Raw genomic sequence first — 288,358 nt, forward strand, 5'->3', positions numbered from 1 at the left:
TAAAAACAACCTTGGTGGTTTAATCCAGTCCTTGGTAGTGGTTCCTCCCTTTCTCACCATCTGTAACATTTGGCTTTTTACAACCTGGAAAAAAAATCACTGAAGTCTTGTCTAAGAGCAAGACTGTACTATAGGGATCACAAGGCAAAGCTGAGACAGAGCAATGAGAAATTTCCTTGTCATTTTCCTTGCGTTGAAATAAATGTGTTTGGAACCTCTTCTCTTCCCCAGAATCTCTAAAAGAAAAAAAATAAAAAGAAGAGCTGTGTCTGTTCACGGTGGTATCATCTGGGGATAAACAAGCAAAATATAATTCAGGAAGGTGCAAATTCTTCTTCCTCTCCAAGGTTAAATTCAGAACATAAATCTTAGCATAATGTTTGCTTTTTATTTTGCAAGCCAAAAAGAGAAATGTAGCTTAGTCTTAAAACAATTTTTATAACATAATATTTTTCTTGGCATCACAGAAATGAGTGTGTGGGAGAGGGAGAAAAAAGATGGCAGTTTAAGCAAATAAACTAGAAAATAGTATGTTTGGTTAAGGGCACCAAAATAATATTATTGTTCTCTAAGTGACATTTGCATTGCTAAAAACTTGCTTCTGGTGCAACAGATTTCCAGTAGAAACTCACATCAGAAATAATGTTATAACATAATGATTCTGTAAGGCCACATTTGGAGAACAGGTCTCAAATGTAGTGGCATAAAGCAAGATGATGCAGCATGCAAAGTACAAAATGTACAGGTCATTTAAAGAGAAATTGTTTTCTTGCAGCTAAGATTATTTGAAGTCTAAATTTGCATCTAGTGAATTATTTTAGTAAAAGGAATGAGGTAAGAGGAAGTTACTGATGCAGGTAGAGACTGAATCCTTCTGTCTCAAAATTTTCTATGGGAAGTACATGAGGTTGTGAAGTATTTCTGAACCAAATGCACCTAAGCTAGTCATTTCGTAGTCCAGAACTGGATCAAAAAGAGACAAAGCCTGTACAGGAGTGGAGCGGGGGAAGCACAGGTATTGAATTTGTCTAAAACGGAATCCCTTTAATGTAGAAAGCATGACAACTGCAACTCTGAAGACAACCCATCTGTCTTTGGAAACATCAATTACAGCAGAGATTATCATCTCTTAAAGTGGCATTTAATTAGTGGAATTTAGTCTGAAATATCACCTAAATGCTTCCTTCAAATGACTTCAAATCCCTTCCTTTTTATATCTACAGAAGTCAGCCATAGGATCCCCTACTCTATCGATAAAACTCAGACAGCTTTGAGTACCTGCATGGCAGGAACGGGGCTGCAAAGACAACTGGCTCTTCCACCGGCAGCTACAAGGAACGCTGCTCGCCCCAGCAGTGCCCGGGAGCCGCTGGATCAGGGCAGGCTGCGGAGGGACGGCCGGGACACGCCCGACTGCCGGTGCCGGTACCGGGGTTGGGAGCAGGGCGGGGCCGGAGCTGTTCCGCCTCCGGCTCAGAGAATAGGTTCGTTTACAGATTTCCTTTGCTGGAAAGGTGAGGGAGTGCGCACGTGTGTGGTGAGAAGGTGCTGAGTGAAGGGAGAAAAATGCGAGCACAAGAAGAGTGATTAAACCACTCATTAAGTTTAATAGCCTTGCTATTTATATTGGAGTTGGCATTGCAGCAGTAGGTAGGAATGCATTAGCCAAAGGAAAATCTAAATATGACCTAACAAAGCTAGAAGGGGTGTCAAGAATTTGGACAGAAATGGTATTAATTTGCACTTTTTTTTTTTTCCCCAAGAAATTACTCCTTTTTTCAGGAATGCCTGTCCCGCTTGCAAATTTCAAGCAGTAGCTTCATCAGCTTTACTATGGCAAAGGCATATCCTGGTCAAACGATCCTTTGCTATCAGGAGTGTCCCTTGCTGTGCACAGGGAGGCTGCTCCCCGACTGCCAGGCAAGAGCAAGACAGGGGAAGCGTTGCTTGCAGAATGCATCAGGAAGAGCAGCATGAGCCTGGAAGTGGGAAACCACAGTCACCAGCTAAAAGCTGCTCTTCAAATTCACAGGGGCAAAACTTAGAATTCAACACCCTGGTCCTGTGTGTCTTAGCTGACAGTGTCTAAACATCAACCCTGTTCATAATGAAGTCGATGCAAAGGTTATCACTGACTCCAGCTGGTCCTTGGTTGATGCACAGGCATTCATGGCTGTGAAAGAACTGAAGTTCACATAAACAACTAACAAAAGTTATACACAAGGGATTTATTACATGAATAATTTGACATACTCCATGGTAGTCAGATACAAGTGCATTTAATTAATGTTTCGTGGACATCATAACAGTCGGAATATTTCAGCTGAACAGTCAGTATTTGGCTGAATTCAAGCCAGTGCAATTCATAACATAACCAGAAACAGGGAGTTACAGGTCTACAATGAGGTTAGACTAGATAGCAACAGCATATTTATTGTCACATCAAAGCATTACAAAGTATGAAAGCCCAATATTTCAACTATCTCTAAAATGGTATTTGTACAAAGCTGTTGTAGATACTTAAATGTAAGGATTTGTCGCATCAGTAATGGACCATGACTTTATTTTTGGAAGTTATTTGAATATTCAAAACTATTTGGGGCAACAAGAAGAAATGTAAACATCTGACAGTCCTTTGAAAGTCCCTTCTGAGAAAATACATTGTGTGCCACAGGAAAAGTGCATTCTAACCGGTGTGTCTGCTATGGCCAGTTTGACTCACGTTCACTTAGCACCAGGTATTTATCCATTTCTGCAGTAAAAAGTTAGAAAATCTTTGTATTAACTCAGAAAAGAGAAAACAAAGTCAAAAGTTTTTTTTCTTCTTCTTTCTTTAGAGGAACAACAAGTAAATTTAAAAAACCCACCCAACATTTAAACAGTTACCTCTTATGTACAAAGGAACCAGGAGCTAGCAAAGCGCATAGCCCCTGAACAGTCTTTATTATTTTTTCTCTTCAGGTTCATGTACCTGAATATCTGAGTTTATTTACAGGTGGACAGGTATCCACAGAAGTAATAATCAGAATTCTTCTATTTGGCTAAAAGTTGTATAAAAAAAGACAAAACACTTTGTTCAAATACTTTCCAAATATATATATATATATATATTAAAAGTATTCAGTATTTCCATCAGTGCCAGAGTTGGAAGCTCTTTCTCGTTGTAAAAAGTTAACTTTGTGATAGTAAGTGACAGCGAAGGACTGACAGAGTCAGTCAGAGCTTTGATTTGAGGGACTGCAGCTGGAGCTACCCCAGGCCCACCGGGCAGTTGCAGATTGCAGGGCAATGAATCCGTGTGTGTCTGTTGCAGTGCCAGGCCACGTCCTGGTAAGGGTGACCCCCTGCTCCAGAGAGCCTCCCACTCACACTGGACAACCCTGTGGAACCCTCTGGGGCAGGCTCCCTTTGAAAACAACAATCCAACAATCCAAAAACCTCTGAAGTAGTGGAAATATTCTTTATGCAAATGAACAGCTAGCATGGGCAGGTAGCTCAGTAAATGGAAAAACGCAATTGCCACACTAATTCTTGTAAAGAATATAAAATTAAAGACTTAGCCCCTCAAACACAAATACATAATGCAAAAATATTTTTTCAATTAAACATAACCTAGATGAGTGCAAATCTCTGGATACATAAGAATATGACTGCCTTCATACTGTTATCAAATATTTCAACAGTTTGCATATAAACAAAATCTTTCTTCGTTGTTGAGTCCATGCTTGCTTTATTCTAAAGCAAGGATATTCTTATTACTTCTACTTTTTTGGTCTTTCTTCCTGTAGGATAACGCATAAGAAACACACTTCATTCATTGAGTAGACTGGGCTGATGTACATTACAGCAACAACCCAAAATTTAAGTAAGAAATGTTGCATGCAGTATCTTTTTCCTTTATATAATTATACCAGCTACAAGACATCCATTTGCCATCTTTCCTGCTCCCTTCCAGCAGAAGGTACACTAAACCCAAGCTCTGATCCTTCGTCCCTTGCACATCCCAGCCCCGAAGTCCACCAGTGATTAGGATGAAGGGCGGAGCATTTTGAGCACTGCATTACCTGGGGCAGCAGGTCTCAGCAGCGAGACCACAACCCCTGAGGAGCCATCCCTGCCTCACAAGTGCTGCAGGGCACTGTGGGGAAGTGATGGTCAGAAGGAAATGGGGCTGCTGGGGTGGCTGGAAAGGCTGCCCCAAGGGGGAGGATGGTGTCTGCAAGCCCAGGGGCAGTGGCCTCTCCCTGGCTCAGCTGGACCGAGTGTGGCTGCAGACTGCTCCTGACCCCGTGTGAGAGCAGCTGCTCGTCCTGCTCGGCTGCCCCAGCGCCCAGGATGCCGAGCCAGAGAGCAAGAGGTGCTGGGGCCGGAGCAGGTCTGGCACAGGGAGCACAGATACCACAGCTCTGCCTTTGGCCATGCTGGGCCTGGGAGCCCAAAGTGGTCCCCCAGAGCATGGCAGATCCCTGCCTTGGCCACAGGTCCCCAGCCACTCTGCTCCTTGGGCTGTGCAGCTCAGCATTCCACTGTCCTGCATCTAAGGTTTTTGGAGAGCAGAAACAAGACAGGAGACAAATATATGCAAAAGGAGATGGGAGCACCTTCAGCTCCTAAAGTCTGGGGGTTTCTAAGCTAGGGGAAAGGTTGAACTGAGTGAAGATACAGTATGCAGCTGTGGGAAAATGCATAGTTTGTATGTATACATTCATTTACAAAGACCAAAGGAAGGTCCTTTGCTATCTAGTTTATTCACCATCTGCTTTTAACAAAAATGTGAGCTGACAAAGCTACATGATGTCAGTTAAACACACAGCCTGGGAGTCAATGGTAGCTGAATGGCATTTCCCAAACAAGAGAATTAACTTTTCTTTTTGCTTTTTTGGGATAATTTTAACTAGTTTTCTATTTCAAGTCTGTTGTTTCTCTAATCATGTACTTCAGGATTTCAAGAGATTTCTATTCAACCGTGGTCATCTCAGTAATGATAGACCCTGCTTTGAGGATCGTTAAGAAGTAAAAGCCCCATAAGACAAACAAGCAAATCAACAGAAACCTGGGTTTAGCTATGGTGCGTGAACTAGATCAAAGCATGGTTCTTTTAAACTGCTGAAATTCTAGTTCAGTAGTGAGTAGTGCTTTTTTGCTGTTTTGGGTTTTTTGGTCTTTTTTTGCAATAGCTGAGCTAGTACTGAGAAAATCCTATGAGTTTGCTCACTTTCCTTTCATTTAGTTGACACTTTGGAACCTAGCTGCTTCCCATGAGGAATGTCTGTTGTCCTGAGCATCCCTGAACATACAACAGTAATGTACCAGGCAGGATGGGCTTAAATTGAAAAAAATCTTGGTCTAAACGATCTATTTTAATGTTGTTTTCCATTTGCACTTTTTCTGAGGAAAAATTGCTTTGTCACTTGTGACACTAAAACACAGTGGTCTGCTGCTAAATGTAACTTCAACAAAGATCACTACTTTCTGCTAATCAACATGTTCTATAAACATTTAATTCAGCAATGGATTGACTTTGCTCATTATACTTTCTTTATCTTCATGTTTGTTTCACATACTTGATTTTTACTTAGCATTTGACTTAGATTCTTCCTTGCAACTTTTATTCAACCATATCTATGGAAACTACACAAAAGCATTTTTGAAGCTTGAAAAAAAGTAATAATCAGATAACCAGGACTCATATGAACAAGACTAAAGTTACCTAAGCATATTCTGCAATCTGAAGTCAAGAATTGCAACAGCAATGGCCTGTTGCTTAGTGAACCAATCATTCACTGGGAAATGGAAAAGTAGTGAAGATTTTTTTTCCATACAAGCAATGAATATTAGAAGTGCAAGAAGATGAGATTTGCTCACTGTAAAACACATTGACCAGAAACAAATTATTTATTACCTGAACTGCTTGAGTAACTTGAGAAAAAAACAAACCTTCTCTATTTTTAAAAATTACTCTGTACAAAGCTGGTTTTGTGTGTTAATAAAACTCAGAAGCTTGTGCTTAGCAAATCAGGAATTCAGTAGTCATTCAATTATTTTCATCGACTTTTAGGCATTACTATGCACACTGCTAATTTTGCAAATGTTAATTTAAGAAAAACAACTGAAATGTTTGGAGTGTCCTGACTTGTACTGAGAATGATTCCCTAGATATCTGAAGTCCATTGGAAGTACTCTTGGTTCAGCAGGCAGAATTGACTCATATGCTGACACAAAGATTTTAACACTTTTTTTAATGCGAAATAACATCAAAATTCTCAGAGGAGTTTTGGAGGGCCCAAGTCTGTGTGGCTTTGATCCAGCACTAAATTATTTTCAGTGGACTGCAGAGGCTTTTTGAAGAGTTATGGCCAAGGTCCTCTGAATTCTCGAGTTCTCCCCAGCTGCTGGTGCTACAGGGGACTGTGAGAGTTTGACAAAGGTGTGCACGGTGGCATTTTGTGGTTTTGATGTTGTAAGAAAGATAAAATCATCTGCTTCTTATAAGAAACAGTTTTTTTGCTATGTCCAAGTCACTGTCAGTGGAAGCCCCTGATCTAAATGTGCTGCGCCGGCCCACAGGCTGCCCCCAGAGGGCAGAATCAAACCAGACTGCAAAGGAATAGCATCTACAAGTCCTCCTTCCTAAGCCTTCCTTCAAACATACATGGAAATACAGCAACCACTTGGGCCACGGAGCTGTTTCTTGTGCTGACAGAGCACGACCTTGGAGAGGGCCTGCCACTGCTCTTGTTCCTCAGCTGAACATGGACTGAGTTTTCAGAGACACCCAGTGCTTACTATAAAGGTTTTAAGCTTAATTTTCCCTGTAATTCCAAGAGCTGAGCCATGCTGTGCAGCCCTCACGTCTCTGGTAGGATGGACAGGTGCCATCAGTCCATGCTTCTCCTCAGCACAGCTATCACTGATGCGAAGCACAAGGTTTGCACAACACTGGCAGTGCACTTGCCTTGCTCCAGGGACTCCCGGTGGTCCCTGGAAGGACAAATGGCAAGGTGACACATTTGCAGTCCAAGGTGAAAACTATACCCAGGCTATTTGAGCAGCTTTTACCTATGGATGTAGAAATGATCAGAATGTCTGGCAGCCTCTGAAAAGGAACTGGGCTCCCTGGGAGGTGGCCAACTAGGAGCTTTTGCAAGGATGGAGGAATAAAGAGTTTGGTCAAAGTGAAAGTCAAATTGGTCTTTATTTTTCCACATACTCCACAAAATTTAAAAGGATTCTGTGCTGGGGCAGAGTAGACATTCTTTGTTTACAATGGTGGAACTGGCATCTACAAATTAAGATAAACTACGTGCAATAGTGTGAGTGCTGTAAGCTTAACACCAAAACCAGGGGGAAGACGAGTTCATCCACTCACTTAGGAACAAGAGGATTGTCTTTAGGACACTAGTTCCCAAAACTAGTGGGGATAAAGTCAGGAAAAACCAAATGGAAATACTATTTCCAACCTGGCAGTGGGCCTGCAGGTTTGGAGAGGTGCTGTTTAAAGCAGGAAAATCCATACTCTCCTACAGCTTCTGCGGGTGCCTTGTACTGGCATGAGTTCAGCCCCTGCAGAGCCCAGGGGCTTCGCAGGCTGCCCACTGCACAGTGCTGTGCCAGCATGGGGAAAAACACAGCTCCTGGCTGCTTCTGTTAAACTCATTTCCAAACTTCTATGAGCTCTTGGCATTTTAAACTTGCCTGTTAAACAGTTTTACACTTCTTTAAACTAGATAAGGCTATTTTTTTAAACCCTTACCAATTAAACTAATGTAGGTTTTGCAGATAAGGAAATCTGTTGTCTAGAACTTTGCCTCCTCCTTATTCACATTCCACTTTAAACCGTGATATCCATTAATGTATTGAACTTACAAAATGATAAATAATTTCAGAAGCTATAGTATTTCTCCATGTATCATTAAAAAATGTCTCTGACCCAAAAAGATTAATTACTGTATTTTATGGAACTTGCATTTTTATAAAAGCATCTTAGTTTCATGGTTAATTTCAAGTTAAAACTAGATTAATAAAACCTTTACTGTTTTGTGTATCAAAAATACACGGCCCAGAAAGTGAAAAAAACATATAAAGTGCAATGCAGAGCAACTTAAAGCTCAGTAATTTTATACTGAAGTCAAAGAGGAAATGTTCTGGTTCTAAAAATAATTCAGAAAAAATTGGTTTTTAAAAAAGAAATTTACTTTATACTCTCTGAAACAAGATTTGATAGGAAACAAAGGAAGAACAATGTATGTGGGCTCTTTTGTGACTGAAGCAAGATAAAAGGATGTGTAGATCTAAATACTGCAGTCTACTGCAAGCAGAATGTATTAGAAATCCCCTACTCATAAAAACTGGGCAACTGGGTTTTTAGTTCCCTACAGTTGCTTACCCTGTGCTAAATTCACTCCCTTTCTATGATGGAAATACTTTTCTTACATGAGATAATATGAATAATAGGGGACAAGAAAACATGTTTGTTTTTTCAGAGAGTTAAAAAACCCCACAGTGCAATTGATGCTGATGGTCCTCTTTCTTCAGTTACCTGATGACCCTTTACCTTTTGCCCAGCATTCCCATCACTATTAAATTGATGCCGTAATAAAAAAGAGGACGAAAAACTGCACTAGCAAAGCAGCTGAGGACCTTTCCTATTTGCTACCATGTCTGGGTAAGAAGTGTACCCCGGTTCCCTGTAGCCCAGAGACCTACAAAGGTCATGACTTCCCAGCCCCTTAATGAACCTTGCAGGTCCTGAGACTACTGTGAATAATTCCAGACTGGTTCCAGGGAGGAGCAAGGTCCAGTAAGGTTGTTTTTCATGTCCTTTAATTCCTCCAATATCTGCTTAGCAAAACCACGGTGCAGTTAAGATGTAGTTTTAAGACTCATTGCACGTACAATTATTGATCTAACTCCTCTCTTTTCCATTATATATTTCATTTCACATCAAAATCAATGCCTCCAGCCATAAGTGGAGCTCTCCTGAGCTTGCTGCTGTAGGAGTATGTGCAAGTTCAGGTCCTTAATGAGACTCCAGACAAGACAGAGTGGGATAAAGACAGTATTACCATGCCTGCCACATGAAAGAGCAGAGGCACAAACCCAGCAGGCCGTAAGCTATCTAGCATTTTATACAGACCTACACTTACAGGACTGGATCAAGCCAGCACAACTCAGGAGACTTCTCTCTGGAAATATCTCTGCTGGGGGTAGAAAGAACTTTTTCAACAGTAGCACAAGCTTATGTCACCATAACCTGCTGTGGAACTACAGTGGGAGGCAAAATGCAGTGGTCTAAATGTAAAAAATGCCAAACCCCATGACTGACCAAGATAATGTCTGGCTCCTTGCAAACGCAGCATTGGATGGTGCCGTGTTAGAAATGCCAAAGGAAAGTCATGGGGCAATGTTCCCTTTATAAAGGTCTACTAATAAAACACTAACTTAGGAAGTCTAAGAGTTGGGAAAGAGTTGGAAAGAGCTTCCTTTACCTGGGGGTCAAACTTGGTTTAGGGCTCAGTGCTGCGTTCCAGAAAATCTTTGGGAAAAACTTGGTTAAGGTTACAGGGCTCGGTGAGAGCCCCCACAGGAGATGCAGCATGGCTCTGGAAGGGGGGAAACAACTATGTCTGATTCAAAGTCTGACAATGCTGTGGCTTACTCAGTGACTTTCTGCAACATAAAAGTTATACCATAGTTTTATTTTAATCACTGAAAAAAGAGATTCTCTCTCTTCGAAAGAGTGTTCTGTACTATGAACATGTCACGAATGCATGCAGATAACCAACCTCCCTCAAGCTGGACACAGCAAGGCAACACTTGAGCCAACATCACACAGATTATGGCGGTGACTCACTTCACACAGGCTGGCTGCCTGGATCCCATACTGAGAAACCCTCTTCTCCCTGGGGCTGGTATCAGTAGGACAATTACAGGCTGAATACCACCTGCCTAACAGCTCCTAAATTTGTCACTAAGTAACACATCCAGAGTACTGCCCCTCTGGTATTGCTAGAAACTCTTTCAAGAGCCCTGCACTGTATCCATCCCTCTCACAAAGCCGAATGCACAATTCTCAAGCCCTCAGAAAGGGAGATTCCCAATTTCACACTCCCAATTCCAGCAGAAAGCTCACAGAGGAAAACCCATGTGCCTTTGTTCTACAACCACTACCTGTGTCAGCAGCCCATGTCAATGAAATCATTCACGGGAATAATTGGAACTCTCCTGAGAAAACCTGTACTGCTTCAAGGGCTCAGCTCATTACAATGAGATCTGCATTCTGCTCTTAATTGTGCAGTAAGACTTTTTATCAGACTTGTAATTTACCAAAAAAGCCCCAAACACCAAAAATTAACAACAGAACTTCTGTAACTGACTGCTTAAGACTACTTTCCTCATACTGGGATCCAAATCTGAGCAATTTTCCTCAGGTCTTGCCTGACTGGAAGAAGCCTCTTTTGACTAACGTCTCTGCGTTTGTACTTCGGCCCTTTGTTAGAAGTCAGTCAAACAGGGAAAGAACCAAACAACCTCTGCTCAACAGACCTGATTATTTCTGTCTTTCAGCTAATTCTGGACTCAGAGCACAAGACAAAAACAGGAAGAGAGATAGAGGGGAAGATTATGTGTATTTCATTATTTATCAGCAAAAAAAAAACCCCGAACAGGGGTGAGATAGCCAGATACACTGTACTTGGCAGCCTGTATTACCATCAACCCTGCAGTGCACATAGAGAGAAGAAATACGTGAGTGGAGCTTTTAGTCTGATCATTCAGATCTTTCTCGTGACTGAACAATGAATCCTCAGTGCAATCTTTTCCTACAATCTTCTGCTTGTATGAACTCTCTACTTAAGCTGGAGCAGATCATGTTGCATGATCTCATTCAAACTGTACAGTATCATGAAGAACTCAATTTTAAAAGTATTTTTTTCAAAATAATACCATTTAAGCCAAATACTGGTAATTTAGGAATGTTTTCACCATCAGAATACAAAAAAAACCCAAAACCAAACCCAAACCTTTGAGAAAATGCAAGAAACAAATCAAAGGAAATTTCAGACTAAACTATCTCTGTAATCAAGGGGAGTAGATTTTTTTTCTTTCAATAATCCAGAATTTGTATGGCTTTGTAAAGGTGTTTTAGTTTACTTTTGTCATGTAAAATAACATACCACTAGTCTATGTGATTTACAATTTCCCCCTCCTCCTTTTGGTTCTCAGGAATTCCCAAATCCTGTTTCATAATGTATAATAAACAGTCATAAAATTATACCAACATTATCATTTCAGAGAGGTATTAAGATCCCAGTGCCATAAAAGTCAGTTTTCAGAGAGTGCACATTTGCAGTGATGTACAGACACACATCACTTGTTTCCCTAATTTAGCCCTTTGTAAGTATTGCACCTGGTTAATAAGGCTACTGTCTATTTTCTTCTAATACTAAAAACTACACATAGGCAACATCATTTGTGGCTTAAAAACATAGTATTCCTAAAGTTTTTAAGTAAACTCATTTATTTCCTTGCATACTCAGAGCTCCTATGCCTCCAGTTGCCTGGAGGAGTGTTGAGTGTACAGGGAATACAGATGGAACAAGAGAAATTTATTTAATATAATCTGCTTATCATGCATTTTTTTTTCAATGTAATCAAGTAAGCTTCTTTGAGCTTGATGTCAAATACACATCTTTTACAAACTTAACCAATGCTTTCACATGATGAAACGTACAGCTGAGCTTGTCTCTTTCTTACCTTCCCTTTTGCAATGCAAAAAATTGTAATAAAAAAAGAATTCTCTAAATTTGTCTGGTCCTCTAAACACAAGATAAATTGCATAAACCCAGGAAAAGGTAGATTGTCTCACAAAGTGTGTATTTCAGACAAAGCTATAGGAGTATCTGCTCTTGCCAAGGCCTGATTTCAGAGGAGCTCAAAACTGTGTGCCAAACTTCAGAAACACAAGGAGTCTCATCAAGAAACTCCATAAGAGGAGGTAAACACATACTCGAGTGCTCTGATGAACCGAAGCCTACATTTTATTCTTGTAATACCAGCAGTTCTTCATCTGTGCAGTCATACTTCCTAATTTATAGACTATGTGCTCCTCCTCCCTGTAAGATTTGTTGGCATCATTTTAAGAATTAATTACCACAGTTAAACACTGATACTAAAAATTCTGATACGATGTAAATGCTATTTACATTTGTAGGTCCTAATACTGAAGATGCTGATTTTTATTCACTTCAGTATACACATTTGGGAAGCTGCAAAACAGAGTGCCTGGACACAGGAAAAAGGGTTGATAGGAAAAAATTATTATGGATCCAATAGCATTTTTCTGGGTAAAAACAAAGCAAAATTGAGAATTTGCAAAACTTGCAAAATTTCAAAATCCTAGATAGCACGGCTCAAAACCTTGGGTTTACTGAAGCTGATACCTTTGCAGATATAACAAAAAATATGCAGTGACATGTTTTAAGTTCATGTAGAATTAGCCCTTTGCAAAGTGCAACACACAATTCTCCAGGATATCATGCTAACATACTGCTTTTTTGCTTGCTGTAGTCATTTGGTAAGAAGTAATTCAATTATAGACAAAGCATGTTTTGACCAAGCAACTTTATAGACAAGAAGCCTTTATATTTACAGTAGATCCTGAAAAGATTTACACAAATGTATAGATTTACATTAAAATTAGGTTATGGTTCAAGCTAATTTTCTGTATTTTTATATATTTTTTTTTATTCGGAACTTCCTAAGCTACAGCATTAAGATCATGTTCATCGATTAGTGCTTCATTCTAATTTTAAGAATTCAAGTAGTGAAATATTGCTCTTTTAATTTTGCCTAAAATAGAAAAAAAAAAATCATTTTCTTAGCCATCTTCCATTCAAATAAACTTGCATCCTGCCTTTACAGCCCTCTCACATTCCCTGAGGAAATCTCTATTAACTATTTTCTTTTTTCCTGTCTTCCAGAGGCAGTTTTTAACAAACAACAAGTTTTTAGTAACTTTTGTTTATCTGGCCATTGCCATTACACATCACGTACTAATCGATACTGGGTATCACATACTACGATAAGGACTCCAGAATCAAACCTGAATCTCTAAGAGGACTGGCAAACAGTAAATACCAACACTCAAACATTTTAGAATGTTCAAGTCCATCTTTAGATTTTAATTACATAAAGAATTCAGATTTAATGCTGAAAGAGCATTTACATTGCTCATTTTATTTCCCTCAAGGGTGCATTAGAGATCCCACATTCAGATTCAAACACAGGAGGAGAAACATTATAGGTGTTGTGTCCAAAACCACAAGAACACTGGCTTGTTAATAAATTTATCTATTCCCTTCTATTTCATCAACTGAACGAATTCTTGCTGTGAGTGTGAGCAAGCACCAGAGCAACCTGTACTTTCTTCTGCCTGGTGCCATCAGAAACAGGCTGACTTCTGTTCGCAGGGTCTTTCTGCATTGCTGTTACAAGTGGCCTGCGTGAAGCACAAAGAACATGATGAGTGTTTTCTATATTGAGGAATAAACTCAGAAAGTTGCAAGTGAAGACACACACCTCCTTAATTCCTGCATTTGGATAGAAGTGAGAGCACGGTCAGAGGGAAAGCACTGTAGTTCAAGATGGAACGAGCAGTTCAAGTGGGCACTCTCAAGTATAGGTGTACATCGGCTGTTTCGCAATCTTGAAGATTTTCCAGCTCCATATGGATGCAAAGAAAGGCTGCTCCCATCTAGCAGACAGAGAGTGTATTTAAACCCTCAGCTTGATTTCTGCCCATTACTTCCTTCTAGGTATTTTCTAAAGGTACCATAAAACTCTGCTGACTTTACATTAGAATAAAATCTACACTATGATACTTTACAACTGCCTGGTTATCTACCAGAAAAATCCTGACAAATGCAGATTAAAGCCCAAACTCCTTACTGCTCAGTTCCAGTGCTACCACCTCACAGGAAGATTGAATAAAATATAAGATCAAGATGAGACTTTACAAGCGTTTCTGTATCAAAATATTTCTAAGAAAAGGTGCAGCACAACCTTCTCCAGCAGATGCCTCCAACTTTGAACCAACAGAAGGAAGCCTCAGTGGCAACCTCCAACATGTCTGCAAATGGCTAGCAAGCCTCTAATTCCATGCCCTGTTTCTGAGATATGTTCCAACATATACACAGGCAGGAGACGAAAGAAATCACTTTGTATTGCCATTCTTACAGTGATTGTCCCGGATTCTTGACAGGGCCATTTTAGCTGGTCCCAGGCCACAGCAACCAATAGAAAACCATCCCAATGTACTGGATCAGAATGAATGACGAAATAAAATTAGTGCCAAGAACATCTGGGACATTGCACGGTGCTGGAATCTAACATGCAGGTTCTACAAGAGCCTTTGGCTAAAGCTTTGCCTCCTGTTGTGCTGCTTATCTAGTCATTCTTGTGAAAAATGAAAGGGAGAAGGGATAAAGATGGTGACGTTGGCAATAGCCAATGGCTGCAAGGAACTTGTAGATAGACAGCTAACACTCATACCAGGCTAAGGATCTGGGAAAGTAACTGGACAGACAGGCATTCTGCTCAGCTTATTCACACAAGCAGGGCTGACCTGCCAACAGGTACATGCTAGGTGATGACTGGTATTGGTTAAAAGTGTAAACTTGCAAATTGGAACAGAAGACGTTTTACTCACTTTGCATCTTGTATATCCTGCTGCATTTGTGCAAGGCACTAGAGAATCAGGCACATTGTTTTGTGTGGAAACCGTTTTATGACTAATGATCTGAGTTTTAATGTTCAATAGCCTCATAGAGGAGCAGTTGGAGCACAGTCAACATTAAAAATTGCCATTAAAATTTCCCACTTCTAAAATTATCTCATTTTCCAGATCTTTTGAGGGATGGGGTGGATGGGGAACTGGGAAATAGTTTTGTTCTAACATGGAAACTCCTAAGGAATATTTGGGATCAATACAGTTTATCTCCACTCTGATACTGATGTTGGCAATTTTTGTTACCAACATCAATACTATTAACAATAACACAGATCCTTACATTTTTATATCAAGTTCTGGCTCTTGACATAGATAAATCCACGTCCAAATCCCTTTAGCACATAGAGACTGCATGATGTTCAGGACTTCTCTGGGGGGCCAGAGACAATGACCTACCTCCCACAGAGAAACTGAAAACCGGAACTGGCATGTAGTAAAGACAGTGAATGACCAGAGCCTGAAGGCTAGCTCTTCCTCAGGAGATCAAAGAAATCTGACTGTTTTGGAGAAGTCGGTGCAGAAGTGTGAGATAAATCAGGAGTCAGGACAGAGACACAGCCCAAAGCAACACAGAAGCAAGAGACTGAAAAAATGGAAGAGATTACTCCAGACTATGATCAGTACTGCCAGCAGAAGGAAGGCTTTGCTGACATTTCTGTTCTTGCTGGCTGTGTGAGGATCACAAAGGGGATCTCAGCAGGTGCTGAACTGCTTGTGCAACATGAATTAATTGGAGTTCAAAGCACAAAGCAACTGCAGAACACTTTGCGCAGGGCCAGGCAGCCGGGCCGTTGCGCTATTGCCGGCCTTGGTTCAGGCATGGTACCTCGACAAGTGCCTATGTATGAATCAAAATGCCACAGCCACAAGATCCAAGACTGATTTAATATAAAGCACTGATTAAAGGTTGTGTAAAAATACTGGTAATTTAGCTTTGTCCTGGCAGGATTTATCAATACCTTCTGTTCTCTGCCTTGTTAACACCATCTTTCTCTCCTCCTTAATGGTTTGTGGCTTTAGTCCCTTATGTAATCCATATCCAATTTGTATCAGAGGGCAATCTGGTCTGGCAACAAAACCATTCTTCTGTGCAGAAATTTATAAAGAATAATCTTATTACAATAATCTGTAAAGTGCCCTCGGGAAAGGTGCTCACAATGCCATGACATTACAGAAATCATATACAATCCGATACATTATTTTCAAAAAAATCCTCCAAAGCAAAAAGGAGGTGAACAACAAATATATAGGCAAATACTGTTAGTCCAACAACAGTCAAATTAATTACGGAATGCTTTATAGTCTTGGAGTGCTTGTAAAAATGGGAGGCAGGGAACAAATTGGCAGGAGTATCTTGGGAAAGTCCCAAATTTTTAAAGTTCTATCAAAGTAAGTACACCATCAGCAAGCCCAGTGTTTGAAGATAAAATGTCTATGAATTACTATGAGGTATTTTACTCTGGAAATTGAAAAAATACAACACGTAAAGAAAACCCACGTTTTACTAAGAGGAAAGAAGATAATACAGTGTCTATGTATCTCCACTGACTCTTAGTGTCTTTTTTTTTCTATTTGTAAAGAAAACAATCTTTCTTCTCCCTGGTCATTTCAGATTTTATATACACATATAAAACTATATAATATATATAGTTTTACACGTATATACACATACACACATACAAAAATACTTATAAACACTCGTGTATATATCTAAGGGTCTTACTGGATTTCAGAGTCTTTTTTTTTTTAATGACTTAGAGAACACAATTGGGCAAAAAAATCAAGTAATTGCATGCATGCAAGCGTATCTTGCCACTTGTGCATGTAAATTACACAATTTGTAAATAACTGCAGAAATAGCATGCTCAAATTAGGCACCTGATTGCCCAATTAACTTGTTCACAGAGAATCAGATGATAACCTTCAGTAGCTCCTATTATAGCTTCTTCTTTTCAGTACTACCTTATGGAATCCACGGTGTGTATTCCAAACAACTGCATTGTTATTTTGTGCTTTTACACAGACACAAGCAGTGCTGCACACTTAATAAAGCTATCAAGTGAACTTTGGACCAGATTTTAGAAAGTTGTTTAGATACTTAAAAGTCCTGTTGTGAGAATGAGCCAGCTTAGACAATCAAAAAAAAAAAAAAAAAAAGTAGAAAAAGATTTGGTCTAATTTCAGTTAGTTCAAATGCTATGAAAAAAAATAACCTGGGCATTTGTGGCCCTTCATGCCTCTATTAATAGACAAAGTTTTGCTTCTGTGTCTTTGATTTTTTTAAGGTGTCTTGTTTTCTTTAACAGGCAAGTATTATTTCGCCATATACATTCATTTCCTAGTAAATCCTTCCTTTATTTTTTCATTGAAATAATCATTAATTAACAGGATTTTATACAAGTGGACACAGAACACCAGGCTGCCACATTCCAGTGTATACTTCCTAATGGACAGAGAAACTGAAGTACCCAAATCAATCCAAGTACTGCAAGTAGAGAAACTTGTTAATTCATATATCAAAATGAGTTAAGAAATGGTCTTTTACCACAAATATGTTGCTCCTTTGCTGTTGTACTTCTTTTTCTGAGATGATGTTGTGGGAAGGGGGTATTTTCTTCTCTCTACCAATTTTTTGCTTCAAATCAATCTTAGTAGCTTTCAAAGTAAAAGCTGAACAAACCATTATCTTAACAACAATCTCTCAAATAAGAGAAAGGGAAGCAAAAGCAGAACTGCTGGGCTGGATCGTGTCCCTGAATTAGGTATTACATATAATCCTAGTGGCTGCATTTACGAGTTCTTCACAGGCCTCCTGCAGCAACAGCTGTGCTGGTCCAACTGTTCACCCCCCCTCAGAAAGGGGAGAATAGTAAGAAAAGCTACTGGAGCCCCCTTGTATTCTTGTGGGTTTCAATCAAGCATCACCGATTTCTTCCCTCAAACTTCTCGTGACAGTATCTGCTGGTGACTTGCCATTGCTGCTCTTCTTCCTCCAGAGGATCAAAATCCAATCTGGTACTTAAATTACTTTGTTCCACTCCACTGGTCTGTGCCTCGTTTAAACATCTTCCTGGAATGCTGCTTGTCCTTCTTGCAAAATCAGACTTTGCTTTTCTCCTATAAACAAACAAATGAAAATCCCAACTCTTCCCCACGTCCCCTTTTCAAAAATATAATCATGATCATTTGTATCAGGAGAATTATTTAGCAGTCTCCAGTCTTAGTACAGCTTTTGTTGAGAAAACTGTAGCTTATATGACTCTAAAGTGTTTATTAGAAAGCTTTCAAAAAGAGATCTTCGTTTCAGGAAAAGAAAAATTGTTCAGTTTAGCAAATACAGATGTTCACAGCAGAGACTGAAATGGTTAAAAATGATCCTAGGGAGCAAGCAGCTCAGAGTTAGCAAAATAATCAACTTTTTCCTTTTCTTTACAGAAGAACACTAATAGCTGCTCTGGTTTCCAAACCTACTGAGACAGATTTTGTTGTGTGGTCTTGGCTTTGCTTTTTTTTTTTTTTTTTTCTCTATTGCTCCACACAGGTTTTAGTTAGTGCTTCTCCTTGGCTACAAGTGCTTCATTTTGAAATACAAAGCTCTAAAAAAAAAAAAAACCAACCAAAAAACCCCAACCAAAAAAACTCAAAACCACCCCAAAAAACCAAAACCCCCAACACCACATCACTGGAGGGGAAAATGGGAAGTGATACAGTGCAGCTGCAGCAATCTGGTTCTGCTGTTGTCCTCCCCCTCCCCAAATTGTCTGCATAATTTCAATCGTTAGTCGATGAACCTTTGGCAGGCTTTCTTCCATCGGCAGGCAGTGCACCACATATCTCTGTTCTCCATCCCATAGACCTTCCGACACTTTTTCCCCTCCCCTCTAGGCTTCCTGTCAGAGAGAAAGGGAAGCTCGTTAACAAGATGCTTTAGTAGTTTTGCTTTTCACTCTAAGACCAGGATAGCAAACTCAATGGCGTGCAGGAGGCAGAGAACCCTGGGTCTTTTGCAGGATTTGGGCTGTTTTTGTGCCAGCTGGGAGCTGATGAAGCGACAGACATATGTATGGCCACGACCCCACCGCTCACAGGGACCAGGCCTTCTCCTTGCCCCGCTTCCACAGCCTCTGCAGCGAGCTGCTGAGCCTGCTCCTCGGATGATCCCAGGAACATACAGTCCTGACTTTAGCCAGCAACTAAACCTGGACTAGATAAATTATACTTTAGCCACATGAAGTGCCAAGCCATAATGGGCAGTCATAGCTGTTCCACAGTACAGGCTAGGCCAGGTCAGGCTAAAGTGCTGCAGAGCTGTGGTGAAAATATTTGGCATAGCTCAGAGCAGCACACCTTGACCACCAGCAGGTCACAGCAATGTCAAAGGGAAGAAAAGCTACCAGCTCCTAACCTTGCTGGTCCTTCCTGCACAGTTTGCTCTGAGCTTATCGACTGAAAAACAGCAAAGTGAGTGGAAGGTTTTAATCCTTGCCCTCACTTGCAGCACATTCTTGTGTGCACCTTCTCTGTTGTCCCCAAAGCCAGCAAGGTGGGCAGCACCTGCTTTTAAAGCTGTAAAAACTGTCCTGTTTTCCATCTTTCAACCACACTCAAAAGATCACAAGTTCAGAAAATGATCCAAGTAACTGTTAAAATGGAATTTTTTTTATTCAACACACCGCAAGCCAGCAAACCTGAGGAGCAATGCTTCACCAAGCAGTCCAACGTTCACTACAGCAATGCCACCTGTCCCGGCATCTTTAAATAAAGTAACTGTACCAACAGAACAGTTTAATCCCTGTTTTACATGTTGCATGGCACACATGGGAATTGCCTGATGATTCCTCTCTTGCATACCCACACATTTTCTGATTACTGAACATTAATTAATGCGCACAATCCATGAACTGGGAAGATCCCAAGTTTGGTTTGTAGCATATGCAATGATCTGAGAGTCATGAAGAAAATGAAAAGCATGAAATCTTCTTGTCTCATTTTAGGCTACAGTCACCTTTAGAACTATGAGAAATAAGGAGTTTCTTTACTGGAAGAAATTCAGCATTACAGTTTCATTTTTTACATAACTTTTTTGAACACTTTAAAAGTAGATTCTGATCAAATATCAGTTAGATTTAATGGAAATTAATGCATCTTATGTCTAGGAAGACAAGGCATAAAAAGCTTTGCCTTGATCTAATTTATTGTAGGACAGGGTTCTTTATAATTCCTTTGAAGCCAAATACCATTCTGACTGAAGGGTGATAAACATATAAGACAGTCCAGCCGTTCAGGGAAAAGTGCAAAGCCAGACAGTGCAGCTGAACTTTACCTTTGATGGTAGCAAAAATAGGTTCTGAACGCTTACTTTGAAGAGTTCCAGCAAGAACCTGCCTGAGAACTGCAATGAGGGCTGATGGTGGGCTTTTTCTGTTTCTCTGGCCACTGTGATCTTATTTACTGAATGCCCTCCAGGTTGGGAGGCTGTGGTGTGTCAGCAGCAGCTAATGGTCCCATACCTCAAGCCAAATGCTACTCTAGGCGGTGATGAAAGAACTGTGTGGGACTGTTTCTGCTCTCCACTCCCTGCAGGACGATTATGGGTTGGTGAGACCTGTCAATACAGACAAAAAAGCTGCTTATGAAGAACATATACATATGAATGCAGTATAAATTCTTTTTCCCAGAAAATGCAAATTATGATGCATGGTGGCAAGGACACCCAGGAAAAGTGACTATATAATATACAAACATAATTAAACTATAAGTTTATTTAGCATTAGAAACATTGCATTAGGTTATGTTTGTTTCCCTGTATTTCCAGTCATCCTCCTACAGCAAACCAAAATACAGATCAGCATCACTGCAGGTTTTGGAAAAGACAAGAAACATATTAATTCTTATTTAAAAACTCTGAATAGTTCTTAGAAAAACCTTCTCCAATTTAAGCAAAGAAAATGACTGGAAAAATAAACTCTGTCCTGTGCTGAGATCAAGACCAATAATCTCCTATGAAATAAAGGGATTTCACTTCTTTCTCCTGTCTGTGACTTGGTACTCTTTGTGCAGAGACACCTTTGGAGAAGAGGGTTTGTTGAAGAGCACTTACAATGTGGCCCCTCGAGGTTTAACAGGCAGGGAGTGCAATGTTGCCCTTCTGATCAAAGTTTCTAACAAGATGTATCTCCTTACTCTGCGCAGTAAACCTTCTCAGCAGGTGTCGTCTTTGTGAATGTTTCCAAAGAAAGGGTGTAGTTTGGTCTTCTGAGACTTCCCAAAGAAGTCCCCTACATGAGCAAGGGGCTTGGCAACATCATTCAAGCAATCACAGGACATAAAGCTCGGCCTTAAATAATACCTAAATTATTTTAATATGGTCTTATTTTGCTCCTGTGTGAAGGCCACAACCACTGTACATCTAAAACACCAGAAAAAAATTCTGAACGCTAATTTTTTTGTTGTATATTGAATGCAGCAAGCTTCATTTGGGCATCTAGTGTACAGTAAGCCTCCTGCCGCCAGGAACTGCAGATATGGTCATAGCTCTCTGCACTGCAATGACTTTTCCCTCCTGCCCTTTTGAAGTCCTACAATATTTGGAAGAGAGGGAACTGACTGACCTCACTTGAAGAGAATTACTGTACGTGCTTTGATTTTTGATACAAAGTCAATTTTAAAGCTACTCCATAGTAGCAAAAAACTAATGCTCGTAATTGAGTGCAGACACTCTTTCAACTTTTATTCCTGACTGTTAGCAAGAGAAATTTCTGATTTAACTGCATACGTGGCTCACACTCTGAACAAACTTAGACCATCACTGATATATGAAATTATACCTGGCAAAACCTGAAAGCAATTTCCTCTTTCTCTGCCAGCTTACCATGTTTTGTACATCCAGAGACCACACTAGCTCCTTTTGTTCTATCCCTCCAGAATACTGAGGGCAGCTTGTTCTCTGCTACTTTTTTTTCCAAATTTTTATCAACCACTTTCCTTGTTTTACCTAAGAATGATTGAAACACTTAAGATAAAATGCAAAGCAATAGCCCTTTTGTAGTATTTGGCATTTACCAAACACTGTGCAGTTTTCCAGTCATTACCAGTAACCAGATCTCTCCAGTCATTGTGCTAGGGTTCAGAAACACTTTATAACAGAAATTATTATGTGTCTACTACTAGTAACTGACACCCAACATAGTAGCTGGTTGTCATTGAACAGAAGAGAACTTGCATGACCTACTATGTTATAAGCAATTACTCTGCTTCCTTCCGAACAGAGATCAGGCTGGAGCAGTAATTGCAGTGTGTGGACTCCTCCCTCGCATTCTCCTGGGAGGGTCTCTGCACAATGGTTCCATGGACTGGCACACCAAGGCAGCAAAACAGCACTGAAGATGAGCTTTAGTGTATTTTGATAAGCTTTGCAGCAGGCCTAAACAATACCAGTCAGCTGTTCTCTGTAGGGAACACTAAGAGCAGATTAAGAGCAAGCCCTGAGAAGGCAGTCCTTGCCCTTGGAGGCTTTTCTTGTCTGAAGTGCTGTCTAATGCAGAGTAAAATGACACTGTTTGTTTGAAGCAAGGACCTGGAATTTCCAGTTACAACTCCTGGGGGGGAAACTGTGGCTACAGAGAAGATTTGTGATCTGTAAACATCAGATTATCAAAGATCTTGCCTGTTCAACTTTTTTGGGTCTTACGAGCAGGCAGATGAAAGTCAGTATCACACAGTGGAGATCACACTGACATTGAGGAAGACTTTTACCCTACATTACATAAAAGTGGAAGTACATGGTCATTGTAAGTCCTCCACTGCCAAGACATACGGAGTTCACAATGGCTCATCCCATCTGCATCACTTAACTCACTCTCCTCACGCATCCCTAGGCTGTGGCCGATTTATTCTCCTAGTTCAGTCTCAATTGGTAGAACAAACATCAGCCTGTCCTTTCTGCTTCATGCAGAGAACACCTCACAATGGCTCATAACTGTTCCAACACTGAACCTTTCACCTGCAAAGTTATCTTAGAAAAATGGTATGAAAAACTGTATTTCCCATCTGCCTTGGAATCTAACCTATGCATGATTCAGAACACAAAGGGCTTTGGAGGTTCCCCTAATTACAGAACCACAGAATAACCTGAGTTGGAAGGGACTCACAAGGATCAACAAGTCCAACTCCTGGCCCTGCACAGACCATCCCCAAGAGTTAATACCACATGCCTGAGAACATTGTCCAAACACTTCTTGAACTCTGTCAGATTTGGTGCTGTGACCACTTCCCTCAGGAGCCTGTTCCAGTGCCCAAACACCCTCTGGGGGAACAACCTTTTTCTAATACCCAAACTAAACCTTCCCTGACACAACTTCAGGCCATTACTTCAGGTCCTGTCACTGGTCACCACAAAGAGTTCAGTGCCTGCCCCTCCATTTCCTCTCACAAGGAAGTTGCAGACTGCAATGAGGTCTCCCCTCAGTCTCCTCTTCTCCAGATTGAACAAACGAGTGACCTTGGCCACTTCTTCTCCCTTATGACCACAATACTTTCAAATAAATGGCTATATTTAGATGTTGTGAATACTCCTGAGCCTAGAGCAGCCACATACTGAGCCAAACTGATCCAGCAGTATGTATGGCTTGTTTTGAGGTGCTCGGTTACTTGCTGATAAGCACACCCATATTCACAATGGCCTTTCGGTGCTGCTCTGCTAAAAACTTTCCAAAAACAAGGACTTAATCCAATTCATGGTGTTTGAACACCCCAGTTCCCAGGACAGAAAGCAGGAAGTGCTCAGTGCCACTAAAATTCAGTGTCCACAAGAATGAAAGAAGGAAACACTACAGTATGTGTCAAAAAATAAATGCAAAAGGAGACTATTTTGAAATTTTGTTTCTCCATGGTCTTAACTACTCAGGTCTAGAAAGAATCCTGTTCAAAACCAGAATCCTGTTCAGGAGACTCAGGTCTAGAAAGAATCCTGTTCAAAACCAGGATTCAACAGCCCCATTCCAACACCACTAGTAACATGAAAAAATGTGTAGACCTATGCACTTTTTCAGATCTATATGTAATCTTTTCCTGCTCAGTGGTTTGTCCAGGCCAGAAAAACATTCCAAAGCTGTTTCAGAAAATGGCTTGCATAAATATTAGTAAGTAAAATAAATATTAAAAGTCAGAAAGTAATGGTTTGGACTTACTCTCTGGAGTTCCCTTGAGTGCTACAGACTTGCGTCTCATCTCAGGGACCGCGTATGTCACAACTGCATGAGTTTTATGTTATGCTGGCTCTGTCACATAGTCTGGGCTTAAATAAACCCCATCAGGGAAGGAGAAAGTCTGAATTTAGATGAAGTACCTACACTCAGTGTAAGGGTGGGAATTGCCACACCCCCGTTTTGGTAAAGCAGTATCTAATTTACTTCGAAACAGAAATAAAACTTTAATTTAATATACAGGTATTCAACATAAATTTACATTTGCAACCTCACTGAACGTAATTTTTCACTGCAGGCAAGCCTTTGTAATTCATAAATGATCACACTGATGACACAGAAGTCAAAGTGTGCAAACCTGGAAGATATTTTTCTTAATATTTTTTTCTTGGTTAAACAGCCTTATAAATGTTGTTAGAGCTATAATGGCAGTTCACATGATTCCCTGAGCAGCTTGTAATTCTGCATCACTGCTTCCCCAGGTTTTTGTATTGAGATTACTTTCAAATTGTACTTAAATCATTGCCATCTCCATAGAATTCTCAGAAAGTGATTTGGCATTTCTTAAATTCTATTGAGAACTCCACTCTACAGCCACAGATCAGCATTGTTGCCTGAACAAGTGAACTCGACGCATACATGTCTAATCCTGTCCTCTTAAGTGTCTGATTTACAATATGACTAATTGCATTTTTAGATTCCCAACACTCCTGGCACCAGTTTCTGCTACTCCACAAAAGGAGCCAGTTTCATAATTACTCCGTATCAACCCCATTGTTGGGAAATCAAATTCTCAGGGAACTTTGCGGATAGCACACTCTGTTCAAGGTACTCTCGTTGAAATTGCTGCCAGCATGATGTCTTTCACTGTTAGTTGTTCCTTGATGGAATTTAATAAATATTCATTGGCAGAGTGCAGTGTAATTGATTCAGCCACTTTCATTTTTATCAGCTCTGCAGGATGCCACAGCCTCTGCAGAAAATCTCCAATATTTGCCAAAGGTTGACAGTAAGAAGCTTTGGAGATTCATTTGGTGAAAAGAAGGGAGGGAAATAGTATCTCTTATCACCTTGTCTAATATTCACAGTCAGGAGAAAAAAAGCTATATGGTTTTTTGGATGAGCAATGTGCCTTATATAACACACTTTCAAAATTCATAAATCATAAAGTGCAATATTAAATGAGATATTATGATATCAAGAAGGTTTATGATTAGAGAATATCAATTTAGCATGAAAACAGTGCTTTCCAATAAAATGAGGATACTTTACATTAATATTTATGTTCATCATAGAGATTTTCCACTACTTGTAAACAGTGATTTACATTTATTTTCAGCAGTCCTCACACCAGACACAACAAGCTGAATCCCTTGCAACTCGTCATAAAGGTTTTTCACTCCCCCCGCAGTACACACGCCCACACTGTGGTACGTTTAGAACCACAGCGATTCTGTTTAAGCAAACATCACGTTTCTGCAGTCCTGTTCACAGAACTACGCCTTGTACACCAGCTTTTCTGAAGAAAGTGTCAGTGTTGAATTTCCATATAATACATCCTCATTAAAAAGCTGTCAAACTGCAATAGTATTAATAACAAAATGCAATAGCTACTGAACATATTTTCTGTACAAAACAACATTTTTCTGCTATCAGTAGTGGCTACATACTTGTAGCCTTCTAAAATAGGACTTTGAATGCATCTTATTGTTTCTTTCAGTTGCTTCATATTCAGAGTTCATTCAGGTAACAGCCCCACTGCCTGAATCCAACTGGCCTGTTAGCATAACCATTACCAGGCTGATTTTCCATCTAGTTTTTTAAGAAATAATAAAAAGAAGCACATAGTGCCAGGCTCTGCACCCACCAGAATGTTCTTCTGTAATCATATAGTTTAAAAAATATATATTATAGATTCAATTGTCTGCTTGTAGACACCGATGCAAAAGTAACCTAACTGTACTGATGAAGAGAGTAACAAAGGTGTTAAAAACAGCCATGCTGGCAAACTGAGGCACATGTTTAATTTGTTTCTTTTTGGTATTTGTTATGTAACATTTACTTCTAAAATTACACACTGTGAAACAAAGTAAGATGATCTAAAAAGCCTTTTTTCTCCTCTTCTTTCCTTTTTTGACGTGCACTTACTGGAATGCCGGTGAAGGTAACTGGAGGCGACTGCCAGGAGATGCTAAAGCTACTGCCATTGGGAGTGAATTTTGCTGACCCTGGAATGTTCACCGGAGGAGTGGCCTGTGTGAAAAGAAAGTATTACTCCAGCAAGAAGAACCATTCCTTTCCAAAGCATTTCAAAGGATCTTTCATTCCTTGAAATGGTAAATCTGTGAGAGATTTTCCAAGGTATAAAAAAACTCCATGGTGAAAAGCATTTTACCCTTGTGAGAGGGATAATCATGGATAAGCTTAGGAAGGAAGGGACAGAGTTATATATATACCACTGTTCCTAAACCTTGTTTAGAGAAAGATGATTGCTCTCAAAAGAACCCATAGATAATTCCTTAAGAGGGAGAGCTGTTAAAAAAACAGACAAAATCAAACATCACATACAAATAGCTTTTAAGATAATGCCATCAAGAAGCAAAAACTACTTCACAGATGACCACCTGTTCCACAGTGATAAACAAGGCCATGCTTAAACTCAAGGCAGCTGTTTTACACAATTTTAGTGTGGATAGCAAGGCTTCTTGGATGGAAGCAATCAACAGCAAGGGTTGGCCATTTCTCATTTTTCAGATAAATGTTAAGAGTCATCCCAATTAAAACAGTTTTTCCTATTAAAAACAAGGAGCTGTAAATCATCCTTTGGATTCAAAAAACAGTTCTTGAAATACTAAACTAAAGCAAGTATTTGAAGGACTCCTGGGCTCCTTGGAGTCCTACGTTCTTCCCATCCCAGCTGTTATACTCAGTGCTGCCCTGGGGCACAAATGCGATAACCTGAGCTTAGACTGTTGAGCACCTTTCATCTTGTGCCTTTCCTGTAGTTTTCTCACTGCGTTATGAGTTTCCACGAATTCTTCTCTCCCTCTTTTTGAATCCCATTTAATTTTCAGAATCATTCAGAATTCAGTTGTGCAGCTACCCTGCCTAGCAGGAGCGTGAGCAGCCACCATGAACAAAGGCTCACTTTAACCCTTGAATTTCAAGCTGTCACCACAAAAAAACCCTCCTTGGTTTAAACTTACAGAGAATTTGCTAAAATGAGTTCTCACTTCCGCCTTTCAGTTGACTGTATGTGACAATAACACAATACTCTCACTTAAGCAGTGTTTGTGTTTGGGGCTGCTGAAATTGTCTCACTGCTTCAGGAAAAGAGTGCTTCCTTGAGCCACCAGGCAGAGAGGAGTGATGACAAACTACAACCTGATAGTCCCCATTAAAGATAATCTTCCATGTAAACAAGGGCTGAAGCAATCCCCTAGAGCCTTTCCAGGAAAAGGAAGGCGAGACCACCAGATGCCTCTGTGTATGGCAGTGATGCTCTGTGGGCTGCCAAGCTGCTGACAGCTCCAAGAGAATCCACACAGACATGCAAACATCCACTGAGCTACATAAAATATAAAAACCTCTCTGAAAGGCATCAAGAACAATCTGGCAACTTCAGATGGTACCAGTAGTTCTTCATCACAAGCCTGTTCAAATGGGAAGGAGTGAATGACCACAGACAGCACTCCAGACAGAAAGAACTGGAGAGAGCTGGATGAGCAGTGAGGCAGCCCTGCCTCTGCTCAGCATCCCACATGGATGGCAGCTCAAACCCAGGGTCAGCACAGCAACTTCCTCAATATTTAAATAAGATAAGACCTGGAAGGGAAATCTTACTTCCTGAAAGAGCCCACCTGTAGTTCCTATGTAGTTAAATTTAACAGGTACAGGCAACAGTTTTGTAAGTTTAAAACCGATGCAATTTGCAGTCACTTAAAATACCATAGTGCTCAATTCCTTTTTCTCAGTGCCTACTTCAGACATGATCAGACTTAGATAGTCAACCACCTTGTTCACTTGTTTCCCAGATGTGCACCTTTGCTCATCAAGCACAGTCAGCTTTTTCAGGCTAACATTTTAGTCAATCTCTTCCATAAGATAAACAATCATAACATTACAACCAACTGAAGAACTTCTATACCCCAACCTCCATTTGCTTAGAGACTTCCATCTAATTGCCAATCAAAATATATTAAAGAATAATTTGTATTTACTTATTTATTTGTGCCAACATTACCCTTATATCTGAAATAGCCTGTGCTCATCCTCTTCCCCTCTCATGCTTGTCCTCTCACTTTCTTCCCAGGCAGCAATTCCATCCTCTCCTCATCCCTTGCTTTGCCTGAGGTATCAGTCCCAGGGCTGGAGGGGCCACCTATGTTCTCCCTGCTCTCTTTCTTACACTGATGACGTTATTTCTACTTTTTGTGGCTGGAGCCCATCACATCGAATTTGGCTGACCAGAACTCTACCCAGGATTTCAGATGAAGTCATGTGGGGGGTCTTGTATAATGGCATTAAAACCCCTGTCTCTCCTAGATATTTCTTACCCAAGAGGACTGATAACTACTTTTTTTTCGCCCTTCACAGCTCTATTGTTGTTGGCTTGTGGTCATTCTGTGCTTGATTAATGAACACAGGTTTCCTTCTCACATAATTTTCTAACTACCCTAGTTTATAGCAGAAAAATCTCATTAGTTCCTCAGATGCAGGACTTTGCATGTTCTGACATTAAACTGCATCCAAAACCTATTATTCTTAAGATCACCCAGTCACGTAAGCCTGATATATAATTCCTTTACTGCTGATGTCTCCCAAGTTTGTTATCAGTGAAGTTTATTATAGTATTTGTGTATTACTGAAATGATTTAATGAAAATGAGATCGGGGTCAGGAACAGCTTTTCATTTAACTCCATTAATGATATTCAAAAGCCCTTTCAAAACAACTCACTGCTGTTCTCCATGACTTTCCAGCTCCTTCTCTTACACTAAATTTAACCTCTAGCTTAACAAATACTGCCTATACGTTTTAAGATCAAATGCTCTCCTTGAATCCAGACGGACTTGTTCTTTGCTTCCCAGGCTGTTCTAGCATCATCTTTCTCTGGGGCTCTCCCACTGCAGTTCACCTCAACTGCTGTACTTTCCAGAATTTCTTCAATTATTCTTCTAAATCTTTCCTCACCCATAGGACTGGGTCAGGGACGAGCATCAGCACTTATCTCACTTTCCTCATACCTTTCTACAAGTAGTCTATTTGACATTTTCCAGTCATACAGGAAATGGCAATTAACAGATCTCTTTAGGATTCTTGTGACCAAGCTTCGGGCTCCGTATTTTTTTTCCCCCTCTTTTTTTTTAACAGGAACCTTATCCAAGTTCCTTGAGCTGCTCCCAACGAAGTAATCTCCACTTTCTCCTCTGGCTGGTGAGATCTGAACCTCCACCCTGCCTCCTGACTCTTCTTGCAAGGCTGGAGAGATCCTGGCAGAAGATGCCACTGACCTTCTCTACAGAAGCTGCTTCCTTTGCCAGGACAGCCTGAATGCTTGAGCAGGGACCCTGCCTCCTGCTTCCAATTAGCAAGCTGTGAACAGTGTGGACTGCGTCACTCCTCACTGATGAAATTAAGCATTGAAACCAGAGCAACCTGAAAAGCTGACAGGGCCCAGGCACTTGTAGTCTTGCGTCATGGAATACATCAATTTAAATCCAATTCAAGGGCCTTGAACACTTGAATTAGGATTTCCTTAGGCAAGTGCTTTACTCAGAGGGTCCTTGTAAAAAAGGGTTGACGGGGTCTCCAAACAGCAGGGCAGACTGTCAGGACTGCAAATCCCAAATGAAGCAAAACTTCTCAGCAGACTTGTCGCCTCACTCTCTGAGGCAGGGCTTAAGCTACACTGAGAAGCAAGTCTTTCTACTAGCTGGCTTCATCAGTCCCCAAGTTGGCATGCTACCTGATGCAGCTTCCACCTGCGATATCAAGCTTCCACCCAAGCTTTTCAACATGCACAAAAGTCTAAAATAAGCCTGTGAATTCTCTATAGTTCCCTCTGGCCTTTTAGTAGGTGTGCTCCAAACAAACCACAGAAGTTATATCTGCACAATGCTATATATGATACTTATTGCATCTGATAAATTTAACAGAGTTCAGTTCTCCAGCGCATATGCAGGTCATGGACCACACTACTTCAAAGCCTCTATCCTCTTTTCTCTTGCAGTATCCAGACCAAAACATGTCAAGTTTTAGTGCAGTTTTGTAATTAATGCCTTCTGTTGAAACTTAGCTGGAACGTTTTGGGACAGCAGTTTTTGCCATTTGAAAAGAATTACCTCCAAAAATAGGAAGATACCATAATTGCTTTTTCATTCTTCCTGCTCTACTTCACATCTGCAAATTGACAGCTCACACTGTACAAAAAGAGGAAATGAATTGTTCCTGGCATCCTTTGGGTACTTGTTTACAGTTCAAGCAGAGCTTGTACTTGTTCAATAAAAGCAGAGCTGAAATGAAGACTCTGGAAGGGATTCGGCTGACGGGATGGGAATTTTTACAATGCAGGAGACCCCATCTGAGCATGTCACCTTGGGTTCTCCTTATGGTCAGTGACAATTGATGTAGGCAGTGGGATACACAGATCAACTCTTCTCAACCTGAAGCATGCACCTATTGTGTGCCTGCATAAAGAGCACCCCAAAATCCACCGGCTGTGGTGGGCACATAAACAAACAAACAATGAGCTCAGAAGAATACATCTCAATTTAAATAAAAAAAATGCCTTTGACTGCCCTGAAAACCTTTCAGCCCATTAAAACCCAAACATTGTGATGTGACATTTCATTACACAACAGCAGCATTAGTGTAATCACTGGAGCTCATCCCACTGGTGTTACCTGGTAAGCATGGTCTGTGTGTACGAGGTAGAGGTTGGTAGGAGCTGAGCGGCTCAGAGGTGTCATCAATTTAGTCTCGGTTTTGGCACAGGAAGTTTCAGGACGGATTGTGTCTTGGGTGGGAAAGGAAGGAGGAGATGCTAAAGATGGAGAGACTGGGGAAAGACTGCTTAAGCCATCAGCTACTGAGTCCGTGTTGAGCCTGATTTCTGTATAGTAAAAATCCTCCTCTCCATCACTGTAGTCAGACTCTCCTACACGTCTGTATCGAGACACAGAAGTAAGAATTGATTAAATGAAAGCAAGAACCACAGGGTGAATTTTATGTTCTAGATGCACAAGCAAATATATTAATATTATCAATTCGCAGTTTCAACCCTTCCTACTTTATCTGCATTCTGGCTGCAGGGAAGGGGGAGAGGAAAATCATCTAGTCTGAAGGGAAAAGAAGTAGGAATTACTTTTTTTTCCTCTCTGTGTCATTCTTGACTAATTCTTTGACCTTGGAGTAGATGTTTAACTCCTTCAGGTCAAGTGTCAGCTTCTCATGTGTAACTGCTGTAAAGTTAACAAGAATCTCAATGCACTCTGTCTTCAAAAGTCACAGCAAAGCTAATAGACACAGGCAAGATACACTTCGCTCATGTTACAGAAAACAATATGCAATCTTATTGGAAGTTACTTAATTATACCAAATATAGCTATGGCTGCTATTCACCGTAATTTTCTGTAGCATAATGGAAGAATTTGCTAGAAAACAGTCTCACCATGCAACTCACTCAGACACAGAGAAAGGAGTCATACGGGCTGGCTTGCCACTGCCAGGACTTTCTGGTCCTGCTCTCCAGAAGCAGACTTTTTGAAGGAGGGCATGTAGAAGGTTTAATTGCCTTAAAGTTTCATCTGATGTGCATTTGAGCCCAAGTGCTAACAGCGAAGCAGCCCAGTCAAAGCAGTAGTTCCCAGCTGACTACGCGTTATCTTGAAGTCCAAACCAAAACTTACTGAGAAAACATAGGTCCAGCAGGTTTGAAGGGCTCTACCAGAAGTACCATCCATCAAAATGCAGCCATTCACTCACCAAAAACTACACTCTCCAACAAAGTTGCTAACTCCAGCAAATTCCACAAAGGTTTTGCTATTTATTTCTCCCTCTCCCACACCACAGAGGATGTCCTCACAGTATAAAGCACAAAGCAACATTCCTAACTGTATTTTGAGAAAGATTTTCTCTGTTTCCCACAGCCTTACTTTTAAGCCCAACAGTAATTGCTATGACCTTTTCAAGATCATCTTGAGCTCCAGATCTTTCTTATGGTGGCTTTAATTTTTAAGCCGTGAGTAACACAGACCTACACAACAGAGATGTATTTTCACCTAACAGGTGAAGACTGTGAGTCCCCACTGTAATTATATATGAGACAGGTACATCCCTCAGTGAACTGCACAGGAGAGTTCAGCTGCAAACTAGAGCTCTGAAACAAACTTGTGTCCTAAAAGGTTCATTTGCTTTTGCTTCTAGTCCAAGTAACATACCTATGTGTCCTGGTTTCATCTGGGCTGGAGTTAATTTTCTTCCAAGTAGCTAGCACAGAGATATGTCTTTTGGACTTAGGATGAGAAGAGTGTTGATAACACACTGATGGTTTAGCTGATGCTGAGCACTGCTAACTCTAGATCAAGAACTTTTCAGCTTCCCATGCTCTGCCAGTGAGCAGAGGCACAAGTAGCTGGGAGGGAGCATGGCCAGAACAAAGGGATATTCCATACCATAGAAAGTCATGTTCAGTAAATGCACTGGAGGGAGTTAGCTGGGAGGTGCTGATCACTACTTGGGGACAGGCTGGGCTTTGGTCAGCAGGTGGTGAGAAACTCTAACGTACATCACTTGTTTCTCTTCAGTTTTATTTTATTTTATTATCTCTTCAGTCTCTCTCTCCCCTTTCATTACAAGTCTTAGAGTCATTAGTATTACTGTTATTATTATCATTAGTGTTATTAGTTTTATTCTGTTTAAGCCATTAAACTGTTCTTGTCCCAACCCATGAGGTTTACTCTTTATTCCTTTGATTCTTCTCCCCTCCCAGGGAAGAAAGGGGATAGTGAGTGAGCAGCTTTGTGGTACCTTAGCTGCCGACTGGGGTCAACCCCTGACAATATGCAGCTCAGTTTCCTTTTTTTTAAGGTTTCTTTCATGGTTTGTGGTTTTGGTGGGTTTTTTGGCTTTTTTTTTTGGCATTAGTTCAACTCAGAACTGGCACAAGCACCTGACCTGATGTGAAACGAAGTTGAAAAGTATTCATGCAAGACCCTGAACCTGTCTACCACAGAGTGCCATCCCAGATGTGATGTGCAGACAGCACATATGATGTAATGGCACTGAGCTGTGCAGCTGACAGGGAAGTGCAGTGTGACCTCAAGCCGTATTTGGCCTTCTAACAAAGTTGACACAATTTCAGGAAAGCGCCTCGCTGTTGGAATAAGTGCTCATTCACCTGGTCACACTATTCCGCAATTGCCTCAGAAACCTAGGGATATGAGACAGAGAAGCCAAGGACAATCCAGCTCATCTCTCCAGCCAAGGGCAATTGCTCCTCTCCTATACCAAGTCCTTTAGACTTCCAAACAGACTTCCCTCTTACCCAAGGTGAATGGTCCGTATGTGTTTCTGAATCCCTGCAGCTGTGCTCAGTACCTTCCCACAGTTCTTCCACAGGCATTTGAACATCACCTTCATGGAGTTCTGAAAATTATGCGTAAAGCAACATTAGTTGTAAGCAAGTTGTATGCACATTGGGAAAAATTTCTTCCCTGAAAGGGTTGTCAAGCATAGGAACAGGTTGCTCAGGGAAATGGCTGTGTCACCAATCCTGGAGGTTATTTAAAAGACATGTAGATGTGTTGCTTGGGACATGGTTTAGTGCTGGACTTGGCAGTGCTGGGTTGAGGGGTGGACTCTTACAGGTCTTTTCCAACTTCAACGTTTCTGTGAGTCTGTAATTCTATGAAGGTAGAAAAAACCTCAAACTACCCAAAACAGATAAACAGTTACAAAACACTGTGAAGCTTCAGAGCCTTTGACTCCAAATCTGTAACTGTCTAATAGTCTCTTGTTAAGTGTGTCACCCTACTGAAATCAAGAGAATCACAGTGAAAAGTTGCAGGAGCAGCTTGTGACAAAACTTTACCTCTCTCTGTTCATTGGCAATACTTTTCCATTTTTAAGTTTCAGTTCCTCCACAAAGGGAAATAGATGATATAAAAACTTCCTACACTTTTCAAAAAAACCCTGATGAGACTTCTCACTTAATCCAAGGTACCTTCTTAAATTAAGGTCTTTGCAAAGCAAGCTCTTATGAATGTTTCTGCTCACGATATTTGCAGCACAAAAAATATTGTGCCAGAAAAACACAGCTTCTGTTATGACAATATTCACCATGAGCTGGCACAATCTGCTTTTGTTTCACTCAGAAGCTGCTGTAGACTTTACTCAGACAAGAGAATGAGAAGCTATCGGTCTGTGTTCAATATAAAAAAAAACCCCAACAAAACAGGTATAATCTCATTTAAGTATTCTTTTTATATTCTTTAATATAACTTCATTGATCCCCACTGAGTTATCATTGATTTAGAGCACAACCAACAAGGCTATAACTAGGCCAATCTTCAACATTTTGAAGACTCTGGAGAAAAGTAGCCTTAGAACAACACAGATGTTACAAACTCTAGAGATATGTAAAAGCTAATTTTACCCCAAAATGAAACTACTTTTGTACAGTTTAAATAAAAAAAGAATTCTAAATAGCTTGTACATCTCAAAAAGAATTTTCTCTATTATTACAGAACACATTATTAACACAAGGAAGAGCATCAAAATACTGTATTATTATTCTATAATTTTAGTTACATATAAGATTAAATTAATATATTCATATAAAAGTCAATTGAAAAAAGAAAGAGGAGGAACAAGCACATCCCAAGGGTTCAGTACATTTCATTGTGCCTTGAACAAAAGCTTCTTGGTGCTTTCTTCAATGTGGACCCTTTGGAACTGCATGCCAGAAGATGGTTTCAGTATGTGTTTGGAAGATGATGATTAGAATATAACTTTAAAAAAAAATCTCAGCTGATGGGCTTTTTAAGATACAAGTTGACTGTAGTAGCATGTTCGCATAGTTACCCTGCAGTCTAACATCTCCTGTTTTAAAGCATGAATGCTTAGGGCTTTGAGATTTGAGGTACCTGATCATACTGTTTGTATGAAAAATTACTTTGGAATAAATTGCACATAAATTGCCTATCTATTTTTTTATTAGATAATACAACTATCAGTCAAATAGATAGAGAACTCTTTTCCTTTTCTCAAATGAAATATAATCTATCTAGCAATTCTGATCGATACTTTTCTTACTTCCATAATATAATACTAAATACTATTATCAGCTCAAAACCACACAACCTACCACCAACTATGGCAACAAGATGGAGGCCATGTTTACAACTGACATCCTAGGAATTCCAATATGGCATCATGAACACCCTATGTATCTATATGAACACAGAATGGTTTAACATCCATCCCCAGTCTGATGGTAAATCAGTCTCCTAGCTACACTGTGGTTTTGGATTTATTGTCAGTGGTAGGACTTTGCAAAAACCCATGCACTTTTTACACAATCAAGTGAAAGCTCACTCAGTAGAAATAAAGAACATGCTTACATTTCTTCCATTTCCTTTCCAAAAATTACCTATCCAGGCTTAATGTTTTATTTAAGAAAATAATGGAACATAAATGGTTTGGTGAGGAATAACTACTTTAGAGGAAACTTTTAAGCAAATAGTAAGGTTACCAGTCACTCTATTTCCAGGTTTACTGCTTCTGACTTTTGCAACCCTGAAGAAGAAATAACCTGAACATTTTTGTTTCAGCTTCTAAAAGTGCTAACTTGTACTCAGATCAAGTACCATGCTGGAGCCAGAATAAAGAAAAAAAAAAAACCTGCAGGAAAGCAAGTTAATTTATAAAACCAAGTTTGGCATGGAATGTTACTGTTTATCTAAATAAAACATTTGCCATACAAAGCAAAATCCCCGTGAAACAGAAAAGATAGTGTAATAGACCTATGGTGGGTATATAAATAGAAATATTTGAAAGCAACTTAGAAAACAATAAAGATGGCAGCTGCAAACCCATCTGTCTCATCACAGCTGAGCAGTAAGAGTGGTGCTAGTAAGATGAAAGTTAACTGAGAAGCAAAAGGCAAAAGCAGGACACTTCTGCACTCCTACTCCTCCTCTCCCCAAACGCCCCCAAACTGTTTCTCTGTTTAGCGTAACGCTCAGCTCCAACTTCTAATTTATTTTAATAATGGTGTCCTCCAAAATACTTTTTTCCTTCTTAGCAAGATGCACAAACATTTTACACCCCTTTCCCACCAACAAGGGAGGAACCACATGGGTCAGCAAATAAGCAGCTTCTGGAGCAAGAGGATAAATCTGAACAGGTTTAAACAATCATTAAAACTTCTTCCTGCTGGTGATGAAGCAATGAACTGTCTCAGACTGAGCCAGAAACAAATTCACTAAGGGAATAAATTCTGTTTTTTCTCCTTACAAAAAGCCCTTTTACATCTTGCTATGTAAAATCTGTCCTGTTGTGTTGGGAGGGAAGGAAACTTGGACTAGTGCCATCTCTTTGTTTTCTTTTTCTTCCAGAGAAGCTTGCTGGCTAGCAACGGTGCTTTTTTGGGGTTAGTTCTGGACCTTTTTTTTTAATGTCACGTTTTATTTAGCCTGCTTTGGCACTTCAACTGAGGATAAATTTGGATAATGCTAATACTATATCAAAAGCCACGGGGTTTGAGCTCGCTCTCTCCTTTTTTCACTACATATGTTTGTGCAGAGAAAGCTTCACAGTATTAAGGTATCTGACATGCTGTCAGACAAACAGCACTTTCAGGGAACAAGGAGTATTAAGGCCATAGTCAGTTTTTGTGATGACATGTAAAGGCTGCCTGTTGCATCCTGCACACAGAATTTGTCAAACTAAGACAGAAATCCCTTGAATGGCCAGAGGCAGCACCTTCTGGAAATCACTCTAGGGTTTTCTCAGCAGGAGGCTCTGTAGCACCTCACCATCTGGCAGGAAATATGTGGTCCTGATGGCAGCATGTGTGTGCAGGAGGTGACCACGTTGAATGAGACACAGTGACTAGGCGAAGTCCCTACGTTAACTGGATGCCAAGGAAGGATACAGAAGCAGAGCTCTTTGGCTGACCTGTTCCTTTCTCACAACGAAGTAAGCCAACCAACATCCTATCTGCCCATGGGTATGGAATTTAACATGAGGCTAACCTTTCTCTTCCTAGGAATGGGTTCATCAAAGAGAAGGTTGCTTGTTTCACCTTCATCAATACCATCATCTGGCTGGGAAGGTGTCCGAAAAGCTTTGAAGCTATCAGCTGACAGAGGTGGAGATGGGGTGGATGGGTTGGACTGGTCACTGGGAGCATTCCAGCTCCAGTATCCACTGCTGCTGGTACTAGAAGGCACAAATCCTCCTTCTTTCCAAGATCCATTCAGGGATTCTGTCAAGAACAACAACAGCCATTATTAGAACAGTATCACTGCGATAGGGCTAAGGAGCTCTTTTTTCTAAGGTTTAGATGCCATGTTGGTAATTAACTGTACATTCAGTAAAGGAAAATGAAAGCATTGGATGTAGAGAGGACAACCATGTCTAACCCACTGCACATAAGTTACATATTCCACACTTGATTTTTATTTTATTTCAAACAAACAAACAAAGAAGCAAAAGCAGCAAAGTATTTTTCTAAAAAGAAATGTTGCATTTGAAAAGATAACCTGTTCTGGAGCATAAACAGCAAAAACAGTCAGATATTGCATGTGTGATTTAAGGAAAACACTTAAATTGACCTTTAAAGGTCCCTGCAAACCCAAACTATTCTATGATTCTAAATACATCCTCAACTTTCAACAGGAACGCATGACTAAGGTGCAGCACCAAAGCAAGCTCCAAGCCACTGTATGGCCAATAGGAGATCCCCTGGGAAGGGGACATATATGCTGAGCCCCAGAACACTAAGCAGATCCACAAAAACATGATCATCTTCCCAGTACTAAAACACCAAAAAACCCCACAGTTACACTTCTTATAATCTCTCAGTACACATGCCTGGGCCTAATCTGAATCTCTGCCTGAGGTGGCATGTATCCCTTGGGATATACAGGTGTACAGGCATCTGGTTTCAGAAATGGAACACACAGAAACTCGATCACCTCCACACCTACTCACTGGAGGAACTGCCTCCTCAGTGCAGCAGTTCCCCTGACATTACGTGGTGAGGAGACACTCGAACTAACAGCTTACACTCTGCAACACCATGGGTGGGAGTAATAACACTGCCTGTGCAGTCTGAGGCACAGCTTGAGCCATGCCTCACATGCAGAGGTCCTCAGGCCGGCATGTCACTCTTGCCAGTCCCTAAAGGGCTTCTGGCAGCAGAGGAGTATGTAGGTCACCAGCCCAGCGAAGGCATGGCCCCAGCACATCCAGGGTGCAGCCACAGGTGGCTCTGCCAGAACCCTCAGGTTCTCACAGGGCTTGGGCAAACGTGCAGGGATGGTTTAGGTGCAGCTTCTCCTTAACTCAGGCCTTGGAAGCTTTTCCCAATGACGCTGTAGGTGCCTGAGTATTGCGCAATACCTGACTTAGGAGCTGGCAAGCAAATAACATCTTATCTGTTCATGAAACAATATTTAAATGTGAGACAAGTCTTTTCAAGCCAGTGCCTGTCTTTAAAAGATCTGCAGAAGTCACTCCTTCATTCCTTCTCAATTTCTTACAGAAAAATTTAACTAATAGTATTGGCAAGAAAGTGAGCTATCAAAAGCTTATCCCCAAACCAATGAATTTTTGGGTTTTTTCTCCTAATTCAGTTCGTTTGGGACAAAATCCTTAATGATTAACATCAGCCGCTCAAAAAAACAGAACGCAGTGCCCCCTCGAGTAGGCAGCAGTACTGATTTACTGATCAGGGCTACACAGCATGAATGGAATTGACCCTCTCTCTCCAGCCCTCTCAGTTCCTCTTTGGAAAAGGACATACACATTTCTGGTAGCTCCTAAGTTAACATATGAAAATGTCATGTTTTGTCTCATGATTACAACCTTCATGTGACTGTAATGAAGCTGGGTTTTGTTTCTTTTAAATATCTGGTACTTCAGCCTTGTGCCAAAGCCAAAAAATACATCTGGTATCAACTTGTGACCTCAGCATAGCTTAAAATTTCCATGTCTTCAGAAAAACAAAGGAACATTCTTTCAATTACTACTTTCTGACACAGTTATGGTGGTGCTTTCTATTCTCAGTGTTTACAGCTTCTCCTCACCTTGTTGAGAAAGAGATGTAAATCAAGAACATTTTTCAAGTAGCATGGAAAAGACTGAATGAGGTTGACAACAGGAAAAAGCCAAACACTGGTTCTCATTCATACTAACAAATCTGTCCATGTAAAGAAGTTTAATACATAAATAAAAGCAACTTACTCTTATTTTGGGGCTCTTTTCACACTGCTGGAGTTGCGTGAAAGAGAACCAGACCAAATATTATTCGGCTGCAGACAAACAAGGGCCAAACTGATCCAGTTTACACGGGTGATCATCCCCAGGAATTCCACATGGATCTGACTTTAATATTAATGCTAATGGTTTTTTTTTACTTCTAGGCAAAATTCCATTTGTTTTAACAAATGTTCCTTTAATTATACTGCTACTTAACTGCCCTTTTCTGGAAAAGCATGTAGAAAAAACTAATCGCTAATAATTTGTTGCTTATATTACTAGGATCAGAGCCTAGCCTTGCAACACCAAATAAGCTTTAAATTATCACGTCTTTACACTTCTATTTAAGTCTTTAGTAAGCCTTGACTGAGGCAAAACTAAGCTATTCAGGGAGAAGGTGCCCAAAACCAGCTTCAAATCTTATCTGCGACTATGGAAAACATAGGAATTACTTTTTCAGGCTAGTCTTCCCAGATTGTGGGAAACAAGTAGACAAGCTATATGAAGAAATATCAAAGAGCACTCAGACTATGCTAAGAAATATCAAAGGCAGTTAAACAGCCACTATTTACCTATTAGCAATTCAAAAGGGCTTGTTAGGAAGATCTTTCTGATCAACAGCTGCAGCTAATGTACACTGCAGCTCCTGAAAGGTGTCACCTGCTCAGACTGTCTAAGGTGGCAGATACTGCTTTACCCACAGCAGAGCAGCTCCCCAGGACAGGAATGCAGCAGGGGATATGTGTGCCTTGGCCACACCAAATCCCTGCCTGGCACATCAGCACAGGTCCATCTTCAGCTGTCTGTGAGCTGAGCAGCTGGAGAGCAGGTGTGCTTATACCCTTCTGCTGGCCTTTCCCAGGGGCTGATAACATCCTGTCCCGTGGCGTGACAGTCACCAGGGATGTCACCGCCTGTGGTTTCCCAGCGCTCCTCAGAGCAGTGGTATTCCATAAACACTTCTGGATTTCAACACTGGAAAGCACACTAACAAGGGCCATGGGTGTTCATGGCCAGAATTCCAACTAAATGGATAAAACTTATATTTTCCGAAAATAAATGGAAAACCCACAGCATTTGTTCAAAAATGTTTATAAAGATTGGACATTTGCTATGAATTCCTTTAAGAACATCATTCAGTGGATCATGCCTGTTCCCATGAAGAAAAGCAAGTATTCCTCAATCTTCAAATTACTGACAGTAGGAAAGCATCTAGTGTTTTTTAGCAGTTACACATGAGTAAGAAAAGGCAGAGTCATACAAACAATGCTGAGGTACCCTAACAAGGGTGTCCTAGTTTAAATTATTCCTTAAAATAAAACACTCTTAAGAATTTACTGTAGCTCGAGTCAATCTCACATGGATCAACTGTATTTCATTACCAATCTCTTTATTACCTGAAACTTTTTATATATATATTTTTTGTGTGTGTGTCTTCTGCTATACCATGAATGAAGTAGTCTTTAAAGGGATTATGGTTTTGATGGAAGACCATCAGAGAGTTACAAACAGCACAGGAATTGGAGGTCTAATCCTACATCAGCAGAAGCAGACCTCTTGATGTACAGATTGCACCGCATGGTCTCTCAACCAAGGGCTGTGACCTGGAAGTGCTTTGCCTTATTGTGGCTTTAGGTAAAATCTGATTTCCATGGAGTGGAGGACAAGAACAACTGCTACCATGTTTCCTGGATACAGCACTCAGGACATGGTTTAGAGGGGAACATGGTGCTAGTGCCAGGTTGATGGTTGGACTTGGTGATCTCAGAGGTCCTTCCCAATCCTAACCACTCTACAATTCTAGATTGTATATGTGCAAATGGAAAAAAGCTCTTTGAAAAATTAAGTGTTTCAGTGAGGTCAGGAGACTTTTTGAAGTGCTCATATTCCATTTACGGATTGGGCATCTCCCATTTAATAAACTAGAGCTGCTCTACAGTTAAAGAAAATGTTTCTTTTCATTTCTGCCAGTGCTGCACCAAAGACTTTGACTAGGTTGGAGCAAAGCTCAGTATGATCCCCAACATACCAGAAGACAGCCACTCACCATTTGTTCTCCACCATGGCCACAACTCCTGGAAACAATCCCCTTGGTAAAGGGCCCTGACACCCCTTCCCACAGCCCCTGGCTCCAAAAGCTTACCATTGGGTCGGACAGGAGGGCTGCGGACCAAAGGGCTGGTGGATAAACTGGTGAGTACCATGGCTGCTGTTACTTTATCCATGTCCAGTTCTTCTGGAGATTTCCTGAAACACAGTGAGTGGGAGGCAGGAAGCACATCAGCAAATATTTAACATTTGTTTTGTTTTTTTTTTAATACCAGCCCAAATCCTAAGCCAACATAGCACAGTAACAAAAACAAGCCGCTGTGCAGAGTTCTCCAAGCATTGGTCTTCTGGCAACCAGAGCATATCAAGAGGCTTCTACAAGCAAACTAACTAAGTGTAAATAGGAAAAGAAGTGAGAAAAGAAAATACATCTCTGTATAAAATTTTCAGGATTACTGTGACTCTCTGTAACTCTTTGTTCCCTTTTTATTTTTCAGAATTTCAGCTATTCATATTCTTAGAGCGAAGTGTGTTCTTAAGGTGGTTTTCTTTTCCTTGGATGAAGACACAGAGATGCAAAATTGGGTGAGACTACTAGCAACATTAATACCATACATTAGCCTCTATAGGGTAAAGAAAAACCGTGAATTAGAACTAAAGGATGTAAGTTTGTTGCTTCTGCTTAACACTATTAACCTTCCCATACTCTCTACAAAAGACCGATCCTAAATTTTTCCTGGTCAGATTAAAAACCAAATATTTTAAGTATTTAGGAAACTGCATAAAAATGGCGCAGGAGGGGTAGGTGGGGAAGAGAGAGGGGGAGAGAGAGAGAGAGAAGGCTGTTTTGCAGGTGTGATGGGTGCCTGAGCCAGCATGATGGCACAGGGGCCTGTTCCTGCCTCAGCCTGGTCTTGTTGGGAACCTGCGTAAGTCAGAGGAGAGGGGTAACAAGGGAAAGGAGAGCAGCCAGCTTTCCAGGAAAAGGAAGAGAAGATTGGGACAACGGCAAATGCCACCAGGATCTAGGATTCAGTGATCCATTGCTCAAGGAGTCATGGGGTTTTTTTAGGCAATGAAGGAATTTTTTTTTTGTCTGTAAAAATTACATACTGTCTTTTTCACCCAAGAAAACTCTCTCACAATGTAAAATTTCTGAGGAGTCAACGCACCAAAATAAAACTACCAAACCCACTACGTTTAGCAGACTTTTGCTTTCCATCCTTGTGGGTTGGAAATCCTTGTGGGATTTCCACCTTGTGGGTGGAATCAAAGCAGATAATTTTTTGAAAACGTTGACTGATCATCCAAAATCATCATCTCACTTCCTAGAGATCAAGTTAATTTTGTTCTTACAAAAGGACACTTCCCCCCCTGTATTCTGCTTTGTGGGTCTCTGGAGATATCTCTGTGCCTTGCCAGGAGCTCTACTGAACAGATCAGATGGAGTCTAATTTAAAGCCCAAGATAAGAAGTGGTCAGCTACCTGCTGTTTCCCATCAACTGTTGGTCAGTAAGTCACCAAGAGGAACAGGATGTGCTGGGTGCACTCCCTTTTCTGGAATCTTATCTCACCCATCAGGTGGAAGGTTCATTAACTGAAACTATACTACAGTCCAAGGCTCTTGATATTTTAGTGAGCAAACCTTGAACTTGCCCATGAAACAGTTCACAGCTGCTATCTGGCTGATGCAAGGACTCACACAGATGCTGATCAACACTCTCCCATGATGCACAACAGCTTAACTCTCACAACTGTCTTTTGCAACACATCAGTGCCTGGAACCGAAACACTGATGATGATTCCTGCAGTGTTCTGATTATATCTGCAGAAACCCTTCTTTCCTCCAGCCAAGGCTTTTGCAAAGAGCACAGCAGCCATATGGTCACCATCAAGTACTGGAAAGGTCTCGGATATCTGCTATAATCAGCTGAATCCTGAATCTGTCACCCATCAGCTCCTCATGCCTGCAGAGGAGTGTTTCACTCAGAATGCCAAATTCCTCTGGGCTCAGAAGCTCCTTCCTCAGGGATGACATGGAGGTGCTACACTTTCTCAAGACCAACACTGCCAGACGATTTTCCAATTACCCAATATCCCAGCATGAAAATCTAGTTTCTGAGAAGGCTTTAGTTGCTCTGTAGCCCACTCTGGCCAGACTACACCAACTGCCCCTGTGACTTCATCCAGTTGTGAATGAACCATTAATATCTGCATTTCTGCACCATATGACGACAAAGTGAGCACAAGTTCCTGATATGATGGAGAAGCTGATCCCTAGTGTTTGTAATCAGACTTCCAACAAGGTTCTTCTGTGTGTGTGGCAACAGGACTAACATGTTCCCATCCAGGCCTCTGCAGAATTGCAAAATCACACTACAGCAGTTGTTGCAAGTGTTTGCCAAGTTGGCGTCGAGATGTCAGAGTCTAGACCCGAAGCTAATCCCAAAGCTTCCCCAAGTAGTTTATAACTAACTTCTTCTAGCTCTTCTGATTTTTCCTCCCCCCTACAATGACAAGCACTACTGTTCCGAAAATCTAACCCTTACTCCAAATAATTTTACAATGTCCTAAAATTGTCAGCACTGGCATCTGTGCCTAAGGGGAAAGTCTTCACAAGCAGGCAAAAAACAGGAATAGTCATGAGAATCCTTGCCATTTCTAGCCATGCTAAACCATACTCTTTCAGCTACTGGAATCCTTTTTTCTTCCTGATCCAATTTAACAGGCTAATAGCCCAAATAAAACAAACTTTGGACTTTTTCTCTGCCCATTTTGAACGACAGTAATTTTTAATATTTACCACTCCTCAACTGCATCCAGCAAACAAGAACACTGCTCATGCTTCCCAGCCACAGGAATTTTAGCAGCTACAAGTTCTGGCTTATGTGACTCTGCTCCACTTTTACAGTTTGGCTCATAAATGCAAACACACATATTTCATATATCAGTCAGCCAGTACTGCAGCAGCAGCAACAGCCTTTGAGAGACAGGCAAGGCATAAAACTGAAGAGAGGAACCACTTAAGCCATCTGCATTTAGTCAGCATCACGTGTGAGCTGATGCCTTAAGAATTGCCCCAGTACTTTTCAGCTTTCCCTGCTGGAAAGCTGAACCTGCACACAGCTGTTCAACAGTACTTGCACTCAGAGGGGAGAGTAACTTGTTTGTTACGCATCAATTGTTCCCAAAACATTTATCCCACCATTGCTAAGGCGATTTTCTGTGGACTGAAATCAAAAGCCCTTATGTTACTGTTATTAGGTGTAATGAAATCAGTTGTAAGATCATCTACTACATGAACTATGAAGACTTCCTTTCTCTAATCCCACATCCCAGTCTCCAAATGACATCTCCCAACTTCTGGATGGATGTACTTGTGTCAGTCCAGTCTGCATTTGAGAACCAAGCAGTTTTGGATCCTTTCTTTCCAAGTGTTTGTAAATCCAAACTCATGAAATAGCCGAATTACAATGAATCAGCTGAGATAGCAGCAGCAGAAGTTACAGGTCCTTGGGGACAGACTTTTTACCACCATCCGAGGTCTCTCAGTTTCATGTCTCCCTGCTTCCTCAGCAGGGAGAGTGATTTCACTGGATCCCTGCAAAACACCAATCTAGCCAGCCTGGCCATTAAAAGTGTCTTTTTTTTTAAAGGCCAAATCAGACTTAGTTACTACACTTACTCTTGATCAATCATTTCCTTGATTTTGCTGATGAATTTATTGCTTTTTTGATAATAATTTATCAATGTTAAGCAACCATCACATTTTCCCCAGTCAAAGCTCTCTACAAGGAAAGGCTGGGTTTAAGCTCCAGAAGATGAGAAAAAGAGGGTCCAAGAAAAGTCCAAGGCTATGCAAGTATTCCAAACCAATGCAACATCCAATCTCCTACTGCCCCATTTCCTCTGCCAGCTCCTGGCCACTGTTACCTTCAAACTCCCTACTAAGTACTATTTCCATCTGGACACACCTATACCACACTTCTATTTTTTCTTCTATTTTTTAAGACTTGCTCTCAAATAAATCTTTAAAACCACAAATTTTATTCTAGCTTTTAAGTCTTTAGACTACTGTTTATTACTTCCCTGGCTTAGATCGAAAAGCCTGTAGTCCTTCCTTTAAGTCACTACTTTAGCATATTTTAAGGGTACTAGAGAATATTCTTAGAGCAGAGAAGCTTGTAGTGGGAGCAGATGCTTTTGATAAAATTGACCCTATTGAAAAGCAAAACCAAGTTCACTTGAAGCAAAGAAAAAAAAAAAAGATTTTCCCTGCCCACAACTCCAAAGCTTTCAGTCAATTCCCTGACCAGAAACCTCTGACTCCAGTGCAGCAATGCTCCAAGCAATGAAGCACTGGTTCACTGTGCTGTAAGGGCTCTCCTATGCTTCAGAGCTGCCCCAGCACAGTCTGAGTGTGGGCCAGGCAGTGTTTTCTCACCATGGCTCCACTCCCACCAAACAATGAGAGGGACAGCAGTATCTTGCAGCTGCCAGGACCAGGTGGCAAGGGGATAGAAACTGCAGCATCAGAAGAGCCCCGGGGAGGGGAAAGGGAATAATATTTGCAGTTACTTCAGGTGGATGCTGGCTACAAAAGTTCATCATCAAAGAACCAACCTTCTTCTCTAGAGTCACATACCCCTGCTTTCCAGTGTTGTTGAGCTTGCCTTTCCTTATCCTACCTTTTAAACAATAATCACCCGAAGCCCATAGGCCCTAAACATTCAGATTTACTAAAAGGCTTACATTTTCCTTTGTTTTAGTGGAGTCATGTGCTTATCTATTTCTTACTGCTATCCTCACCAGAGAGACATGATAAAAAATAAAAAAATTAACTAGGATTGATAAGAAGAGAAGCACAAAAATGCTTTTATTCCATGTTAACTGTCTACTGTCCTCCACCCAAAATTCAGCTTTTGACAGTGGTTAACAAAACACCTGGACCTTTTGCTAAGGAAGTACCATATAAATATGTATGCATTAATAAGCTGTAACTGGGACAAAATAACACTATATTTAAATTGCTCTCTCCCTCTCATACTTACATGTCCTAAATTCTCACAAATAGACATCTGAAATCTGACTCTGATCACTTGACTACAGTCACATCACACTGATATTGTCATACTGAGCACTGCATCAATACTATTAAGCATGTTGTTAGAAGCTTTCGACACCCAAAACATAATTCATCATATAATGAACCATTGTAACCAGCACACCAGTAATAACAGAAGCACTTCTGAAAGAAATAAAAATCCGAAATTACATTCTACAGGTAAAATAAAAATATTTTCATTTTCTTCAATTCATCATTAATGGCAAAACCAACATCCTAACAAAGAACCAGCAAGAAAATCCATGTACACGGCTGTGACTCCATGCATCTAAAGTAACTACAGCCACTCTTCTATAATGCTACAAACAAAATATTCTTAGTCCATACAATACTTTGCATTTATAATAATACTTGGTTACCATCTAACAACTCAAAATACTGACAGTACAGATAAAGAAATGATCTTCTTGCTCTTGTGTTTGGTTGCTGATTATGGAGATTGAAAATTACTCACTTGCCAAAGACAAAAACAAAAATAAGAAGAGAATGGTCCATACAAATAGTCCAAGGTCATCAGCATTCTTCAGTAAAAGCCATAATTTTTCACAATAAAGCAAAAAGCAAAGGGCAATATTTCCAAATATTATATTGAATTAGCATAGTACTATAATGATACATCTCAAAACATATACTGAGCATTACTAGTCACACATTTAAAAAGAAAACTGCTGTTTGGTATTTGAAGGAGAGAGACAATAATAATGCACTAATTGGAAGTTAAGGATTTCTGCCTTTGCCCATTGTGGTCGAACATAAAATTAACATTTTCCACACTAACTTTGTATTTGCAGACTAATTCATATGCAGAATGAAGGGCCTTTCTTTGTTTCTGCTGTCCTTGTTATACACAAACCAATTTTTTTATAGTGACAGCTACTAGAATTAAGATGAAAATCTTTTACTGTACAACTATAGGAACTTTTCTTCTAAAAAAAATATATATACCTGAACTTCTCAAGGAAAAAAAGAAAAATGCATCAAAGGCCACCTCAAAGTCCTTCACCTCCTCCTAGCAAAGCTAACAGATTTTGCTATTCAGTTATTCAAAGGGCCTTTGGAAGTCTGGTTGGTGTGTTAGAGCCTGAGAGCCCTTGACAGAGTCCTCAGTAACTGAGACGCTGACTTCCTATTTGGACTGTAATAGCTTAAAGACAATAAAAGGTCTCTGCACATCAGTCCTAACAGATGGGAGACACTCACAGAGTGGTTCGCAGCATCCTGGAATAGAAAATATGTTTAAAAGAGCTGAAGAGAGAGTGATGCATATTACAAGCATGTTTCTCGAAGTCTTTTATTTGAACTTGCATCTAGCAAGCGCTGCTCCACAAAGAATGGGCCTGTTTTTACAAATGCGTATTTCTTTATTATCTCCATGGTCACTAAAACTTGACAGAAGAGAATCCATTCATTTTTACAACCATTTTGTAGATGTAGATACTCAAGGAATTGTGGTATTTGGTTCCAAAGGTTGGCTGATGTACTCTCCCACACACAGGGCTCTCGTTTGTCTCTCCCTCTGCTGCTCCTGCCATCTCCTCAAGCTAGATGGCTTCCCAAGCCAGGTGTGTCCCCAGGAGCATCCGGAGCACCCTTTCCAGTGCCCTCTCCTCTCTGCAGAGGTACAATCCAGTGATGCTACCCTGGCTGCTATGGAGGCTACCACCACACCAGGCCTCTCCAGGGAGTGCTTGCAGAACAGCACCAGCAATAAACAGGATGTTAAATTACTGTGATTCCTGTGGTCTGGTGTAAACACATCCCACGGACATGCTCTGCTGCTGCTGTCCCCTCTGCAGTGCACCGGCAGGAATAGCTGCTTTGCCCTCTAAGGCTCCCTGGAAAAGTTTGCTTAAGTTTGCAAAACAGATGGAAAATGCCTTTTTCATAGAAACCTTTTTATCACTGCTTTTTGAGCAACTTGTCAACTTCCTTAAAGATAACTGAAATTTCAAACCTATCCATATGGAAACAGGACTGAACTCTAGATCTTGCTATCTGATTCACAAAACATGGGATACAGTGTGCTGGCACTGGGGAGAGGATGGGTAGTAAAACATTGCTCTCATTATTGGCTGGTGATAAGATCTCCAGTTTTAAATGCTCTGCATAAACGGGAACAGTGAGGCAAGCCAAATTCCACAGTGGGAGATAAGCTGCAGTTTACACTAGTAATTTATTCTATATATTGAAAAAATTGATCCAATGAATAATTTTTACTTTTCAAACAGCTGCAATCTATCAGGAAGACTTATCTGGCGAAGAGCCCTTGGGGCAATGACTGAAGCTGTAGTAGGAGTATGACACAGAAATTGTCTGCTTCAAAATAGAGCAATCAAATAAAGGGTAATCTCTTGATTGTGAGTGCAAAGCAAAAATTAAATTCAGAAAGGAATAACAGAACCCTGCAGACAACAGTTATCCCTTATAGTCATCCACCAATCTTGAGGATTTTTGGAGAAGATTTTCTGCTCCATTTTCTCTACTTTAAAGGCCACTTGCTGATGCAACAAATAACTCTGTCTGCAAACCAAGTCTCAATAGTGCCCTGAAGCAACAGACCAATTATTCCAAATCTTATCCAAAATATTCATGTTCCCTCCCTTTCCTGCCTGCGCCTCCTGCTACTGTTCTAGTTTGTTCACAGGTACATCCCCACTCATAAATGAGATCACTCTGATGGGGTACTGTTTAGAGAAAGAAAACTTCACACTGGTGCTTTCCTCAAGGAAAGGGGCTGGATCACTTGCTCAGTGCAATACAAAATACCACGATGAATATGAAAAAGATGGAAAAGTAACAAAAAGTCCATAAATCTTCCTTAACTTCTGAGAAGAATGATTAGCTGAAGATAACCTTAGAGCAGATGTTACATGAACTTTGTCTTTCCCAAAGTAAGAGAAAACGCAAGGTCAGAAATGTTTTGCTCTTCCTTCTTTCCCTCTTATCTATTGCAAACAGCATGATTCCCACACTGTATGAATGTCTCATATTCCCAAAATATGTTTTGTAGTATTACTGCATATATAAAGTCCTAATGCACATACATGGATAATTTGTTTAGCACAATTTGTCTCTAAAAAGTTGCTGTAAGTCAAGCTTAAAATAATATTTAACTTTTTTTCTGCCACACCATTAAGTATAATTTTTTTCTAATAAAACCTACATTGATGAAACACTTGAAAAAACCTGCAAGTCCTCATCTCACCAAATCAAAGAGCCACAGGCATGTTGTTCTGTTGCTACATAAATCTACTACTGTGAACAAGATGGCAAGCACTTCACTGAAATCAAGTCAGTCTCAAAAATGACCCAAGGGTCAGTTTCTGTTTATTGTTAATATGTACGTGTCATTCTTTCTGAGCTCTCCAAATCCTTATTTTTTTCAAGCAAGAGCCAAACAGAATTGGAAATAAAAAGCCACTGACTCTGGACAATGCTGTCCTGAGCTGCCAGTGCTGCTGAAAGAGATCTGGAGACTCCAAGCAAGAAATACCTCTGAGATGATCCTCTGCTCCCTGCCAAAGTGAGACTGTATACCCTGAAGAGTGGAACCATTAAGCCATTGCTTCTATGGCATACGTAAGCCAAAAGGTCACAGCACTGTAAACTATCTTCCAGGGGGTTCTTTGCTATTGCAGCCATTCAGGAGACACACGCTATACTTCACCTCACAACTGGTTGGATTTCTGTCCTTCTCCATCCATTAGAAACCTGCTTTAGAACACAGAAGACACAGAGTTAGCTCATCTTGCCCTCTCCAGTCCCAACTTCCATTCATCTCCTGTCCTTGGACCTGTTCTCCAGGACTACATGGACTACAGTACCTGTGATAGCTAATTCAAAGCTATTTTGTCTATGCACACGTCCATGAAGAGCATCCACATACACCTCTCAGATGGGTTCTCTTTCCATTTCCCTGATCATCCTACAAGTTTGTGTTCATCTCATTAATAAGAGTACATCCATCATGAGCAAAGCTGCTCCAACTGTTGTTAATACGGTCTTGTCCTCATCTTCTACAAGGACACTATTATTTCCCCGTTCCTGCTGAAATCGCCATGATTTGACTCACAAGGATAGCTCAGTCACCTGTAAGGAACAGTAGAACACTGCTGTTCTCTTCACCTCTTGTTTACAGCTAATGAAGTTGGAATTATTTGGTGCTAATGATTTTTTTTGTTTTGAACAGGTGATGAAAATATTTTCTTCTAAATATAGTAACATACACAACTGACATTTATCTTTACATCCAGCCTAATTACAGACCAGATTTTAATGCTTTTCTTTTCTTGGTTTTCATTTTCTCAGGAAATATCATTATTGAGATAGCAGCACTTCCAGATACTTTTCAGGTAGAGCAGTAGGGTGTATGGTACAAATACCAATAACATATAAACTCTCATACTTTATATGTGGGACTCTACAGACCACTTGGTCCAGTACTCTGCAGCCAGCACTACCTGTTTTAAAGGAAGATGCAATAGGGACATTCCCACGATTAATGTATCATCTGATCCCCATGAACTACAAATTTCCTTATACTCTGTGACCAGATTAAAAAAGCACTAACAGAACATTCTAGATATTCCAATATATCTTCTATCAGCTATGGCTCTGGATATTCTTCTTTTCCTCATTTTCTCCCTCCTCTGTACATTGTCCTCATGTCTGGGCTTCAGTCATATTCCAGGGCAGGGAGCAGAGAAATCTAGTTACATTATTCAGGAGACAAATACTACCTTGTGGCAGGTTTGATTTAGTTATTTCTGCAACTGTTCTGTTGTTTCTGAGCTACCAGACATGAAGAGCAGAAGCTCCAAGCTCATCATTACTTTATTTGCTATGACATTGCCTCCTATCAATTGCCTTTTTGATGTGAACATACCCAGGAACTTCAGCATTTCTTTACATCAAGCTCCTTCCATGTTTATCAAGCTACAGTTCAGGATACACCCCATTTCTGAGACATGAAGGAGTTTCGGAATGAAAATACCTCAGCCAGAGATCTGACTGATGTACTTTATAGCAACCCACAGTTCCTCCAAATTACACACGAGAGATACAAAGCGAAGCCCCCGAGGCTATTCCAGTGTCAAGGAACTGCCTTCGCCAATTTTATGCCATGATGACTCAAGAGACAAGCTGATGTTCTGACAACACACTGGCAATGTGTTGAAGAGCTAAAGAAGGCCTGAGTCCTTCTGTTTTAGGAAAGAGAGTGCTAGATTACAGACTGAAATAGATACCACCATATTAAAAATATATTGTGCAGTAAGCATCACCATCCTGCACACACTCTACACCGTATAAGCTTGTTTCAGGTGACACACAGTTTACCAATAGGTCTTTCAGATTTTTCAGGCAGGTTGCTTTTTTTTTTTAAATCTCACAATTACAGATGAGAGATTTCTGTTGTTTGCTTAGCACCTGAAATTTCAACTGGACATTATTTCCCTGTTAAGTACCACCACCAGATAATCTCCAGGCTTAACCAACACAGCGTCTTTAACAAGGGCATCTGGCCTTGAAACAGTCAGGGCACAAAGCCATCTCTTCACTGAACCATCTCTTATAAAGAAGAAATATATTTAAGTCAAGCATACATCTCTCTTCTTGCTTTTTAAACAACTCTTCAAACCTTTCAAAGGTCCAAAACAACTTAATTTCTTCCAAAGGAGCCAAATATCTTAGATAGCCGTCTCCTCATCCCATGAGTTAAACTTTTGCTGCACAGATAAGAACTAAAGATATTTTAAAAATGATGGATATAAAACCAGACACTACAAAAAAACAAGATTGGAGAAGATGAATGGACAGTAAGGAAATGCCACTGAAGCTTCTGGGCAGAGTAGGACCTACCAGGCATGAGCCAAAGGTGCCTGACACTACACATCCATGTTAAAGCATCACTAGAATTGCCAGCTTTCTGTGGCTGAGCAAGCCATCTGCACAGTCAGTGTGTGGAGAAGTTGGGGTTTTTGAAGAGCACTGTCCCCTGCATGTACACGGTACAGCATGTGCATGTGACTGTCAAAGAAATCCCAGGCAGGAATAACTGCACCAGAATTTATGTATTTATGTACAGGAGAGCAACATCCACAAGAAAATGAGAACACATGGACCATGTAGACTACCTATTCTAGACAGCAGCCAGTATTCACTGATAGCAGATATTACACTCCATGACCATATGTATTTCTTCACCACACAACACTAGCGCACTGAAGATGCTCCTCCTTAACAATCCCACTGAAGAGGAGCTTAAAATAATTTCCTGTAGAAGACCTCTCCTTAGTCTTTAAACAGTTAAAATTGTTTCTGTATTTCCCAGCTCAGGATGTTCTCCTGGGGTACAATTTTCTAACGGATAGATGTTTGCAAGGAGCAGTGGTGGCAGATTAGTCATCGTTTTTCTTCATTAATATAGGATTGTTAGGTACCCAGCATCCTAAATAATGAGAGTTAAAAACCACAACACTAGACCTAGACCTTTGCTTTTAAAGTATACCACAGGTACAAGTCCCACTGTGAAAGGGGATGTTTCACACATAAATCTGGTGATGCTGCAGATGGGAATGATCATTCTTAATGATCATTGCTGCAACAGCATTAACTGAAAATGTTTGTCATGGCAGGAAAAACAGTACCTTGCACCACTACTTTGCATTGCACTGCACTGAGGCCATCAAGCAAGACGCCACACATAACTTACACTACGTAACATTATAGTATCTGTATCAGACCTTCAGATCAATCTTAAACAAGCATTCACCTTTTACCCCATCACCACCATTTAAAGTAGATTTGTTCACTTATGAACAGTTCTAGCATCCAAAAACCAGCAGTATGAATGATGATTCATGACAATTACGGGTACACAGTAGTTTCTCTTTAAAGCTACTGGGAAGTCATTTAATCCCTCACAAAATTTCTGAGCTCTGGTTTCTCGTCTTTGATTCCCTTCTTTGAGGGAAGTGAAAGCATTGCCCTTTTATGGAGAGATGTCAAAGAAAAACAAAAACCAAAATATAGTTTATCATAGAATGGCCTGGGTTGAAAGGGACCCTAAAGATCATCTAGTTCCAGCGCCCTTGCCATGGGCAGGGACCTCTTTCACCAGACCAGGTTGCTCAGAGCTATGTTGGTTATGTTTTTAAAACACATGCAACAATCCTGGTGGAACAAATTGGACCTGAAGTTAGAATCTGACCCTGTAACTGAGACAACCGCAACACAAACACACCAAATAGTCGAAAAACAAAGGTTGCATAGTCAAGCACAGGGTGGATAACACACAATTTGAGAGCAGAGGAAGGCTGATATTCAATAACCTGCAATACACAAAACACCTTCCAAAGTGGTAGAGGATGCAGAAAAAGCTGGAGGGAGCAATTGCCACATATGGTTCTACTGGGACAGTAGGAGATTTGGACAAAATTGGTCTGCAAATTATTGCCTTCCCTGTCATTTGTTTCCAAGCAGTTTACATATGATCTGTAACACCATTATAGGAAATAACCAAAATACATATTTACATTTAGCATGAAATAAAGGCAGAACTTCATAAATGATCTGGAGATATGAAAATAAAAATGGTTTAAGAAGCTCTATGAAACTTACTTTTGATAAAGTACTGTAAGCATACAAGATGGTCAATTTAGACAGAATAAAACTGAAGGGAGGTATCAAGAATATTTATAAGTACTCCTGATCTAAATGTTTTTCCAAGATGCTTTTAACATTAAACATTCAGTGTACTATAAAATATGTTCGCTCTGTGAGTCCAGGGCTTTTTGTTGTGTTCTTGTTTGGTTTTAATTACTTGAATGCTTTGTATTGGAAAGAATGAAACCACCGACATAATATGTGGTAGCAGAAGAATGCATCTGGCTTAACTCTGCTGTCATCTTTAGTGTTCTTGTTCTGAATTCAACGTTTTTTTCATTACAGGGAACTACCAAAAACTGTGGCCTGCAGGTATCAAAGGGAAATTGAGAATACACCACCCAGCCTCTGGTTAGTACTAGGTCCAGCTTGTTCCCCAGTTTGTTCTGCTAGACAGAAACACTTCCTTGGTAATGCATGCGTTAGCGTTAGTAGCTGTTTATAAAGGCACAATACAACAGTGCTGTACGGACTCAGATAGTGAATATGTTCTTGTAGTTTTCAAATTACTTAGCAAAACCCGCTCACCACCTTTTTTTTCATTATTATTTTTGTCTAAGAAAACACTGCTCTCACAAATATCACAAGTGATAATTACCATGACATAAAACAGCCAGTCACTTATTGTGGGTCTGGTATTATGCTCATGTTATCCATTCTCAGACTTCCGTAAAGTTACTCCTGCTTCTGGGAGAGGTACAACAACCATAACGGTCACCAAAAGAAATCGCACAAAAAATTAACTTCATTAACATCTTCACCACTTTCCATACTGTCCTATGCAAGCAGTACTCTGTATCAAAGTAGAGATGCATGTTGTAAAAATCCACCAAAGTCTTACTGAAATGTCCACGGTACAGTTGATACTACTAATTTTTGTTTCCATCTATCAAAGACAACACAGACTTTAATGACAAGAAGACACTGTATTCCATTATATAATTCAATTATCTTCTTCCTCTCAGAAAAAGAAGTGGACTCTTTTCCACTATTAGTCAACAAAGTACAACATTTTCCATCTTTTTTTTCTATATTCATACAATGTGCAATGACCTAATGGTCCAGTTTCTTTGTCTTCAGATCACAAATGTACAAGCGGCTAAGCATGTGGAATGTTCCACACTAATGAATTAGAGTATTTATAGTCACAGAGGCATTGACATTTAAACTTTTTGCTAAAATTATTTAAAGAATTCTCTCTGTAAGTGACAATGGAACCTCTTTCTTCAGAATGAAGTCTCAGAGAAGAGAGATTATTGTTATTACTCTTAAAATCATACCCACTGGAAAACACAGGGTTGGAAAGCTGCAAGAACAGCAAATGCAGGCACATCCCACTCTGCACACTGTCAGGCAGACTGTCCACAATTTTCATAAATTCAAACATCCTCCTCCCTCATCTTAGTCCCTCTGTGATGCTCTGCTCCAGTCTTTCTACACTCCCTTTTCTTCCTGACACCAGACTTCCCCTAGTATGCCTGTCTTTTCCAACAACCATCAAAGAATTTCAGGGAGAAAAAAACCTCTATGATTTAATGAAAACTCTAAGGTTAACACAAATAAAGACATTACCAAATAAATAAATCTTTTCATAAACCAGATGAAAAGGTGAAGCTTTAGCCTGTGAGCAGCTGGTAGTCTGGTTTTGGTACCTGCTTAATATCTGCTTTCATCAAGTCCTCTCTGTAGTCCTGGACAACCATGGCCTCCTCCTCGCTGCTCTCTGGAGATCCCCCAGTTAGTGTGTTAGCTACTTTGGACAAAAGAGACATGGCCTTCATGAAGAATGAGTTACTTCTTCATGAGTCACTGAAAGCAGCATTCACCTGACAGCAGGTTTTAATACGATACAAACATGAGCACTTCCATAAGGGGATTACATTACTATCCTGTAGACACACTGTATTTTGTGCAAGCTGGAGCACTGCAGCTATACACTATCTTTGCAGAACACTACTGCATTTTGAAAATTTACCTGTTTTATTTAAAGAATAAGCTATCTTTAGAATGTCTATCATTTCTGATTGTTTTTCCCCCAGAAAAATGAAGGTTACTGGGTTTATTCTTTCTCCATTGCACATCTCAATACAGATGTAAAAACTGCAATGCAGCTGCAACTCTCCAGTGGAGCTGATAGCAGTCTCATCGCTACCATCACCCTTTGGCTTTTTAGAATAAATACACTGTATTATTTCTCTCTTACTTCCCTTCAACAACCTTTTTTTATACACACACAACCTTGACTCTTTTCCCCTACCAAGCACAACTCCGGGGGTCACTGAATCCCCTAGCTAACTTAAAAGTAATTTTTCCCTTATTTCACCTCCAGCACAAAGTCCTCATGTAACTTGCCATTAAGGAAAAGATGTATGTAGGCAAGTATTCCTGGATCCTCAGTATGATCTACCTGACACAAGTGACTATGGAGACATGTCTGACAACTTGCCCAGCAAAGAGCTCCTCCCCTGGGCAGTGGGAATTGCTCTCTATCCTTTATGTGACAGGATTTTGCTGTTTGCACAGCAGATCTAAGCAGATGAGGAAATTTAGGCCAGCATCTTTCTTTAGAGCATGCTGGGAGTAAGGAAGTCCAAGTGATACCAAGTGTATCTTAGAAGGGTGTTTCCTTTTTTCAAATGAAGATGACAATATTCTTACAGCCCTGATCATTGTGGCTACAGCTGCAGTAGTAGGTTCAACTCACCCCTTGGTCTGCACTATCAGAAAGGTATTGATCTCTGACAGCACGGACATATCCCTTCCCAAAATATCTGTACGCTTCAGGTACTACTCCATACGGACAAAAGGAATAAAACTGCTAGACTTGGAACTTTGGAGAACCATGGGTCTCGCAACTTGGCCAACGAAAACAGATTGAAACCGTATTTGTGACACACAGTTTGGCAAAAAAAAGTGGCATTTCTGTGCTTCAGGGATGACTGCTAACCGTGAAGAAATATATGGCAGAGCCATTGACTACAATGGCTGGACATTCTTACTCATGTTGTGGTAATGTACATGATCAAATTGGGGCAAAATGGGAACAAAGAAAAAGAGCGCATGTGCATATCCACATAAAACTAAAAAAGTACAATTTATTACCCAAATTCCTTTTTTGTTGTTGTTTTACATTTCATATTCCATTCTCTTGTGTAAGACCTTATAGTTGAATTTTTTATTAATTGATTACATATAAGATAAAGAATAATGTACTCAATGTATATTTGTCCTTCACTTTAAAGAAATACCTTAAAAAAATAAGTACTAACTTATAAAGCTGCAAAAAAATCATAGTCACGTTTGTCTGCACACGATGCAAAAACAGATTTCCTAACAAAAGATATTCAGCTATAAACAGCAATACACAGAGCATGATAAATCACTTCGAAGCAAGCATCTGTAATGACACAGCCTCCAAAGAACCTTTCACAAACAAAAGTATTATTAAAACAGTAACACATGCTTTCAGACTGATTTCTCTTGGTCTCAGTTTGCAACCAGGGACTTGTTTGGAAGATTTGAAGATAAACTCAAGGGCAGATCCAGCTTGTGACAGTTTCCGTACGCCTGCTCTCCTGCCTGCCCTCCCTGCTCTCTGCTGCGCTGAAGGGATGCTCTGTCACAAGGGATACATCAACCAGCCGACCAGCAAGGCTGTTATGCAACGCGTCCATCTGTGGTTCCTCTGCTGGCATTGACTGCTCGCCTTAGGAAAGCCAAGAGTGTCAGCAGCCTTGCTTTGTAAAGACTCTCCTTGTTCTTTAAATAACTCCAAGGATGACGTTTGTGTGACTCCTTGCTGCCATACCTGGCTCATGAAGAGCAGTGCATGGAGTCCTGGCAGTACAACACCAATTGCATTGCCCCTGGGACTGCAGTACTGGGAACTGGGAAAATCCCGACTTTCCAAAGCAGAAACCCAGCAAAAAAATAAAAAACACCCCACAGAACAGGAGGTGAAAAAGCAACAGCTTCATCGCCGAGCATTTTATTTTACCTGCCTCCTCATCCAGGCTGACATCTGATGACCAAGCATGTCTCTGGCTGAGCACAGACCCAGTCCAGGAGGAGAAAGAGAAAGCTGTTCCCTCCTGCTCCCACTGGTCTACCAGTGGCCCAAGCATGCCAGCATGGGAACGTGTAAGACTCCCACTGGTTTGAACTGGTCTGGTTTCTGTATTTCTCTGCAGACAATGGAACTGCTGGTAACTGCAAAGATTTGTCCCCAGTTTAGTGGTGTTTAGATAAACACACTCCTAAGTAACACCTACACCTTAGCCAAAGGTGAATAATTAAAACCCAAAGATTTTCAACTGGATAGTGCCGGGTGCAAACACACAGTCAAATCAAAAAAAGAAAGAAAAAAGCTTTGGCCAACTTCCATAATTCACACCTTCCTTCAGCATACCTCATTCCCAAGCAACATACCTGACACAAATTTAAATATCTACCTATTAACTGTACCATAAAGCTACATGTGTTGGGATGTTTTAAACATATTCATGTGCTGTCAGCTTCAGCAGACAGATGTTATTTTGGTATCCAGACTCAAAAAGACCATGTCTGAACCACTTTAATCACTTGATGGTGGATGTTCTATCAAAAATACTATCTTTTCAAAATACTTAATGAAAATCTCAAGCAAAATAGAACTGTGTTGTTGTATGTGTGTCCACACTCATGCTTCTAGAATAACCAGTAATTTGAGACACATAACCCAGCACAACATTGTAAAGACCAGTTTTTCAGAAAAATCTTAAGGTGAAAACTTTCCCCCAAAAAACTTTAAAAAACCCCCAAAATGTCATTGCAATCAGTTGTTGCAATCAGACAATGTGAGCAACACAACTTCATGAATCACTCTTGAATCAGAGACGTGTAGAAGTAAATCTGGCTTCACATTTTAGCCTAGATGGCATCTGAGTTATTCAGGGAAGCCCAAATGTCTAGCACAATTCTGCTGTGGTATTCCTGTCATGGTGAACAGTCAAGATTTCAGATTAATTGAATGCAGTAATCAAAAATGCAGTCACAGCCTTCATTTTTTTGACTAATCTCCTAATTTTTTACTCCTCAAGAATAAGCAGTTTCTCAGTTGATTTTTTAAAAAAAATACCATTATTGAAAGAATCAAAGAAGATTCACTAGAATCAGAGAATATGAGACTTTAGAAGCTGCCTTCACATAAACTTTCGTAAGTTAACTTAAGTTTAGAGTAAAATACAGTAAGCAAAGGCTGTATGCTCACTAAATGCATCATGGAACAACAGTACTTCTTTAATACGTGTGCAATATGTTCTCTAACACCACAAAATGTTTGCAAAAGTAATATCCAGTATTTCTGAGTTGTTGTGAATGGGTTGGGAGTTATTACAATAACAGTTATGAGAAGGGGCATTTGCTTCAAAAACTGGTAGAAGAGAAACTGCTATTAAAGAGAGAGACTTCATCTAATGATTTCTGGCACGGACCTGCACAACGTCTGTTTCCAAAGCTAAATCACAGGGACAAAATCTGTGGGGTCAATATTTATTTTTGTTAACTCGAGCCTCACTTCAGCTTCAAATTCTATGAACAGAAATCTGTAAAAAACAAACATTTAGAGAAGCTTTTTTGCAGGCAGAATTTTAACTGTACTTTAAAATCCAACTATGGAGTATTCATTTTCCCAACTTTTTTTTCCCATGGAAATTTTTGTCAGATGAAAATCATGCCTCTTAGAAGATGACACTGCATAGCTACATGTATAGTCCAGAGCATTTCAGCACATTTACTGATTGCATTCTTTCACATTAGACTGCTCAGAGAAATCAGTAGCTGAAATTTTGTTTCAGTAGCCCACAGTACCCTATACTAAAGAAAAACCAGACACGCTAAAGGTACTTGTTTTGGACCCCATACTCACACTCAGGAAATATTTCATTAAGTTAAATGTTGCCTTTTTCTTCTCTTAGGATATAATTTGACAAGGAAAGTTTAACAAGGTGAACCTCAGCTTGCTAAAGTGGAATGGTAATTGACTGCATAATACTTTTTAGAATTCATTTACAGTGGTGACAAGAATATAGTTATTGGTGGAAAGAGCAAATAAATACCTGCCCCACTCAGAAACCAGCTGACAGCCCTGGTGACCTGCTACTTGACTTAATTTCTACTAATTTTCCACTGGAGAAATTCCTAGCAGGGAACACAAAAGATTCAACAAGAAGTTTCTATAAATATTTGGCTCCTTTACCCAAGCAATCCTTTTTCCTGTGCTGTTTTTAAGCTAGATGAGCTAAAATCAATGTTTTTGCACATGACTGGCTATTCCAAGCCTCATGGAAACAACCAGAACACAGGGTACCAGCAGTGCACTGCATGAAATGCTTCAAGAAGTTCCCAAATTAAAAAAAATCAAATGGTCAGCTAATGAAAACTATATATTTTCTTCAAGTTGTCATAAATATCAAAGATCTAATCCTGTAAAATTTAGTTTACACCAGGAATTAGACCAAAACTAATCTTTTTTTTTTTCCCTCTAAAATAGAACCTCCATCAACCCAGAAAATGCCTGTTTGGCATTTATTATAGGATTTAAATGTATCGGTATTATGACCTAAGCCCTGTAAAAGGGAGTTGGATGAATTACTTCAAATTTATTTATTTATTTAGGTAAATGAAATGTGGAATTAAGCAAGACCTGAGTGGATAAATTGTGATGCATTTCAAACCAGATAAAAATGCTCCCATTAATCTAAAACACCATTCTGGAAACCGAGTACTAGAAATGGCCACATGAAAATGTGCACGTCAGGTCACTCTGAAACAGTCGTTCTCAAAATGTGAGCTCCTGAAATAATAACTACAGAGAAGCACAAATTAAAATACATCCATACAACAACATTTATTTGTTTATACAAACACGCACAGACACTCATACACACATAAGTCAGCTCCAAGTTAGCAAGCCAAGGTCCCCCCCAGGTAAGATGTTTGGTGCTGGGGAGAAGGCAGCACAACAGTACTGCTGCTTTCCATTAATATGACAGCTCAGGATCAGGCCCTGGCAAGGGACCACCGAGCACGATGCCAGCAGATAAAGTTCAAACTTGCACCCCCCATCTTCTAGACAAAGCTCTTACAACTGCAAGAATCTGGAAATCTCAGCTGCACCTCAGGAAACCAAATCTCAGCCCCGAATTTAAAAACTGCACCCTGTTGAGTTTGTTAATACATGAAACCAAGTGGTGGTTTACCTCCTTCCACCTTCAAACCCATCTTCTCCCATTACACCTATAGTCAGCAGTATCTCAAAAAATGCAGCAAAATCCAGAAAAAATATTCAGATGGCTGTCCAGAATCTAGGACATCCATGTCTGTATTTAAGCTTTCAAATTTAGTAAAATATTGCCTCCACCTTGATTATTCAGCTTCCTGGGTGCAAAATGGGTATAGTTGAGAGCACTGATTGCTCTCACTCTCCCGCAAGCCACTTGCAATGACACTTGATTTGTTTCCATATGCTTAACTGCTATAATTATATAATAATATAAGGATGCTTTTTAGTCACAGTTCTGAAGCCTATTTGTATCTTCATCAAGCCTAGCAGGAAAGCAGCACTACCTCTCCCTCTGCATCCCCCTGCTCAAAGCTCCACATTTTATTCTCAGTGCCTGTGTGCTTGTTGGTGCAGCATCCATGGCTGCTCCAGCTTTAGGATCTGCACTGAAGTGTTGGTTTCTGTCAAGAAATTCTTCTCTCACAGAAACCTTTTCATGTTTGGAAACAAAATACAAAATGTCTTTAACGCATCAGTATGATTTAGAATCCACTGCCATAAGCAATAAAGTTTTTAAAACATTAAACCAAAATACATGGGATACATGACACTGAGTTTCAGCTAAAGGATGGGAAAAAATACATGCAAAGCTGTCTGACACAGGGCGGGATTTGAGTGCTATACGCCTGCACTCTTGTTACTGTCCACAGAAACCTGGTCACAATAATTAGCAAAACACAAGACTAAACACCACCAGCAGGGTTAATTTTGGGCTTGCCTAAATTTAGGTATCCAGCATCTTTGAGATGCTCTAGCATATTCTCCTCTTCCCCCCAGAGTCATTAGCTGCTGCATGAGTCACATCCAGAGCTCCCACAGGCATCTCAAACACCTCATGGCACCTAACATGGCACTGGATGTTTGTGTCTGGCCAACTCCATCTCCCACTTTGTGTTTTCTTCAGGGTAAGATGAACTGACCTCTAAGTCAACTGGCCTCTGTATTGAGGAGATATCCTGACCACAACAGCTTACACAAGACTTATATTCAATCCACTGAAAGGAAGATCCCATTCTTACTTAGTTTTTTCAGTATAGCAAAATAGTCCCAACTTTACATATGGAAAGGCAAAAGACCAAAGGAGTTTGCCTAGCATCAGCTACACCACCACAATCAGCTGGTGCTACCAATTCAGTAGTGAAACCAAGAGCAGATCCCCCTCCTTCATTACTCCTGGAACCAACAGCAGCCCCAAGAGCATTTCAAGGCAACTTTACAAAACAATTACTTAAGCTTTACTTCCACAACATCAAGGTGTGGGCTTGTCTCAAAACTTTTAAATCTGGGTAACAGGCTTATTTTTGCTTTTGTCTCTGAATGCAATGATTAAGTTCACCCCTGAGCACAGCTATACAAAACATGCTGTAAAATACTGGAAACTAAAAAGTGTTTATTGAAGATTATGTTTTTTTTACAGACGGACATGCTGGGTTGTTAATACTGAAGTCATTTTGAGTTCACCTCTAAATAAGTGTATTTTGGCACTGCTCCCATTTATGGTGTGAAATTAAAAGAGTACTATTTTGAAAGTATACAAGCTGGCATAGTATGCAATTTGTCTGTCACAGATAAAGCTGAATATAAGGAGGCCAGTGCTTAAACTGCAAGTCTATTTCTCCAGACATTCCTAATGCTCCTTGAGTGGGAGAAGGACAGGGAGCACTAGCAGACTCCTAGCTGAAGCATTTTATAGGCACTGAAGAGCTGTTACCTGCTGCCCATGCTTCTAGAATATTTTCATGAAGTTAAAAAGCATTCTGCTGCTTCATCTGTTCAAGTTATAGACACTACAAGAATTATACCAAGTCCTTCCACACCCTCAGTAGCAGAAGTTTTTTAAAAACCTACCTGTAGTACTGTACACAGAAAATATTCTTTTCCCTTCAGAGAAGAGGATAGCTAGTGCAGAATTGCCATGCTCTTAACAGGCTGCAGTAATTTTTAGAAAACAATCATTTTCTTACTGGGCCACTTTTTGGTGAACTGACTGACAAACCAGCTTGGCCATTGGACTGAGTTATTTCCCGTAGCAACAAGCCTTTTGAGTATAATTGCCCAGCAAATCATTCACCAGTTTCTTCACTTTTGGGACATTCAGACTCTCCCCAGACCCCAGACGAAAATCTGAAAGGGGGACACGGTGCTTTTAGAGCTTACTCAAACTCAACCTCTACTTTATTTTAGATTTCCCTGTATTTGTATTGCTTACTCTCCTACAGCCACCAAGACAGATGCATCTACAACAAGCGGCTAAAGCACTTTACATCCGGAATGAATAATCCTGTAAAGCTGTTACAGACAACAGCAATAACAAGAGTTTAGAAGTACAGAAGTTCACCCCATCCTCATCTCAGAAGGCAGGTGTTGCACTAAGGGAGAAGGCAAAAGGTACCTACAAGAAACCCAAACAATACTGAAGACTTATCTTGCTTCTTAGAGAAGTCCTGAAGTATTTCCAGATGCTAGACACAATTCACCCTTTGAACATGACATCTCAACCTAGCATCTAAATCTTTAGAAAAATTTGTTAAAACGCATTTCTGAGGAGAATTTCAGTGAATCTAAGTATACAAATGCACTAACACCTCTAGCCTGCAGCCAGGCAGGAGGCAGGGTACAGCAGATGCAGTTCCCAGGTACTTTATCTGATTTTCAAATAGCTGCTCTGACCCATTTGCAAAATGGCATGGTCTCTGACAAACACCCAGGCTGGACTGTGAGACATTTTAGGAAGCTAGCTTCCTTTACAGTGGAAGCAGAATTGTAAATTTTTTTTTTTTTGTGTACAGAAAGGCCTACCCTATCTTATATTAAACCCAGTCAAATTTCTTAAAATAGTGAAAGGCAAACCTATTTAATTCTCAGGTACTTTCTTATGGGTTATTTAAAAAAAAAACCAACAAAACAAAAAAACCCAATTAGTCTTAACGTAGGCTCTACAAATAGAAGAACATGCTTGTTTTTTTCTAAGAGCCCAAGTTTTATATTTAAACACCTATTAGAAATTAAAACCCAGGTATTGAGTGGAATAATACAGCTTTGCCAGCACTATACTGCATCTGAACAAGAAACATATATACATACACACATTAGGTCTACATATCCACCTACAACAAAAAGGCAACTCAGACTGCTGCTGAAAACTAGTAGTGCAAAAATGTTAAGGAGCAGGAATGGGGGGAGTAAAAAAAATAGCCTGCTTATCCTTTTGGGAATGGTATACATGCCATTCTCTAACAACACTGTGGAAGCAAAATAGAGCGAGTTCACTCTTTTGTTTTGCACTGATGCTTGTTTTTACTTAGTAGAAGCTCTCATAGGTCTTTAAATAATTCATAATGCAGTGCCTGTTGTTTAGTTCAAGGAGGGAGCCTGGAGAATGTTAATGAAACCAGAGATGAATTGGCACAGCTGTAAATCTGCAAGGCCCCTCCCCAATGAGCTCATCCCCTAGTAGTGCAAATTAGAATGACATCATGCTTGCAAACCGAGGATGCACTCACACTGCTCCGTCTCCTCCTCCCCACGCAGGATTTCTCCTACTTTTTCACACAGCTTTTTTCCACAGAAAGATCATTATAGAGATATATGTAGGGAGAAGAACAGAAACTGGAGGACCTGCATTAAAATCACGGGGTTTGTCCTCTTACATCTGTCACAGCTCCAGCACAGACAAGAAAGATACATCTTTCTATTTAGAGAAGAATGAAACTGTGTATTTATCAGTCCAGCTGAAAAAAATACTTAAAAAACATTAGAGACATGCCTTTGAGTAAGATCTACAAGTACTTTACAAAGTACCACTTCTACTTGCTTTCTTATAGAGCATGCAATCTGATGACCTTAGGATCACAAAAACACTCTCAAAACCAGGTCTCAAAGAGATATATTTGTAAAATAAAATGTTCATACAGCCATGCTGTTGGAATCTCTCATTTCTCTAACCCTGTTTCAATTAGTCATCAGATACTTAAGGAATGGATATAAAAGTATGCAACACAGATGAATAATCAGAACCTATTAGTAACGAGTAACAGACAAACTAAACAGTTAATAAAAAGCCCACAGACAGAAATAATGCTTGGGAAAGAAATGCTCCAGGAACAATTTTGATACTAACCTGCAGAAATCCAAGGTGTTTTCCTATTTGTCCATGAACAGAAAGGCCAGCTGCATTTGTTTACTCTTATGAATATGTCAGCCCAGGTCCATAACAAGCTCAGTAACTTCAGAAAGTACAGTAAGCATTAATATTAACAAGTTCATTTAGGTCTATTTCATACTTTTCAATAATTAAAGTTATTATTTACTGGAGAAGTTTATAAAATTACTGATTGCAGTAGAAATCCCAGCTCGGCTATCCGATGCAGTCAGCGTACCACTCAATGAAACTAAATTGGAAACACCTCTCAGTCTCACAGCATCCACTGGGTCTGGTAAACAGCCCACGCAAAGATCAGGTTTCTTTCTTCTCACTGAGTAAGGACATACTATATGAACTCCCATATGAGAATATAATGGGGAAGAAATACAATCTAGGGAAATCTTTAAACCCTATCATCACGTATTCCTCAGAAAACACACAAAAAGAATGTTTTCTGCAATTTTGAAATCTTACTTTTCCCGCCCTTTATAAAAGCTTTTATAACAAACAACTGAAGTCAACATACTCAAAGCAGTTTTAATATGTAGTTTTAATGTAGTTTTAACATGCAGTATCACCTGTCTTTTAGTCCAGATCAAAACCAACTCTCTGCTTCCTGTGAGAATGACAGAATGTGGCTGCAGGAGGTTTACAAGTTATATTTCCAAACTCCTGGATTTTCTGTGCTTCATGCTGTCTGTTGAACTATGCTCTGTAATATCCATAGTTTGGAGAAAAAAAACAGGCACACAGTGTATTCTCAGTGAAGTCTGAAGAGCTTTGCAGACAGCAATAGAGAGGAGAATTGAAACAGGACTCTGAAGGAAAACAGTATAGCTTTTTAAATGCACAGGAAAAATAGAAAATGAGAAGAAATCAAACACAGACAAGCTGCAAAAGCAGCACACTTGACAGTGATGAGGGATGCAGGGCAGCAGGATGCATCTAGAAGTCATTACCACATGGCCTAAGCCAAGATAAAAGACGCACCACAACACAAGAGGTCTCCCAGCCATGCAGGAATCATGGCTGCTCCTTGGGGAACACAACTGGGGTATTTTCAAAGTGATAGATATGCTTGAGAAGCACTTGTAAAAACAAAAGGAATTGGTTAGAGGTCACATGGAGAGGAGTTGCAAAGGGGCAAAGGACCATTACAGCCTGATACAACCTGCCTGGTGTGAAAGCAGAGGAGGAAAAAGGTCTAGCTCTAAGGTTAGAGGACTTTTTAGCTTAGAGAACTTCAGTACTATAACTTTGCATAGCATTCTTAGTGTCGAACACAGTGGTGTCATTCCTGGACTAGGACCTTTTTCAGGTACCAAAAGAAAAACAAAACTGAAGAGGTTCTTTGCTCAATAAACTGTGAACTAATTTTCCCATTAACAAGCAGGATACCTTGTTATTCCAAACTAATACAAGTCCCAATTACATTTTCAGGTATGAGATTAAGAAAACTAAAATACATACACCCAGAAAATAATAAATGCATTAACAAACCAATACTTTAGCTATAGCATTGCAAAGGTAAATGCTACTACATAACACCAAGTCCAAGGAAAGGACTGCAAGCACGCCATGGTTCTGCGTTCTCCCACTGGGGTTATCCATCAGGTGGAGCAGTTCAAAGCTTTCCTGGTAAGTGGCAGTAAAACATCAGACGCTCATTTCACAGGAGGGCACAGCAAGGCAAGGCCCGACCCCAGCAGAGGTGCAATTTCTGTAGGACTTTGGGACATGTACAAACACAGGATGCCATAAAATAGTGCCTGCACAAACGCTTAGGCTCTTCCTTTAATTTCCTATTTCAAGGAATCCTGACTAGCCTTCCTATGTAAACAGCTGCACATTGATATGCCCAAGATTTCAGAAAATAAGATTTCAGCAGAGGAAAAAAAAGCCAAAACATCCCTTCTGATCCAAATGCAGACTTTGAATCTTTGTAAACAGACTCTGTACTATGAAGAATTGTTTGGAAATCTCCCATGTTAGCATCAAAGTCTTTGGCAATTAAGCCCCCAGATCCAAATTCTGTAGCTTCATTCTACCATAGTTTGAAAAAACATACTTATCCTTCAATAATTACTCATAATGTCAAACAGCTTGTATGTCTCCCTTCTCCACACTCTCCCCCTGCCCCCAACCCCCAATTGGACGCTTGGAGTTAACCTGGACAAAGTCTAACTAGAAACTTTAGAAAGTTTAGATGAAACAACAGATTGTTTGATCTCTCTATGCTATTACTTTGCCCCAGAAGATGGTAACGAAATGTGTCAGTAATGCCTCTGCTTAAAAAAAGAAATTTTACATTTGTAATTCAGAAAAAAACCATTCAACCTAAGCTCTTCCTCATTTTGTTTCCATCTACACAAAATAAATATTTAATGCAATTTGGTGACTAATGGCAAAAAATTTTAGCCCTTAGTGCTTGACAAGCCTCTCCAAGCAAAAAAGAAGAGTTACAATATGGAAAAGTTCTACTGACATAGAAAACTTCTTATTTCTGTGGCTTTCAAAGGATGTACAGAATGACACCCACTTGGACAGTCAAAATGATACGTGCATTTTCATTACTTATTATTAATCTTTTTGAAATAATCTAATTCTGTAACAGTTATTCTGAAAATCTTTGGAATATAAAACATCTTTTCTGGGGTCTGTGTACAGGCAAATGCAACTTATTTACAACGTTTTAAAGGATGGTTTAAAAAAACCTTCCAGAAGTACCATAATTGCATGCAAAACTTGCTTATGTGGCTTTTTTAATAATGGGATGTGTTAATTTACATTTCTTTGATCTGCATAACACAAGCTCAGAGCCAAGGACTGCTGCCAGTTTCTCGCAGGCAGGGATCTAATCCGTAGGATGCAAGATGGGCAGGTGCACCAACACCAGCTGCAAAATAGAGTCCATGCCTAAAAACCAGAAGACAGAAAGCTGTGGTGTAACATCAGGCAGAAGTGACACTTTAAGGAATATCTAAAGATCTCTGGAAAGATCCGCTTGTGCAAGCCCCAGAAAATACACAGCTGGGTACAAGGAAAATATATACAGAATATGCAAGAAAAGGACTTTGGGATGAAATAACTTCAAGAAAGTTAATAGTAACTGAAGAAAGACTTCAAGAGCTATGATGGTTAGAAGTAAACAGAACAGAAGTAAACAACAAAGAAGGATAACCAGCAAAGAAAGGACTATGTGCCAGGTGAGAGGTGGAAGCAAAATCATGGCTGAGAACATGATTTTCATCCCAATGCAGGTCCCAGTGGACTATGAAACACATCCAGATATGAAAATGGGAGGGAACAGATCCCCAGGGAACAAAACACGCAATCTGTAAAACAAAGCTTGAAGAGACATGGAGGCTCCAGCAGAGGTGCTAAAAATGCCAATGGGCAGAGCAGAAGGACTCCCTGGCTAGTGCAGGGTTTCAGAAACCATCAGAAAAGACAAAATTGCACCTTCTCACCAGACATTTCATTTTTCTGCCTTTACAGTTTCTCTTCGATGTGCTAGTGAAGCATTATTAAATATTACTAATAAAAGAACAGAGAGAAAATCAGCTCAGTTCTTGTGTTTAAACAGGGAAAATCACCAGTTCACCAAAGCATAGCTCTACTCAATATAAAACACAGTCAAGTTACTGTTGGTTCTAAATATGCTTAGTCTCCAGCTAAAGATAAATAGAACCAGCATAACCAGGAAAAAGCTTTCTCTGCTCTTTTAAGCTCTGCATGTCCCTAACATCTGCTGTAAGAGAAGGTTCACATTGGTAAAATGCAGCTTTTCCTGTTTCAATAAGATGAGGAAATACTCTGTTTGGGGGATCACCATTACTCCAAACTTAATATAATATCTGCTGCTAGATAAAAAACTGCAGGACTAATACACCACTTCAGACCATCACATCAGTCATTAAACACAATGTTTTCTTTGGCTGATTTATCCCTGCTTCTTTCGTATAACAGCAGTCAGTCATGTTTCAAACACAATTTTGTTTTCCTTGGCTCAGAAGCTTCCATTATGTGGACTAAAAATGATGAGTTTATCTAACGAGATTAGAGTCTTTTAAGCATTTTCATGCTAGTCAATCCTTATGATGGGATGCTTAGTTTGGAGGGCCTAGCTGAACAAAAGCAAAGCACTGCAAGAGATCAGCAACATATGGTGTAAGAACCACTGATGCTGTAACAGAGCCACTTCTACCACTGTGACTGTGACTGACTTGTATTCTTCTGCAGCACTGTTTATTTATATATAAAGTATATATTTATATACACTTATAAAACATGCACACACGCTCTACACCCCATTTTAAGTCTCCCACTTCTAGTAATTCTCCACGTGGCTTAGGTTGATAAGCACATAACTGCTGAAAACAGTACCATGCTTTGAACCCTCCCACCTTATAGCAGCAGAGGAATCATCCAGCTCATTCCTGTGGCTTGAGCTGTGGAGAATATCAAACGCATGAACATGTATTTTCTTCCCCAAAAAAAGTACACTCTGCTCTTTATTTTTATATTTGGGTGAGGTGCAAGGGTTGGTATCATAGATGCTAAGCTCTTCATAAAGTAAGCTACAAGAAAAGAATGAATGATGCTTTTATACTTCTTTTAAATCTCAAGTACTATGAATCACACTCTTCTGTTTGAAGACCAATATGACTGCAAAATGGGCTTTAAACCAAATAAAAATATAAAAATCTCAGTTCTTCATTGCCAGACCACTGTTAAAATTTGCTGTTTAACACCTTGTCTGGACTGATCAGAGAGACTGGCAATAACCTAAAATTGCTATGGTGCAGCAGGACAGAGAGTCAGAATCTACCACCAAGGCTAGCAACTCCCTTGTGTCAATCTAGAACAATTAGCCCATCATTTTCAGAAAGTGGATGATTCACAGTTTGATAAACTCATGCACAAGTCTCACCACAAAATGCCTGGGAAACCGCAAGTCTGGATGCTCAGATGCTTCAAAACCACACTTTACATAACTCGTGTTAAACACCCAAATATAAAAGGTTTTAAATAAATAAATGACATTTTCAGAATACATGCTTTTGACCATCATTTGAATCTAAATACGAGAAAAGAAAAAGTAATTTAACATCTAGGAGAAACCAAGGACTTTTTCAAGGTCATTAGGCATACAAGGCAGGAAAGGCACAGGTTTTTTTTATAATAGTGTAAGATGTCATATGGAGCAGAAGGTATTCTGCTTTGTGTTTGGATCACAGGTTTTTCCCTATTTTTCAAGTCAACTTTGAGGCAGAATTTTGAACAATGGACCTTAGATGGGAAGTGTAAATGGGGCATAAAAGTCAGAAGGAGAAGCTGCCTGTTGGGAATTAGAAGGAGAGTAGGGCTGGCCATCAGGAAGTCCCCACTTCTAATCCTAGTGCAGCCCCTGCTTCACTGGGCTGCCACTTCCTCCTGCTGTACATCTTCTGATGCCTCTTGAACATCTTTAAAGTGGTTTTGCTTAGTGTTCTCAGTTCAGAGGATGTTAGTGTCTGTACAGCACTGAATCATAAAAATGCTGTACAAAGAGCTATTATTTTTACTGTCAGCAGAGTTGCTGTCCTGTACACACTGAAGCACTTTTTCCCTAAAACAATCATCTCTCTGTGCATGTCTGAAGTTCAGTTAAAAAGCAAAAAAATCACCTCTCCTAAATTACATAGCACATTAATTAGCGGTGCCGCAGTATGTAAGTACATAACTGCATGCAGACACGGACAAGGGAAAATAAATGGGAAGAGATTCACACCAAATGTAGTTAGTGAAGCAGCCGCTCTCAGAGCGATTAATTCCTGGATGACATGAGTTTCCACTGGATGATGTACTTGAAAATACCTGGGTAATGGTCCTTCACTTTTAACAGCGGGTCATCTGTTCAACCATTTCCACATCTAACTTCAACCCAATTCCTGCAGAAGACAATCAAAGTATTTTTGGGTGGGGGGAAGAGAAAATAGAAGTGACCCTTGAGACGCATCTAAACCAGAGACTTTTTGAATTCATGTTCACAAGGCTTTACAAAAATGCATGTATATTTATCTATACTATACACATATACATGCTTACATAAACGTATGCTTCATCAACACTGTTTTGCAATCTGGAGTTTGTCAAAACCTATCTAGGACATCACTATTCAAACAAAGAGTAATCAAGTTTTAAAGCTGCACAGACGGATGGTTGCCAACTTCCCTGTTCCTTCGGAGTGTAAAACAATGCTTCTGCTTTATACCTGCTGTAAACAAACTGTGTTCAAAGCACTGAATCCTCAAAGCAAGCCTCCCTCACTCCAGCAGCACTCTGCCATCGGTAGCCTACATACATTTTGGGGAACACAGAAGGAAGGAGGTGGGGGCAGAAAGAGCAGCTGAAGCATAATTAAGCATTATGAAAAAGAGACTACTCAGTTTAAATCGCAAAGCTAGCAGTGGCGATAAGACTATTGCTTTGCAAGTGAACAGATATGCCTTCTCTAAACTAGTTTTAGTGCTATTCTTTGGTGGATAAAAGTACTTTTCTTGGCTTCCAACCATACATGAACTACAGCAGATTGGGTCAGGTCCAAGTTGTGCCCATGCAATGCATCAGTGTGGAAAAACAAGTTCTGGATTCAGTTTTCAGAACAGGTTACTTCTATCAGCACAATAAAATGCCATCAATCTCACCTGGTTATTCTACTCACTAACCTCACACAAGTACTGAACCAGCTGTGGAGCTCCTCTAATCCTCTCCGCCACTATTTTACCTTCTGCGTTAAAACTGAAGAAAAAAGGCAGGGAGGAGAAAATAATAATAAGACCACAGAAAAGATAGCTGCTTAAAAGGCATGACCGACAAAAGTCCTCATGAGCAACACAGAAACCACAGGCCTCTTTGGTTCCTGTTTGCGACATGCTCGAGGGTTTCTGCAACCGTGTGTTTCTGCTGACTGGCGTCAGTACCATTCCCATCCCACCCCATCCCAAACCCAACCCCCCAGCTTCCTGGAGGGTGCTTCAATCCCTTGCCCTTGGCAGAAAGCCAGAGCCTGAACATCTATAACACCATGAAAGGGGATGATCACCCATGGGATGCTCATTTTCAACCTTATTCATGCTACCTATATTAAATAGCAATTGGATAAAAGGTGTCTCTTTCACTATGTAAAATGATGGCAGAGAAAATAAATAAATAAATATAAAGAAGGGGTTATCTTGTTCTCCATGCCCACTGGGGTATGGGGAAGAAGCAGTGCATGCAAATACAATGATGGAGGTTTTAGCTGTAATTGGAAAATATTACAGCAGAAAAAATATTTAAATCCTGGAACTGACTGCCCTTCTAAATGATGACCTGCCAACAGGTACAGACTTTGAAGAACAGATTAGACAAACAATTACCAAAAGGGGTAAATACTACTGATCTTGCAAGATCTATATGTCCCATGGAGGATTATTAACCTATGGTTATTCTATTCCAATGCTATAAATCACATTATGCCAATATCTATCATATCTTCTAAATACATCTCTGAGGCAACAGTATTTAAGCTACCAGTGTAGTAAGTGAGCATTTATTTGGCATAGATGATGATACAGGAAATGTGGCAATACACCAGAAATAAAATATGCAGTTATGCATATCCTAAGCGATAGAGTTTGGGCATATTTTTTGAGCAGAACATGGTCTGATTTTAAGGTTGTTAAAATCTGTTCAAATATTTTCCATTAAAATAACAACAATTCTCTCTATCAACAAGGCAAGGCTCCGCAGTAATGACAGCATGTCCATTTCACCATCAAGATTAACACAAAGAGTTTACTCTATGTACATATACACAGGTATGTTCCAAGGAAAGTCTTTCCTAATTACCACCTAGATTTCTGTAACGTCTTTGATCAATTCCATAACCTTTCTCTGCAGTTTGGGTACTGCAGATGATGGTCAGACCTTGCTTTGACTGAAATCAACTAGGGAAGCTGCATGGCAGCAGAGTCCCTTTGCTTCAGCAGAGCAAGAGCAGCCCACTGTGTGTACACCCTGGCACTGCTCACTCCCATCTACAGTCTCTGCCTTCCAGAGGGAGCTGCCCTACTGGGTTACAATGAACAACCCTTCCAGATAGCCTAAAAAAGGCTAAATTTTGTGTGCTGGGAGGAAGCAAGGTACCCTTAAGTGGGTAAAACATTATTTCCATAACAGATACCCACTCACATTTGTGAAGAACTGACAGACTGGCGGGCTCCTGTCATTGTCTAGAGATAACTCTGTGTGTTTTCTCTCAAGTATAGCGTTAACAAACCCAACTCATTAGACTTAGCAATATATACTCACAAAACTGGTTTAGGAACAGAGGAAATTAACTATGTGTTCATAATGGTTGTTCTCCAGGCTTCTGGCTGTCTATCTTTCACTTGGCTTATGGGGCTTGGTTTGGGATTTTGTGTTTGCCATTTTTTAGTTTGTTGTTTTTTGCATTTTTTTTGTTCTGTTTGTTTGTAGTTAGAAAGATAAGCTTCTTCAAAGTCTAGTGTTTTCTTTAGGTTGTACTGTTTACAGAAATGGGAAACAATTTGTTCCTCACTGCTTACATAAAGAAAATAATGTGCATTGTGGTTGTGGCCTCACCACAGGAGTTACTCAGCAAATTTTAATTATCCTGTTGGTGATTTAGTGTTGTGTAAAAACATATCCTAGCATGTATACACATCTGCCCTTGCTTATTAAAGTCTGTTGGTTTTGGCTAGCTCACAGACATGAAGATACTTCCTACCAACCAAAGCAGATTTTGAACTTTCGTCAGTTGTTCACTGTTCTCTCCCAAGTAAAAATTGGGTATAATCAGCTCATATACCAAATCTTGATAATTTCATGAAAATAGTAGTAAAAAAAAGATGACTGGGTTCATGTATGTAATTAGCCAGATTGGCTTTTTCCCAGCTACTTCCTTCCCTCCATGAGCTTGCACAGCTCTCAGAAGCCTTCCTTCACAATATAGTGGGGCAGGGAAAGGATGCTCAGATATTTTCCAGGCACACAAATACACTTAGTGCATAATATGGGAACTATGTAATTCCTTAATTAAGCATAATACAATTCATCCCATACACTGTTTATAGAATACACTGCAGAAGCATAAGATGATTTGAGGTGTATCTTTTGCAGTAGAAGAAAAATTTTTTCCTCACTGGAACTGAAGGGAATGCTTTAGAAGAGCAACTATGAAAAATGTCAAGTATCTCAAAGAAGGTGAGATTTGCAGAGCACCTTAAGTCACTGGTGGTCTTAAGGGATTGCTAGAGAAGAGGCATACCCACAGAAGGAACCTGGGGAAAACACGTGGGAGAAGGAAAATACACAGCAAAAGGTGGGAGGCTGTAGAGCACAGTGAGACAGATTTTACAAAGCAGGAGATTTTACAAAACATTCTAGGCCAGATGCTTTCTAAGTTCCTATGACATCAAGGCATATATTTAGCTCAGACAAGCTTTAATTTTAAAAAGCAGGTAAGAAAGGCAGAAACACACAGGATGGCTAAGTATTTGCTCCCAATATAGGAATGAACAGAAGGACAGCTTGTTTTTAGTTTTGAAGTCCGACTGAAGATTTTATCTACCGTATTTCCTGTTTCTGATACATTTGCAGCAAGCAAGCAAGCCACCCTTCTAAGACCACTGAGAGGCAAATAACAACAGTCAACAGTACTTTAAAAGGTACTAGTGACACAGAAGTACTGTGATGAATTGCAGCCCTGTTATAAGGGTTGTATTTTACCAGGCACATATACTAGAAACTACCTAGGAGCCAGAGTCTCCTCAGCTGTACCCAAGCAGCCCCCTCCATCTGGGCGGAGGGGGGGGATTTCAGTGAAATGAGGCCAACATCTACTGCTCTGAAGGCTTAGCTGCAACCATGACTGAGGGGCAGCAGTTGCAGAGACCTCAATCCTTGTCCCAGAGAAGGAAGCCACAGCCTGATGGGTAGCACTGGTGGGTGGGACATCTACTGAGCCCTCATGGTTTCTTTCACAGCATCTCTATTTTTCCCTGGCTCTCAAATCCAACTCCTCACTGCAGAAATGCTGTCTCTCATACTCCTCTGCCATAATAATGACAGACAAACTCAATTAACACTGTGAGCAGTTTGGATGTCTGCACAACAGGTTGCCAAAAAAAACCATCCCAAGGGGAAAAAAAAACCAACCAAAGATAACTAAGAACATTTCTTGCATAATGTAATTCAAAGCTTCTATCTGCAGGACCAATACAAGACATGTTTATTATGTCTTAAATCAAGATGTGAAAGCTTGGTTTTTAACTGCTTTAATGCTAATGATTTATTATATGTGCAATATGTATCTAGTTTGGTAAGACCCATATTATCCATCCAATGCAGATTTTCTCTTCAAGCTTCTTACTCAGATCAAAACATAATAAAATGACAAAATTGTGCATTCCACCAGCAAATAATTCCTTCAGAGATTAGCAAGAGAGTAATGTATCTTCCTTTGTAATACTCTGAATTTCTGCCAACATCATCATAAAATATATACCACAAAATACAGTAAGTTTAACCACAAGCCTTTTCATGTGACGTATTTTAAAGGGTTTTCAACATTGATTCCATCTTCACTACTGCTGTTATTATTCCTGTGATCTAAAAGTACTCTAGATAGGCACTTGAAGTAGAAACATTAATTTAGAAAGATTAAATACCAGGAAGACATTTCTCAAGATACTAGAGATGAGCACACAAGTATGTCATCAAACAAATGCTTACCCCAATTTTAAATATATTTATGTGTGTGTGTGTGCATATACATCCATTAACGTATTATTTAACAGCTACTGTGTATTTACTGTGAGAACTATTCATCTGTCATCTTGGAGCCAGGGGCCCAGTGAACCCCATAAAAGCAACCACCATTATATAAAATAAGCAACACTGAGAAGCAAAAGATAACATAAACATTCCCCATACTAACAGCCTTTCTGTTAGAGAGAAGAGCAGAGAACAAATAATTTAGTCCAAAAGAACACTGACAAAGGTCCATGACTTCAGCATGCAGCTCTGAGGAGTTAAGCTAGGAAAGAGCAGCTAAAATATTCTTTCTAAATCATCAGCACAGGCTTATAAGGAAGTGTCATCAAACCTTTTCTTCACAGACACTTTTCATTAGCAAGAAATATCAAAATAGGCCCAGCACACCCTCTTCATCATCTTTTCCCTCCTCATGCAGCCAAGCGAGGAATCTCCTCACACCAAGCCATCAGGTGACAGTGCAGTAGCATGTGTATAGGAAAGTACTAAGCGCCTTTTTTTACCACCTTACATCACTGACTGCCTTCAAGGGAGGAACCAATTGGAAATACACAGTGAAAACAAAAGAGATGATCCAAATTAACATACACAGCAGGGAGCATAAGCTTGGGAACACAGCTGGGATGAAGAATGTCCTTCACATACAAAATTAAGACTACGAAGTATTTAACAGAGGTTTTCCTGGGGAAAGCACTACCTAAACACATGCATTATAAAGCTGATGATAATGACAGTACATCTGCTATTCTTCGAAATATCACCCTCTGTTCTTCCTCAAACAAACAGCCATGACATTAAGTTTTGGGTAACAAACCAAATCAAATGAGGAGCAACAGTTACAACAGCTTACAATATAAGAATAACTTACTAAAAGCATCAATTGGCTGTTGACTCCATTTACCATCTGGAATACTGCCAAATTATTATCAAAAAATACATGTGTCAAGAGAGCAGCAGCCTCAGTGCAGTATGCTGGTGTTGATGCTGCAGAGGACAACTATTTCCATAAGATAGCGCAGCTCAGTTGTCCAGCCATATGCAGGCTTCTGGTAGGCCCCCAGAGAGAAGGAAGGACAACACTCAGATACCTAGAATTTGGTAAAAAGTGTAATTAAGGAAATACTCTGCTACTGTACTTTGCCAATTTTATTTTGTACTTTTCCCTCAGTTCCCCAAGAAGGGGAACATATGCAGCCACTAAGAAAAAATGTTTTATCCCAAAATGAGAACAAACAAATGTTGCTAAACACTGGTTTTATACAGAGTGTAAACATATATTTGCTTGGGAATGTTAAATATTTTTAGCAAAATATTTAATTTTTATTCTGTTGGTGGAAGAGCAAAGAAGCAAAGTACTTTGGGATGTACCTTCTCTGCCGGGACAACCAGTAGCAGAAGCTCAAATTCTAAGCACAGTTTCCCCCAAAGATGCTACTACCTCTGTTCTGGTCACTGGGTACTAAGTACAGATGGGCCAAGGTCACAGTATCAGATCACCTGCAGGAATTCTTATGGCAGAATTTAAAATAGAGACACACGCAAAATTGCAAAGCTATTTATGTATTGAATTTGACTATCACACTTGAAGAACAAAAACTGTTTTTTATTGTTGGCTCAAGAAAACTGTGATCAGGTTAAACTTTTGGAAGCTTCCAAAGAGCAGCTGTTTATCCAGGTATGGAGCAAGGTTTTCCACATGTAGTACAGGTGTGGTGCAAAACCATGTTACGGAGTGCTGCTTCAGTAACAAAATCAGATAGTATCTTTTTTGAAAGACTATCACCTGATCAAAACTTGTAAAGGCTTCATGCAGGCCTTGAGTATCTAGCATCACTTCTGTTCCACCATGTTCTCAAAATGATCAGAGATTTGAGATGGAGGAGTTAGAGATTATATTAAACCATGCAGATTAGTGAAACCACAAGAAGATGGGTTCTGTTTCAAATAAAAATAGCCCTTCCGTAAAATCTAATTTACATACATATCCTAATCTAGATACTGGTATTTTAAAGTGATTAAGTGCTCCCTTCTTTGACAACACCCTTATTGTCACAAAACCTGAAGTAGTAATAGGCAAAACAGGTGTCTGATGCATATAAATAATCATATAAATATTTCTTATAGTTATTAATAAAAGACATCTTAAAATAGCCTTTCTTCTATACAAACCACTTATACAGCTTATATACTACATGAATAAGAGCCATAGGAGTTTCACTGTAGTGCAGTTGTCTTAGGGATACAAACAAAATACTTCTAACTCCCTGTACACATAATGCAAGCATATTAGTATAAATGGAGAAAAGGAACACTTTCTATCTCCTTTTTTAAAAATGTGTAAAATGAACGTTTTCATGCATATGATGCTAAACGAGTTAAGACAAAAACTTCTAAAAACATTTTACGAATAACTGTCAGTGATACGACTTCTCTCAGAAATGGAGGCTTTGTGTCTGTGATGACCTCAGTGATACAATACCACTGAAGAAACAAGAATATTTTAATTTTACAGGATTTAAATAAAATTATAGCTACGAACAGAGCCATGATGTGTGTAATCTGTGTAACCATATACACAGTAGCCCATTCTTGCACGTTTTTCATAGATACGCAAGTTACAAACCATGTACCCATTAACTTTTTTCTTTTTCTCAGCACAGATGGCATTTCAAGAGGAATATTTTGTGCCACAGCTAACACAAACCACAAAGAAATTACTCTTATTGAATATTGCCTGCTGTTGAAGAGTGTTTTGAAATTACACTCCATTTTTTAAGGGAACTGAAGAGCTGAGAACAAGCCGTGCATTCACATCAATGGCTAACAGAGAGAGCAGCAGTGCTGACTGAATGCAGCTCTTCACAAACCAGTGCCTAATGGACGCTGCAGATTAGGGACACATTTTTCCTCTGTGCCACTTTTGAGGAATTCATTGAAATTTGCTTCATAATGAGATCACGGTCTGTTGGCAACTTCCATCACACAAATAAAATTATGTAGCCTTTTGTACTGGCTACCAGTGGAAGAAGATTTTTAAGAGCAGTAGTTATACTTTGACAGATGAAGACCAATCTTCAAAGCAGTGCTTTGAATACAGTATTTCCTAAAGAAATGTAAAACGTATTTCTATGTGTATATATGCACATACACAAGCAAAGCCTCCATCTGAAAACAATAATTACCTAAAATAATACAGACTCCAATGTCAGGCAGTAGAACAACTTAGCTTTACGACACTTAACTGTACAATCAAATTTTCACACATTTTATTTTTCACTGGGTAGCAAGTCCACAGTTAAAAAAAATTGAAACTAACACCGGCCATAAATCCAGATGGCTAAAGTCACCAGCTGGTGTTAAAAATCCCTCTTCTAACATTAATACTATGGAAATCTAGGAACAATGAATTAAGAGGTCTGTGTGACGACAAGGTGCTACAAAAGGTCCCACCAGAGTAACTTTTTCATGAGAAGTAAGCTTCATCTGTATCCTTGTTAGGTCTGTCACTCTTAAATCACATCCTGCTCTCACAGCATCAATTACGGTAAACCAGGCTCAAACCCCACAATCACACATAGTTGCCATTATGCCCCACTGTGTGAGAATTACTATCAAATATAAAACATTACAACTAAAGAACAGCAAAAGCACGTTTCTTTATCCAGGAGATTAATATTCCTTCTGCTTCAAACATTACTGGAAAAAAATACCTCAAGAAAAATGTTAACTAATCCAAAATTTGTGCTTTAACAAGAAAATAACATTGGCAAAATCCTGCTGGATGGGCCATCCAGCATATCCAAGACAATTGATGAAAGAATAAATTGTACTGGTCACATCAACGGTTCCTCTAGAAGCTACAACTGATTTGAACATGATGGCTGCGGGGATGTCAGTAACACAGACAAGTATGAAGTATCTTTTAAGTGTCAAATCTGCACACAGCACAGCACAAAGGAGAGAAATGGGAAAACTGACAAAGGTCCACTGAAAAATAAAGATACATTATGCACAATTTCAGAGCAAACTTTTCTACAGCTGGGAATGCTACATCTCTTTCAACAATCCTATCCAGCATATTGCTGTGGCTCTCTGGCAGTGGGGACTTCTGAACAGTGCCTGAGTCCATACCACCAACTATGAAATACAAGCTTATTTATATCAAGCTCAACCACTCCAGTGGTAAGCCACACTTAAAATGGGACAACCCTGATCTGCTTCCCAGCATGCTTGAGACTTGATGCAACTCACCACTTGAAAGGTGAGCTTCCAACAGTTCACAAGCTGTCAGGGATGCTGTCATCTGTCTCAACATCATGAGAAGCTGGTTCAGCTATCATGGCAACAAACACTACACACACTCAGGCAACTAACCTGCAGACGGCCTTCCAGATGAGCAAGGTGACTTTTGGAGCTGTGGTTTGGCTCTGTGGTAACTACCTGCAGAGTTTTTATTTGCAATTTAATCGACCGTTTTCAAAGAAGTTTCTGCTACATGGCTTTTGCATACTGCAGGCAGATAAAAGGCAGCCAGAGCTCAAAGGATATCTACAGTCCTTCTAGAATGCAAAGGAAATGTAGCACTAGGAAACAGCATCAAGAAATACATAGGTTTTTACATCAAAATATGCTAACAGACTCATTCTCTGATTGCTCTTTGGATAAGACTCTTTTTCCCATTAACAGTTTGATCCTAGAAGGCACTACACCATTTTGTAGCAGACCATGACAAGCAGTTTACCATCAATATTAAACATAATCAAGCTCTACCGACTGATTGAGTAAAATTCAATCAAGCAGCACACATATTTAACTAAACAAGTGTAGCAAACAAAGCAACAATTTGCTCCTTCAATAATTAGCTGGTGCATATATTTGGAGAAACTACTTTTAAATGCATGGTATTGCCAACTACCAGAATTTTCACAGAAGCTCTGAAATATGGGAATGACACTGGGAGTAGTTTTTGTTATACAAAAACAACTGTTATCAAAGTTTCTAACTAGCATGAATGTACAGAAAATGAAACTTAAGAAACAGGAGCACGCAACCTACAGGACTGTGAAAAAACAGGAGAAAACATCACACCTCCATGAAAAGCTGTTGGGCTAGCAGGGAAACTTAGAGGGCTCAGAAGCTTACAGAGCTACAGTCAGTAAATCTGAAGCACAGCCTGGTTTCTGGGCCTTTTGTTTTCACCCAGTTAGACTGAAAATCCTCAGCAGCCAACAAATAGTTGATGCCCTCTGAAGCTGCCCCATCAATCCCCTCAGTGAAAATTGTGAGAGATACAGGAAAGAAGCTCCCCCAAGAGAACTGAGGACAAGTCTAAAACAGATGGAGAATCGTAACAGAAGACAGTCTCTGAATAAACATTTCCTCTGGATAAACAGAAAAGCACAACTTCATTGTCAGGTTCTTCCCTCTACAAGCAGATTGGAAGTCCTTCCAGAGAGGTTATTATAGTTAAGCAGATACTGCTTTTGATCTTGAAGTCAGGCTCCTGGAGAGTTGTGGCTATGAAAATATGCAAATGTTTCCACTGGAATGCATAGTGCATAATCAATCATGCCCAGCAGGCCTTACAGATCAACAACACACTCTAATCAGAAGGCTGCCCAGAGCTATGTTCCTGGAGAGACCAGGCAAGAAAATAATTTAGGGATGAAAATACATCACCATCTGTACTATTTCTTTATAATGATGGTCAGGAAACATGGCTGAAATTAATTTTACCCCAGCTTTCTGTAGCTATTCTACAAAGACCTAAAGAGACAATGTTGGAGAGAATTCCTAGGGATATTTCATTTACTTTATTTCAATTATTTCATACATTTTTCCATTAAATTATAAACTAATTAGTAGATAAAATATAGGTACAGGAATAGAAATTAATTTCACAGTAATAGAGCAGCTTTTTTAATGTAAAAGCATCAGAAGATAGAAAGATCCAATATATTACTGTCATGGCAAATGTCACTGCTTAACAGCAGTGAAACAGAAGAGCACAGCAACTAGAATTTATTGCACAATAACTATTTTAACACTATAAGGAAGTGTTTAAGCAGCTGACGATAGGCTGTGGCTTGTCCCCTAGGAGCACAAACTATGTAGAAGAAGTTAGGCAGTTAGAAAATTTATCTTTTGTTCTTTTCTTCAGAGGCAACAGAGTACAGGAGGACTGGGGAAAAGGAGAATGATGTATCAAGAGGATAATACAAATTTCACAATATTTTGAGGTCATCTAGCAGAAGATTAACAAAAGAAAATCTATTTATTTATTCAAATGCTCCTACCCATCAGAGGGGTAGAAGTGATGCCTGCCTAGTGCCTCCTGGAACACCTGAAAAGACCTCCTCTGACATGAATGCATTTAAATTCTGAAGGGTTTCCAGCTACCATTGGTCAAAACACTCCAGTCTTAAATGGCCTTTAAACACCACCACCATTTTCAGACATTTATTCTCACACTTCACTCAAAAAAAGGAAACTTCATCCCCTGCTCTCCACCACCCACCCTCCTATCCTCATTCTTCCAAGAGGTAGAAACCATTCCCTGTGTACCTGGCCTGCACTAGGTCACACCCACTGTATCAGCAGTCCAGGCTCTTTCATGTCTTCCTTATTGACGTGCTTTGGTACCATGGCTGCATGATGGTAAGTAACTGAAGAAAATAGAAATGAGCAAGAAGGCCCTGTTAACTTCCACACCTCTGCCTACTGGGGACGTCATCTGCTTACACTTGACCTCTACAGACATAGCTACCTGAAATACTTGCAGACCTGGGCTTGCTTCTGCCCACCAGACAAGGTGATTAGTCCCATAGTAATATCACTCTCTTTTGACAAAACGGCCTTTCACTACTCAGATCCATGGGTCTGGCTGTGTTTGACTGCTGCTGTTTGAACTGGAGATCAACTGAAAGTGTATTTTTCTCTCTTCTACAGATAACATCTCAATTCTCAAAGATAATTGCAGTTCAAAGCCAGACCTCTTTTTCCAAGAAGGATGCAGTCCTTTATGCATCAAAACTGACAATAAATTCAATATTTAAAGGAAAAATAAAGAATTCAAGTTTCCTCATTATATCAAACAATTCATTTGCTCAAGCTGAACAGTTTCATTTATGCTTATCTGCATTTCAGAAGAAGGAACACTATTTAGCTCAGATAAATTTTGTTCAAAATGAACAAATGAAGAAATCTGAAAAGGGAAAGAATGAATGCTGTTAGGTCTCATTTCATTTTCCGCATTCCAAAACCAAAAATGATTACAAAAAGGTCACGATCTCCTCCTGTCTTAATCCAAAAGACACTTCCAGTACAGGACCTAACATAGAGAGAAAGGTCTGTAGTATCGTCACAAGATGAAACAGAAAATGTAAACAATGAACTTAAAAATTCTGCATGCAATAAAATACTTCTTTCAAGTCTGCACTTAGCCTGACACCATTACTTTAAAGAGTTGCCCTATGAAGCACCTCGAATATGTTGTGACTTTGACAATGAAGACACCTTTGTGCAGCAGGGACCCCAGTTCAGGTCCTTCTTCCAAGTTCAACAGCAGAAGCCCACACCTGCCCACACCTACCAGGCTCCAGTTATGTGTGTAACCTCTGAGCTATTAATTAGTGTGGATCTAACGCTTCTCCCTAGATACTACTGAAAAGTAAAACTCTGAAGCGTCACTTCTTCCATTGGTTTCCCACTCTCCTGCATGTGCACATCAGATGTCCACAGTTACATCTAATTTCCATGCACCCGACTACCAATTACACAGAACACTACGACTCAGTTAAGATATTTTTGATTTCTAAAATTTCAGAGTCAATAAGCAATAATGAAAGCCCTGAAGCAGAATGCCTCAAAGAAACTGGTGTTTTGCTGAACTGTTGGCTATTTTAGATACAGTGCCTCACAAAGATTTCCATTCTTATTCACTGAGATCCTTAAAAACAGCTAAGAAGGAATGGCCTTTGTTGCATTTTGTGGTCAAAGTGAAGTATATTTATCCATCTCTTAACAGCTCTTTTACAAACACTTTTTCAGATCTCTTTTGGACATACTCATATGCCCCTGTTAATAATGAATCTGAAGCTATGATAAACTTCTGTCTCAAAATTACTTAAATATTGTCTTGGGTTTAGTTGGATACTGCAAAATTTAATGTTATCTTTCACTTCGGCATCTGAAGTGAAATGGGTAACCTTCTCAGTTCCACTAAGGTTTTAAAACAAAAAAAATAGCAAGTTTCACTTTCATAGCACTTTCCTACTTTTTTTTTTTTTTAAAGAGGGTGTATGTAGCAATAAGAAATTAAGACCATACTAAAGCCCTTGTTTGTCCCACGTACTTGTATGTATTATCTAATTAATTCAACGCGACCTTCCACAACTGGGTATAACAAATTTGCGAAGGCGGGTGGATTTTCTCATCAGAAGAGAGGACAGTTGACCCAGTAAGTCCTGCCAGGAGACAAAGAGGAATTCACCTCTGGGGAACATGCAACTTTCTCAGCACAGTCCTAGACAGAAGACTGGAAGGGGCCTAGAAAGAGGCAAAAAAGTTTAAATGCATGGAGTCTTCTTGGAGAACATGACTTAAACTGTGCTGCTGAGGAAGAGAGACTGGGTGCTCCCCTTCATTACAGCAGCAAATATTTAGGAATATCTCCAAGCAAAAGTTTAAGTGTTCTTCCCATCAGTTGTGGACAAACGGCCCAATAATTCACCTCAGCTTCAAAGCAAAACTTGAGTTTCACTGGAAATATGTAGCAAGAATGACTGAAATGTTTATTATGCTATTGAACATAAACTCCAGGTTTCTTTCCTACTTCATTCTTTAATTCTGCTAATGCAGGAGCTCAACCTGCATGTCTGAAAACACACAACAACATAATACAGTAATTTTTATGTTCCCAACAAAATACATGCAGAAGGAAAGAACAACTTTAGAAGATACCTTTGTAAATGAACTTATTTCCTATCATCTTAAGTATCCTGTGCTCACAACTGGTGTCACAATTAGCCTAAAGAAAGCATTAAACATGTTTATTCATCCTCTTTTCCAGCTCACTGGGGAAAAAATATCCATCCCTCCAAGCAAGGATGATCTTGTACCTATAGAAAATGGGAGCTCAACTACTACTTCAAGTGGATTATCTGCATGAAGACACACAAAAATGCACTTAAACCCTGTACCTTAGCTGCCTGAGTTGTTAAATGGAAATGCTAACATATAGTTTGAGCAGAAGGTTAGCCTAGGTGACTTCCTGAGGTCCCTCCTGACCTACATTTTCTCATGATCCTATTTGCTTTGAGACACACAGGATTAATGAGAAGGGCACTCAGACATTACAGGGTTGATTACTAGTGAAAATCTCAAATAAGTATCCTCACATTTTCAAGGTTTTAAAAGCTTTTTACTACATATATAGGAGGGAACACGCCATAAAAATGCTCCTGGACTCAGTGCAAGTGACATCTATGACAGCCAGAGAAAAACAAGTCATCCTGTTTTGGATGATGTGGTAGAACCTGCTGGTTACACTGGTTTTCAGAAAGCCAACAAACCAAAAAACTAAACATCTGTTTTGACTACAAAATAAGTGGCATCATAAACTTGAGAGGCCTCTCACTGAATTTTGCGCAAGTAAATTTACCAGGCAGGTTAAGCAGAAATCTTTATAGACAGACTGATGCTAACATGAAAAAGAAAAAGCACGTGTCATCTTGTAACACAGAATACCCAATGAGTATAAAGTGTCTGCAAGTATGACAGTAAAAAAATTTGAAAAATAAATTTTTAGCAGGTAAGATGATTCTGTGTCTAATTTAGAAGATTACTTCTCAGGGTGAAGCTGACTCAACAATCTCTTCCTCTGAAGACACATCCTCTTCTCCAAGTATCTCACCTGCAGCATATTGTAAAAGCAAAAACAATGCAAAAGCAATACAAAGTCCTACTCTGAAGATGGCCTCATTTTCTGCTACTAATACTTTATATTTCCTAGCAGGTCTCTCAAATAGGAAGGTTGTGATTGACTTTGGACTGCCTGGGCACAAACACCAGTCTCAGCAGTTCATAGCTGTTTACCAAACTTGTATCTAATATCCCGTTAAAAAAATGGCAGGGGACAAAAAGGAATAAAGCTTTAAACAAAACACAACAAAAAAATCCAACTCTCCTTACCTTGCTGGAGGCACATCAATATTTGAAGAAACAACCTTGCGCTTCTGTTCCAGAAGACAAACAGAACGAGTGTTTTCCTTTTCATACTCAGGAGCTCTGTTTAGTTTTTTGGTCTCTGCTGTTTTTAAATCTTCTTCCTTTGTGGTGAACAGGAGAAACTGTTGGTCTGGCAGTTTTCGACTGATGTCACTTTTTACATCCTCCTGTTGAAATGCAGGGAAGGTCATTTCACGCTTGATGTTGGCTGCCTGAAAGATTGAAAGCAATTATTAAATTTTTTTTCTAATTCTCCTAAAATGGGAAACAACCCAATACCCACAGGCATTACTTCTAATTAATTATTTGAATGAGTGAATACCATTTATTTGTTCTTCATAAATTCTGAAACTGCTATTCATTTCTCAACAATGTTGAGGACTATCCAGGAAAATAAGCAATTCTTGTCCATTTGACAAAGCTATCAACCTCGTTATGTCAAATCCAAAAGGTATTTGCATTAGAATGTTGGAAACCAGATTAAAAACAAAATATCTTTAATATACGTACATCTATGCTGCATAGCTATGCAAAATAAATCCTAGCTGCCCTCCTCCTAAAATTCCAGAAAAAAAAAAAAAAAATCAGTATTTTTCCAATTAAACATAACCAAGAAACTGAAGCGCTTCCTACAGCAACCTACTGGATTCTTTTACAGCTGTATTTGTAAGTGAGGGTTTTTCCAGGAGCAGAAAAATAATTTGCTATGATCCAACTCCTCTGCCAGAAGGCAAAGGGGAGCAAGTGATGCTGGCAGCATCTCTGTGAGGAGCCCGTCCAGCAATGACGAGCAGGGACACACCCAGGAGAAGTGCCAGGTTGTCTCTTTGCCTGCCAGCACTTCCCAGATTGTCAGGTCTGCTGCTTCCCATAAACAAAGACTTCCCAAGCAAATAGGTGTCTTAAAAAATACACTACCACTCCGGAATACAATGAGCTGGTGTTTATAAAGCAAACTATTGCAGGGTTGCAGGGAAGACCCCAAAAAGGCATCAGAACCAAGCCACTCCATCTTCCCAGAAAGCAAAACAAAGCACAGAACCTAGATATTCCTGTGAAATCCATTCCCTGGACAGCTACGCTTCCCCAGCTTCATGGGGGCAGACCCATCTGTCAGGCAACTCCTCCAACCAACCCAAACAGTCAAGCAAAATACGGCCCAACAAAGTGGCTGCTTCCCCCGCCTTAAGCAGAGGTACTTCCACACCACATGCACTTGCTTGGAGAAATCCAGGTGCCTTCTAGAGCTAGCAAACTGGATTTTAAAGTATTTGTAAATTATTCCTGATCTTTACAGTGGCAATAATCCAAGCTGTGTTGTCCTCAGACAGTAATAGCACCAATAAACTGAAATTCCTATGTCAACTCTTCCACCTTATTTCTCCTCTTCATAATAAAAAAAAAAAAAAAAAAAAAAAAAAAAAAAAAAAAAAATCAATCAGTGTATATGCGTATATATCTCTGTTTTTAGATTTCAAACCTTGGTGGTGATAAAAATGGTGCAATGAATTTTAAGTTCACAGGAAAAACACTTGCCAAAGTAATTTTGCCGTGTTCTGTAAAGTGTATCACATCATTATTGCTTAAATATTTAGGACTGATGATTTAATTGTTTCTAGTGCTTCCACTGAAGGGCTTTTAACAGTTGCTTCAAGAACAAAACAAGAGTTATTACTTTATGAACGTAAACAGTAGAAAGAATTAGACACTTTACACTTCTTCACACACAAACAGATGACACATTACCAAGAAAATCTGCCTGGAAGACAAAACAGTCAGCATGTGATCACACAGAATTAGGAGAAGACATATAAACAACGTAAATTGAATTCTGATTTAATGATTTTCTTTTTTAAACTTCTTAGATTTACAATAAGCCTTTTTTTGAGTGCCTGAGAATTTCTGAGAAACTGAAATGCTGAGTTGCCTTCAATTTTCATTAAAACTGACTTATAAGTGATGCACTGAAGTAACAAAAAAGGCTGAAAATACACAAATTCCATTATCCAGCCCTAGAAATTATGTAACTCCAAACAAGAGTACATATAAGACTTGAATTCCATCCCCTCCACTGCCACATGGTCTTCCCTTGCATGACCACATCTCCCTTCCTCCCTGCCCAGGATTTCCACCTCAGCCGGCGCGGAGGGTGGTTCTGCGCAGGGCAGGAGCAGCTCCGCCCGTTGCGCATGGCAGGGGCGCTGATGGGCACAAGCACAAGGCACCACCAGCAGCTGCCTCCTTACTCTCTACACCCCTTAGTGTAGAAAGCGCCGAGAGCACGGGAAGGGACAGCCTCCCTCATTCCCTACTCTCCAATGCCAGACTGAACCCAGTTTTCATCAGGATGGTTTTAATTGTTTTTTTAATGGACTAAGTGCGTGACTGCACCAAGGAAAAAAAAGGTATTTTTGTCTTCAATTTACGAATGGTAGGATTTTGCTAAGTTTCAGCAAATGTATTGTGCCATACATTGCCAAGTTTTCTTTACAGAAAACTACCTAAGTAGTGATGACAGTAGGTTACAAGCTCAGACTACAGCTGTAAAATAAAGCCTAGACCATAAATAGCAGAATACTTGCACCGTGATACCAGATAATCTATTCTTATAGATCAAATTTATGCACATCCAGTTCAAACATATTTCATATGTCAATATACCACAATTAATAGCCAGCCCCCTGCACGATTATGGAAGTGAGGAAAGACAAAAATCACAGAGCAAATGCTCAGGTTGCAGAAGCAGTTCAGGTTCTTCAGCCAATGGCCAGGAAAAGCAGAAGCCCAAATCCAACGCTTAGACTAACTCTCTTCCTTCCTCTCCTTCAGTTTTCAACAGATGCTTGGAAATATTAACTTCTTTTTAAACTTTCCCTTGAGACTGACTACATATAAATTTCTGCTTTAGAATCAGGTGACCATGAGAGAAAGCCAAGAGTTTTCCTTGGTGGGCTTTCTCCAGTAGCTTTCTCCTACTCCACAGGCAGTTTTTCTATTTTAATTCATCCATGTCTATGGAAGCCATTTCCACTTGAGACACCTGCCCTGCCTTGAAGTGTGTGGTGTCTTTTGCTGGAAATCCAACCTCCTATACAAGCAGCCATTGATGTGAGGAGTGCTGAGGGCCACAGTCACTTGAATGATCAGGTTCATCACTTCCGGGCAAACATACTGATTAATGACCAGGACTCCTCTGATTTCAAGTTCTGCTTCACCAGCACTCATAGTTCAGAGATAACACAGAGAATTTCCAACATATCTTTCTGGATAGTTAACTGTTCTGTCATATTTTATCAGTAACTTTATTTTTTCTCATAGATCCTTCATATTCTTTTAACTTGAGGCTTGTGGTCCTTCAAGTCCAGAATATTTCAGCAAAAATTCTGTGGAAGATCTAGTCCAACCTGCCTAGGCCCACGTCACAGACAGACAGAAGGTGAGACTATGACACTGTTTTATTTCAGCTTACTTCCAATACTTCACATTGCTCCATCCTTTGCTGTTCTCAAATTCCATCATTACATTTTTCCCTAACGGTTCAGCTTTTCTTGTCATCATACCTCCAAATTTGCCACCTTATTGCCTCCAGTACCAACTGATGGTAAAACTTAAGTCTTTTTCATGCACCTGATGAATTATCACTCATACAAGCCACTTGATAATAGGCTGTTTTTCTATGCAATTCATTGTGTATTTTCACCCTTAAGCCATTAGCAACCTTCAGCTTACTTTCAACAGAGTCCTTCACAACCTGGCCTCAGGCAACCAACATCACTCGAAAGTTCAGTTACAGAAACAGCAGCTATAAACCACCTGTAAATTTTAAAAATTAGCTTTGTTTCTCTCTGCAGTTACCTTCATCTGCCTTTGTCAATTCCCCCCCGCCCCCATCACTATGGGGCAAGGGAAACTTTGGATACTCTGCTGCTTAGAAACAACGGTACTACCCATGCCTTCCCCACTGGTGCTCAAGCATGGGGCAGTGCCAGAGCTGGGGTCTGATGAGGCATTACTCCTTTGGTAATCATCCTGCAAAGACTGAAAACCATTTCTTGCTTTGGTTTCTAACTAAAAACTTTATTAAGAAAGCCTTTCAATTTCTGTTTTGAAGTTATCAAGACAATGGTATATATTTAGATTGAGGGTTTTACTTTTAAGTTAAGAGTTTTACTTTAAAGCTTGATTCATTATTATTAAATGACAAAGTTTAATAATCCATGTGACAGCTAAATTATTAGCACAGCTACTACTTTCAGCATTATATTAACAATTTTTCATTGCAAAACCTATCTTAACCTGCTTATAGAAACTTCTATGTGATGGTATTTTTTCATAACCAAATTGCTGGTCCTGAACTCCACATCAAGACCACATGTTGCAGTATAAGTCCTGTCCAAATGGAGCATGCTTGACACTGGCACAACCTGACGAATTTAAAGATGTTTTTTGCTATTCCTTACAAATGATGTGCAGGCTGCAATTTTTCAGCAGTTTAGGCCTTAACTTATGTGCAGTCAATTTTTGGTCTGCCCAAGAGCACGTCCTGATAAGACGCTGACATTGCAGTCAAACCTCAGTCTCCTTCAATTTCAGTTAAATTTCAGCCTGCATTTTACCCTGAACAGCAAAAAAATTATTGATCAAAAAGACAACTCAGGCACTGAATTGCCTATTCTAAGGATCAGCAAACACTAGAATAAGTAGACCTATCACATTTATATGGAAACACAGAGACTTAGGTTTGACAGATTATGGACGTCACCCCTGGAGTACAACCTGACTGGACTTTATCGACTTCCCTTGCTTAAGTGCACTGCCGCTTAAAAACTGAAGTTATTTATTTTCAAATAGCTCACTAGCATTTAACAAGCATTAAGATGTCTGTGCTTCCTATACAACGGAAAGCATTGAACTCCCAAGAATATTAGCATTATTTGCCTCTATGTGACTCAACCATATGGAAATGTATCTTCAAATGTGAAAACTGACTCCTACCTATGTTCTTTCAAATCTCCTGAGGAAACCTGTGGATTCAGGTTCTTCTGGACACAGCAGGAACAGAAACGTAATTTTTAACAGGCTTTGCAATAGATTATACAGACAGATGGAAATACAACAAACTATTGAAAGAATTGCCACACCACATACCATGCCTACTTTGCTGACAGTTTTATAAACAACTCAGGGGCTGATTTCCACAAGGCAGCTGCCCAGCACAACAGAGCACTGCCTCGCACCCCCCGTGACTCAATACAGCACCTTCCATGAAGCTATGCCAATTTACACCAGATGAAGAAGTGTGACTGCAACTGCCTGCCAAGAAACAGGCCCGCAATGACAGCCTCGGCAGAGAGAGGCTTGCAGCTCACTGTCAGGCAGCACAGCAGTGAGAGCCCAGCAGGCTCCCTTAACCTTCCCCTTCTGAGGGGACACTGGCTAACTTCTGTTTCTCCTCACAATGTCTGCTGGGATCTGGACAGACTAAGACATCTGAGAAAGTTGAGCATGTCCCTTCCACGAACACTTTGAATCTTAGAGGACTGGGTAAAGTAAACAATTTTCCAGCTGTGGCCTACTTTGTGCCACTATGTTTTTTTCATACAGATAACAAATTTACAATAAAAGCAATAAAAGTACCTCTAAAAACCAATAAAATTATTTTACAAAGGTGAGGGAAGTATGTCTAGAAAAGCTGACTGCTTCCAAAGCTCCCTATTAAAAAAAACATGCTAATGGAAACAGGTTTAGGGAAACTAGCTTAGAGTAACCCCACCTTACCTTAATAATCCTGAAGCCATGGTCGTATTTCCAGTTTTGTACAAACTTCTTTTTCTCCCTCAACCCATGAAGCTGTATTTCCTTTACTTCACTTACAGACCACTATAACTGGACTCAATTCCAGGGTCATTCCAAAACCAACAAGATCCCTCATGAGCCACACTAGGCTTTTTTCCAGACTAGGGGAGGGCAGGGTGGGGGATGGTGGGGGGGGGGGGGGGTGTTTGTGTGTGTAATATGCTAATTAAAAAACATGTATCAAAAAAAAACCCCACCCCACCAACAATCCCCAACTCACTGCTCCAATTCTGGCTATTTGCATTGTCAATAGATAAATAATTTCAACTGAATTGTGAGTCCTAGGCCTATGCACAATATTAACACTACATAGCTGATAGAGAAGACAGTTTTGGATGAGGATTTTTGATTTCCATTGGATTTACTATGTAATCTGTTGATCTAATTCCATCAAAAAACTCTTTAGATTAAACACCAATTAAAAAACCACCAGATTAGAAAGATTAGCTACGAGACGGTTTAGCACCAGCCAACCTGCTGTATAACTCTGCTGCTTTTTATAAACAGTTTTTTGATTCTGGCTTTGTGACCATCTCCTTCTGTTTTCTGAAATAGATGTAATCATCCTAAGTGTTTGGGACTGCCAATAAAACTCCCAACTGGTAAGAAAACAAAAGTCCCAGGATTTTTTTAAAATTAAACAAGGCTTTAGCAACATTTTTGATCCATTACAGAACAAACAGGCAGCTCAATGGGGAAGAGAAAGAAGGAATCAATATATTTCAGCCTAGCATGTTAATGGGACACAATAATAAAATGTGTATACGTAACATGACATGCATTTAAAATGTTCAGGCAAAACAAAAGCTCAATAACTGGAAGGCCCTTTTCAGGCCAGCCTGAACAGCCAGGTGATGTTCTAGGGACAGGGATAAGCCACATTTCTCAACAAGAAAGAAATCAGGAATAAATTCACAGTGAAACATAACAAGCAAAAATGAGAAACCCCAAACCTGCTACCAAAATTACATGCAAGTAAAAAATATTATAATTTAAATCCCTGGAAGGACAAAGATTTTGGTAATCTCATATTACTTTGTACAGTATTTCCAGTTCAGGTTCCCGTAACAGAGGGTTTTTTTTAATGTAAAAGGGCTCTAATTTTTGACATTCTAAAACAGTGTCCTCACTGGAAGGAAAGAATGCATCAAATTTCCATTTTACCAGAAATCACTATTCATACTGGAACACAAAGAGATAAGACAGATTCTCGTAATGATGCTTGGAAATAATCTGCCCTGAATTTCAATGTATTATTACATTTTCGAGTATACTTTGCATTTAATTACTTGCTTCACCAGCAGTTGTTCATTACACATAAATCACATCAATCTAATCACTCTAAGCATTTGTAAATTGTTGGTCTCTAACAATATAGAAGATAATGCATTTTAAGGTCACTGTAAGTGTCCTTTACAATATATAGTGCACATTAATGTATAGCAATGTGCTAGTCACCACCAGCCAGGCTAGGACAAAGTCCCTATTTTCATTGGACTCAATATAGAAAACCATCCACAGAATATATTTTGTATGTATTAAAATACCATTCTAAGCATTTTAAGTTGCCTGGATTCACAATAGTGTTATGCAGCGAGAACTGGAGTCAGCAAGAAGTTTCTACCCTCCCATCATCCTCACATGTATGTTGGCACTTACCTGGCTATACCTAACTCATCTACAAAACCCGTGTATCCCAGCACCAGTTTAAGGTGTTCCAGAGTTGAAGAGAATCTACACAGATGAATGACAGAAACTTTCACTCCCACATTTTAAATCCAGTACCCAGCCAGGTACCTGCTGTACCCCAAATAAAACCACCAGCTTGTGACAGTGAAGGACTGCACTAACTGGCACAAGAAGTGTAAATGTTATTAAAACTGGACAGAAAGATCTAAGATTACAAGGGGAGACAGCAAAAACACTGGGAATTCATGGTCCTTCCCATACACCGTGGTCAGGTCTGAACAAAAATTATTCAGAGATATTTGTGCCTTTTTCTCTCCACCACATCAACAAATGAATGAAGATATGGAAGTATGGTAGCTTTCTTTCCCATTCCATATGCAGGTGTAGTAAGTTCCTCCCAGAAAAGTACATGACATAACTTCTAAGATTATCAGACACCAATCAGTAAATTACCAGATTTTAATACTAATTACTGAAAGTGCGTATCTTCAAAATTTGCTTGCAATGTTTAAGTATCAAAAAAATAACTCTTGTGTCCTGGCTATGCTGTGCACACAAGGGTGTGACGTGCAGTCACCACCATGCAAACCTGGCTACCTGGGTTCCAGCTGGACATTGGCCCCCAGCTTGGCATCACTGGCAGGATCTCAGCAGAAGTCTTTCAGCCCTGTTTTCCTTTTCTTAAATAGAACAAGCGCCTGAGAAACACACTGCTTCTAAACATCTAAAAATACAGACACTACCTTGGAAAGCCTTAACAGGAGGAAAGTGGAGGATCGTAGTTGCAAAAAAACAGGTTAATTTTTTATTTGGGAATTCAGTTACTGCACTTCAATCTTTGCTAAGCATGCTCACCATTGAGTGCTTGGTACTCCACCACACTTTTAGCTGGACTTGCAAGCCAAGAATGGGCAGTCATAATTGCCTTCCCAAGTACTGGTTGCACTAAAAGTGAATTTAGAATGAACTAAACTAATTATCACGTATTTTTTCTCTCAGGGACCTACGTGCCTGGCCCTGCAAGTGGGAAGGAAGAGTTCCTGCCAGGCAGCAGGTTCCCCTCACCTCTCCTGCAGTGAAAGCAGTGTAAGCAATGGCCAATGCCACCAGGGCAACCTGTGGCGACACAGAGAACAGGTGAGGGCCTGGAAATGTGTGCTCTGGGCTGGCCAAGGAACACAGAAGCAGAAGAGAGGAGGATACACTTGGGTCCTACTGGTCACCTCTGGGGAAGCTTAAAAAACCCTGGAATTGGGAGACAACACCAAGCATGCTAATGTGGGGTAGCAGGGAAGTTCAAATAAACCTTTTTTGTTCTTATTTCTATTGCATTACTAGATGTAATTACAAGGTGCAAGTAGTGAGTGACATCAGACCAGGTGTTCTCACTGCACTGGCTGAAGTTCTGAAACCTCACATCAGGGTATTTTCTATGGTATGCCTATGAATATCTATGTTCTATGAAATGGTGATTTTTTTCCTACTTGTAAGAGATGCAAAGAGGGTCCTAGAACCCAGTGGTAAAGTATCTACTGTCTTTGCTGCCCCTAATTTTGATTCTGTCTAGATTAAAAAGTTGTGCACAACAGCTTATGTAGCTTAATACAGCCTCATGTATAGACTCTCTTACTGATATATCAATATGGCCTTTACTGCCTGAATTTCATGTGCAAATAATGTACCTTTTAACTATTTCAAGACCATTGCTGAAGGTGTACAAGACACTCCACTTGTTTCTCTCTTCATCTGCTGGTGGTCTGGGATCAGTAAAGATGGCAGCAGCTCAAAGAAGTGCTACCTCTTCTGTAATCTCATTCAGGATCAAGCAAGTAAGAGCTCACAAAAATCAAACTATAGAGACAGTGGGGAACTCCCCACACCTAGCAGGTTTTGGAAATGCTGCCTCACTGCTCCTCAGTAAAAAAACCTTGATTGGTTCATCTGCATTTGAAAGCCCTGCTCCTCTTGACAGTATAGAGATATATAGCAGGATATTTTTAGCGAAAATAAAAACAGGCTGGCTTTATTTTCAAGATCTCTTGCAAATAAGATACAGAGGTGTGAGATTTCTGAGGTCAGAAGTTGTTGTCTGAAAGGAGCCAGCTGAGACGAGATACTGCAGATCTTAGATCACTTAAAAGGGCATGGAAATGTAATCCATTTGCCTTTACATCCTGGGACTTTGCTCTTTTTTATTTGTTTGTTTAAATTATGGCATTTCAGTGAAATTGAACCAAGGTAATTCTCAGATGTAAGCAACTGTTTTAACTTCTGAATGAAATAGGTGCTGTGAATGAAAAGGCCAATGCTGATCCCTGATGTTGAAAGCCTGGAGGAGATATTAAAAGATCAAAATTAAGCACAAGTCCTTATCTCCTCTAACAGATCTTGAGCCTGGAGGTAGAAAGAACAATCCCTCAGCGGAGGTGAACAAGCAAGAAGCACTGCCTCCAGTAGAAGATTCTCCCAAGTCTGGGTTCAGCTCGAGACAAAAAGACGTAGCAGTTTTCCTGTTCGGATTACGAGAGGTGCCAAAACCCAGGAGTTTATTTTTGTATCTGACTATACAATAAACAGTATCACAGAGTTACAACTCATTACCGCTGGAAGCAATACAATAACACTAGTAAAAACATGCAGAAGCCAAACGCAACCTTCTCTTCTTCAGCTGCTCCAGAAAACAGCTGTCTATCAAACCACTACAGAGATGCAGTAATATCTCATGGGAGAAGAGCCTTCACAAAGAAACTGATGGACCATCAAGCCCAAAGTTAAGAACAGTCCAACTGCCAAATGGCTGTCTTCTAAAGGATGAAGGCTTGCTCCATTTCTAACCTTCCCTTTCCTCTGTATGCCTGTCCTAGCTGTGATATGCCATCTTTTCCTCTGCATTATCGAGATGCCTGGCAAGCCCTTCCTTGATATATCATAACTGAAGGACACCACAGTCTACAGACTTTGCTGCACGTGTTTTCTGCTGTTTCGGTAGCCCACAAAAGAACACAATGAATTCTGGCACAAGCACAAGGCTGCCTGTGAGTAACTGGGAGCTGGAAAAGGACTTAAAGACGAGAGGAGAACCCTTTTTGAAACTGATGAAACATAAAATCCACAAACTCCATCTGTTTCATCCAGTGCCCAGGCATAAAGCACTCTGCTATCCATGCTGCTGCTCCAGCAGATGGACCTACCAGCATGGAAAAAGAAACACCTGCAAGACCAACCACTTCTCTCCTGCTCTGAGAAGTAAGGACAATTGTCTGTGCTGGCCACACATGCTGAAGCAAAATATCACTGCAAATCCTTAGCAACCACCAATGCTTTTTCCATATAGCTCTGTAAGCCAGATATTAGTGGCTTTCCATGGCCATATGGATCACCACTGACCTGGACCTAAGGGCAGCAAGAACTGCATCACAGTGTTCTCTCTGAAGTACTTTGAAGTAGAAAAATCAGATTTTTTCCTCTGGAAGTACTCACATTTGTCATCATTGCATTGTAGAAAGAAAATGTGTTGAGAAATATGAGGTAAAAAGCATTTTGGATCCAGCGAGAGTTTTTTTACACTATTGCAAAGGGATATGCACATATACATAAAAGATCAGGCTGGCTCAAATGTTTATCTCACCAGATTTACAAAGTCCAGTTTATAGAAGGTGATTGTACAACTTGCTCTCTATGTCAGTATGATGTAGGCATCAGCCACCTTATATGCTGAAGCAGAAAATAAAATTTAAGTAATCATCCAATCTTGACTGCTTGTTTTAATAGCACTGACCATCTAAAGTTCAAATAATCTTTTATCCACCATGTAAAAAAATACATTAAAGATGGTAAAACACTGAGATATGTAATTTCACACTTCAGTACGTGATCACTGAGGCATTTTACCTTCCCTCTGATTCTGTGTTCAGTGATAATAACAGTCTTTTACAATTATTTGGACCACTGTGAAAAGGTTTTAGGATACTAGTAGATTCACACTTGTGTTCAAGTAATTGGGCTGAAATCCTAAATCTGCTTAAACTAGCAGGACTTTTCCATCAACTTCAGCTGGGTCAAGATTTTATGGAAATTAGACTCTGTATGTTTTGCAAAAACACAAATAAAACGATCTGTATTTTTATCCAAAGCTCAAGCAACAGAAGTTGTTCCGTTTCCTGTCTTCATTAGTTTTGTTGTTAAACAACAAATACCACCCACACATGTACTTTTAATACAATAAGACAAATGTCACTGCAATACTCATTTGAGATTGGACGGTTTGGCAAGGTGCCAGAGCAGTGAAAGTGATCCCATCACAGACTGTTCAGCAGCAGCAGCAACATTAAATTCCTGCATGCTCTGCTTGGCAACATGCTAGAGTGAAAAACATGAACACAACTTCATGAAATTAAAGCTGATTCCCAGAGGAGCTAATGAACATTCTTTTCATTCACCTTAGATTTCCTGTTCAATTTTTGTAAATAAACAAAAACACTTAAGAGTTTCTCGTTTAACCTACTGTCCTTCTGTAGAATTTGGGCTGGCTTTAAGCTGCAGTGTTAGTAAAGCTGCTCACTATTTTTAGAAATAAGCAATTCAGTAAATCACTTGAAAGTATTATAAAGCCAATGGGGACTCTCATTCTGAGGGGAAAAAAAAAAAAAAAGAAAAAGCATCATTGCTCCATCCACAGCAGTATTTGCAGAGCAGACACCAGCAAGGACCAGCATGCTCCTGGCTGGCCAAGCAGCCAAGCTGTCATCTTTGAGGCACCGATTTATCCCACAGTCTAGTAAGAGCTCTCTGGTGCTCTTGCAACGCTGGAATTTCTAATCTAGCAGCTGGGAAAACAGAGTAGGACTCAAGGGTTCAAAGCTGATTTACAGGACTCTTAGATGTCTCTGTAACCTTGGGTCTGAAGAAAGCTTGGAAGAGCACAGGATCAAGACAGGCACAGATGGTCTGCACATCTGCACTTGTGACAGGACACATTACAAATGTTAATAACCAGCCCATGAAAAGCACTTTCTCAATACTTAGTTTTCAGATGAAAAAAAATGTCACTTCTATCTCCAAGGAAGACCCAGGGAACTACAGACTGGCTGGTCAGCCTTACCTTGATCCCTGGGAAGGGATCACAATACAGGGAGGAGTGGGTGATAAATCCAACAGTCATGCTGCCACCCAGAGAAACCTTGACAGGTTAGAGAAATGAGCCAACAGGAACCTCAAGAAATCCTACCAGGGGACATGTGAAGTCCTGGACCTGGGGAGGAACAACCCCAGGCACTAGTTTGTGCTGGAGTCCACCCAGCTGGAAAACAGCTTCCTAGAAAAGGCCCTGGGTTCCCAGTGGACACCAAGTTGAACATGAGCCAGCAATGAGCCCTTGTGGTAAAAAGCTGAACCATGTCCTGGGCTGCATTAGACAAAGTATTGACAGCAGGAGGTGATCCTGCCCCCTCTACTAAGGCACTGGAAAAGCCACACTTGGAATGATAGGTTCAGTTCTAGGATCCCAAATACAGGAAAGACATGGACACACCAGAGGAAATACAGCAAAAGGCCACCAGAATGGTTTCAACGTGAAGAGAAGGCTTTGGACAAATCTCGTTACAGCCTTCCAGTACCTCAAGGGGGCTTGTTAAAAGGAGGGAGAGGGACTTTTTATATGGGCAGATAGTGACAGGACAAAGAGCGATGGTTTTTAAATGAAAAGAGGACATGCTTAGAGTAGCTGTTAGGATGAAATTCTTTACTCAGAGGGTGGTTTAGCACTGGAACAGGTGCCCAGAGAAGTGGTGGATGCCCCAGCCCTGAGCTGTTCAAGGCCAGGCTGGATGGAGCTCTGAGCAACCTGGTCTAGTCAGTGACATCCCTGCCCATGGGAAGACGCATGGAACTAAATCATCTTTAAGGAGCTTTCCATTCCAAACTGTTCTATGATTCTGTGATTAAGAGACTGGATTATCTCTCCTATGAGGAGAGCTGGGACTGTTCAGCCAGGAGAAGAAATAGCTTAGGGGAATCTTTAAAATGCCTACAAACACCTGAATGGAGGGAACACAGAGCCAGGCTCTTCTCAGTGGTGCTCAGTGCCAGGACCAGAGGCGATGGTCACACACTGAAACAAAGGAGGTTCCCTCTGAACATCAGGAAACACTTCTTCATTGTGAGAGTGACCCAGAACTGGCACAGGTTGCCCAAAGAGGCTGTGGAGTCTCCCTCCTTGATGACATTCAAAACCCATCTGGACATGGTCCTGGGCAATGAGCTCTACATGACCCTGCCTGAGCCAGGGGCTTGGATGAGATGATCTCCAAGGGTCCCTTCCCAACTCAAACATTCTGTGACAAAGACTGAGCAGCACATCTCTACCCACTGGTATGTACCGAATACCTGGAGGCTGTCAACTGATCATTCTCAACTGACCTCATTCTAGACTGAAAAAAATATAGCAAATAAAGATCAGAACTGTTAGTTGACTTCACCTTTATTCTTATGTAGTTACAGTTTTCTGATACAATTCCTTTTAGAGGCAAAGTGGTTGTGTTTGGTCTGCATCCAAACAACGACAAAATTACATGAAAAAATCCTCAGCAAATTAGTCCCATTCATTCTTTACTAGGGGAGAGTGGAGAAAAAAATATGATCTTACCTTCTCACCACCCCCAGCTCTGCCTCCAGTAATCTACATTATGTATAAACTTTTAAAATTTTTTATAAGGAAGAAAAAAAAAATCCCAAGTCTAGTCATGAATTTTCCACACCAACTTCACTAGTCAGGTTTTCACTCGAGAACAACAAGTAACTGAATGAAGTTTGAAATTTTAAAAATTAATTAACTTTATCTACTTACAAAAATAAGGCTAAGATGCTGGTGTTTATCTGTCTCTCTTGATACACCCCTTAGTTGTTCCTCACAGTCCGTCAGTGCCCATTCATATCTCATGTTACTCTCTGCAGAAGTGGGCAAAGCAGGACCATGCTTGTTCTGAGTCTGCACACAGCCTAGCCTAACAGGCTCCAAGTTCAAGACATGAGTTCTGGTGTTCTAATAACTAGCACTGTTTATAAAGTTATCATTATTAGTCTGAAAGGGAACATCTAATTTTCCTCTTAAGTTCCTAAAGTGTCTTACAAGGCCTCTCCTCCTCTAAGCAAATCTGGTATTTGAAGATTGTATTTTGGAAATTGCCTCTTAAAATACATTTGTACACACATATGAAAGCTGAATTAAATAACACTTTGCTAATCAAGCAGGAAAACACACTTTTTTTGTCCACAATGAGCCTATAGTCAATTCAAACAGCAAAGCTGTAAGTCTGATTTAAAGGACAGCAATGAATTCACACCTGGCTTTAGAAAGAATGCAGAGAAAGGAGCAAAAGAGCAGAGAGTTAATTCAACACAGTACAACAACACACAGAACAGGCATTTCTTCCACACAAGCTCTGAAGATTCTTCTGCATCCCATGTATCACAGAGATGTCTTTACCTTTAAAAAGCAAAAAAAGGCTGAAAAAATCAACCTAAAACATAACAAACCAAAAAAATTGTGTCCAAAAGCATAATTTTTCATGAACTCCTACCAACGTCTGCCATCCCCACTCTGAAACCTCTGGCACAGAGATTCATGCTCCTTACTTTGTACCTGTTGCAAATTTCACTTCAAAAGGTGGGTAAAACTGAGCCCAATGTTAAAGTGTAAGCATGAAGTTAAAGTCTTGCTCACACTACTTGCGTTTTTGTATTCCTCTGCTATCACTGCACAGCTCTTGGGGCCTTTGGTTTTCAGACTCTTCATCTGATCATTTTCCATCATTTTCAGAGCTACATATTTGCAGGAACAAATCCACTTGTGGGAAATTCATCCGTCTGAACTACCAAGGGGCGCTCACAAACAAGCCAGTATCTGGAATAGGTAGTTCCATGGGTGAGGAACAGGTGCAGCACCCACAGTCAGCTGGATTAAGAATGTCCCGTGTCCGTACTCTAAGTCTGGGGACAGAAATTGGGCTGGAGATACACTGGCAGCTCAACTGGGCTAAACAGAAGAAAGCACTAACTCCTTTACTATTCATAACAGTAGAGAAAACACTGCAACATGCTAGCATGTTATCACAAGCCCATGGTTCACTACTAGCCCACATTCTCAATCACAGCACTCTAATGGTTTACAGGCAAATTAGCATAGCTATGCTACTTGCAGTGGGGTTTTCTTCTAAGTACCTGATAAAGTCAGCAACAGAGACTGCTGATGGACTCTACTTCAAAACCTCTTTTCCATATCATCAAACCCAGCAGTTTCCACAGACTGCATTAACCCCAGTGTGGTACTAATGTAGCTGCACGTGATATCTGAACTAGGCTCCATACAAAAGATGAATTAAACAGGACTGCAAATTAACCCACACTTCAAGACAAAGTACTAGTAATTACACTATTTATACTTTTTCATCTCATTTCAAATGGCTGAAAATCCAAATGCAGCCAAAGCAAATATGGGCTGCACAAAAAGAGTTTCACATGCAAAATGAGTCTGCATAATCAGCACCTTGGTGTTATTTGCTTCCATATAGAGATTAATGAACTAGTTCTGACATAGTAAGAAAACACACCACTTCTCAACAAGGCTTTACAGGCTCTCCAAGACTCTCTGGCTATGCTGCCATTACCCACCAGCCACACGCAGCACACTCATGCCTCTTCCAGCTTGTTAGCATAGCAGGGGGAAAAAAGCAACAAAAATGTTCTCCAATGTCCTCCTCTTGGACATCTACACAGCTACAGCAACATAAAGACACAATTTTTGTATCTTCCTGTTGGGGTTTTAGGAGTTCTCCTTCTGTTTTCTTTTTCTCTTAAAGAATTTTCCCCAAACATGTTGCCAGGGGGACCAATTACTGGGTGCTTAAGAAAAACAAAAGACCTGGCCACAGGGGGAGGAGTCCATCTGGCTACTCTCTTTCACCTGGGCTTGTGGGCTGTTAGTTCCCTGCGTTTGGACGGAGAGAGGCTGGAAGGAATTCGTCAGCACGGCAGGCTTCTGCTTTTTCGGCTGCCTTCCTTCTACTGGAGAAACCCCGGGATCCCAAAGCCCACCTTCCCTGCCCCGCTGGGAGCCGGGCTGTGGCTGCCCTGCCCCCGCCGTTGCTTCGAGCCTTCGCTGCTCTGTAGCCCCGCTCGCCCTGCCTGCCCAGACCTCCGGGGGGTTCCCACCGCAGCTCCACAGTTTGGATACATCTCGTCTGCCACCCGGGATTTGTGCTCGTCCCTGCCGTTCCAGCCTGCTGTTCCCGAGGGTCCGGCCGGACACCGGGATCGGCTGCCCAGGGGTTTGTGAAGCCTTTGTTCCATCCCTTCCCGGGATCCCAGGGCACCGGTGCCGCGTGCTCCCCGAGCTCGCTCCGGAGCGCCCCCTGCAGCCGCGGGGGAACCATCGCACCTGCCCTGCTCACCGGGAGCCGCCAGCGCCCCTGCCGGCTGCGAGCGGAACTGCACCCGAGGGGAAAGGGCCCGACAGCCGAGAAGGCTGGGACTGGGTTTGTGATTGTTTGCTGTTACTGCCATAGTTATTGGTGTTTTGTTTAACTGGTTATATATATAATAGTAAAGAACTGTTATTCCTATTCCTCATATCTTTGCCTGAAAGCCCCCTTAATTTCAAAATTATAATAATTCGGAGGGAAGGGGGTTGCAATTTTTTTTTTCATTGTCTGCCTTCCTTGGCAGACACCTGTCTTTCAAACCAAGACACTTCCCCATGACCATCAGTCTCTCTTTTTTGTAATATACGTTCTCTCTTGCCATGACTTCAGAAACTGGAGAAATAATATTTGTAAGTACTTCTTCCTCTCTATCCCCATGCTTAAGAGTGAGGGTCAAAACCAGACTACCAATGGTACTGCCACTGGACTCCTTTATGGAGCAGAGAATATGGCTGTAAGACCTAATAGCACCAGTACTTTGCTGATCTTGACTAGTGGACCAAATTCTCAGGCACCTTTTCACAATATTAACTCCACTGCTGACTCTACCATGCTTTCATCCATGTATCACAGGCAGTCCATAAAAGTGACAAAGTCACAAGCCCCTGAAACCTTTAGCTTTAAAATGCCATTCCACCCAAGGGCACAGATATCAAGTGTACATGTGAATACACAGCAGAACACTGTGTGATGCTTTTTAATTGCATTATCTAGATAGCATATGCTGCAAAACCAGCACCCAGATCACTTTGCTTTCAAGCCCAATTAAATTCTGAAGCTCTTCAGGATGTCTCTTATCTCTTATTATGAAGAGTATTGGTCACTGCAACAATTTATGCCATCTCTCAGGAGTGGACACCCCTTCAATATACTTTGCTCCCGCTCCCCAATTCAGAAGCCCAGGTCTGGGAGTCAAATGCTGCTGACTCCATGCCACTTCTCCATTTGGAAGGAATTCCAGTTGACAAATCACAACCAGATCGTGCCAGTCCTATTACCCTCCCAGTGTTTTGCAGTTGGACCTCTGTAGTCATTTCATGCCTGCTTCTCTCATTAATAGAAACACAACCCACTTGGAAAACCCACCTGCCCTTCCCACACACTCAGGGCCACAAAGTCAGAGAGCTACGTTTGGGAAGCACCTTTGCAGTTCAGCCACTTCAGGCTTAAAAGCACTCAGAAACACAATGCCAAGGGCAGAAAATTTTAATCTGTTACTTTAAAATTACTTGGAAGAACCTCATATTTAAGCTTTGAGAACTCCCACACTAACAGTCTCTAAAGAAATGCACAGATAATTTATTTACAATGTTAAATTTTAAGCTTTCTTAGTTTATAGTACTCAAAAGTATAAAGAGAGAAAGCAGAAACTGAGCAGGTAATGATAGTTAGAAATATTCCTCCAAAGAGGGTAAATATGTGCACCTGGTTACCAAAGGTGACTTGACAGTTTATCATGTACACTAAAAGTAGCCCAATAGTCATTACTACACTCATCTCATCTATGAGGTAGGTTTACTATTCAAGGAAGTAAATACATGCAAGCACAATATTTTTGTATGTGCACATACTCCTAAGCATAAAGCAGAAATACCAGCAACCTCTAACAGTCGTACTACTTAAAAGCATGTTGAGGGTTGACAAAAAGAACAGTACACTCCCACATTTTATGCAGATTATGCCTATATAATCCAGTTACAGTTCAGATTATTGTGCTCCACTTGAGAATTTCACTCTTTTTTCCTATTGGGAACACACAGGAAGTTCCTCTAAGCCTCCTCTACCCCTTAAGACTTTCAATACAAAGGGGAGAATGACGGGACCAGAAGCCCATTATGGTGCTCTTGATCCTAAGGCTACCATTCAAGTGTCAAGCGTTGGTTCAGTAGCAACAAAACTGTTCCAGCCTGTCAGGCCTCAGTACCACGGATGGTCTGACCCAGACACCATAACCACAACTCATACATTTGACAGACTCAGTGAAGAGCTACAGACAGGGTCTGATGACCCAACAGTGTCAGACTGATTCTCAGTCCTGTAACAAAACTGCTGAAGCAATATGGGGATAACTTGCATTCCTGCTGCTATTTTCCTTTGCGTGTTGTTTGGTTTGGATTTGTTTCCTTTTTTTCCCCCTCCATCTATGGATACAGGAAAGACCCCCATAGTAACACAGCATTACTAACTGTCCAACCCTGAACTCTTACCAAGTAAGAATTATTACCTAGATTAAAAAAAAAAAAAAAAAAAGTCAATTCAAAAGGGTGCCCTTCAAACTTTCATACGCATTTATTTTCCATAACCAGTGCAGATCTATCACACGAATCCTCTATAGAACTATACATAGACTTAATTCTACTACCCTGGTTATCCCAAGAGAAAAATAATTACAGAAAACGCTTCATAATAAAATCATTAAGCCTGAATCTGCGGGATCTTAGCCGGTGGGTGTGTTCATCAGGTTGTTTCAAACCGCACCAGTTTCAGCGTACTGCCCGCGCACGCTTCGACAGGATTTGAATCGGGCCTCAGCACAGAACGGCTGCACTCCTAAACTTTCCACAGGTCGCCCACCCAGGCCTCCTGACCACGGCCACCCCCGCTCGCAGGAGCCCTGCCCGGCCCCGGCAGACCGCATGCCCCGCAGGCACAGCTCTCCGAACACCTCTGCGCACACGGGCGGGCTGAACATCCTTCCAACCCCCGCCAGCCGCGCGCTTCACCCAGCCGAATCTCCACTCCTAATGCTCAAACTCCTTTCAGACCCCAGTGGCTCCCCACGCCCCCTGCCCGCTTGTAGCCAGCCACCCCCGCCGCCCCCGGCGGCCGCTTCGTCCGGGACTTGCAGAGGGCCGGCCGGTCCGCCCGCCGCCGGCGTCCCCGCAGCCCCCCGGCGCCAGCCCACTCCCAGCCCCGCCGCCAGCCCTAGGCCGCCCCCAGCGCTCCCCGGCTCGGCCCGGGACACCGGCCGGCCCGGCCCGCCTCACCGACGCCGCTCCCCCGCCCGGGCCCCTCAACCGCCCCCGCCCCGCGCCCTCCCGGGACGCACCTTGAGGCTCCCCCGGAGGGGGCCCTTGCCATGGCCGGCTAGCGCCGGGGGGGCGCTCCCCGGGCCGCCCTCCTCCTCCTCCTCTTCCTCCTCCACCTCAACCACCACGTCCTCGTCTTCGTCCTCTTCCTCCAGCGCCGCGGCGGAGCCCTCCCGCCGGGGCGGCCTCCAGGCGCTCTCGGGCTTGGGGGGCCGGACCGCGTCCACCTGCGCCGCCGCCGCGCTCAACCGCCGGCTGCCCATGCTGGAGCGCTTGGCCAAGCGCCGCGCCTGCATGGTGCCTCCGCCCGGTCGGCCCGGCCCGGCCGCCTCCCGCCGCGCTCAGCCCCGGCCGCGGGCAGCGGCCCCGCCGAGGTGCCCAAGGGGCGGCGGCGGCGCTCACCGGGGGGCGGCGGTGGGTGTGTGCGGCGGGCGCGCCGCGGCCATGGGGGCCCGCGACCGCGGCCAGGCGGGCCCGGAGCCGGCGCGGCCGCCCCGCCGCTCGCCCACCTGCTCCCGGCGCCCTCCTCCTCCGCCGGCTGCCCGCCCGGCCCGGCCCGGCTGTCGGGCGCGGCGCGCGGTCCCCTCCCGCTCGCCCTTCGCCGCCGCCGCCGGTCCCCGGCGCCAAAACCCGGACTGGATTCGCGCCGGCCGCGGCTCCGCCAGGCGCGGGGCGCTGGGGCCGCGCTGCCTTCGCCCGGAGCCGCGGGCGGATTTCGCTGCCGGGCAGGCCGGCCCCCGCCGCCCACCCGCCTCGCCCCGGGTGCGCCCTGCCGGGGGAGCGGCGCTTCGGACCGGCCCTGCCCGCCTGTGCTGTGGTTACACGGCAGGAGGGCCGGGGGTGCCCGAGAGGACATTGCGGTGCTGGAGCGTGTCCAGAGAAGGGCAACAAAGCTGGAGAAGGGTCTGGAGCTCAAGTCCTGTGAGGAATGGCTGAGGGAGCTGGAGTTGTTTAGCCTGGAGAAAAGGAGGCTCGGGGGGACGTTACTGATCTCTACAAGTACCTGAAAGGAGGTTGGTTATAGCCAAGTGCAGGGCGGCCTCTTCTCTCAGCTAAGCAGTCACAGAACGAGAGGATAAAGTCTTAAGCTACGCCAGGGGAGGTTTGGGTTGGACATCAGGAGGAATTTCTTCATAGAAAGGGTGTTTAAACATGGGACTGAGCTGCCCAGGGAGGTGGTGGAGGGAGTCCCCGTCCCTGGAGGTGTTTAAGGAAGGACTGGAGATAGCACTTGGTGCTATAATTCAGTTGACGTGGTGGTGGTCAGTCATATGTTGGATGCGATGATCTCAGAGGTCTTTTCCAACCTAATTGATTCTGTGATTCTTTGACAACCTCTACCTGCAGGACAGGCTGCCAGATTTCTTGGGCCTCAGTAAAATAAAATTATTACACTTCTCCCCCTTAAAAAAGGATAAATAGGAAAAAAATTGAGCTTTTGGAGAAAAAAAAAAAACAAAATTAAGAAATTGTTTGGGTATTTTTTCGAGATCAGTAATTGAAGCAGTGGTATCTATACACTGTTGAGAAGAAAATTATCTGGAACAGTTAGGGAAATAATTTCTGGTTTAAATTCTGTGCTTTAAGCTTTAAAATACCTCTCTGGAAGGTTTTTTTTTTTTAATTAAATTCGTTTCCAAACAGTTTGAAGCTACTGTGGTCAGCATTTAAATTTACTACAGGCTTCTATGCCATTCATTAATGCCTCCTGAGATTGAATTATACTTAAGGTTGTCACATGCTTTTCCTAAACTCTGTAAGTCTTAAGTCTGCGTTTACACGTTACTTTTGAGGCATATGTATATTCTTTTCCATCTACAAGTGAATTAGAGTAATTCCCTTCTCAGTGTTCAGTACTTTTCTCCCTGCACATTCTGTTCTAGAGACCTGCCAACAGGCCAAATGTACACATATTGTCACCACGGGGCCAAGCTTCACCCTAGGTTAATTCGTCCCTCTCAAAAAGTAATGGTATTTTTCATTCTGGAATACAGCATACAGTATTTTTAGGCAAGGAATTACAGATAATACACTACCCCTTCTTAAAGAAATACTGAAGTTACTTTTCATGTCAAACTATGTAAGTTGTTTGAATTCTCTCAACCCAACCCACAAACCAGTTGTTTTCATTCATTATTTCAAGGTTCCCAGAGATTTGGGTCAAGATCCGTAACAAAATTGCTGGCAGATTCTGGCATAGTAGGGCTTCCAGCAGTATTTCCCCACCCACCCAAAAGTGTCTTTTCCAGATGTTTTGCCAGTGCTTTGACCAGCTGCACAGCAATGTCGGCTCAGCCCATCTCAGCAGAACAGCAGCCAAATCTCCTGGTACGTGCTGCCGCAAGATGTTCTGTCTTCTTTCTTGCCAATACGTGTGTACTTAGCTTCTTGACACCTGGCTGAGTGGATCAGTCATAGTTTTTTGAAGCTGATGTTGCATAAAGGAGAGATCTGTAGAAGGAGAAAAAAAAAAAGAGAAGTGCTTTTTTTGGTTTTATTCCTATGCTGAATGTTCAGATTTAGAGTTTAGATTTGACATAATGAAGTTATGCTTAAGTTTTACCTTAAACATGAAGTTCAACATGAATTTCAATGATAGTCATAATTCCTTATACCTCAAAGGCATAGAAATAGAATCATTCCAATACCTCCTAGTCTTCAAATTATTTGAAATGGTTTGTATCATTTGAATACCACCTGAAACTAATTGTGATCTTCCCTAGTGGCCTGTGTCCACAGTTATCTGAATTATAATTGTGTTACTAAGGGTCCCATTCCTATCTGACTCATACTGGGATATATACTGAGAGACTTCCTTAATTTTTTCAAAGTCCTGTATGTTTTAATTGCAGCAAAACAAGAACCAAAGTTAGAAACTATATGCAGCAAGTGTGTTATCACTGAATTGGATTATATGTGCTAGCATGAACACCACAAAAACCAGAATGGGAACCAAAGGATCTCTTGCAGAAAACAGTGGTGATAAAGGCTAGCTGGGCTTGTACGGGCACATCTATTAACTCCCATGACAGCTCACACTTCAGCCTCTCTTTGAAATCCCTGTTCAGCCTTTTTGCCAGGTTTGTTCTGGGACCTGCTGTAAGGTACAGCTGACTTGACACCTCTTGCCTCAAGGTTTGGTGGGTGAACATAAAAGCAAAGATTTTTAACCAATTATCAGGATTTTAGCTGTCAGTTCAACAATTGTTCAAAAACTACTCAGCTGGCTTCTCTGGTTTGGGAGCATGGTGGCAGGAGGCAGAGAGGCTCAGACAGATTCTTGGGAATACACAAAACATCCCAGGCCTGCCTGCCTGCAGGAGGATGCTCCATCCCCCCAAATGCTGCCTCTTCTCCACAGGACTCCACCAGATCATGGCCCATCAGATCTCAAAGCAGAGCAGGACAGCAGGTGAGCCCTACAAGAGTTGGTCAGGGTGACAGAGGAAGAGTGTAACCAAATTCTGGTGGAGGGAGAGGTGCCAAAATAGTTTTGGGGTCCAGAGGGAATGACAATCCAGAGTTCACTAGGCTGATGGCCAGGGCAGTCCCAGGAAGGGGTTTAGAGAAGACTGGCTTTCCATTAGTATCTGAGCTGCTAATGCTTTTTACTCCTGCTGGGGTATCAAATGCAATGAGAAGCCAGTGTTGACAACTCTACAACAGATTGGTTAAAGATTTCTAGCACTTCCCAGGCGAGCCAGATTGGAGCTGTAGTAGGAATAACTTCTCTCACAATATTTGATGCAAACAAAAGATAGAAATGACTGTTTGCTCCATTTCTCCCAGTCTGTCTGACTTGCAGTGTGAATGGAGCTGAAGCTGAACCCTTGTTGTCCTTCCAGTGCTTCCCAGGGGAGCTAAATTATGGAGAAAGTCAGGGGGTCCTAGATACAGTTGTCTTCTATATCTTTACATTCACAAATAGTTGAGTCAAACACAGGTCATAATCCACTATCACACATAAACATTTTTTGCCCGAGACTCAGTCTTGGCACTCCTGGGGTTATCTGCTGAACAATCTGGCCCATAGCCATGGCCTGACATAAAGTAAGTTCTTGTGATATATGTGGTAAATATGGTATCACTTAGTTCAACAGAGATATCTTATGATTGTACCACAGCATAATATGCCTCTAACCCAAGTACAGGCTCTGGCTGGAGTAAGAGCTGTTTACATGTCAATGATTTCCAAGCTTATTAAAAGTTAATGTGCACATTCACAGTCCGTTTGTGTACACAGCTCTCCAAGACAGCAGAAATGTTTCAAATGCTTCTTTGCCTCTAACCTTAACAATCAGTTCATACTTTCAAAAATGAAATTTCTCTCTTTCTAAAGACACATGAGACAATTCGAATGATACGTACATACAAGCATATATATCTCCCTCTAGAAGTTCTTCTAGAGCAATCTGGTGAATTACACTGACAGCTTTTCAGTTCATCTTGAATAATTATTGTCTAACTTCTTTCAGTATACCCACTGGCCAGCCCTGTGCACTAGCCACAGAAAAAAACGTAGCTTTCCCTAGCACTGCCATTAACTACTCTGTGCTGATAAACATTGGGTGGAGTTGTCTTACGATACATATTTTTCCCAAGCATTTTATTTAGTCCATCGTTCAGTTAAGTATTCCTCTATTTTTAATATAATTATTTACTGATCTGTTTGGCATTTTGTTCTATTCAGCTGCTACTTTATACTGTGATCATGACTGCAGGCAAAGCTTGCCTGACATCACATCAAGGGAAGAAGTTCCTTTTACTTCAAAAAGCAGAGATTTCTCTGTAATGCTAAAGGAGGCACCACTCTGTAACCTCCCTGCTCACTGGTCCCAGAACTGCTTCCACCACGGACCAATGCAGCTTCCAGCAGGGAGAAGCACTAGCCACAGCTATCAAGCACTAGTACAGGTGTGCTTTAGTTTATGTCATAGGAGCAGGTGGCTACATCACAGCAGGCATTTTATTGGACCACCCAGAATCCTGCCTCAGCTTTTTTTTTTCTTTTATTCTTTTTTTTCCCCCTCTTTTGTATATGCCTTCAAGGAAAGAATACATTTTTTATTTTCTTTAATTTCTGAACATTTTTTCCCCTTGGCCGTGAATGCTAGCTTTTTATCACTAGAGACAAGATCCCCCCTGCTCCTGCCTCCTCCCAGACTGATGCTATGCTTCAGTTCTTGGCATTAAAAAAATCTAGCAGCAATAGGAAGCAAAGAAACCCTCAATTTATTGCACATTTAATCACATTTTTTTCAAATATAATCTATTCAAACAGTCATTTACTTTTCACTTTTTGGTGTGCAACAAATGTATTCGTTTGAGCTTTGGTATTCAAACCAGCATGTGCACTAACTGTGTGTGTGTTCCACTCCCCTCATAATCCCAGGCATTTGAGCCCCTGCCAACTTCTTTATTCGGGGACCTGCCTTCTCCACACTCCCTTTGTAAACTTTGCATTTGTTTTGCTTTCTAGTGATCACTGAAGTTCTCACTCCAGCTGGGAGGACAGCCAGGCACCTTCAAGAACAAGGGAATGATTGACAATATTAGGCAGAAAATTGTCTACCAGATGCTGCTCAAAAGGAGAGGTGGCAACCTTCCGACCCCCTTCTCAGTACGCAAAATCATCGCTTCTGTGACACGCCTCTGCCCCACTTGTCAGCTGAGTGGGGAGCACAGGGTCACTTCTGCGTCTGGCTGTTGTGCAGTAAAATGCCACCCTGCAGACAAGGATGTGCCTTCTGCGTGAAGAAGGTCCCAGTGCCAGCCATGCGTTGGAATGAAATGGAAAAATTTACCAGACATTACACATTACTTTTCAGTTACCACTCTGAAATATTGACTAGATCTGAATAACCTTACTGGTACAGAAACGAAAGGAATTCTGGACAGTCCATCCTTGGACTGTGAGAAAATGAACACCAACCAGACCTTCATGGCTTTTTAAAAACCCCTCCCCAGAGATCTTCCTGTTACCATTAGTACTTTAACATAATTTACATGTTTATGTCTCTTAAAAGGTTTTGTTTCTCCCCCTGAAAAAAGAGGGGAAAGTCAGCTCACTGGAGTTTCATGCTAGTGCTAATACAATGACCACAGTTCTCCTTTTTACAAATTAACTAGACTGAGAAAAACAAAGGGATGAACTTGAAAAAAGGAAGACTAACATTTTCCTACTTAATTAGCTGACTGAACATGGGAAAAAAAAAAAAAGAGAAACCACTTTCTTAACAAAAGCAGTGCAGGACAAAAAACCCCAAAGAGTCTACAGAGAGGGCAGACACACAGGACACATAGGCCTCTGAAATGCAAATGTTTGAGCACAAAATAGAAATAACCATATATACATAGTTGGGGTTTTCTGACACAGACACACATGCACACACACAAAAGCTATTCGAGGGAGTTTCTATGTTGTTTGTGCTCATTCATGTGGGGTAACAGTAATGTGTGTGAATAATAATCCCTGAAATGACACCAGAATTAAAGGAAGGATATAGGAAATGAAAGATGATAATTGAAATGCTATTTTAAGCAAGTGTATTCATTAATTGTCTTAATTCAGGTGGAACTTCCCATGCAAATTAGATTAAATATATTCTAAGAAAACTGCAAGATTGGCACGTCAACTTCCTCTTTCTCAGTGTAGTGTCAAAGAACTCAGCTTGATTCTGAAAGTCGAAGCTGAATTTGCAGAGGTAACAATTACAAAGAAAATACCTAGCTGCTCCTTTCAAAATGAACAAAGATCAGGCACTCTGAAAAACACAAATATTACAGGACCCGTAAAACTTCTTTCAGACTCACTTTTACATGGAAACTCCTTTGTAAATCTTGCAGAAGCAAGAAAAAAAAAGACTACATAGCTGCCAGTAAACACCAGCAATAAAAATATATTTACACCAATGAATTAAGCAATGGGTACAATTTTATTTTGATCATCTTGCTACCTAAGATAGTATCGTTTTATTTGCATGAATTCTCTCTTGGAGATTAATACTTTCCTTTGAAAAAAGGCACTCCACGTTTTTTTGCTTGCATACCACACTGACATCAACCCTAAAGGCTCTAAGACCACTAACCAAAATTTAAGGGAAACACCAGAAAGCCATATAACTTGAGGATCACCCACACCTCAAAGATTCCTTCCTCTATCAGCTGCAAGCCAGTTCACTATCTGGAGAGGTAGGAGACATTTTCTGTGTTGTACATATTTCTATTTTCTAGTGAGCGCAGTGGTTCATAAAAGTTAATTTTTTGGTGCTGGTGGAGTTTTTTGTTTGGTTGGGTTTGTTTGATGTTTTTTCAGGGAAGCTCCCTGAAAAAACTGAAGTTACTCTGGAGGTTCTCCTTCCAGTCAACTCCTTGGGAGTGTCCAGAAAAATGGACAGTTTTGATGGTCCGTTTTTCCCTAAAAGGCTGAACGAGACGACTCCAGACTGTTTGTTCCGCTGTACTCGTCCGTCCTCCTTCGGGATCAATCTGTCCCGTTCTCCATGGGGAAGGAAACACGGCTGACCTCTTCCTGCCTCTCCCACCCTTCTCTCCTCCATGAAGAAAAATCCCGAGTAAACAAACAATTCGCACACGCTCGGAGCTGGACGAGCACAGCTGAAGCGGACTGGCACGGGAGCGGGCTGTCCCCGCCAGGACCATGCCCGTCGCTGTCACGCCGCAGCTGACGGCCCGCTCTCCGCACCACCGCCGGGTGCTGAGGGCCGGCCGAGCTCCGGCACCCCCGCTCCGAGCTCCCGCAGCCCCCGCTCCATGCTCCCGCCCGCGATCCTGTTCGGCTTTTCCCTCGGATTCCTGCTGCTGCCGCCGGCGGAGCACGGCCCGTAAACACGCGCGGCGGGGCCGCCGTGCCGCCCGGCGGAGGGGGGCGGGGAGCGCGGCGGCGGCGCCGGGATGCCCCCGGCCCCGCCCGGCCCCGCCCGGCCCCTCGGAAGGGGAGGCCCGGGGGCTGGGCCCCGAGAGGGAAGGAGGGCCGTGTCCCGGCAGCGATGGTGCCTGCGTATTTCCTACGCGGTGGCGGAGGCGGGCGCTGGTCCCGGCTGCGAACACCCCCCCGCCAGCAGCCGCCTCCCGTCTGCCTCCGTCCGTGGGCCCGTGCGGTTCGGGCTCTGCAATGATCGGTGCCACAGCCGGTTATAAATAAACACCGTAAAGCCCCCGCTGCTTACACGTCGGAGGGTTGTGTAAGACTTTCGGCTTCCTTAAAAAAATGTCCAAATAAAGGCACTGTAATCTTGCTCTGTGAGGGGGAAAAAAAGTTTAGAAACTTTTATACAAGAGCTCAGAAATCGGCAAATGTGTAAAGTGACCCAAAGTTGGGTCTGTCCCATCTCATGATTGTTGAGCTAAAATTGATGACCAGGCACCACGTGAGGTGAACGTGGTGGGAACAACTTGTACTCGAGCAGTTACCTGCTTACGGGCACAATACAAGTGCAAGCGTGTACTACTAAACACCTAGTGGGATTTGGGTACAGTACACATAATGTAAAATGCAGTCAAGGTCGCAACTAATAGCTGTGGCAAGTTCAATTCAACTGCAGGAACCCCCTTGGGAAACAGGAAAAGGTCTTAAGTTCCATGTACTAAATCTCACTCATTTCTCTTCCGGGAGATTAGGGGTTTGGTTTTGGTTTCAGAGGGAAGATGCAGTAAAACAAAAACTGAATTTTGAAGTGGTGGTGTTTTAAGCATTCTCTTGTGATTATCTTTTCAACTGTAATGTTTTGGCTCGAATTTCTAAGTCTTTTTAATTAATTTTTATTGTTTCTAAATGGTTGGGCTTTGTTTAGAAACACTTCAGCTGCTCTGTTCTGCTGGCTGCCTTTGGTAGAGGCATGTTGTATTTGAATCTATGATTTATGTAAGCAAAAAGAAAATCTTGCACGTACTAACTTGTTACTAAATGCAAAGGGTTCTTTTCAAGTTTTTATAGAACAAATTTATTTGTGTGTAATTTTTTTTTTCAATTTGAATGAACTGTCAAGTCAGGCTTGATTGTGGGAGGAGTGGAGCAGCAGGGAAGAGCAGAGCAGAGGGAGAAGACAGCACAAGTCTTCCTGGAGGCTTTTTGTCCTACTGGTATTAAAGATATTTGGCCAAAAAGGTGCTAAAGCAATGCACAAGTTTGATGTAGATGGCAAGATAAAAGTGTTTCACTTGAGCTACAGCCTAATGAAGCATCTACTGCCTTGTCTGAGTCAGTGATTTGGATCATGTTACTTGGATAAACACAGTCTCGAAGTGGAAAACAAAGGCAGAATGAAGCAGCTCAGGGAAGCACAACAGAAGAAGAGTGGAAGGGCAGGGGGATCAAGTAGTAAGAATGGGAGGCTAGCCCCAAGGCAGTGAATAATAGCAGAGATGTTGATGAAACCAAGAATTTTATTTCTAATACTTATTTCCTCACAATGTTTCCTTGAACACAACTCTTCTTCATGGACAGCTTAATGGTACAGAGGAGAAGAGGACTAGACGCTCTTGTGAAAGAGGCTTGGGATGATTACTCATGACACAGGTAAGTGTACTGAAGATACCTGATACAGCTGTTGTTAAAAGTTTGGATTGTTTTCCTTTTGTGTCTCTATTTCATGATCACATTGCTCTTTGTGCTGCTCAGTTCAGCTGTCTGCAAAACCCACATTTAGGAGACTTGGGACCTAGATTACCATTTTCCTCAAGTTCTTACAGAATAACAACATTGATTTTAAAGGAGAATGAAACTCTTCTGCCACAAAGCATTAGGTGAACATCCTGCTACATGAATTATTATTTTGAGTGTTTTAATTTTAATAACTAAAGTGTAGCATAATTTTTTCAAAAAGGAGATTAGTTAACTGACACCACCTAACCTTGCTAGTTATCTACAAGTAGATTACAGAGAATGATACTCCTTTGCACATGCATTTTGCAAATGTTCTCCTGGTTGTACCCTTTATTTTGCAAATTTCAGACATTGAGATGAAGGGTCTATAATTTCCTAGCTTGCCTTTCTCTTGGAACACTGGTGCTGCACTGGCACGCATCCACTTTGCTGTGACTTCGTTTGAATACAGCAAATTCTTTATTATGATGAACAAAGGGTTGCTCTCTGGTCTGCTTTGAATCTCAGTCTGCTCATGGAGATTAGTGGGTTTTGAGCAATGCCAAGTCACTAAATATCTCCGCTTCACTGATCTCAAAGACATTTGTGACAAGGGATTTAGTAGTCGTTTTCATGCATGTTCTTGCCTTTGAATGGATAATACCTTAGTAGTTCTGCTTCCCATTGCTATTTGATTCTCCATTTCATTCAAAAGGGTTTAAATTCAAAACTTCTCTTTACTCATATGTTGTTGCTTTGAGATACATAAACACGTTTGTTTGTGGTTTTAATCCTTGAATACAACTCCCCTTCACTTCTTTGCTTTTATTTGCAATTTGTGGTGTATTGTCATTCATGTTAGTAAGAAGTACCTTGTGGCTAAACAATGCCTTACATTGATGTTTATAATATTGCTTCTACCAGTGCATTGAACAAAACCATGTATAATAAAGCAGGATCCTGAAATGACAGATTTTAAATTTTCTCGAAGACTGGTGGTCAGCCTTTTTTTCTTTCCTGAAAATTTCTTAAGGAGTATTACTTTATCTTGATGTATGAGACAGAAAGTGATAAACCCTTAAAAAACACTGGCTTAAATTTTCCAGAAGCGGACAGATTACAAAAGCCTTGTGTGGCTGCCAGGTCAAGCTGTAGACTGCGCTTTTAGTTGTTCCAGGAGAACAGCAATTAATCTCCAACGCTGAGTATGATTTCAGAAAATGGATGAACACAGTGAATTCCTTATTAAACTAAAGAAATTTACTAAGCCAATTTCCTTACAAGAGTAAAAGCAAAAGTGTTCAGAGTTCAGTTTACAGAAAATTCAGATCCACCAACACAGAAATAGGTAAGAGAAGTATTAAGGAAGGCTGAAAACACCCCAAATAGACCTTGGTGGTAGTTTCTCTACAATGAAGTTGCTCCTACTTCAGGATTTGGCTGTTGTACTCGCAATCCATGCACAGCAAAGGATATAATTTATTAATAGTATTTCAGAAACTTTTTCTATGTCAATCTTTGAAGATTTGTCCTACTCAGTATCTTTACCTGCATTCGAAAGGCCTGTACTGTTCTCTGAAGTATAAATTTCTACTGATGAATCCAGTGGATCAGCCAGGGCCTTTGCTTTTGTACATAACACACTCTGACATCAGCAACACAAAAACAAAGTGGGTGGCATCAAAACCTTTCAAGAAAGCTGTGTCAGTGCTGTGCTACACTCACAGCAATAAGCCACAAAGAATGTGTTTAGGTGGAGCAGCCTGCCTGAAAGAATTGCTGTCACTTCTCGTGCTCCAAGTGCTGGATCAGCCTGAGGTGTGAGCCACTGATCACTTCCACCTGCTGTTCATGATGTTGGTCAGGAAAGATACCTGGCTTCAAGCTATTAGATCTAGGGCAAGGTTTCACCAAAGGCAGTGTCTGAACTGCCACCCAGCAATGCGAGGTCACCTTGCATCATTACTTGCCCAGGGATGTAGTAAATCTTGCTTGGTGGGATTTGTATCATTGTAAAGTATTAAAAAAAAGGCTCTTGTTTTTGTACTCAAATAGACATTTCGCTGCAGTGTGACCCTGGTCTTTGCTTCTCAGGTAGCCACCTCCAGCTCTTCTTACCAGACCCAGGGTTTCCACATACCTGTTTCCAGCTGTGCTTCACAGGGATCCCATGGCCTTTACAGATTTACATAGCTTCAGCATCAATGGAGTTAAAACATCTTCCAGCTGTCAGCATTTCCACCCCAGGTAAAAAACGCAGACCTCTAATCCCGGAGTTCTAATCACGTTCCAACCATCTTGATTCCGGTGTTCTGATCTGGCCTGAAGATGCCAGCAATGGCAAGAGATAGTACTATATTGCTGTGTTTCTTTTTGCATGTTTTGCAAGTTTTGCATGTAGACATGTACCAACAGGTGCTGGGCCTGTAGAAATTTTCCCATTGATCAAACTTGAATTCCGTTCACAGTTACAGTGAGGGAAGCAGCTTCCAATGCATGCCCAGAACATTTGCTTGATAATGAAGAAATTTGAAACCTGTCCTTGAAACTTGGTAGTACTAGATGAAGCCAGAAGGATTGTTACTGAATCTGCCCAAAATTCCCACTGCTGAAAAGAGCAAGATGATTGAATAAAAGGCAAGATTTTCCAGTTTGCCTGTCAGCAATTATGAGGAACAGGAGATAACGAAGAAGAAACTAATGGCAATAATTTCCAACCAGAGTGAAAAAAACCCCAAAACAGTGCATGGTTCATCACAGGGCTAATACTCTATAATGATTAATGATTCTGTAATCAGAGCCCACATAGAGAGAAACAGGCTCCAAATTAAATGGTGTATTTCACAAATGGTTTGGAATTGTAATGCAATGATCAAGAATTTGCAGAGAAAGACTTTATGCCCCTTTATAACAAGCTGCAGTGCTTCTAACAGAAATAATTAGGGTTCTGACAATGTATTTGTTTGAATGAAGGATTGAGTTTGACAATAAAAAATAGCCTGTAATCTGCATGTCACATGCGGCTTTCTGCTGACACAGATCGTCATGGTCTAGTGCACCAGCGTTCACAGCAAATTAGTCTCAGTTTTACTGTATTCCTCAACCACACCAAGTGGTACCTAGAGAAATAAACTTGTTTTACCATGTCACTGCTAAGTGGATAGCTCTTACAACTGAAAAATCACAGAATGATTCAGTGATAGACTTAAAATAAATGTCTCACTATGGTTTAACTTTCTTTTTTAGACTTAGTAGTAAGGAAAAAGGAGGAGGAGAAGGAGGAGAAATCCATTTCAGTTTTGCTTTTGAAGTCCCCAGTTTGGCAGGCCACTGGCTTCCTCAAGCAATTCACTGCAATTCCTTCCTGGAAAGCTTCATCCTCTCTAAAGCAAAGCACCACTCTTAGCTTTCCACAGAAGAGGAAAGGTTAGTTCTGGTTGCCAAACTGGACTAACGTGAGCAAACACGGACCAAAAAGTCCATGTCAATTGGAGCTAAACAAAACAACTCTTCTTTTGGTCAAACTCATCTATATCCAGCACATGGGCAGATCAGCCATGCATCACACACAATGCCTGTGACACCTCCAGGAAACACAGGGTCTGTTGCAGCCTTTCAGAAAATTTGAGTTACCCATGAAGTTTTGGATGTATCTTGCCTGGGTTCCACACAGCTTATGTACATGTTCTGTTTGGGAAATCCCATGGGCAGCAGCCCTGATTCTTTCTAATGTTAGGTGTCACAGTGCAGCTGAGCTCTTTCTTCAGGCAGTCTAAGATGCTCTACAAGTGCCACTTCTCAGAGGTCCTGAACACAGTTTTTCAGCAGCTCGTCAGAAAACTGGACAGTGTTATTAACCATCTCTTAAGCAACTGATAAATAGAAAGGGATCCTACATTCTGTGATGGCTTGTGTTATCATACAGTCAATCAAAACACCATTTCTGAGTTACTTAACCATTTTTGGGGCCAGCCTAATTGTTTCAGATCTAGGGAAAGGTAATTCCAGCAATTACTATTTTTGGGCATTCAGAAACTGTTTGCAGAGAAGCCTGAGTCTGTGCTCAGGTTGGGGCAGTCCTTACCAGTGGCATCCATACTAGTGAGAAATTTAGAAGCTTTGTTAATAGCTTCTTTTTTCTCTCTGTTTTAATAATGATTTGTAACAAATTTTCTAGCTGTTAAATATGTGACAGAGTTCATGTCCACTTGTGGTGGTGCATTTCAGTCAGATTTTTCACTAGTGCTGGGAAGGTGTATGTTAGCATGTGGAGGAGATGAGACACCCATTCACAAGAGCTGTGTTTCTTGGCTAACTTTTACACCAGTCTGGTTATGACAAGAAATGAAAATGTGTCTATGCAGTAGCTATCAGTGAGGCTTTCAGTGGCTGTCCCCAGGCTTGCAGGAATGAGCATGTGACAACTGTGAAAAGGGGCACAGCAAAGGGTGACACAAGCTCCTGTCTATTGGCTTCTGATTTTGATAATGAAGCTAGTAGGGAGAATTTGCAATATAACTGTATGGTTCAGTGCTTCAAGGATTTTCTTTCAATATTATTTTGTGCAAGTTTTTTTCTTGAGTCTCCTTTGTGTTATGCATATACACTTGCATGCACATGCCAGATTGTCTGCTCTGTGTGTGATGGATTACATGGCTGGGGGGATGCTGGGCTGTAGCCACCTACCAAGCCATCTTTGAGGGTGAGGGAACTGACAATAAGAGCACTCCCCATTGCTTCACTTTTTGCTTGTTTCTCCACAGTGGCCACATCACAGTGAGATGTTGTATTGCTTAATCCACTCCAACAAAAGTTTAATAAGAGTCAAAAAACTCTTGTTTTTGTCCTGTGACCATATGGCCCTCCCAGGTGTGCATCAAGTATGGGAGACAGACCTTTTGTGGCAAACACGAAGATGTAATGGTACAAAGTGCTTCTATCCCCTGTTAGCTCCCAGATGTGGCCAGCCACACATGGCTGCCCCACAAAAACAGTTTCCAGCTACTGCAACCAAAAAACTCTCCTTCCAATGCTAAAATCAGTGGTCTCAGGCATCTTGGTAGCAACAGTGGCTGTGACTGCAGTGAGCTCAGCAGACCCAAAGTGAAATCTGGGCAGCCACCATGGCCTACCCTAAAGTCACAGAAATTAGAGAAATATTTTCAGTTCCAAATTTGCACAAATGAAACAATCCTTTAAAATTTAATCCAAGGAAGTACCTACTGTGCTTTTGACTTGTCCTGAGTGTTTAATGCTCTCATGACAGTTTTAGGACTAGAGACAAATTTGAGGGGTGTTGAGCCAACACTTTTCACACATATTCCATTTATTTACATTGCAGCTTGTTTTGTACGTTGCCTACAAAATTATGCTTCATAGAAGAAAAGCCTGGCAACACGAGGGAAATTGTTGTAAACAACCAGAGTGAACACTCCAGTTTGTGTACAATAGACATGCTAGAACTCAAAATAGCACCAGAGGAAAAAAAAAACCAACCTCCCATAACAAACAGTAAGAACATTGTTTGTTTTTAAGAAACACTGAGCTTTGTTTTCAGTTTCTAGATTAAGCCTAATTGCCAAAAATGCCTTTGTTACTGCCTAAACCAAACTCAAGTTGGGAAGCATAGTCAATAATTATTTCAATTAAGAAGGTACTGTCAAAAACCTAAGGGTGGGAATACTAGAAGTGAACAGTTGTTCAAAATTAAGAGCCTCATCTTCTCCCTATCCTTTGCCTCTATTTTTTTCCTCAGGTATAGAAATTGCAGCTTTAATGAGCAGCAGTAGAAACTGAGTTTCTGAGAAAAACTAAGTTCAAAATTGAGAGCTTTTTGGCATCAGTCTCCCTCCCCCTCTTTTTGAGATCCTTAACACATGCCAAAGTTTTCCTCTTAACGCTTGCCAGGGCTATTGAAGGCTGAAGTCACCATTTTGAACTTAAAACCTCCCGGAACTCTGAGACATCTGCATGGAGGGTGCTTGCTGCCCTGCATATCTGCCAGAACCCAAGACTGAAATGTTAATAGCTTTGCAATCTTAGAAATGAACATTATTCCGACTGCATTCTGTCTTCCATCGTTTTTCTTTCCCTTTTGGCTCTTCCACCCCATCAGGCACAAACAATAGAGTTTCATGTACCCTGCAGTACCCACCTTCTTCCCATTAGGAACACAACACTTGGCAATCTTCCTGCATGGCCAGGCTGGTCCAAAATTGTCTCTGGGACACATGCCTTCTTTTGTGGTCACTGGAGTGAGGGGTATGTCCCTTGCAGAACAAATATTACTCAGTAAAAGAGCACGAACGGAAGCTGTTCACTAGTGGCTGTTCCTACAAGTGGATGCGTGTTGTATAAACAGTAGGTATGCTAAAGCTGTCCAAGCCCATGGATTCTGGGGATTGCCTCTCTTCTCATCCTTTTGCTACTGAATCTGTTCATCAGGGACAGAAATGAGTTAGGGAATTAGGCAACTCAATGGCAAGTTTTTTATTTCTGCCCCAACAGGGAGTGCAATTCATGAATTAAATAGCCCCAAGAAACGCTATGAGGGGGCCCCAAAACCTACATACAAGGATGAGAAGAGCATTTGAAGATCTGGACCCTGTGGAGAACACTGATGGATTCAGAGCCAGTTATGCCAAGGGCTTCCAGCTGTCTAGGAAAAAGAGAACATTTTTTATGTATTGTGAGGAAAGGCAAACATGTAACAGCACTTATTTGATAGGCCTTTGGTGTCAAATCCTCAAGCTGGGTGTAGTAACATGGCAGATGTTGGCAAAGTCTGTCTGGTGGAAATTCCTGTAATTTTTTCATCTGCCTTAAATTATCTCTCTCTCTGTGAAGAATAAGTAGCAAGAACCCCTTGTGATGTGATAGCACTCTCATTCTGTTTTTGTTGCAAATGTACTTTACAGAGGAACAAATGAATTAGCTTCATCATGAAATTAACTACACTTCAGATGGCACTTTTTGGCTCTCAGTGCTGCAACTTTCTTCTTCCTGCAGTATGAAAATTGCATGTGCATCACTGGAGACAAGTCCCTCGATGCAGTTTCTGTTGTTATTGCTGCAATACCAGAGGGAAATCTGGAGTTCAGTGTTACCCATGAGAGATGTCCTGGTCTGACAAGATCTTAATCTTAAATGAGTTCAAGCACTCCTCTGAATCAATTCTGAATGTGGCCTAAAGTGTACACAGCACTTTACATTTCCCACCATACTATAATGGAGATGACACATGCTTTAAAGTGTTGGATTTATGCAGATTTGCCAAGAGGGCAATGGTGCACAAATAGAGATGTTTTTAACTGAAAGGACCTGTGCTCCCCATACGGATGCAGTCGTGGTTGCTTAGTCTCTGAATGGAGTTCATATTGCACTTCTCCAGAAGAGAATATGTGCTAAGTATTTCTTCAGGATAATTTTTTCATGCTACAAGTAGTAGTTGTCATCTCACCCAACACACAGGTTTCAGGACACAAGCTGTCAGAACATTCTGTAATGGTTTGTGTCTGTGAAAGATGACTGCTGGGAAGTACCTGCCTATCCTGCATTGGGTGGGCAAACCCTTAATACTGTCCTCTGTGTTCCTCAGTGACTACCTCAAGCAGTTTGTTCTTAGTACATTGCCTGTTGGAGACTCCTTTGAAGTCACCTAACTCCATTAGTGGTGCAGGGGACCCAAACACTCAGCTCTTACTTTGTGGTAACCATCTAGAAGCCATAATAGCCTCACGAGTATCCTCCATACATGTTAAAGTGTTTTGGGGTTTTTTTTTTTGAACGCAAACAGAAAGTTGCTCAGCTTGGGTCCAAAAAGGAATAATTTGTATTTGGAAGGGGTTTTCTTAGATTAACCTAAAATTAGTTAATGTATTAAGAACATGCCTGTACAGCCACCCCAGGCACCAATATAGTGATTTTGGTTTTTATTTTGTCATATATGTGGCTGAAAGGTGCAGGATAACCCCTAGGCCATGTTCTCTTCATGAAGGGGTTCCTCTTGCTGTAGCACTTCATGGTGGTGCCTCCAGCTCACACATTTCCAGTGGGAGAGTTCTCTCTCCCAAACTCTCGTTCTGTGAACCACACAACTGCCCATAAACAACCTGAAATCTTTCTGTCTTGAGTTTCTGGCCAATTTTCACTATATGCCATTGCTCGGACAATTCCAAGTGGAAAAGTGCATAAGAAGAGCTTTGAAAAGGGGAGTTACGTGATCTCAAACCAGCGATTCTCTGTCTTCTCCTCTCCCCTTGACAGCCATGCAAACACATAGCTAAAGAAATACACCCACCTATTTATCTCCCTTATGTGGGGTAATTACCTAGGGTGTGGCCAAACCACAGCGCTGGTGCAGAGACACACGAGCTCCGTCTGCACGGGTTTGCTTGGTTCTGTGCAGGCTCATTAGCTGAGGCTTGGAGCCGGACCTGCAGCGCCAAGGCTGGAGCTGTGCTGAGGCAGCTTAGGGGATGTTACCCTATATGTCAGAGCTGACTGTATATTCTGGTAACATGGGCTGCAGAAGCAGGCTGTGCCTGGGCTCGGAGGCTTGCCAGACACCACGTGTATTGGAGAGCACTGTAGGTGAACCCAGGAGGACCCTACTGGGAATTTGGGAGCCATGAAAAAAAGTAATCTCACTGTCCAGAGTTTCACAAAAAACATATTACAATGAACTACAGAGAATGGACTTGACTCCCACTCATCTCTTTGCACTCTTCTGCCCAATGAGTATTTTAGCTGCAAATTATAAAGGACAGGATCCTTGTCGTCTTATCTTTCCACTTACCAGTCTTTACAGTGTCACCTACAGATGCGTCACAGACAAGTGGCAATCAGCATCTTTCAATCATATACCAAACCTTCAAGTGTTATCTAAGCTGCAAAAGCTGGACGGAAAGAAACCTCAGATTTACAAATATCTTCACATACTTCATACAGTTCTGTGCTATTTTTTATGCTTACAACTACTGAGACAGTTTCTGTGGCCAAAAAACCCCACACCTGACCAAGCAATTAAAGTCATTGCAAGTAAGGTCACAATACTACTTTTCCACAAAAATCCTCTTATTTGGTGAATGAGGTGGCTGGATGGGATCTGCTTGAAAGAGTCCAAAGGGATAAGGCTTTGGTGGGATTCAAGAAAGCTGATTGATATTCAATCTTCACCTCCTCCAAGGTCAACAGGGTCCATCTTAAGGAGCAGGAAGTCAGGCAAAAATGCTGGGAGACCTGCATGGATGAACAAGGAGCACCTGGCAAAATGAAAACACAAAAATGAAGCATATAGAAGGTGAAAGCAGGGACAGGAGACCTGTGAAGGATCTAGAGACACTGTCCAAGCAGGCAAGACGCAGGAAAGCCAAAGACCAACCAGATTTAAATCTGGTGAGGGGTGTCAAAGCAACAAGAAGGCTTTCTGTAATTGTATCAGTCACAAAACAAGAACTAGGGAAAATGTGAGCTTGCTGCTGTTGAAGGTGGCAGGGGCCCTGGTGACACAGGACATAGAAAAGGCTGAGGTACTGAATGGCTTCTTCACCTCAGTCTCTACCAGGAAAACCTGCCTTCAGCAATCCAAGGACCTGGAGACAGAGGGAAAGCTTGAAGCAAGGAACATGTATCTGTGGTGGAAGAGGATCAGAATACTTAAGCAAACTGGACATGGACCCCAGTGGGACGCACCCAAAAATGCTGAGGGAACTGGCTCATGTCATCGCATTTTGATTATCTTTGAATGATCATGATGACTTGGAGGGGTGCGTGAAAACTGGGGAAAAGTTAATGTCACTCCTATCTTCCAAAATAACCTGAAGGAGTACCCAAGGAACTAATGTGTTTCAAAGACAAGCTACTGATAACTCTCTTCTCCAGCCTGTGACAGCCTCAACCCTCTAACCCAGGAACAGCACAATGCTGGTTCTGCTGCTGGCTTGCAAGATTCATTATATTACTTGGAGCAGCAGCTGTTTGCTTCCTTCAGAACCCGTCCAGACTTCATTTTGCCCAGATCCTTTTTTTCCTTTGTACTTTGCTGCTGAAAATAAGCTGCAGGTGAGAAAGTGGAAAGACCTCTGAATGCTAGCTTGAGTGCAACCTTCAAGTATCTGCTGGACAAGGTTTGGCTCTCTGCTGGTTGACATGCAAAATAGGTGCAGCCTTAGAAAGTTCAGGTTCATGCTTATTTGTTTGTTTTTACAGGCTCCCATAATTTTCCAGAAGAATTAAGGAAAGAAAAACCAGTGACTTTTAGGATAATCTTTTGTAGCTCAGCCAACCCCTTAACAGAATTTTGTGACAGAAAGGAAAAACAGAATGCTAGCCTTAGAGTTTTGTCCTTGCCAGAATCAAGGATTAACTACATAAATGTGGAGCATGTATGTGGTTTTTCAAAAGAGGTGACACAAACCTTTTGCATAATGGAAATAGTTCATCAGTCCAAATTAGAGATTGCTACCAGATCTTCTTATTTTTATTTCATCTTGTGGCAAACTGAAATCCTTAATAATAGTAATGATCCTCGTTATTATTATCTGATATTATCCTAATAATCCTTAATTACAGTAACTGATGATGGGATTTACATGCCATTTCAGTCACATCTGTAAATACGCAGATCTTGACTTCTTTGGTCAATAAGCTCTTTAGCAGGAGCTGTTTCAGAAGAATCTATTGTAGCTGTAATATGCTTTCTAGCACCACGACACACACAGGATCCCTGTTTTCTGCCTGAACTGACAGTTTTCTGTTCTTGCCTATCAGTCCTTCCACAAAGGCTGCACAGAAATTCCAGTTGTGTGAGTTATATGAAAGGTCAATCTCATTTATGTAATAGCCAACTGAGAAGAAGTAGAGCTAAAGTATCTTGCCAGCGACAGTGCTAGGAAGATCATGTCACTGTGGTTTTGGGCTTTTGAAACAAATCTGTCGACTCATTTTCTACAAAGCAATGTCAAGCCACTCTTTAGCTCCAATGCTTTCTAGTTCAATGTAATGCTATGCTCCATGGACACAGGATGAACTGTGAGCCTTTGAGTGAATATGTACCCAATTAAAATGAATTATCAGCCACACTTCACAGGACTAATTCTGTTTTAAACACCAGGTGTCACTGCAGGATACTCCTGATTCCACACCGAGCTCCCATTAGGTTAAAGCTTTACGTTTAAGTGATGTCAAAGCTCATGGAGAACAAAGATGCTTGTACTTTGTTCCCAAGTGTGTGCATGCAGCTAAACGATTAGCCAGAATCTGGGCAAATTATTCAATATTTCAGCCAGCCACTTTATAGTTCTGTGTGGTTGGCCTCAAAGCTGAAACTAACCATAGTAATAGAGTGATTTTATGGCTGATAGCAACTGTTCAGAATGAAGAATCAAAAAAATTATAAAAATCTGTGAAACAGTTCTCTTGATAATAATGCTGCATACATTTTTTTCAGAAGAGCAGCCCGTATTGGATAATATTCAGCAGTTACTTAATAAAAAATTTGTATCAAATTGCATATTTTGCAGCTTCTTGGCCCATGAGCAAATGTTCAGTAAAAAGCAATCTTCTTTTACACTTGTCAGATCCTGAATGATTTTGCACACGAAATACTCCTTATTTTTACAAAATCTCTATTTGTCCTATAATCTTGTATCTTCTGAGTATTAAAATATACTTACCTAGATTAAACATAAAAGAGCCATCACTTCGACAGTGAACAGATACTACTTGTCTGTCTCTGTCTGATTTCCTCAGCCTCCCAGCTTGGCATAACTAATCCCTGTCTGCACTGTGAATTTTCCAGGAACCTGTTCATCAGTAACTACTTAGTATTAAATGGGTAAAGCTGCTCTTTTCCTATCTGTAATTAAAGATAATGAGGAGGAAAGTGCAAGTCATGGAGAATGCAAGCCCCAAAAGGTTAGGTACTATTTTAGCCTCATGCTCTAGTGTACAAAGAAGCCTTGTTCCAGTGACATGCTTAAAAGATGACATTTCTTTGTGTTAGACTTACATGCAGAATCTGTGTTACATATTCAGCAGTGGTCCTAAGTCACCTGCCTCCTGAAAGGCTTCAGGATGCTCTTAAAGTACTTCTACACAAATGAGAGTCTTGCTATTGGCAGAGCAGTGCAGGAAATGGATGGGGAACATTATCTAGAGAGCATCTCTAACAAAGGAAAAGGAATCAAATGCCATGGCAATTTCAGAGGATGATCTATAGGGCTGGTAATTGCAACTTTAAAAATGCTGAAAGCTGCACAACTTTCAAAGGCTCAAACCCAGTATTCTTACCTGCATTACAGAGCGTAGTGCCACTACATTCATGGGAGTCCCTGCTTTAGTCAGAGACAATTTAAAATTGGTGCTGTTGTGTGCATGCTTGAATCTTGACAGGATTGTGCCTTTGGGAGGAGGACTAAGGTGCTATATATCACAAAGAAGTCTTAGTAGTTCTTGTCAGATAATGAAATCAGCACAAAATGCCCAGAACAAACAAAATTCTATAAAATTATGCAGGTTTTAACATCTGCAGGATGAAGTGACTGCAAGGACTGAATAATATATTTGTTAAGAAAACAACAGAAGAGGCACAGCTAAAAATAACCAACCAACCAACCAACCACTAAAACAAAAGACAAACCTTATTTAATGTGGTTTATTCTGTCTGGCTATTGAATTTATATATAGATTTCAATCCAATTAATTTTTCCAGGATTTTTGAATTAAATTAATTTCATTGCAATGTAACATGTTTCCCATTAAACATCATTTATTTACATGGATTTCCAATAAATTCAGAAATTATTTGCAAATATAATAACCAGAGAAAACGGCAGAACCTCTTTTAAATGCTTTCAGAGAATACAGTACAGAATCTTATGATTTTTTTTTTTTGCATATAAACAAGTAAATATTAGGATACTACTGTACATAAATAAAACCTGTATTTTTTATTATTGACCTATGTCCTTACTTTTAGATAACTGCTTCATATGTTTATGTAGCATTTTTAACCCAAAAAATATTTACATAAACTTGTCTACATTTACAGTAAATAACCATAATTGCCTACTGTGCTTTCAGCAGCCAAAAGCTGAATTGGCTATAGAAACATCTGATGAAGATTCTTGGAACAAAGGTATGACTAAATGACATCAACTTGTGTATACTATTACAAAATGTTGAGAGGAATTGAATAGCATTTGTTAATTTACAAAATACAATTTAGTGTTGGATCTGAACTGCTCTAACAGTAGGATAAGCCCTGCAATTACAGTTAAACTACAATTTATGGAATGTACATTCTGCAAAACTACAGTAATTCAGTGTTTGCAGTGGTGTTGATAAAAGCGTATCGATTTCAAACAGGTAGCAAGCCAAATAACCCTTCATGTAGCAAACAAACCTTAGCTAATGCCATCTCCAAAGTCTGCATACATTGACTTCAGGTGTATAGGGCACAGTCACTGAATCACTGAGCTGCTCTCACTGCCTACAGGTCTGAACTGAGTGTATTTAACTGTATCCACTCTAAGATAGCTGGGACAGTTCTAAGCCTCTCTTTTCACAGCTCATACTGGTTTGAGGATGTTTTGCAGTTCTGTGTCAGTGATCAGAGACTCAAATTGTTGTCCAGAAAACACTTTTTGTTGCTAGAACACTGTGTAAGAGAACTTTGCTTGGAGATATTCCAGTAATACATATTTTTTCCATTATAAAACAATGGATAAAATAAACAAAAGTGTCTGTATTTACAAATTATTATCCACTATGTTCTTAGTATGCAGTGTTCCATATGTAAAGCAATTTTATGCTGAAGCTCATATAGCACCCAATTTTAAGTGACTGTTACTGAGGCATGATTTTAATAATTAGCTATTAGACATAATTATCCATATAACTATTTTTTGTTGTTCTTTGTTGATATGACTTTTTTGTTATTCTTTATTCTTTGTTGATATGACTTTGTTGGAAGTCATATCAATTCACTAATATAAAAGAAAGAAAATACATTTCACTGAAAATACAAACAAAAGTACCTATCACTAAACCAAACTTCTAAACTCTTAGGGCCCAATCCTGCAGCCTTGGCTCATGCAAAGAATGCTATTTAAATAAAATAATCCAGTTAGAGTTGGGTTTTTTTGTTTGTTTGGGATTTGCTAAAAACCCAATCAACCCCCATCATGCAAGTCCAGATCTACATATGGTACTTATTTTAGTGCATTTACATTTGTCCATGCTGGGTTTGTAATTGAACAAAAACATGTATTTAGGATTTATTTATTCATTTCAGTTCTGTTGATATAGAGACTTGATAAAAGATAATCCAGCTGCATCATGGTTGGGTGGAGATGACTTGCCCTCGCCTCTCTATGTATAGGGAATACTGAGAAGAATAAACATCTCCCGTGAGACTCTCAGCAACTTGTTTACTGTAACCTTTTCTACTTTAAAAATCTTTTGTAACAGGTCGTCTGTGAGATGGGGGAAGTGCAAATGAAACTTAGCTGTTGTTCCTTTACCTCCTTCTTCCTAGCTGCTGCAGTGGGCTGTACCTGTCTTGCCTTGACAGTGAATGCTCTTTTGTGGGTCTGAAGGTGGGCTCTTAGCACACCTTCATCTAGAAAGACCAGTCAGACTGAGGAGAAGCAGCTCACATCCCCTTCCTTAAGTTAAAGGGGTTGGGACTGTAAAGCAAAGGGCCATTCCTAAGTAGTCATCGCCACAGAGATGAGATAGATGAGATGAGATGAGATGAGATGAGATGAGATGAGATGAGATGAGATGAGATGAGATGAGATGAGATAGGCCCTGCTGGAAATCATGTAGAAAGTCAGGAGCCACCACAGTGGCTCATTCAAAGACCTGTCTGCTGGTAGGATGTTCTGAGGAGACTGGTTATGTGACCTTTCTCAGTCTCAGATGTAAAGAGCAAATTCCAGTATCCTCAGACACGTGAGAAGGAAGGTTCTTGTGCTCTTAGGTGTTTTTTCAACAATACATTTAAACATTGTGACAATTCACATCATATATGTGTCTTTGAATGTCATGTGAGTGCTTGCAAGCTACAGAATTTCTTGCCTTGAAAGTGAAGACCTCCACAGATGCTCTCCATCAGGAGATTGTGATTGCCCCAAAACATCTGACTGAACTCCAGGCTCCTAAATCTCACAGGCACATTTAAAAGGTCCCATTCAGAGGTGTTATGTGATGCAGTTTCTGTGCCCTCTGTACAATTGTCATATTTCACTAAGGACAAAAGAGATACTCAGATGCTGACAGCTGAACATAGTGGGGAAGAGCAGTTTCATAAATAAGAGGGTACTCCACATCCAACCTATGCTGAAAGTTAAAATATGAGTTAAAATTGTTCTTTTTGTAGACATTAGGAATTGAAAACATCAGCACTGTCTCTTTTTTTTTTTTAGCAATAGGATTTGTAAGGTTTAAGCCCCCCTCCCCAATATAACAAGATTTAAAGGACAAGAGTTGGTTATATTGTCTTGTAGTGAACAGGAGGCATTTTGAGATCTCAAATGAAGCATTTTGAAGTCAAGCGATACTTACATACTTTATAAATAATCTAAGCCGGTTGTTGCATTATCATAAACTATAAGAAATAACATGGCTGCTTTCTAAGCAAAACAAAATTTCATTTTGTATTTTCTGTACAAACACATGCCAGTTAAGATTAGCCAATAAATTTGCAGAGACAAAGTCCTTGTCAGACTGTGCTATTATAACAATAAATGAACATCACAAATGAAAGCCAATATTTAGGAATGTGTATGGCAAGAGAGTACCACATACAGTAGTCAAGTGGCTGTGCAATAACAGTGAGCATGTTTACCTTTACAGAATCATCTGTATTTTTAGGCACTTTGCTATCATGTTTGTATGACTGTCCTTCTGGCCAGTTTAAAACAGAAGACCTCCAGAAACAAAACCTCGCAGCTTGAAAAAACAGAACTGTAAGATTTATATTATCCACAGACTGGGCACAGACCAATGGGTATGTAATGCAAAGATAATCTGTGCATTTGCTATGGAAATTGGGGTGCTGGAGCCAAAATATATCTACATTGTGTAGACACTTGCTGACCTTTGGATTATATGTAAATTAAGTTTTATCAATTAATCAGTGGGAACCTTGTATTACAAATAAGTTCTCATCTTTCTGCTGTTCAGGAGAAAAGAACAGTGTCTACTGTATGTGATATCCTAATGCACTCCTGGAAAATCACCACATAGGCAATTAATTTGTTTAATAATTCTTGTAAGCCTTGGATATTTCATGCTGACCCAACCAAGGGGTTTTTCTCTCCTTGAAGAAAGGGAACCCTGTATTTTTAGCTCTGTGATGTTCCATTGGCAGCATTTATCTTTAGCATAACCCTGAACACATGTTGCTTGCTAGCAAGGGATATATATTTTATATTTTTATATATATTTTCTTTTCTGAGGCTGAGATCTGCTCTGGCAATGTCTTCAGCCACAACCATCCCAGAAGAGATGCTACAAATCAACTTCAGCATCAGGGTATGAAATCATATTAACAGTAATTATGTTCCCTGCTCCCAGGAAGAGACCTGCCCTTGAAAGTCTTCAGCACACCACCAAAGGAGCATCTGTCAGGCCAATCATCTTTCTGCATTCTTCTGTTTTGCAGCAGACTACCACACCAAATTACTCGTGAGGCACGTAAAAGCCTTATTCAGGCATACTCCAACCTCAATAAATAAAAGTCATCTGGTTATTTGCCTGAAAGCAAAAGTCCCTCATTGGAGTGTGGTCCAAATTAAAATGTTTGTTGCAGAAGCAGATTTCTTACAGTCACATGGCAAACAAATGTATATGCACACTAGGAGACAGAATAGAAGTCCTTGAGCTGGGCTATGATGTTTCCAGTCCCACAGCGCACAGATGAGAGTCGTGTCTCTAGCTGCTTCCAAGCCAAGCTGCCTGGCCTGAATGGCTGCTTTTAAACACCTGTGTCCCAGCCTAGGCAGGCCTGTCACACGTGGTGACTCCACTCTGGCTGCAGTGAGATGAACAAGAGACAGGGCAGCACTGTCAGCTTTTGTAGTCAAGAGTTGCACAGTTAACGCTAAGTTCTGGGAAGCAGACAATACCAGAGAGAGCACTCTGTGTCACAGCTTTACACATCACTTTTCAGAAAGCACATGCAAACCATTTATCCAGCATCTTATAAAAGCACCATTGAAAGGTTGAACAGAGAGCACCGTGTATACGGAATTGTGTTCAAAACAGCAGACAGGAGCTGTTCAGGGAGCCATGGAGAAGCATGCAGCCCAGAAGCATCCCTGCAGGATGGATTCCTTGAAGGCACGATAGATGAAGGCTTGGAGAACAAGGCAGCTGGTCATCAGCCAGTTGAAACTATGGGGATGGCCCAGCTCTGGGCTACTCATGAATCCCCACACCTACTCATCCCTCACTCCATGGATCCTGCTACATGTAAGCAAGCCTGCAATTTATATTAATAGAAAGACTGAAGCAACTAATTGTTCACAGCTGGCATGAACACCACCTCCCTGAATGCTCACTATTGTAAAACTTAGGTTCTTCAAAAGAAGACTGATAATTCTTATTGCAAAGCTTAGTCATCGTAGCTACATAACTGGGCTTTTTAGTGGATGTTTGAATGACTATTGCTATTGTAGGGCTAACTGAGGTCCAGTACATTAAATGTGTCTCTATAAAGATGTTTCCAACTTGGGACAAGTAAACGTTGGGGTTGTCCCTTTGTACTTTTGAGTTAAACACTTACAGTATGGAAAAGAGTATGGAAGTACTAGCTACTTTGTAGAAAAGGCACTATAACTGATCTAACTGTGGTAATTAGGTACATGCCTGTGCTACAGGTATCTGCAAAGAAATTATTTCTCTGTGACTGAGAAAGTTACTCTACAGTCATGGTAGAAAAGGATGACTGGTTTACATATTGGATTAGCACTGGTTTAGGTATGTGGTAAGAACAACTCTCACAGGAGACACAAATTCATGAAATGTCTGAACTGCATTTCCTATTTTCTACCAGTTCCCAGAGAGAAATCAAAAAGACCTTTTCACTAGTTACATACACATTACAGCTTCCCTTGGCCTTACCGTGGCAATTTGATGTGAGATCTTATTATACAGTTGTGCCAAAAAAAGGAGGCAAAGAAATAGACTGTAAAGCTTCCCCAGAAAACATCACCAGGTAACAAATACTTCATTTTGGATGTTGACATTTTATTTAGGGATATGGTGAAAGAGTTAAAAAGAGCAGTAAAGAGACAAGTAGAAGAGACTCCCTTTTCTTTACAGTCAGATTAATCTCTTTGGGGATTACTGCTGGAAATATCTTTCCATCGAATATATTAATGAAGAGAAAGCATTGACAACAGCCATAAAGGAACAGATTTTACTTCTTAGAAGAGGGAACTAAACCAGAAGCTCAATTCTTTGTCAAGAAATGTAAATATTCACTTAACAACCTTGGACTGAATTCTGAACCATTTTCCTTTAGCATTAGACTACATAATGGAGATTGCAGGGGAGTTATGGACTCCCCTGTACATCCTTATTCAGGAGGGTAATTCTCTTTTGCAGCTCTTAAGTCCAGTGTGTGTGGGTCTCAAGGGTGAGGGCATCCCAAAAGCAGAAGTCCAAAATGTGAACTGCTTCTCCATGAGACTAAGGTCTGATGGACCATTAAAAGGTTGTGACCAGCCTGAGAGACATTTAAACAGGAAGGATTGTGCCACTGCTACAGGACTGCAGACATGGTACCAGCTCCCAGTGCAAGGCTGTATGAGGCAGGTTAAAAACAGAAACCAAAGAAAAAAGAGAGGGGGAGGAAAATTCTTTCATGTTGGAAAGAGGGATGTCTGGGGGATCTCAACAGCAGCTGTCAGAACAGAGGAAAGAAAGGACAGAAGGACTTGTGTCCCTTCCTACAAACCAACATTCTTAATCTGGCTGTGAAAGACAACAGAATGACTGGACAGTCCTCCACCATCCTTTGACCTGCTGGTCTCAATGGAGGCTCTTCTAGAGTGATGTTTGCTTTTCTTCTTCTGCACCTTAAAATTTTACAATCAAGAGTTCAGTGCTGTTCTTTGCTATCGCCTGACATATCTCTATCTTTGAATTGGTCTTGAAATTGAAACTAGTGAACATGGCAAACCTCATGTTCCTGCTGTTTCTCCAAAAGCAGTCGTCCATGTAAAGGGATAACTACTACATCTTGAGATGTATTTGGGAATTTCAGGAGCTGAGGTATGCCTGCCACTAAGCTGCAGGAGTCAGACTGAGGACTACATATATATATATATATATAAACTGGTACCCCTGAGCAAGGAACAGACAGCAAACACATAGTTAAAGACTAAAGAAATTCTCAAGACTTAGCACAACAGATCTTCTGAAACATGGTGCATCTTATCTTTGGCCTTAAACAGGGTGAAGTAGAAGGAGAGAACAGTCAAAGGTGAACTTAATGAATTCACATTCAAGGAAACAGGAACAAAAACTTTTATAAAGGGAAAAACTCCAGAAAGCAAAACCGAAGTCATCCTTAAAAAGCACTGAAGTGGAAGCAAAGGGTTTACTGGAGCTGTCAAAACATGGCAGCATGGTCAAGAACAGGATGGATGTAGATTGGTCTGAACTGCTTCTCCTCCAAGGAAGAGTCATAGACCAAGTGTGCTGCACTGTCGCACAAGGTCAGGATCCATGAAGTTTGAACCACCCTGTGGGCAGAGGCTGCCTGCACACTTGCACTGCTCCTCAGAGCTCTCCTAACAGGCGAGGCTGCTAAATCAGCACACTTCTTTCAGTTATGAAGCGATTTCTAATAAATGTGTGTAACCAGACCTGTGTTTGCTCCTTATAGTACCAAGTCATGTTGAGCCCTGACCAAGGATCCAAGAAGGGCTCAACCTGGTACATCAAAACCCAGCACCAAATGAGCTGAAAGTAAACCTGTTTTGTTTACTACAGAATAAGCCAACCTCAGTTTATGTACTGCTTATTTTGAATTAAAAATAAACTGCTCTTCAAGCACATGCCAGGTATTACATATGTGAATGTTGCCAAGCTTGGACTATAACTTGTACTTGTGTCCAAATTACAAGGGTATGCTTATATACATGGGGATATGTGCACATGCATGTCACACAATGCTGGTTCTCTACTGTTGGACTATTCTTGTACCATTGTACTATTTATTGTACTATTCTTGAAGAAAAAACGTACCAATCTAGTACCTGCTTATTTCATCCAAGCACTGTACTTTGTTTTTCACAGTAACAGAATAATTTGGCATTTTTGAAAAGCCAGTGGCTTTCAAACTGCTTGTCAGAGGCCCAAGAAGGTCTTGGTTGCCCTCCTGCTCCTTTTAGCAGAAGAACAAGGAGGACCAGTGGCTATGACTGACTAAATCCCACTATCTCTTTTTCCTCTTTTTTGCCCTTTGGCAGTGTTCTTTTACATAGACTCCATGATTTTAGCTTAATAACAGCAAGGCATGTTCCATATCCCTGCTCAAGGAGACAGAAAAAGCCAACAAAACAACCCCAAAGCAATTTTCATTTATCTACTTTTGAAATAGGAAAAAAAAATTAAAAAGAAACCAAATAAGGGCCAAATAAAGAATGGGATTCCTCCCATTACAAACCCCAGTAAGTTAATCTACAAAAACTTCAAAGATGAAAAATATGTTGTAAAAAATAAAAATACTATCCACTCAACACAGTACCTAATTTTTTCTATATAGGAAACTAGACAAACATACTAAAATATTTAAGTCTTTAAAAAGGGCAAAATTCTGCAAAAAAATTGCTCCACACTACTAAGGTTAGACTACACATCATGCCAATGCATTCATTTGCACAACTTTTTTCAACATGACAGTGGTCTGGGGTGTGTATGTGTAGGTGTTTATGTCCATTTGAGGGAAACAGTGCAAGAACGCTAAGGGTGACCGTTGCCATTTTAAAGGGATATTTCACAAATAATCAAACAAAACCCCTACAAATACCAGTACACATCTCAAATACTGCAAGTCACATTCTACAGCCCTTGACATTAAAAAAAAAGAAAAGAAAAAAGAAAAAGCCAGCACAATTAATTCAAGTACATTTGGAGTCGGTCCCTTGTGAACTACTGTTGTTTGCACTTTAGTTGCAGTGAATGTGGACAGAGCTCCCCAAAAGACACAGAAGTGAGTGCATCTTCCCCAGCCCTGCAAAGTCTGTGTTGAGGTACAATTATCTGTGGTTTGCTCAACATTGCGGATGCCAAAACTTGAATGAAAAATTATGCTTGAAAAACACTTTGAAAAAAATTACATAAAATAATCTCTTAAAATGAGAAGCTAGTTTTGTGTGAAGGCAGTCTTTTTGGTACATAATCCTATCAGAACGACAAGCATGGCACTCCTTCCCGAATTACGTTTGCCTTGGAGCTAATAATAATAAAGAAACCTTTATGTTGTCCTGGTCATCTTTCTGACCTGACGTACCCTTTCCCATGAGCGTTGATCCACCACCCAAAAAAGCCAGCAGGTATCACACCCTGACTGAAATGTACATTGTTTCTTCACAACTCGTGTTCTAAATGTAGCTTTGTTCCTCGAAAGGAAAAGCACTTCCCTCTCCACGTCTCACTTGTCATTTGAAAGTAACAGTGGGGAAATCTGCTGCCGGAGTAGTTAAAGTCTGGTGAATTCCCTGTGGTGCTGCAAGTCCCCTATGCTCTCATAGTCATTCTCTCCTGAAAGAGCAGTGTGGTTTGTGTTAGGCACGGACAAGGTCCTGTCTTCCTCTTGGCTCACTGACTGGATAGCTTCATAGTCTGGCTCCAGCTCCCCGTTTGGTCTGTCCGCTGACTGAGGCACAGTGGTAGAATTTAGGGTGTTTTCAAAGTCCTTCACACTTGCATAGAGGCCACTGCAAATAGACGGGGACCTCTGAGATGCAATTTCTTGAATACAGGTATAAGGAGAATCCAGTGCCTTGATGGCTTGTCCCGGCTTACTCACCGACGAGTACATGGCTGAGATCTAGGAAAAGGAGATACCAGCTGAGTATCCAAGCATGGCATAAAGCTTGTGCACCAGTCTTGTACTACAACGATGTTGGTTACTTAAGAAAAGACAGGATCTTCTGATAAAAACATATCCTTTCTAAAACGGTATGTTTTTTTCCTTGAAAAAATATAAAAATTATTTCCTACAAATCCTTCCTTTTCTGGCATGCATTTATAAATCGATCTTCTTTCAAAAAAAGAATGTTTTATAAAGTAAGTTTATAAATGTAAAACTTCCTTGAATATAAATCCGTGACAAGAAAATTTGACCTGGGTGAAAGGGAATGGCTTTGTGAGCAGGAGCTCTTGTAAGTTTTGCTATGGTCCTGGAGTCAGTTTGGACTCAGGAGGGGGAGAGGCATCAAAGGGAGGATCAGGTTGAACTGCTGTAATGCAGGAGAAGGATGCTGTCTGATCCTTAGGGCTTTTAAAATTATTATTGTTACTATTTCTAATGGTAGTGGCTACTTTTCTGCTTTTAGAGACACTGCAATAGAAGAATAGTTAATGATTGTCTCTATAGGCAGGACTAAATAGGCACGAACACACGTGAAGACAACATTAAAAATCTGTAGATAAATTACTTACACCAGATAACAGCAAATAGTGCCAATACTGATACGCAAGGTCTTCTCTGTTGGCAAGAAGAGCTGCTTCTCAGGCACTGAGTATCTGAACTTTAGCCTGGAGACTGAAACCTCTCAGCTGTAAACACCAGAAAGGGAGCCAGCATTTCATTCCTAACTCTGAAAATCCCCTCTGGTGAGGTGATACACTTCAACAAGTGCATGGAAGTGGCCCTTCATGAAAAGGTGAGGAGAAGCCCACATCCACACGTGTCCTTCTGCTCAGGGCTTATCTGGGCTGGTGCCAAGCACAGTTATCAGTCTTGATTCCCTCTCCAGGCCAAATGGATACTAGCCCTTGCACAGGACAGATGGCTGAAATTCCCTGCACTGCTTCTCTGGTACTCAACATCACAATGCAACATAGCTCTTCTCTTACATTTAAAGTCTTTCCCAAGCATGCAAGGCCACTCTGGGTTTGTATCAATCCAACTGAAAGAGTGGATTGGCATGAAAATGTCCATTACCATTGGGCAACGCAGACTGATGCAGATGAACCAGAACACTTCTGATAATTATGGGATTTATTTTTTGTGTGTGTGTGTGTTGGGGGGGGGGGATTTGGCTGGTTGGTTTTTGGGTTTTTTTTGTTTGTTTTTTGTTTGGGTTGGGGTTTTTGGGGCTGGTTGGTTTTTGTTTATTTGTTCGTTTTAGAGGGACATCAACTTGGAAATGGCAATACTTCTTACTTTTTACTGATTTCAGCTGACGAAACAAAAAATGGCTTTTCTGCTCATCTATACTTCAACTCTTCTCAGTATTAGATTACATTAACCCAGTTCAAGATCAGTTTATTCATTAATGTCTGGGAATGCTTCTCCCAGCAGAAGGCATTAGCTCACTTAGCTCATTGCCAAGTTTGTGTTTACTTTTTGGTCCAGAGAACATATTTATAAATGGCATGGGTGTACTGGAGATGATCACAAACAGCCTTATTTATGTTTAACTTTTCTCTTTGTTTAACTCTCCTCCATTTATCTGACCAACAGACATTTTAAAGAACAGTTTATATTCCAGTGCTTTTACTGTGCTTCAGTTTACTTCCCAGAGCCCTAAACACTTTGCATGGGGACGGTGGAGCATATGTTTCAAAAGGCGACTGGTTATTCTTCTTGTGAAGATCCTGTCATCCAAATCAAGAAATTACCCTAACAATCAACTAATTGTGGCCTCCTAGTGGCCTCCTGTTATTTTCTGACACCATTTTTAACCTATGGGCCTGATACAGCCATATGTTAGAGTACTTCTGATTTTAGGAATATGGCAATAGAAACTCTGTGCAGAGAATCTTGGGCTTTCATTTTCCCTTCACACAAGTTTCACCTTTATTAGATTCTGCTTAATCATGCAGACCTGATACTAATTTCTGCCTAAAAACTGGTCTCTAGTTAGTTACTGAATTTCATGCAAGAAACCTACCTCATCTTCTGTAAGAGATGGATCTTCCTCTCGAGACTTATAAGACACTGAACTAAGCCTCTGTAAAGAAGGAAAAAGAAAGAAAGAAAAGGCTCATTACCCATCAACAGTGTGAAATCTGTAACAAAACCCTCCGACTACAATCAATACATTGTATTTTATGGTCATTTGCTCTCAAGTTCCATTATACATAGCTAATATCCCCACTATTCAGAGTACTTTTCTGGAGATAACAGCCCTGAGGTTAGTAAAGCTTTTTAATGTATCTGCTCTTGTTCTGACCTGGAAAGGGTAAAAATAATATAATGGTTAAAACAAACTCTGCACCAGTGTATCCATGCCTTTACACTTCTTACGAAGCGTCTGCAGAGGCTTCTGAACAATTAGAACTCAGCTGTTGGGATACACCAGTTGCCCTTTCACAGGATTTTCAGATATACTTTTAGATGACGAACAACACTCAGCTGACACCTTCCTGATGATTATTATCCTTCATTCTGTAGACCCTGGAAGTGCTGCCCAGGAGCTCTGTGTCCTCCCTACCCCTGGAATGCAGCCCCTGTGCAGAGGTGCTCAGAAGCCTGGCCTCACAACCACTCAGACCTGCTGTAGCCCACCCTGAGCTGGAGCCAGGTCATGCAGCAGAGACACTGAAGGATGGAGGGCTTGGTTTGGTATCAAGTCTAATTTCAAGCACCTAAAGTGTTCTGTGTAAAACAGGTCATGAAACATCAGGGGGAAAGCATTTTGCTCTTATGAAAAATGCCTTCAGACCTTTACAACAAGAAAGACCCTGCAGCTACACAGCAGCCATGGGATGCCTCCTCTCTGGGGCAAGAAGGCTTTCCTGGACTCCTGCTCCACAGTGATTCAGAGGGAGCCTTCCAGCACTGTAAAAGGCCGTATTTTGGACTTTCACACAACTTCTCCAACTAAAATACTTCATACCACCTCCAGTACAAGCCAACATGGAAAGACTAGACCTATTTTTAGCACAGTCAATAAAATACCACTTCCAGGCACACAGAACTTGTTTTCTGTTTGGTTTTTTTTTTTTTTTGACAAAGGCTCATTATGATAGATTCTTTCCTCCTTCCATTTTCTTGTTGTTTTTACTTCTGGTAAATACCAAACCTCAGGTTCCTGGCCACTTCTGACAGACCCTGGCCCACAGCACACTGAAGTTCTGCCTGCTGCTCCCGAAGAGCTTCCCTCACACAGACTAACTCCCTTGCTTCTTTCTGACTGGAGAACAGTGCTCTTTAACCTGTGGTTTGTTTACTCTTAAAAAAAAGAAAAAGAACAAGGAAAAGTTCAAATATATTTTGGCCTTGTATTAGATCTGCTTCACTACAGCAACTTACTTTAGTCTTTCCTATCTGCAGCATTATTTTTTGTGCTGAGGAATAAGCTACTAATTTTATCCTCACACATTAAGACAAGCATGTACTCATAAAATTCTTCAGCGATTTTTCTGTTATTGAGTGTGTCTACAAGCATCATGTGTCAGGACCCCTTCTACAGTTTCCCACTCAAGTATGATAAATACCCGACAGTGTTTGCCATCCTGTGCTGTTCCCCTGGATATAGCATTCTTTCTTCTAAATGTGAAGCTTGTGACACATCAGTTTTGGAAGATATTGTTATATTGGAAACTTAAAAAAATCCCACTTGCTCTGAAACATTTTGTACCTAGCAACATTATAAACTATGCTGAAATCTCAACAGCAGCAACACAAACAACATGTGTCCTTATTTGCCTTCCACTTTCCTTTCATTCCTCGACAGCACTTGATTTTTTGCTCTTTGGCTCAGCTGCTGCTCCTGACTTGGGCACCAGAACAAGAAGAACATTCTCCTCTGGTGCATTTGTAAGAGATGCTTTGCCTATCCTCAGGCTGTGCAAGGCTGAAATCAGATGGCAGCAGTCAGATGGACACACAGAGAGCATTTCTACCAGTGCTCACTCTGGAAAGACCTGGGTGAAAAAGGAGATCCATGCTTCCTTTTTAAATAAAAGAAGGAACTAAAGAAAATCTATTCTGCTTTTCCAATATTACTAGAAGAACTATGCTCAAATTTTTGCAGGGGATAGAGGCCTGTAAGAGGCCTCATGCTATTAAAGGTGTCTTTCTTCACCAAGTCCTTCCAAAGGATTTGGCTGGGTCACAGCCAATAACCAGTTTATGTAAATTTTCATCCATTTATTGCTCTTAAAAGGATGCTTTGTCCTTTTCATGCTGTTATATATGGGAATGGTCTCTGGCTTGGTCCACCTAGTTCTCTCCCAGATTTTTGTGCTTCAGGAACTGGGTGCACTCTTTTAGATGGTGAGATTGAAACAGCTTAGACACAGTCTATTCTTTCAGTTGGCAGGTACAAGCCTTGGTTACACAGGTGGCCTCCCTGCCTGTCCCTCCTTTGTACCCTCATTGTAGTGAGGGAGACTTGCACGACTTACACACAACCTCTGTCTTCATCAGGGTCAGGGCAGAAGGTTGAAGAGTTTGGGATACAGATGTCATGCTAAACAAAGCAGCTAAGTAGACTCACAGGAGAGGAAGCAAAACCAGAAACACCTATGGGGTCTAACTAAAAGAGTTATCAATATAAACATACATTTCCATAAACATCTTGGTTTTGGTTGCCACATTAAAAAAGCCAGGCATTGCTCTGCATTGCTTCAGGCAGCAAAATAAAGGGAAAAATTATCATCATCACAACAGAAAAACAATCCCACAACCACCTCCCCACACAATGCCAACAATAATGACATTTATATATTCCATCAATTACCATCTCCAACTCTGCTGCAGCTGTAGCTCTCAAGGACAGGACAGGCGCACGCCTTGATGCATAATGCATATACCCGTCAGCGAGCACGGGAATGATCTGATGCTGCCGAAGATTTAACTCGGGGTGGCTTCAGCTCTGAATAAATTTTAATTAGACAAACACCTTTTTTCTGGCACTTAGGGGACTGCATGTGTCATCTCCTGATTAATCCTTCAAAACCTGAACCATTTTAATCAATTCCCACTCCTTGCAGTTACTGACACTGCATACATGGTGTGCTGGGGAGCTACAGAGCAGCACAGGCTTTTCCTTTGTATCGGTGCCTGGGAAATACAATTACTGTCTGCAAGGCTTTTCACACCTGGTAGGAAAAATGTCACTGTTATGCAAAGCTGTTTATCTAAAAGTTTAACTAGAAATTACTTATGGCCTGAATGTGGGAGGAGGGAGTGTTGCTGGATTATTGTTGACAATCACATCCTAATTTTGTACTTAACAAGCTCATTATTTGTAAAAATGTGCATTGAAGAGTCCAGCTAAACAATTTTTATATTGTGAGTGGTCTTCATTTTATTCATTTGGACTCTACTGTGCTTTACAAGTTACATGGTTAGTTATTTATTTAACAGGAGATTCTTCTGCCTTCTTCCTGGATTACTGAAATTCTTCAAATAAGAGAACAACCAAAACCAAGTAACAATACCTCAGCTCTGCAGTGATTTTTCAGGTATATGTTTACATTAAAAAGTCACATTGCATCTTGAGAATTTTTTTAAAATTTTCATCAATACCTACCTAATATTATTTGATGACTCAGACACCAAAAATCTGCTAAACCTACAGTTCTTTGACTCACAATTAATAAAAAGATATGTAAACATTCTGGAAAATGCAAACTCAACAGTTTATGAAAAGTCTCTGCTATGATCTTAAAGGATCCTTAAAATGACTTCCAATAAAAAAGACAAATGGGAAAACAAACTGTTGAAAATGTCGTAATTCTATTTTTCAAGGAATTCACCACAACTCGTTCCTAGGGAGGAAGCATAAGCTGCTGAGAAAACTTAACTTTTGGCTCTGATTCCAGCACTTAGAAATTCCCTACTCTGTCTGTATGTGACACACAGAATTTGACAAATATAAAAGCGTACAGCTGTGATCTCTCTCTCTCTCTATCCCTCTCTCCTACAGCAAAAGACAAGGTGAGTCACTTCGAGCAGGTGCCTAACACTTGCACGGCTAAGTCAAGGTGTCCCAATGAAGGAGGCACATCTAAAGTTAGGATATCCACCAAGGCTGCCCCCCTGTCCTTTTTGTTAGTTTCATTAGAAAAAAAAGAAGAGAGGGCTTCTGAAGGAAATAATAGATGCTGACAGAGATACTGGACACCCCTTGTAGCTTCCACAAGTATAATACCATCAAACAAAGAAGCAGAGGCCTCCTATGCAATTCCTGGATAATATTTGGGAAGAGCCTTAGGTAGAGCATAACTGCAACAATTAAAAATATGGGCTGCAACAGAATGAGCATATGCCCCTAATACAAAGACTACACTGTACAATATCATATTTCCATTTACAGTCTTGCTTAATCTTGAGCGGGGTTCTTTTCTTATTATTTTTTGTTACTGAAAAATAAAATCCTCTCCCACCCATATGTTCGCTATCATTATTTGGCTGTTTGATGAGGACAAGTATTTGCAGTATTTACCTTTTCTGGTTTACTTGCTCCTTCTGTCACTTCTTCTTCCACTTCTTTTTCTTGCACATTCTCATTTTCATCAAGAAGTTTCATGGGTACTGGAGGGGGAAGCTCATCCTCTACATCTGGTATATTGTCGAGAGGACTGTCTGAATTTGCACTTTGGCGACTCTTCTTATTTCGGTCAACAGATGCATATTCTGCTGACTCAATTCTGCACTCAGGAATCTGATTCTGACCTTCAGAAACTGTCAATGAAGCCTTTGATTTGCTTTTAGAGTTCCCTTCCATGCTGACTACTGCTCCGACATCTTTAATTTCCTTCACAGTTTCATACAAGCAGTCTTCAACTATGTTCTCCTGAGAGGAGCTGTCTTTCAAGACTTCATAAGGCCCTTCCATTCCAAGACCTTGATCATTTTCTGCATTTCTAGATGAGATGATAGGTTCCATGGGGTTGTTAGGAGGAATACTGGGTAGTTCCCGGCTCTGGTGACATTTTATAGACTTTCCAAGACTATCTTGTTGATCTAGTAGGTCAGATGTCTGTACTTCTTCATAAGGCTGAATACAGGCGGCTGTACTGTCCTCAGAAAGAACTAAAGAAAATTACAGAGAAGTATTACAAACAAATGCATAACTGAAAGGTGTGATTTGGTACTCTCTACATCACCTTGTTTTTGTGACATGCTGGAAAGGATAAATGATACTAATGCCTAGAAATGCTTAGTGATCAGCATGCTTTTTGCTTATCAAAAGGTTTCAGTTACAGACAGTTCTGCACTCTACTGTTAAAATATCTTTCTCGCAACATCTAAAATAATCTGTACACCCCCAAATCACATTATATGGCAACAGCATTCACTGTGCATGGATATTCAGCTGCCTTGTACTCAGTTTCACTGAATGATTACAGAGTGCTCAGTAGTCTCAGATGGGAAAAAGGTGTGAGGCCTCAAACCAAGATAAAAAAATCCTTGTTATATTTTCCTCTTTGCATTTCCCCATTCTTTGGAATCCAAAGGAAAGCATTCCTACTTCCTCCCTACCATCCCTCAGCTTGTTTAACATGCTGGCCAAATTCTCGTTGGAACTGCACTTTGCTCAGCCCTCCCTGCATGCTACACCAGAAGCTCCCCACCGAAGGCTGTGCCATACTTCTCTTAGTCTCACAGCACATAATGTAGGTTGACAACCTACTAACAAGCTGGCCATATGCACAAGAGAGAAGACTAGACTTCAGAAGGTAGTGTTAGGCAGAACATGTTGTTTTAGGTCCCAGAAGCAGGCCACATGTCACTGTCACTAGAGAGTATTAGGGACTGAATCTATGGGGCTTCTCATCTTACACCACACGTGTGATATTTGCATGCATTCATGGGGATATACAAGCACGTTTCATGTAGTGCATGGTACATAACTTTACCTCACACTATTTCTTAAAAAAATCACTTCTGAACAGCTTTACTATTCTTAGTACAGTTCCTATGGCACTATCTCAACAAAAACAACCCATTCTTCTGTGTCCTTCAGTGTGTTTGACATGGTGACAAAAGTGTTGCCAAAGCAATCAGTGCCCTTGATTTGGTGGTTGCCATGGACATTACTTTCTCTTGTGTTCAGGGCATGCAGATGCAGTCAGCACCTGCAGGGAGCCATACCCCGACTGCATAATTCAGGCCAGAACTGGAGGTGTAAGATGGTAATCACTGTCTGAATGGGAGATGGGAGTTTTCCCTTTCTGGTCCTTCATTCTAGGGATTTCTGTGCTGTGCTGAGCACCTTTACAGAACCCAGAGAGCACACACCCCATTCAGCCTGCAAGGGATAATCAAAAGCAATGAGAGCTCAAGTTTCTGTGCTTCTGTGGTTATGGGTAGCAACACAGAAGGGGTTTGTGTAGCTGAAGGGTTGGCATAGGTTGACAATGCTGGCAGGTTGGGTAAGGGAAAAAACCACAGCATTTGATGGTTCTGCTTCCATAGCCCTGCCCCTGCTCAAAAAGCTAGCAGAAACAGTAATAAAAAGAACTATTAACAAAAAAGTGCATAAAGTGTAAGTAAGAAATCAAAGCACAGGGGTTTCTGTTATTCAGAAGGGCTGTTATGCACAGTGTCAGCTGAGTATAATATCAGACAGTCTGAAAACTGTCTGCTGGTTGACAGCACACGTTTTAGCAGCAGCTCTGACAGCTGCACATGTGGTGACTCATGGCAGAGAGAAATACTTCCATTCTGCAGGGCTTTGCTCTGCACATCAAGTCCCTCAGGGAACCACACACCTACATACACAGCAAGCCAACGGATGGCAGCAGCAATTAGCTGCAAAAACAAAGTTTAAAAATTACTTTGGATACTTGTCTCTAAGGAGTGAAGTCTGAATAGCTTAGCCTCTGTGTGCAGGAGACAAGGAGAGAGCTGAAAGTTGGAGTGCAGCCCCTGGTGTTGGTGTTAGTGTGAAGACAACAGTTGGCTCCCAGTGGCTCTGAGCTGAGGGTGAGTTTATTTTTAGGTTCAGCTGAGTAAAATATTTTCCAGGGATACTCCAGGGTGAATCATTTTGAGTGTTCAGCAAAGCAAAGACTAAGGAAAAAAAAGGAAGCCTATTTATGTTGCCTGTTTTCTAAAATATAAAAATATAAGTGACAGCACACTACAGGACTGTGATCCAAAGCTGCAATCCCTGAAGGAGGACCTGAAATATTTCCACAGCCTCCTGGAGCACTTCTGAAGCTCTGAGGTGCAACTTCATCTTCTGGCTTTATCCCTGTTCCATAGGTTACCAAGATTAGGGAATGTCCCATTCTCTGCCTGATGGCCTTGTCGATCTGCAGGTATGGCTTGGTGGCCCAGACCTGGTGGCCCAGGAGAAGAGCTCAGCACCTCCTAGTATTGGCTGGCACGGAGGACTGGGAGCAGGGGAGTAGGGCTGTGCCAGAGCATGCCCAGTAGGGAAGTGGAGATGCAGCCTAAACCACCGGAATGTCCGTGAGGTGATCACCTTCATTGACTTTCCAGCAAGGCAAATGACTTCATGGCATTTTTTAACTTGGTTGTACGTTCTGTGTGATCTGGTGTCAGACCTGCAGAGGTGCGCAGAGTATTCAGACAAATGGCTTGCCTGTGTGCTGGGAAAGCTGATGGCTAGAAACCTGAAACCTGAGGGATCACCAGGTGCAGCTAAGGTGGGAGCTGTGAGCACTGGGGCGGTGCCGCTGGCTCATCCCACCCGCAGGGGCTGCCACTACTCACCCTCCCCATTGCTGAGTGCTCCGTTCTGTTCGCTGTTTGGGGGAGGCTCCGTAGCCGAACTTGTGATGGAATGGCTGAAAACCTCCTTGTCGGAAGGCTGCAACACAAATCAGTGACCACTGGATCAGAATAATGAATAAACATGAAAGGAATTTCATTCTCATCTCCAGAGCTCTGACTAGCAGGTATTATTGGCAGGAGAGCCAAACCATGCCAACTAGATTCAAAGATTTAAGTGCCTGTGTTTACAGATGTTAAAAAAGATGAATGCAAAGATGTCCAGAGTGATGTCCTTTCCAAGCTTTATGCTAACAGACATTACTATGGCTTTAACCCGTGAGAAGACAGCAGCTGACAAAGGGTACGCTGCCCTTGGGCTGCAAACGGAGCGAAGGACAGGCAGGAGAGCTGGAGAACAGTGGTGTCAGAAAGGGCACTGAGAAAGTGCAGATTATCAGGATCTACACAAGTTTTCCTCCTCTTCCTGTTCTGCAACTTTTAAAGTTTCCCATGCTCAACCACCTCGAAATTCCTGAGCTGTTTTCTAATTTGTGGTATTTTGCAAGGAGCTTGGTACAAACCAACCACAAGACAGACACAAGCTGCCAGAAATAAATACTTACCACATTCATCAGATTTTCATGATCTCCATTCTGATTTTTGGCCTTCTTTTCCCTTAATGAAAAAGGCACATGAATTTTTACTACAAATTATGCTAATATACAAATGCCAATCATTAACAGACTTTACACTCCTGCAGGGAACAGAACTATGTTTCACAATAATATTGAAAATGGAATAACTGAAACTTATTACAGGAACTGGTATGACCTCTGTGTAAGGACGCCATTGAGGCAGAATGGAGATAAACATAACTGAAGAGGTACAACAAACACACACAACCCTTCTTCTCACTCAGTGTAAGATCACAGTGAGGACTGACTGATGATAATTACAATATAATGTAAATAATTATGTAGAGATAGGACAAGGGGGAATGGCTTCCAACTGAAAGGGAGTAGGTTTAGATTAAGTATTAGGAAAAAATTCTTTACTGTAAGGGTGGTGAGACACTGGAACAAGTTGCTCAGAGAAGCGACTACTTGTGGCTGCCCCATCCCTGGAAGTGTTCAAGGACAGGCTGGATGGGGCTCTGAGCAACTTGGTCTAGTGAAAGGTGTCCCTGCCCATGACAGGGAACTAGATGATCTTTAAAGTCCCTGCCAACCCAGGCCATTCTGTGATGATAAAAATATTATTATCTTCAATTTAATCATATCTGAAATTCTCAGATACACATTCTGGTGACAGACCACTTGGGAAGTCCCTTAAACTGTGTCATGAGGAATTAGAAAAGGCCAACAAAATCCAGGCCAACTTCCACTAAAAATGCTAGTCAAATTGATAATAAGCATGAGCAGTTCAAAAAGGCCTACAAATGTGATAGCAGCAGAGGCCTACATTTTTAAAGGAATCCTGCTTCCCTGGGTCCTTCACAGGAGTCTAAGTATGGATCACGTTTCCAGTTTTTACCATCTGGGAAATACAGCTCTTATTCAGAATACTACAATAAAGTATGAGCTTAAAATAATGTTAGTCCTTCCCCTAGATGAAAAGTCAAGTTAATAGGTGAGAAAATATTGACAATATGAATTTTTTACGTCTTGTAAAGTCTGCAGGGAACTGTAGACATTAGCACACTTAAACTTCTACCTAATTGGGAAATAACAAAACAGCAAGTGAGCCTGCACCAATGCAGAGCAGAGAAAGTTAAAAGCTGAATTTTCTCTCTGGAAGTTTTTCCGATTCTGGTATTTTATAAAGAGCAATTATTATTCAGTTTTCTATGTCCTTATCCATTTTTGAAAAGTAAGCCAGGAAGAAATTCTGCATAATTGCATTTATGCATGAACAACCTGCCCTACAGAATGACCTGAAACAAAAGATACTATATCCAAACTAGCAACACATGAATTTATTAAAAAGCATCACCAATGTTTCAGGCAATGTATCTCTGTAACTGCAAAGACTACTCAGTGGTTTGACTCACCTTTCTAGAGATGTTTCAAGGAGTGGTATGTTACAAAAAACCACACAGAATTATAGAATCATTTGGGTTGGAAAAGGCCTTAAAGACGATACACAGTACCTAAATGCAGTATTTGTGGGCCAAGGAATATTTAAAATAGTCTATTTTTAAATCAATTTAAAATGTAACTATTTCTACTATTTTTTATACAGATATCACAGGAAACTGTGACAATAAGAAGATACTGAAGTATCAACTTACAGTTTATGAAAGTGTTTCTGCTGAATCACATGAAATGACAAGGTCCAACTTAGGCTTTTTAGGGTTTCAACCAACTTCTGGGGCCTGTTTTTGCCCACAACTGCTTTTTGCATGGTGGGCATTAGATAAATCCTGCTGAAAACCAGGGCCTTCTACTGTAGACATATCTTGTGCCAATACAGTGCATTTTATGGCTGCACAGTTTCCTCAGTGCTCTCAAAGCTGAAGGGGTGAAAGCACATGCTCCTTATAGGCATATGCATCCAAACTGAAGATTTTGCTGCTGTACTGGATATTTTTTCCCCCCATATACTTGGCTGATTCAGCTATGCTATCAAAACATGGCAATATGGACCACAGCAGTCCCACTCCTCACAGTGAAGGGTCTGACTGGTCTGGCCAGTGGAAGGGCACCATGGACACCTTCCCTGTGCAGTCAGCAGGGCTCAGCTTACATGTCATGAAGGAGCATGAAACATGCATATACAAAGTCAGTAGAAGTGCCTGTATTGGTGAAATTGAATCCTCTCATGGAGAGGAAAATAAGGATAAGGTGTAAGACATTAATTAGTATCACTATTTGATCCTTACTCATTTTTGTTGGAAAGGCAGGATCAATTCTCTATACTTCAGGAATGGCCAAAGCAAAGCTGAAGTACATAATCACTTCCCTTTCCTTTTTACCTACACTTTTCTTTGTCCTGCTCAGCCCACCTAATGTTCTCAGTTTCAGCTTAGGGGTGTGATCTGCTAACCCTCAGTGTCCACCTGTGCTCCAGGCTTTTGTTTAGGGGAAACCACTGAACAAGCACAATGGTGTATTTCCTTCACAGCAAAAGAAAAAAAAAAATCAACTTTAGAATTAATGGAACTGTTCAAACTCAGGTTTGCTCTGAAAACTGTACCTTTTTTTTATTTCTGTACCTAAGTCCTCAGTATTTCCTGCTAACTATTCATACATGAAGCTATGTACAAAGTAAATCAAGAACCATTAAGCCCTGGAGCCTTACCCATTGCAGCTGGAGCAAAGGAAGATGAGGAAGGTGAGGAACAAGAGTGTTGTCATGGCTGCCAAACTTCCCCACAGGATCATGTGCATCTGTCCACTGCCTAAGAAACCACCCTCTGGCCCCATGGTACTAGCAGGAGCTGGTAGCACTTGGGGTTGAAGAGGTTACTCCTTGAAGAAGACTGACATCTGTGCTGCATGCACCTTCTGTTTCTGCAGAAAGAAAAAACACCATCAGAGGTTAAGAGAAATTTTGAAGATAATGAATCTGACAGCTACAAGTCTGGCAGGAGAGATTTTCAAATCCAGATCTTACGAAAACCAGTTTCAAGTACAAGCCAGCCAGCCAGCCAAAGAGATTTGCAGTTACATTTCTGACAGCAACATAGAACAGATTTGTCAAATATTAACGGAAACTGTTACCTATCTACAATCTCAACGTGAATAAAAGGTAGTACAGCATCTCTGTACTTGTATTTTCAGGAAAAGATTTATAAATCCACTTTGAGGGACAGAGTAATCTATTTTGTGGTTATATTTGTAAATTTCATTGAAAAGTGAGCTTTTGAAACCATCTACAACTTCTGCCAAGTTAACAAGCCAAAAAGAGAGCAGCAGCAGGTGTTCACCTCATTCCCTCTCAGTCTATCCTGCTTGCACATGATTCAAGGCTTGAAGTGCAGTGACAAATAAGCTAGCTAAGTGTCTGAAAGGAATACCCCAAAAACCTTTCTCACAGCAGGTAAGATCTAGTCTTATTTCTGTGTGATATGCTTATTTTCTTAATAGTATGTCTGGACAGTAACAATATTGAACTTTCTTTTTTAGCTTCTCCCCACCTGAGTCTGAGAAAACAACAGAGCAAAGTAAACAGGGTGTTTTTTGAGAACTTGAATACACACAACTTTCGCTACAGCACAGCAGCCCATGGGGACACATCCTGGGTAAACCCTATTTATGACATATAAGTTTTGGTATACAATATATTCTAAAATTCTGTACATATTTTTAATGCAATACATTGTTGATGTGACAAAATTAAAAAGAAGTTATTAATTCTTCACTGATGAAGGTATCAATTTCTCCATAATTTGGGAACAGGTTATGCAAAGCCTACTTACAGGTTTTCAGCCTGACTTCAAGATTGATAAAAACTGAAATAGAATACGATGGCTAAGAAATGAGCAGATATATTTTGGGAATGAAAAAGTAGCACAAATATAAGATTGAAAAATGTCTAAAGCCGCTAGTGACTTACTTTAATGCATATATTTTCATAGATATATGTTTTGTGTAGGAAATATGTATGTACATACATTTATTTCTTTGCAGCAGAAGCATTCTTTGTAAAAACAAATTCAATTAGGTACTAATATTGTACTTGTATATAAAAACATATCACCATCCTGTTATTAAAATCTCATGAGAAAAAAAGATTTATTTTCAGAAAAAGGCCTTGAGATCAAAGAAAATCTGGTGAATCAGAGAAGATACTTAACAACTAAGTTATGTGACTGGGTAGCTCTTACAAGTAACATTTCTGTCCCTGCATAAAATGGGCTCATTGATTTCAACCATGCAGGATCAGACTTCTGAACGCCTTCCAAGAAGAACCTTACTACGCTATCTACAGTGGATAAAAGCTTCTTTTTTTTTTTGTTGAAAAAAAAATTCTTTTAGATAATAATGGCATTGAAATGGGAAGAAACAAACCCAAGATGGAAAAAGTTGCTTATCCTGAAAAGACAAACTTCAAGGTGTAGTTAAATATTTTTAGTTTGGACAAGTAACAAGAAAGGCAGACAATCTGTAACTTCTCCAAACCCCTAAATACAAAGGGAGAATAGGTGCCACACACCTTGGCAGAGCACATACATCTTACTGTTAGTCTTGTCCCCTGACACCCAAGAGCCACTGCTCTTCAGGGATGACCACTGCCAAACAATGTGCCTCTCTGGTTATCTTGGCAGAGCCTGTGAAATTAAACATTTAAAAGCAGTGGCAGATCACTCTAAAATTATGTATATGGCAGATGATACAGCCCTGCCTCATCCTTATTTTAAAGCAAAGTTGGGTTATTTCTATGCTGAGTCATAGTCATTTCACTGACTGTGAAATGGAGAGACCTTAAGGGAAGCTGAATCAGATTTAGTCAGAAGAAAACTTGGTGTAATGCCCGCAAAGACCTCTGTGATGACATGCAAGGGCACTGTGCATTGATATGGATTCCTGTAAAGGTGGTGGACTGTCCTCATTTAGAAAACATTACAAGGCACACTGTGCTGGCTGCCTTAACTAGCTCCAAACCATTGTTAAGAGGGTTGAATAGAAAGTCCTTCCCTTTTAAACTTTTTTTTTTTGGTGAATTTTCAAAGACACTTCCTGCCCGCTAAAACTCAAAAAAAATTCTTAAAAAAATCTTTTCATTTCTTTTGTCCATTACTTTTGCCTTCAAAACCCCCTAATTTTCTTTTTTTTTTCTTGGAAAAAAATGATGAAATGAAAATGGAATGCAAAAACAAAGGAAATTGAACCAAATATCTTTTCAGCATTTTTGTTGTCTTTTCTTCCTTGGTTTTCCCAAGAAATAAAAAGAAAGCAAATGAAAAAAAGAAACTTTTTTTTTTCCCCCCAAATATTGGTCAAAGAAAAATTTAAGAAAAAGAACGGGGATTTAAAAATCTTTTTCTTAAAACAGAAACACATTTTTATTCTCTTTTAGAGCAGACACAGAGCTGTCTTGAAAGATATGTAAATTATTTCTACTACGAAGTTCATAATTTTGTACCTACTCTGAAGAATGGTACTATACTCTTCTCAGAAGACTAAGTAACGTAACTTAAGCTAATACTGTATAAAAAGCCTTTTTTTTTTTTTTCTAAAGATATATTCTTAAGGCTCCAGGACTTTATTTAAAGATAATATTTGAGCTAAGGAAAGCTAAGGACACATGGGGAGCAGCCCCATGGAAAAGCTGCATCTTTGAAGGCTTTAGTACAGAGTTAGGAAGTGTTGGGATGAGCTGGAGCAGATGGAGTTCAGACTGAACTTCAAAAGCAGTGAGATCAGAAACAGTCAGTCAAGGAAGACCTACGTGTGATGTCAGGAGTGAAGCACAAGACTGATGCTACACACGAGGCATCCCACCAGGCAGAAGTTGAAATAGCAAAGGGAATGACCAAGGGCAGAAGATGTAGTTAATTTACAAGAAAAAAGCACGAAATGCTTTGACTGTATGTTGAGAGAAAGAGGTCAGAACGGACAGAAAAACACAGTGGCATTTGAACCAGGGGAAGCGACTGCTGGAGACACCTGTGCAAGCAGAACAGAGTAATGACTAGGAACAGACTGATGACAGGTGATGCCCTGAATGAAGGAAGCTGAGCAGGCAACATGTGACCAGTAGCTCCTTGAATGGCAAGAGTTTGACAAAAGTGCTAAAGGACCTAGAAGCTGCTCAGCACACAGAACAATCAGAAGTAAATACAATTGTAACACAAAAACATCCCAGCCTTCCAGTACCTAAAGGGGACCTACAAGAAAACTTGTGAGGGACTTTTTAAAAGGGCATGTAGTGATAGAACAAGAGGGAGTGGCTTTAAACTGAGAGTAGGTTTAGATTAGCTATTAGAAAGAAATTTTTTACAGTGAGGGTAGTGAGGCACTGGAACAGGTTGCCCAGAGAAGCTGTGGATGCTCCATCCCTGGAAGTGCTCCAGTTCAGGTGGATGGGACTTTGAGCAACCTCATGTAGTGAAAAGTGTCCCTGCCCTGGCAGGTGGGTTGGAACTGGATGATCTTTAATGTCCCTTCCAACCCAGGCCATTATATGATTCTATGGTTCTAGATTCACCCTCTGTGAACCCTTATCATATAGTGACATCAGAGGGCTTGCTCCTTCTGTTTAATGCCTCCCAAAAGATGAGGCTGAAATAATATTCACCCAGGCTGGTGCTTTTAACACAGGAGAGTTTCTGAAATGCGTGAGGCTGGACCAGCCCCCATCAACTGCCCCAACCAGCCCTGGACAGAAACTTGGCAAAGACATACATTGAAAACACAACTGCCTGAACTCCCTCTGCTTCCACTAGGTGAATGCCTGGACACTAAAACATCAATGCCTAATACTTTGAATTTAGGAGCTGCTCCAGAGGCTAGCTTTAAAGAGAAATTTTTTTGAAATCATAATGATGGAACAACAAGCAGCTAATTTCTAAGAGCTCTCTGACGGCTGAAATGTTTAACTCCTGCTTTTACAATAGAAAATTATATTGTGCTGCCCTCTGGTGAATCTCTCCGTTCGGGGACTGGGAGTTGTGGCTCTTACGAGGGTGCTTCAGAGCTTGGTACAAACTCTGCTGATACAGATGGAGTTCACATGGGGCTCTTCATCTCTCGGGCTCAAAACAGTCCACCCTTGGAAGGCTGTCAGACTCCAGTAGTTCAACCTTGCAGAGAGACATTGCTGAGACAGAATAATGGTCAGTTGAACTGTTTGGGCTTGTTAAAATGATTTTCCTGTGTGACAATCCTTTAAAGATGAAGATTTCTTTCACTGTACCCTTTCCACAGAACTCTCCACAGAAGTTGTTGGGGATACTGAACTTTAAAAGAGAGTAACAGTGACAGGCCTGGAACACCTGGGTAAGAAACCCGGTTATTTCATCTATGGCAAAATTTAAATGGCAAAATTTAAACAATAGTCTGCATTCCCATTTCAAAGTCACTACCAGTTCAGAACACTAATCTTTACACTATATTGATACAATTTATTTTTCTTGTGGGAACTTCTTGCTTTTCAGACATCAATATTTGCCATTATTGGAACCCATATGATAAATGATGCCTGTAGCCATTCCTCAAAATTGCACTTAAATGCCCAATTATATTTGTGGTTTCAGAATTACAGGTACTTTGTTGCATAACCCACACTTTCATGGTGAATAATGTGCTATTTTTGCTTGTGGCTGTTGCAGCGATAAAGCAGAGCTGAGGCAGTTCAGCCTGACTTGATGAGGAGAATAAAATTTTGGTTCCAAAAAGCCTGTATCTGTAGTGAAGCAGATACACAGGCTGCAAATTTGGGGAGCACATGAAGTGTAAATTTTAACTGGTGGGGAAGCTGCTGCAGAAGTTTGGAGTGAGACCCGAACACCTTTGAAGACTAGCATCCAAAAGACCCAGTGCACTTCAGGAGCACGATCTGGCCAGGATTTTCTGAGCAATGTCCTGCCTGAGTTTATGGTGGTGCACGTACAGGGTGTGCTTGCGAGAGGCAGATGCCATCCTCCGGTGTCCTGGCAGGAGATGGCAGCGTGTCCCTCTCCCACCACGTTCCCCCCTTGGCTTCTGGGTTTAGAGCAGTTTCATTCATGTCCTGCTGCAAACAACGCTCAGCCCACGCCTTCCAGAGGGAGAAGAGTGGGAAATGTCAACAGCTTCACCTCTTTGGGTTTCTTAATGAATTATAGATGGAGCGTAGGCAAGAGACTAAATTGTTCTGACAACTGAGTGCCTTCGAATGTGAGAAGCCAAACGCGACAGGACAGGAGAGACTCGTGGAGGCTGCGGGGATTGCGGCTCCCTGTCCCGGGCTGTCAGGCTGTGTTCGGCTAACAGGGGCACTGCCCAGGTGCTTCATGGGCTCACCCCCGAGCTTTGTTACAGGGCTCCCTTGTGAACTGCTCAGTCTCCTACTGCTCTCTTCCCCTTGCCACCCCTCTGGCTAACAGTGCTTTCAGTTATCCACTACTAAACTGCAAAACAGATCAGGCAGATGACATGATTTGGAAGATCCCCTCCACTCCACAGCACAGACAGGGCAAGGAGAGTGGGAAAGAAGGTTGGAATTTTTATATTATATTTTTATTACTCTGGTAGCAAGCCCCCGGAGAGCTGCATTAAACCAGAAAATGGGGAAGTACAAGATATGTGGACCCACAAACTGAGACAGGGGCTGAGAAGTATGAAGCTAATGTCCCCTTGTCGACGTCCAGCTGCAAATGCTGTTATTCAACCACAGAACCAGACCAGAAACCTGGGCTACAACAACCAGGCAACAGCAGAAATTGTCCTGCACGTGACTAACACCTCGCAAGAACCTTTCCTCTTCTGTTCCTCCGAATCCTGAAAACACACTTTCTCTATGAAGTTAGCATCCCACTGGAGACCTGAGGTATGTGACACCCTCAAGAAGGAAAGAAAGAAAACATCTGAAGGCAGGCAATCCACCACTCCTGCACCCACAAAAGCTCACACCGAACTACACACCTCATTTAGAGATGGGGGAGGACATGGCAGATGCACTTTGCTCAGTCCAGAGCCATTTCCATGTCAGAACTGTTCTCTGTATGTAAATACCTTGGCGCTGGCAGGAAAACACCATTTGTGCTCCTATACAACCTTATGTGTACCACTATGCTAAACTGTGTTAAGATGAAAATAAAGCACCCTTCCTTCACCCAAACAACCTTCCTTCAAACCTATTGATTTTAAACTGAATGTGTTTTCTGACCTTTTCTGCTATGTGGCCTAACCGAGCTTTAACAGCAGAGAAGCTGGAGGCAGCTCCTGAGTGCCTCCTTTCTGTAACTTGCCACAGTTGGAGGATTCCTGACAGCATAACCTGATATGGCATTACACACACATTTTATGACATCAACAGGGCTGCATTTGTTCTTGTGTGGGCAAAATACTTGGGTCAAACTTTTCATAGGTATCTCCTACTGCAAGTCCTGGTTTGGAGCCTGTCTGCAGAAACCAGTGGGAGTTGTGCTTTGAACATTAATGTTGGGCCCCCTGCATTAAGTTAAACATGCTGGAGATAATTGTCTTGTACAGCCCAAGCCCACAATCTTATACTTTCTTATTCTCCACAGAATGGTGGTTGTATTATCTTCCAGGAGTGGTTCCTGACCAGAGCTAACTCCTGAGTGGTGCATAGGATTGGTTTTGAGAAAGAGCCTTTTGACTGCAACCAAAATTATGCTTCAGGCTGTTCTAACTTGGTAAAACCCCATCTTTTGTGTTTCAGAGTAGGCATCTGATAACAGTGGGTCCTTTGGACCTTAATCCCCCTGTGCTACAGATCCTGCTCTCCGTACTTCTCCACCACAGGACATATCCAACTTTCTAGCCACTCCAGCTCCTCTTTCTCTCTCAGTTCCCAGTTCTCTTTGCTCTCTGAGGCAACCATCTCTGCTATAGGTGACAAAGACTACATTAAGATATCAAAATAGGAATAAGTGTGCATGAGAACTAGTAAAATAAATACAAAGATGTCAAAATTTCATCAAAAAGACACATTTCAGATAATTCTCAGGCATTGCCACATTAAAACAGATGATACTATGGAACAGCCTGAATACACAAACACAATCCTTGCTTTATATTGGTATTAAGTGAATAAGAGCAATTAAATGCTTCTGGAGACAGTAGGCGACAGGATTGCTGTTGGGACTGAAGTGCTGCCTGGCAGAACCTCTCCTAACACCACACTGTCACTGGAGCCAAGATTGTGAAGTTTCTTCAAATGTACTATAAAAAAGTAGTAAAACGTATTTGTAATTGGTCAAATTGCTGCTTCTGCATCTGCAATGCCTTCTTTTGGCCTCTAGCTGTTTAAATGTACTCAACTACACAAACCTTAAGACCAAGATTGCCTTTCTCACACAGTACCTAGTGCATTTTGCTTTTGGGGTTCCTATGCACTAAATCAGGACAAATCCTCTCCTACAACAGGTTAAAGCTCTTGGTGCAGTTGTGTTTTGAGCTGCTTGGCTTGGCAGCACCCATTGAACGAGAACAGTCCAAGACAGACACATCTTACTCCAAACAGTGAAGACCAGATGTGCACATAATTAAGGCCAGGTCCTGAAAGCCTAATGCTGGAAGGAATTACTGACATGGTCTGAACTGCTCTTGCAGGCTTTCAGATGAGCCTTGCAGAGACTGTGCACACCATAAGCCTTCAAAATAGTTCATGTTTCTGCGTTGCGAAGCAGCAGAATAATGAGGTTCTGATCTAATTCCCCTCTGTACCTACTTCTTCAGAAATCATGGCTGGTTTATCAAAGGATGTGTGTGCTCTATAATGCAAAACTGAACAGTCTCAAACCACTGGTCACTTTTAACCCCTTCTAAGTCTTAACATCTTCTAGAGGGAAACCAAGTCTCTCTGAACCCATCTATCTGTGGCACTGCAGAAAAATTAAAAAGCTTCTTGCAGCAGTAAAAGCTGATCTATGCCACAATCTGCATTCATTCTCCAAGCAACTCATTCATGCCTTGTCAGACCACGTCACCTCAAGGTTAATGTATTCAAAGTTGACCTGACTTCTCCTGCCACTCTTTCCTTTCTATTCCTACTAGAATTTTAGCAAGTCCACACGAGTCTGCAGTGCAGGCAGCCTCTCCTCAGAAAGGAAGGAATTTGGGAAAGTATAAAGAATCAGAAAAGTTTTATGAACAATTAAGTGTGTGAATTCAAGAGCTTGCTTCAAGACAGTGGAATACTTTTCTTAAAATGGTGGAGAATTTCAGAAAATAAGAGATGTCACTAGCAAGGTTTCCCAGCAGGCTGTGAAACTAGATTTTCAAAGGAAGGTGAGCATAATTGCATGTGAATGTGGTCATGTCCCTGTGAAACAGTCTGCATCCTGGGCTTAATACACATGCATAATTGTGCACCTAACTTGTCACAGAGCCATCACATTTATTTCCCACATTCACAAGGTCTTTCTGTGTATAAATCATACGCTCACAAATCTCTGCCAAAGGCAGCTTCCATTATAAATCAGGCCCCGAGCAGACAGGTTTTTAACCAGTAACTTAAAGCTCACATATTCATTCCACAGTGGCTAATAGGGTTCCCCCATCCCACTACCAGCAGCACAAACGTCCCCAAGCACAAAAAGGGAGAAGGGGAGTGCTGAGGCCACAGCTCTCAAATGCAGAGCACTGGCTGGGCTTGGCCAGCTGCTGAGGAAGAAACCCATAATGAAGCCTCTGTGCAACAGTTCCTAGGAACAGTACCACATATTTTCCCCAGGCTTTAGCAGCCAAATAATGACTGTCTCAAAAGCGACAGCAGAAAAGCTTTATCTGCTGAGTGACCATGCCAAAGATTACAGCTTAATTGTAGCATTATTATGCTCTTTCCCACACCCCCACAATATCCCATATTGCTTTCTGGCTGCAGTGAGGTAATTAGACCACGATTACTGCATACTTTAGAGCATATAGAAATGAAAGCTGTCTTTGTGAAGTGTTTTCCAGCTCTGACACAACTACTTCTGATAGCTTTGCTTTTCCTGGAACTAGATGCTCTTTCATATTAAACAAGGCCTGTTTATAATTGCACTTTGCTGTTTATGTAATTCTACCATGCCAAGTCCCCTTCCAGTTTTTGCAGTGCAACCTCATTTTGAGCAACCCTCTTGCGAACTCAGGTAATAATAACGGAAACTGAGAAATTCCCCCTAGCCTAGGAAGTAGGCACACACAGAGTTTGCCTCAGTCATCTGACCTAAAAGACCTCTAAAATCCATGGCAATCATTCTTGTTCTCAAACTGGTGTTTGAATCAGGCCCATGAAATACAACAAATAGATGGTACTTTTCCAGAGGCTACTTCCAATTTCCAAAGGACCCCAACCATATAAAATTACAAAAGATTGCGAAATATGCAGCAGCAAAACACAATGCTTTGATTGTCCCCAATGAAATATTGCCTTTTTTTTCCTAAAAAAAAAAAAAGAGACTTCTACTTAAAATGAGATTCCACTTCTGTATGTTTACATTTCTAAACCCAGACTTTCATTCACTCAGATGCTATGTACAGGGTCCCACCTGAGAGATCTCACCTCTGTTCTCATCACAGGAGAAGACTAAATGACTTTCACTAGTACTGAATTTTTAGATTGCTCAAATTTTATTACTTATAGTGAGAATAACTCTACCTAAAATGAGAAATTAATAAAATGTCTTGTATCCAACTGTCAGGACAGTACAGGCTTTTAATGTGCCTCGAGTGAGATGCCCCCCTGCAAAATGAAGCACACGAAGATCATCCCAATTTAAAAAAAATTTAATCAAAATAATTTTAAATCTAAACAGTCCAGATTACTGAGTGCCAATACTATCATAAAATCTATGGATATAAATGTCTGGAAGACAGGAGTGTTCCAGGGATGCAAAGTGATGGTCCTTGGAGGTAGAATACAAATTAAATTGGAAGGGCCTGTTATATTTAAGATTAAGTAATCTTGAAACAAAAGCCCACAGCAAGAGAGGCAGCAGTGACTGAACTTGGTGACAGACCAATTTGAAGAAAACAGCGTTCACCTTACAATGTGCTTTGTAAAGGTAAAAAGCTATTTCAAGCTCAAATTTCATTTCACTTTAACTTATTCAATAAAATAATTTTTAACCTTTTAGCATTTGTATCTCATTAGGAATGTCAGCTTTTCTTAAGTATTTGGCACATACATGCAGAGCCTTCTTCATTGCTGGAGATTGTCCCTGTCTTGAAGAGTTTACTTTTTGTCAAGATAAGACCAACACAGCACACAAGAGAATCCCTGTCTAAAGAACTTCCTTTTCATGAAAAGATGTTTGAGATAAGGAAGGATTTGATGGTTTTTGAAGGGTTTTTGCAACTTATCCAGATGCCTGGTGTCCCCATTCCGTGCCACCTGTGATCTTTGTTTTCTCCGAGTTGGAAACACAGCCACGTGTTCCTCGAGGGAAGGTGCCACCTTAACTTCACTCATGTACAAATAATCTAAACTGGCTGCCTGTATGCTCTGCATGGTCAGTAAAGACTCACTTCTGCCTGTGGAGAGAAGGGTACCTTCAAAATTAGCTGAGAAGGTCATACCTCATCTCCTCTGACAGACCAGTGAACTTTAAGACACCTAGAATTAGGAGAGGAGATATCTATAAATCATGGACAAAACCAGGGGGATGAATGTGTGCTGACCCACTGGGAAGGGCCTCAGATGCACTCTTTGGAGCTGACCTCTTTGGCTGACCCATCAGACCAGACAATGTGGGCCTGTGGGCAGCAGGAGCAGCACTGACAGACCACACCTTTTCACAGCCTCACGCTGTGGCACAATTTCATTGCAACTTCTCCCCGAGACCAGCATAATGACATCATTCTGCCCTTTCACTTGGAAGCAGAGCTGGGATAAATGAAAATGCCACTTGCTTTTGACAGTCCAGAATATCCTCTGGATTCACCTCCCCACTGAGCCACGGGTCCTGCTTGGCACCTGCAGCAGCATGGAGTAGGGAGGCAAAATAAACCCAACTCCGTCCTGCCCCCCACACCAACATTGTGACATGTGGTGCATTTTATCTACCTTCTCTCCTGCTCTGGAGAGGGAAATATAAAAACCCTGGGCTTGATCCCAACAGACTGAGGCAGCAGAAACTAATCACGAGTCCTGCAGGAGTGATCTACGAGCTGGGTACCACCCCCCTCAACACACCCAAACCCCTTACTCCCTCATCCTGACACACGGCAAATACAATTATAGGATCTAATCAACTGCAACTAATGTAATTCTGAAAGTCTTCACAGCTAATGAAAACCAGGTCTTCCCCTTCTTGATCTAATTGAGATGTTTGGTTCATACACCGTGGAAAAGAAACCCTCCGTAAAGCTATGTATGAATACTGCATTTACATATCCAGCCTGTCACAGTATTGGGCTCTTTTTCCTGACTGTTGGATATTGCATGGTAGGAAACTATCTGTGAAGGGAAACGGACTACAGAAAATAAATACTTTCTCACGTTGTTTCAAGGGAAATCTCCAGTCTGAATGTCATCTAATAACTACCACTTTGTAGTCTGAACTTGGCATAAAAAACCCCATTTCCTTAACATGAATAAATCATGATCCCTCCTCTTGCATTAAAGCAAGAATCAGAAGACAGAATTTGGCCTATAGCTTGTAAACTCAAATTTGTTAAATAACCAATGACTAAAAAAAAAATACCTTTTCCCCCCCTTCCTTCAGGGTGTTCTTCTTGTTGCCTGTTGGCATCAGTTTTTCTGCAGTTTAAGCATCACTAATGCTTCAAGACTTCCCCTGCCTCTGTGCTTCCCCATGTTACTATCATTAGCATTGTTTTCGCAAGAAGCTCTACAATATGGGCAGCACTGCAGAGAGAAAGATAAATACATCATGCCTCCTGCAAAAAGTTTTGCTACTACTTTGAGTTACAAGCTGCCAAAGCATGAGGACAGAGAAGCAATGGCTGGTAGGCAGGATAAGCAGAGCATCACATCACTTCATGCAATCAATAACCAGCTGGGCTTTGCTTCTTTCAGGTTTCTCTGCTGTGCTGACCCAAATCATTACTTTTTCCTCACAGAACATAGTCTTGTTAAGGTTTTGAAAGAGAAGAGTAAGGCTGAGATTTGATGAAAGCCTGTCAGGATACAGGAAAACTGCTCTCCAGGGACAGGAGAGACAGTCAAGACAGACCAGGTAAGAACAGTCTTTCACTAGTGATGTATGAGGGAAGAACGGATAAAAAGCTCAAAACCTTTGTACGACGGATCAGCAGTAAGCACGTGTCATTCCCACAGCAACTGAGAAGAGTCTTCCAGCTGGGTAGGTGTGACTACAGCAGGGACATGCACATGCACTGGAGGCCTGGGCTCACATCCACATGCACGCTCACCACAAAAGCAGGTCCTGCCTCTGCTCCTGCATAGCCAGGAAGCCTCCATCCCTGTTGTCTTGCCGCCTCTTGGCACCTTCACCCACGCTCTGCAACACATGGAACCTTGTTCTTCTTTCCACAGCTGCCTCTTCCTCCTTTCTAAAGGCCATGCCAGTGTTGCCACAGTGCCACAGCTCCACAAACTGCCACTGGCTCTGCATACACCTTGAGGCTTGGTGCTTCCAGCAGAGAGCACAGCCATTCTGGCTATTCACTGAGTATTTCCCACCCTGGGCAGCCTTTTTGGTTCAGCACTTCTCCTTTGAATTATTTTTCTGTCATAATGTACTGATCAAACACCCCTACAAACTCCTTATAAAACTACCAGTGCTGATAACAACATATATTAATTACTTTGGTTATGGCCTATTAGTATCAGGATGCCCAAGTAGTGAATAAAGATAGGGCAGATGCTGAGAAATATATGGAAATATTCTCTCAGAGAAAGAATGAAATTATAGGAATTAGGCAATAGAAGTGCTCACCTAAAATATGCTGAATAACCTTAAGCACTATACCAGACACAAACATACATGATAATGAGAAGTCAGCTGAAGAACATACACAGCTACAACACACCACATCCCACCCAGTCATTCCAACAGCTACTTACTTTTTACAATTTACTGTTGGAACCCTGAGCTCTGAGAATTTCAGCCTTTCAGTGCTGACAGACAGTGATCCTCAGAAGCACACTGCATTTGACCTGAGGCCTTGGGAAAGGCTTCCTAAATTGTGTGATAACACTGCAGTTGTTGCTGTGTAATTAAAAGTTATATCACTGGGTGGAATATGTAAATATGTAGAAAAATTAGGTTTATGGGATATATGTAACAATATGGAGGATTTGGGGTGTGGATTTGTTCTTGTTCTTTTCTCCTTCTTCTTCACAAGTCTGGGTGTTCTGGTATTAGGTCAAAAAACCCGCAGTGCAAATCATGAATAGTTATTGGATTATAAGTAAAACCAAATTAATTGGTATTTCATAATTGGGTGATTTGGACCTTGAAAGACCTTGAAAGTTAGAACTCAGGGCCATTTTTCCACCTTGTTAACTAAGAGGCACATCCCGTGCAGCTGTGCTATAGATAAGAAAATAATAACCATCTAAGTCCAAAGATAAACTCCCTGTCTCCTGCATTTTAATTTGAACTCTGAGTAAAAGAACTCACAAAACAGAGGCAAAGAAGAAAAGAAATGGTAAAAGAGAAAATTAATAACAGGAATTAATATTTACCATTACACCACTGTTTTAACACCCTGTTCAGGTCCGATTTTCCTGAACCAAGCAGTCTGGATTTCATCTGCTTTATTTTTTGAGAAATGTGCCATGCTCAGGCCTCTTGTAATATCTCCTGAACATGGCTCATTTTAAAGGATAACCTAATGCTATATGGTGAAAAAACCTTTTTTATCCTTTTTCATCACTTAGTAGGGAGATAGTTTTATTGCAAAGCAATCAGATTCTGCAGAAGGAAACAGTTTTCAAAGAAACCATTTATAAGTCAAGAGAATGACCATTAGTTATTGAAAGCGGAAACATTTACAGGTTGATTTGATGGCAGTGATACTAAATTAATTTTTCCTTTTGTTGAAAATTTTTCTTGACTACAATGAACACCTGGCAAACTGCCTGAAAAACAAAGGTCATCCAGCTCTGCATTTACTTAGGTTCAATATCAAATTTATGTCCTACTTTCAGGAAAACAACCATGTCATCCTTTTAGAGAGTCCTTTTTGAATCTTCAGCTGACTTGAAACATATGATTGCAGACCTTAGTTTGGGGCAGATGGTAAACTACTTGCTTTGCTATGTATTTCCATGAGTTATTCAACCAACAGGAGAATTGCAAGACTTAGTTCATCTGGAAGAAAGCAAAAACAACAGAAAGACTCATCATGCTACCCCAGTTTCACAAGTATAAAAATAGCAGAAGGTGCTAACAGATATTATGTGGGTAAGAATGAGAACTAGATTGGCACTGGAGAATTTATTCTTAGAAAATCCCTCCTTTTGGAATTGTTACAGACATGCCCTGACCCAAATAGATCATGGCTCCTATCATTCCCTAGTGCATGCAAACAGATAAAATGCTGACATGCACCAAAAAGGTTTGGGGCAAAAAAAAGCAAGCACAATCTGCACGGAAACTGCCAAAGAAAGAAAAAGCACAGCAGCTGGTACACAACTGCTAATAGGCAAAGACAGCACTGCTGGCAAACGCAGGTGAAGCGAAGGAAAGGAAAAGGCAATATGATGTTGGGAAATGATGTCGGCCCAGGGAGATGGAGAAAACAAGCCAGTTACATAGGGTACCTACTGCTGTCTCAGAAAGGCAGTAATTTGAGCCATTTCAGGATACACAGTTGATTCCACTGTGATGGTGCTGCCCAGTGATCAAGCCTCGGGGCTACTGACGTCCCTCTAGTGCAGCTTTCTGACTTGGCTTGATTGCCCAGTGGCCTTTTTGTGGCTATGCAGATAAGGCAGAAGGACTGGGAGACCACAGATCAAATCCACAGCGTGTCTCACCAGCTGAGTTACAGAGCATAGCACAGCAGTAACATGTGCAGAACTAGTTTTCTCTCCTTCCATCCTCAGCCTTTCCACAGTTTTTTCATTTTCTCCCGACCAAGTCCCAGGCAGCTCTGCAGGCTCAGTGAGGAGTCACGCTTGTGACAGGATGTGTGGGAGTCAGCCACCCATCATGAGGTGCGTGAGATGCCCAAGTGTGTCTGTGCATGAGTGACGTGTCTGAGCCTCCTGTGTTTCCAGGGGTACCAGGCAATGGAGCCTCATCAAGGATGCAGATAACCAACCCAGGGGGCTGCCATTTAGTTGCCTAAACACTGGCAGCTAGAACCACTGGAGCTGCCTAAAGGCATCCAGGATGTCTGCATATTTATGCAGATACGTCCACAGAGATGAACAACTTGATGCATGAACTGCAGGAGATTTGTGCCCTTCTGGAGTGGCAGATGGAGGCCAAAGGGCACAGTTTATGGCATTTCAAACACCATTCAATTCCCTCTCTTTAGGCAGATGAAACCTGCACCTGGATGTGGTCAGCAGACATGGCACGGGACCGACTCTCACACTTCTCAGATAGCTATTAAGAAACTATGAAAAATGTACCAGGGCACCTCAAATGGCAGCAACTGCTTCTGCATGAGCAACTGAAGGGGGCTCTGATTGCCACTGACTATAATGGGGCCTGAAGGTGCCTTGCAGATACTTGCTTAAATTTAGGAGATTTCACTTGCACTTGAATCTCACACCAGTAACGCCACGCTTCACTATTACACAGGTAAAAACATCTTCCTCTAAAATAATTTCCTACACAAGGCTGAATGCTCTTAGCACTCAATCCTTCTCAGAAAGCCTTAAGGATTTATGCAGGCATGAAAGGTTTTAGTCTAGTATCAGAAAAACACTTTTCTCCAAGTAAAACCATGCCAGAGTATCACACTCTTTCCAGCTGGCAGGACAAAAAATTAGTGTCCAGACTTTCAGAAACGTTCACTATCACAGACCTTGTAATGTTAACTATCTGATGGTGCTTAGGACTCTGGGTAGAAAAGAAAAGAAGCAAATAAAACAACAGAAATCTAGTCATCATATGAATATTTAAGCCCCCTCTGCTGGAGCATCCATGTGTGGGCTCATATCAATGTTGTGTTTAATGTCCCTATGCAGCTACTGAACACGTGTAAGCATAAAATTATCAAACAACTATCAAAAGACCTCTATTCTCCCTTTATGAACATTTTTAAACAAAGTGTTCTTATTTCCTGTAGTTTTTCCCCATTAAAATTCTATGTTACTGCAAAGAGATAGCAGGCAGGGAACTTCTGGCCCAATTTGGTTCCCAATGGCTCTTGTATAGTAACTGGAGGCAGAATTTTCTTCTCTCTGTAGAATTATGTACAACTGCAGATTTCCTTTTATTTAATGCAACATTAACATACAGATATACAGACTCAAATATTAAAACTGAATAACATTATGAACATTTTTAAACAAAGTGTTCTTTATGAACATTTTTAAACAAAGTGTTCTTATTTCCTGTAGTTTTTCCCCATTAAAATTCTATGTTACTGCAAAGAGATAGCAGGCAGGGAACTTCTGGCCCAATTTGGTTCCCAATGGCTCTTGTATAGTAACTGGAGGCAGAATTTTCTTCTCTCTGTAGAATTATGTACAACTGCAGATTTCCTTTTATTTAATGCAACATTAACATACAGATATACAGACTCAAATATTAAAACTGAATTGCAGGCAACACTTCTCCAATTAGCTCATATAAAAGTAGAATAAATAATAAAGCCTCTTACTATCCAGTTAAAGAGACCAGCAACATTTCTAAAGCTACAAGAAAATGCAGAGATGTTAAGAAAAATAAAAAAATATTTCTGCCGCATCAGAAAGTTTCCAGGAATCTCAAAAATTTGAAGTCCAGTCATGGACTTCTTTTGTAGGCTATTCTTGCTTTGTCTTTAATATTGGTGTGCTGTTATTAATAAAATAGCTAGGTGTCCTGCAGTTAGTGCTGAGGATTAATCACTATTTTCTGAAAGTAAGTTGCAACTGAAAATGTCAGCCTTCAAAGTAAATCTGCCATGATCGAGTCTCTTCCCAGAGTAAATCTATTATATGTCAGTAAATAGATGAGATATAAATAAAGTAGGAGCTCTGCAGAGTGTAAAACAGGCATTGCCACCATATTAACAGGCTTATGGCAATGTTACTTAGCAGTATTTCTTTTCAGCAGGCTTGTCCTGCTGAATGTTTTGTGTAAAATCATCTGCTGAACAGACAGAATCAATCTCCAAGTGTGTCCTCCTTGGTTTGTAAATTTACCTACTGTGACTAAGTACATAACTCGTTATTAAAAACAGTCAGACCTGGTCTTTCCTGAGGGTAAACTAATGTTTCTCATCATCCTTAAAAAAACAACACTCAACATGAGATAAGGAATAAGTAAGGCATTTAAATAAGAGCCGTTATTTGAAAGACTCACTCCTGTGGCCTGAATCAACATGCAAACGTGGACTCCCAATCATCTTCAGAAGATAATTATAATTCATAATTGGCACTTTAAAGCGTTTTCTCCGAGCTATGCAAATATTGACTAATTAGCCACACCAGAATCCTGTGGGGTAGGCAAGCAGGTACCCTAATCCTCTTTTTATCTGTGCAAATTCCTGGGGAATAAAACCCCAACCCTCACTTGCTGCAGGGGATGAGAAGGTGGGGAGGTTTCCAGCCCCATTCCCCTCGCCCAGCCCACACTGCTCCCACCACTGACATTTTACCTCCTCTAGAGAGGGGATGAGATGAGCTCTATACTAGCAGAGCTCTGGAAATAGTGGATGAACCTCAGTTCATTAGCTAAAGTCCTGTCAAGCATAAGGTCTAGATATTCAAATGTCAAAATAAAGCCTGAGGATTTGATACAAGCACATGCAGTATTTACATGAGGATGTTAGCCTCTTCTGCCAAGGAACACTTAAACAATGATGTACTGCACAATTATGGCTTATTCCTGGAAACAAAATATTACACTGGTACTTGTAACTAAATAGTAGGAAAAGAACTCTATATGTATGGAGTAAGATACTTCTTTACCTAAAATTCAGAGAAATCTTATTATTCACTGTGTGCCCAAGATTAGGGGGAAGAAAGTGTGGTGTCCTTTTAGAGCCTCCAAGAGGCTCTACCTTCACCATACAATAAAACACACCAGGCACACAATATCTTCAAGATAGGTCTAAAAATGGACTGAAGATCCTTGGAGACCACAGCAGCTAGAAATAAATACTGAATACATCCTCCATTAAATCCAGCTCTTTAATTAAATTGCCTGTAGGAAAGCAACAATTAGTCATTAGTGCCTCAGGTTTTCTGGTTTAAACCAGCAAACACTAATGATGGCTTTATTCTAGAGCTTTGTTACGAATCACCACATTCAGAGGCACTAAGAGGTCTTTTCCAAACAACTGTATTATTACAAGCTTACAATGTACATAAGATATGCAACGTGAACCATTTTTATTTGGTGTAATCCTGCTTTGTCTATTGAAATAATTGGTTATATGTTGTGTCTAATTTCAGCTACAATCTCTTTAGGGCAAAGATTGTGTCCCTGTGGTTTTGTAAAGCCTCATTCACAGTTATAATGGTGTATAAATTAAATAAATAACGAGAAATTATGAACTGTGGGAATTTATTCTGCATTTATCAGGAATTCACAAGTGAGGATTTACATATTTTTAAAATGGATTTTTTTAAAAGATCTTCCAGAGATCTGGTTCTCTCCTCTGTTTTAGAAATTAGAAGATGCCTTTCAACTGCAGTAACTATTTAGGTAAAAATAATAACAGGGAAAATCAGTTTGGTGTGGTGACTGGTTGAATTCAGGATTATTCCACTCTGGAGCTCATTCTTCTGCATGGTTCATGTATAACTGCTTCTGAGACAAGCAGGTTTTTCATCCATGGTAAAGAGCATTAAGATGATGGTATTTTAACTACTGCATTAATTATCTACTCTGAGCCAAGGCTAGACAAAACAAATAGTAGGAATAGAACAGAACTCAATGCCTTAGTGAGCAAAATTAATTTAAAAATGCCCAAACCAGAAGAGTACAGATTAGGTGGCTTGGGCTGCAATAAGATAAAAAAAGCTTCTGTGCTTAGAAGGTTTGGAGAATCATGAAACAGTTCAACAAAAATTAGTATTTTATACATTTGGCACTGCTAGCTACTCATCCCACATGAGTCCCCTAAATGCTGGAGCAGGGGCTGGGGGATCATGGCCATAGCAAGAAACACACTGTTGGCAGTAACAAGCCAGTCTTAAGCCAAAGCAAGTCCATGCTAAAGCTCTGCATGGTATACCATTTTTTGTGTGTGTGTGTGTGTGCACTCATTCTTTTCCTTTCAAGAAGGAAGAGGAGGGTGGGAAAAGCGAGAATTTTTATTTCAATTAAGAAGTATGTTCATGCAAACAAGCATTGAGCCTGCTCTGAGGATTCACTGAGCAACTCAAAGGACTTCAGGAGTCTGCTGGGCTCCCACACCTGGACCTGGCAAGTTAGTGAGAACACAGGGTGACTTGGGTCTGTAAGAATAAAAGACAAACACTAGAGTGAGTGCCTCTTTCCAGGTACCCCAGTGCACACCTACAGTAGGTAAAAGACAGCAATGAAGTAAAATAAGTCAGCTGTGTTATTAAAAATGTTAATTGTCCTGGCTGGCCTTCTGCCCTTAAAGACCTGCAACTTCACAAGCCTGTAAGGTGAGAGGTCTGGTCCCCACAGCCTAAGCATGTAATTACAGGTGGACATTCCCCATCCTTCAAGATGCTAACCCAAACTCATCAAATGCATGATTTTTCTTTTTTTTTCTTTTTTTTTTTTTTGGTTAACAGAAATAAAACCTGCAAAGGGAACAGCATGTGAAGTCAACTCTGTACACCAAGATGGAAAATGCACTGATTTGCACAGAGTTAATAACATACCCTAAAATGGCCATTCACCCTCAAAAGACATTAGCATGTAATAGCAGCTGCTTATCCTCTGAGTGCAGACAAATATTGGAAAGAGGTGCTGAGAGGCTTTGTCCCAGAATTACATGTCACTGGTTTAAACATGATGTGTGGAAATTATTTTAATTGCCCATATTAGTCCAGGGCTGAAATGGTCTGGTATTGTTAGGAGTGGTGCAAATGTCTTTCTCTGGTCAGAGTGTTGTTTGAGAAGAACATGTACATACCTGAATGTCTAGAAAGCCTGACCACAAAATAAAACTAAAAACCAAAAAATCACCTCAATAAAATAGCTTTGAAAAATATTAGCTAGTTAATGACAGTTTTTGACTGTCATATAAAGATCCAGTTTCCTGCAAGTATGAGCACTGAAAGAGCAAGAATCGTTATTTTTGAGATAAATGTTACAGTTCAAATGTCACAGACTATATTAGAGACATTCACAATTGGTTCCGAGATTCAGAAAAAAAGAAAAGACTTACACTGTTGTATGAAGGTTGGCAATGATCACAGTGCTAATGATCATGAGAAAAATACAAGATTTTTTTTTTAAGCATCATTATCTAGTGGCCTTGAGTGCTAATCAAAACAAGGACTATAATGCCTGCTTTAATGGGGTTTGTCTCAGTAATGCTCCTAAATGGAATAAACTACATTAAATCCAGCCAAGCTACAAAGAGAGACAAATGGCAAAACAATACACTGAAAACTTAAAGATTATTTTAATCTATTATTAACTGAGTTACCATCCATGACAGTGACAGTTAACTGTGGTTTTGTAATCCATTTGCTGAACTGTACAACTAAAATAAAAATGCTGCTGTCCTTCTGTTTAAAACAACAGATTAAATAAGGCCCAAATTAACCCACAAAATGGCCTGGCAAAGACTGTACTAGAACAGTCTATATATATATCTATATCTATCTATATCTATTTTCTTCTTTAAAATCCAGGAAAGCAACTCCTCTGGAGCTTTTTCTCAAAGTAGAGGGAATCTGACCCCACCAAGGTAGAGGCAGTTCTGCACATAAGCTGAGCCTCTGTGCACAAAGGATGCCCTGGGAAGACAAAGGATCCCACACTCTCCCTCCTTGACCCAGTGCTGCAGGGACAGACAGTAACTGATATCCACAGGCTTTGGGTCATCCTCCTAATATTTACAGGAAGAGGCACTGAATGCCAGGAAGATGAATTCATTGCCACCCTCCTCCTCCCTCCTTGTTCCTTTGGCCTTGCTCATCCCTCCTCTGCATATGCTGACCCAATGCACAGACATACTGAATTTCTTCAGCTTGATACCTCAAGGATCAGTTACATTTGAATTCCTCAAGAGCAAGTAAACAGGTTTTCTGATGCATCTATTTTGCTGTATTTCTCACACTGCGATGAGAGGATCCACAACAGCTGAAGGGGAATGCAGATTATAGCATTTTGGGCAGATCCTTCAGGAAGAGGTGACAATTTAGTGATAAAATGACAGCCAAGGTATAGAGGTAGTGACACTATTATGTTCATTTAGATGCAAGAGCGAAATACTTCCAGGGGTCCAGTCTTAAAAGGATGGATTAGCTCTTTGTTCATGGTATACACAAAATATAGGATCATGCATCTTATCTTGAAGAAATTTTCAATAAAGGTCTTTACAAACTGAAGCTGTAGCTTAGGGAACATAAAATTCATTCTGTAATTAATGAGTTCCCCCCAGTGTTACAGAGAAAAAATTCCAATAGTTTTATTGCTTTTGTAAAATACTTTTCTTGGCTCTGAAGGGACTGTGAAAGGTCAGAGGTGTTGAATATACATGATTTATAAAGTACTCTGGGATGAGATGTGCTGTGTAAATATACAATATTATTAGAGCATACTCTCTTTAATTCACATACACTGGAAGGGAATTGGCTGTGCCACAAGAGCAAAACTAAGAACCCAAGTCAGTGTGATGACAGCAGATTGTCCAAGGCTACTGATAGTCCAAACAGCACAAGTGTAAATTCATTTCACAGACATTTACCTAATGCTGAAAGTTATTGCTGTTCATCTGGAACTGGTTATATGTAGATATGTATGTGAAGACTGTGTTACATAGAAATGACTGAATAGGCAAAGAGAGTGGACTGCTCTGTACCACAATGAAAAAGTGGCTTCTGACAAAGCTGCAGGCACAGGAGCAGCCCATGTAGCCCATCTACCTTCTGCAGAAACTCTGCCTTACACAAGTCTGTTCTCAAGTGTGTGCCAGAGGTGCTTGGGATGCCACGGCCCCCACGTGCTTTGTAAAGTCACACTCAGGCGGCACTTTCAGCCTCAAAATATGCATCCTATTTACCCCTGGCTTTGACCTTCCAAGTTTCCCTTGCAGATTCGAACCTTAAGATTTGTTCACTTCCAGCTATATGTATCCAAAGAGGCTTCCTAAAAAACAGTATCTCAGAGAACTGGGTTGGAATGAGCTGAACTGGACTAACAGTGCCATTCCCTCCCAGGGAAGCATAAATTATGTTTCGACCCACTTTTTGGGATTGATTCCAATTTCTCTTTTTCTCTGTCCACAATAGTCTATATTTTAACACTGCAATAAATAATCAGTTTGAAGTAGATTTCAAAATATTTTAACAGCTGGAGCAATGACATTCTTACTTGACTTTACCGTAAATGGAAAAATTCCCATTCCCCTCCTCAAAGAGAGAGATCGCAGATCATATTCTGAATTCTTTTCAAAACCTTGGCCAAAAGATATCACCAGCACAGTCTGTTCCTCTTCACATTATTATTCCCACTCTCATAGATTCTTTTATCTAATTCCCTTCCGCCCTGAAGTTGACAATCTCCGTCCAAAAATTTTTCAACTGCACTTCCCTTCTCTTAAATTCTGTCTCTATCAGCTTTCAAATAATGTGACTTTATCTTAGAAAAATGATGCTGTGAATTCAGCACTACAGAGCAATCTGTTCCTACCTTTTCCCCTGTGCTAAAACATAGAATCTAATTTTAGATGCTTTTTTTTTTTTAAAGGGTGCAATACAACCCTTTAGCAAAAGTATATGAGCTTCCTGCTCATAAAGGAAAAAAAAATGAAGTTCTTACTTTTGACTGTATTCATGCTTTCCCATGAAAATTGATACATCTATCTGGGAGATAAAGGAGATTTGGATTATCTGTATTCAAGAGAATAATTACAAGAAGTTATTGCACAAAATTATTAGATTTTCTAGCAACACAAGTTTGATTCTGTGATAGTGTTAAAGTTATTCTCATCAATGCAAAACACTTCTCATCCACACAAGAAGGGCTCTTAATTTCCTCTGTACTGAAAAAAATCCCATTGCATTTTCTCTTCACTGATGACATTTAATATTTGGCTTCTCCTACTTTCTTTAGATAATTTAATAGATTTGCTCATTTGGCTATAGTTAAATTGCTGTAGTAGTGGCAGACAATGACACTTTTAAGGCTACACTATACATGATTAATCTTTGCTCCAACTGAGAGCATTTATCATCTGGGGGCTACCCTTCCCCTTTGTCTTTTCCTTGTGTTTTCAGTTCTCCTTTCCTATCAAGGAGAACAACAAAAATAATTTTGGGTTTTTAACCTAGGGAATGACATTTTTAGCTCTAAGGCCTATGTGTAAATGTAAATTTCCAGCTGTTAGAACAAAGAAATAGCAAATGTGAGGCAGATGTTAATATATTATCCATTGTTGGTAATACAAGCAAAAATCAACTGAAAAATCCCCCAGCTATTCCAGTACTGAAAGCTTACTTGCTTGGGCATTTACACATACCTGTGGCTTCAGAAATAAGATCTAACTAGTTTCTTGCAATCCACAGAGTCTAGACAAATCCTCTGTGTCGTTTCTTCCTCTTCTGACATTAACAATTCATGGACTAGAACATACAGCCAATGAAATCCTCTCCAGATGTTTCTTCTGCTTAACAATCTGATGATCACCCAAAGACCATTTACTGCACAATGAAGTCAAGTGGAATCTGGGAGGATTCTGGATTCTATGCTGCTTTTCAGGACCACATTCAGTACCAAAAGTTAAGCCACGTGCTTGGTTTCTATCAAGCACCACTTGAACATAAGTCTTCACGTACTTATGAATCCAGTTTAGGCAGACCTAATGAGCAACCACTCTGAGCTCCCTAAGAACTCTGCTTTCCTTTCATCTACCAGCTGAAAAACCACAGGACATCTGTGAATGCAATAAGGTGCTTCTTGCTGTATCTAGTATATTTGTTGCTTCTACCATCTTCTGACCCTTGAAAAACTTCTGAATTGACTGCCCTGGCATGGTGAACACAACTCATAGTCAGGGGCATGGAGAAGCATCGATATTCAGACCACATTTACAAGTTTACACTTCCCTCCAGGGAGTCTCCAGCCTTTGTTTAGCCCTCACCATAGCACATCATCTTATCTCTCATCTCCCATCATCCTCCCCACAGACCTCGGATCCCCATGAATCCTGAAAAGTCCTTCATTCTAAGATTAATACAGCAGCAACTTCCGAATGCCTTGTGTCAAGCACATTTGTGTTTGTAATTCCCTTCACACTAGGCAATTCATTAAGGGTTCTGTTTTGATTACCAAAATGTGTGAACACAATTTTGTATCTCATCTATACAGGGTCACTCTTATGTCAGCTCATTTCTGACTGTGACAGCCTTTTCCCATCCTAAAGGCAAAACAGTGTTTACATTTGGTTAGTTAAAATATTTACATTACACATTCAAATGATGCATTTTCCCAGTGACAGGGCTCTCCGTGGTATTTCCTCCTCTACCTACTATGCAGCGGAAATGATTAAGATGAATATTCTGGGTGTCTCTAAACAAGCAGATTAAGGAAACATGCAGCACAGCTATATTATACTAACATTGCTGGACTTTGTAATATGCATGCAGGCTGTGTGAACTGCCTAGCACTGCATGAAAGCCTGTCTTTTAGGACTCCAAATCAGAAGAGTTCCACATTTTCTCATCAATATATTTCAAATAGATTCTTCATTTATTGACAATTTATTTGGTCACTCAGTGCGTGAGGTAGAGTGAAACACATGCCCTGTGAGTGGAGGTAGGAATAGTGCTGTTTGTTGATCATCAGTCTGCCTGTGGATAAAAGCCTCGAGTGCACCGTGTCTGCAGGGGAACAGAGAAGATGGGGGCTGCTACCAGACAGAGAAGAGTGGGGAAGAAAAGGTGACACTGAAGCTGGCAGGGAAAGGCCATGGAGTGACGGTATTTCTGGGAATCAGAAAACACACCGCACGCTCCTGTTTTAATGTAACACTACCAAGATGAATAAAACAGAGCGAGTGATGCTGCACCAAGAGGTCCTCCAGCCACATAGCATGAGCCTTTCCCCAGAGGGACAGTTTGAGGCTCGTAGGAGAGAAACTGAAATTCAACATCATTTAAGACATACCATCATCTACACAGTAAATGGTTAGTCTTCCTCATTTATTTGTTACTACCGAACAACAGAGAACCACACACAAGTCTCTCTGAGAAGAAATTAGATACAGAGTGTAGCAACTTCTCACACAGAAACTCTGTAGCAATGCAAAATTAAGAACTAAACACACTTAACGTGTATTCCTTACCTTATAACATCCCCCACACAGGTCTTCATACAGGCTCTCCCACTGAGGAAGCAAAAGCTTCTGGGTTGAAAAAACAATGAAGCACTAGTTAAGACATTGTCTCAAAACCCCTGCCTGTGCTTATCCATCCCAAACTCTGCTGCATCTTTTTGTTTACAGAAACATATACAATAGACTGAAGTCGACTTTGCAAGCAAAAGCTATTTATTTTAAATTGACCCTGCCCCCTTAGTGTCATATACTCTGGAGGAAATGGGTTATAGAAGTCTCTGTGTGAGGCATGCAACATCTAGCAAATAAATATTATGCGGGATTATTTTGTGTGGGACATGTATTTACTCCACTTTTCTAAACTAACAGCAATTGAAACTTTTTTTGCCAGTTAAAACCCACCAGTAAAAGAAAAATAACAGGCTCTACACCAGTTTAAAGCAGCAGTGTATTAAAAATAATAAACAACCAATTTTGATTTAACCTAAACCACATTTATCCATTTATATTTTTATTTCCTGATACTTGCCTTTAGTAAAGCATCCACTGAAAAACTGTTGGAAATTGAAACCCTCCTAATTATTCTGGTTTCATGTTTTTGCTTACGCAGACAAGCTCTGACTTGGGATTTCCACACTCCCTTGTCCCCGACAAGCTTAAAAAAATCATTGAAAGACAGAGGATCTAATATAGGGTCTCACTTGTTTCTCTCATGGAGGCAATGCCCATAAATACCCCTCATTCAATAGGTTAAAAACCTATTAGGCATGTCTAAATATGCTTACTATTACTTTAAAATGTCGTTCTTTACTCTAGCAGGTGTTGTCTGGAACCTGTCTCCCTGATGCAAAGGGTACCATTAAAATGCTGATGCCCAAATGGCAGGATCTGGAATCCAGCATCATCCAAGCCTGCTGCCCAACCAAGGAAGCTGAGGACTGGGGACACTGGGAACCCTCAGTTTCCCTCTCCCTCAGTGAGGAGAGGCAGAGAAAGCCTGCATGGAGGGAGTGAGCAGGCTCATTACCTGCCCGCCTGGTGCCGACCCAGCCCCACTGCCAAGCAGCCTGAGGGGTGCATAGGGATTAGTGGGCAGGACACTCCTGCAGAAAGGAGATGCCCCAAATCCCTGGCTTGAGCGGGCCAGGATAAACACAGATTCTGCATTTTGAGCCAGCAGCTAGCAGCATCACAGCTTTAATTCAGCACTTTGAAACGTGATTTCCTTTGGCCATCCTAGGGAATACAGAGTTTGCAGCTCCCAGCCTTTGGCTGGCAAGCTCACAAAGCCCCACCATTTTTGGCAGAGGAACGTCCAGGATGATGGGCAGCGGCTGCCGCTGTCACTGGCAGGATGTTTCCTGGAGCTTCTCCTACAAGGCAATGTGTTTATTCTTTGAAACAGTTGCTCCCTAAAGATTAAAACTGAACAGGAGCACAAAAGCAGCATGTGTCCTTTGGGGCTGCTACGTGCCATTGGGCAAACAGGAGGTACAAGCTGTGTTCTCCCAAATTGCACAGAACAAACAGTGCTGCACAGGCAGAACTGAGTAAAGTTCTTCAGTTCAAACAAACTGCACTCTCCTCCTTTCAACCTCTTCTTAGCAAAAACCTTTCAAACACCACTTGTGTCACTAAGAGCTCCAGATCTAGAGTTCTGTGTGGTCTTCAATGCAGCTGAGCCCGTTAGCCCCAAAAACTTGTCAGCCTGGGCACACAAAATGAGCAACAGCCACAAGGCTTGTGCTTTTTAAGACCATGTTCGTTATCATCCCCAAATAGTAGTACACATTCTCAAAAACAGACTTAACAACCACAAAGAACAGACAGCAATATGAACGGCACACACTCGGACAAAATATATCTTTACTTAGAAACTACAAAAAAATAGACATTTAAAACCCACTAAAAATAGGATCGAAGTACTAAGAGCACATGAGAAATACCAGCACAACAATGTAAATCTGTTTGGCACAGTCTGTGTAATCATAGCTATTGCGAAGTGGCTGGAAAAACAAATGCAACAATGATTTTTCTTTCTGCTGAGATATATGGAACAAATGTTAATTTTTTTACCACTGTACAGGATGCTTTTTACTCCAGGGAGTACCCTGAGGGGTGATGAACTGTCTCTGATAATAGGAAGAAGTATTTACCTTGCCTAATGGCTATATGTCAGTGTATTTCTATTAGCAGAACTAATTTAATATTGCATATAAATAGTAACTTTTGGCTTAAAAAGTAAGATGGAGAAGGAAACTAAATAGTCTTTTCTTCCTCTGATGGGAATACATAGAGATTTTCTTATTACTGGTAATGCAAACTAAGCCCACATAAAGGAGAACAGACAAACTTCAATAACCCTCAGCACGATGCCGCCATGAAGCTTTATTCTCCCAAGGAGTACAGAGGACTTCGTAACTTTCCTCCCTGTTGTATCACTCTTATTTTAACAACCAACCAATAGCAGCAATTGCCACTATCTTATGCTACTCTAAAGATAAAAATATTACCTTTGATTAACAAGGACTCCTCATCCTAGACCCTCTTTGCATTGTGCAGAAGATACCAGGAGAAGCTGTTTTAGTAGGGCTCTGAAACTCCCTCCGGGTGTTAATGCAGCAGCTCCGGGCGCTCCGGCCCTGTCCGGCCGCTCCCCGATTCCGTATGCAGGGCGCAGATCCCACCTTCCCCGGCTGCCAGGCCGGGCACAGCCTGCGAACAATGCCGCCTCTGTCAGCCCGCCGAACGAGCAGTGCCACAAAGGCACGCTCATCCGCACTTCTCTTTTTTTGTTCTTCTTCTTCTTGGAGTACAGGGTGACGAGAACGAATGGGAGAAAAACGCTTATGTCTTTATGATTAGCCAAAGCTCCGCTGCGTCCAGGAGTGAGACAGTGTCAGCGCACGACGGGCACCCGGGCGCCTGGAGGGGAGATGGAATCTGCACTGGTAAGAGCACTCCCTGCCTCGCTTCACACATTTTTGTTTCGGATCCGTGGGTGGTTGCATGAGCAAGCAGCCGGAATAGGGGAGGAGTTAGACAAAATGCAATTTAGGACTTGGAAGCCTTGTCTGCCTTTCCGAGAGCAAGACGAAGAGGCGAAATCGCAGTGCGCTGACAGAGCAACATGCCCTTCCCACCCCACCTGCTGCCACCTGCCTCTCCAAACTTCCCAGGAAAGCGCCTCTGCCTGCCTGGGCGTGATTCCCGGGACGGAGCACAGACACAGCAGCTGCTCTCGACCCCCCGGTAACCGCACTCAAGAGCCTCTGAGCATGCTGGCTCTTCGCTCCTGTCCCTCAGCATCACCAGTTTAATTTTCAAGGAGGCACGATGCTTCACGATCTTCATGAGCAACAAAGAGGATGAGACAATAAACTACATCCTCAGCAGATGTTTACAGCTGTCAGTAGGCAGAGGAGAAGACAGCAGCAGCTTAAATCTCAGTTTTCTGCAAAGCTTTCCTTGGAAATCAGAGAGGCAAAAGCCCTTTTAAAATCAGATGGCCATAGTTTTCTTGTTTTGAAAGTACTGTCATGTGCATATATTTCATGCAACTTCAGATTTGTTTTCTTTCCTATGAGAAAATGAGAAGCAATATCTGGCTCAAGATGAGACAGTGATGAACCCTGCTGAAACCAATTAGAATACTACAATTTAACTCAAGCCAAGCTGTTTGATAGATGTGAGATGTTTCATGTTCCTCCACATTAATTATAGTTCAGATCTTAAAACACTGCAACTGAATGGAGCAGCAAGCAACATTGTGTTTTCTTCTTGAAGTAAATACCAAGGGACACACAGCCCTTGGGTGCAGCACAGCTGTGAATCCATTCCAGTCCCTGAATGAACCATCGCAGCCTTACAGTATTTTCCCATGCAGTTAGTATTAATTGGTGACTTACTGGCAATCTCCCAGGAGCCCTATCTCACCCTTTTAGCCAGTCCTACCAGGTCAGCCTTGAGATGATCATCAGGGCTAGACAGTCATCCTGCTGCCCCACCTCTCAGGGCTCTTTCTTGCTCTTAAATTTTTGGGGACTTTGGCAAAGGTTATCTTGAGTAATGAACAATCAAAGATACACCTCTTCCAAATTGACATATTTGAGTTTGTAACATGAAACAGCAAAGTAAGAGGGTGACTTCTAGAGGGAATTTATAAGCATTTTTAGAAAATACGTTGTTTCAAAGCATTTCAACTGAAGCTAAACCCCGAAATAATTTTCAGAAGAACTGAACATCAGTGCTCAGTTCAGTGTCTGGATAGTAACAGACCAGTAAAACTCTTTATTTTGTACTCAAAATTAAGCTGATATAAGAAAGCTATAAATGAGCCATCACCTCTTCTTTTAATAACAATTCTTAAGGATACTATTTCCTTTTATCTAATAATAAGATAAAATTTGTCTTAAGCATCTTGTCAAATGGACTTAAGCAGGATCAAGAGTGCTTTGTATCAGCAGAGACCCACAACTCCATGGCAATAAATAAAATCGGATGTTTTTGACTGAACATTGTAAACATCTAGAACATATTTCAGAGTAGCTTCCAGGGCCAGTATCACAGTATGAACCTCTTTTTGCAGAATTACGTAAGTCATCTCAAAACTCCATATACCACTATTCTTTAAAAACCAGTGCTGAGGTGGTTATTCAGGGTCAAAAGGATGCCTGAAAAGAGAACTGCGCAGGGGTCAGCCTACGCATGCCATTCAAGATCTAGTACAGGATGGAACATCTAATGGTAAAATACATTAGGAAATGCTTGTGGCCAGAGGCAAGCAGAACTACTTTGACAAAACAGGTCAACTATAATCGAGAGCAATGTCCAACAGGCCAGCTTTATTCCTCCTCCCTTTTCTACTTCTCGTAAGTTTCCAGTCCACATAAATCCTTGGCATTACTCTTCTCATATCACTTTTGTCTTTTATTGTACAACATTTAGAAACCACAAAATAACATCAATAGATGCCTAAAAAATGGTGTATTTTGGCTTAGAGGTAGTTAAGAACACAAGATAGTTATTTCTCTTGGAAATCTTGAGTCTGCGGTGGAGGAGCCTGCCTGTGCCATCTCACTTCATCTCTAACAAGTCATACCTTTAGATTTTACTTAGGGGATCATGTACTTAGCGTACACAAACTCAAATGTGAAGGCCGAAACTCATAGTCTGTACACTGGTCAACAGATGTAGAAAGATTTATCACTTACATGTAAGTGGTTTATATGACACGGTATATTGATTTTTTTCCTTGGAGATCCTTCTCTTTCTGAATCTTTGTGATCCTACCTGATTTTCATTTTTTAAAGGCCTTACTGTCTTTTTTTCCCACATCTACGGCAAGTAAAGATCCGAACATTATTTGTCAGGGCCACATGAAAAATGAATACTTTCAGACTATTCTCACAAATATTTTAGAAGTACAGAAGAAAACCTCACTTTCACTGGTGTAATTTCACAGCAATTCCATTAACTTGCAGTATCTTTGGATGTACACCATCCATCTGAGAGAGCCCTCACCTCTATCTCACCCATCCTTAGCTCTCAAAGTGTATAAAACCACAAGGATATTACTCAGGGCAGTTTGGGTGCCAGAAGAATTTTGTCATTCAGTGGAGGGATGGATTAACGAATCACAGAATGAAAGTTTCAGAGAAGATCTTTTCCATAAAATCATGCAAGAGGAAGGAGCACAGCACACATGCTCTGGCAGGGACAGGAAGATGCCATATGTGTGTCTTTGGAGGTGTAGAAAAACTATTAGATTTCTTAGTATGATGCTATTCTGAAAAATCTGGTTTGCTTACAGGATTGTAAAACACACACATGTTCAGACTCCCACTTTATATCTACAACTAAGAGAAAGAAGGACACAACATTCAGTTTTCTGAAAACACAAGGCCAAGAGATTCTTTCTCCAAAGAAGTATGCCAAGACTTAGTTACTGCCAGTCTAATACCCTGTTAGCAAATTCAATCTTTACAAATACAAAGCAAACATCTTTAAGCAAATTATGAACGTCTCTGGCCATACAGATAAGACTTACACTTGTAAATTACTTCTCTAAATAGGTGTTATATCAAATCTCCACCGAGTCTAGGATAGATGTGTTCAGCCTGCATTAGGTGATAATGAAGCCTGAACTCGAGAGATCTTAGTTAAATTTGGATTAGCTGTTGATGAAAACCAATTTGATAACACTGCTTATTCTAGACCTCCCTCAATTACAGTTTTTCCAGTCAAACTTGTCACTGCTATTACTTCTTTCTAAGAGCATTACTTTCAGTTGCAGTTTTGTTTGTAGTGTTACATGGCGTTGGTACATGCACCTCATCAGGTCCTTCCACTTGCCTGAGACAAATGCTGGATCATAGCAGGTCCTCTCCATCTATGGGAGACTAAACACAAAATTACACTTAATCCAGCATCACCTCTTGCTCTGGCTGGGAGCCTGTCAGAGCTGGAAAGTGCATATCTCCTATGCATGCTGAAGACAAACATACACCAGACTGCCCCCACTGCTAAGAGGTCTGTATTTCACCTTGAGCTACTGATCAAACTCTAGTATTTTACTTGGATACAGATCATTTGGGTCAACGCTCTGTTCTCTGCTAAAAGCTCTTTAACTCTTGACTAACTCAGGTCATGTGGATTTTTAACTTGGCATAATTTGCACGTGTCCAAAGCCCCTTCTCAGAGCAGTCAAGTCAAAGCCTTACAAAGATCTGAAGTATACCAATACAATCTCATATTCTGTACTACAAGAATGCAAATAATTTTCTTAAATATTTTTTCTTATGGAAGTTGGTTTGCAACATTACAGTAATGATGAACTACTACACATCCGGCAAAGTATTTAAGAATAACTGATGTCATTTGCAGATTTATTTCTCACCTGTCTGGTAAGCACTGATAGTGGAACTGAAACTTTCACCTCATCTGAGGTGAAAGCATTTGAGCACGGCTCTTTGGTTTCCATTTGTAGCAAACAGAATTTCCAACTGCTTTTTCACCCATGTACTTGATAGATTTGGGCTTGTTTTGTCCAGACAAGACCAAATGTATTCAATCCATTACAGTCAAGACTAAATACTTACATATGGTTTCCTAATGTTACTCATTAGGACATAGATGGCTACAAATGTGCTTCCTTCGACTTCAGCTGTCTTTTATTCTTCCCTGCAGCTTGCTCATTTTTCTTAAAAATGAAGAAAGAAGTCAAATTACTGAGTTTTCATTTTCTACTCTTCCTAATTTTCAAATTTATGTCATTTATAAGGCTCAACTATTCTGTGACAAGAGCTTTTTACACCATTTAACAGGACCAAAATCTTGAATGAACAGAGATTGTCTTTTTTGTTTTCCGATTTTCCTCTCCCACATCCACCCACTTTTCCTATTTTCCACTCCTTAATTAAATTTCAGGTCAGAGATCTTTCTGACTCAAGATATCCAAATGTTTTCAGATTTCGTTAAAAAATTGTGCAAATCCATTATCCTATATTGTCATATCCAACCAGGAGAAACTCCCCTGAATTGTTCGAATATATGGACAAGATCTGATTATCTAAATCAAATTGCTAATCTCTAATGCACAAGGGAATATATTTTTCTTAAAAAAAGTCAAATATGATTATAGTATGCTCAAAATAATCAATCAGACTATAAGATACTAGTGGGCAGAGGTTCTGGGAATGGAAGTGACACCACTCTAATCAGGAAAACAGCCACCAGAAGATATACATCTATTTATGAGGGTTTAATTTTGAGATTATAAGTGCAAGAGACAAATAATGACATTCTCCTGTCATTTGCTGACAAGCTGTGATAGAGAGAAGCTTTGTCACTACTTCATCACCATCCTCAACTGCTCTGCATCTTGCCTCCAATGCCTGACTTGCATTTCTGAGTCCTGATCCTGTCAGACCTGTTCGAATTATCCCAGTTTTTCCTACCATGAGTGGTGGCATCCTACTCAGCAAAAGCATACCAGATAAAAATGTTGGTGCTCAGGAAATTGCATTACATGAAAAGTAATTATTAAGATGTGATTTTCTCTGTACAAGCATTTGCACAAACTATACAAGTCCTCTTACCACAGCCACTGCCATGTAGAAACTGTGGAAGCACATTTAAGTATTGTATCAGTGATAAAAGTGTCCACACCATTTATTTATTCATAAAAGAAGGAACATGAAAAAAAAAAAAAAAAAAAGAAAAAAAGAAAAAATCCCCACTCTTAGAAACCTTTGTTTAAGTACAGTGAATTGAATTGAGATAGTGTTAATATTCAAAGTTTAATTTCAGGAAAAACAGGATGGGATGTAGACTGTCAGCTCACAGTTCTAGGTCTCTGATTATCACTGTATCTTTCACAGTGAAAACTGGTTTAAAAATCAGGAAAAACAAGATGGACAACCTTAGACCCATTCCAAACAAGAAGCTGGTTAATGACATCAAACATTTCTTAATGCAACTCAAGCTCTTTGTGCTCTCCTCCTAAGTACCCACAGGACAGAACAGTGAGCTGGCTGCCCCTGCACCTGCTTCATGTGACACTAGACTGAAATCTATCAGTATTGCCCAGAGTTTGACCTATGTTTCTGGTATAAAAGAAAAAAAAATCTGAAAGGATCTGCTGGCCTTTCAGATTCACACAGCTTTTGAAGCAGGTGAACAACAGATCAGTAAGAGATGGTGTTTCCACCTTTTTTCTGCTATTGTTGTGGGATTTTATGCTTTTTGCTGGGACTCCACACTACCTGTGAGAGATCAGACCTGGTTTTTTATCTAATACTGTCCTTCAATTCTTTGTTCTCCCTTGGAGATACGTGTCATGGATGGACTGGCACATATCTGAAAGCCTCACCCAAGCTTAGTTCACAAGGCTGAACTGAAAGAATTTAGAGACTAATTAAAAAGGAACTTAAAAGAGCAAATCTTTCAAGTGTCTGATAATGCCAGTCTTACGCAAGGGTGCTGCAAAACCGGGCCCTGCCCTGACTTTAAAGCACACCTTAAACAATCACTTCTGAGAGTGAAGTGGCCCAATAAGCCAGAGGTATCTGCCCACCAGGGGAGTGCCATAAAAGCTCTCAAAGTATCTGCTAATAAAGGCTTTGCCCTGGTCACACGGCAAGGCTGTGACAGAAGCTGGTTGGCTTAGGTTTTTTTAAGTAACTAATATCAACATAGTGAAAGCTATCCTGAGCATAAAGAATAAATTCCAGCTAGCAAGCAGAGGCCCAGCTTCTGGCATGCCCCTACTTCACCAGCCTTTGGTACATGAAAGCCACCTGCAAGGGAGACTTGACCCTGTAACATCAAGGCTCTACAGGAGCATGGCTCAGTAAAGCAGGCACTGCCAAATGGGGGGTGCTGAGGCAGACCACCACTGGCCAGCCTTCTCCTGCATTTCAGTGGGTGAGTTTTGCAGGTAGCTGTCTTTTGGCTGCCACCACCTACCACGCTCCTCCTGTGCACGGGAGGTGACATGTGGACTGGACTGATGGACGGAGAATGCAGAGCATCACTGCTCTGACCAGTGTCCCAACAAGGACTTCCCAGAACATTTGTATGTCTCTCCTTTTTGAAAATGACCTTTTAAATCACTCTGCCAGTGAAAACTGAATGTGATGTTCAAAGGAAACCTGCAGTAACTTGTGGATGATAAGATTTTTTTTAACTCTTTGAATGTGGCTTCTTCATTTACATGAGTGGCTGAGACAGTCAGAGTGTTAGTGTGCATATTCACCACCTCCAGACTCCATGCTGGACAAAATGTACTGGAGAAGACAGTAAACAGAATTTCCTATGCCAACTCACTGAGCTGGGAGAGATGCTAGCATAAAACCCTAAATCCCAGAAATGGGATTTGCTTAATCAAGCAAGCTTTGCCAGAAGATGTAATCACACACCGCAGAAGATTACATTAGCCTTTTAGAAAAAAACCCACACTTAACCAACTCCTGAAATTCTGCTTTGGTATTTGCATTAAATCCATGCAAATGGTATGGGCTTCAGCATGTGTTTTCTCCCACACCAAAGCAGCCAGATGGACAGCCAAGGATGTGAGAAAAATATTTTCTGCTAAGCCTGAGGGGAGATGAACAAGAAAAGAAGCCCCCATGTGCTTCCCCCCAAGTCCAGTGCATACATTCCACCCCCCCATACTGTGAGCCTGGTTTTCACAGAGCTTCCTTCTTTTGACTGTGGAGAAAGCAGTGGCCTGGCAGCCAGTGGGCAGTACTCCTGCCAGCACCTCAACCACAGCCAGGAAGTGCACCTGGGGTGCTCTGTGCTGTGTCAGAGCAGGAAAAAGCCTGGGCTTCCCCACCTTCACTGCCCTGCCACCCAGCAAGGCCCTGGGAAGAGGGGTCACCCTGCAGCACAGCCATTGGTTCTTGCAATACAGAAGGTGGCTTTGTATAAATAGCTTTTGTTCCACTAAAATACATTTACACGAGCTTGCTTCCTTCCTAACAGTTGTTAATGGATTTCATTACAGTTTTTCTCCTCTTTCATGTACATTCCTCCCTCCATGAAGAAGGCTTTGGAGCAGCTGCAGCCAGCTGTGGCTTCCCCACTGGGACCCTGACTGCTGCCTCTGAGACACCAGTGACAGTCCTATGATGATGGAGAGCATCTTAACTGCAGACAAGATTGTTTGCTGCTACCATGGGAATCCGGGCAGCAAAGCGCTGCTCACATTCCAGCCAGGGACAAGATGAGTGTGCCTTACACACTGCAAGAAGGAGAAGCACTTGATTTGAATTCAGTGGGGCAGAAGAAACAAATTCATCACATAGAATGTTTAGGAAAGCCTCACCCCCTCTGAAGTGTTTCAGGAATAATGTTCAAAAAATGGTAATTGTACCCTCCCCATCTTTGTTTTTTCTAACTGACGAAGGGAAAGACAAAACATTCATTGTCCTTTTCCATCATTTTTAAAATCCAATTTTTGGGTGGCTGTTAGCATCCTCTCTGCATTAAATACCAGATTTCACCATGAGTCAAAGCCTGATTATCTTTGCTTGGACCAATCTCCTAGAACATCAGCCTGGAAAGCATGCCCTGGGAAACAAATCAGTACTTCCTGACACGTGAAGCATCTCAGCTGATAATCCCAATCAGGCCAACTAATGTGGATTTCTTCACTGTTTTACTTTCCTAATTTTATAGAACACAAAGAAAGGACACTCAAATAAGGGTATTTCACATGTGCACGTCTGGCATTTCACATGCGCAGACACTTCAAAACTAAAACCCAGATGTTAAGAATGTGAAATACCAGACATATACAGATATTCTCCAAGTGATCCTATTAGGACAGAGATATAATTGGGCTGACAGATACACTTTCAAAAATTACAGGTCTTGTACAAACAGAGAAATCTCCTCGCCTCTCTCCATCAGGCAGCTTTTACTGCTTGGTTAGCTGGTGTTAAGTTCAATCAATTCCAAATCCTGATAAAACTAAGTTTATTTTCCTTGGTCATAAGCTCATAAAACAGAAGAAGAGCTTAATGCAAAAATGTGAATAAGTTAGGCAGTCATTTAGATATTTGCTCATTTAAATAGGGGGCATTCTTTGCACTAATTTAATGTCATCAAGTAAGCATGGGAGGCGTCAAATGCTTTGGCTTTTATGTTGCTCCTTACTGATATAATAATAATTGCCACTAGCTCCTTTAAAAAAACCCCACCAAAACCAAAACACACTCACCATGCTATTTGGGAGTTTACAAAAATTTAACAGAGGGGAGAGCATAAAAGGATAAGGGCCTGAAGTCATGTCTCCAGGCAAAGTACATATTTACCACCCACTATAAACTATGTGCAAAACCACTGTTCATGGATACAAAGACAAGACCAGTCAAGGTCTGCTGTTACCTGTGACCTACCTTCTCCAAATTCTGCTCCGTGCTGCTGTTCTTCAACTATCTCTTTGCTGCAGCTGCATCCCTGTCCTCCCCCTGCCTGCTGCTCCAGCCCCTCTCCTCCTCTGACAGCATTAGCAGTACCTCTCAGAACTGCATATTGCCTGCTTGATTCATCACTGAATCAACACAACATAAATCCCCCAGGTACACCACAGCACTGCTACATGAATGCTTCATCTATGCTGCAAGAGCATCTTTTAAAATGCCTAGAAAATTGTTTTAGAAGACCACAGTTTGTTCTTGCAGCACTCTAGCCAGGAGGTGGTTAAAACAAAGGCAAAAGAACCCAGCAAATAATCTGAAAGACTGTATTCCCATCATGTTTGCCACTTCCAATCCTATTTTTTCCTATACAAATCTTTGTGCAGTTGCTCTGTTGAAATCATTAGGAAGGCTCTGGCTTTCTGCAGGTGGAAAAGGCCAGAACCTGATCCTGAGTGCAAGAGCAACACCTCTTCACCCACCGTGAGCCTGCGGTGCCGCGTCAGTCCTTTATTTCTCCAGACACGCCTGCTTAGGAAGAAGCTTTTACAGGAATTGTTTCAAATACATTCTGTCCCACACAATCATGCAGCCAAAAAAGTTTAAACCCTGCTCTTGACATAGTCTTTTTCAATACAGATGGGAGTTCATTTGAACCATTTGTCTTTCACATTTGTGTTTTCAGCTTCACAATTTCCATTTGCTCAAGACCTCTTATCACATCTCATTCTTGTTTTAGCACTAGCCCTAAAAGAGTTACAGAGTTGATTATTTTGATTCAGCATCATGCCCTATTGTCAATTTGCCTTAACATGAGAAAGACAAAAGAAACAGCCCTACCCCTCCATATAATTTTATGTTCTCACTAATAGTGTCTGAAGGGTGGATAAACGTGTGAAAACAAAACAGAGCTGCACACGTGCAAGGGGAAAGATTCCTATCACTGCTGAGAGCCCATCTTCTGTGTTTTCCTGACTTGGCAGAAAACTAGAGACACTCCCAAATGGTGACAATGAACAAGGAAGTTTGCTTTGCAAACAATTCCCTTTAAAAAAGCTTTTCAAGGAACTATTTGGTCGTGTTAAAGTTTTTGTCCCTTAAACATGCAATTCTCTACTGAAAGCAGATAATGTTAAGTAAAGTACCGGAAAATGAAGTGGCTTAAGATTATACACAGTCAGTTGGGCTTTCTCTAAAGAAACACTACACAGACCTTTACAGCCTGTGAAGCTGAGTTTCTAGAAGCCAAAAGAAGCAGAATGGAGTAACTGAAGGCTTGTGTCAAAGGACAGCAGCAGGCAGGACCCCACACAATGGGTCTGCATTGCAACCGAACTAATACCCTTGTTGCATAACAGGGCAGGAGCAATAAATAGGAATTAAAGGGAAGATTAATTCCCCGTGGGTTTTACAGCTAAGAGGCATATTATTGAGGCAGCAACACCAGCCAGGAAGTTTTGATCCCTATGGCTAGCCTGGTTACCACACCAAACCAACCTTGACTCTGCGACGCCACAAGCAGGACACCCTGTGAACGCTACAGATGAGGGGGCTTCGGAGAGCTAATGTGGAAAACATGTAACAGAGCATGTCTCGTTCAAATAACCTCATTCATGGCTTTAGCTTCTGAAAGGAACAAAAATAAAAGCGAAGAAATGACACTAGCAATGCTTGCCATCACTGTCAAGAAGTGGAACCTACTATAAAAGCTGAAAAATTATAAATACAAGAGTTTAGGAGTGTAGAAAGAACTAGGTGAAATCAGAGCAAAATTGTGCTTGCAACAAAGCTACGAAGAGAGTAACAAATAGAACTGGCAAAAATACTGGTACATTCAAAAAAAAAATTGAAATCATGAAGTTCAAATTAAAGCTACTTAAGACTTAGTTACAGGTATGACAAGAAATACACCTACAAGGAAGAAAACAAAGCAAAATGGACTTAACAAGAAATGAAATTATACTAAAATGAAGCCACATTAAATTCTGTGCAAGTTGTGAAAGAGTCTTTACCGCCCCCCCCACCCCCCCCTTTTTTTTTTTTACTAAACAGTAGAGCTCACCATCTGTTTGTGGACAGCACACAACAAGAGTCTTGAAGCCCTGAAAAAATCTGTACCAGGAAACGTCCATTCTCACTCTAGTATCCCATAGCACAGCCACACCAAGTTCAGCCCTCCGTATGTCGCTGAAAGTGTTTCAAGCAAACCAAGCAGCTCTGTGTGGAGAGTTGCAGGATCCCTGCAGAGCTCGCGTGTCTCCACCAACATCATGCTCCCCACAAACCCCAGCACCCAAGGAACAAATCCTTTTGGCACTAAGCTCACCTAGGGCCTTAACAAAACCATCCCCACTGTCCTGTAGCAATGGATGTCCCCCTGGGTGTGACCCCATGGCGCGGTGTCTCACGGACAGCCCACCATCCCCTGGCCTGCCTCTGGGGGCTGCCTGCCTGGGAGGGCCTGCTGAAGGGGTAAAGCCAAAACATGCAGAGAAACTGAGACAAAAGTTCTTTTCTCATTCCACCCTGTGCAAGGATCTGAATCTTCAGCTTTTCTGGCAAATCGTCACCTTTCAAGCTTTTATCCTCTCCACCCCAAGCACTGCTACTGAGAGTACTTCCAGGCTGAGGAGACTACCACTACATCAATATTCATCAAGGAGATCCTGAAGAAAGTTCATTTATTTTTCAGAATTATTACAGTTAATTGGAAACATCTGCTACAACTATCTGCATGCCAGAAGCATCCCGATCTACTAGGCAGTCTCTGCAGGAATACCCACTCTGTCCTTTCTGGATAGGTTTTGCCATCGGCATCTTCGTTGTCAAAGAAGAGACACCATAAGACTAATCGGCCAAATGCAGAGTTTAAATTGTCTCTGCTCATTTTCACACAAAGCAGTAACATATGTTGTGCTGTCACAGCTGTGAAAGATATTTTCATCTCCATGTTGGCTTTTAATTGCTTTCTTGCAGTGAACCAGGTCAAAGAGTTTTGGGAACAGGGCTCCCCTCTGATACCCAGTAGCATCCTTAACCTAATAGAGTGCTGCAGTGAGAATATCCAAGCACAAGAAATCAACATTTCACATTTGTATTGAGATTAATGCCAATATATTACATGAATGTAAGTACATTATTTAATGTAACGTGAATGTTGACTATTTGTTGAAGTATTTATGTGAATAAAGGATAACTATTTGAATGTCCAGTGGGAAGATGTTCCTGTGGGGATAGAATACAGCCTAACTATGAAGCATTTGCGAATTCCAATAAATATTCACTGAGAGCTAGTGAAAATCTGGGCTGGAACTTACAAACATAGAATTTCTAAACAGGTTGTCAATCATAATGAAAAATGCATGTGCAAACTGGACTTTCTACGTTATTATTAGCATTCTGTCTGACTCCATTGTAATTTTCTTTCTAATAGGCTGAAGTATGAGGCATGATCATTTTTAGTAAAAAGATTCTGTCAAAATTGTGAATGATTAACGAAAACCACAATGCCAAATTTATTTTTTTAAGGAAAAAGATGAACAAGACATTCATATTAAGGAGTGAAGCACTGACGAAGTGAGATGAATGTTTATACTACAGACTTGCTCATAACAGCTGGAGACTTCTTACTGGCTGTATGAGGCAACATGATGAAAAAACTAGTTTAAAAGGTAAGGGGTAATAACTCAGAACCTTCAAAGACATCTTTTCCCTAAGATGCCAGACTAGGAAACCTTGATCAGGGAGAGAAAAAAAAAAAGCAAATTAAAAAAAAAAAAAAAAGGGAAAAAAAAAAAAAAAAGAAAAGCTGGTATTTCAAGCCAGATTTTTTTAAAAATTAAATTACTATGGGTAAAATTTTCACACAGATGGTCACTATGAATTCTCATCCCAAACCAGATTAGAAAAGTATTTTCTTTTTACATGAAGAGCAGAAATCAATCTTCTGTAATATAATCTTCTTAGGTCCTTGCCTACTCCAAGGGTAAGAACCACCACAAATTTCTTGTTTAACGGTGTGGGAATGTACAATTGTTTGTCAACACCATTAAGAAGTTTCAAATCATGGTGAAAGAACTTGCACACATCAACAGGCAGAAAAATGAACTGTGAAAAGCAAGAAGATCATGTAATGTCTGGATACATATTTTCATTTGGCAGAATTGTGATGCTGATAGTAATAATGCAAAAATAATAAGGCCTCTGACTGAAAGAGCAAGTATTCCCTTATTGCCTAGAACAGAGTAGTTCCCACACTATATTATAACTGCAGCAATAATTAGGATGTGAACTTCAGGTTCAGTTTTCTTCCTTTCGTATAATGAGGTTATGAGGACCTTCATCACTTCATCTCATGAGTTTGAACCAACTGGTTTGTATTTTTTTCTGCCTTCCTCAAGAAGAGGCAATGATAAGGCAGACAGTGATTATCAGTGAATATCAAGAGATACTAAGTGAAAAAATGCATGAACATCAGTGTTCAGGTTAAAGGTCAATGCCAGTTAAGAAGTATTCTTGAACCCTGATGATACTGCTATATAAAAATAATACAACTGCTCTGCAATTTTAAGGCATAATCAAGTAGAAAATCATAGAGTGAAGTGTATGGTCCCTGAGCACATTCATAGGTCTTTAGACCATGAAAAATAAAATCCTTTCACTCATTTGGACTGTGAAGCAGCTTTTTCTTAGAGAAACTGTGGTCAGTGGACAGTGCCACAGCTTCCTCTATCCCCTTGGGGAAAGCCCTGATCAAACTTTTCTGGATTCACTGCAGAAATGCAGAAGCTGTACTCACAGGGAAGTGGGAGATGTGCCATTTCTGTTGCTATTAAACAGAACTAGATGATGGAAAGAAAATCACACATTCTCGTCTGTAGCATCAAGTTACTCTTGATTCTCATGTTTGTTGGCTTGCCATGCTGCACGTCTGACACAAAAGACAATCTTACTCTCAAAGCACAGCAAATCAGCAAGTAAAATTCTTGGAATAACAACACTGAAATCTGTCCAATACTTTCCTAAAAATGCATATTAAATCTGCTTCAGCCATGGAAACTTGATTAATGTGTTTAATATATTTGGAAGAAATAATAATTCATGTCAAGGGTAAACAATGCAAGCATGGAAACTGGGTGAGAATAATATGAAGAGGAAAAAAAAACCCAGCATATGCTTCAGGATACAATCCCACTACCGATAACCATTGTCATGTCAAATCCAAAAAGCAAGCTTTACGTGCCCTAACTGGAGTAAACTGTCATCTCCACTCATTCCCAGTGTGATAGTTAAGGCAAAACGAGCATTAGCATATGAATAAATGAAACTAATGGCTGGATCTTCTGTGAAATCTTAAACTCTACTTTTTCAAGATTAAGGAGAACAGAAATTGTGACACATGCTTTCTCCTGAAATCCACAGAGCCCAACAAACCTCAAGTGAACACATGCAAGGAGGGAAGATGAGCAGCAACAAGACCACGGAGGAAGCAGCACCTGCTCCGACCCAACCAAGCACCACAAGCTCCAGCGCAGAGCTGCTGCCCGTACAGCTGCAGGCTGATCCTGGGGCCCAGCAAAGCACCCACCACATCCTCCTCTGACACTCAAGCTGCTCCTCACTGCCCCAAGGTCCCCTCCCAATGGCAGTATCCAAGCAGCAGAGAAGCCATGCCTTGCCAAGAGCACAGTGACAGTACCTAAGGGTACCTGTAAGTGCCTGCCCTTGGCATGGTGTGCTGCTGGAAGGCGGCACAGCAGAGCTCATACTCGCTCGTAGTGTGCCTGGCATGGAAAGTCAACTCGATCGAACAATTTATGAAGAGCTGCAACCTGCCTTTGGGAACTACAGAAGTGTGAGACACAGCACTTACCATCAGGACACAGCTCTCTCTTGTCTTCCAGGAGCAAAACTTACGTGCTGTAAAAATGGATTTTTTCTATTTCTCCGCAGGCAGGCCAATATTTAGGTTGTGCTTATGAGCAGTGATGGTTTATCATCCAAAGAGGAGCAGAAACTCAGCACATACCCACAGCAGCAAAGGGCCTGGGATAAGCGCATTTGACTGACAACCACCCCTCCAGAAGCTGCAGAGTTTGCTCTCTCTTAAGTCTTCCCCTCTCCTGCTGTGCTGCAGCTGCATGCACAAGAACACATCATCCTTCCTGCTGCTCACAGTGCACAGACACAGACACCACTGGGAAATGCTTCAAACACGTGGAAGCAGCTAGCAATTTAATTAAAACATCCACACACAGAGAGGCACACGCACATCCCATTCCTCAAGAGAAACACCTCAAATAAATACAGGAGCACAGAACTGCAAGGCAACTCACAAGTCCCTTCTATGAACTCCATGATGCTCCATCCTAAAGCTGCTCTTTATTTTTACCTCTGCTACACCTGGAGAAGTCTGTTAATGAACCTCAGAGATAATCATGAACTGGTTTTTATTACCTGGCCTCACTTTATTCAGAGTAAAAAGCATGGCCTTGCACTTTGCACCATTACATTTCATGTCATATCTATCACACCAACTCAGAAGAAAACATCCTTGTATGATACTATGATCCTCTTCTGGAATGCCAGTGACTCTTACTTTTGAGTCACCGATAAATTCGTAAGAATTCTGTCACCTGTCAAATTCATAAGCATACTACTGCTTATTTATGACAGTGATAGGAAAATATTAAACATATTTCACCTCCTTTGAGGAATTTAATTAGCAGATTCCCTTTGGCCTAACACTCCCATTTTAAGCCGAATATTTACATCTCTTTATTCATGTCTCTACATATTTAAAATCTATGAATTTTCTTTTTCTCTTGCCATATTGATAGATCTCCATGTGGGTACCACATTCAAATTCTTTATCAAGATTGCGATGAACACATCTATTGCTTTTATTCAGCAACAGAACTGAAGATGATGAAACAGCTAACCTTAGTACAAAAATATTTATTAATAATTTTTAATTTTATCCCATTTTCCACTAGCTTGCCTGACTTTATCATCTTGTTCAACATTTGTTTTAAAATATTATGTACTCTAGAGGTTGGCCTAACAGGCTGTTATTTTCCCAAATCCACTTCCCCTGGCACCATCTCAGAATCTGAAGTTTACATTTTGTATTTCTCATTCACATGCCCCAGTGTTCAATATAGTCATTAGAAAGTCTGCAATCTCATGTAACAAAAAATGGCTTCCCAGGGAGGAGCAAAAATGCTTTTTAGAAGTAAAATCTGACGACCTCTCACTGCAGGCCTCTGGAAAAGAAGTGATGGATATTGTTTCTCTGCCTTGTCCCTGAAACTGCGCTGCTGTTTTAATGCTGCACTAATAGCTAATGTTTTCTTTAATAGCTAATATGGGAAACGTGGTTCCTTTTAAAAGGGCCTCCCAAATCAAACCTATAATCAAATACCTCCCCATAACTTAATTTAATGGGTTAAAAAGGTCAAGAGTCTCTTCACCACCAAAGTACTTGTCCAATTCTCAATAGGAAATTTAACTTCTGTCATCTGGAGCAAATATGTATAATGCAAATGGCATTCAGAAACTGTATTGCACTTTGAAACTAAACCCACTTTTTGCAGCTGCTGCTTTAAACATCATCAGTCTGGAAATGAAACAAAGCCTTGTCTCACTGGCATATTCCTGCATTAACATGAACTCCAGCAAGTGAGTTAAGTGGGTTTGGCCACCAACTGTGGAGCTCTGCTGTACATTCCACTGTACACTAGCCTACAACCTAATTAACAGCCCTGCAAATATTCAGATATCTGCTAATATTATGCATAAAGACGTAATTAGAAGTGTGTGTGAACACAGATATGTTTGGAAAAAAAAGAGAACAAATGTGCAGCTCCAACTGATATCTTTATTAACTCATTCTCAGTGGCAGTATCATACACCGGGGTAGTGTAAGGTTAATGCACACCCCACACTGTGACCTTTCTGACTGAATTTAATTGCATCCCTACCAAGGATATAGCAAAATGATAAGGTGCATCCTGATTGATTTTCTTCCTTGCAGACCACAAGAGTTCATTTCAACCAAATCTTGCCATTAAATTTACAGCACAACTGAAAAGGAGTTTTAAATTATATACACCCTAATCTAGTATTTGAAGCTGTTATATCAAAGACTCTCTCCATTATTAGCTGCAAAATCCCTATTTGCCTCTTCTGTAAACCCACTACACTACGTACAGCATTATCCTTCAATTGTTAGCGTACTTAAAATGTGTGTCTAACACTGTCAGAGCCATGCTGGCAAGCATTAAAGAGCACTTTTAGGCATTCTGCTCCTGTAATCCTTGGGGACTTCAGTAACTACAAGTCAGGGGAAAATCAAAATGAAGAGAAAAGACAGGTCATCATGAACCTAAGTGCAATGTAATCTCATGATAGACATTTCTACTCTACGTGTACAACACATTTAGGTTCTATAAGAATTTTACTATCCTTGCTTTAGTAAAGCTGGGACGAGTATCTTTGTTAAGGTACCAGTGCACGGTGAACTACCTGAACCGGAAAATTTTGTCAGAATATTTCATACACTGTGATTACTCTATAAAGTATTACATGCCTCATTATAGCAGGGTTTATTCAAGGCTTAAGTTTCTTTTGTTTGATACCAAATCAGATTTTTTGTGAATTTTTCATTATTCTTTGAAATAAATTTTTTGTGATATTTTCAGATATTCAATACTAAGACTATATACTCCATTAAAAATGCCCATGGGAACCTCTGAGATACGTGTCTGTTTTAAGCAGTTTCCACTCACAGTGGATCAAAGCAACAGCCAACCATGATGGGATTTCAGGGTTTTTTTTAAGGAGGTGATGGCAGGAATATTTTGTAATTACTGTATAAGAGTTTTAGCTACTGCAGTCATCATCATGGTCAGAATGGCTCATCTACATTAAAGTTCTGAAGAGCACTGTGCACAGCTGAACCATCACTTAGATCACCTGTGTTTAGAGGAACAGAAACTTGGACGAGCCCCAAATTATGGCAGACCTAATGTCTCATTTGCCAGCAAATCATCTGTATCAGAAATTACTTTAAATGACAATACTAAAATTGAATTTGTCCCATGTTAAACATGCCCATTAAAAGCAAATCCTTCAATGCCATTCACTGAGGCTCAGATGCAGGGAGTCAGATGCCCATGTGGTTGCCCAGAGTCCACCCTGACTTTGATAACCTGTAAAAGCTGTGGAGTCAAGGAGGAACTTCCCACTCAAAAACTCTCACCTTTACAGGTGTTCAATTTTCACGAGTCTCTGATGCACACTTACTGAGAGTGCTATCACGAGACTCAGAAAACAACACTCTGGGGAGACAGGGATAGTCTGGCCTACAAGAGATTTTGTCTCTTTACCAAGACTCAATTTTAATTTCACAGCAAGGCCGTACCCAAAGCCATGCTGGAGCCTCCTGAAACCTTCAACCACCCCTAGCTTCCCTCGGATGACCCTCAGGAAAGAGAGCACACTGGCAGCAGAAGGTTGGGGTGGACCTGAGGCTGGGTGAGTTTCACAGAGATTTGAGCAAAGTCAGTGCTCTAACAAAGCAACCTCCTGAGAGATCACTGTGAACCTGAACTCCTAATTTCTCATTCAGTTCATCAGAATGCAAGTGCAGTGTGAACGACTCCACCAAGGCAAAGACAGAATTAGCCTCATCATACATGCAGCAGCATATGTCTCTTTCAACATGCACTGCAAAACAGATACTGAATGGAAAACAGATGATTTTTAACTTCCTATTCTGTCTACCGGTAAAAAAAAATAAAATCTCAAAACCCTGCATATCTTCATGTAAATTACTGTATTGCAAAGATAAATATCAAAGTTATGCAAAATGCTAGATAAGTAGAAAGACTTTAAAGAAGAAGAAAGAAATAAAAACACCTACAAAATCTCCAAAGACAAAAAACCAACAGTTTATTTGTGTTCCCAGGAAAGTCCAAAGCCAAATATTAGCATTTTCCTCTGGAGGCAACTTTCTGCATATTGAGAGCCAGCCTAAATAAACGGCTGGCTTTTCTTCTTAGAGTATCTGGGGAGTCCGCAAATTTTTTTCTCCTTTGAGAAAATAAACATGAAAAACAATGCACGAACAACTTCACTCAAGAGTAGTGAAGAAAAATTCACATACCTAGTTATAATTATAAATGAAATTTTGGCCATGCAAAATCCATACAAAATCCTGTCAGATGGAATGTTTGCCAGCCACTCTTCAGAGCAACAATCACAGAAATCTACCCTTGTGACCTCCTTGTTGATCTCCTTTCCCCACTCTTCATTTATGCAATATGTGGCTTTTTTGTTTTATTCCCACATTTCTCTCTTAGTCTCACCTTAGTCCATACCCTGCTAGATCCCCGGGTTCTTCTTTGGTATCCCAAAATCTCAGCTGAGGACTTGCTGGTATCTACCATTAGAGGTTCAGAGGCTCCAGTCAGCTTTAAGCTGCAGTAATTTTTTCTACTCTGTAAAGCCTAAAAGGATAGTACTTTTCCTTCCTTGCTAAATAGTAAACATTCCCCTTCCAGTGGGCAAAGAAATTATCTTCTGTTCTTTGTAAAGACATTCAAACAACGCCCTTGTTTACCTTTATAAATGCTTTTGTGCTATCCCTAGTCTAGCTCAGGGAACTGAGCCGAAGGTGGTGCAGCTGACATACAGCAGACAGGATTAAAGGCCTCAACACCCAGAGAAATCTCTGCCCAGCAAAGTACAGAAACAGTCACTCTCAAGTCTGACTTTGGGCTAAGAGAGCAGCAGCAAACTGGATCTCAAGACAGTAAGTATATTTAGTGAGCAAATTAATTTTACTCATCAACTCAGCAGAAACATGTTCTTCTGCCTCCAGGGAAGGGTGCAACATGTACTCATTAATGACTGTTTATACAGATCAACACTACTGCTGTATTAATTCCCCACCACCACCACCACCTTACATGAGGTATTTCGTGATCAAAGTGTTGTAATCAACACTGCCAAAGCAACATTATTTGAGCAGTCAAGTTAAGCACACACACATTTTAAGGATCAGAACTTAATAAGGTTTTTTTGGTTGTTTTTTTGGCATGAATACAACAAACACTTCAACACAAATATAACTCTGCCCGTGCAAAGTACAGAACTCTGCTCATGCAATTAGGATCTACAAGCACAAGTAACTGTTTGTAAGAATCAAACAAGTCATTAAATATTATTAGCTTATTTCACAAATAGACTAGTTATTTCTGAAATAGCTGCTTTCTTAAACTACATGGCCAATATGTAATCTGTTAACCTTCATTTACCAGTTTTCATTTAAATGAATCCTACAAATCTGACCCAACTTCATGAAAACCAACAAATCTTTGCACATGGAACTCAACGCATCCAAATGAAAACCAGTCTACTGCCATTCCAGTCAACAAGGCTGAGGACAAACCACTACCTGCAACTCAGTCACCACAACCTCAACTGTGTGATGTGCCTCAGCATACACATTAGAAAATATAAAGCCTGTTAACTCGTTGGGTCCTTCTGAAAATCTGAACACATCCACTGCTCACACTGCTTTGCTAAAAAGCTGGTTCTAAATTTATCAAATACAGTTTGAAACTGAAGGTGACTGAAATGTTTTGCACTACTATGTCACTTCCTAAGAAAGCTGATGTTAGAAATATTTCCCAGATGTGGGTTACGATTTCCAGATGAGTAGAGAGAGCAGGAGAAAGCAGGAGATGCAGGCTCCAGACCAAAAGCTACTGATGGTCTGCATTAAACAGCACTTGCCCAGGATGTGTCAGACAAGAGATCTGAGGCTGGGTTCCTGATGCTACAGGAAAGTGCCTGGACAAAATACTTGGCTGCTCTGGCAAGAGTTTCTCTCCATATTGTTTCATTAATGTTTCCAAAAGTTTTGCTTCTGTATGGAAAAAAACCCCAACCCTGCAAGTTTCAGATCTCTCACTCTACACCAAAATAAATTGTGGGGTTTGACCAGTCACACCCACAGACAACCAGACTTCCAGTGCATCTCCTGGACTACCAGTGCACAACAGAAACTTAATATGAAATTTTAATAACATTTAATATAAAAACTTACCTAAATATCTCCTCCAAACTCAGATTACTATCTGCAATACTCAGATTATTTTTGCTTTTTCTGTGCATTTTCCACATTCAGAAACATTTTTACGGTTTTAGGGTTTTTGATGGCATCAATAAGCTACATGAGGAATGAGACAGACAAAACCAAAATGTAACACAAAAGGTCTCTAAAAAATGCTGTAATGTTGTCAGCTACAGACAGTAACTACAGAAACATCATGGAAATAATACAGGCAATAAATTGAAGCTATGTGAATATTTATTTTTATTTTCAAGACAACTCCTGAAATTATGAGATCAATTTGGCCTTGTTTTTCTCTCATCACTTTTCAAACTTGTCAGAAGGAAGTGTAAAAACACTGCAATCAATACTCTCTCTCTTGCTAGCCTGGATTAATAGATTTATGTTAATTGCAGGCATCTACATTAAAAATACCTCTAAGTATCTTCTTCCATAGGACTTCTACTGAGGATGAAATTCTGACCAGACAAATAAAGTAAAAAGAAATTTTTTACTTTATCTTTTTTTTTTTTTAAGGAAAAACTTACCTTGTAGCACATTTTCAGCAAGTGTCATGAAAAGGTCTGATTGCTTCCAAAGGCTTTGATCTTGCTATCACACAGCAGCTCCTGACTGAAACAAGTGACCTTGGGGAGACTCTGAGGGAATGGGGATCACTCATCTTAGAAAGAGTCTCCTCACATCAGACATGCTTTTTCACGCTCTCTTTACTTCCAGGCTGGACTGCATGAAGTACCAAATCTCTGCAGCTCCAGCTAATGGGATGGGAGTTATCAGCTCCTCAAAGGTTCACACTTCTCGGCTGTGGACAGGACAGCAAGACACCTGCTCCCACTGAGATCTGCTGAGTCTGGTGGGGTGCTGCTCAACTTCACTTTGGTTCTGTGAAGAGCATCCAAAAGTAAAATAACAGAAAGACAACTAGCCATCACTCACAGCTTTCAGACAGGGAGAAAACCAGCAGAAAAAGCCTTAGCCAATGTATGGGGATTTTGCAGCATTTGACATTTCTTTCAATAGCATGAACTAAGCCCTAGTAAGAGTCAAGTGAAGAATGAGATGCTTGTCCTGGCTAAGCACTGAGCTTAGATAGTGGGATATAAACTAACAAGAAAAATCATTGAAAATGCAGCATCTGTTGACATTTTACAGCATGCACTGACCTTTCCAGTACTATTACATTTGGCTTTGCAGCACAATTACAGTTACAGCTCTATGTATCAGTAAGATCCTCATTATCTGAATTCTATCAAAATCTTTACACTTCTCAAGAGAGCAGAGAAAAAGGTGTGTCTGAAACAATATTCAGTTTGGTGACACCAAAAAGACCCCCACTCAGCTGCTGGGGTTAATTGTCCATACCACTGCACTGTGACCTAGCCAGGTAAGTAGGGAGAAGAGGCTGACAACTAATGTGAGGATGATTCCTCATGACAGTGACAAGAGTAGGTAGCTAAAGAGCACAAAATGCAATATTCAAGGACAGGGCCTAGAAAACAACCCTTGCAATCACAAGCTCACCTGCAAACCAGAAATCATTTCATGGTATGTGAGAAGAGTTCAAGTTAATTTGTCTCTCTGACCTCAGAACTGCGTACTATCCCTTGTTTAAGTCAACTTATGAGGTTACAATGGCTAGTCTTGTTTCTAGCAAACCTACAAACTTGTCTTCTTTCACTTCTCCTCCTCCACTTACACTTATTTCATATGCAAAGGTAATCCATTTTATTACAGAAATAAGGAAGATCTGCATTAAGTCATGTCTGCTTCAGAACTCAACTGACTCCCCATCAGCTGGAATCTATTATTTGATTAAAAATGTTGTTGTGCCAGCTGCCATGTAGCACGTTTCACTACTCTGATTCCAGGTGGAATTCAATCCGTACTGAAAATGTAGTCTAGCATGAATCAACCTCTTCTCAATAGTAATGCATACCTGGAAAATAAAAGCATTAAAAACCGCCACAAACCTAGCCCTCCTAGACCTGGCCACCCCAATCTCTAAAGCAGAAGGTGTTCAGTGGGGAAGAACTTCAAATTTAACATAGCATAAAGTAGTAATTTCATAAAGCAATGTCCTAATAACACCTTCAGGTTTGTTTTAAAAACTGATCTTTCTTATCATAAAAACCAACCTAACTCCTCTTCCACCAGAGCCAGTCCTGAAATAAAAGACAATTGCTGAGTTTAAAAAATCAAAAGCTTTTGTACCTCCCTGATACAGTGAAGTATTTACTAATGGAGGTTAATTATTAGAGAATGTGCCCAGAGTAAAAAATAATTTATAGTTAAGTCTGTTACTACTAATTCAGTTAGAATGAGACTGTATTGGGCAAAAAGCCCATTTAATTTGAGGGGGATTTCTGCCTGGTGGGGACTGCAGGAATACATGCCAGGAGTATATACCATGAATCAGCACTGAAAATGTTGCTTAGCTTCTTGCAGTGCAAGAATGTTAAAAGCTTTAAGGCAATTATTTGCAAATGCATACTTACAAGGCCTCTCAATAGAAATACAGCAGTGGCATGTTGATAGGTCTGATTCTTACTATTCTCTTTTTCTGTTACCTCAAAACAAGTTACAGACTACAGCTTCAGTAGCTCTGAAAAAAGTCCACGGTTAGCTCTGAAGAAAGTTTATATTCAATGGATGTTTTCAGCTTTCTCTGTTCAATGGATGGTCATAAAGTTAAAAAGTTAAAAGGTTTTGATGGCTTCAGACAAGATACAGTCTCTTAATATGCAGACGTAAGAACATACAGAGGTAGTGCTGAAAGCTGAAGCCCACATCCTTTCCTGGTGGTGTCAAGGCAGGGTGCTCAACTTATTTTCAACTTATTTAGAAGAACTAGGTAAATATCATGTGGATATTTCACGATTAAACTGATAAACAACAGTCAATCTAAATTCCCAAGTGGCAGTTATGCCATGTATAAAATAGCTCAAGTAGAATACAGCAGGCTTTAGTCACAGCACTGAACATAACTGAGGGGTCAAATCCCTGCTGACCCAAGCTGCTGTGACGTGATGTTTGCTTAAACTGAACGGATGCTCTGAGCACAGCAGAGCAGCCCAGTGTGTGCACTACAGAAAGTGCCACGGTGATGGGCAGCTTTGCTGACAGTGTCTGCAGGGAAGTGAGCCCCTGCAGCTGGAGCCCCACAAGTACTGAACTCCTCTTCAACCCTGAACAGGGATGCCCCATTCAGAATCTCCAGAGAAACGAAAATAAATGAAATTTGTTGCATCTTAGAAATCTTCCTTTCAAATATATTTTAATTCAGTTTGGGAAAGCTTGACCTAATACTTCTAATTTTGTGGGTTTAAATTATTTCAATTTCCAGACCAATTATACGACTCCCTCAATAAGCAAGAAATGTCTTATTTAATCTATTTTTAAAGGCTGAGCTTTGTGTATTTTTTCATTCTACATCCTCTTTCACACCAATACAAAGAATCGTAGTGTAGCCCTTTCTACACTTGTTTAAGCACCAATTAGAAATGTAGTATGCATGCACATATTGACAAACACCCCATAAATATAGAAGACATGAAAATAATGTTTATGTACCTCTCCCATTCACTAGCTTTTCTGGCAGCATAAGCCAGCAACCTCAATTCACCATCGTCAAATGAGTGAACTCGCCACGGATGCATTCTTCTTGCCTGTCATGCAAAATGGAGATACTCTCCATGCCAAAGACACAAGCTTCCAGCAGTACCTGCTTTACTGAGAGAGAACAACAGCTCCTCTAAAGATACCAAGAAGAGGATTTACACCACTGGAAAGGAACTTTAGTTTCTCCTGGGGATACTTGTTTCACAAGTGTCAAAGACAGTGACATTTAAAACCATGATGCTCGTATACACATAATAAAAGGCATACATTGAGATTTAGCATGATTTCATGTGTATGTATATTTCTATTTATATTTCAATACCACTGGTGCAAAATCCTCCATATATCTTGCAGGTGAGGAGGAACCTTTTGTGATTCCAGTGCAAAACCACCCGGCTCTGTCCAGGCTGATGCTCTCCCGAGAGGTGTGGCAACACATAGAGCCCATGACTGCCACACACACGTACCTGAATGTGGCAAAACCCACAATGCCCTGACAGCCCAGCTGCTGATACCTGCAGTCCTGCCTCAGCCTGCCCTTGCAGCCCAAGCACACACCATGCCCTCACATGAAAGCTGGTGGTCTACACAGTGGAGCAGGTGAAGGCTCCTATATTACTAATTTTCTGAGTATTGCCAGCCCATAGGATTGTGTTCCCTTTCTTCCATAATCTGCAAGGCAAAAACTCACCACCACAGGAGACATGAGAAAGCGTTAGGATTAAACTGGTAACACAGGTTCTGGCAAAGAGCTCCTACACATGCCTGGGAAAACACTGAGTAAATGTCCCATCCACACTCAAACCTCCATTTCACAAGCTCCTGATGTGCAGCAGTGCTCAACATACACCTGCAAATGGAAGCTCCAAGACATCTGAAATACTAAGGAATGCCACAAGCCCTTCTTTTCTTAAAAAAAAAAATAAATAAAAGACATCTGTATTTCAGCTCAGATATTCATAACTATTAGAAATATTTTAAGAATACTCCTTATTAAGCACATATGCCGTAATTTTTCACCTTTACCATGTGATAACATCTGTTTTCCTCATATGGTGCTGTAAAAAAGTCCATGGCAGTTGTGAAACATTGAGCCATCCCAGTTATTTTCTCTTCACTGTGTTATGGTAACATGGAATCATAGAATGGCCTGGGTTGGAAGGAACTTTAAAGATGATCTAGCTCCATTCCCCTGCCATGTGTAGGGATACCTTCCACTATACCAGGCTGCTCAGAGCCCCATCCAACATGGCTTAGGACACTTCCAGGGATGGGACAACTTCTCTGGGCAACCTGTTTCACTGTCTCACCACCCTCACAAGAAAGAATTTTTCCCTGATATCTAATCTAAACCTACTCTCTTCCAGTTTGAAGCCATTCCCCCTTGTCCTGCCACTACACGCTCGTGTAAAATTCCCTCTCCATCTTTTTTGCAGGTTCCCTTAAGGTACTGGAAGGTCAGAATTAAGTCACCCTGAAGCCTTCCTTCTCTTACAGGCTGAACAATCCCAATTCTCTTAGCTTCTCCTCCTAGGAAAGGTGCTTCATCTCCCTAATCAACTTGGTAGCCCCTCCTCTGGATTCACTCCGACAGGTTCATGTCCTTTTTGTGCTGGGGACCTCATCTAGCAGTCCCAGGCAGGGCAGAAGCACACTGGAGGCTGTGCTCAGCGAGAACAAAAAAGGTAATTCTCACCTGGAAAGCCACATTTAAACATAAAAAAAAAAAAAAGTCCAATAAGTGGATATGGATCATTGACAAGGAAGTAGGAGGAAACAAAGAGACTGCATCAGTCAACAAGAGGCAGTGGCTGTAACACACCCCTAACCTACTTTTTTTTTTTTTTTTGCAGGGATTATGGCAGAGGAGACTCTAAGAAGGGATTTAAAAGGAGAAAATGAGGTTAAGCGTGTTGATGTCTGTCCACAGCTCATCCTTAACTTCAGCATAGCAATGAATAAAGCCTGCAGATGCTGGTTTGAATACACAGCAGGTCAGTGACAAAGCTGGTATTGCAAATAAACTGGAGGGCTGTGTGGATGGATGGGCCAGAAGGGCTTTGGATATGAAATCAGACTGCTTCTTTCTACCATTATGATGAGATAAATACATGAACATCACAAACACTCACAAGAAAACAAATCTCTTTTAATAGCAGGTTTGAACAAGGTAAAAGCTGCACAGGCTATACGTGGACCACGCTTGACAATGGACTGAAGGATGGCATTGCTTCATGGCCACAGGCATCCCTGGGGCTGGCTGCTAAACATGTTTCAGTCATAGACATCTCTGGAGCAAGAAACATGCCTTATTCAACAACTTTCATGGCTCATTTTTTAAGATCAGGACATCATTAACTATGTTGGTTGCTATAAGGAGTTACTATCTTCTAATGACTCCCAAAATATCTGTACACGACAGTTGGAAACTTCTGCATTCCATGACTAATTTTGTCTTTTATAAACCGATTTACAAATGTACTTGCTGTTCAATTCTGCTGGAAAATATTTAAGGCAGTATTTTTTTGTCACCTCCTTAGCTCAGCCATTTACCATGTTGAAAGAGGAGTGGCTAAGGGGCCCATTTGAGCTCAGCAGCACACCCTGGTCTTGAAACACATTTGCCTCTCAGTAGATGATAGCCTCAACAGCAGTGCAGCCTTTTATCCCACTGACCCATGAGATGGACTAGTGTTTGCCATCCCCTTACTAAGCCTCTGAAAATACCTGTTTGTTTGGTAAGGCTAGGTGTTTTGCCAAAGATATGCTGACATTAGGTAAATCATTGAAACAAGAAGATAAGAAATAGAAAATGGCAACAGACATCATCTTCCCATACAAGGCCTTTTTAACAGTGGTTTACAAATCAACCACTTTTCATCAAAGGTTCCAGCAAAGCATCAGAAGAAAGCAATTTCAGGAACACAACAATATCACAAAGTTAAGAGAGTTCTTTCTGCTGTGCTGCACTGTATTCATGCAAACCTTAGCAACAAAATGCCTGTTAAAAATGTGGAGTATCCTTGATTATTTTGCTTAGTACTCTTCACCGTGTCCTTTAAAAACTAGTAAGAATCAACACCCAAAAGGAAAGCCAGGAGGTAGCATAGTAGCTAGCTATGTACCAGTGTTACAAATCACTGCAGATTGGAAAAGCACACCAGCTGGAGTCCAGCATCCTGATAACACGAATACTGTGTCATGTCCAGCCCAGTCTTTCATCCATTGTGAGGGATTCCACCAAGCAGAGCCTGGCTCAGCGAGACCAGCAGTGCTTTCCAGGCTCCGCCGGACACAGGGATAACATCCCCACTGACTCCAAGGGAGATGCTGTGCTCACATGAAGACCCAGCTGCTCAGAGAGGAACTCGACATGTGTGTGCCAGCCTGAAACTGAACTCCACCCCACAACTGGGTCCTTAGACTCAGACTACAGCATCCTGTAAGGTTTTTGTATGACACAACTCACTGTACAATAAAATAAGCCTGCAAAATATGTTAAATGAACCATGTCCTAAGAGTAGCCACTTCTCTGCACTGACTAGAGCTGGACCTTGGGTGAACAGCTCTGGTGCACACATCCTCTGCCTGAGTGTCCTGAAGAGCACTCCAGGCCGGTGAAGCAGAAAATGCGTGTATTCGTGTTTTAGTGCTTTATCTGGGGTGGTTTCTCTTCTGCTGTCAAAAGCCAAGAGTTATGTTCCTGACAACAGTAAGGACAGGACTAAATTAAGAAAAGAGTTCAGAGAGGCAGAGAAATGCAGCTGAGCTTTTGATGAACAAACCTCATTAACTGACTGGCTACCAGCTATCCAAATAGATAAAAAAAATTGTTATTACAGCTGTAGTTTAACAGTTTGGAAAAGTGACATTTAAAAGTCACTACATAACACTGTCACCTGTAATGCTATGCTGTAAATTTGTTATTTAAAACCTACTTGTAAATACACAGCAACTCTTGCAAGTTATTGGCAGCATTCAAAAGTACTGGAAAGAGCAAATAAAAATGCATCAATTCGGGGAAAATTAAGTATTCTTACGACTTCATGTTCTCATCAGATAGCAAGCATTAAGAACATGCCCACTGCAATGTGTACAACAGCCCAGAAAACTGTTGGGTTTGCTACACTTTCTTCAGATTGAGTCAACTGAAATTGGGTTTTCAAATCCATGAAAGACAGGCATAGTAAAACACTGTAGTGCTTTCCCAATGACATCACATGCCAGAACACCGTATCTTAAAGTTCATGCATTTGATTTCCTAGAAGATACCACTTTTCCCTTCTTTTCAAAACCATACCCTGTCCCAGGGAAAAAATACAAATGTGTGTATGTTTCAGGCACTCTTCCTTGTTCTGGATGCATGCAGATTATGCTGTCCCAGCTGAGTGACATAAAATTGCATTTATTGTGATTCTTCATGACTGAAGAGGTAAAAGCCTTCCCTAGGGAAAACAACTATAAGGTGTTCTGCAGACCAGTTTAAGGAATACATGTGAACTTCTTAGCTTCCAAAGGTTAATGAGTGACCTCGTTTCACTGTAACTAACACAACCTTCTTATTAACCAAGAGAAAGACAACAATTGTCATGTCCATAGAACAGAAATTAATTTTCTTACATTTCCCCTCCCCCCTCAAAATATGCAAAGCAAATTTTGAAATTCCCAACTCAATATATATCAAAGAAGAAAAAGGTTCAAAGTCAAGTCCTAGAAAGTCAAGAAACGCCAGAACAAATTTAGTTTGGCTCCCTTGTGCTTATACATAAAGATGAAATATTTAATTACACAATGACAGGCTATTTTTTGACTGCATTATCTGTGTTTTAAAGAACAAGAAACAAATTCCATAGTGGCCTGACTGGACCAGATGTTTAGATGTTCATCACACTTCAAATATAATACTTCAGTAGTTATTTATCTTATTGAGAGAGGTATAAGGTCAGTTGAAAATTTTCCTAAGATTACCTGATCATTTGATTTTTTTTTTAGTAGAAAAAACATTACTGGAAATGAAATATATCTTTCACCAGCAAATACTGCTTGATAGTATGCTGTGATCTAGTTTTGAATGAACAAAACCAGAACAAATCTCATTTGGCCTGATTTTTTTTTCAAACAGGTCTGTCACAATGACTAACTTATCAAAATATTTCAACTCACATTCTAAAAATACCAGCTATTTATTATTTTACTCTGCTGTACAGACATCAGTCTAACACTCAATTAGAGTAAGTGGCAATGAATCATGCACATTTTAGGAATGTCTTGGCTCTCTGAACAATGTTGGGGTTCTAAATCTGTATTGATGGAAATATCTTACTTCCAACAGAAATTTACATACAAATGTGCAAACCAGGGCTAGAGCAGCAAGCCTGTGTTGTGGCTAAGAGGTGTCTGGGCTTGGCGAGCTGCCTTCAGTGCCTACTTCCACCTTGGCTCGGATAATTGGAATAAAGATGAATGAAAATTTAGGCCTGCAGTTTTAATAGTAACTATTTGTTATTTAAATTTCCTGTTCCACACTAAATGATTGCAAGAATATGTGCTCAGAATGAAAAGGCTGCTCTTTAGCATCAGCACATTGATTTCTTGGGGTCCTTGCAAAGCTTTTCACATTGTTTCTGGACTATAGCTCTACACCCCTCTAAATGCCTGTCAGACATCATTTCTGCTTTATGAATAAATAATATGATGCCCAGGGGAAATGTTGGGCTAAGACAAAAAAATCAATATGTGTCTAGCACGTATTAGGCAGTTGTTCAGCTGAAGTCTGTCTCAAATATGTGGAGTAATTTTAATAACAAAACAAATTCTTTCTACACTGAGCTTAAAAGAGGGTTATTAAGAAAGCACTAGCACTATATAACCGTGTATCCTATTTGAAGATTAATAACATTAATCTCCTAAAATGTGAATAAATGTTCTGATTGCAAAGTATTTGGTGATTATTTGTCTACAAATTTCAAATATTCATGCTACAGAGAAATGTAGCAAGTGATTTTTTATTCTGTTCCTCTTAGAGTGGTGCTGGTGCACATCTGCGTAGTAAAGCTGTTATTACAACTGAATTGTTTGTTATTTTAAAAACATCTTCCAAAGTCGCCTTTTTTTTTTTTTCCCCAGAGGACCCGGGATCAAAAGTGAAACAAAAGCAGGGTAAATTAATCATTCATGCAGCTCTGTAATCGTCTTAGTCGTTCCTGCAACGTAAGCCTATTTTTGCAGTCGGCGCAGTTCCTGGTTCAGTCGCCCACCATGCCCAGATGCAAACCCGTCACAGGAGTATTTGAATCGCTCCACTTCTACAGGACCTGTCTAAATAAACAGCCCTAACTCCTGCCACGGGGCAGTTCTTAAATTCCTTTGTATTATGCCCAAGAGGGGCTGGTTATGTTAATTGTACCATACAGCAAGCAGCATTGTAGGAACCGCTGCTCACTTGCTCTCCCACAGCTTATTGAAGGTGAACAAGCTTGACTCGTACACCTCCTTCCTTCCATGTGTTCTTCAGCACCAGGAAAGCTCAGGCTGCGCCAGGCAGCAGCACTCAGCCCCTGCTGACAGCACACCACCCGCCCTCAGCACATCCCCCCCCCTCCCAGTTCACTGATGGCCAGCAGGGCTGAAGTCTCCATCACCGCCTGTTCAAAAATGTTGCCTTCCCACCGTGTTCCTTGAAAACATAGATCTCATGCTGGAAAGCAATGAGGAGATGGACAGGTTATTCTGGGACAAGGGGCAAGCTGCCAGTGCTCCTAGGAGCCCTCATGAAAGCCACAGGCACTCCAGGTTCAGCAGCATGGCCAGGCAAAGAGAGAAAGCAAAGAGGTAAAGACAAACTAGCAAGCTGCAGTCAGACCCACGGATGACCTCTCAGATCCCTGACTCCGAGCCACCAACATTCAGCTCAGAGACATTGCTCTCAAAGGGGGTTTTTTCAGTCCCCTGCTGTTAGGCAGACTTTTTAGTGCAAATCCTCCCCATGGGAGCTTGCTGACAAGGTGGCTCCTCCTGTTAAATTCAGTATAATGAAAAGCACAAACTTCAAGTATTTATGACCCTTTCAGACTGAGGAGCTGCAGCTGAGTGCCCTTGCCTGGGGGTGCTTACTCCTGCAGGAGAGCCGGCCATCTGCAAGAGCAACCTAAAGAAAGCAAAGGGAAAACCTGACATGCCAGGCAAAGAAACCTGCAGACCTGCAGATGCTACTGCTGATGGTGGCGGAGCTACAAGGTATCTTGAAGCTCACACCAGCAAACATGGTGGAGCCCATTAACACCAGCACTGATAGAAAATGCTTTTGCCAACTCAGAGAAAGTGAAATGATAAAGACAAGAAGAGGGGACTTCTAAGACCAAAAAAAAAAAAAAAAAAAAAAAGAGCAAACAAAATCCCCCCAACAAACTCAACCTAAAAAAAGCCCATTAACAAACAAAAAAACCCTCACAACCACTCCTCAAAACCCACGCAGGCAAAAAGGAGAAGCCTCAGGCTGAAGCTTGTACGGATTTCTATTGATTATGAATACCTACAAACCCCAATCCCCGGTGCTTGCAGCAAAACAGCCAGAAAGGAAACTGAAAGCAGAACAGTGATTTCCAACAGAGGCAAGCTGTCAGCTGTAAGCACTAAACCATGTATCCTGTGCAAAGTCGCTCTGAGAGAAGCACCCCTTCATCCCTTCTTGCTGCCTTTTTGGTGAGGGGCACAGCCAGGTCCCTGGCAGCGCTCCCATGCCAGCAAGTCCTCTCCAGCTAGCACCTGGCTCACATGCTCTCCTTCAGCCACTGGCCTTGCACCTCTGCCATGCCAACACCAGGCCAGACAACCCAGAGCAGAGACACTGGCAACATGGGCAGTCCAGTGTGATGTCAAGCTGTGCCACCACACACATGAAACAAACAGTCCTGCATGCTCTTTGCAAGATGCAAGTTACAGGGGATGACCTGAGAACACCTCTGCTGTCCTGCTACGGAGACCTACCCAAGAGACCCCCACCCTGCTCTTCACCCCTCACATGTCCCTCACCCCACCTACCACAGGGTGTCTGTGCTAGATACCATTCCTGTGCTTCTACAAAAATGACTGCACAACATGTATTTCTGCCAGCCCCAGGAGACAGGACCACTTGACCTTGGACACCTGAAACATGACCACTCGACTTGCACTTTCTTATCCTTTCAATGCTATTTAAATTAATAATTACGCTTCCTAAAACTGACACTGGCTGTAACCTCTCGATGTTGCCTTTGAAAGCCACAGAGGAGAAAACCTCAGGGAGGAACCTCTCAGTGAAACACCACACCTGTCTGTGTGTGCAGTGCCTGGAGATGTGGTTCCTGACTGGCTGAACAAAGTCCTGAGTTCAGCGACCTCCTTTACCACCTGTCACACTTGCCTTCTCCACCTCCATCTGAAGGTACTCCAAACCACACCCATCAAGTGATCCATGGAGGGGTCACTTGCTTTCTTAACACAGCCCAAAATCTGCCAGGCTGAAGATTGACACTATTTCACCACCAACACAACTGGTTGAAAAAAGATCCTGTCCTCACCTTCCAGCCTCGCTCACAGCCAAACAGCTGTTTCTGGGCTGTACTATTAATCAGAGAAGTACATCCAGATTTCAGAAAGACCCTAGAATAAACCTTTTTTTTTTTTTTTTTTCCCAGCTCTAAGGTTCCCAGTTTTTAACTGAAATGATAATGCTCTGGACCTACAGTTGCCCTCAGACAGCACTGTGTTGCTGTCTATTGTTGATGGAGGATATTATGGCATCATAATATCTGTTCACAAGTTCTGATTTCCTGTGCAAGCGTTGAGATTATGCAGGTCCGTCAGACACGCTTCAGAGTCATCAACACATTTTTATTGCAAACAGAATTTCCAAAATGATGAGCTACTCAACAGAGAAGAGAGAGAGAAAACCCTCAACTTTCAGATGTTTCATTTCCTGATCTGAGTATCTTTCACAGAAAATGAGAGTTCAGAAGTAAAATGCTTAATCTTTGACAGATTTAAAGACAACTATCACAGACCTCTAGCTTCCACAACGTAAGACACCAGAAGCATGAGTGGTAATACATTGATTTTACATTAATTTCATCTCTAAGGTGTCTATACACGCTCATGGATTTCTATGTTCATTTTAAAGACAACTATTTCCAAGAAGCAACGATTCTATGAATCATACTTATGTTGTATTTATTTATGCCTTTCTCATGAGCTCAAAATCTGGGACTGAAGCATTTCTGTCCTATGTAGAGGTAACAAAAAGAGACAGAGAGGGAGAGTATTCACACAAAGTCATACAACCAGTCCCTGTAGCTTAGGAGGTACCTGGTCAGACAAGCTGTGGTAACCAAGTATATTATCAGAGAAGTGCACTCCATTTTGCAAAAGAGAAGTTAAACTTGTCTAGGGTTAAAAAAGTTAAGCTTGTCTGACAATCCAACTTTCCTTTAGGAAAAGCTAGGAACATGCAGCAGGTCAGTTAGCACTGTGGGGTTACCCTGAAAGGTTTTGTTTGCAATAGTACCAATATGCAGTAAGTAAAGACCACCTACTTGGTATGCAGTAGCAAAGCACTGATTCCTTGTAATGTTTCAAGGCTCTTACTGCCCTAAGAAAGGGACTTGAAATCTTCCCAGTATTTCTCAACTCAGGCACAAATCGTGTGCATTACATACAATCAAGTCAAGTCCAGTCTAGTACCACACCGTCACGTACTAGTAACAGCCACCCAGCAAGGGCTGGGACACTTGAAATTAAAATTAACTTCAGTGCTTGAAATTTACCCTTTGGCAGGTGCTGCGAAACATTATTTAAGAGGCAACCCAATATAAACCTGGTGTTGCTCAAATCTCATCAGACCTCCAGTAATGAATGTAAGCAGCACCAGCCTGCCTACTGAAGGTTGGTCTCCATGCAGAGGTACCAACTCTGCTCTGCATGCCCACACCAACTTCCTAACCACAATATTCTTTTCTGCACCCAGCGCAGTGGGAGAGCTTTGTCACTTGAGCATGAAATACGAACCCCCAGCAGTCTATTTTGTTCAGTTGCTGTCCACACCCATGGTGACCTCATTGCTATGCTTTCAAACAGGCTTTGAGACAATCAAATTGATGTATAGATCTGCAGCATTTACCACAACTGCAACAGCAGAAACAGCTTTTATCAACTTGGCAAAGCGAGCTAAGACTGATTTCTGATGAGGTGGTCATCGCTTTGCTTGACCAAAACATTTACACTGACCAAAGCTGCCTTCCTGGGGCAGGAAAGCCTGTGTCAGCACTGAAAGGACACGTGATGCCTCTCACACAGCTCCAGGGAGAAAACCAGCTAGAAGTCTGGATGCTGATGGGTACGGAACAACTTTCTGAATGACCACACACAAGCCCATATTCAGCAGATTTTACCTTTCAGCTGGGACTGGTACTGCTGCTTCTTAACACACAAAAACAAGAAGTGCATTTTCAAAATGTATCACATCTTTATTTTATACACACACGCTGGGAATCTCACACAGCCCACCATGGATCAGAAGCTGTAAGCAACAGTTTCTGTAAAAGCTACTTGTAACATTCCTGCTAACCAGTTCAGTTGCTTAGCGCTGGCACCTTCATAAATTACAGGGGCCTTCAGAAAATGAGTTAAAGCCAAGCTGACCACCACAGGAAACAGAAAGCAGTTGCAGAAACAATTACCTTGTAGTCTCTGTAGGGCTTGATGTTCAAGTGAGATACAGTATTGACAAACGTTTCCACCTAGGCAGAAAATAAAATTCAAAAAAATATTCACAAGTCCAAATTCAATTATGCCACACTCTAAGAATATGACAATATACCTTACATTCTCTGGTTCATCAAATTTAAAATCATATCCAGAGAAAAGCACCTTAGGAAAAGGTTTTCTTACTATATTTAAAATACCCAAGAGTAACTAATACAGTCTTCAAATTCCGTTTTATTATTTTTGTCTTTTGGCTTTTAAAGATCTGATACAATTAGGCTGAGAATTAGGACAGTTCTACTTTCTCACCTATGCAATGTTGCCACTAATACAGATTTCATAGACCAAATCAGAATTAAAGGCTCCTGTATGTAAAGTTGGGGTAGTTTATACTCATACAGTGACAGTATCTTTAGAGAGATTTCTGTAACTGCTTGGGTTTGATAAGTAGAAACTCATTGTCACTCAGCAATTGAATTGGTTTAATATCTAAAGAAAGGGCATCCAGGTCAGTGATGAGAGATTCACCAGAAACAGAGAGAGGTAAAGTGGTTGCAGATTTTCCCTTGGCACCAGGCTTGGAACACATACTTTTGTTTACGGGATAACAGAGGGGCCATATGGTGGCAATTTGTCCTGCAATGCCTACATAATAAAAATGACTAACTTTGGAATTTGTTTTTTCCCCACTGCCTACATGAAAAATTAACTAACTTGGTTTGTAAATTGACTTAGCTAGAAGAAAAGTACGTTCCATTCCTTGGACATTTATTTCAGATTTAAAGGGTCTTACACTGTTAACTTTGTAGGGGACTAGCTCACTAAGGTATTTAAGAATAGTTTAAACCGAAGTTAGAGCAATAAATAAATTAGGCTCTGCAATACTAACCTGTAAGATTAGGAAACATAATTAACATCAAAGTAAGGAGAAAAAGATATAAAATAGACTGTTTCCGAAGGAACATGCCATTTCTTCTACACCATTAATTTTCAGAAGAGACTCAAGTTACTAAAACAGCTTAAGAAATCAAAGATACTGTCAGGCTATCTGCTTTTTCAGACCACAGAAGGATATATTGATTCAATTACTTTCTTTTGATGTAAATCCAAATTAAAATCGGTATAAGCACATATTACAACTCAAACTTGGTGCACGAAGAATTTCTTTTTCTTTTTAGTAATCATTAACCAGTTGTTTTACTCATTCATACTCATGTGTGTTTGTCCCACCCCCTCACCTTACTGGTGTACTCTACTAAAAATAAAGCAGTGCCTGCTCCTGGAGAACTGTTGCTTAGCTACATTCTCAATTATCACAATGCTGGCCTTACTCATTCAGTGACAAGGTCAAAGCAATTGTTTCTTTACTTTAAAGATGAAGTATCCTGTTTATAAAAATCTTATCTGTTTCCTACTTGGTAAAATATTGCACATTTCAGTCAATCATTGCTGGCAAGTCCCCAGAGAGATACAGTGTGAGAACATAACCAGTAGTGTTCATGTTTGCCCTTAACACAGAGGGCTTTTTTTCCCCAACCCCACCCTGAACATCAACTACCTCACGCTGACACACAGGCAACCAATTATACCAAGATTTGTTTTCCTTCTCTGCTGTGGCCAGGCAAATATGGCAGAAATGCAGTAGTCGTATATTTATTCTTATTCTTCCCCTCCATCCAATAACAAGCATAAGTAAAGTGGCAATTTTTAATTAGCTACCTATAGTCAGTACTGTGGGAAAGCTAAAGAAAAGAAGGAATTTCCCCATCACTTTTAAACACAAGAACTTTTTGGTTTTTCTTTGCCTTTGAGGGCAGGTGTTCAGCTGCAAAGACTGCAATTCTCCCCCAGCTAGTCCAGGCTGCTGAATATTTCATAGCCCCTGAGAAATGCAGCTGTAATCAACTTGCAAATAATGAAATGGGCAGCAATAATAAAGCAGAGGTAAAGTGCACCATTAGAAAGCATCAGTGCTTTGACTGCTGCTGCAGTCTTGCTGTACCAATTTATCAGGTTATTTGATAAAATAATAATGCTAACAACTATGAAACAAAAATTAATGTTATGCCAAAAAAAAAAAAATCAAAGTGTCTCAGGTGGCCAACATGAATAGCAAACAGAAAAAAGTCAGAAAGTGTGCTAAAGGAGTCACATTCAAGACTGAAACTCCATTAAATGTATTAATCACATGCCAATTACACACAGCTATGTTAGGGTATTAATAGAAAAGTAAATTTACAGAAGTTACTTAACTCAGGAAAAGTTTCATAAATACTAAAATAAAACAGAGAAAATATTTAGGAAATAATAAACATGTTCATCTTAATCATATCTTGTAGAGTAACCTGTCTACTGTCTTAACTTTTTTGTAACAGGATCTTGAGGTTTGACACTCAGAACTTCAACAGTTTATGGTGTCCCACCTCTACTGTTCGGTGCTGGTAAACACCAAAAGACAGCAAAAACCAGCAATGGCATTACTATAACAGCATTTCCGGAAGGTATGATGTGAGCTAAGATTAAAAGTTCATCCTGGAAAACAGGATCGAGCAAGTAGTAGTGATACAGGTTGTAACTGGGTGGATATCAAGATGTACCTGTGAATTATGCAGGGAGGCTCCACAGAAAGTAGTTCTTCACCTCATTTCAGAAACCCAGCCCAAAAACCTGACTGTTCCTGATTTGCCCCAGGCTTCTGAGGAACAAAGCACAGACTGCTTGTACAAACATAAGTTAATGCCACCAGTGAGGCTACAGTGGTTATGTGGGAAAAGAGGCAAGTTCATACACAGTGATCCACACCGATGGACAGTGAGACAACCTACCTGAGTATTTTTTATCAAGAAGAAGATCTCTAAACATCTTTATGAATTTGGATGGAGGGTGTGACTTAAGACACAAACTGTCTACCCTGATCTGCATTGATAAGCATGGATAGGTTAGGAAATGTATTTCTTACATGTAGGAAAGGGCTCAAATAACCTCCTTCAGAGCAAAAGGAGTGGTGACTGAGGTAAGTATGGTCTCGGGCATGGTTTTTGCTAACCTCATGGTCTGCTGTGTATCATTAGCACAGGTGAATTCCACTCCAGTGTCCAGACTTTAAAATATTCGAACAGAACTGAATATTTCAATTGAAAGGACCTACAACGATCACAAAGTCCATCGACCTGACCAGTTCAGGGCTGACTAAAAGTTAAGGGCATTGACCAAGTGTCTCCTAGACACTGACAGGCCTGGGGCACCAACCACCTCTCTAGGAAGCCTGTTCCAGTCTTTGACCACCCTCTTGGTAAAGAAATGCTTCCTATATCTGGTCTGATCCTCCCTTGACACAGCTTTGAACCATTTCCCATGCATCCTATAACTGAACACCAGGTAGAAGAAGTCCCACCTCCTTCTCCACTTCCCCTGCTCAGAAAGTTGTAGAGAACAGTGAGGTTGCCCCGCAGCCTCCTTTTCTCCAAACTAGACAAACCCAAAGTCCTTAGCTGCTCCTCATGGCACACTCCTTCCAGCCTTTTCACCAGCAAACAGCTGGTGGAAAAGCTGTATTTCAAGTGATTCTGTGATGTGCAGCTGTGGGGAAAAGCAGCTGAAATACAAGCAGAGGCTGAAGAATAAACATAGTGCTCCAGTCTTGCCTCCTGGAAACACAGCAATCTCCTGAAAGTGCCATGCAGCAGGTGGCTGCTCCTCCTATGGACCAGAACATGCCCCAGTGCAGAAAAGGGCAGACACTGTCTTCCCCAGGCCACATTTCCCCAGGTACCATAGGACACCCTGCTGAATCACAACTCCCATGGGCGCACAGCCCTTTCTCATCCTCCCTCCAAGCAAGGGCTGACACTCAAGAGCTGCCTCCTGAGAGACACACAGAAGTGACACGCCCAAGCTGTAAGCAATTCGCCGAAGGCTGTCTGTGCCTCCATTAGTTAACTCCTGATACTCACAAGAATATATTGAATGCAATTCATTGGAGTTAAAGGAAGGCCTGGATGCAGGACATGTTGGTAGGTTCACATGCAACACAGCACGTTGCAAAGAGAAGTCTTGACGGAGGCGTGAAGTTGCACAAACACCTGCGCAAGCAGATATGTAACAGCAGTGGGAAATAAAAATTGCTAAATGCTTTGAGAAAGAATCTCTCCATGCAGGAATTTTTCAATTTATGTCAATCTAATCATCTTTTACACGTTTCAAAAAGTAATTCATAGGGACTCGAAGAACCTAAGCAGATTGTGAAAGAAATAAAATTGAAAAACACACTCTCTTCCTTCAGTCCCTTTGTACTTGTTATGTTCTCTACAAGGATACAATGTATTTTCATTTCTTTCCTCACCAGCAACAGATACAGATTGTGGACAGGCTCAATACTGCCAGAGAAAATGTGATGTACACGTGTTCACTGCAGCAGGGGGAAATGAGTTCTCTCTAACATCCCAGAAACACATCACCTGTCACTCTGAAAGGAAGTGGTGTCTCAGGGGGATACTGCCCTGGCGTAATTCCCATGCTTCGATAATTAAAGTACTCCTCTTAATGTTATCTTCCATCTGCTGGAGAAGAGATCACACAGACAGACCTTCCAGCCACATGGAGCCACCAAAAATTCTCTTCAGCTATCAGAAAGCACAGACATAACTAAGATGCCCTCATTCATATTCTCCTACACTCCCTCCTGCAAATACTCCAAGATAAATTACTCAGATAAAGTCCAATTTGGACTTTAAATGTCACAGGCAAATCTTATGTAGCTCATTTTTCCTTTCACTTTTTTCCCCAGGATGAAAGAATTATTATTAACTACCTGGGGATCATGTCGTCACTCTGCTGTGAAAAAGTACATGATAGACAGAGACAGACCTTGACCAGTATAAGGCTGGTGGAACTGCTCTACAAGTTTACCCATTCAAAATTCAAATATCTATTTCAATAGCTGTGTATTTTCCGTCATATCACCGATCCTCTTCCAGATATCAGCATCCCAGTCTGGCCCTTCTATGAAACAGTAAGACTATGGTGATACAGGCAGCTGTAATTTGTGAGGTGTCTTATTTTTTTGATTTACATATATAGAACTAGTCTTAGAGGAAGGATGATTAGGAGATTCACACACACACATGCAGTTCTACCATCAAAGGGCTCACAAACTGTGCCCAGCTCCTAAGTGGGGCTCTCACTCCTCAACTAACTCTTATAAAGCAGCAAGGCAGGCAGCAGTTCACTGCTCGTGTAACCTCCTCCTTGGGAAACTGACTCTACTGGGAGCCCTGTAAAATTTGCAGGATCATATTAAATCTTTCCAAGACCACACATTTGCCAATATGTTGTGAAAAAGGACTTTGAACATATTCAAAGTCAAATTGGCATTTTGTGATGATAACTTACAGGAGGGTGAGGCTAGCAGTGGTGCTGCCTGTTACAGCTGTTGGCCCATTTCCCCTTTCCAGATAATTTTCAATTGTAAAAAAATGCAGCTTCATGCTAAATGTAATTTTGGGTATCTCCACTAAAACAATGCATATGTTTCTGAAAATAAAGCCAAAGTAAAGCACTTTTCACTGCACAAGTTAAAAGGTCTTGGCATACTTTTCCTTTGAGAAGTTCAAGCATCTCTACTCCTTGAAGACAGGACTTGACAAGACCCAGGAAAAAGCTTTATGTCAGAGAGACGCTTTTACTGCCTTCTGAAATGAGATAGATATACTCCTGTGAAAACAGGAACTAGAGTAAGGAAATTGGAGAAAAGTAAGGAAAAAGGAGGAAAACTGGGATTGAGGGATGTGTGGGCAAGATGATAGATAAGAATAGGCAAGGAAGTTTGGCTGGGGAATCGGGGAGAAAAGCAAGATAAAAGAGGGCAAGGGAGTAAGGAGGAAAGACCGCGAGAGTCAGTCAATCTAGGCAAAATCCAAGGAGAAAAAAATGGGTGAAAAAGGAGAGTGAAATCAGGAGATATTTGGATGAGAACAGGGTGAACTGAGACCCATCCAACATGCAGCTGGTACAAGGGGAGACTGGCCCCGACTCAGCAGAGACAGGAGGACACAGAGCTAAGGAGGCAGCAGCACAGACCTGGAAGGCTGGATGGGAGACTGGCAACAACGAGGTGTCAAATGAATGACAGGAAAGTAACTTAAGGCCTTTGGGACAAAAAGTGAACACATACAACAGATTGTTAAGATGGGAAGAGTGGCTGCAGGGAGAAATAGGAGAGCTCTAAGTGCGAGGAAAACATGCAAGAATAAGGCTTAGGAGAAGACAAGGAACACACAAGTAGAAAGAAACAGGTCTAAGTCAAAAGCAGAAGGTCCGAAGAGACCATCTTTTGGCAGAACTAGACAAAAGAGTCTGTATCACTAAAGCATATTCCTCTCCAGAGCCAGGCCCATGACTGAGTGCAGCTATGCAGCCACAGTAACACATACACTTTAGGGACAACTGGGCTAGAACACATTTTTTGCTTTACCTCATTTCTCATCTCTGCTGGCACCAATACCACAAAGTATAGAGCAATAAATGAACAGATATTACAAGATAGTTCTTTCAAACTGTGAAATGGTAACACTCTGCCTGTTAAGGATGTGACATCAATCTACATGAGCTATGGATTTTGTTCAAACTGACTTCTTTAAATATGCCAGCGGCTCAAGGGTCTGCCATAGGGCCCCTACTGTCAGTGGAAAACCAGGCTGGCCTGCCCTGTGATCTCTCATATCCAGCATCAGCAGGAGGCTGTGAGGAGCCAGCTAAAGCTCAGTAGGGCACTGATACCTCCCATCCTTGAAGTGCCTCCAGCATAGCTAGTGCTTTCCAAGTACAACTGCAGGGTTTGAAAAAAAAACATGACCCTCTGCTTCTGCTAGACAAGAGAGGGACACAGCTGGCAAACTGCATGAAATGGGTGGCCAGATCTTTTTAGTGCTTGTGATGGAAGGAGAAAAAACACCCACCTAAGTAAACAAATGCCCAAAACTTGCCAGAAATACTCAGGTGCTCTTTTCACTACAGCTCTTTCCAGATTTCCAGAGGCTGTCAGGCAAAGCAGGGGTGTAGGGGGCTCCCTTGGAACCCCACATTCAGACTCTATTCCTGCAGAAACCATGATGCAATGAATGGAGAGACAAGAAGTGCCAGGACACCTGTCTCAGTTTCACTCTGATGGGTCACACACACTGTATACCCAGATCTGGTACTCATGGGCCCACTGGTCTAAGTGAGCCCTTAATTATCACTACAGTAACTGGTAGGTACACAACCACCCCCTTATGCTGTATTCTTTGCCCATTTAATACATAATGTGTAGAGCCCTGGAAAAAATGATGGTGACATTTATTTCTTTATTGAAAGAGCCTTGCCTCTTACTCCTAACACTGACCAGTACAACACACCATTAACAGCAGTGTGTAATTGATGCATTTTTTAGAATAAATCAGAATAAGCTTGCAAAAGCTTTCTCCCAGAATTTCTCCCATTTCCGCAGAAATGGAAGAAATGGCAGAGTACACACCAAGTCCAAACACCATCACGTGATCTGGTTCACAGCTCCCGAGCCAAACAGGTGAGGTTCCTGTCCTGTATCTCCAGAAACCTTTCTGTAGCAATATCCCAGTAAATTCACACCACCTGGGGCTGCACAGCTTACTTCTGAAACAAAGACATCAACTTCAAAAGATCCAGTAATTTTAGGCATGTTTTATATTAACTGGGGATTAGATGATTTCCTGCAGATTTAGAAATACTGTTGCTGCAGCTTTTACCATTTTTTGTTATTTTTTCCTTTGCCCAAAGGCCATCTGCTACCTCAGGCTGCTCCTTTGCTTACACAATCCCAATGCGATGGCAATAAATATGAAAGACTAAAGGTCTCCATGTTCTTCTGTAGTAATCCACCACACTGACTGAATTTTAGAAGAAAATACTGGACAGAACTCTATTCATCCCAGAGGGATTCATGGGCTGCAAATTATTTCCTTAAAAGTGAGATACAGCAAGAGGCAACTAAGAGAACAGCTAGTGGCACAACACCCAAAGTGCTCTCTTCCCCATTAGTCTAGACCCAACTGCAAGGCATCAAGGGTATGGGATGTATTTAAAAATACTACCCCCCCCCCCCCATCCAGTTTTCTGTACCATCCTCCTAAAGGCCCAGCACAGAGCAGTGCTAAGCTGCCTGTGGAACAGGGAGCACAGCAGATCATTGTCACATGCTGGGATCTTAGCAGACTTGCCTCTAATCAGGCAGCACAGTCCAGAGCCAGTTCAAAAAAGGCACCACTAAGAAAATACCCTGAGCCTCAGGCACAGAGAGCTTGCTTTGGGAAATCTGTGGACGAAGCTGAAAAGGTAGCAATTTAAAACAGCAAAATGGGACAGTAAGAGCATTTACCTTTTATCTAAACATGATTCATGAGGCAGCCCTACAAAGTGACAGACAACAACAAAGTAGTTCATCTACTATTGATAACCCAGCATTCCTAAGCCATCAATAGCCATTTGAGTACTCCCAAAGTAAATTTAGCTTCATCTTCATTATTTTCTGTATTGAAAGACCAAGGACATATTCATGGATGTTTATGCAATGGCAAGAGAGCACAGTATTGTATGTTTTATTACACTACCAAAGCAGAATCTCCTTCAGACACTGCTAGCGTATAATTTCTGTCTCTCTCAAAGCTGGAAGGCAATCATTAGCATGTTGAATCTGGCAAGTTCCTATTATCTATCTGGTAATTATAGAAAGATGGAGAAGCCTTCAAAAAATACCCTCCAACTTCTGCATTTACTATGTGTCTGATCAAAATACTATCCCCATTACCTAAATTAACAGGTATTTCCCATAAACCATTACTCAGAACACATTAACATTAGTATAAAAAGCATGAAATAATTATTAGAGGCCATACACACTATTAACTTATCTTCCCTTCCAACTTCAGAAATATAAAACCGTGCAATGACAACCTGAATGCAGGAAAACATCTTACTGAAGGTGATGACAAGCTAGGCTGCATGGTCATTTGTCAGGCATTACTAGCCCAAATGAACACTACAACACAGCTCTAGGTTTTCAAAATACATATACCATTGCTCAATGCTATTCACATTGTGGCAGCAAAAATATGCTAAATACACACTAAAAGATAATCCCATCCTCCAGAGACTGCTGTAGAAAAGGACAGAAGGATGAGAGACAAGGCAGTGGGTGAGGCCATACAAATGCATACGTATACAAAGTAATTGGGGAAATTGGCCTGTGCCTCATTATCTCAGTTATTCATGCTTCAGGTACAGGGGAAAGAGGAGGTGCCAGGAAAAGCACTGAAGCTGGGACAAGATTGGTACAAAAGGAGCTGGAAGAACAGAAAGAAATCAGAGCAAGGAAAGTGAGGCCAGGGAGACAAGACCCTGAGACCATGAATGTAAGAGGATCAGCCAAAACCAGTGATTAGGGGTAAAAAAACCCAAACAAATGCACGGAGAGCAGAGGAATGCAGGAAAAGTCTGTGAGATACTTTGGTTGCTCTGTTCTCAGGCAAGGGCTTCACACACAGTCTGGCACCTCAGAGGCCCATCAAGCCCCATGTCACAGCCTGAATGACACAAACCAAAGTGGCAGAGCTCCCTATCTCCCTGGCTCATGCACCATTCTAATCACACTGCTTGCCCAGGCCCTGGGTGGGTTGTCCCCGGGGCGGAGGGGGGCAGCTTCCTGGCTCAGGACCAGGACAGATAACCAGGATGTCCCCAGGGAGCCCCCTAGCTCTTGTCCCAGCCCCTGCCTGAGCTGCAGCACTGTCAACCCCCATCCCAATGCTTGCCTCTTGTTTTCTTCGAAGAAGCCTCCTGATCAGGTAAGGATACAAAGGCTGCAGCAAAAGAGTGTCAGTACATGCACCTCACTCCCCACTAATTCCCAAAACTATAGCAACAAACAAATAGATTCAATTACCAAGAGAGACACTAGCCCAATTCAAGGGGATTGGTACATCCATTACAAGAAGGTGCTGGAGCTGCAGCCCGATCACATTTACATGAACAAATCATTTTATGCAAATCTCTCATCCACGGGTGAAGGCTGTACAGGAGAGGAGAAACAGCACTGTACGGAGATTCATGATGCATGGCAGATAGGCAGTCTAAGGTAAATCACACAGTTCAGTTACACAAGACATATAACCTGGGGAGAAAGTGTGTGGCTCCAAAGTCATAAATTATTTACAAATAATACAGCCTTCTCATGAAATATCCAGAAGGCCAAGCACCCATTTTTCACATTATTTTTCTCCATTTCCACAAATCACAGAGAAACTGAGGATGAATATCTTATCAAGAATGAGCTAGGTTTGGAGGAGGATGGACATAGAGGGTGGAGCTAGGTAGGAGCTTGCAGGCAGGACGGCAGGAACAGAAGGCAGCAGGACTGCCGTGCTCACCCACCCGGAAGGGAAGCATCAGAAGTCAAAAGGAGGAAGCTGGAGTGGGCTGAGGAATTGTCCACCTGGTAACTCATTGCCTCCCAGGACTGTCACTACCAGCCTGTTCAAAATCACCACCTAATTTCCATCAACTATTTCAGGATTTTTCAAATGAAATCCAGTCCTCATATTCACAAATCACAGCTGTGGCATCCACATGTGTGGTGTATTTTCTGTCAGCAGTGATGCCTCTTCAGAGCGTTGGCCTTGCTCTGTACAACACAAGGTCACACCTCTGTATTTAATTTTCAATTCTTCAGCTTCCTTTAGCATTTCTGCTGTGGTACCTCAGCAGTTTGACACCTTCTCATCTTTGTTACTCAACACAACACCCGCCCAAATTCTCCTGCAATGACCAGTTCAACTGAGTTATTTTTTCTGATGTCCTGCCTGGTGACCCTGCACGCCTTCCAGTGCTCTTACAGGTATCAACCTTTTGATAGATATATACACAGTTCATCATTTTCTTTTATGTTGCAGACTCTTTACTCTTCAAAGTCTTTTTCAGATCTTCATGCTCAGCTTGCATCCGATTGAACAGTCTGGCTGGGTTTTTTTTGTTGGAATCATTAGGGGCAGATACCCATCTGCTCGAGGATATTTCTGTAGTCTGAGCAACTCCTAACATTTGTGCTTTCAGCAGACCACTGTTTCTGCTTGCTTATATACAGATGCCTTAAGTGACTTTTACCATGTGCTTAAGCAGCCTCCCAAGCTAAGCCCAAGGATACTAGTTTTCTCTCTTCTGACTTCCAACTGATCTGCTGTTATTTGTGTGTGGGACAAATACTTCAGAGCATAAAAAGCCCTTGAGGTTAAAAGATACATTTTTACACACTAATTCAGCATTTTCCCGAAACTCTTCAAAGTCTTGGAGTGCATTTTCTTTGTATTACAGGTTTGCCTAAATGCAACAGCAGAGTTATTCTTGAGTTCACTGCTTGTGTCACATGTGCAGTCACATAAGGCAAATAAAATATATAGAAGAAAAAAAACCCTGATTTATTTTCTTATTAATTGCAGATATTAGTATCTCTCACTTGTATCAATTAGTTGCAATAAAAAGACAGAAATACCAAAATATTTCTTTTAAGCTGCAGCATTTTTACATGACCAAAACTAAAAATAAATGTACCTCTTGTATAATAAAGAGCAAATGCAGCACCAAGTGTCACTTCATCCATGCAGTTACCTCTCTGCACCAGGGGTTTGTGTGTGTATTCCCTCCAAAGCCATAACAGGGCATAAAATGCAAATCACAAAGTGACGTGAAATCTACATTTTCACTTATGGAAATCTTCTCAGTAGTTATTGCTCACATACACCTATGCCTGTCAACATTTGCAACCTTGTTGTTAACAAAAAAGTCTGTTTCTGAACATTCCTAAATACTTTTAAATGAACTAAAATACCATATGAACACCAATCCTCTCAAGCATTTTTCTTCCTATATGATACACTTTAGGTACCAAAGCCAAAGAACAAAATCTCTTTTCTGGAGGAAGGGATATTTCTCTTGGCTAAACTTGTTCCTGCCTAAGTCTACATCCACTTCCTAGGTCAGATGGAAAAAGAAGAAGTTGTCACCCATTTTGCAGCTCCACCACTGTCACACATGCAGCTGTTTCTCTTTTGAAGTCGTTGCTATTGCAAGTATATTCAAATCTTAAATGGTACATAAGCTCTTGTGAATGCCTTTAACCAAGGAAGACCTATGTAAAGGCTTGGATTTCATACTATCCTAAAATGGGATCGCTCCTTCTCCTTTGGGAGAATCACACAACTTATGGTAAGACTGCTCCTCTTTTGCCTCAAAAAACTATTCCTGACCTGGAAAGCCTACCATGGTCTCCAAGGACTGCACTAGAACAGTAATACTTACACTGAGAAGGCAGCACCTGTATGTCTAAGATCAGGCTCTCTGTGAATTTTAAAAATCATGAATACAAAATAAATTTATATGCAAAATGCTTCAGTCCTAATTTTTCATACAGAGTCAGGAGATAAAGACAAATTGATCAGCAGTCAAAGGGTAACACTACTGTTGCTATCCTGTTGACAAAGATTAAAGCTATGCCTGTAATTAATACAAAATTAGCTTGCAAGGCAAAGCGAGAAGGCTGAGGTCACAGATAACAGCTCCACTGCTCCCATGTGCATCAAAAGCAGCACATTTGGTAGGGTTTGTTTCCAGTGGTGTTAACTCACCAGGACGAGGGAACATGCAGTGGCTCACCTAACCACTGTGGGTTACAAAAGCCCTGTCTGTAGGCTTGTGCTGAGAGAAGTCTCCTGCCTTGAGTCTTGGATATGATACTGCTAAAGGCCTATTAATATGACAGCTAAGCTCAGCACCTCATCTGCTATGCTGTGAAGGCACACGGGACATGATGCCAGCTACAAATGGCTTGGAAACAAAGCAAGAACCCGGCTTTAAAGGAAAGGATACACTTCAAAAAACCAAGACAAGGGGTTTGCACAACAAGCATTATTTATTTGTCCAACATTTACAGGCTCAAGTCTCTGCAAAGAATGGGATTTTCCCTTATTTTTCACCTGCATATTCAAAACAGCAATGAAGTAACTGCTCTCTTGCACACATCCTGCAGGAACAGGAGACAGCAGATACTGCACCCCTGCTTTGCAACCCAGGGAACATGTTAAGAGATTTTACCTTTTAAAAACTAAAGGTGAAGAAGCAGGAGCAAACTGAGAAGTAGCCATAAGGTACCAAGAATACATCACTCTCCTTTTTTTCAGCGAGAATGGAGAACCTTTTCCAAATGTTTAAAAAAGAAACTAGAGAACTGTTATTTTAGAACAGGCTCTCTTAAAAAACCTCTGTCTGCAAAGAAGGAGGCACAGAGGTAGTCCCTACCACCCATCCAGAACAGCTGCTAAAGCATAAAGAGTGAGGTGGGAAGAGGCCTTTGGAGCTCACCTGATCCAACACCCCTGCTCAACTAGGGCCTCCCAGAGCCCGTTGCCCAGGACCATGTCCAGGTGGGTTTTGAATACCTGCAAGGATGGAGACTCCACAGCCCCCCAGGGAAACCTGTGCCAGTACTCTGCCACCCCTACAGTGAAAAAAAAGTGTTTCTGGATGTTCAGAAGGAGCATCATTTCCTGTATTTCTGGTTTTGCCCACTGCCTGTCTTGTCACTGGGCACCACTGAACACAGCCTGGCTCTGCCCTGTTAGGACCCGCCCTTCAGGTATTTCTACAAATTGACAACATTCTCCCTGAGCCTTCTCTTCTCTGGGCTGAATAGTCCCAGATCTCTCAGCCTCTCCTCACATGAGAGATGCTCCAGTCACTTCATCATCTTCATGGCCCTTTGTGGGACTCCCTCCAGTATGTCTATTTCTCTTCAGTACTGGGGATCTCAGAACTAGTGTGGCCTCACGAGTGCCTAAAAGAGGGGCAGAAATCACCTCCCACCACTTGCTGTCAATATTTTGTCTAATGCAGCCCAGCACACAGTTTAACTTCTTTGCCACAAGGGCTCATTTGCCAGCTCATGTTCAACCTGATGTCCACCAGAACTCCTGCACCTTTTTTCTGCCTTCCAAATGATCATACCCCTGCACATACTGCTGCCTGGGACTGTTCCTCCTCATGGGAAGGACTCTGCACTTCCCCTTGCTCCCAGTACCTACCACTCAGAAGCTCAGCTTTGGATGAGGGATAACTCCTAGCTGCTCTCTGCAGCAGAGCAGAAAGTGGCATCCCCCGGACACAGCACTGATCAGCTGGGGCCAGCCACAGGTAGGGCAGCCCCAACAGAAGCCAGACTCTGGTCAGCACGTAAACGACCTGTGATCCTTGATCCCATGTTGGCTATATGCCCCAGCAGGGCCCACTTTACAGGCTGCACTGTATCAGCATCTCCTCATTTAAACCTCCAGAGGCACTGAATTGCCAGGCTGTGTTTTTGGAAGTTAACTCTTTCCTGTACCAAACACCATCACTCCGGGGGCTGAGGGACAAAAGTCCACTGGAGAGGATCTTGCAGGAGGGTGAGAAAACGCAAGTTTAAGTTTCACCCCCAGCACTCCTCTACTGCTAAACTGAAACATCAGATACAGGACAGAAGAGAAAGCAGCACTGAGCTTCTCCCTGACACCAAAACCTCACTTTTTACCATACAACTGACTTAACAGCACTAATTTTTTTCAAGAGCTTGTTCTTATCTGCACGCAATCAGGCTGATGCACACACGTGCCAAGCTACCGGAGTGTTAATAAAACCACATAGCCAGGTGTTTAAAAGGTGTCAGTCTCACAGCTCTTGTCCTGATCATTTACCCACAGCAATCTTCACACTTATTTTTTTTCTGAATTCAGTCTTTTTACGTGCCAGCTGCTGATGAACTGCAGGGAACATAATTTTTATTAGATGATGAACACTAAAACATTAGAGTTATACCTCAGAAAATCAATTTCCTATTGTCTGCAGACAAGGCTTAAACCCAGAAATTCCCAAGGGTTTTCTGTGTGTGCTTTTATGGTTGGTTTTGGGGGTTTGGATTTTTTTTATTTGGTTGGGGTTTTTCCTCATTTCTCTAGAATACAATGAAAGAAAGCCCTCTCTGTTTAAAGTGGTTGCTTTTTTTTAAGCACCAGTGTAATTAATTATACAAGCTAATACTTAATACAGGAAATACAACTGCTCTGTGGAGCAAGGCACACATCATGCTGGCTGGAACACGGAAACTGCCAAGACTTTGAAATTCTGCTTCTCAGGGAATCACGCCACCGCAATGTATAATTTCTGCCTAGCTCAAAAAGCCAAGAGAACACAAGTTTTCTTGTTTACTGTGTTTCTTGAATAAAATATTTACTGCTGATTAAAACTAACAACTTGTGCTAATTTTTACCACTGTCCAAGAACTAATATTTCAGTAATTCCCACAGCTGGGAGAAGCAAAAAGTGACAATCAACCAAGGGTTCCTAGGTTCCCAGACTGCCATGAGGTCCAAAGCTCCAGGGTTCTGATGTCACAGGGTAGCTACAACCAGCTCCTCGGGCCACCCCTACAGGAGATTAGAAATTCCATCACCCATTTCACAGACTGGGCTTCTCCTCCCAGATCAGCTCAGATGCTGATGTGCCTGTTGAGAACCAACTGCATCATGTTACCTGTGCACACTGTGCCTGAGGGCTGAGTAAACATGATACACAGAAATGCTGAGTTATTTGCTGCCTGCCTGCTTTGCCAAGTAAATAACATAGCTAATTTCCTCATAATAATGACTTCCCTTTTTGGTGGGAAACCAATCCTCTGCTTCTAGTTTGCTTTCTCTAGTTCTTCTCAAGGGGCGGTTTTAGCCAAACCTGTTGAGGAGGATGATAACGGGATCACCTGGAAACCAGCATCCATTAATTCAGCGTAACTGGTCAGGCCCAACACCAGACCCAGATATCACCTCCTTCCCAATCATTCACCTGACTGTTAATGCTAATCAGTTCCTGGTGTATTAGATTTCTAGGAATGAGATGGACTTGTCAAGCAAAATTAAAGATGGACTCACAAGTGAGTAAGAGCTTCAGGATTCACTCACACAAATTAAATATACAATTGATACCAAAATGTAAATCAAGAGTATGAAATTGAATCTTCAAGAATCAAAAAAAAAAAAAAAAAAAAGAATTCTTTCTTGCACTCCAGTCAATATAATTGACTGGAACAATTTAAAAGACTTAACAGACTGTCCACCAAGATAGCCTGGAAAACCAAACTGCTGTACCTCTACATTACTAGCATAAAACCATTTCCCACTGAACTGGCAAATTTCATGGACTAAATTGCCAGGAATATTTTCTTCCAAATTCAGTTATACCTATAAACACCAAAAGGTGACTAGATGTTTGCATGGCTTTTGATTACCAAGGACATAGTTAAGAAAAAAGATAAAAGGGAAAGAAAATCATATTAAGTCGAAGTGCATTAACAGATAATATTTGAGGTACACATTCAGTATAGGTGGTCTATAGGTAACTGTTTACCTCAGGTCCACATGCATAATGTCACATGCTGCTGCTCCCTTGAGTGATTAATTAACCCAAGGAGAAAAGCTCTGTGGCAAGTCACTTCACAAGTCACGAAATGGAGGTCACTGTGCCAGCCAGTAAATGACACATTAAAAAGAGGAAAAAAAGGCAGAAAATGCTCTTTATTTTTTCCACTTCAGTATGAACATGAGGGATTTATTTCACTAATCTACGGCTGGCAGTGTCAGGGCTACTCAGAGCTGCAGAGACAGAGAGAAATATCCAATTTTCAAATCCCCTCCAGCTTCATGAAGGTAAAAAAGAAGAGCACGTCTGCCCCCACAGAACTGTTATTGCACCACTGCCAACATGATCTCCTGAAAAGGCTGAGCTAGGGGAAGGGACAGCCCCTCCTATAATTAGGGGAGTCCATTAAGACGGCCAAGATAGTTCCAAAATATACCTTTTTACAGTGTGCTCGTTTGTAGTTTATTTTGCCTGTCCAATTACAACATTACATTCCTATAAGAAGAGTGTGAGGGGAACTGCACAAGTGACCTTGCCTACACAAATATGAGCTTACTCAGACTATTTAAACATGAGGTCACAATTTACCCTTCTGGGAGCAAAGTAGTATTCTTTCTTACAAAGTGTACTAAAAATCAGGCAATATTTGACAGCACATCAAAGTGTGAGACAGAATACACATGCATCTAGTTTGGCCCTTCTGTATTTCCTTCTTCTTTTTCCTTAGGCAAGCAAATCTATAAAGCCTCTCATTTAATGTGTTAGATTAATAAATGACGATGCTACAAACAAGAGAGCCTGAACCTTCCATGATGTGTGTTCAATTATTTTGCATTTCACAAGAGTAAAGGAAAACTAATTTAATCTCTGTAATTGCCAAACTAAGTAACACAACCCTGCCTATTATAACAGATCAAATCAATACACTTACATTTACCAAGTTGTTATAAAAACTGTAATTTTTACTCTGAATATCTTTTTTCAAGCATTACCTTCCATTTGTGGAAAAGTAACTACCAAATGTTGCATTAGAGGCCATGGAAACTGTGCTTTTCCCCACAACTAGGCTCAGGATCAGAGCTATTCTTAAGCTAAGCTCTATGACAGCATTTCAAAAGAAAGTATTTTGAAATGTGCTTGGTGAATATTCCAGACTAAAGTAAGTCTGCAGCCCCAGGCTTTCTAGTTTGCAGGCTCTAACAGTCTGAATGTTGGTCTATGCACTCCACTAGGAGGAAAAGTAGCTGCTATTTATTGAAGGAAGAAACTTCTTGGAGACAGTGCAGTTTGTTAGGAAATCACCCTCACCACCATCAGTAGCAAGTTCCTCAGCAACCTCTTCACCAATGTCTTCCTGTCTCTCCCTTGGCACTCCAGTCTCCCAAAGCAGCGTGCCTGGGTGGCAGCCTGAGCAGTGGCAGGTGTCAGAGTGTGGCGTAGGCACCAATGCTCCTCTGCACCCCTCATTCCCAAACCTGAACCCCTCTTCCACGGCTCTTAACTCCTACTCTTACTGACCTCCTCATTAACTCTCCCCCACCACAGTGTGATCCCTAGAAGAGGGCTTCAGGTCATCCTTCTCTGTGTACCTTTTCCAATCTGAAATCACCTTGCTTGGACGTGAGGAAGAGCCCACTGTGAGCAGCACCCCAGGTAAGCTTTCCCTGCAGCCCTGCGCCGTGGCACGAGCCCTTTCAGTCACTGGAAATAGCCTGCCTGAGGCAACTGAACAGTTTCCTCTGCCATTTTTTGTGGGCACACCCCAGCGGGGGCTCACAGCTGTGTGGCAACAAGCATATCCAGGGCTTTCTCTCCTTCAGTCACTTGTGAACGACGAGGCTCCAATCCCTTTGGCTTCAGCTGCAAAATTCCCATTGATTGATAATGGATTTTCCACTGATGTAGAATCAGGCACTTCGACTACACCACTACGAATTAACAGAAGAGCGCTCTGTTAATCCTTTATAAGCAAGCTTAATCTTGTGGTTTAGAGAAGGAGCAAAGGCTCTGTTCTCTCCAGTATCAGCCAGAATGTGATTACGATTTCAGCAAATCTTCCTCATTTTCTTTGATTGATCCAATATTTCTTTAGAAGACACAAATCCAGACACCACCACAGATGCATACTTCCGCCAAGTAAAAAAGGAAGAGTTTGAGCTATGAATCCTGAAGCTGAAAGCTGGGATCAGCACTCTAGGACTTCCAGTCAGTCCACTGAAAATGCCGTCATCTGGAAACAGCAGTCTGACAAAGCCTTTATAGCATTCACCTTTCAATTAAAAAGAGTAACATCTGAAACCTCACATTATAGTAGCTGTAAGATTTGTTAGGGTTCTCTCTCAATGATGTGATTTGAACATTTTCTGTACATTAGCAATAGTTAGGGCTATTAAATGCAAGCAAGTATTAGCACTTTTAAAGACTGTGACAGACCTGGCTAATAACTCTGAAGCAATCAAGTCATCAAAAAGATAAACTGAACTTACATTAAGACAGTTTTTCCATTAAAATGCGATTTTGTAAGATCAACTCAGACTTTAAGTGAGTGGACACAAAACAGTTCTTTTTTTGCAGCAAAGGAAATTCATCATTATGCATCAATTTCTGGTAAATAGGAACTCACTCCTGCTCCAGTGAGAAAGCACTGCTCACCACAACTTGTCCAATTTTTAGCAAACAGTCTGAGCAAGGATACTTAATGGTATCCTTAGCAGTAAAATCATGAAAGATCAAGCCCAAATATTACAGCTGTAATTGGTACTGCACAGCAAACAGCCCTTAATTTGACGTCCTGTCCTGCAGCACACCAGATGCAAACATTCCACTGATTTAGTAATTCATCATACCCACTGCTTCTATACTAGGATGCAAAGAAATCTTAAATACAGCAGCTTAGTGGTTCCTCTAGAACACTGGAATGTCACATATCTCCACGAAATGTTTATCTTTGTCAAGGATTTCACTGCCACTGCTTAGCTGGATGACCTTTGGACGGAGCACCGGAGGCTGACGCACACCTTCATTAAAGCAGCGCCTCCTTCTTCCCCCGCCTGCGAGAACAATGAGCACGGGAGGGAAAGAGGTGAGCAATCCACGGGGTAATGAAGAGATTTTGTTTCAGAGGGTTATCAATTATTTATGAGCAAATCCCCAGATGAACACATCCGAAGCTGAACAGTTTTTAATACATTTCACTTCTGTACACACAGCACAACGCAACCGGATGCAAGCTAAACTGGACTGGTCTGACTATTCGAGGTGTCAAACATGGAGTTCAGTCTGGACATGAGTAAGTTTCCATTAGGTTCTTCAAAGTACAATGGTCTCCTAGACTGAAATCTCTTTCACAAAACTCCTCTAACACTCACAGAAATAATTCTTTACGGTATTTCCCATTCATCAAGATCTCAGCAAAGAAAAATGTCATCCTGAAGAATTTCCGTAATTATGCTGACATAGTTGTCTAAATAGTCTAATACTCAAATTCCTATATGCCCAGCTGTGAATGGAATTTTATTCCACAATGCAATTAAATGGATCTGAACTCTTCCTATTAAGAAAAGACCAAGTAAAGGTCTTTTTCTCCAGAACAGGGTTTATCCTTTTTAAAACAAAGACTTGTTTTTAAAGTAAAATTGTTTTACAACTGTGCTTTTTAAAGAGAAGATCTGAAGACTCTTTCCATGATATGGGAAGGACAGACATTACATGTTCTTCACAAACAAGGGCAGTGAAACCAAACAGTTGTATGTGCAAGACACACTTAGCACAAAAAGTCATTAATCTGTTTACAAATGCTACCACTGAAAACAGTCATCCTGCAAGTCTCGAAATTACACCCAATCCACTGGCACGCAGTGAATGCCCAGATCTGCAGAACTGTTCTTTGAGCTCCAGTTTCCCACAGCTTCCAACCAACAAGATGCTGCCAAGGTCACCACCACCACTGCAGTCACACTTCAGTGACTGTGTCTATGGCAGCTGTCATGACAGCCCCGAGGCCACCTTTAACACCCAGCTCAGGTACTCTGAGCCAGGGCCCTGCCTGGGGCACCGCCAGGACGTGTCCTGCTGACCAAGCCCCACAGTCAGGTTTGCACCTGGCCAAGCAGTGGCACACCATGCACACATGGCCCCAGAGGAAGGCAGCCAGTCATCCTGAGCTTGGGGGGCTTTCTTGGTGCAGCCTGGGCTGAGCACAGACAAGGGGGAACAGACAGCAGGCCCTGCAGGTTCCCCTGCCTCTTGGAGCCTTGTCTGCAAGCTGCCTTCCAAAGGGAAGTGTCTGGGGAGACACTCATCAAATAATACATTTTGAACTACACATGGAATGAACACTTCCTGCCTTTATTGCACAAAACCGCAGAAGAGCCAGGTCTCTCACATCCCCACTGCCCTTTCCCCTTTAGACCAGCATTCACCTTAGCATCTGCACAGCTCCAGGAGCAAGCTCCATTCCTGGTCTAGCCTGGGTAGACTAAACTGTTCTGATATCAGGAAAACAAAACAAAAAAAAAGCCACTTAGAAATCCATTTTAGATTTGCTTGCATTACTTTAAAGGGTTTACTATGTATTTGGATGAAAGGAGCCCATTAAGTACATCTATATTTACTTCATTACAGTGTGGCTCTTGAAGTTAGATGAAAAGATTTACCCTGGCCAAGTTTGTTTATTCATCAACATCAGCTACATATATTTTCAAAGGCTCATCCTCATCGCATTTACATGAAAGCACATAGATTTTTTTTCTTCCAAGAGTTGTAAGGCATTCTGAGAGCTGGGAAAGGGCAAAAGAAACTTCAGTGAGAATTACAAAATCAAGGAACAGGAGAGGCACAATTCCTATCATTTCCGCTTATTCATGGGGGTGGAAACCCACTCTTTCCCGCCTGGAGTCACTCTTCTCCCCATGCAGATGCATCAACAGCAACAAACTGCAGCTGGATGCTCAGTCCCCAGGACTCAAGCCCCGATAAAGGCTCCTGGCACACTGCTTACCCACGAACACCACAAAGGAAGTGTTAACCCCTCCTGAAGCTCAAGAGCTTAAACAAACATAACCTCTCAAGTTTATAAAGCTTTTCTCTGCACTTTGACAAGAAAAATTAGAATTGTTTTTCCACAGGTGGCTCTGAAGATGAGCTCTTCATTACTGCTAGCAAAGTATTAAGTAGAAGCACAGCCAATGATTGAAGCCAACTGAACAACTCCTAGTTATCTTTGACAGGAACCCAAACATAACTTGGTACTTGCATGCCTTTATTATCAAAATTTTATCCTCAAGTTATTTACATATTTAAATGACATTTATGGGCACTATCTTTCCTCATGAGTTTACACTTTCCCACGGAAGACTTCCAGAGTGATTAACAATGCTGATCTTTATCCTTCACACTGACTATTCATTCATCCTTTCTAAAACGAATACTGCTTACATACGACCCAAGAGGGCTGTAACAAGGCAGTATTTATCTACCCTAATAATCTGCTGTGGCTGCTTTAATTAAAACTTGGTAATATCACATCCATGAAGCACAGGCACACCTCCTGCCACTCGTCATCTCCACCTCACAGCTGTGCTTGGTGCACCTTTTCAGGAGCAAGCTTTGGAAGTCCCACCACCTGCAGCTTGCCCACCCCTGCCCAGGTAACTGTGGGCACAGTGTTGCCAAAAAAACTGCTTCACCACAGGAGAGAAGCAGAATTAAAGTGCAGAGGGTTTGCAGTTTGGGGCCTTGAGTGAGTGACTTAACACCTGCAGGCTGCCACTCACCCCAGTTCACAAGCAGGGCAGCACTGCTGGGATGGCACATGGGGATTTTGGGAGGTGAGGGACCAGGGGGAAGGAGCGACTGATGGAGAACCTGTGGAACAGCACAGCAATTCAGAGCATGAGGGATACCAGGATGCAGACGGGGGAACAGCAACCAAGGACATCTCAACCACCTGCAGTAAATTTGCAGCCAAATCAGGATTCAGCTTCCTCATCTGTGTTGCAGCTTTCACAGGTCCTCCATGAGCCCAAGTGATTGCATAGTGATTTCAAAATTTAGAGTTTACTGCTAGTAGTATTGCACAAATGAGTGTGCACTGCTTGCCCTTTCCATGTTTCCCCCCATGCAAGCAGTATCTTATCATATGAACATTTACAAATGGACTATTTTCCCAAGGAAGAAGCTTGAGCTTCTTCCCTCACCAGATTTTTTTTGGCATTATTATATACAGTATAATAATAATAATAATAATAATGATGATGATGTTATTATTATAACTGATACAAGTAACTGATGGCATCCGTGGGATGCCAGGATGGGCAGCAAGCAGCCAGGGGAGCCTGTCTGCAGGCTACAGGCCGTGCAGCCAGGCTCTCATCCAGCACCTCTCCCCTGCTGGCTCCATGCAGGGCCTGGGCCAGCAGTTGCCATACATTCAGCAAACCCTCAAGTATGGGAGGGGGCCACTCCCCTTCTCAGCTTAGCAACCGGGGGATAAGGGTGAGTGTCAGCCTCTGTACCCCTTTGCTCTGCTTGGGCTCCCTCCCAGCCACAGCACAGCCACCAGACTACAGGACACCCCACTGCTGCTCCAGGGCTGAGCTACCCTCGCATCCTGTGCCTCAAACCTGCTCCATTCTCAAGATCTGGAAGCGGAGGCATTGTTGTAGGGGCCTGGGTAATGTTATTTAAATGATTTATTGTTTTAATTAAGTGTAACATGTTTTTGAGTCTTCTTGGTCTATTAATCTTATTCTTGCATTATAGTTTGCAGTTACAAATGATATGGGTTTGGAACTAGTTTGAAAAAGCCCCTCAGTTCTCTATCCCCATCCTTACTGGAAGGAAAATAACTGTCCTGTTCCAGCCATTGAACTATACAGCACTTTACCATGGGCATCAATGAGCTGATAAACACATTTAATTCATTAGTGTGTCAATGAAGTTCCCAGTGCCCTGGGAAGGAGGGTTCCTTAACTAAATGCCACTGCACATCCAGCAAGAAAAACTTGATTACTTTTCTTGTGGAATCCTCAGTGCTCCCTAAAATATAAATTAACTCTAAGATCATCAATAATTTCTCGTTTAGGACTTGGAATCCAGTTGCCACTTTCTGATCAATATAACTTTAATAGCTGTATAAATTCAGAACTTAAGTTATCTAGTAGTACTCATTGGTATACATGATCTAAAGCCACAACCACTTGCAAATGCCTGGCAATGAGGCTTATGGGGAGCACTGCATCTTAAAACACAATGGATTACCCATTTCTTTTCCTTGCTAAATGACATATCATAAAGGGAGCCAAACAAAAGATAGGTGAGCTTGATGACAGTCATATCCCACAACTCTTTTTCATGCGAGCAATGTGTTGCCTTCAGATCAGGTTCTCATTTGGAAGTTGCAGATCCCCATTGCTGACCTGAATATTGATTTTATGTTAATAAAATTCTGTGTTGAAATGCTAGTTAAATATAAAACTGCTCTTGTACTTCAGGCCTTCAAGGTGTTACACACGCTGGACTATTTTCTTTTTCAATGAGTGCAAAAGATACACATCCCTTACAGGAGATGCCCCACCGGCTGAAGAATTCGGCCTTTGTTAAATAAGCTAAGACCTGAATTAATCACTTTTCCAATTAGGGGAGGCACTTTTGTCATAATGAAGCTGTGCACCTGCAAAATTTTTAAAGATGTAAAATAAAACCCCCTGGAATTTGAAATGTCTTGTGTATTGCCTAAGAGAAACAAATGCAATGACAATGTACTTCCATTTACCTACTGGGTATCTTTAACAGTGTTTGCTTCTACAAATTCTCATAACAGATGCTGCTCCGATCATCACTTATTTGCAACACAGACAGACTTTGAGAGGGCTAAAGAGGATTTGCTTCTGGTTTCACACAGTGTGCTTGTGTTTTTGAAGTTTAATTTAAAAAATAAGAGCCCTGGATAAAACTTAAGCACAGCTGCTAGGCTTTCTAGGCTGCTAAAAAGGTGGAAAATATTTTCTGCCAAAATTTTATCTTTGCTCTTTCTCTGTCTCACTCTTTTTCTGCATTTATTGCTTAATGGCTCAGTATTATTTCAAAGGCCATTCCTTTTATAAATGTAATCAACTCGTGTATTCAGCACCACAGATGATATATTACTCTCCTTAAAACCAAATCCCTGAAGCATAGATTAGAAAGAAAGGTTAAAGAGCTCTATCGTTCAAAACACTATAGTTCAGACACCTATAAATCACTATGTTTGTTTATTTAGATAATTTGCCCATTAGCGTCTGTAATATCTCAAGCTACACAACTTTCTGGTGTGACCGTGTGCCAGTTCCTCCTTTCCCTCTCCGGAGCACTAAGAGAGCGACAGCTCCGCGCAGCACACCCGGCACTCGATGCGTTAGGGACAATCTGCGCTTGCAGCTCTGTTCGAGGAGCAGCCCCCGCTCGCCCCAGCGACCCCTTCCTCCTAAACACTGCCCAAGCCCAAGAGCAGATGCCACTGTGAAACAAACTGGAGCCTGCCACTGCGTAAGAATATTTCAACGGAAATACGGCTACGGGGCTGGCTGGCAGCGGCGAGAGCGGGGAGGCGCGGTAACCCCGCTCCGCGGAGATCCGCGCAGCTGACCCCGCCGGGGCCGTGCCCTGCCCCTGTGACCGCTCCTGCCGCGATCACCCCCGCAGCACCCACCGCCCGTGCGCCGCGCCTGCCCGCAGCGCGGACCGCGGCCAGGCAGGGGCAGCCCTGCGGCGGCCCCGCCACCGGCCCCCGCGGCGACTGCACCAGCACCCCCCAGAATACACACACGGCAACTTCGCGCACCGCCCCCAACTCACCGGGAGGCGCCGGCCCCGCGGAGCGCTGCGCCCCTGGATGCCGCCTCCCGCGGAGCGCAGCCCGCAGGGGCCGGGCAGCGGCGCGGCCAGGGAAAGGAGGGAGGAGCGGCAGCAACTTGCGGCGCGTCTCTCGCCTCTCTTCTCTTCTCTCCCCTCCCGTCTCCTCCTCCTCCCCTCTCTCCCTCCCCCTCCTCCGCCCGGCGGGAGGGTCGGGGGAGGCGGCGGAGGGGCCGGAGCGCGGCCGCGGAGCGCGGCGCGGGCAGGCGCGGGCACTGCGCATGTCCCCGCGCCCGCCGGGAGCCGGCAGCGGAGCGATGGATGCGGCGGCGGCGCCGCGGGCCGGCAGCGAGCGCAGCGCGGCGCGGCCCCTGCGGAGGCTGCGAGCGCACGGCCGCCGCCGCAGCGCCTCGCTCCGCTGCCCACCTTGCGGCACTGCCGCGGCCCCGGGGGGTCTTGGCCGCCCCCGAGCAGCGGGGAGCAGCTGGGGCCGGGCCGGCGCTGCGGCGGCGGATGCTGGGGCCGCCGCCCCGATTGCTGCACAGGGGGCTGCGCGGCTGGAGGATGCTCCGGTGGCCGGCCTGGAAAGGAGAAGAAAAGGAGGAATCGAAGCATCCTGGTTTTGGTTGTGTTTGTTTGGGTTTTTTTTCCCCTCCTTAAGTGAGCATGACTAATGAAGGCAGGTATTTTGGCAAAAGGGACCTCGGCATAGTTTCTGGCGGCTTTTTAATGTTATACCAAGGTCTTTAAGCGAAAGAAATAATCATATTTCTATGTGATGTAGGGAAGCGCAAGGACTGCAAGTGAAAAGCAGTGTAAGAGCAAAGGCAGGAAAGGCTGCAAAAGCAAAATACCTAACTGAGCTCTCTGGGGACTTTTTTAGGGAAATTGCACAATTACTACAAGTTTCCACCCATATGTAAGGACTGATTTAACACCCAGTGAGCTCTTACTTCCTGAGAATAAGTTCAAACCCCATATGCCATTCTGCAGTAGCACTGCTGTCAGATGCGTGGCTGGCTCAAGGTTTGAGCCTGGATCTGCAGTTGGTGTTTTCCAAGCAAGGATTTGCTTATGCAGGAAAGTGCTGGTTTGTTGCTTGGTTGGTTGCTTGTTTGGTTTTTTTTTTTGATCCAAATACAGCAATACCACCAGCATTTTCATTTTCACCTAATCTTTGGCAGGATTATAGCTCAATTTATTATCTCCATGCATATCCATCCAATGAATCCTGAGAGCTGATCCTTTCTTCATACTGCCTTTCATTATTGCCAGCTGTTAGGTTCCTGTTGATTTGTTACCTCTTTTATTTTTTAATTTTTTTTTGAACCTTCTTTGAGCCCTTTATCCAACAACTTCTGTCTGCACTGCACATAGTCCATGTTTAGCAGAGCCCAGCCTGTCTCAGTTTGTCCACATGGCCCCTGCAACAAAATGCTTATTATTCTAGCATGTAACCGGCCAGTTCTTGTAATATCCAGCTGATGGTTGTCATTTTACCAGTCTGGTGTTGCTTTTATTCTCTGTTCCTAACATGCCACTATACTGGCACACTGTAGCTGACCTAATGATGTTTTTCTCAGACTTCGTTCTCTGGTTTCTTTTACCCGCAGTTCCTGCAGAAAGTGCCCATCTCCTGCTCTGCTCAAGCCTTGTAGATGTCCTATAAAGAGCAGTAGGCCATCATAGCCATTTGGTGCCTCTGTAGTGTTTTCAGGTTAAAGTATGAATTGTGAAATTGTGATTTGTAGGAAATTTTGGAGGCTAATAGTAGTCTGTAGGTCCAAAAAGACTGGAAACAAATGTTCTAGCAGCTACTCCCCTTCAGCTGTATCTTTTGGCACAGTTCGATGTCATCAGCAAAATCCGGTTTCTGTTGAGTCTTCACAAGGGATGTACAAAGCGTGCTAGAGGAACTTCCCATCTCTTTAACCCTACTGTAGCCATTCCCGGTTGCTCCAGATAGTTAGTTTATTTGGATTTAATTAGTTGAAAATAACCTTTCAGAAATCATAAGCTGAATCAAGTCCATATATTTGCTTTTGAACAAGAGTCACTACATATGGTATAAAAGGGTATTACCATAGCAGTTTGGGCTCTCACCTTAACCTGTACACCTCTTAAAATGGAAACAAAGCCAATGACAGTTCCAAAGAAGAGAGGTGGCTTTTGCTTGCCTCTTCCTTTCTTCTCTCCCACCTCTCTTCTCCCCTTTGCCCTCCAGCTCCAAATACCTTTTGGTTTAATTTACCTGCCTTTGCTTTTAGAAAGAAGACAACTATTCGATGTTTCTCTTTTAAATCTTGAGAAATGGAGTTTGTTCATTACCTAACCTTTATTTGCAGCCCTAGTCAGCAAACAGGCTGGCCAGGAAGGTCAGGGAGGTCAGAAAGGGGAAATGCAGAGAATGAGGCAGAGGAGCCTGCGATCTCTTGACGAAAGGGAAGGATCAGCCATGGAGTCAAAACAGAGGAGTAAGAGGGGAGTATAGAGGTAACGGGCAGCTGGTAGAGATGGAGGGATAGGAACTGCATAGGCAATAGGCAAAGATGAAGTCCTTTGAGAAGGCTGGCAAAAACCAAGCACTCTTAGACATGATTAATTCTGCACTCCGCAAGAGAGAAACTATTCCCTCCTGTAATTTCTGGGACAGGCGCTCCCAAAGGCCCCCACTGCTGCTAGAGCTCCATTATCTGAGGCATTGCAGTGGCACACCAGTGACGCACTCTCTGCCACAAGGGCCTTACAGTTTAGCATGACCCAAAATGCAACAAAGGAGTGTAAAAAAATATTGTAAGAGAGTGGGAGAGGAAGGACAACTGGACTCTTGGAAGCCTACATTGCATTTTACATTATGTAATGTCACGGTTATAGTCAGAAGTAAATAACATACAAGTAATGTACACACATAGTAGCAACCCACCGTCCATCTCAGCCATTTCCACTGTCTTTTTCCTTTTCCCATTCAAGAATGAGGAAATGCCAAGCATCCAATTTAACCTCTTGTCCAAGGGCTTGTTGTTGGCAGTAGTTAGGGCAGAAGGCTAACAGAGGCGCAGCTGAAGCACAGTATGTGCTGCTAGAGGTCACAGCCTTTGACTTGTAGCGTTCTGTGAGAGCAGCAGTAAGGAGCAGCTAGACACGTACAAGCTTTGCTCTGACTCAGCCTAGAATAGCCCATCTCTGTCCCTTGTTCTGCCCTGCATCGTCCCCTCACAGCTCTTGGTAAATGAGCTGGGTACAGAAGTTACCTTTGAGCTGGATTGGTTCCCAGCCTAGCTCCCGGGGAAGGCATGCAAAGATCCTGCCAGCCAGTGGGGGAAGAGTGTCAGGGGCAGGCAGGGGGGCAGCAGGGCTTGTAGACGCTGCTGGAGATGTTCTGCTCCAGAGGCACAGGACTGGCCTCAGCTGTGCTTGTGCAAAGCAGGTTGTTTTACTAAACTGCATTTTCAGATGCCTAAAATGGATTTTGGTACTCAAGTTGAATACCTGAGGTTTCATTTTTCTAGGATGGTAATCACGAAGCCAGCAGTTCACCTCCACCAGAGTGAGGAGGCCCCGTTCCCAGCCATGCAATCCCATCATCTCTCTTTTGTCACCCCTGCTACCTGTGAATGAATGAAGCCCTTCAGTCACCAGTGTTGGTCACTAACCAAGCAGAAATGTGACCCTGAAAGAAACAGGTGCCTGGTTTTCTGCTGTGTCATTCAGTTGTATGAGCTCACAGGCAAGTCAAATAAGCTCCAGAGCCACCACAAGTGAGGAGGCAGGCTCTTTGGCTGGGAAGAAGTTTGGGTTAGAGGAGAAGGAAAAGGAGAAGGAACAAGACTTCCCCCTTATGGCAAGATCAAGCCACAGGATATGCTTAGGTCCTCACAGGTGCAGCTTTAGAGGTCAATTTACACGTGTTACCAGGAATACACAAACTGTGCAGGAGCTGGCAGTGCTGCAGTTTGCTGCAATCCCTAGCATGGTCCTAGTTCCACATCTCTTATTCACGTAGAAATACTCATTAAAGAAGTTTTAGTAAATAAGTGGAAAAAAATAAGTTCTCAGCCTGAAGGCTTCTGCGCTTTGAGGAAACAAGTATCTTTTGAAGATATGTTGAGGTACATCCCCTAATTATCATTTGTATATAGTATAAGCAAAACTCATTATAAAGAGAATGCAACTTTAAACCACACAAGTGAAAATTTCCCATGAGTTCCTAATGCTGAGCAGTACCATGGTTTCAATAAGCCTTTTCAGTGTCCCTCACTGCTGCCAGTTCCTGTGATAAAGTGTGCCCTACCTGCCTTAAGACAGGGAAGATGTTCATCCTTGCTAAGCTCCCTCTTGCTGCACAGTGGAAAAAAAGTTCAAATAGACCGATGTGCTTCTTTCTTCATGCCAGCCCTGTGTCACTCCTAACTGCTCATCCCTGTAGCACAGATTTTGTCCTCATTTAACAGAGCGTATTGTGACAAGGCCTGGAGCTACCCACAAAGATAGCAATTACTCCTCTATACAACAACTCATTGTTGGCCTGGTTTTCAAGAGGTCTGAGCAGTCCTACTTCTTCAAGGAGAAAAAGGGCCTGAGGATACCATCACCTCTGGAAATCAAGCCATTAGGGATAGGAAGGAGACGTGAAAGAAGACATGGGTGGCTCGTAGGAAAGCATTGCTTCCATTCAAGGAGCACATCAGTAAGAAGCTGCCATAGTCAAGGGGACGGAGTAAATAATCTAATAGAACTTTCTTACAGGCCAAAAAATCCTCTGAAGGCCTGCATGGCTGCATGCCGCATCTCTGAAACCAGTGACAAATCACATTATGGTTGAGGCACGTAAAATAGTTCTGTCAAAGCAATGGCTCCTGGTGTGGCCGATGTGACTGAGTGAGACAGTCGTCGTTAGTGCTGCTGCCTGGTTAATGCTGAGGCCCTGAGGGCAAGTAAACTATCTTCTGACTGAAGTGCTGGGCCTAGGCTTCCTCCAAAGGAGAGAAATTTATCAAATGGACAAAGTCATTCCTTGTCATGGGGGTAGCTCTCTTCCATACTTTTCACCAAGGAGGAAGGAGAGAAGACCAAAGTACTTGCTATATCTGCTGGACCCACGATCAGCCTTAGCAAATAACTGGTCCTCCCACTGTGGGCCCCAGCTGTGGCTTCCAACTCACCTTGCCAGCCTTGGAGTGCCTTGACTTGGCTGTGATTACTCCTCAGCAGCACAGCTACAGGGCAGCAGAGCAAGGGCTGCGGTACATCTGCCCGCCACTTTTTCACACGCAGCTTTCCACCCAGGAATCCTATTGTCATGAGACATTAGATGTTTTAGGCTCATTAATTCTGGTGGCACAATCCAGAAATGTATTTTTAGAGGGAGTGAGCAGGTGTCCGTGGCAGCATTTTTGCTGACAGTGCTGCAAAATTGCTATTCAGGAGTACTTGGTTGTTCTTTGTATCTTGATTTGTTATTCTTAATATTTTACCTCTTCTCAGCTTCAGGAATGGCCTGGATGAGACAAAGGGAAACACTTGCACACTTGAATGGACTTTCATCCATCAGACTTTCACTAGTAAACTTGAGAAGTGGTACTAATGATTCATCTGTAGTATTAATTGTAGATGATGGTTGGGAAAGAGACCAAAAATAAGAAATTAAAACTAATGACTGTACCAGATTGAGAAAATATTTTGGTTCAGAAAATTACATCAAAATCATGCTTTTTTTCACACAAGTATCAGAAATCTGCATAAAAATTATTCAGGCAGAAAATTGGTTGCTAGTATTAAAAATAATGGCAATCTATATTCACAGTTACAAACTGTTTTCATTAATGTATTTTTCTTTGCATAACTACCTTAAGTAAAATCTTTAAGCCTGCTGTAATATAATCCTCCATCAATATTTTTAAAGTGCCGGACAAGAATATGTAGGATCACAGAGCTCATTTTCTAGGAGAAACAATACAGTAAGTGAGTATGACCCAAATCCATCTGAATGTAATTACTAGGATGGCAAACTGGCTTCTAATGACGGTCACAAGCATCATGCTTGAATCTGCAAATTATTTAGTTTATCTGAGCTCCCGCTCTTTGTATTTATATACGTACCTCTAAATTTTAGTTTGCAGCAGCGAAGTTCAGGACATTCTGCTGGCCTTGGGAAATTAAGGATCTATTTCCCACTGCTAAATATGAACAGAGATGCTGCTGTGTAGAGGCTGAAGTGATCTTTAAAAACATACCAAAAACCCTGTCAAGAAATACATTACCACAGAGGAGCCCATTACAAATGTGTGGCCTGACCGCAGGGCAGGTATTTGGAAGCAAATCAAAACTGAGTACAAAAACAGATTTTTCAAATTCACTAATACTCAATTCAATTAATAGCCCACCTGCTAAGTGTAATGAACCTGAACATATTGTGACCATTAATGTTCTAAAGTAGCCTTTTGTCAAAAAAAACCCAAACCAAAACCGAAACAACATTGAAAGGCAAATCAATGCCATTACCTCAGTATGTGAGAGAGTGGCAAAAGGTTGATTCTTGCAAAGGCTAAAAAAAATTCCTTGCCTTTAGGCTAAGAATGATTAATTATTACTCACAAAGACACCAGAAAAATATGGAGAGCAGGAAGGAGGAGTGCTGAGGTCTTAGTCCAGAGCAAGAGCTGTGGTGGTGCATGAAGAGAATTACATTTCTCAAGATGAATATTGTCCTAATCTGAGATCAGAAATTAGTGGGCAAGGTAACCCACTCCCATCCCAAATAGGAAAGGGCGAGGTCTGTCTGAGTGGTTCAAGGACTGGGCAAGTACGGGCTCAGGTCACAGTGGGGAGGAAGGGTTAGTGAAAGGAGTCCAGGCAAACGCTCCATTTGAATGACAAATGCTTCACCAGTGTGACTCCTTTTCACAGCTGACTGCGTTTAGGAAGAGGTTCGAAGGATTACAGCCTGAAGTGGTTGACCTTTCCCACCTCCCATGCCCGGAAGCTGGAGGTCAAATAAAAGGTTCAGAGTTCCATGGCACGCTAAACACCACGTGTGGGGTGGGGTCTCATGGCTGTCTGCCTGAAAGGAAGCACCATCACAAGGGCTGCAGGTGGGGGGAGTGATCACAGGGGCATCAGCTCTTCGGAAAGCAGCTGCAGCCCGAGGGAAGTGAGCTGAGAGAGTCCTGGTGCACAGCTGTGATACCATGAGTCCAGCTCCATACAGTCTATTTACCTTTGAATTCTGCGATAGGTTTTCTTTCAGCTTCTTAAATGGTTTTGAATTGTCAGGCAATCAGAAGTGAAGCTTGGAAGACCTGAAAAAAAATAATAAATTTTTTGAACCTCATGAATGATTTTTATGGGTATGTATATCTCCCATCTCTGTTGATGTCTTACAAATAAGAATAAAGGATTTTTAAAAATAACCTTGAAGTTAATTTTTAAGACAGGAATCATAATTAATTAAAACTGCAGAAATTAATTTTGAGCTAAATGTATACCTCAGGTCCCCCAAGACAGGGATGTATTTAAAATGACAAGCAAACAAAATCCATTATATAGACAGAAATTACAGACAGAATAAAATTTAAACAAGTAGTTATTTGAAATGCAAAAATGTAATCTATATGTTTTAAAATAAGTTAGATGAATTATTTTTCCACTTTCTTTTCCCACCTTTCGAAATCTTGTGGAAGGACACATGCCTCCGGCAAACTCTGGAACTATTTCCTTTTTGATAAAAGGGTCTTTCTGTTTCAAAGGCTATCTGCTCAGTAATATAGCTAAAGCTATTTCACATTCAGGAAGAGTAAATCTTTTGATTTAGTACAGTGTTAATGTTAGGAAAGATGCTTAATCCTCAATTTTCTGAAGTGTCTTTAAACTACTGTCAGATATTACCCTATATCAGTATGCAACATTCACTCTCAAAAATGTCTGCTACCTTTTTTTTTCTTTTTGTAACAAGTAAATATAAAATAAATAAGCCAAGTTATTTTCTTGGTTAGTATTAGCTCACTTCCAAGGGACCTGTTAGAGGGGGTTCAGTTGTCCTGTGTTGGCTGAACAATCCTGGTATACAACCCCTTTTGTTTTGGCATCTTCAGACACTCTTTTCTTCTGGGGCTTACAGGCTGCATAGCCTGCTCCTGCCTTTGCCACCTTACATGCTCCATGGGGTACTCATCTGGGATACTTTTTGGGCATTGTTGTGTGGGTGTTTCAACTCCAGTAAAATCTGATTTCCCCATTTCTAACTACAAGATAGGGTAACAGAAGAAAAACGTGGAGAAACTCCTATAACTCTGTAATCTAGTTGGCATATACCACGGTTGTTCCCCTCTGTCTTATCTGCCTAACACCTCTCCTATGCCAGCAGATAAATTCCCATGCAGCATTAGTTAGGATAGGGCCTGGAAACAATGGAAGAGGAGCAGAGGGAGAGAAAACCTTCCCTCTTCCACAGAGTTGGTGGTCCTATCCACAGCAATGGGGACACAGCAACAGAGGTTTTCCCTCTAGTTGCAGCAAGCCACAGCAGTGCTGAAACACTCTGCTCCCTTATTCAGTGCTGTGCTGGTGCCACCACTTTTTGACTTACCATAGCATTTGTATCAATGAGCCCCAATCATAATTTTTAAAAATGTGATTATTTTACTGTCCTCAATTCCTCGAACTGGTGACCAGATCTTAAGAGCTGATGAAGAAACAATACGGAATTCTCTGTGTATCTGTTAAACTACAGTGTAACAGCTGCATTGCTGACTTGTGTCTTTTTTTCTTCACTAGATCCTTTTCCTCCCCTTTCCCACTGGCTGCACTGTATAACCATACCACAGAGATGTTAATGTAATTACTGGGCAAGACAAATCAATGCGGGCTTTTAACTGCCTGGGTGTTATGTTCATGCCCTCTTTTCGGGGGCAGCCCTTGTACAGCCCGTGCAGGGAAGCAGAAATGTGCTCTCTAATCACCAGGTCCTCAAAGGACTAAAGCAATGCAGGAGATCATTTTACCATTATAGTGGTGGTGATACAGCAGTTATGCTATCCGTGCAAGATTCTGCTGTAAAAAAACATACTTCAGGAGTTCCCAATGCAGCTGCAGAAAATGTTGTTCCACTTTTTGCTTGAGGCTGATATTATGAAATCAGAAGCAAATCCTTAAAGAGCTTAAGATAATAATCTGTTTGGGTTTAATTTATGAGAAGTCTTTCCTGTGTTTAAGAGAGTGATTAAGGATTTGCTTTGTATAAGGTCACACATCTCTGTCTGCTGGCATCAGAGTCAGGTATTGCTTTGTCTTTTTTTTAGAGTGAGAAGCTTGTGTCTACAGGCCTGGTGCCCTGCACCACCTTGTTTGACAGCATCCACCTACCATGGTGTCCTGGGTTGCAGTGTGTTCTATTACCATCCTCAGGAGCTGTTGAAATCAGGTGGGGCAGTGTTTCCTTGCCTCCTCCCCCCAGACTATCTTTCTGTTAATGGCCCATCATTGTCCTGCCGCATGACTCAGAGATAACTCCCTCGGACTATCTACTGTTAATGAGCCTAATCAACACTTGGCCTCATGACTCATTACCCCATTGTGAGATGCTCCACCCAGAGGGAGGAACCAAGCATCCCATCGTGGATATAAGCTGGGACTCTGAACACCAGAGAGAATCCTTTCCACTGGCTTTCCAGTGGATAGGAGCTACACAGCCACCACTGGACCTTCTGAGGAAGAGCAGACCCTTTTTTCTACAGGATCACTGCTTCAGAGGACTACAGCCATCATTCTACCAGACTGCTACCACCACCCTGCCTAACAGGGACTCAGGTTGTATCTTGACTCTCAGTTTGAACCAATGTTCTCTTTTAGTTTCTTTTCTTTTCTTTTCTTTAATTTCCCCATTAAATTGTTCTGACTTGGTGCTTCCCACTGGTTTGTTTTCAAACTAGTACACAGGGGCATAGATGCAAAGGTGGAAAGTGCCAAACATGTCTGTCCTGGTCTTTTACCACCTTCCTCTTGGGCTGGTAAATATTCCAACACCACCTTCCTGAGAAGCTGCCTTAGCAGGGAGCAAGGGCTATGGAGAAAGCTGGTGTTATTTTAACCTCAAGAATTAGTATACTCAACTGAGATAGACTGTGGTATCCAACATTTAGCTGGTTTAATTTTATATGCACATAATCCTGGGTTTAGTGGCGCTGCTATTTTGCATGAAGAAAGAAAAAAAAAAAAAAAAAAAGGAGGATCTTCCAGTAACTTTTTTACAGAAAGAAGAGCAGCAGAAGGTCATCAAAGATTGTAACATATCTGGGGCTGCAGAGAGTGCCCTTTGAGGCAAATTCCTGTTGGGCATTTCCATGTCAGCTCATTCCTTGTGTATACTTGTTATGAAAACTATTCTTGTTTTTCCCAATACTGAGATTTCAAATTCCATTTTGTGACTTACTTCTGTATTTTTGCCATTTCAGAAGATACTATATTCCTGTAAAACATTACAGTTTTATGGTGCTGAAATGCCAGAAGGATTTGTAGTGACTTTAACCAAACCACCTGAAAAGTAGGTCAGTAGCTATACAAGTTCGAGAGAATTGCAATGCTACAGCAGAAACTAAGTTAATCCTGATGTATATGATGAATATATCTCCTAACCTCGCTGCAGGGGACAGTGTGAACATAAATATATCTTCATTAATCTTTTTTCAACTGGTTATTTCCAAAGGGGAGGGCCTCATGACATTTTCTTTTTCATTAGATACCATGGGGCAAAATCTGTTGAGCTTGTTTGTTCAAACAGAGGCATCTAAATCCAGATTTAGCCCATAAACTCTCATGAGGGGAAAGTAAAATTTCATGGTACAGAAGAATATGTAATAAAACATAGTTTAAATTAATTTATATCTGAAATTACTCTTCCCAAAGTAAACCTGCAATTAGGTATACTCAGATAAAGGACAAACTTCTCATGGTGATGGTTCAGCTAAATGTGTAGATTTAGGTCTAAACAGCTACACAAAGTCACTGTTAAAACCCTGCAGGAAAGCCCTGGCGTATTCTGACTTAGTGAGTTTCCCTAGAGCAGTTCTTCCCTGCTGTATTTCATTTCAGCCTTGGTTTGTTGCTTTTAAATAGCTATTTTTGAAATTCTGAAGTCTCTTTATAGCTGGCAGACAGAAAGCGTAGGCTGCAAGCAGAGAAATGGGTAGGGAAAAGGAGGGAAGGAGGGAGAGCAGATCTGAAGTATGTCAGAATGAATGCAAACATTCCATTACATAATGTAACATGTAAACACTTTTAGAACAATGTTAAAGCCTTTTTAGACTGAACTGACACCAGAGAACAGCGCAGGGATAAGCACACTAAGGTCACGTATATTGCGTGGAATCACACCCAGAACAGCTCCCATTGAGCTATAAACCCTTGGACTAATGGGATGAAAAAAAGGCAAATTATGTGTCAATAACTTAAAATAAAATTAGAAATATCCAAGTAACTATAGGTTGCCTCAGATGGGGACTGATGGGGAGAGGAGGGATTATACAGAGGATTTTGGTGGCCTCTTAGGTGGTAGGTAAACATGAGCTCCTGGTGGGATGTGTGGCTTCAAAGGACATGACAGGACAAAGCAGGAGATGACAGGAAGAAGCACAGCAGTAACCAACTCACTACTGAAATAACATCCAGCCTTCAAAGGCTGGGCATCAGAAGAGTGGTGGGAAAATGGCAACCAGAGCCATTGCTGGTGCTGCTGGGATGATCAGCAGAGCGGGCTGTGCTGAGGGCTGTGACAGTCTGATGGCCCTGAAAGGTCTTGTCCTGATGAAGAGGGGACTGCACTGGTGAGAAGCAGCTTCTGTGCAGATCAGATGATACTGCAGAGAGGTAGAGGCATGAGTGAGAGGACCACAGCTGTCCTCCAGGGCTTTTCTTTGGGTGAGAGAGCTAGAAATATCTATAAAAAATCTAATTAGCTTGTAAATGAGGAGATAGCTGAAGTGATCTGTCACAGGCTATAAATAAAACAGTTCTGAAAAAAAGTTCTAACAAAGACTTTGAGTGGAAGCTGGAGCTGGGTAAGTTCGAGCTAAAAATAAAATGTAGATCTTGACCAGTGAAACACCTTATGACAGGATGTGGTTAGCTTCTCTCCCACATTAAATCTTTAAATCAGGATTAGATTTCCTTCCTTAAAAAAATTCTCACATTCAGTCAGCAGAGAGGAGTTCAGCACTGTGTTCCCAGGGTAAAGGGTAAAATCCTAGAGAGTTATGCTGCAGCCTGCAATGATGCACCCTGAGCTTAAAATCTGTGACTTTAGAATAACCACCCTTGAGCAATATGTGATTAGAAGGGTTGAAAATGTGTGTTAATTAACACTGAAAAGCTAATCAAAGTGGGTTGGTAAATCAGGCAGCCATAAAGGACAAACTATAAAAATAAGTTTCAGCACTAGAAAATAAGTGGGAAAGAAAAGTGTTTCCAGAGAGGAATATTTCTCCTTCAAAGCATCTGTAAGATAATTAATTTATTGTAGGCTTTTTGTGGCTAATGCATACTTGGATGTTCCTCACTTGTGCCTAGGTACATGAACTGCAAGAAGTCCATGGAGTGTAGGCCTACGTGGGGTTACAGAATTGCCATCAGGCTGTGTATTTTCAGCACAGTCTCACACTGAAAGCAGAGATGAGACTTGGGTCCTTCTTCACAGCAGTGAAGGATGAGTGGAGGATGTCAGTTTCTGTGAGACATAGCTGAATGGCTCCAGCTTTGCCCAGCTGAGAAAGGCTGCAGATGAATTTGCTATAGGAAAGTAAACCTTAGAAGCACGTAGATGCTTGTGAAATCCTCTTGGGATTTCATCCCTAGTGTCTTAACGCGTCTGGTTAATTGTCAAGTGCCAAGTTTACATTCATCAATTAAATGAGAATGATTACAAACTGTCTCACCCATTGTCATAGAGGCAAGGGTTCCTTTCAACGCTAATAAATTAAATTAAATTGGCTCAAACCCTGCAACCCCAGACAGATTGGCTTTATGTTGAGAGGCATTAGTTTGATTGACAGCTGTCTGGTTGACTGAGAATGGATACCAGAATGAATAGCACCAGACAATGGGGTTTTGTGTATTATGGGAGGGATTTTACATGAATAGCCACAACATCAGCTGGTGGATGAAGCACCTGGGAGAAGCATCCAACCAGTAGCATTAGTGGGTTTAGGTTAGAATAAAAAGGGATTCTTATGAAGCCCTGAACATGTGGCTAAATACGTGTAAATATTATCATTGTAGCTCTCTCTAGCTAATTCCAGGTATTGAGCAGGAAACCCTGTGTATTTGCAGAGATCGACAATTCAGTGACAAAATGTATTTCACTTATGAGATTTTCTCCCCAATTCTTGCCAGTTAGCAAACACTGGGATGACCATCAACACCTAGAGTTTAGCTTTGTTGTCAGGAAGAGGATTTAACTGATCTTTACCTGTGTGTTTTAAAAAGTCTTTTACACCATTAACAGCTGCCTGCTCACCAGATCTTCCTGGTTTTTAATAGTTTCATCAGATCACTGTCTGCAAGTGTAAGCCCCTACACAGTGTCACTGGTAAGTTATCTTTGCTAAACCTCGTCTACCCTGCACTTACTCTAAGGAACTGCTGCAACCTTGCATTCGCTATAGGAAGCTGTACTGCCACCCCAAATGCCACATAATCGTGTTCTGGCAGCAGATGGTTGCATAGAATAAGAAAATGGTTTGGGTTGGAAGGGATTTAAGATCATCGAGTTCCAAACCCCCTGATTTGGACAGGGACACCTTTCACTAGACCAGGTTGCTCAGAGTTTCATCCAGCCAGGTATTGAACTCTTCCAGGGATGGGACACCCACAACACCTTTAGGAAACCTGTGCAGTAAGTAGTTGTCTGGGAGCAGTTCAGCATCAGTGTTGCCAGTTTGGCTACCCAGCTTGTACAAATCAAGATGGTTCTGCTTAATCCGTTAAGCATTCTTTCTCCTGAGGCTCTGGCATGTTGGACTTTTGAGAGGAATGGGAAAAGCTTGAAGAAAGATGCACACATTTTAAAAACTTACTCAACTGTTTTAAAGGTGCCTTTTGCTAAGGTGTTGTGTAGTTGAATTACACATCTGTGTAATTCAAAATGCAATTAAGCTGGCTGCAGTTTTGCAAACATTTAAAATTGAGGGTAGATAGCAAGGGAACTGAATGTCTCTGGTTTTAGGCAAATCATTTCCTAACTGTGTAAGAAAGGCCTAACGTTCTGACTTGCTCTTATAAATTTAGGTACAAAAGAATTCAAAGTGATAATAATCAAAAAACAGGTAACTGAGGATGAATATACCATTAATTTCATCATGCAAACATAAGTGATTGACAGCTAAATGCATTTAGCATTGTGTTTTCTGGGCTAGTCCATGTAGGTTACCTCATCCTGAGAAACATTCAGTCAAATTTAATTGCAGCACTGTTTTCTGGCCTCTGTTTCTAGAATCCCTACTCGAGCAGTGTCACTTCTGTCTTCCTTCCTTCCAATGCTTTTGATGTGGCTCTCACAGCAGAGGCACAGGTGGGTGTAGCCATCAGCAAACGCCTCCAGTGAGGGAACAGAAGCAGCCTGTGCAGGCGGTTTCACCAGGCTTGGTGGCAGATGGGGGTGAGGGTGCATAATGGCGCTTGTGGTTTTTCTTACTCTGAAGATAAGGGCTCTTTCTTATCAATTTCTGTTTCTCTTCTCAGTGATGCAAGCACAGCAGATTTCAGTGATTTGCTGCTGACTTGTCCATGTGCTGTAGACGGTCATATCAATCAGTAAGAATGATTTGTACAGCAAAGCAGCTGGTGCTGGAGATCCTGTATCTATATCACATGAAGAAGCTGTCTTTTTCCATAGTTTATGATATGATTATGTAATGACACCAGAAGTTTATGTCTTGGGTCCAGGGTGATGTTTGGAAGACACTACCTTCAAAGTTTCCTTTTGAGGCTGAAAGATGAAAAACCCAATGAAGACAGAAGTGGCTTGGGTCCAGCGTATGTCTCGCTGAGGAGAAGCCGTGCCCTAGCGGTTGGTAAGATGATATGTCTGTTCTGACAAGGGTGAGGGTTTTGACATCTCTATGTTAGGAATTCTTTTTTGTGGGTAGCATAGGACACCGAGAACTAGTGCCATTTTTACCTTCCCAGACTAAGCCATGGATAGAAATTATGAAGTATATGCTTTTCTTATTCTATTAGCACAGGCATGGCTCTCCCACAGATGAAACTGTTAATTCAGTTTTTGCATATTGAGTTCGTGACAGCAAGGATGGAAGAATAGCTCCTGACAGTGCCACCACCTAGAAGCAAAGAGATGATCAAAATATTTTTCTAATTTTCAGTATCTAGCATGTTCCACACATTGCTATTCAATACTACATCTCTGCTGTCATTCATAAATTATTTCAGCTGTATTCCCTCCTTTAATGATAAAGGCACACTCCTTAATAAAAGCAGTGTATTCCATTTTGAATCAATTAATTTTATGTGTACATCTTGGCCCACAATAAAATGTGGAATAATTCTCTGCTGTAACACCCAAAGTAATTAAAACTACATGAGAACAGTTTTGACAATGTATTTTATCTTCAGGACTTATTTTCCTGTCACACACTCAGAGGGCAATTTGATGACCGTGTAAACAATTAATCACCTAGGAATGAATAAGGAAAACTTTCTCAACAGTCCAGAGGTTTAATTTCTGTAGCAAGCCCATCAGTACATAACAGCAGGTAAGTACAGATGTCACGTGGGAGATGTTGGTTGGGAGAGGAGCAGAAGAATATGGCTCCCCTTTTTCCCCAAAAAAACCTGTCGGTTGCTCTGCTCGACCATCTGAATCAAGGAGCAAAAGTGGTGAGTTGCATCATGCAACACAAGTTGCTACCAGACACCCACGAAGACAAGTTTTTAATCCATCAGGCCATTGTTATTTGATGACATGAATGTCCGAAGTAGCTGATGTGCCAAGTTGGACATATCAAGCATCTGCCTTGGTATGAAGATGCACATGCACTTGACTTGGCTTCACCAACAAGGTGACATTTGCCTCCTTCTTGTCCTCCTATCAGCAGCCCCTGTCTCATGCAGTGCAGTAGCAATCTCCCCCTCCATGTCCTCACCTGGCCCTCAATGCTGCGTATGTTCACAAAAAGGCGAAGAAAGCAGTGCTCCTTTTTTGACTCTTACATGCAGTGTCTGCTCCATAAAAAGACTTCTCTCGAGACTATGAAGAGTGAGAAAGATAGGATGAACTATTCAAACTGAAATCTAAATGTAGAGCAGGTCTCTACTTCTGGAACCTGGAAGGTTCACTCTTGAAGGATCCACATACTTGTGCCTTGTATCTGGACTGATGATCAGGAAGACAGCAAATGCATTAAAGTTTAATGCATACGAGTCAGGACACAGATGCGCCCTGAAGGGAAGTTGTGCTGCCTGTCCTGTGGCACACCTGCAGCAGTGTTGTGGTGGGGGAGGAATTTCAACCTGCAATAAATCTGCTAGAGATGTAAAGCCGTACATAGGAACCTGATCCTCTGCAGAACTTTGACAACTGTGTAGGGATCCTCTTGCTGCAATAAGGGAGGTCTTTAGTATTGCAGCCAGAGCACAGAAACTTTGGTCCTGGATTGTCTAAACTTAATGAAAACATGTCCTGGATTTGGGGTAGAAAATCACAATTCTTTCTCTTGAGTTTCTCCCATTCCTGCCACTGTCAGAGAAGCACTACAGGGAGTAAAATAGGGAACAGGTCCCTGAAGGGCCTGGGATAAACAGAGCTCTAATGACAGAGAAAGAGACTTGGAGAACACTGTGTACAAATTCATCTTTACCCTTGAAGATCAAGACTGGAAACTATTGAGTAGTGAGATGCAAAAGACTAGACGTAAAAGAGCTTTGTTTTGTTTAGAAAAATGCATTTCAGCAGAGATAAGCAGAAAGCCAGTATGTAGCACTGGAATGAAATTACCAAAGATAATTGCTACCTTTTCAAAGACAGAAATTCACAAAATTGTACTGGTGTTTCAGCTTTTGTGGTTTGGTTGGGGTTTTTTTAATTGGATGCCCAGATAAAATACCTGCATCTAAGGACTGATCCTCTGAATTCCTGGTTCTCAGCTCAGCTGATGGATTATGGACCTTCCTTTTTAAAAGTTCTGACTAATTGCACTGTGGATAGTTTAAAACACAAAGCTATGCAGAAATCTGCTGAAGCAGAATTTGTAACAGAGGTCTTTGCTGCTACAGCAGCAGTTAGCAGGAGTTGAGTGAGCTTTACCCAGTCTGGCAGTGTTTCTGTGAGCAGTGACTGCAATGCAGACATACTCAGAGCAGCAAAAGAGGAGTGGCTGCGAACGGTGAAGAAGTTAGAGTCTATCCCACATGCCAGAGATTTACTATGATGCTAGGCAATTAATTGCTTAAACCCCAGTATTTTCTGAGGTGTTTCCCCAACATATTCCTCATTTTTACACACTGAAGACAGCTGGCTTTTTTTGTCCCTTTCTGAGCTAGACAGCAGCGGATGGGCTCTGGCAGGGTACAATGTGTCCCTGCTGGGTGCATCTAATCCAGCCTGGAGAGGGGCCAAGCAGAAGTGATAGCTGAGGGCTCAGGGAGCTTGAGTGGAAGGCAGGTTTCTGTGTCTAGCTGAGTCTCTGCAGGCTCCACTGCTGTTTTATTAATTGGCTGTGTAAAGGGGTGTCCTGTTTGGAAAGGGTTGAAGGAGATCTAGAGTAATCTTGGTCTGCCTTGAGAAGAAGCTCAGCTACTTTAAAGTTCTGGTTGTCCTGGTTTAGTCTGGGATAGAGTTAATTTTCTTCTTAGTAGATAGAGTGCTGTGTTTCGGATTTAAGATGAGAATAATGTTGATAACACACTGATGTTTTGGTTGTTGCTGAGCAGTGCTTACACTAAGTCAAGGACTTTTCAGCTTCTCATTCTGCCCTGCCAGCGAGGAGACTGGGAGGCACAAGAGGCTGGGACACATGACCCCAAATGGCAAGGAGGACATTCCATACCATACGGCATCATGCTGAGTGATAAAACTGGAGGGAGTTGGCTGGAGGTGACCCCCTGCTTGGGGACTGGTTCGGCATTGTTTCAGTGGGTGGTGAGCAATTGCATTATGCATAATTTTTTTGTGTATGTTCTTTTATCAGTATTACTATTTTCGCTTCCTTTGCTGTTCTGTTAAACTGTTTATCTCAACTCACAAGTCTTAGCTTTATTTCCTTTTCTCTCCCCCATCTCACTGGTGGGGAGTGAGCAAGCAGCTGGGAGGTGTTTGGCTGCCTGCCGGGTTAAACCAATAAACTACCATAAATAAGCAAAACAGAATAGGGAAGCAAAGCCCTTCTTCCCCATCCCTGCTGATGAGGCCACTGAGGTCAGAAACTAACTGCCTGAAAGAGAATTACCAGAGAAGTGTGAGGGGTTTTATATCTATGGAAAAAAAAAAAAAAAAGCGCCAAACACTGATTTGTATTGTTAAAATCCTAACACGCACAAATAAGAGATCAGAATGCTCTCCAGTTGTAAAGGTTTTCTGTGTCTTTTAGGGCTGAAACCCCAGACCTTTGTTTAGAATAATACAGCAGAAAAGCAAAGATCCAAGAATTAATTATTTCTTTATGAGGATTTGTTAATTAATTCTTAATTAAGATGCAGTGTTAAAAGAGTTTGCTCTGTACCCATATCATTTATTTACTGGAGGCTGCTTCCCTAGTTGAAAATGGCACGGCAAAGCCATTTATATAGTCACAGTCTTACAACTCCTTATGTGTGACTTGTCTTGACTGACAGGATCACTGTACCTTATCCAAACAATAAGAAATCAGTTGTTCATCATCTCTTGGAAGACAGAGCTTCCTTTTCTTTACAGAGAACCATTCTGGGTAGAAAAAGAAACATTCATTGCAATTTATAAATAAAAGCCAGATATTTTCTGCATGGATCATTGTGTTTAGATGCAAATGCAGCCTTTGGATCAAGCTCCATTAAATGTACAGGGTAGTGCTTCTGAAAGGATATTGCTGATTTCTGCAATATTTGATTTATATATTATGAATTAAAAAGACGACTCCACAGCACAGCCAATATTTTGGTGTTCTAGGCATTTAAACTCGCTGCTAGATGCCTTCTTTTGAATTCAGTTTGTGTACTCCACTGGGCCCACAGAATGAAGAGATCTAAAGTATACGTGTACAGTAGAGGAGAACTGTTCACTTTGTGTAGATGTCTTTGATTCACAGCAAAAATTATTTTCTGACTTACTTGCAATTGTAAAGCTCAGTCTCTTTGCCAGCTAATTGCTACACTAGCTTATGCTTCACACCATACGGAAACACCCTTTTAAATATGCAAAGAAAAAAAGCTAAAAATAAATCACAGCTGCTGTTAGATGGGGGTTGAAAGATACAGCCAAGGCAGGGAAAAAAAAAAAGAAGAAAGGAACTGTCTCGGTTTAAATACAGCTAAACCATTTTTAATATTGGGAAGTTCTTTTTCTGTTCTCCAAATCAATATTCATTAATAGTATTCAGAACAGAGAACTTTGAATATAAAACACTGAGATAACACCAGTAATTACAACGTGCGGTTTCGTAGCTGTAATATTTTTGTACTCTGAGTTGCTTTAATGATTGCTGTTATAATTTGTATTTGGCTTACGAGGACTGATTTATATTAACATATTTCTTACTGGTATGTTCAATTTAAGTCCAAACCTTGATCTTAACTTATAACAACACAGAGCTCTGTAGGTGGAAATGAGTTTTCTCTTTGCAGCAGTAATTGCTCCTGACCAGCAATGGTAGCTTGACCTCACCCACACAGGATCAAGTGAATATATTGAGCCCTGATATGTTATCTCTGATTTCCTACAATCAGCAAAGTAGAAATCTGAGAAACATTTCACTGTGCTGTGCACGTTATCCAGATCTATTATAGAAATCTGTAATTTATTGCACAGTCACAGGTATTCTGCATAATTACTCTTCGTCCAAACAGCTTTTTTTTTTCCGTGTCAGATCTGTGGGTACCCACAGCACAGGAGTGTCAGTGAGCACAGGGAAAGTAAAACCTTTTCCCTCCCACCTTTCACCTTAAATTGCCGTAAAACTTCAATGTTTGTCTCACTTGAGGGGTCTAAACCAAACATCAGCATAACCTCCATTTAACTCATGGTCTTTGCAGGACTTCCCATCCCTCTTTGTAAGAATGGAAAGTAGGGGATAGAGAAAGGAGGGAAGAGGGGCTGGGCCAGGAGGAGGCTGGCACAGCCGCGGGGGACACCAGAGCAGGCACCTGTGTGTGTGCACTGACTGTGAAGGCAGCCTTGGTCATGCTGTCAGGTAGGACACTGTGGTGTGGCAGAAAAGGTCACACTAGGAAAAGGTTCTGTTTTAATGCTGATCATTTCTCTGGTCCATATGTCTGTCTGGTCCATTAGAACCTGTGGTGACACTGCTGAGGGGACGGTGGGGCTAAGATTGAGAGGGAGAAGAGGGAACTAGTTACCACAGCCTCACCATGGAGAAATTAGTCTGGGAGCCTGTATCCTCAGTCATTCTGCTCTTCCCCATTCTCTTTTTTCAGGCCCAGTTGATACTGCTGGAAAACATAAAGCACTCCCCTCACAGCAGTAAAAGAGAGACCTGTTCTGGAAGCTGTCTTAGCAGTTAAAGAGGGGCAGCAGCATGTTCCAGATTAATGACAAATGTGTGCAAGTTCATCGTGGGGACAACCTGGTGATAACAGATCAGACTCTCATGCAAATACCTGCCTTAATCAGTAACAAAACTTACATTACTATCTGCCTCCATCCACTGTACCACCAAGAGAAATTTTAAAACGTAGAGTTTTTCACTATTTCAACAGTTTTTGTGTGTTTGGAGCAGTCTTCAAAGTCGAATTGCCTGCTTCCTGCAGAAAGCAGTGATGGACTAGAGCCACCACCGTCTGAGACAGGCTTCACCTCTCAGAGAAAAACTAGTGAAGCAGCAGGGTTACAGACCTGAAAGATCACCTGCAAAGAATGTCAGGTGTATTACTGAAATGATAAAAGATTGCTGGTTAGTAGAGTCCCCCAGGATGCACGTCTGATTGTCAGACCTGGAAGCTGAAGCAGGAGTACGTGAGAAAAATTTGCTGTTTTCAGTATCGGACTTTCCTCTTGAAGTGAAGCTCAGGATTAATTAGCTGCTTCAGCTGTATTTTGTCCCTTGTGAAACAGACACCTATGACTAAGGCTGGCTGCCTGCTCAATTCACAGCTTTAAAACCTTCATGTTTCCAGCTGGATTGTAATGAATGATTTCCTAAAGTAGTCTCTATCCATTACTTCTCCTTACTTAGTAAGTACTTGCTAGTCTCACTCCTGAGCTGTGTCTGTGCTCAGCCCCCCACCAGGTGTGACTTCCTTCCTTGCCCCAGCCATCTCCATACAGACATATGTGGTGGTCCATGGGCTGCACCTGAGCCTGTCACCATTACTGGCCATGCCCCAGTGTCCTCACTGGGCAAAAGGGAACAGAACCCCAACGATGCAACACTGCCTGGCCAGCTGGGATATCTCTGCTCCAGGCAGTGCCATTCCCTCTCTTTCTCTGCAGGACCACTGTGGATGCTGTCCTCTGGAAAGATCTGTGTTGCTATCAGTGTCAGCAAAGAGGGTTTCAATCAATGCATCCCTGATTCTGTTAGAGCTCTGTGCATCCCTCCCTGCCAGAACTGGCATCAGTTACCAACTGTGGTGGTTGCTCACTTCAGATCCGTTCTAGTACCAGGAAAGAAATAATAAAAGCCTTGCTCTGGCAGGCATCAACCAGAGCTAGAAAGCATATGTGCAGCTTGTTGCAGAGACTCCTCCACAACTACAGCAAATGGTTTTATTCTGTCTTTAAGGATTTTCTTCATCCAAGGCATTGTGCAAGCCATGACAAATGAGTCACTTCTTAACTTAACAACTCCTTAATTTGTATCAATTAATGATACTTCATACTGACAAGCCTCTGGGCTCTGCTGGTTATTTGATGGTTTTTAATTATGCCTTCAGACACACTTGGTCTTTTCTGATGGGGAGAGATGACCACTGGGGCAGGCGTTTTTCCCACTTGCTTTTCTTGTAGTGATTCAGCACGATGCTGGCATGAGCCTGACTGGCAGCTGAGTCTCCTTCCAGCTATCATGTAGGATCTTCCCTGGCCCCTGCAACCAAATTAGCCAAGCAGCCTACAGGAGTCCCTATTCCCGACCATAACTAGCCCTCAGGTCCAAACTGCTGCTACTGTAATGCAGGGCAGGCATGTCAGATTTTGGGGATCATATTCTTGTGTCCCTACTCCCACAGTGCAGTTTGTCTGTTACTTCTCAGCCTTCTGACATGGCAAACTAATGCACTCCAGCTGTGAGCTCTCCTCATTTTCCACCAATGAATTTAATCATATAGAGCAGTAAACTGAAAAACTTCTCAATTATGCAAATATGGATGCAAATGAAGGATATGAAACTTGGCAAACATCCTTAGAGGACAGCAGAAGGTGGGGCATGCCATAACACAGAGGCCATTCGGGAGAATGCATGGAGACTGCTGACGCACGCTGCAGCCTCTCTGGGTGCTCTCTGCATTCCCCAGGTCACAGGGAGAAGGACACGCTTAAGCACAGACTCCTGCTTCTCTGTTGTAGGACAAAAGGATTGCAGGGGGAATGTGGATTGCCAGGCCCTGTTCTCTGCCCTCACAGGTATGTTGAGCTGTTCTTTTGAACTCAAGAAACACTATGTAAAAATCCCTTCCTTTATGTCATCCTTGCTTTACTTGAGTAGCTACGCCAGAGCAGACTGGTTTAGAGAAGAGGAACATCTTTTAATTCCCAGCCTACCTGTACTTATTCTAGCATGCAAACATTGGCTTGTGCTGACTGTCCCTTTCCCAAAGTGTTCCTGCTTCACCTCCATTGTACAATTACTGACAAGTGTGCTACATTTTCTACTCTTCCTCATTATTAGGATGGCCAAGTTAAGAGCCACCAGCCTTCTCTCACAGGAGAGACTGCCCCTTCCCCTGCCCCTCCTGCCACTACAACATGCTCTCCTGACCAGTGACGAGCCCAGTAGGCAGGACTCTTCGGAACACCCTGTTGCTGCAGACATGTCCTGCAGCCACATTTGCTTTTCACATGATTGACTCTCGTGGTGGTTCATTCTCCAGTCTGTAATCACATGCCTTCCTCTCTGGATGGCAACAGTAAGGGCCTTGCTGTCACATGAGTTATGGTATTCTCAAATACATAATCTTTCATTTTATTGGCATTCATCCTGTCTCTACTACTGTATTACTGAAGTTATCTACTAATAGGATATCCAAGCCTCTTCTCTTTTCCTGTTACCACACAGGTTCAGGACTTTAACAATTCTCACCAACACTGCTCTTATTTATCACATTGAAATCACTAATGGAAATACTAAAGAAGATGGGTATTAAGACTGAGGAGTTTCTCACTACTAACCTCTCCTTCATTTAATGTTTTGCAGTGCCTCCTGCTCCATTTACTCCACAGACCTTAGATGGCAAGAACTAACAGAAGAGCACAGAGAGCACTAACAGTGCCTGCAGAATGTTTGGTTTTCCTATCACCCCTGCAGTGAGAGCCCTCTTGGGGAGAGGACAGTCCCCAGGTGCTAGTGGTAGCATTTACAAATGTTCCTTTCTTATATGGACAGTCCTTTATACATACATACAAAGACTCTGTGGACAAATCAGAGTGAAAGAGTAACACCACTGAGAATGGCTTATTTGACCAGGTGGGCAAAACCGGCTGCTGCTGTGTGAGCAGTTTCAAGCATGTCCAGCATGCCCAGCACAGCTCCCAGTATCTCTCCTGGTAAACCATTAGACCCATCCCTGGCCAGTGCCTGGACCATGGCAGCGAGCACACTTCTGAGCAGTGCCTGAGCACAGTCAGAGCGGTGTGGGTGGTTTGCTTGCAGCAACCCTGCTTGGGAGGATGAGGCACTTTGTTAGCATAGATGTAAGCCAGTTGGCCCCAGCACCTGGGAGCATTCCTAGGCACATCTAATTTATTGTTATAGGCACAGTCTTTGTGAATACCTCTGTGGGATACCTTGGCAGTGTGCACGGTACTATGTGGCCCAGATCTATTTGAATATGAAAGCATCTTTTTGCCTTTAAAAATATGAGTACCTGCTGTTATATCGGGGGGGTCAGTGTACCCTCTACTAGTCTGGCTGATGAGGCCATTCCCTGCTGTGAGAGCACCTGGCAGGAGATGGCTCAGCTGTGCACTGATCTGCTGCTTAATGGATGCAGAACCAGTTTTAGATGAACTGAAAGCAAAATGGACACTACCTGTAACTCAGCTGAGATGCCAGGAAGCCTGGTGCTCTTCAAAGTAGAGGAGTGGGAGGTAAATGGTACAATATTTACAAAGATAATGCAAAGAGCTTTCATTGGCATGGGCTTAGAGCGCCATCAGTTTGCAGGCCTGGCACAGGCAACTAAACAGCTCATCTGTCATCACTGGGAGCAGTCCAGAAGAGGTAGGCATTGCAAGGGCTTTGTGTGCCTGGAGCTTTGTGTGGCAAGCAGCAGTGCACAGTGAAACAGGGTAAGGAAATGTGATGCTGCATTACTTTGTCACATCCGTGCCAACTGGCAACTGCTTTATGCAATTTTGAGATCTATTAAAAGTTTGGATGAGTCTGCCTGTTTCTTGTGTTTCCTTAAGTACTTACCTGCCAGAGTATGGAACTATGGTCTTTATTAAAGCAAGTAAAGGATGTTTAAATAGAATGAAATAACTTTGTTTAGAACTAAGCAGACAGCAAGCAAAGTTTGCAAATGTCAGCAAAGTGCCTGTGATGCTGTCTGTGGAGAGGATCCCAGCCCCATGCATCACTCTCCAGTGATGGGGTTACATGATAACCAGTATTTCTGTCCTTCCCCTTACTGTTGCAGTGGCCCAAGCCCCTGCCAGTGTCCGTGTCCTGATGGACCCCTGCCCACCACAGTGTTTTCCAGGGGGTTTCTCAGGTTGGAGTGCAATAGTAAAGAACTGGTAGTGGAGCTGGAGATCTGCTGCATAATCCCCTCTGCTCATGCTTCCTCTCCCTTCAGCCACACGTGGTGCTCTGATACCACCTTACCCTCTCTGGCCATCTGCAATCTGTCTGTCCCTGTCTCCTCTAGCTCCTTGTTCACGGAAGTCACTGAGCTCAGACTCAACCTCTACATTCTTGTTTCTTTGTTTTCCTCCTCTCCCCTGGGGGTTGAGGTCCTCTTCCCCAAAGTCCTCAGTGGCTGTTGTAGTCTAGGAAAAGTGCAAGTCCTATTTTCAGGAATCACAGTATTTTCTTTGTCCTGGAGAGTAATAAAATAAAATACCTCTTCGTAATCTTTCCTACAGCAAGATCACAGCTAGATACCTGTGACAGTTCACTATGCCCTTTTTTCGTCTTTCAATGTGTGTCTATCAGAAGTTTTTGCCACCTAAGTTATTTGATAGTAAAAAACAATAGCAATGTTTTAAGATTTCAGTTATATTTATAAAAATTAAGAAAATAATTTTTAGCTTGGCAGAAGGCCTGGTCAAGATTCAAACATGACCTCTTCTACCAGTTATGATCTTCATATCATAGTGCATCCAGGTTTTAATTTGTTGCAGATGCTAAGTGTGAAAAGGCAATATTTTTTCAGCTCTCACATAAAAGTATTTCTGTGCTAAAAAGCCTTTTGTCATTTGGTGGCGGAGTAGCAAATCAGTGGGTGAAGAAAGACTGCAAGTTACAAGAGGGAGTAAAAATTACAGTGACATTGGTCTTGATCAGCCAAGAACAGAAAAAATAAGCAAATATAAACAGGATGATGAACAGTCGTGCAGAAGCCTGTTCACAAGAGTTGTCTTCTGTTTCAACCCCCATGCTCAGGGTGCACATGGAGGGACCTGCTATTCCTCCAGTGACTCTTCCAGTCAGCACAGTCAACAGAGTTCATAACAGAGACCACCCAGGACCCCATCTGAATGATAGTAATAGTGTCCTAAACTCAGTGAATATTGGGCACAGACAGAATACAGATATTCAGTCACTTCTGCTGTCTGCCATTTTAAATACTGAAAATGCAGTATTTCATTAAAGACCAGTAGAAAAAAAAATCCCTAGCTGCAGGCTTGGATAATAGCTCTCCATCTGGGATTGCTCTTGCTAGTGATGGCAGAGGAAGACATTACTTCTTCCCTTGACTGAGACGAAAGCCATCCCATAGCAAACAGAAGCTACCAAAATAACTTCAATCACTGGTTATGGGATTACATGGAGTATTTCTCCAGGCAACATCGACTTGGCATCATCTGTGACCCCAGTGCTGATGACATCCCTGCCTTCTCTGCTTTGTTCTTAAATTTTACTCAAATGGCCCAGAAGACTAGGATCCAATGCTTCCTCTGCTGTCTGAGCTTTAGGACTGCTACTAGTCTCATCCCCAGTTAAAACTGCAGGTAGCCTCCAACAGCCATCAAATATGTCTGTGGGGCCCATGCTGGATGAAGCCTTTGGCAAGCTTGTGTTAGGGAAATTATCCCTGATGTCTTAGGTTGCAGGCAGAGTCTGAAATAGGAGCCTGGAACAAAGTCTATGTTTATAGGATGGTATAGTGCAGTGTGGGTAAAAGCCAAACAAAAGCCCATGGTAACACTACAAATAACCCAATGTGGACAGGGGAGCTACTTGTCATAGTGCTTTCACAAGATTTTAGGTCTATTTTCCCACACAGCATGCCTCTGCTTTGCCACCCTTCTAGGCCTACCACACCTGTGCAGTCAGGTGCAAGGGCTCTGAGGAAAGCTTGTGTTGTGGGGAGTGAAAGACACCTGCAGAGCTCTTTACACCATGTGTGTGCACAAATGCCTCCTGTCCAACAGGCTGTTTCTACCACAGGGAGGGGGAAAGAAGGTGCCTACTTAGTCACACACAAACATAATTAAATCACTGACCACAGGAAAAAACACCTCTTCCTCAATGGGACATGGGGAGGACTGACAGCATTAAGGAACTGGAACTGATAGGAACTTATTGTAGGATACATAAGCATCAATCTGATCTCAGCCCATGTGGCATGCTTTGTCTTAGGGCACCAAGGGCAGCCTTGTAATGCCACGGTAACACCACTTGAGTTTATGAGTTTTCATTAAAGCAGAGGGGGAACATAACTGCTCATGCGGTTGAGATGAGTCTGATTCTCTTCTCCCTACCTAAACTTAGGTAAGAAGCTGTTCTTTGGGAGAAAAAACAGGATTGCATTACTACGTGTGAGAATTTAAGAATCAGACTTGTCAGTCCGGGCTTTCCCTCCATGAGTCATACAGTGGTACAGTCAGTAATGGATGTAAACTGGCATATGACCAGGATTTCTCAGTTTGTCTAGGAGAACTTCTTCATTGCCATTTTGGCCAGAATGTATCACTGAAATGCTGCTAAGTGTGCCAGCATAGCTCTGTGCATGGCTTAGCACTCCTGAGTAAAACTGGCTCTGCTTCTGTGCAGTATTTCCCTGATGAATTTACACTTAAGCATGGAAAATCAAGAAAAGTGTCAATAGTGGTATTTTTCTGACTGGTTGTAGCTAGTGCCTTCTCTGCTTTTCACTTATGGCCTGGGAAGAATGGTTTTCCTACCATTGAACCATGAGGGGAAGAGAGGAAAGGTGCAGAACAGCTGGGTTTAATGAGCTGGAACAGATGTAGGTATTAAAGCTGTGTGTACACTTGTCATGCAGAGAGGACTTACATGTATATAAATGACAAGCAATTTAAACCAAGACTTCAGTTACAGAGTTTACAACTGACATTACACCCTGAAAAAGACTCAAAACTTGGTGTCTTAAATTCTATCATTTAAAACAAGCAAATCCAAAGCAACTTAAGTTACGGGGGTATAAACTATCAATCTATATTTTATTATGTGGTGACCTTTTCATTTTGGACTATGTCATGGTTTACTTTTACAGCTATCTGTTCTTCTTCTCTTGAATTTTATGTTAGTTCTATGTAGGTGTTTCCAAGGCAAATTCCTAGAGTGCCAGTTGAGCAACCATTTATTCTTTCAAAGACTACTCCAGAGGTGATACATCAACATTTTTGAGTCTTTGTGTAGCATTTAGGTGCAGCTGGAAAGGAAAAAAAAAAATATCTTAAATCCACTGAAGATAAATGTGATAGTTTTATAATTTCAGTGAAAGCATTAAAAATAAATTGTATTTTAAGAGGATCTCCATACTTCAAGACTAATGCAATCTTAAATGACAGGATCTGGTATTGGGAATAGGGACTTTTCTCTGTGGGATTAAAAGTGTCGATTTATATTTATGCAAATAAATTAAACTGCTTAATTTTAGACTAAGATTAACTATTTTTCATGCTGATAGCTTGACGGTTTCCAGTATTTAAATGAGACTGGGATGAAAGCATGATGGAAAAAATTTCAATCTGTAATTTATTCTTTAAATCAATGCAAACAGTTAGTACTAAGGCTAGAAATTTAATAAAGCATAATGATTATTAAAGTGGCTTAGAGGAAATTAAGTGTCCCAAAAAGGTGTTGCTTTTGCAATGATGACAATATCTGTGTTTAAAATTTGAAAGAGCTTTTCCTAATTACCCATGAAAAATTACTATCTCACTTTCATGGATTCAGTCCGTAAAAGTCTCCCCCTACCATCAGCCACCTGGAGACAGGTAGGCAGCAAGCATCACTAGCAACCCAGGTCAGTGAAATCACATCTCTCCAGAGGGGATTCAGCCTCAGAGAACTAGGCTGGTCTGTTTTGTCGAGTGGCTGGTGCTTGACTGGTGTTTGTAAGGTGTCTCCTGCCAAAAACTCCTCCCAGCAGATGGTAACAGCTGGGTTATGCCTGACTTCAGAAAACTACAGAAGGAACCCTTGTGAAGGGCCTATTGTGTGATCCCAATGGCTTTTCCTTGTGAGAGGGCTTTTGTTGTACAAGGCATAATTTACTCAGGGTGTTCGGGAGGACACGGGTTGAGGGACCTGCCTTGGTACAGCAGAGTTTTGGGCTTGATCCTGTGATACAGGATACATCCCAGTGATTCAAATGGAACCTGACCTTTGTGAGTGTGAAATATATTCCTTCAAGTAAATGAACTCTCTTCTTACTGCTGGTGTTGAAAATATTTGTGACACTGGATATTTTTAATTGCTGTAAGAGAGGCCATTCAGACACTGTAAGGCTATATAAGGAAAAGCAGAGGAGTGCCTGGACTCTCTGTGGTAGTCTTTTTATTAATGGGTGGACCTATGCCACACAATGCTCCATACAACAGATGACTATGTAAATTACTTATCTCACTCCATATGTACATTGCAAATTATCAGTTTAAGCTTAAATAGTACAAAAATATGTTTTGATTAGGTGTATAAATAAATTGCTTTTTTTTTTTTTCTTTTCTAGCAATCCTATTTTACTCATATTATGCTGTCAATTAATTTTTGAGGGTTCTCTGGAGTAACCTGGAGCCTAATTAGCAGGTCTGTAATGGCTTATCAAGCGGTATTTTCAAGTCCTGGTTGACATCCAATACTTAAGAATCCAAACTTCATTCAAAGAGTTTTTTCCTGACTGCACCTTGAGCACAAATCAAAGCTGTAGCATGTGCCAGTTTCTGCACACTTTAAAAAATTCTAGTTAAAAGGAGTTGTGGATACAATATTGCTGTTAGCAAGAATTTTTCCTGCTCTTTTCCAAGTCTGTGAGAGACTTTTCTCTCTCACAGAAGATATTTGCAGAGTTTTGTAAACCATGAACATCTGCAACCTTGAAAAAGCCTTGTTTATAGTACAGTAGAAAAATATTTTGACAACGGATGTTTTAGGATTTTAGCCAATCACCCCCAAGGGGTGGCTGAGCCTTTGTCCACTTAGACTATGAAGAAAAAAGTCTATAAAAGAGTTTGTAAAATAATTAAATAAATCAATCTTGCTGCACAATTCCTGCCTGCTGGATCTCTCCTCTCCTCCCTACCACTGCGGGACACAATAATATCGACAGCGGAAATAAGGAGTTGACTGCAACTTTTCTTCTTTATTCAGAGATAAACTACTGCACACTAAATCACAGTTGTTTAAAGCAGATAAAAAAGGAGAAAGTTCTGCAGGGACAGAGATTTGTGTTATCTCATGTTAGCATCAACACAGGGAATGTCTGGCCTGAGGTCAGATCCTGAATTTTTAGGGCAGTTCTGATGCTTACATGCAACACTCAAAATACAGTTCTTATATGACATTTTAACTCACTTTAGCTTAGAAATGCAGTTCTGATGTTCCTGTTGTCTTCATGTGGGGCCTGTCTGCCTGTAATCCCCCATCTTTTTATATTGAATGCGGTGCCCAGTTAGAAGCACACAGGACAGATAATTATTTAAATCCATATGAGTTTAATGGAGATAAGCAGCAGGATGGGAGGTACAAGCTGCTCTTAGCCTTACTACAGGAATGACTTAACCATGAAGAGTGTAACTGTATTGCTAATTTAGAAAGTCCACACAAAGAAATGTTACATCTGCCTCACATGCAGAAGATACTTGATAGATATTTTTATATCTTCTTAAACATGAGGAAATTAATACCATTAGCTCTGCTGCTCAAAGAACTATTTGCTTAGTTGTGCTGAATACCAAAGACCCACCAGTCCCACCTAGCAGTGACTAGGACAAACTAGGATGCAAACAACCAGGCAAAGATCTATCTCTAAACCCAGGGCCTTCAAGTGTCAATGAGAGACCTGATTTTCAGAGTTAGGCCGAGAACCATATTGTCACATCTCAGAGAAGGACACAGCTTTTCTCCAGGAGTAAGCCTCTTGCTAAAAACCTCACACCAAAATGCATATAGGTAACTAGAGGGGAAAAAAGAGATGCAGATTTTACTGTAGCCTGTATGACTGTAAATCAGGAGGAAAGTATTTTGTATGCAGTGGGATTAAACTAGATTTACAGAAATGCCACCAGAAGGATACAGGCTTGGCATCTTGGGGTGCCCTGACACAGTGATTTATTTATTCGTGGGCATTTTCTTCAGGTGATTGCACAACAGACTGGTGGTGGCTGCACAGAGGAGTAACACAATCATCTTGACTTTGTTGCTGCTTCACTAATATTAACATCTACCAATTAATGCCTTGTTACTGTCCAGATCCCAAGTGAATTCTGCCCAGTACATCCCTGCTGTGATTCCAGAAAGTCCCAAATTCAGCTGTGGCCAGGCAGCCACACCAGGCAAAGGACTGGGAAGTCTGCCATACAAGGAAAAGCAGAACTGGGTTTGTTCAGCCTTGGGAACAGACGACATAGGGGACACCTTATCACTATCATCCAGAAATTAAAAAATGAGAGAGACTCCGTTCTTTTACAATGAGTCACATGCAAAAGATGAGGGGTGATGGGTACAAGTTACTACTAGGGGGCTTTAGACTGGAAATAAAATTTTTTCACAATGAGAACAATCAGCCGTTGGCTTAATCTCCATGGGGAAGTGGCGGATTCCCCAACACGGGACACTTTTAAGATCCAGCTGGACAGGGTGATGGGCCATCTTGTCTAGACCATGCTTTTGCCAAGAAACATTGGATAAGATGATCCTTGAGGTCCTTTCCAACATGGTATTCTATGAGTTTATGAAATATAAGGAAGCCACAAATATTGAGGGATCCCTCTTTTGCACTTGTTCATTCCAGGAATCAAGGGTTAAGGGAGCAGAGCTGAAGTAAAGCTGCTATACTTAACGGCACTTGATAAACCTACTCTTAATATTTTTTCGTAATCCTGTTTTTAAGTAGTTTATAATTTTGAGCTCACTTTTATGGCTCCTTCCTGTGAAACTTGCAAAAAGCCCCACACATTCCTACCTGCCTGCAGAGAGGTTTGGCGAGTGTATTTCAAAGATGTTGTTTCACAAGGATCTATGTAATTGAAATATTGTGTTTATACATAAGTCACCCAGATGGAGAATACCTTGCGACAAGTCTGATCAATTATAGCAAAATCTTGTAATTCACATTTCAACAGTCCATCACTAAAGAACTAAATTTAAGGAAATGTGAACACTTAGTGAACAGAAAATAGCCAATTACATTCAGCTAAAGTCACATGGGTTTCTTTAGATGTGGTGCATCCAAATATGGATCAATCTGTTGAAGTTTTTCTTGCAGGAGCTGGAAGGATTCAAACCGTGTATTTTTACCTTTGTCTACAGAAACTTCCCCCTCCAGACAGTACCAGTACACTGCCACCATCATTCTGCTTTTAAATACTGACATGGAATGAATAAACACTACTCCTGTTCTGTGTGTCCCTTGCAGCACAAATTTCTATATTGTATCATCTAAGGTCTTCCAGATCTGTTTCAGTGTTCCCCTTTTACCTTTTTGTTGAACCTAGCAGTCTTGTAGTGTGCAGGAAATGATAAATTGCTCTAGTTTCGAGTGGAGAACATCTGTGTTTGTTTCCTGGGGGATAGCAAAGCTGATATTATTTTCCTCTCTGTGTGAAGCTGCTGTGTGCTTCTTCCAAATGGCTGAAGTAGCCACTGGAGTGATCCACATTTAAGTAGCCTGGGAGTCTAATTATCTAAGGAACATTCATTTGATCAAATTAAAGGAAGAAAGAAAAATTGGCAGACACAACATTATTATTATTAAGCACTGTGCAGTGGGAAAAAACCATACTGTTTCCACCTACAGCGCTTCATCAAGTTATCTGATTGTTTACCTAAATCCAAAGAGTAGAAAAGCCCATTGTTATAACAACAACAAAAACCTGCTGGATAGAGCTGAATGAAGGCGGCTGTGAGCTGTGAAGCTGTAAATGTGGACGCATTTTAGGATAGAAGCTGCCCCACTCTGGTTAAGGACTACTATCCTGGGGCAGGGAAGCACTTCCCAGGCACATTTCTACACCTTTGCCCCAAGATAACTTCTCATGGTGGCAACCAGCAACACTGAGATGTTTCTGGGAGTATTCCAATGGGGAAAGATGTGTTTCTTCTCTCTGGACCCTTCAAACCTGTTCACTACTATCACTGCATTTAATCTGTTTTGTTGCTAGACCTGAAAAGGCCAAAGGAGTCTGAAGTGTGTTTCTTATGAAGGGGTAGTTAAATTCCATTATTCTTTCTGTTGAATCTGTACCATAATTTCTTATTTCCTGACACCCATGTTATTGCTTCGTATCTCCCAGCTATGTTTTTTGATGCCACATTATAATGAAACATCATGCAGTTGAAGTTCTCCTCTGAAAAACTTTTAAACTGGCTTGAATTGATATATTCATAGCTTTTATTCAGCAGAGCAAAACCACACCTGGCACAGTACAGCCTGGTAGTAACTCTCTGGGCATGTCACAAGAGAGCCCCTGGTTAGGAGTTGTCTGGCAGGTGAAGCCCACACTGCTCCAGAGCTTCACACAGCTCCTACCTTAGTGAGCTATTTGCTCATAGCAATGGCCACAATGGCCAACTGGGCCAGCTCATGGAGAAAAAAACCCAACCAGCTTAAAGATGGGTTCCTGTTGGAGCTGGGGAGATCTTACTTTTTCATAACAGAGTAAGAAATTCACCCAGACAGGCAAGAAGAAATTAATAGATTTTATATCTAACTGGGGAGGCACAGCAGGCAAGTGGTAAACTGAGGTAATTTGACAGCAAGTTCAGCCGTTCTGACATCACCTAGCAGCTAAATTCTAGCAACACTGCTAGGGTGACTTGTCAACAGCTGACTTCACTACAATCTGACGCATGGGCTGATGCCATTTGTTTACTTTCATTCTGGTCCTTAGGTTGGAGCAGGAGAAAGTAAGTCATATTCCCAGAAAATCCTCCAAATCTAGTTGCATTCCTCACTTAAAATTATTTATTGCTGATCTTTCTTTCTCCCATATAAAAGAAGATTTTAAAAGCAAACAATTAATTATTTTCTGACTTTTCACAACAGTAATGACATTAAAATATATTCTATCTGCCTTTATTGAGTATGCTGATCTCTACTCAGAAAAAAAGCTACACACTCTGAAGAAAAATTGAAAAATACACCAAAAAAAGGTAAAATGTTCCTCATTTCCTCTTTTACAGATCTTGGCAGATAGCTGTTTAATGAAACAATTCTGTTTGGTGTCCTAATACCAGAATCTTGAAAACATTACTGAAAAGAACCATAATTTTTGTAATATCAGTCTGTACTAGTTTGAAAACAAACTAGTGGGAGACACCAAGTCAGAATAACAATTTAATAGGGAAATAAAAGGAGGGGGAAAGAAAAAACAATAGAAGCGGATAACACTGGGTTAAACTGACAGAGTTAGGATACAACCTGGCACCCTGTTAGTCAGGGTGGTGGTAGCAGTCTGGTAGAATGGTGGCTGCAGTCCTCCCAAAGTGGCGATCTTATAGAAAAAGGGTCTGCTCCTCCTCAGAAGGTCCAGTGGTGGCTGTGTAGCTCCTGTCCTCTAGAAATCCAGTGGGAAGGATTGTCTAATCACCAGATTATATCCACGATGGGATGCTTGGTTCCTCCCTCTGGGTGGAGCATCTCACAATGGGGTAATGAGTCATGAGGCCAAGTGTTGATTAGGCTCATTAACAGAAGATAGTCCAGAGGGAGTTATCTCTGAGTCATGGGGCAGGACAATGATGGGCCATTAACAGAAAGATAGTCTGGGGGGAGGAGGCAAGGAAACACTGCCCCACCTGATTTCAACAGCTCCTGAGGATGGTAATAGAATACACTGCAACCCAGGACACAGTCCAAACTTATTCCCACATCCAATGAATTAAATTAAAATATTTGCTATGCTTACAGAATCCAGGGATGTGAGTGCACTTCTTAAGACATCCTTTGGATGTACTTTGGGATATCCAAGTCATTTGCATGGGGTGGCAGATATGACATTGGGCTTAGGAGAAAGCTGGACCTTCCCATGAGGTGGGCAGCTGGAAAAACAGGCAGGATGCACCCGCTCTCTTAAATAACAGTAAGCACACATGGAAAGACAGCTGAATCTTGTCCAGGAGTGCAGAACTTTACCAGTTCTTTTTTTCACTTGGATCGTTTAGAATCTCTGGATGAGTTCAGCAGAAAGAGAAATGAACCCATTCATAAAAATGAAGGCAGAGAAAGAGATGTCACCGTGATCAATGAGTTTTCTCCTGCTATCATTCTTCCTCTTCCACCAAGGAAATCCAAAGGCAGCAGGCTAGTCAAGAATGTTTCCAGGCTGGAGTTGTCTGTAAGAAACAGGGAAGTTAGGAGGCAGCAGGGGAGTCCTGCATCCTTATAAGACACAGCACTGGCTGTAGTTTAAGCCATAGAAGACTTTCTGCAGTTCGGCCAGTGTTTCCCAGAGCAAAACAGCCAGCACACAGTAGAAGAAGCAAGAAATACTGCAAAGAAACAGAATGGGGGGTCCTTTCACCTTACACTTTCTCATTGTTGTCACACATGCTTAGGAGAGTAGAAAAAGAAATTAGGGCAGCACAAGTCTTACAAGCAGGATGATAATGTAGAAAAAAACAGAGGCACTTGGCTGGACAGACCAATTAAGCAATCTATACCTGCCAGGAAAAAGATATCCTTACAACCACAATGATTGCAATAAAAACACACAAAAGACTGATCCTTTCTTCTTCAAATGCAAATAAGACTTGGAGCACATTGTGGCATGTGGCACACATGTCTGGGAAATGAAAGGCATCTGATATTTGCTTAGCTTCCAACAAGAGAGTAGCATTTTGGCACAGACTAAGTGGCATAGGAAAGCAGGTGTGAGGTATGAATTTCACATTACCTGCTTCTATTGCCAACATTACTTGCTATGTTACTTTAGTTGGAGTGTCAGATTTAGAAGACCAAAAAATGACATTGTGAAACATCCAAGACAAGAGCTGCACAAGCTCTGGTTGTTAAGTTGTGCACCGGTTTGAGAAAATGCTTTCTGGGAAAATCCATTAAAGCAAATCTGATATGACTTGCCTAGCTATAACATACAAGTGAGCTCCACATAGTGTTGGCACAATTAGACACAGCCACCATTTCTGTGGCACTCAGCTTTTTAAAAGGAATTAATACTAAATTCATATTAGTTAGAAGGCTATTCTGGCATTAAAGAGAGTTTATTTAGTTGTATTCAGAAATTTCAAGAATTTTGAACCAATGGACAAATTTAATGGCAACAAACCCTTGATTCTGAGCACAGGTTTTGTAGCTGGTCAGCACCATCCCAGAAACAAGCACAGAGACAGGTTAATATGCCTAAACATTTAATATTCAGGGAATATTTTTGGGAAGGTTTGGATTTATCTCTTCCTTATTTGCACAGAAAAATCACTCCCTGAGCACTAGAAAGCTGAAGGGGAACGGACCCAAATGCTCTTGCTGAACAAAATGGTGACCCTACAAAGTCAGCTCCCATGGATTCAGAGGCTCATCCAGGGAGTCATTTCCCTATGGGCCTCCTCAGACAGGGCTACATTTTGTCACAGAACACCAGTGGTTTCAATGGATGCATCCTTGCGTAAGCCTGGATCCCTGTTGCCATGAGTATTAGCAGTGGAAAGCATCTGATTCTTCTGCACAAGCACTGGTGCAAAATACAGGGAGGTGCTCATAGCCATCTGATGCCTTTCCAAAGCACCATCAGCCTCATGTAATTCCAAGTATGTTGTGGTTACTTATCTTTCCTTATCAAACAGATGAAAATTATATAACATGATATAGTCTTATTATTTGGAGGGGCTTTTTTTGTTTCCTACTTTATAATTTTTGGTTATGTGGCTTCAACAGTTTCTAGATAACAAGTTAAGAATTAGGTTGGCATGTTATTCCTTTCTTCTCTTTTCTGCACCAGTATTAACTTTTACAATTAATCAGCAGTTTTCAAGCTGCTTCATTTTGATTCTTTGATTGATATAATACATAAAGGCTTTAAAGTGCACTTATTTAACTGAGACATCTCTTTATTGAATGTCACCTGAGTGAGCTGAATTGAATGGAACGAGCTGAAAAATAACTTTTCCAGCTCACTGCATCCAGAGTTTCTCTGGAATGGCTACCAAAAAAACAAAGCATGAGCCCTTTCATCCAAGGTTTCAAGCACTGGCTGACCAGTGCTGCTCAGCCCACACCAAGTTCCTAAAGGGGCAGAGCAATCCCTTTATGGATTGAAACCAACCAAAGGGTTTGATACCCCTCTTCTATTTCATCTAGATGTTATGTGTTTTCATGCATACTCTTGTGCTGTGCAGACTAAGACTGCTTCATGTTTGACTACTTTTCCTAATGGAAGTTTCATAAATACATATAATGTTGTCATTCCCATGGTGCTTCACTTTATCGAGTTTCCCGATTTTTGCTCCAAGAACTTGATCATGTGGAGTCACATGTGGAGAACAAGTCATGTGGAGCCAATTATGCATAGATTTAAACCGGATGTGGATAGAAAGAGCATTTTTATGCAAGAGTGTGCACTGTCACTCAAAAATTAGTATTTTAGTAAAGCTGTTGGTGGCTGCATCAAATTTCTGGTGAGGATCAGAATCTTAATCACACACTTCTCTCTGTAAAATGAAATTTTAGCAACACAGAGAATGGAGAATGGTTTAGACTTACATTTCTTTGAGTACAGCTTCTTTCTGGCCCCATTTGTCTTTGTGAGGCTCCTTTTAGCATAGTCTCCTCCTCTGACTTGCCCTCCCCACACTTCTAGGATGAGAAGGCAGCAGCCTAATTTCTTTAGATGGAGAAAACGATGAATGTTTGTAGTTACTAGCTGCAAGGATTTACAACAAATTTGGAAACTGCTGGCTGCTGTTAGATGGTGGGTGGGAGTTTGGGGACTCTTCAGCCACCTGCAGCTCTCAAGCTGTTCAAGTATAATTTGTTATGTTGGGGCTGCATTCATGAGCAGAGGGAAGCTGTGTTACCATGGGGCCAACTTGAATATTTAGCAGCAGGGGATCCATGGGAGACTTATGAAGCCAGCACTGCTGGCTTCCAATGGGATGCCCTGGGAATCACATGCCCACAATTCCTGGACATTTTGAAGTATGTGGACTCTGTGTATGGTTAGGAAGCTGAGTAACTCTTCCTTCACTTGTACCTTTATTTTGTGACTCACTTTAAGACTCTTGGAGGTTCTCTAAGAGGGAGAAAGAGTTTGAGTCATAACCCAGTTTCCAGAAAGCTTAGCAACATGACACAATCTGAACCTCAGGTATGATAAGCATAGTGGAAAAAAAAACCCTAACAGCTATGATATTTCTAAAGATAATTGGTTTTTACTGAGGAATTGTAGCATTAAAGAGTAAAAAATTGCATTATTGACATAAGTGCAGTGAAAAATCTGGTAGAGAAGCAATATCTGAAAGCAATATCAGTAATTTTCCCAGAACCTGCTCTTCTAGAAGAATGATTTTACCCATTGAGCTATTACACGATCTATAAACAGATGAGAATACTCTGATAGGGGAGAAGGAAGGTATATAACATAAAGCAAAAATCTGCTAGTAAGTCATGTGATGTACGTGAGTACGTTCCCTAGGGGCACACAATGTATAAGTGAGACAACACAGATAGTAAAGGTCAGAAATTGTGGTCACAAATCACCAGAGGGAACACAGAAATCTCCACTGGTGGAACACTTTAATGAGATGAAACCTCCCTTCACATCTCTACAGTTTATAGGTATTGACTATGTCCCAAAAGCCCTGAGAGATGGGGAGACAGAAGCAGCTTATTTAGCCAGTGAGAAGCACAGAGGATTTAAAACTTAAATGTGTCACTACCAAAAAGACAAATATATACATACTCTATTTCAGTTATTGATTTGTTCTAAGACTGGGAGAAGAAATCTGCTTGATTACAGCCATGTTGGTGGAAGCCCCACAAAAGGCAGAGCAGTGTTGTTGGCTACTGCGGGCAGCGCAGGGTGCAGCAGCAGAGACCTTTGGCTCATCACCACTGTTCCACAGGAGCTGTCTGCTGTCGTAAATGTATTTTGTGGGAAGCCACAGGCAGTTGCCTCTTTGCTGTGTGCTGCTGCCTTTCTCAAATAGTGCGCTCCTTTCTGTGCAGTCACGGCAAAAGCATCACTGTTATTAGTTTGGACAACGGAGCGTCTGCGGAGACAAACCTGTTCTGTGCCTGTAGCATGGGAGTGGGCTAAGAATGGTCAGATACCACCTGAATTTTAGTCCTGCTAATAAACTCAGCTGCTGCAGTACAACCTGTGCCCCTCAAGCCTCACATTGTTACTGTACCTGGGGTCAAGACAGAACTGATGTATTTTGCCAGAAAAAGCTGCCTTGGAAACTGATGTTTTATCCTGTTCTTGATGATACGGATTTGCTGGGAGGGACTACTGTAAATGAATGTACTCTCTCATTGCAGGCATGATGGAGATTGAATGAAATAGCTAAAATCATAGCTTCTCTCCTTCCTTTTGAAGTGGTTATCCCTTAAATATTTGTTTGTATCTCTGTAGAGCTCTACAGCTTAGTATGGTCATACCAGTCACAAATGTTTGATTTCCACTACGTTATCAACGGCACATTGATAAGAGGAGACAAATTTTCTTACTGCTAGAAATGATTTTCTGAAAAGAAATTGTATTTTATATCTTTTTCTATATTTCATACATTAAATATACATATATTATAAATAAATATAACAAATACAAATAAAAATATAAATGGTAATATATGCTTGAATATATATATTATATATTTATATAGATTATAGTTATTAATCTCGTATCTTTTTACACTGCTCATTCATCAAGAAAAAGGGAAAATGGCATAAAAATAAATGTATTAGAAATATTTCTAGTTTAGTAGTTTTGATTCATCAGGATAATTTTTACCCATCAGTACTACAGAAAGAAATGTGACTGACTTTAGTGAAATTTGATCCAGCAATTTCAATGTGAAAAAAAGTATTACATGAACAAAACTAAACACAAATGTTTGAAATCTCTGTCTTGCACATTCTCTGTTTAATACGTCATGCAAGAAATTGGATAAAGGTAAGAATTTAATGGGTTATCCTAAGGGCCCGGAGATGTTTAAGTCAATTACTGTAGTTCAAGAGGGATGAAATGTGGATATACTGTCAATTATTCAAGACCAGGTGAAAATTGTGATGATTTCTTCTTGTTTGAGTGATACAGAGAAGAATCTTTGATATTTTTAAATCATTAAGAATCTCTGTCTGGAAAATCTGACCATTTGGAACTAGCCTAGTACCAATACTCTGCTGTCTCATCATCAGGGCTGAACAGCGACCACTTACACCGTGGTGATCAACCTTTACTGATCTATAAAGATCAGCAACACTGTGGATCCTCACAGTGTTCAACGGGAGATTGAGACTCCTTGACCCTGACTGGAAGTCTTCCAAGAGTAAGAATTACTATTTTATTAAAATAAACCTTCATGAACCCATAGGCCACAGAAGACTAAGGGTCCATAGGTTGAAAAGCACTGCTTTGAGAAATGATACTTGCTTCATTCCTGTATTAAATGGTAATATATGCTTGAATAAAATTCACCAGTTTTGCTAATTATATGGCATTTCATATTCCTAATTTCATCTGTGTAACATAAATTTCCTGGGAATATCTATCTAAATTGTCATCTGCTGCCTATTGTTTCTATAATGCATCTGCTGTATGTAGAACAAACAGCTCTGTCATTATCTTATTTGTTCTCCTCTATCTTCGGACATGTTACTTCAATTAGTACACAATAATGTAATTATTACACTACTATTAATCACACATATGTAATCACGCAAGGAGATACCTGACAAAACTTCAAAATGGCTCAGATCTTTATTCTATTAATTGCTGCAGTAAGTCAGTGCATATCACTGACCTCATTGCACCTGGAATTCTTGTGTGACACCACCTGAATCGTACTCTTCCTGTGCTTTTAACAAAACTTATCTCTTTTATTCTAGTACAAGGGAAGACCCACAGATTCATGATCCAGTTGCTAGGGGGTTTGGTGTGGTTTTTTTGTAACTGAGCATAGGACTGCAAATGTAGAACGAGCTTCACATGAAGGATGTTGTGGCATATTTAAATTTACAACTAAGAATATTTTTATCATGGTGTTGGGGTTTTAAGAGTTCTAGGGGTTTTTTTCTGTTAAAGGAATTTTCCCCCATACTGTTGCTAATCGCTGGGTACTTAAGGAAGACAAAGAGCTACCCATTGAGGGTGGGGTGCGCCTGGCTACTCTTGTGTTTCACCTGGGTGTGGGGGCAGTTCGGTCTCGGCGTTTGGGGAGAGAGGAGCTGCTGGTTCTTTTCGGCCGTTTTTCTTTCTGCTGGAAACACCGGGATCCCAAAGCCGCCTTCCCTGCCCCGCTGGGAATCGGGCTGTGGCAGCCCTGCCCCCGCCGTTGCTTCGAGCCTTCGCTACGTTGTAGCCGTGCTCGTCCTGCCTGCCCGACCTCCGGGGGGGTTCTCCGCTTGGATATATCGCGTCTGCCACCCGGGATTTGTGCTTGTCCCTGCCGTTCCAGCCTGCTGTTCCCGAGGGTCCGGCTGGACACCGGGATCGGCTGCCCAGGGGTTTGTGAAGCCTTTGTCCCATCCCTTCCCGGGATCCCAGGGCACCAGTGCCGCGTGCTCCCCGAGCTCGCTCCGGAGCGCCCCCTGCAGCCGCGGGGGAACCATCGCACTGCCCTGCTCACCGGGAGCCGCCAGCGCCCCTGCCGGCTGCGAGCGGAACTGCACCCGAGGGGAAAGGGCCCGACAGCCGAGAAGGCTGGCACTGGGTTTGTGATTGTTTGCTGTTACTGCCAGAGTTATTGCTGTTTGTTTGACTGGTTATATATATAATAGTAAAGAACTGTTATTCCTATTTCCCACATCTTTGCCTAAAATCCCTTGATTTCAAAATTATAGCGGAGGGAAGAGGGTTGCATCTGCCATTCCAAGGGAGTCTCCTGCCTTCCTTAGCAGACACCTGTCTTTCAAACCAAGACACAAGGCCTCTCAGTAAGTCAAACTACCTGTACATCGGAATTACAAACTAAATTTAGTAACATGTCACTGACATTGATACATGTTTGAGTTTAAAGAAATATGGTCATATGGGTGATAAGAATTCTTTACAATGACTCCCTTGAGGAGATACCTTTTACTTATGTTAATAAATAGATACAATTATATGAAACTTGTTACAGTAAATGGTTGCATAAAAATCCCCTATTTTGATATCTAGTTCCTTTATGTCTAAATGTCTAGACTCTTTATGTTTCAACTTTTATCTGTGTTAAGTAGGTATTCTATGGTGTACGTGTAGGCCATGCCTAGATACCTTCTTGAACTCTATAAAATAGAAGTTAAAACTGGTGCATAAATAAGCTTGTAGAATATAAAGTGAAAGTTCTTGACATGGAAAAAATGAAAGCGTACAGAGAGACTATCTTGGCTGGTCACCACGTTCAACTGAGCAGTGTTGTTATACTTTGCTGACAATACTAATAACTTAAACCATCAATCTATAGGTACAGCTATTCTTAGCAGAACACAGTGAAAACGAACTGCTTTGCTTACAGCATTCACAGCACTGAAGCATGCCCTTAGCAAAGCGGTACAAATGTCAATATAGTGCTGAGCTCCTCAAAACCTCTAACAAGTTATTTGAAGCACAGACAAACCTTCAGGAAGTCTTTGAAAATATAGATCAAATTCTAATACAACTGCTTTTCCCAAATTCTGCACTTGTGAAAAAACTGTTCCCCCTCAAATTATGATAATGACTCTGTTAGAGTCAGATCTGTCAAATGGGACTGTGCCTGTGACCTGTGAGTCACTGTGTGCAAGGACCTTTAAAGTAAAAATACACACATTAAATCTACCTGGAGCTTCAAGAACAGATTCCAGACCACAAGGACTCAGGTGCTAACCTTGGGTTGTTACCATTCATTTCAGCTCACCTGTGTGCCTTTTGCTATTATGATAATGAACTTCGTTTGCTGGAAGCAAGTGCATATTTTAAATCAACATAAAAATCCAAAGGATAACTGCAGAAATTTAACTTAGTATTTATTAGATATGGAAGAAAATATACAAAATAAAGCTTTTGGTATTATCCTCAAGAAATTAAGTTACAAGTCAGGAATTGGCACAGTATGTTCTCAGCCAGTTAAATGCTGCATATTATTTTAGCAAACATTTCTGCTGGCAGTTGTTAACCTCAGGCAATAGAAATACATATTTGCAGAGGAGTAAAGAGCAACTAGGGAATCTGTTTATTCACTCCCATAAGAGCTTTTCTGAACTGATATGCAGAGTTATTATTTCAGAATTAATTATAAAGCAGGCTCATTGTAAGTGGCACCTTTGCTGGTTGATTTTATTTTTTGTTTTTATTTTTGAAAACCACATTAACAGCATACAACTATTAGTTGGTTTATAAATAAAATGCAAAATTGATGGTACTATTAGTATAAAAGTATGCTTAACTTCCACAATTTTTAGAGAGTAAAGGACCTTTACCAGGTCTTCTCTTTGGGAAAATATTTTTAAAATTCAGTAACTGACATATGGTGTAAAATATTCAGTTCAAAGAAAGAAACAAAGCCAGACAGAAAACACAGACTGGTTTATATTTTTATGACTATAAGCAGTGTTCCTCCAGTATGGTAGGGAATTCATTCCAACATGTCCTTCAATGTGGAACTAGTATTTTATAACGACTGGCTGCAAGTCTTTTGTGATCTAGACTGTCTCTGTCCATTGCTCTTTCAAAGATATGCTCCATGATACCGCATTTGTCAGACTGTTTTTCTGTTTCCAGAAATAATTTGCTTCTCCTGTCAGGCTCAGCACACAGTCTTTCTCAAAGAGCCTCTTCTGGGTGGCCATCTGGAAGCATCACCTCAGTGCCGAGCAGGCAGGCTGCTGGCTTTGTGTTGGCTCACTTCTCCGCACTGCATACTGCCCTGAAGGCAGCATTAAATTTTATTCCTGGACTACACAGCATTATAACTAGATGTGCAGACGTGACATTTTGATTGCTAAATTCCAGGCCTATTGACGTTTGTGACAAGACTCAGAGAAAGACTCAGCAGAAAAAGGATAAAGATGCAGAGGAGGGAATCAGCTGATGACAGTCAGAGATAACGATCCAAGTCTCCAGAACAGAATAAACACACAGAGGTGTTACAGCACACCTGAAATGCAGCCTTTTAAGAGCAATCAAAACCCAGAGTCAAGGTACTAAAAACAGGCATGCCCAAATGCCATGGGTTAGCATAGTTATGGAAGTGATTCTCTTGCAAAGAGGTGCTTACAGCTTCCTCTATGACCTAACAGAACCTATCAACTGGCTAGTTTGGATATTGGAAACTTTTTAAGCCATTTAAGGAGCTTGACACGCCTCTGTGATCCACATTTAAGAATGGACAAACCCCGAGAAAGCTCTCTCTTGCTTCCGGCCCTGGGACAGGTAACTGGGAGGGGGGGGCCCGTGAGGCCCAGTGGGCCCAGGCCGGGACACAGCCATCCTGGAGCCGTGGGGTGCCGTTCCATCCTCGGCCCCCCCATAGCCCTGTTACGTGCAGATGGCACAGCCTGGCTCCACACACCCCCCCTCCAGTATGGCCAAAAATTCGTCTGAGGCCCACAGCCTGGCAAAGATCATGTGACCAACAGCGATAAGCGAATTCCAGCTGCGGGCCCAGGTGAGATTAACCCTTTTAGTGTCATCCAGAACAGATGAAGCCTGCAGACATCAATCCTCTCCCAAGTCAGAGGAAGAGGGTAACGTGACAGCAAGTTAATAGAGCACCAGAGAGACACCAAAGTCAGTAAAGAAGGAAGAGCTGAAACCCTGAGGGAGGAGAAAGAGGAAATGCTTAGAAGCTGAAATTCTGTTGTAAAGCTATGGTGGTGATGGACTATGATACCTCAGAGTACCCACTGTAATTTCATGAAAGCATGGGGGGTGGAGTGTTCAAACTGTACTTGTGAGCAAAAGCACCTGTGCTGGAATAAGCAAATGCTGAAGCAGCTGTAATTTGATGAGAAGTTTGAACAGGGAGAGATGGAAGTGATGAGGACTCTTGTTCCAAATCGGAAGGAGAAGACCTCTGTTCCTAGAGATGAAGATGCTCCCAGAGATGGGTGAGGAGAACCTTTGTTTCTGAACAGCTCAACCTTAAAATGGTACCCCAGTAGCTCAAGATTGGACCCTTGAAAGCCGTTGTGGGAAAAGCTGTAAGTCGGGGGAAGGGACTCTCACATGCGAGGAGAGAACCAACATGGGCGGCTGTCTCGTGATACTGAAGCCATGAGAGAACTTCTTGTGGAGATGTCTCCATAGCATGAGCAAGAGAGACTCCTCTCCCTAAGTGAACTGAAAAAGGTTATTATAGAAGTGGTAAACTGACTGAAAATCTCAAGGGTTGTGTTTTTACATTGTCAGTGGGAGAAGGGAGAAAGGTGGGGGGAGGAGAAGTGTTCTGAAGGTGTGGTCTGATTTTTTTTCTTTCTTTTAGGTCTGTTAATAAACTTCTTTGTATTCTTTTAAGTTTTGTGCCTGCTTTGCTTTCTCCTAATTCTTATTTCACAGAAGGAGAATAAGTAAGTAACCGAACCACTACACTAAATTGGTGTTTCCACCCGGTTACAAACTGAACCCGCTACACCAAACCATGGAGAAATTTTCAAGAGTTCTGAACTGTGGGCCTTTCTATAGTCAGAAAAGATAACAGAAAATTAAAGCAGTTAAGTAAGAAACAGGAGGAAAAGCAGAAGAATATTCCCTGCATTTAAGAGATCTGGAATGATCAATGAGAAAAGAGGAACATTTACTTAGTGTAATTAATACTACAGACCTTTATTTGCATAACTCATCCCAAGTCTACAGCCTTGGTGTTACTGGGAACCCCTCAGACTTCAAAAAATTAAAAAATACTCTGAATAATCAGAGATAGTGTTTGATTACTCCAAACAGATGGCTTAAGGGGAAAGATGCAAATTTTACTGCTGACAATAAAAGTAAAAAAATTAACTGATCTGACCATGGAAAGGAGTAAACAAAATTTTCTCTTCATTTAATTGTGCAAGGTAAGCTAAACATTCTTCTCAAATTACTATCAAAATGAATAAGAGAAAATATAAACCTGTTTTGGTTATGCATATTTTTAAGTCAGTGAGTGCCACAGTACCAACAGTGTGAAGAGTGGAGCCTTTAGAAAAATCAGTGACCATTCTTTCTTCCCCTGTCCTTTACGGATGTTATTCCTTCAGTGTTGCCATAGAAGCCAATGGAAGTTTTGCCGCAGATTTTAAATGGAATACATTGAGCTCTTTGTGTTATAATGAAGAAAGAGATGTTGAAATTTCCTAAGTTACTTTTGCCTTCCGAATGTAAAATACTCTATTTACCTGGCCCTGTATCTAAGACAACTGTATAGGAAAAATTCCTATTTAAACCAGCTATTTATTGGTTACAGTGAGGTCTTTTAAAAGGTATCTCATAATAATGTATTTTTTCCATTTTTTTCCACAAGGGAAGACCATTACATATAACATATATTATATATATATATATATATATATATATATAATCTTGAGAGAGAGAATAAAAACTTCAAATATTACAACTATATTAACTCCATTGTGCTTAGTTTTGGTAGTTAATTTCTTGTCTAAACCTCAGTGAAGAGGATGGTTTTACCAAATGACTATGTGAGTTTTTTAAGGAAGAGCACCAGAAATAAACAAAGATAAGCTTTTAAAAATAGGTTATCCATTCCAAGAGATTATAGATATTTAATGCAGTTCCCGTAGGTCGGGAGCGTGGGTGTGTATTGAATATTGCATAGAAATTCACAATGAATGCTTGAATGCCTTGGCTGCCGTCCCCAGCCCTCACCCAGATGCCGGTGCTGCGGAGCCATTTGCCAG

The 288,358-nt window shown here is 41.3% G+C and overlaps 2 protein-coding genes and 1 long non-coding RNA gene across 12 annotated transcripts; 1 reads left to right on the forward strand and 2 right to left on the reverse strand.

The window, feature by feature from the left end:
- Positions 1–2,208: 2,208 nt before the first annotated feature.
- ZNF704 (zinc finger protein 704) lies at positions 2,209–107,218 on the reverse strand. Of its 5 annotated transcripts, none has more exons than XR_004243679.1 (11): positions 106,906–107,218; positions 86,800–87,047; positions 41,623–41,726; positions 37,250–37,482; positions 33,538–33,638; positions 30,896–31,157; positions 26,140–26,244; positions 20,299–20,393; positions 18,580–18,678; positions 17,334–17,905; positions 2,209–13,498 (listed from the first exon to the last, which is right to left on the reverse strand). XR_004243679.1 is itself a non-coding variant. In XM_032128180.1 (10 exons), exons 1-10 carry the CDS (start codon positions 107,179–107,181, stop codon positions 17,710–17,712), a joined length of 1,719 nt encoding a protein of 572 aa, XP_031984071.1. In that variant the 5' UTR covers positions 107,182–107,218; the 3' UTR covers positions 2,209–17,709. The 5 variants fall into 5 exon arrangements, 2 of the variants coding, with proteins under 2 accessions (XP_031984071.1, XP_031984088.1); XR_004243675.1 differs by having other exon boundaries at positions 2,209–13,753; XR_004243678.1 differs by having other exon boundaries at positions 13,579–17,905.
- A 7,877-nt stretch (positions 107,219–115,095) lies between these two features.
- LOC116453129 lies at positions 115,096–133,244 on the forward strand. 2 transcript variants are annotated; one of them, XR_004243687.1, is made up of 4 exons: positions 115,096–116,012; positions 116,352–116,423; positions 118,584–118,736; positions 129,006–133,244. It is a non-coding gene; the product is annotated as an uncharacterized LOC116453129 (long non-coding RNA). The 2 variants fall into 2 exon arrangements; XR_004243686.1 differs by lacking the exon at positions 115,096–116,012 and having other exon boundaries at positions 116,019–116,423; positions 122,997–133,244.
- PAG1 (phosphoprotein membrane anchor with glycosphingolipid microdomains 1) lies at positions 129,130–241,557 on the reverse strand. Of its 5 annotated transcripts, XM_032128219.1 has the most exons (9): positions 241,329–241,557; positions 215,966–216,025; positions 177,576–177,635; positions 151,681–151,892; positions 149,004–149,055; positions 148,381–148,477; positions 145,139–145,728; positions 140,633–140,692; positions 138,211–138,561 (listed from the first exon to the last, which is right to left on the reverse strand). In XM_032128219.1, the coding sequence occupies exons 4-9, from the start codon at positions 151,803–151,805 to the stop codon at positions 138,211–138,213; spliced, it is 1,275 nt and encodes a 424-aa protein (XP_031984110.1). In that variant the 5' UTR covers positions 151,806–151,892; positions 177,576–177,635; positions 215,966–216,025; positions 241,329–241,557. The 5 variants fall into 5 exon arrangements, with proteins under 5 accessions (XP_031984102.1, XP_031984110.1, XP_031984118.1 ...); XM_032128211.1 differs by lacking the exons at positions 215,966–216,025; positions 241,329–241,557 and adding an exon at positions 180,080–180,490 and having other exon boundaries at positions 129,130–138,561; XM_032128227.1 differs by lacking the exon at positions 215,966–216,025.
- Between the last annotated feature and the right edge of the window lie 46,801 nt (positions 241,558–288,358).

The sequence above is a fragment of the Corvus moneduloides genome, chromosome 1, assembly GCF_009650955.1.
Source record: "Corvus moneduloides isolate bCorMon1 chromosome 1, bCorMon1.pri, whole genome shotgun sequence".
NCBI lineage: Eukaryota > Metazoa > Chordata > Aves > Passeriformes > Corvidae > Corvus > Corvus moneduloides.

Coding starts and splice junctions, on each gene's coding strand:
- PAG1 (XM_032128211.1), bottom strand. CDS start 151,805: ATGGGGCCAGAGGGTGGTTTCTTAGGCAGTGGACAGATGCACATGATC. Junction 148,478..149,003: donor ATGAAAATCTGATGAATGTG/GTAAGTATTTAT, acceptor TTTGTGTTGCAG/CCTTCCGACAAGGAGGTTTT. Junction 145,729..148,380: donor AGCACTCAGCAATGGGGAGG/GTGAGTAGTGGC, acceptor AATTTTCTTTAG/TTCTTTCTGAGGACAGTACA.
- ZNF704 (XM_032128180.1), bottom strand. CDS start 107,181: ATGCAGGCGCGGCGCTTGGCCAAGCGCTCCAGCATGGGCAGCCGGCGG. Junction 31,158..33,537: donor ATACGGACCATTCACCTTGG/GTAAGAGGGAAG, acceptor GTCTCGATACAG/ACGTGTAGGAGAGTCTGACT. Junction 18,679..20,298: donor AGAGTAGCATTTGGCTTGAG/GTATGGGACCAT, acceptor TCTCTCTGACAG/GAAGCCTAGAGGGGAGGGGA.